Genomic DNA, 288,358 nt, shown 5'->3' on the forward strand with positions numbered 1-288,358 from the left:
ATATACTACTAGATGATAAAATTGAGACAACCAATTAATGACTAAGCTAAAATCGTCTAAAGTTTGGTCGCGTTATAAGATACTGTAAATTAGCTATTACAATTAGCTACTACTGGTCACGGACTCAAAAATCGTCATTTATATGCAAATTTTAGTCATTTTTTTTGTAACTAATTAGCCATTTTGTACTAGTGGAATGGAAATCAAGTGAAGGAGAGTCATAGGGCCATAAAGCCAACTCGAGCATGCAAGATGGGATTTTAGAATGCAAAGTTGTGTAGTGAGAGGACTAGTAAAGTGGTGTAGTTGGGAGTAACATGAGATGGTTGGGGGGTTTTATTTTCCCTCACCACATGAACTAGAATACCAAGAGGGAATGTTTAGGGTCGGGTTGGGGAGAAGTCGAAGAAGTGGAAAATTAGTGGAAATAAGAATTGCAAGGGAAAGGAAGAGTTGAGTACCTCATGGTCATGAGTTTGTGAGTTGGTGGGAGTAACGAGTCTATGTGCCAAAGTGCATAGTTCAAATGAAATGATGGGTAGAGGAGGAGCATTTATAAAAGAAATGTGCATGTGTGAGGAGAGCGGTTTCACGTGGAGGGTGCTTGTGTAGTGGGTCGCATGTGACGAGGACCAAGTGGTGGTTTCTAATAAAGGTTTCATAGGAAGAAAGGTCACATGTGACTTATTTATGTGAGGTCATAGACGGGGATACGAAGGGGGCTAGGTTGCGTGCGACTGGCTCAAAGGTAAGCTTGTAAGGAGAGAGTGTGTTGGGTTACAATTCATGCCTAAATCGAAATCACAAGTCACGAACTAGAAGGCGTCTCAAGATTGTTGATTTCCTTCAATGTGATCATGTGACCATGCCACCCGAAGATAACTTAATGTTTAGAGTGAGGGTTTCATGCGATTTAGAGGAGGGATAAGTCACAAATTTCAACAACAGAGCTTAACGTAAGGTCTCGTAGTACGACTAGCGACCTATAAAAAAACTTATGATTTTGGCCCTGAAAGTTAAAGTTTCCTCAAGTCCCAGAAGAACCCGGTGTTCCAAGAGAGCATGAAATGTCATTGGATGCCATAGACAAAGGACGAGAGTCCACCATGGGAGGTTCTCCAAAATTTTGGAATGGGAAAAATTTTCAGATTGTTGTGGAGGCTACAACACACTCCCATGGACACATTTCCAAATCTTGCTTAATGCATATTGATCTCTCCCTTATTGTCAAGTTTGGCATTCAAAGGCAACATTCCATTAGTGTAACAAACGTGTAATTTTTATTTTTTTTAAGTGAATAGGTTTTAACTTTAAGAATTTTATTGGTTTTTATTGCAAACCTCTTTGAATTGCTCATTATTTCATAGCAAATTTCAAATGAATTATTTAGGTTTGTGTTTGGCTTACTAACTTTTATTTTAATATTTGTGAACCTTATCAAATAAATTCCACAGAAGCAACAAACTTCGAATTTAATCAATTTTAATCACCAAATCCTATAACTTAAAATACAACTATTAAATTTCTTATACTAATGATATCAATATTTATAATCTATTTGAAAATCTATTTATTTATATTTTTAATTCAAATAAAAATATAAAAAAATCAACAAATACATTAATTTATCATTTTCTTAATAACATGTTACATGTTGTCATAGATAGTACCTCAAAAATTCAACTCAAGATGATGTTTACTCCCTAGGAAGTTTACATTTGTTTATTTTTGTCATTTAGGGTAACTGTTCACTCACTCCAATAATAAATATTGTTTTTATTTGTTGTCTTGTATGAGGGGAAGTAGATATAGATTGTGAATATACCACTTTGAGTATAATATATATATATATATATATATATATAATTATTTCTATTTTTTTCTTATATTTTAAAATTAATTATTTATAGAATAAAATAATTAAAAATATATATTTTTTCTATATTCTTAAACTTATTATTTATAAATTAAAAAATTAAAAATATCATACATTTATCAAACAGTATATAATTCTATTAAAAAAAACCACAAAACATATATTTTTAGAAAAAAGTAACAATTGAAAATTGTAAATGTTAGTATAATTTTTAAGCATAAAACATAACTTCATTATTAATTAATAATAAAAACCTGAATCTCTTTTTGGAGATTTGACTTTTTGAGTGGGATCTTATTAATTAATAATGAAAACCTAAATCTCTTTTTGGAGATTTAGCCTTTTGAGTGGATCCCATTAAAAACAAGCTTTCAAAGATTTGTTTTTCTTTAGGGATTATCTTTTTCTATTTATCTTATATATTTATAAATAAAATATTTAGCAACTACAAACTTATTTCTACCATATTTTAATATGAAATTATCCTATTTCTTATAATAGCAATTTTGTTAATATTTAATTTACTATTTACTGTATTTATAATATAAAAATTTTCGCCTTTTAATTTTGTAAATATTAATTTTTTTATTAATAAAAATATTTACCAAATTAAATCACGCATGTGATTTTTTTAAGATAAATATATATGTTTTTTAATTTTTTAAATATTAAATTTTATATTAATAAATATCTTTACCAAATTCTATCACCATTATAATTTTTTAATATATAATTTACAATTTACTATTACTTTTACAATTACCTTACAGTAAAATAGAATAATAAATTTTAATATAATTTTTTATTTTTTAAATATTAAATTTTAAAATTAGTATTATTGACTTTTTTAATATATAATTAACAGTTTACTATTACTTTACAATGAAATAATATAATAAATTTTAATATATGTATTCTTTTTTAAATATAAAATTTTAAAATTAGTATCATTGAATTTTTTAATATATAACTTAGAGTTTACTATTGATGATGATGATGGTGGTTAACCTTGAGACCAAATAATAGTCTATGGCACCTAAAGAAACAAATTATCTATTACTTTACAATGAAATAAAATAATAAATTTTAATATATATATATATATTCTTTTTTAAATATAACTTTTTATTTTTAGAGATTAAATTTTAAAATTAGTATCATTGACTTTTTTAATATATTATTTACAGTTTACCATTACTTTACAATAAAATAAAATAATAAATTTTAATATATATATTTTTTTCTAAATATAAAATTTTAAAATTAGTATCATTGAATTTTTTAATATATAATTTACAGTTTACTATAAAATAAAATAATAAATTTTAATATATATATATTTTTTTAAATATAAAATTTTAAAATTAGTATCATTGAATTTTTTAATATATAATTTACAGTTTACTGTTACTTTAAAATGAAATAAAATAATAAATTTTAATATATATATTATTTTTTAAATATAAAATTTTAAACCTAGTATCAATGAAGCGAACAGTATGGGCGTATTTTCTATTTTTTCTAGCCAGTGCTAACTTGTGGTATTTTCTAATTTTTCCAGCCAACATTGGGGAACTTGGTAACTAGGGTTTTACCAGTCACTCTATAAACAACTTAAATTCATAATCTTATGAAAAATTCTCTATCTGATTCCTAAGTAAAAATACAAAACTACTACTAATTAAACTGACTCCTTTGAAAAATCTATATATTGGAAGTTCAAGATTCAGAAGACCTACCACGAAAGTCTTAATAATTCAGAGGTAAGCTTTCACTATAAGCCCAACAGTCCTTTACCAGTTAGAGTACTGCAAATCAAGAGGTTTCATGTCTATTATCATCGCTTCTTCAAGGCTTTGAAGAATCGAAGTCTTTACGGGCATTCGGAGAAAATTTTTAGAGTCGAGTTCACATGTCAGCGAAGCTTAGGATAGCTAAGATCAGACATAAGCTCATTCTTTTGACCTAAAATTCAGTCCTTGTGAATAAGTTCATTCTCAATTTTACTCGGAGCCCGGAAATACTTATTTGAAGCTTAAATTGACACTTTCTTGTGATAAAATATTGAATTTCCTAAAGCCGTTGAGTTTTCGTATTTCATGTTAAATTTCTATGATTGGAACAAAGCATTTTGTTATGGCATTAAATCTTTTGTTCGAAGGTAACTTTTTCTAAACTTAAGTATTCTTTAAGCAATTGGTAAGAGCTGGAGTTTGATTGGAGAAGAATTCGAGATTGATTTGATAAAGGCTAAATTTCCTATATCGCGGCAGGCTTTCCGTATTAAGAGAAAATATTGAAGGCGTTTTCACAATGGATTTTGGAAAAATTATGTGGACATGCTACCTTGTTCTATTGGTGGCTCTGCAGACCTATACAACCCCTCCAAATGCGCGAATCACATCTGTCCCTGGCTACAACGGTAGCCTTCCTTCAGATCATTATGCAGGGTAGGGATAATCTTCATCTATATTTATTTTGATTGTCAGCTAGTTTGAAGTCCACTGAAGTTAAAATTCCGTGACGGATTTGCCTCTGAACATGTTCTCAACCGTGACCACGAAATTTCTCTACAATTATTGTAGTGTGTTTACAATGATGTTATTTATTTATTTATATTTGTTCTGTGTAGATATATAAAGATAGATGAGACTAGTGGAAAGTACCTCTATTACTATTTTGTTACATCAGAAAGAAATGCAACGACAGATCCTGTTGTTCTTTGGCTGAACGGCGGTCCTGGTGCCTCAAGTTTTGATGGCTTCATATACGAACATGGTTAGTTAAGATTCAACTCTCGAGTTTTGCTGGTTTCTTATACGAACATAGTCCTTAAGTTGATTGCATTGTTTGAATATTTGGGAATCAAACCTATATGGGGGCGGTCAATTTTTTGATGGGGGCTGATTCAAGCTCAGCTATTAAGGTTCAACTTTCTGAATTGACTATTTATTTATAACTCTAGATAGGTAAACTATCTAAGTTAAGGGGTTAAATTTCCTACTCACTAGATAAACCTACGGGCAGATCTAAGGATTTATTCAGATTATTACCGTGGATGTAAACTATGTAAATTCAAATAAATTATATCGAAATAAAAAATTAAAATTATTTAAAATAATTAGAAAATAGAATTTGTATCACCCCCAAGGAAAATGATTGTTTATCTCCTTACCAGGAACATGCCACTAACATAATATAATAACTATATGCTTATACATTTTTTTTCTTTTCCGACCCAAATGGTTCATTGATTACCAAATGATTCATAGATCACCCAAATGATTCAGAATGCCTCATTAACAGTAATATCCTGCACGTGCAGGTCCTTTTAACTTTGAAGACGGAGAGAATGGAAGTTTGCCGAGATTAAAACTGAATCGATACTCTTGGTCAAAGGTATTTTCAGTGATGTTTTTATATGGATGAAGTTATTATCTGTACAGCTTTTTTTCTAGTGACATTTTTTTTGTTCGAGTTGATTCATTCATTTAGAAAAAATTGATCTATGTCCACGGGTCGAAGAGGTAAGTCCCATGAGGTTACCTCGATCGTGGATAGCTTTGATAATGAAGAGTTAAGTCCGAAGAAGTTTATGGCTAGCAGGTCAGATTAAAAAAAAAAAAAAATGGTAAAAACACAAAGTTTAATGATCAAAGAAGAGAATATTGTTGGAAGAATTATCGCACTTTTATGAAATCTATAATTTCCACTCTAGGGATCTTAGTCACTGGTTTGGAAAGTTTACCAACCCCTGGGGGTTTTGGTGTAACAGCTAACTTCCACATGGTATCAGACCCTTGACCGAGGTTCAATTTCCTTTAAGGGGGTGTTGGAAGAATCACCACACCTCTATGGAATCAGTGATTTCCACCCTTAGGATCCTAGTTACTGGTTTGGAAAGTTTACTAACACCTAGGGGTTTTGGTGTAACGAAAACCTCTTCATGGTATCAGAGCCTGGACCCAGGTTTGATTCCCCCGAGTCCAGGCTCTGATACCATGAAGAGCTTTTAGTTACACCAAAACCCCTAGGAATCAGTAATTTTCACCTGGAATCCTAGTCACTGGTTTAGAAAGTTTACCAGCACCTGCTAGTTTTGGTGTAAAACCTCCACAAATATTGACCTAAACCACTCTTTGAGTCCTAGGTAGGATTCAACGACCAAGAGTGGTAGAACTTATGGAACAAGGAAATGGCTAAATTTTCTGGTCAAGAGTAATTACAAATCAAATTCTAACGATTACATTATTCTTTTATAATCCCAGGTATCAAATATTATCTATCTGGATTCGCCATGTGGAGTTGGTTATTCATATTCTGAAAACGCGAGTGATTATATTACTGGTGATGCGCAGACAGCTTCAGATACGCATCATTTTCTTTTGAAGGTCTTCATATTTTCCTTGAAAATCAATTATATTACTATTTTCAGATTCACCGGTATTCGAGTTTTTTGATTGAAGTATATTTCGTAATTCTGCAGACACCATGTAGTTTTGTACAAATGTAGATATCTTATTGAAAGTTCTACTGTGGAAAGAAAGCTCATTTCATTTCATTTATGTTCAAGCAGTGGTTTCAAGAATATCAAGAGTTCATTTCAAATCAGTTCTACATTACGGGAGAATCATATGCAGGAATCTATGTTCCAACTCTAGCGTCAGAAGTGGTTAAGGGTACGGCAATATGGTTTTGTTTCAAAAGACATTAGATACAGGTTTATAATATACGAAACCTTCACTCACCTTTTGTGCCTTCTATGATTTTGTTAATCTACAGGAATTCAAGCTGGGATAAAACCGGTTTTGAATTTTAAGGTAAATTGGTTTGGATTATTTAGCATTGAAATTGCAAACAATCTTTTAGTCTATACATGTTCTATAAAAGTTAGGCTAATTTATTTTTACTGGATGCTGAGTTTTCAGGGTTATGCAATAGGAAATGGGCTCGTCCATGAACCAAGATTTGATACAAATGAGCGTGTACCTTTTTTCGGTGGAATGGGGCTTATATCGGCAGATCAGTATCAAGTAATTTCTCTGCTAATTTTTTTATTTTCTCTTATAGGTAACATTTTATTTTATTTTTGTGTTTTATTAAATCATTTTAAAATTAATACTTAATGTTTAAACATAAATACTTAATTTTATATTTTTATAAATTGTTTTAAATAACATTGTGTAAATTAGTGAATATTTTGTATTCCTTACTTAGTGCAAGTTGTCTCTACCAATATCGAATATCTAATTGCATCAACCACAATAATTCAAAAAAAAGAAGACCATTTTTATGGGTTATCTTTTCAAAGAAATTGGATTTCAGAAATTGTCATTCACACAAATTGCTTAATTTAATTAATGTAGGGTTAGATTCTAAAGAAATTTAATAAACAACTAATAAAGCACTCAGAAAATAAATAGTAGAAATATGTCAAAACTACACATGGTGGAAAAGGCATGAGAGGATTTCCAGTAGTCTCACATTCTCATGAATTTTCTTATATTAAATAATGTTTATGATAAATATAAATATATAAGCAAGTTGTCTCAACATAGTAATATTTATGATACATATAAATACATGAGCAAGTTGTTTCAAGATAATGCCTCTATATTGAATAAACTTGGTTTAGATACATTCTCAACAAAACACTAATCTACCAGAACTAGTTGGAGAGAATCTCTCATCCTAACTAAACTCCCTTGTTTCAGGAACTAACTCCTAATTCTCAATATTTGATTTATTTAATTCTAATTTTGGATTTATAATTGTTTTATTATGAGAGTGAGCCTAGCATTCCAACCCTCAATGATAAATCCAAAATAAGAACAAGGAACTCTCTTCCAAGTTCTCAAGTTGATCCTCAAAAATCATTTGTGTGAAAAAACCGCCAAAGCTGGATAATGAAGAAACTGCAATATGAAGAGACCATGAGTGAGTTGCATGTCTCATTCATCTCTTAATGTCGTTTGACAACTCCATTACGTGCTAAGCTCCAAAAGGATCCAACTATCCTTTGCTTGAAATGAGCATTGTGTGTCCACTCAAAAAATTTCATGAAAGCCCACTCGCATATTTATTTGTCCACTCACAAAAGTTGATGAACGCCCATTGGTGAATCTGCTAATAATGATCGCCCAATTGCGGATGATTGTTGATTTTACTGTGTTTGAAAACTGCACACTACTGACTTTGTTGTCGATTGCTTACTCGCGAATTTGTTGATTCTCACTTGCTCATGAAATGGCCCACTCACTGCGTATTTCACTCTCACAACCGCTGTCAATTTCATTGACATTTCCCCCCCTTTATCGGCCAAAAGGAGAGACAATTATTTTCACTTGATTTCTGAACTCCCCCCCTTCAGGTGTAGGAGAGTTTCAATGGTGTACTCCCCTGTTCAAATACATGAGAGTACCATCTATAATATCTGTGAGCCAATGCTATTGTAAAACTTATACAATCTTTTGACCGTGGATGACCATTCCCAGGGATCAATCCATGAATAATTTATCTTCAATCTTGTTGATTGTTGTTGTTTGCTGCATTCTGCTTATGAATGATTTGACTTGCCACAATGGTGACAAGGATGGAGATCAAAACACACATCTTCGAGATGATCAGTTCTTTAACAATGAAGGCATGTTGGTTTGACTGCAACTTCATTGTGCGTGCATGTCTGTTTGTTTGCAACTTCAGTTTGTGTGTATTTTTGTTTGTCTTCAACTTTCTCAGAACTAGCCGTTGTGATTTGTGTAAGAAACCCGACACTGTCAAATTGAATGGACCTTGAATAATCTGGGATATGCAAGTTGGCATCATCTTTGACATATCCTAAGCCTTGTCGATTTCTGTTAATTTGGATTTATTCTCATGGCTTCATGATTGGTTTGGAAGAAAGTTGAACTCAATCACAGACCACTTCAACACTTGAAGTTGGTTGGATCAGTGACTTGGAATCATCAGCTATATTTGTATTATTCATAGACTTGGAAGCATGACAATTATTTAGCAACTTAGATCTTTGTAGTTGCAACTCCCATTGAAGGAACTCAATCATTTCATGTGCATGTTGAAGATGCACTTGAATATCAACAAGATTTGTTTTGCTCATGTTCACCATGTCGCGAGCTCATGATAAAATCAAATTGTTAAGAATTTGGGACAATTGAATGTGTGTCGCCATGTTAGCTTGCTCACTTTGAATTCAGGCTCGCTTGTACTGTTGCTTATGGCTGATGCTTTAAACACTTGCTAGATTTTCATAACATGGTTTCTTGCACTCTTGATTTCACACTCGCTTGATGACGATCGCTTTTCTTGAATGCTTCAATCAACTTCACGCTGGCTCGTTTGTTGTAGATGTCGTGCCTTGAACTTTCGCACTTGATTTTGACATGCTTGCGTGCTTGGAACACATGCTAGCTTGCTTTGTTATTTGAATGACTCCCTCGATTTATTTCTTATTGCACTTGCGTTAAACATTGGCTTGATTTGATGCCCTCTTGAAGAATAGAATACTAGAATTCAGACTTGTTTAATGATGATTGCTTGCTAGATGGCTTACTTGAACTTGCTTGATTGATTACTAACACTTTGTGCTTTCTTGAATGTACTCACTAAATGTGCTGAGTTTTTAAAAAAGGAAGGGTGTCGAACAATGTCGAAAATGCATCCAAGAGACAAATTACAAGTTCAATCTTGATGACTCAGTTGAAGACTTACTTGAATTAATGTATTCACCTTAACAATTCAAATTCGGGTGTTGGTTACAACAGAGAATGCACCCGTACAATTTAGTTAAAAAATGTTTATCTGTAAGTGATACAAAAAGTGTTGATGATGTTGATGTCATCTTGGCTTGAAATTCTTGATTTTGTAGCATCCTTAACTTGATTCCTTTGATTATATGATGTGAAATGTGCTTGCTTGGAAGATCATCTTATCAAGTTGATGATATGATCATCTTAAACTTGATTACAAGATCTTGATTAAGTGCTCTTATACTTAAGCTTGCTTATGTGAATGTAGTTGTTTAAGGATAATACAAGGAGAGCATTTTGATAATTTGAACACAAGCCATCCACATGCATTCATTACACACGATGTATCTAATATCCCCTTATTCAATTTCAGGCAGATCTAGGACACAAGCACCACAAAAATTATGATTTTATTAATTACTTGAATACATCATTCTTCAATGTCACAACTTTGTCATGGAAACTTCTCATTGAGAATGTCACACTTGCAAACTTTGCAAGAAAATTTCCTTCAAAAGTTGCCTCCACTCATTCAATTTCTTTCTTTAACAAAATATTAAAATGAATTCTGTAACAAATACACCTTATCACTCCATTACAAGGAAATAAGCCCTTACTTTATAAAATTCCCACTTGTCACTCCATACTAAAAAAATGCACACTTATCTCTCCACTTTTAAAAATTGCACCTTCCCTTAAAATTCACTTATCACTCCAAATACAAAAAATCACTTCTGACTTCATTATTATAAGTGACACTTTCCATTATGTTTCCACTAAAGCCACACCCGTCACAATTTGTCTAAAATGTATGCAGGTCACTTTAAAAAGTGAGTGGTTGTGACTTGTTGAAAAGTCACTTCCATTAAAATAATGTTTATGAACACACTTTAAAGAAAAAATGAATTGAAGTTTCAATTTTAAAACTTTATGCATCAAAAATCAAATTTAGAGCCATACTTATAAAGATATAGGTTCAACGATCTCACTTGCACATTCCACACGGAGGGCAACGAAAATGAGTTTGATGTAGGCTATACTTGGCTCAACGATATTTCTGCAATGCTTTAATCCAGTCCTCCTCCACGTAGGTTTCAGAAGGTGCAGAAGCTACAAATGTCAGGCTCATTTAGAAGCTAAAGCCATTTCTTTCTTTCACTACTCCTCGCAATTTCTAAGTACTCCAGAGCTTTTATGCTTCACAGTTGGGCAATGCCTTCTACTATGTTCTAGCTAATGCTACTTAGCTTAGTATATTTTTCTTCCTCCCTCATTGTGTGCTTGCTGTTCACTGTACCCTTCTCTCACAATGTTGCCTTCTCACTAATGCAGCCTCGAAGGTTCACATTGCCCATGGCTCACATTGCCTTTATCACAGAATTCTATGTGGTTTTTGGTGCCTTTAATGGCTTATAAACTAATAGAAAGAGACTTACAATATAGAAGTCAAGATTTCAATCCTATGGATTTTGTCACATCACCGCATTGCATAGTATTAGAAATATGAGCATAGGGCAACAAGTTCTACCAAGGGCTTAAACCAAATGAGCAATATCCGGTAGTTACCCAATTTAAGAATGAAGCGTAGTTTAACTTAATGGTCACGCCATAAATATATTGCCTGACCTTAAGACATATTTAAAAACTTAACAAATACATTGGTGCAAGATTCTCAAACACATACTCACATTTTCATGGCCTGTTCCAGTGATCGCGCATGCCCAAAGTGAAACAAATCATAAATTCCATCTGCATAGACCCTAATGGGTTTCTTAGCCCACTCGCCCTTCATGGGATCTAGAGATGGGTGCGATTCGAATCTCACTAGCGGATAGTAGACGACCCAATGTATGTAGGGCTATGAAGTCTTTTGTGCAATTAGGCCCGAAAGGAGCCAACGGTGCTACATTCGACCTCGTGACTTACGTAAGGGGTGGCTCCATGAATGCCTTACACTGAGAATGGCTTGAGGGTTTCAATATGAAATCAAAGTGCTAGCTATGGGCTTATGCGAAAGAGGCACACACCTGGATGTATGAGACCAAGTGTTTTAAGTGGAAGAGCTAGTAAGTGGAGATATTCCCGTAGAGTGACCTAACGGATGTTATCAAAATTTATTAACTATGCCATACATCGGCCTGGTAGCTTGTGTGAAGACTGTGGTGCCTAGCAGAGAAGAATGGTGTGCGGGAAGAGTTGGCCACAACAAAAAATACCTAAAATTGTTTATGAAGTGTACTACATACAGTAAGCGATAGAAAGAGCCGAGGGGTCAGGGATGGTGGACAAACAAGTCAAATTTGAGGCTCTGCAGATGCTCAACATATGCCAAATCCTCCCTAGTTTGATTGTCTTCGATCTCGACTACATTCTCTTTCACTGTATAACTAAACATGTAGACCACAAGTTCTTCTCATCAATGGTAGCTCTGTGCAAGGATATTTATAGTGACACCGGGCCAAAAAACATAGAATTAACACAACCGCTTAGGAGGAGAATTCTGTGGCTCTTTTTGTTGGCTTTCACAAGAAAATATCGATGCAATTTGCATATGAGTGACCTATGAGTTGATTGATTCGATTTCATGCACAATTCTCCAAATGGTCTCTAGACTACGCCTTGGTCAATCTGCCATTCTTCCACATCCAATTGATGATGAGTCCGATGATCGAATTAGTCTTTGCATACCCATTCTAACATGCCCTTGTGATTTATTCAAGAAAGTATGGTTGTAGTATTTTTGGGAGAGATTTATGAATATTTTTTATGACAAACGGATCTGAGAAACAGAAGAGAACAAAGCCAAAGCTCAAGTCTTGCACCCATATCCTGATGACTTGATTGATTTTTGCGCGCTTCAGTTATCTGGTATATGAAAAAGCACATGGTACAGGTGATAATAATAAACTGCACAAAGAATATACTGCAAAATCTTTGCCTAGAAGTGGTGGGCGATCTTAAACTGAAAAACTTTTAATATTTAACAAGAAAGTTAAATGTGCAGAACTACATAATTCTTTAGGAGCATGATCATTTTTTTATAGCAAAAAGTCAAGGCAACACACGTCCTTCCACGAAGGTGACTTGGATCAACCATAAAGCTTCCATTCACCTCAAATAGGCCGGTCGAATAAGCCGCATTTGTTTCTATGAATTCCATAATGAGACTTTTGGGTGACAATCAAAGGTGGAATATGGATGAGACTCCTAGTGTGTGAAGATTTGAACTTTGACCCATTGTAGATTCGCTAACCCGTTATAGATTCCACATGACTAACGAGGTCGCATTGCATCAACTTGATGCTCCACAATCAACTTTGGATTCTTTGCACTCTTCTTGGTCAACTCCCGACTTTACCACAAGTCCTCGACTATATGCAGGTCTAACAACACCAGTATCTTCAACTACCAAAACACTCCATAGACTTCGTGATTCATAACAAGTGCTTAAAAACTTTGCAATAATACTAATAAAGGACAACACAACTCAGTACATAGAGGCTTACATAGTTCCATGCACTAATGAGATATTTTAACCTTTCTCTGATACCAATTGAAGAAATTTAATAAACAAGTAATAAAGCACTCCAAAAATAAATAGCAGAAATATACCCAAACCAGACTCCGCGGAAAAGGCATGAGAGACATTCCTGTACTCCCACATTCTCATGAATTTCCTCATATTAAATATTGTTTATGATACATATAAATACATGAGCAAGTTATCTCAACATAGTGCACCTATCTTGAACAAAATTGGTTGAGATACATTCTCAACAAAACACTAATCTAGGAGAACTAGTTGGAGAGAATCTCTCATCCTAACTAAACTCCCTAGTTTGAGGAACTAACTCCTAATTCTCATGATTTGATTTATTTAATTCTAATTTTGGATTATAATTGTTTTATTATGAGAGTGAGGCTAACACATTCATTACTTGCATTGGAGCATGTTATTTGTTGTCCATCATAACCTAATGGTTCATCGTGCTCATTGTGGTGTCATGAACTAAAATGGCATGAAATTGCCTGAAATTACCTAGCTAGAGAGTTTACATCAAGTGTATATAGAATATGTTTTCCACCTTGTACTTCTTTCTCATCTTCATCATAATGTACAAGAGATAATGCACCTCCCTCTGTAATAGATTTATCTAAGTTTCCAACCAAAGCTTTTTCTTTCTAGTACTAAACATCCCTACTAAAGATATACTTATTGGATGGAATTATAGAGTCAGTATGCATTAGAATTCTCACTATATAAAATAAAAATACAGTTCTCACTTTTGTCATCTAACTTATTTCTTAACTATTTAGGAAAATGTACATAAGAAGCACACCAAAAAATTGTTACCACTCCAAGATTTTTTAAGAACTCCATCTCCCTTTAGTGAGTCTTATGTTAAGAATATAAAAAACAAAAGTAACTCCATTTCTCGAATATTCGTCTAGTAGATGTTTTCTTGAAAATATAATTACTACTTGTCTCATTTGTGATCATTTTGATGTAAAGGACTTTGTTACTATTCTCTAGGAGTTGTTTAGATCTAGTCAATTCCTAGATTGGTGTGTCATTGAGGTATTATGTGTCAAAGACAATTTCCCTATATTGAGACAAAACTTCATCTATATATGTAATATTATTTGACCAATATAATTTAGTGTGCATTATTTAATTTTAAGTTGGTATAAGAGCGAGTCTCGTACAAACAATAAAGATTTATTTTTGTTGTTGAGAGGGCATCGATGTTTCCACTATTACGAGGCTATATTTGCTGTTGGAACTTATGCGTAGGCCAAGTTTGCTGACTCGAAAGTCCTACTGGAAATTTCTGCTTGCGTATGTCAAATCTACTTCACTACACAATCGATATGGTTTGTGTAAATTGATAGACAATGCTCTGATATGACCAACTCAAAATTGAGAGATTGTGTATGTAAAGATGAGTTTGGCATTGTTCTATGTGATGAGAGCCCAAGGCTAGGTTTGTGAAAGAGAGGAATTGACCGTGTTATGTTGCTGAAAATGTGAGGCATGTTGGATACTTTGACGGTGAGATCGTGGATCTGTTTGTTGTAAGTTACGTGCTCTGGAGAAGAGCTAATAATGGGTAATTGGTGTGTCTATTGATTGTTGATCCAATATGCGCGTTACTCTGTGCTCTAGAGAAGAGCCTATAGTGACTCATTGGTGTGGCTGCCGATGGGTGAGCCAACCTGTGCATGGAGTAGACTAAGTGATGGTAAGGTTGTTGGAAAACTACTCTCAAATACAACATTAAATAAAATTACAGCACGTATACTTGTGGTACACAAGTAAATCAAGCAAGTAGACCTTATTTACAGGTTGTGGATTTTGTCTACAGGCTGTGGGACACAAGTTAAATGAAGTTTTGAGTGGGAGTACAAATCAGACCATTCCGCAACACATAAGATAATTAAAGCACTTAATGAAGGGCTGGTGAATAATTATGGTAAAACATTTATTCTCCAATTATTACTTACACTCCTCAACATCTGCAAGTTCAAAAAATAATTTATTCCGTAAAATCACCCATAATGTCTTAATACTTTGACTTTCTCATAAATTATTATGTTGAAATGTATTTTTTAATATACATGTGAAGAATTATTTATTTTAGTCGAGGGTGTGAGGTCAAGAGGAGAAAATCGTAGAGAAAATTTTGGCGGGCGCATGAAAACAAATAGTCACTACTCCACAACCCTTAGTAAAGTGTAAATAGTCATAAGAACTTTAGCTGCAACCTCCATGTGAATGTATTTCATGCATTAAGAATTATATTCTAAATTTTTTTTTGTTGCTTCAAATTTTTACGTTGTTCTACTGTGCATCAGTTTTTTTGTGTTTTAATCTCCTATCTAGTTGCGATTTGATCTCAACAACTCAACTATTGAGGGAAAGACTCCTCTGCTATGCTCCTCCTAATATTTCACATCATATTAGAGTAGGTGACATTGTGTAAGTTTAAAAATAAGTGCTTTTAGTGGGAGTTAAAAATTGTTTTGAAGGGACAACTTTTTGAAGCGTATTTAGCAACGGGGAGGGTTTTTTTTGCTCTCAGAAATGGAAGCATCAAGAAAAATCTTGTTTAATCCTCAAATACCTCATTTTAATGGGAAAAATTATGATTATTAGGCTGTTACAATGAAGGCTCTCCTTTCTTCCCAAGATATTTGGGATTTGATAGAGAATGGTTTTCAAGAACCAAGAGACGCAACATCATATAATGCTTTAACACAAGCATAAAGGGATTTGTTGAGGGAAAATAGGAGGAAGGATGAAAAATCAATCTTTTACATCTTTCAAGTAATTCTTTAAAGTATTTTCCTAAGGATTACAATGTCAAGAGAGTCGAAGCAACCATGGGACACCCTTCTAGATAGCCTACCAAGGCATGGCAAAAGTGAAGACAACAAAGCCACAAATGCTAAGCAGAGATTTTGAGATAATTTGTATGAAAGAGTCTGAGGATGTAGACTCATCTTCTATGCACGTAATTGTACTAGTTACTCAAATAAATTCTCCTAGTGAGACATTTGAGGAAAGGAAAATAATTCAGAAAGTTTTGTGAAGTCTGCGAGTAAGGTTTCATGCCACTTTGTTATAGCGGCTATAACCACCCTCCAAAATTTTTCCTTGGCTTCGTTTTGGTGCCTCCTGACCAAATTTTCATAGCATGTTGTCTTGGTTCATCAAGTACACAAGCTTCATTGTTTTTCTTGTAGAAAGGCAGCCTGCCGATCAGAGCTTGATGCATTTCCCTCACAAGTTGTTCATTCAGACTTGGTCCAACTGTAGGTTGAGTAGGTCCCCCATGAAATTGGGCAATTCTAGAGGGAAACCAAACTTTCCTCTAACATTGTGCAATTCTATTTGGTAGCTTGTTGGGCTGTAGAACTCTGCAATCCCACTAATGAGGCATCACCCAGAAAATTACGCTATCCTTCCCAGCAAGGTGTTCAGCCCAGGAATTGTGCAATCCCGGGCAGAAGTCAGTTGCCCAACCCATAAATTATGCAAATCTCCTAGGAAACCAACCTAGCTCTGATCCAAAAAAGTACATTTCCTCCTAGTGGTTGAGAAGCCTCATGCATGAGTAGTTGGGTTGACCAGTTCCACCCAGGACCAAGGAAACTTGACTTGCATGCATGGTTTTCTTTTCCTGGAATAGAAAAAGGCAAAATGCAAAAATAATCCCTTGATTGAGGGAGCTATGTTGAGCAGCTGGAGGTTACATGGAAAGTTAGTTTAGAAGCTTTCCTCCAAGTGTCACTTTTTCCTAGATTTTTGGGATGAGTGTCATGATCTCAAACCTTTTTATCGACGTATTAGAGCTCATTCTTTCACATCAATCTTGGAGCTTTGACATCCCACATCACATCTAGGACTCTTCGACACATCTGACTCACCTATTCATGGGGTAGGTGGCCTCGACTTGTATTTTTCAAAATTTTTGTTGATTTTTTTGTTTTCACTTGTGTGGGTGTTTTTTGATTAATTTCTTTGAAGGCTTGCTATCTTTTACATGCATACTAGCTTGTACTAGCACCGTTTCAGTTTTCATTGCTATCTCATTACTGTCACATGCATGAAACTGATTTGCACGAATGGTCATCGATTTGATGACTCGCTTCACCCACATGCATGTTGATCTGTTCACTGAATCTTTCATTCAATGTTTGCATGTACGATCAATCACTTTTTCTTTCACTTAGTGTCACATTGCATTCATTTTCACATTTTCTTTTAGTTGCCCATCGGCGAGTCTCACTAACCATAGCCTGGACTCTGTCTTCACCTACAAAACATTGCGTAATCCAAAGATGGAATGCTCTATATTCCTCTCCAGAAATGCGCATTTCTACCCAGGAAACGTCCTCTAGGATTGTTTTTCACATTTCTGAGGGACAATGACTGTTGGCCGAGAAAATTGCACAATGCAGTCCCGGAGCCTGCAATCATTCCCAACTGGAATTACACATTGCACAATACCAACAGTCACTAATAAGCCTTGATTGCACATTGTGAACATCCAGTAGATAGCCAACCTCCTGAGATAGTCCAAATTTTATTTTGTGCAATTATGCCAACTAGCCTCCCAGCCTCCCAAAAGAAATTGTGCAATCTTGCCTATCCATTCCCAGGTATGTGTTATGTCATTCCCTGAATTTTCTTTGGTTTTTACTGACAGATTTCTTGGCATGCATGTTGCTTTGTCTCCATATCTTTTAGGTGTTCATCCACCTCTTAAAAGTACATGATCAGTGGCCCCCAAGAGAGCAGGATCAAAAGACAGTGATGGAACTGCAACTGGAGCAGCAGTTGAATGGGTGTCCGCATGTCTACTGATCTAGGAAGATACCAAGTTACTTCTAGACAGGGACATCAAGATGAAATGGAAAGAGGTCAATGAAGCATTTAGAGGCTCTTTTGGGGAAGACCTCAAAGACCATCAGGTGGATGTGAACATTCACAACTTCGGCTTGTACCGGATTGCATGTAGATACCCCACGGTCCCATGCATAGACATGATACACTGGAGCATCTCTAACACTAATCCCGAGATGATGACGTTGAGTAGTGTCAATGAGACAAATATTGCAACCTTCTGGGCACAAGATTATGATGACATGTATCAGATGTCAAAGCTCATGACTATCATGGAGACTCCCTTTAGCTTACCTAGCAGTAGTGATAAATCCAAAGACATTCTGGAGAACTAGGTAAAGGAGTCGTCTCGATTCAGGATGACACCCAACTAGATCTACAAGATGAAGATATTGCAGAAGTCGTATCAATACTTGGTCATATTTCCATGTCGACTGTATGGCCAAGAAAGCAAGGAAACCTTCTGACATAGTAGGGTGATTACGATGGACCAACTGGCCAGAGAAGGAAAACCATGTAACTCGTCCAACATGTTGGCTCATCAGCTGAAGGAACAGGTAAGAAAGGCTCAACTATCACCTGGAGGTATGCAAATAGAGATCTACATGTCTGCCTACATCCTAGATTCAATTTGTGTCCGACAAGAGTTCCTGGGTTTGGAGTGGACATGGTCACTGATGAAGACTGTTGTGAATGCATATTATAAGTTTTTGTCCGAATGGAGCTATAGAGGAGTTATCACACGAATCTCTGATCATTTTGTCACCCCAGTTTGCAAGATGATATTCGAACAGGATCCATCATGCATGTCGAAGGAAGAAATGGAAGAATTGTTAGACATTGCTGATTGGTATGCCTCAACGTTTGACACCTTCATACGAATGTTCAACACGAAGAAGCCTCGTCATGTTCTACTGATGTTTTCCTTGGATATACTCATTATGTAGGAAGTAGCATATCAAATCTCGACAAGATTGATAGCTGGACAACACCGGAAGAAGAAGGCACCTTGACCCTCTCTTTTGTTGTCGATTGGGTTGTATGAGATCCAGAGTTTCAAGAAAGCATATGCTGAAGAAAAATAGATGAAGAAGTACCCATTCAACCTCCAAAGTTACAATCTGTATCCCCCACATTGCATTATGAATTATCACTACATGAGAGTACAGTTCAATTGGATCCACGAGGCATTTCATTGGGTCGAGGAGGATCAATGGAGGTATTGCTACAGTTTCTCCAGACCCAATGAACATGTTGGCTTCGTTGTGGAGCGGTTAGCAAAGCAACATGAAGCAACATCCAGAGAACACCAGCACCAACACCTATAGTAGTAGAGGAAATCATACTACTGTGTGAGAAGGGCAAGAGGAAGATCGACGATCACATGGAGGAAGAGAAAAGCTGCAAGTTTCGAGGAGATCCATTGGTCAAGAAAGAAGCTATGGCTATAGAGGTGAAGAGGACACAACGCGACAGGTGAATTTCACAAAGGAAAAGGGAGAAGAGAAGAATGGAGGAAACATAGAAGGAGTTGCATGAGTTGAAGAAGCAACTCCAGAAGGAAAAAGAGTTGTGCAAATAGGAGAGGGAAGTGCAGCAACAATAGGTACAACATGGTGGGCAACATATGAAAATAGATGAAATTGTGCCTGTACAGGTAGTGGATTCATCAAAAGAGCTGGCATCAGGTAGATAGGGTGAACCATCGCAGGAGCATGAATTCACTCATGAGATAGAGCAAGCATTTCAATGGTTGGATATGAACATGGAGCACCAGGATTTGGAACAGGAAACTGACCTCATGGCTAACCACCAAGAGGTTGACTTACTAGCTTCACTACATCCAGATGATGAGCAAGTCTCAAGTGACCAAGGAGGCACTTAGATCCTTGGAGATCAGCCAGAAGGGGAGATGCACAACATTTCATTCGATGAGTCTCAACATAGAGTTGTGTAGTCTTGCAAAGTGTCAACTCCAGAGGATCATACATCTCCTGTGCAAGTTGAGGAATGAGTGATCATGTCTAACATGTGCAAACATCCAGTAGCCTTGGCTGATGAAACCATAGTGTATGCTGAAACGACTAGCTCAAGTGTTCACTGTCTGATAGCTGAGAATGAGCGAATGGCTAAGGAACTTCAGATGGCCAAGAAAGGAGGAGAGTTAGTGATAGCGTCCACCCAAGTTGAACTGAAGAAGTCAATAGTAGATGAAGTATTGTACCTTGATACAATTATCCAAGCATTGTACTCTAAGTTTGGCACTGTGCATAAGGCAGTCTTCCATCTCAACATATGGCAACAACGATGTGATAGAATAACATATATCTTGACAAACTTGCATGCTAATATCAGTCTTTCAATTTAATCACATCGCTAGGATTTGGTTGACCTTTCGAACTAGCTGATGTGGTTCATCCTCAGGACGAGGTGAGATACAAGGGAATACCGCTTCACTTTCCTGATATGGTGAAGGCTAGTGTAGTCGAGCTGAAGGCACGTATCCGGAGTGAGATCTGGAGCTATGAAGTGCTCTTGCAACTCATCACTCGTATGCAAACATCCCATGCACATGTATTCAAGAGTATGGATTTTTTGGTGTGCACACATCCGATCCCATCTATTGGGACTCTCATCTAGGAAAAGACAAAGGTAGGGTTTGCCTATAGCTTGAATCGTACTTCGACGAGTTGATGTGCATTACCACCAGCCCAAACTTTCCCATCAGTGCAGACATCATGCACAAGTATGTTGCTGGTCTGGCTGCATTGAGGACAATCATGTGCATGCTTACATGCAAGTTGGACAATGGAGCCCGAGTAGTGTACCCAGATTCTATGGAGGCAAGAATCAAGTTCCAAAAGATGTCATGTTGGAGCTCACAGACACCATCAAGGACTACCAATATTGGCATCAGTATGTTACTGTTGATTAGCACAAGGATGTTGAGGAATTGGTCTTCCATGGTTGTCTAAGTCATAGCGATGTCTAACATAGCTTGCTCAAGCCATTTCTCTCACACGCGTACAAGTGCATTGTAATGTAATGTCTTGTCAAGTGTAATTCAAGTGTCGATAATTGGATGTAACAGTCATAGAGTAGATGAAGAGTCATGACGGTAGATGAACTATCACAAAGGGAAATGTGAAGGGCCACCGCAAACATTGCTATAAATAGCCCCTCATAACTCATTGTAGGGGCTTTTGGTCAGCCAAGCTTCTGATAACACTATCTTGGATAGATCTTGGACAATATTGTAACGAGCCTTGACTTCTCCACTATGTAGAGCTAGTACATCTCTTTAGAGGAGCAAGCAGTCGTGGTTGTAATGTTCTACTATTGGAACTAGTGGTTGGACATGGATGTATTATATGATTGGAAATTACACCTCTTAATATAACAAGATCCAGCATGTTTCATGCATATGTTGTATTGTATTGTATTCTATCTGGTTTACTGTAAATGATATATGTATTTGTTTGCTTACGCATGCATGTATAGACTATTTTGTATAAGTATGTATGAATCTTTCCAAAATGTGTTGTTGGTTTAATCATCACTTTGGGTTTCTTGCTAACATGCCTTCCATGTTATGATACATCTTCGCTCATGTGTTCCCTTCTTAACTGCATGCTATCATAAGTTTCCAAGGGACTCATGTATCTCAACCCTCGTGTGATAAAACCTTTCATGCACCTTCCTTGGCTCACTACAGTTTTCACACCCTTGCTACCAACAAAGTTATCTTACCTGCTTCTGTCCGACATCGCAGTCAAAGCATTATCATACGACACATTGCTGGGACTCCTACACCAAACGATTTATAGTCTAATTGGGACTTTTTACCGGGGAGATCCCCTGACATGTTGGTGGATTGACCACTGTCAACATTTCTGTTGCTAGAAGGAGGAAGAGATGACAGGCTGTGTCCTCTCATCCTATTTTGAACCTTTTCATATTTATCATGGATTCTTGCACTCTTCTCCCTGCACGAGGTTTTTCGAATCATGAAGATGTCACCATCATGAGGGAGTTTTTTTATCACTTGTCCACTTACACATATGATGGTGAAGGTGAAGTGGCCTAGCCTGATTTCTTACATGACTTTCTTTCCATGCTTCATGAGGAATATGGGTGTTCTGGTGAACATGCCAGCTTTATTGTTGTATACACACTTCATGAATCTCTGCTTAGGTGGTTGTGTAGCCTATCGGCTGAGAGCGTGCACTCACTTGAGCACTTCTGTGATATCATTGAAGACACTTTCTATCATTTTGATATAGACCATCTTGACCAAAAATTGTTACAAGAATGGAAGACTCTGCATGAATCAATTATGGATTTTTGATAGCACTTTCATTGTTTCTGGGAAAACTAGTGTCTTCTCAATTGACTAGCCCTCTAGGTTTGGTAGCTACCCTAGAAACAATACTTTAAAGCAATTTTTGATTTATTCTATGTATAATAGAGAAGAGAAAAACAAAGGAACCAACCTGGATCTTCCGCTTAACTGTTTTCTTGATCTCCCTCCCAATTGACAGAGCTTGCAACTCCTCTCTGTACTTATCCCACTTGGAGAGTACCTATAGAAACACAGTAACAAAGAACCATCAAAGTATCTTGATCTATTATATCATAAGCATTACAGAATCAGAAATGTGATGAACATACAATGGCATTCATAAACAATAACATTCATAATTGCATAGTTATATGGAAGAAAACTCAAAGAAAATTATTAAATAGAAGGGAGAATTACAACCCAGTTGTCTGATCTAGCATCATCCTCCCAGCATCAAAGTGTTATTGGGAAAACTAGTGTCTATGCAGAGCTGCTAGTCTCACTAAGGCTAGTAGCTACCTTAGAAACAAACAAACTAAAACTACTTTCGTTTTCCTTTATGAGAAATAGATAAGAGGGGAATAAAGAGACCAACCTCTGTCTTGCGTTTGGTTCCTTGCTCGATTCCTCTCCCTTCTGATAGGTCTTCGCCACTCGCTTCCTCATCCACCCAGCTTCAAAGAGCACCTGTAGAATCAAAGCAGCATAACACTATCCAAGGACATAGATCTATTACCATAAACAATATAGGACCGGATATATATTGACCACACAAATGCATATAACATCAATCATACAAGATTGTGGAGGAAAACTTGAATAGCTTTATTGATAATCAAGAAAGAGCAAAGAGGATTACAACCAATTGTTCTGACCCAGCATCATCCTCTTAACAAGAAAGCCCTTCCTCACCTCATGAAAAGGTTAGATCAGCCAACACTATGATATTGCACCAAGAAACCAACGACACTTCCTTACAAGATACAAAATTCCAGCCTCGGGATCTCTGGGATGAGGGATCCATATATAGATGTTTGCGAGGGGGGTGAGTCATATTTTGAGATTTGATTAGTGTCCTCTCTCTAATAGTTCTTGATTCCACTTGGAGATTGATGATCTCTTACTCATCCCTAGGCGAATGCAAAGAGGCAAGTGTCACAGGAGAAGTTTCTGGAAGATTCCATGATCCTCCACCTTGCGGATTGACCCTGCAATTTCTCCACTCTCACCCATCACACCCCTAGAAGGGATTTTCAACATTCATCACACCTATTATGTGTAGGCAGGTGGGATGCAACGCACTTTGACCATGGAGCAGTTGAAATGGTCCAGTTTTGACCAATTCTGAGTAGTTTTTCATGGAGAACTTCTGGGAGATGCTGTAATCAGTTGAACTTGTTCTTTTAGGGGTTGGAACAACACCTTTAGGGACTTAGGAGCCCTTGGTTTATGTAAATTTATGATTGGGGTTGCAGTGCCCAAAAATGTCTATAACAGTTGCCCCCTAAAGCATGAGGTCGTTAATCTTTTGATGTCGGGTGAAATGCTTTATCATGAGGATCCGAAGTTTTTTCAAGCTGGAAGGTGACCTTTAACAAGATACAATACAATGCATTATCTTCATAATATTTTCATGATCTAGCTGAGTCAGGCATTCCCATGCTCAGCTTTATAAATTCATTTTCATGTACATGAGATAGACAATCGTCTGGGTGTAGACTAATGATTCTGGTAGAGCCATCATCCCTTAGATTGGATGATTATCTGTGCAGCAATGATGTACATTTGATGTCTTTATTTTCCTAAATATATATCACAGCCCGGATGGATGAAACTAGATCTGAGGTCTTCAATCTCGTTCGATCTTCACTCAAAGTACAAGTTGATCGATGTGAGAGATGTTTTGGAGTCGAACATGGAAAGACATCGCCTGATTACCAGCCAGTGATGTAAGTTGTTAACAGGCACGAGAGGAATCATCGATAATGATGATGATCCTCAAGGTACTATAGTACAATTCACGTGGTGTGAATAAGGGAGTTGGCGTCGAACACCACACAAAATCTTTTGGTCGAAGGCCATTGATGTAAACCTATCGCCAGAAGTGAGAAACTTGCCATTGAGGCATGCAAGCTTCAAAGTACTGAAAGGGTTGTTCCTAGATCGACTTCTTGGATAATGAGCTGATGTCGACAAGAAACGATCCATCATAGGAGGGCCTTAGTGAATCCCACATCAATGACACGGAACAGAGCAAATGATTTTAATGGAGGTGAAAACGATATGGTGATATAAGGTTCAGGGTGGCGGTCATGAAAGAATGGAGCGTAAATGTATTGCAGTGGGTGTGACACATGTGAATTCTCTTAGTGACTTCTCCTGAACATATCGGCGACACTGACATGATGGATCGGTAGCAGTAACCCCAAATATGGATGGTGTGATGGAACCATGGTGATGTGACCAGTGAATGGAACAACCCAACCCGACTCGGATGCAGAGTGAAAGTGTCATGTTCAAGAGCGACTTGCTACCAACAAAGTTTCTTCAAGTTTTCTTCCCAATTTTTCCCCAGTCATTGTTGACCAGTACCTCTTTATTTTTTTCAAGCTTGAGGAGGATAACATATGCTTGTTCTATAATTTTCCCTTCGGGCAAACCCATCGCTATGTTTTAACGAGCCTAGCAATAGTGAAACTCGTTCTTGTCTATTATGGACAAGTTTGTCGCTATTTGGTTTTAACGAGTTTAACGACAAAGATAACTCGGTCCTTTTCAATTTTAGAGAGTCTAAAAAGGGACGTAAAGAAAACTCAAAAAATCCTTTTTCATCACATGATCCCTTGAGTCCGAAAAAGTATAAAACAATACAAAAGGGATGAATTTTTGGTACTTTTAATGAGCCGAACAAAACAAGCGATTGATATTTTTGTGTAATAATCCCTCAAGTCCAAAAAAGATTAAAATCTAAAGGACGGATACCAATTCTGGTCACTTTAACGAGCTGGAGAGGCCAATGGCTCGACAATATTTTCATATTTTACGAGTCAGTTGAAAAGAGCTTAAGGGAGACTTGTTTTTTGAGGAACAAGTGATAGATTCGGGTAGCAGCTGATTCCAGGTAAGGTTTGGAATTTTCCAATCACGGTAGTGTCACAAGGATGGCTAACAGGATCACTCTTCACAGCTGTTCCTCAAAAATGGTAAACAATCAAATGGGGGTGAATGATCAGCCAATATAGAGTGGAGGTGATGATGAAAACACGACCAAGGCTTCAAAGGTTGATGGTAATACATTCAAAATGGTTATTTACTGGAAATTGGTTCATTTTTTAATGAGCTTAAACCTTGGAGGAACATTTTCTCATTGCTTATGTTTATTTTTTAACGAGCTTGAATTCCACGTTAAAACTGCTCAATAATCCAGCCGTATAATAAGGATGTCTCATATAAAAATGCCATGTTTTCAAAGCTTTGCCCCACATCCTTTCTTTATGAAAGTTAGGAAACGACCAATCCTACGAGTTTAAAAGGGTTAGAGGACCTATAAATTTAAAAAAATAAATGGTTTCTCTTCGCTTGCACGCCAAAAGGTTTGCATGCCCCCAGGTATAGCGAAGTAGACTTTCCAGGTTACCCCTCAATTTGCAGACAAAACATTTGTTTTATCGGGAAAGGCCTACCTTTTCCAGGTTACCCCTCAATTTGCAGACAAGACATTTGTTCTATCGGGAAAGGCCTACCTTAACAGAGGTATCTTATTCTGGTCTAATCCCATTTTCCAAAATGGACGGGTGTGTCAGCCAGTCATATATCCTCCACAGAAACCTACCCTACACCCAAGGTTTTCCTATCAAAACAGGCCAGGGTGCATGCCCCCTAGGTTTCGGTCATATCCTCCGAATCACTCGTGCTCATCAAGAGGACAGACTGGGGATTGATGAGACATTCCCAGCATGAAAAGACCATTCAGGGTTGGTATATGACTATTTTCTATGTGTGATCCGGGGAATGAAAGCTGGTGTACGAGCTTGACCACTCTTCCTTCATGCGGAAAACACATTACTCTAAAGAGTGAGGAGACAATGGCTCCCATGCAATAAATATAGTCTTGTCCAAGGAGTAGATTATAATTCAGGGGTCCTTGGACTACCATTACGTTCATGTGAATGGTTTTCCCTCTCAATGTTATCGGCACATTTGGAAGGATCCCTAACGGTTGACTGGTTCCTTTGTCAAAGCCTGTTAGATTTCTCCTCCCAGGCAAAAGCGATGGTGAACCAAGCGCTTTCCAGGAAGTTGAGGAAAGGATACTGATAGAAGCCCCTTCATCTATGATGGTACCGTCCATGAACATTCTATATATTTGAGCAATGATTCGAAATGGTACACTAGCGAGTAAACGGGGTCTGCCTAGTAGATTCCAATCAAAGGAAACATTCCAGGGTGCTTGGAGGTGGGACCGAATAGACAGCCGGATATGACTCTCACGAACTTCCTTCCTATGATAAAGGAATGGGTAGATTGCCTCCATGTTCATCGAAGTCTGTGCTTACGAAGAGAATTTGAACGGTGTCGTTCTTGTTCTCTTCGGTGACTGTATCATCTGAAGATGGATCCTCTGAAGGCAAGACTGGGTCAACTGCCGCCTCGACCTTTTGACTTTCATCTGGTGTGGATTCAAATGGTTTATCTTCATCTTCATGAAAAGCAAGATCACACCAACAATGCAATTCTCTTTCTCAAATACAGACTATCAGCACTTCCTTACAAATTACAAAATTCTAGCCTCTAGATCTCTTAGATGAGGGATGCATTTATAGATGTGTGCAAGGTTGTGAGTCATCTCTGGGGTTTTGGTTAGTGTCATTCCACTTGTTGCGTTTGGTTCCACTTGGAGATTTCTTCAATCTCTTACTCATCCCTGGGCGAATTCAAAGAGGCAAGTGTCATAGGATAAGTTTCTAGAAGATTCCATGAGCATCCACTTAACAAACTGTCTCAGACATTGTCTATCCTTGCTTATCGCAGTGTACAGAAGGCCTCATTAGTATGCATCACACATGGCTAGTGTAGAAGTTAGTATGCATCGCACCCTGACAGAGGAGCAGTCAGTATGGTCCAGTTTAGGCCAATTCTAGATGGTTTTTCAGGTGGAACTTTTGGGGAATGATGTAATCAATTGACCATGATATTTTAGGGTATGAAACAGCTCTTTTAGGGTTTAAAGAGCCATAGTTTATTGACATATAATATTGGGGTTGAAGTGCCCAAATATGTCTATAGAAATTGCCCCCTAAAGCATGAAGTTGTAAATCTTTGATGTTGGGTGAAATGCTTTATCATGAGGATCTGAGGCTTCAAAACTGGAAGGTGACCTACATAACATACAATACAATACATCATCATAATATAATTTTCATGATCTAGTTGAGGCAGGCATTCCCATGCTCAACTTTATAAATTCATTTCATATACATACAAAAGATAGTTGTCTGCATATGTAAACTGGTGATTCTTCAAATGTAGATTCATCATCCCTGGCTTAGATGACCATCTGTGTAGCTTCTATGTACATTTCATGTCTTTATATCCTTGAATATATCGCAGCTCGAATGGACAAAACTAGATCTAGGGTCTTCAAACTCATTCAATCTTCACCCGATGTACAAGTCAATCCATGTGAAGATATGTTCTGAAGTCAAACATGGAAAGACATTGCCTGATTACCAACCAATAATGTGAGCTGTTAACAAGCACGAGAGGAATCACTGATAATGATAATGACCCCCAAGGTACTACAGTACAATTCACATGGTGTGAATATATGATCTGATGTCGAACACCACGCAGAATATTTTGGTCGAAGGCCATTGATGTTAACCTGTCGCCAGAAGTGAGAAACGTCCCATTGAGGCATGCAAGATTCAAAGTGTTGAAAGGGGTTTCTAAGTCAACTTCTTAGATAATGAGCTAATGTCGAGAAGAAGTGGCCCGTCGTAGGAGGGCCCTAATGTATCCCACATCTACAACACGAAACAAAGAAAATGATTTCTGGAAGTGAAAATGATCTGATGACACAAGGTTCAGGAATGGCGGTCATGAAAAATGAGGGTGAAGGTATTACAGTGAGGAGGCATTAACTGGATGGTGGCTTCTCAACTGAATGACTTCTCTTGAACATATCAGTGACACTGAGATGGATTAGTAGAATTAACCCCAACAGATGGATGGTATGGAATACCAATGTTGAAGTGACTGGTGAATGGAATAACCCAACCTGACTCAATGAAGGTGAGGAAGTGAAAGTTTCGTGTTCAAGAGCGACCTGCTAGCATAAAATTGTTCAAGTTTTCTTTCCTTTTTCCCCGGTCATTTCTGACCAGTACCTCTTTATTTTTGTCAAGCTTGAGGAGGATAACATATGCTTGTTCTATAATTTTCCCTTTGGGCAAACCTATCACTATGTTTTAACAAGTCTAACGACAATGAAACTCATTCTTATCTAAGTGGGCAGGTTTATCGCTATTTGTTTTAATGAGTTTAATGACAAAGACAACTCAGTCCTTTTCATGTTTAGAGAGTTTGAAAAGGGACAAAAAGGGGACTTTGTCTTGCCTTGGGTAGATGAGATTTTCGCTATTGTTTTAACGAGTTTAACGACAAGGATAAGTTGGTCCTTTTCATGTTTAGAGAGTTTTAAAAGGAATGAAAATGAAACTCTAGTAGCTATTTTTCATAGGATAATCCCTTAAGTCTGGAAAAGGATAAACTAATACGAAAGGGATGACATTTCGATCACTTTATTGAGCCAAAAGATACAAGTGCTCAAACTGTTTCATGAGATAATCCCTCAGGTCCGAAAAATATTAAAATGTACAAGAGGGATGGCTTTTCGATTACTCTAATGAGCTATAATGGCCAATTTCTCAACAATATTTTCATATTTAACGAGTCTAAAAATAGTTTAAAGGAGACTCGTTTTTAAGGAACGAGTGGTGTCTAGGGTAGCAACTAGTTTCGGGTAATCTTGGAAATTCTCAAAAAATGGTGATGTGAAGAGGTTGGCTAACAAAACCACTCGTTGTGTCTGTTCCTCAAAAAGGGGTAAACAATCAAGTGGAAGCGTATGATCAACAAAAAGAATTGAGGTGATGGTAGGAACACAACCAAGGCTCAAAAGGCTGATAGCATGGCAATCACAATGGTTATTTACCAAAGGTGGGTTCATTTTTTAACGATTTTGAACCATGGGGACCTATGCTCAGTGTTAGGTTTATTTTTTGATGACTTTGAACCATGCGATAACATATGCTTGTTTTTTTAGTTTTCTTTTTATGCTAGTTAAAACGACAAAACTAAAAAAACTAGGAAAGAAAAAACTAATAAGTTGGAAAAACTAAAAACCTAAGGAAGTACGGAGGTTAGGTAGGATGGTTTCATCTATAGAATAGACAAAACACTTCCGTTGCTTCATCCGTAGGATAGATGAAGGTGAATGGTGTGTCGAACCAATCACCTAATCTAAGAAGCTAAAAAGCTAAAAAGCTATAAAAGCTAAAAAATGAAATTGAAAAATGTTTTCATGCCCCCAGCATGATGAAAAGGAGAGTCTCCTGTAACCATATGGAAACTTATATGGCTACATAGGATTGTTTCATCCCCAGAGCAGAAAAAACACTTCCTTGGCTTCGTCCACCAAACAAACAAAGGTGAATGGTGTGTCAGAACAATCACATAACCAACAGGGAAACTCATATGGTAGGATGGTTTCGTCCACAAAATAGATAAAACACTTCCTTGGCCTCATCCACAGAATGGACAAAGGTGAATGGTGTTTCAGACCACTCACACAACCTATAGAGAAACTTATCTTTTCAGCTCGGTTCATCCACCAAATAAACAAGGGTGCATGCCCCCAAAGCTTCGTTACATCCGCCAGACTACTCGCGGTAATTAGGTGGATGACAAGGAGGTTCGAGTGAAATTGCTAATGTACGAGGACCTATTAGGGATGATGATCGACTTGGAGCTATGCTTGAACCAGGAAATGAAAGCTGGTCAACAATGATGATTTTTCCTTCATGCAGGAAAAACATCATTTGGAAGAGTCTTGAAACGATAGCCTCCATGTTATAATCATAGTCACGTCCAAGGAGTAGATTGTAATCTAATGGTCCTGGGACTACCATCACGTTCAAGTGAACAGTTTTCCATCCCAAAGTTATCGGTAACTTAGGAAGGATCGCTAACAGTCGACTGTTTCCTTTGTTAAAGCCTGATAAATTCTGTGTAATATGCATAAGCGATGGCAAACCAAGAGCTTTCCAGGCAATTGATGAAAGGATACTCACTGATGCACCCTCATCTATGATAGTGCCTGACATGATCATTTTGTAAACTTGTACTATCATCCAGAAAGGTACATTAGAAGGAAGGCAAGATCTTGCTAGTCGATTCCAATCAAAAGAAGTGACTAGACTACTTGGAGGGGGTACCGAATAAATGGGAGAAATAACCTCTTGAGTTGTGAGAACTAGGGAATTCTCTTCTTGTTGTGAAGGAACGGAAGAATTTCCCCCAAGTTCATTGGACTCTAATGTAACAAAAAGAATTTGAACAGTATTGTTCTTACTCTCTTCAGGAAGGGTATAACCTTTTGAAGGTAAAACTAGGTCAACTATCACCTCAACCTGTTGATTTTCATCGGGTATAGAGTTAGAAGGCTCACTTTCAGCGATAGGTGTTTCGACTGATGGTTGAGTTATGTCAGTGAGATTTTCAGCTGGTAAAGAACTTTGGGAGAGTTTCCTATATCCTGATGGAAGTCACTGCGGTGAAGTAGGATGGTTATGCAAGACTCTTTTGGCTTCATCCAAAAAAGTACAACGGGGAAGGGTATGGTCCCCTTCACATAATCTACATGGAATTTTGACCTTTCCTTTCTGTCCATGAACTTCACTATTACTAGTTGATGGTGTGCTGTCAACATGATCACCAGAGGTTGATGACACCTGACGGTGCGAATGGGGAGACCATTCTCTCAAGATCCGAGGAAGGCAAGGACAATCTCAATGAAAATGGTCTCCTTTACAAATTATGCAAGGAAATTTTGGTTTAGGAGATTTAATGTGTGGATTTTCACCAGATGATTCATGGTTTCCCCCTTGCTGAACCGGCTTCTTCTTCTTCTTATCCTTCCCTTTCTTCTTCTTCTCGACCACCTGGTTACTGGCATCACTATTTTCACTAAGCAAAGAGGAAGAAGGGGAAGGACAAACAAACGAAGAAGAAGATGAAGGGTTACCTTCAGTATCAACTAGATGCTAATTCGATCGCCGAGGAATCACAGTATTTTGAACCACAGAGGTTGAGAAAAGCCATACTGGCAGGCCAATTGTAATTCCCAGAAGGGACAATGTTGCCATATACAAGGCACCAACGTTTCCCCAAGAAGAAAATGGAATAGGATTCCCCTCAAAAGGGATTCCTTGGTTGATGGACTCCATTATCTCAACCTAAGATCAATGAAGGAACAGGGATGTTCTTCCGCATTAAATAAATTTTAATGACGCTTTGACACAACTTTTCATTTTCAATTTTTAAGAGTTGAGAAAAGACTAAAGATGACTGTAGTCCCCTTCAATTTTTAATGATCCTGAAGTGACAAGTGCTCAGATGGACCTTTTCTTTTAAAGAGTCGAAAAGGAATGAAAGTGACTACTCTGGAAATCTAGATAGAGGGATTACCAAACCAATTGCAAAACTGCAATATACACCTTGGTGATAAATGAGAGATAAATTACCAAGGACTTATGTACAAGAGTCAATCTTCCCGGATGCTGTGTTCAGTGCATTACGATCGAAATGGTGGTAGACACGACTTCTTGTGGATAAAGGATATAAGCGTATTATGGTCTCCCAATGTATACTTGACAGTACAGGGAGCACAAGTTTTTGCAAGCACTTGTCGTATGAAAGAGGAGGAATCAACCAACCTTCAATGAAAACGATAATTACTAGTTTTTACGATGCTGGAACACATCTATAGCCTAGACCTCTAGATGTGTTGCGTTAGGTTCCAAAGTGTTGTTAGGTTCATTGAGATTTATTTTAGAGTTGATATTGTTTAAAAGTTTGTCTTTCAATGGCTCACCGCGTGATGTTGATTTGGAATTCCTAAAAATGTAATCTATAATGATAAACAATCGTTGTTTATTTTGATCAATGAAAATCCTAGCTACTAGGGAAAGAAAATTACAATTCTTTCAAACAAAGAGCAAAGAGCACACACTAGTGCATTTTCCTAAATCATTTTTCGCACACAAACTAAATGGTAATGCAAATGCATGTATTTGTTTTTCGTTCCCCTTAATGTGAAAAATGTCAAAAAGGAAAACTAAGTATAGTAAATATCAAATGATTCACTCAAAGTGACATTTTCAACAATTTCTTTTTCAGAATAGAAAGGAACACTAAACGACACTTTTCAATTTCGAATAGAAAATGCTTTCGACACTTCGAATAACAACAAATCATATCAAATACATGACAAAAAGTTCAATTGACTAGTCTGAGAAGGAAGACTCCACGACACTTCTCTTTTTTGACACAAAATGACAATTATGACACTTTTTGTACCAAAATGACAGATCGATTTAAGCAACTTTTTGACAAAGGATTGTAAATGATGGACAAATACATAAAAACATTTACTAATCCTAATCAATGGAGGTTGATCTATGTGATGTAAATAGGCTTGAGTAAGGATGCAATGTTCATAGGTAGCAAATCAACTAAACAGAACTGAAAACAAGGACAAAACCCCTAAATTTAAGGGAAATAGGCTTAGTCAGTGATTGCACTTGGGCTTCACAGAAACAGGGATGAATTGCACTTTTCAGGCTTGCGATGTGTGATGCATACTAGTTGACAGTGACAAACAGTATGATGGGCCAGGGAGCACAATTGAGGTAGGTTTTGGCTCAAATTTGCAGCTCATTTCAATGAGTTAAGCTGAGCTATGATGGACAGTAAATAGAAAAGTACAGAGGAATGACCTTGGCAGGTTACTGAGCTACCAAAAGGGCATCTAGAATGCTTTTAAGTCAAATTTTCGATTCATAAACTAAACCAGAGATTGACTGAAGCAACATTCATCTACTATGAAATTGCAAAGCAAGAGAAGTTCGAAGGCTACCTGGTTGACACCGGGCTCTGTCTATAATTTATAAAACAAAAAACAACCACAAGCAAACATCTATTCGATCCCTAGCGGAGTCGCCATTTTGTTTCTAGAAAAACTAGTGTCTTTTTGATTGACTAGCCCTCTAGGTTTGGCGGATACCCTAGAAACAACAGTTTAAAGCAATTTGTGATTTATTCTATGTATAATAGACAATAGAAAAACAAAGTAACCAACCCGGATCTTCCACTTAACTCCTTGCTTGATCTCTTCCCCCCTTGACAGAGCTTGCAACTCCTCTCCATACTTATCCCACTTGGAGAGTACCTGTAGAAACATAGTAACAAAGAATCGTTAAAGTATCTTGATCTATTATATCATAAGCATTACAAAATTAGAAATGTAATGAACATACAATGGCATTCATAAACAATAACATTCACAATTACACAGTTATATGGAAGAAAAATCAAAGAACTTTATTAAATAGAAGGGAGAATTACAACCCAGTTTTTTGATGTAGCATCATCCTCCCAGCATCAAATCCCTCTTCACCTCATGAAAAGCAAGATCACACCAATAATACAATGCTCTTTCTCAAATACAAACTATCAGCACTTCCTTGCAAATTACAAAATTCCAGCCTCCAAATCTCTCAGATGAGGGATGCATTTATAGATGTGTGCAAGTTTGTGAGTCATCTCTGGGGTTTTGATTAGTGTCATTCCACTGGTTGCATTTAGTTCCACTCGGAGATTTCTTGGATCTCCTACTCATCCCTAGGCGAATTCAGAGAGGTAGGTGTCATAGGGGAAGCTTTTAGAAGATTCCATGAGCATCCACTTAGAAAACTGTCTTGGACATTTGTCCATCCTCGCTCATCGCACCCTCCAGAAGGCCTCATCAGTATGCATCACACCTAGCTAGTGTAGAAGTCAATATGCATCGCACCCTGACAGAGGAGCAGTTAGTATGGTCCAATTTAGGCCAATTCTAGATGGTTTTTCAAGTGGAACTTTTGGGGAATGATGTAATCAGTTGACCATGATCTTTTAGGGTATGAAACAACACTTTTAGCAGTTAAAGAGCCCTAGTTTATTGACATATAGGATTGGCGTTAAAGTTCCCAAATATGTCTATAACATCCGTGACTAGCAGGTTGAAGCTCCGAAGAGCCAGATGAAAATTTTCTATCTTTGGGACTGATTCAAGTATTGTGTTAAGAAATATGCTCATCCAAAGAAGAAGTTTGAAATCAAGCCTCACTCAACATTCTTCAGTGATGGAGCTACGCAATCTCAAACAGAAGTGGTCACTGTCACGAGTGACTGTCTACCGTCCCCTCATAAAACAACTCCACCACTCTAGAGTGATGTCGAGGATCATGCTCACACACCCTTCAGCTACCACATCCTCCCAGCATCACTTCACTTAATTTTCGCGAAGTTTTGGTTGTGAGGCCATCGAGTTGTGATATGCATTATGTTCCACAACGTCCATCCTCGCAATCGGCTATTCCTCTTAATGATATTGTCTTTTGTTCTTCCATTTTGGACTCTACTCTTGTTCTAAACAAGGAACAATCCATTGACGGTGTTGGTGTTCGACAACCAACACGCGATTTCATTCATGAAGAATATTAGTGGGAGATTGAGCATCAACACTTGGAAAAGGATGACTCCCTTCCATATGAGCCTCCTTCGTTGTTTCGTGACATCTTTGGTGAACCTGCCATCTATGATTTTGCATGTGTATCTTCATCCACAGATGCACCCATTGTTGACCATTCGCACGACACACCAGATGTCAGTCCATCATTCGACAGTGGAGAGGATAAGTCATTCATTGAAAATCCACTTGATCTTCCATCTTTCTTTTTTGGAAACAAAGAGGATGAATTTGTCTGCTTTTCATCTGCAACTCTATTTGTTTCATCAGATCATGAGGATGTCAATGAAATCATTGATTTTTCTGATCATGGTTGTCGTGATCATTTACTCCTATATTCAATCATGATCATGATCTTATCACATTTGATTTTTTAATGGAACCAGTCTATCATTATCTATTTGACTATGAAATTGAAACACCCAAGACTATTGAGGCACTTCATCCCAAGCTGATGGTTATGTCAGGTCGCTACTTTCTTAGGGTTAGTCTCACTTTTGATTAGGAATCTGTTTAATCACCCAAGGCTCCTCGCTACTCATATGTATGCATTGAAGATCAATCTCACTCACAGATCATGTTTCCTCCACTCGAACTTCATGATCCTACCACACATGCATTGGAGGAGTCTTACTTTGCAAGCACATATGCATGAAGCAAATTATCTTTGTTTCTTTCATTTTCTTGCATGTCACAATCAAGAGTGGGCATATTCTTCAAAGCTGCATGTAGTGTCCCACAACACCATGATAAGTCCACGAATTGTTTGTCATGCACTTGTACTCATTTATGTTCTATGGGCACTTTGAAACCAAGATGAACTAAGAAATGAAAAATACTTCTGAATGTGTTAGACTTTCTTTTAAAAAACAAGGTCCATTTAGAAAGTTTGAGTTCTACCAGTGTGTCAGCTAGCGTTTTAGCAGCTACAACCACCGTCAAAATTTTTTCATTAGCTTCGTTTTGGAGCCTTCCGACCAGCTATTCATAGCACCTTGTCTTGCTTTGTGAAGTACACAAGCTTGAATGTTTTTCTTAAAGAAAGGCAGCCTGTCAATCAAATTTTGATGCATTCCCCTCACAAGATGTTCATCTGGACTTAGGCAATTGTAGGGTGAGAATCTCCCATAAGAAATTTTGCAATTCTCAAGGGAAACCACCCTTCTCTCTTGAAATTGTACAATTTTTCTGGCAACCTACTGGGCTCTAGAATTGCGCAATCCTTCCTATTAGGGCTGCTTAACTGAAGAATTGGGCAATCCTGGGTAGGAGTCATCTGCTCAACCCAAGAATTGCACAATCCTGGGCAACATTCAGTTGCTTTTCCCAAGAAATTATGAAAATCTCCTAGGGAGCGAGCCTACCTCCCATTCCGAAATGTGAATTTCCTCCCAACAATTGAGCAGCCTCATGCATGAGCATTTGGATTGACCATTTCCACTAGAGACCAAGGAAACATGACTTTCATGCATGGCTTACCTTCTCCTGTAATAGAAAAAGGCAAGATGCAAAAAGCATTCCTTGATTCAAGGAGCCATGTTGAGCAGTTGGATGCTACAAGTAAAGCTAGTGTCACCATGCATTCATGTTCAAAATTTCTTTCACTTGCCCGTTAGTGAGTCTGGCGAACCTTTGGCCTAGACTCTACCTTCACCTAGACAACATTTCACAATTCGAGGAAGCAAGGCTTTGTTTTCCTCTCTAAAAATGCACATTTCTTCCCATGCACTATCCTCTAGGAATTTTTTGCGCATTTCTAAGGGACAGTGACTGATGTCCCAGAAAATTGCATAATGCATTCCCTGAGCCTGCAGTCATTCCCAATTGGAATCATGCATTGTCTAATCCCAGCAGTCAGCAGTAAGACTAGATTGTGCATTGCACAAATCCAACACCGAATCAGCCTCCCCAAACAATCCAGAGTTATTCTTCTCAAGTCTGGAAACCAGTCTCCCAGCCTCCCAGAAAAAATTACACCATCTTGCCTATGAATTCACAAGTATGTGTTATTTCATTCCCCGAATTTGCTTTCGCCTTTGCTGAGAGATTTCTTTCCATGCATGTTTCTTTGTCTCTAGATCATTTAGGTGTTGATCCACCTCTTAGCAGTACATGATCAATGACCTCTAAGAGAGTGGGATCAAAGGACATTAACAAAAGTGCAATTGGAGTAGTAGTTGAACAGTTGTCTGCATATCGACTAATCTATGAAGATACCATGTTGTTTCTAGACAAGGACATCAACCTAAAATTGGAAGAGGTCAATAAAGCATTTGTAGGAACTTTTCAGGAAGACCTCAAAGACCGTCTTGTGTATGTGAACATTCATAAGTTTGACTTGTTACAGATTGCATGCAGATACCCCGTGTTCCCATGTGCGAACATGATATACTGCATTGTCTCTCACACTGATCCCGAGACAATGAATTTGAGCAGTGTCAATGAGACGAAGCTTGCAACCTTCTAGGCACAGGATTATGATGAGATGTATTAGATGTAAAATCCCATGACTATCATGGAGAATCCCTTCAACTTACCCAGCAATAGTGCTAACTCCAGAGACATTCTGAAGAACTGGGTAAAGGAGCCGGCTAGATTCAAGATGACACCAAAACAAATCTACAAGACAAAGATATTGCAGAAGGCGTATCAACACTTGGTCATATTTTCATGTTGACTGAATGGTCAGGAAAGCATAGAAACATTCCCACAGAGTTGGGTGATCACACTGAACCAACTAGCCAGAGAAGGAAAACCTTGTAATTGGTCCAGCATGTTGGCTCATTAGTTGAAGGAACATGTATGAAGGGCTCAACAGTCACCCAGAGGTATGCAAGTAGAGATCTACATGTCTGCCTACATCCTAGATGCAATTTTTGCCCGATAGTAGTTCCTGGGCTTGGAGTGGGCATGGTCACCGACAGACACTATTTTGAATGAATATTATAAGTTGTAGTCTGAATGCATCTTTAGAGGAGTTATCACACAGTTGTCCAATCATTTTTCCACTACACTTTACAATATGATATTCGAACAGGATCCACCCTACATGTCGAAGGAAGCAATGGAGGCACCGTTAGAAATTGATGATTGGTATGCCGCACCGTCCAACACCCTTATATAAATGTTCAGCATGGAGGAGCCTCCACATGTTCTACCAAAGTTTTCCTTGGATATACTCATCATACATGAAGTATCATATTACATCTCAGTAGGAGTGATAGCTAGACTGCACCGCATGAAGAAGGCACCTTGGACCCCTCTTCCATTGCAAATTTGGTTATATGAGATCTGGAGTTTCAAGCAAGTGGATGTCAAAGTAGAACATATGAAGAAGTACCCATTCGAACTTCAAAGTTACAATCCATATGACCCACATTATGTTGTGAAAGATCACTCCACGAGAGTATGGTTCAATTGGATCAATGGATCATTTCATTGGGCCGAGGAGGACCCATGGAGATATTGTTATAGTTTCTTCATACCTAATGAATATGTTGGCTTCACAGTGGAGTGGTTTGTGAAGCAACATGAAGTAGCATCCCATAGAACACCAACACCAGTAGTATTAGTAGCAGAGGTAAGCATACCAGTGCGCGACAAGGGTAAGAGGAAGATTGTCGATCGCATAGAGGAAGAGTAAAGCTGCAAGTTTCGAGCAGATCCATTGATAGAGAAAGAAGCTATAGATATAGAGGGAAAGAGGCAAAAATGCAACAAGAAAATCATGGAAAGGTAGATGGATAATAGAAGAATGGAGGAAATAAAGGAGTTGTATGAGCTGAAGGAGAAACTCTGAAAGGAAAAATAGTTGTGCAAATAGGTGAGGGGAGCGCAACATCAATAGGTACAGCATGGGGCACAATATGTGAAAGCATATGAAACACTGCTCGTATAGGTAGTGGATTCATCAGAATAGCTGACATCAGGGAGAGTGGGTGAACCATCGCAGGAGTAGGAATTCGCTCATGCGATAGGGCATGCATTTCAATAGTTGGATACGGATATGGAGTAGCAGGAATTAGAGCAAGACATTGACCTCATGCCTCACCACCAAGAAGTTTGCTTACCTGCTTCACCACATCCAGACGATGCACAAGTTTCAAGTGACGAAGGAGGCACTAAGATCCTTAGAGATCAGCTAGAAGGGGAGATGCACAACATATCATTTGATGAGTCTCAACATAGATTTTTGCAGTCTTACAGAGTGCCAACTCTGGAGGATCATTCATCTCCTATGCAAGTTGAGGAAACCTCCTTTACATTACACAAATCAATAATTCTTTGATGATACAAATGAAAATACCTCCTTTCTATATATAGGAGTCTAAGGGGTCATAATGTAATCAGAGCCAACATAACAATAATAATGTAAGGGCACAATAATAACAATAGTGGGCTTCTATGGGGCACAATAGTAACAATATGGGAACTACATGGGTACAAAAATATAATAATGGTGTTGTACTAATAACAATAATGGGTTACACTAGTAGTATAAGGGCCTAACTTGCCCCTCTCCTTCAAAAAGTGTTGTCCTCAATGCTTGAGTAGTTCTTGATGCTTCTGTATAAAATTCTTGTCCTCCCATGTGGAATCTTTAGCGGGCAAGTTCTTCCACATGATGAGATACTCTGAAATTGATCGATTCCATAGCTTTCGAGTTCTTATTTCTATGACTGGTCCAGGTTCCAATATGATTTTTCCTTCCTTGTCAAGTTCTGGCAATATTATTGGAACTGGGATATTCGACAACTTTTTAATGAGTTCCCTCCCTGTTTCACCATTCTTCCATTCATACCTTCCTTTGTATATCAAATTTGGTTGGATAATTGTACCAACCTCTACCATTTCTGCAACCATATGTTCAATTTCACTCCTTTGGGCATATGGATATCTATAAGGCTTGATGTTTGGAGGAACACATCCTGGAATAAAATGAATAGCATAATCATGATCACGAATACGTGGTAGATCTTTGGGAGTATCAAATACCTTGGAATGATTGTCCAAGACTTTTTGGAGATCTAGAGAAATACATGATTTTGATGTGTGAACAGTTAGCCAATATAATTGTGCAATTACGCCTCATTGTTCTTTCTTTATAAGATTTGTTATTATGTCATAGTTGATTATCTTTCCTATTTTCCCTGTGATACCCTTTAATTCAACTTCCTTTCCTTTTGAAGAAAATTTCATAAAAAGTTCTTGAAAATTAAAAGCTATTGTACACAAGGATTGTAGCCATTGGACTCCTAGTACAACATCAGCACCACCCATTGGAATGGAAAACATTGTACTAGTCAATACATATGCCCCCATGGATAGCTGGATATTATGGAATTTTCTAGCATAATTTATGGTTCCTCCACTTACAACCGTCACTTGACACTCTGGTGTTGGATCTAGGAAGAAATTCAAGTCCTTCGCTATCTTACAATTAATAAAATTATGGGTACTACCCGAATCAATCAACCCTATTACCTTTTTATTCTTTATATGTCCTTTTGTCTTTACCTTTTGAGGAGTGGTAATTTTGACGAATGCATTACAAGATATCGTCGGATTCATTTCTTTTTTCTCTGGGGTTGGTTCCTGGGGAGTATCCTTTTCTTTTGATGTTTCTTGATACTTTTCATCTTGATATTTCATTGTTTGAACCTTCTTCTTCTTGATATGTCCTTCTATCTTGAGAGTTTGGGGAGTGGTAATTTCTTCCAATGCTTTACAAGATATGGTCGGATTCATTTCTTGATGCTTGATGTGATCTTTCACTTCTTCGACATTTTTCTTCTTGATATGTCCTTCTATCTTTAGTTTGAGGAGTGGTAATTCTGGCCAATGCATTACAAGATATGGTCGAATTAATTTCTTCTTTCTCTGGGGTTTGGTCCTAGTGCATATCCTCTTCTTTTGATGATTCTTGATCCTTTTCTTCCTCCTCTTCATACTCTATGTAAAATAATTTCTTCTCAGCACAGTTATGACCTTTAGTGCATTTGCTATCGCAATTGTAACAAAGCCCTTTTTTTCTTTTCTCTTCCAATTGTTGTGGTGTAACCCTTGTAGGTTGTGGAAGGCTAGGAGAAAGAACACTTCCCTTATTATAGTTGTGAGGGGTAGACTTCCTTCTTGCCATAATTTTACTTTCCACTATGTAACAAAGCCCTTTTACTCTTTCCAATTGTTCTGGTGTTGCAGTAAATAAGGTGTTGCTCTTTGTATCCTCATAATGTGCTATCATTTCATCCATGAAAATTGACCATGTAACAAGTTGTTTATGAGAACAAATCCTTTTATACCATAAAAATTGATCTGGTTCTAATTATGAAGATGAAATACATACCTTTTGTAACAGTGGTACACCCTATAGATTAAAATATTGCTCCATATGATGTATCCAATTTACCGGATCCTTGCCATCAAACTTCCTCATCTCGCTTTTTCTTGATTTTAGGAGCTCGATCTTGAAATGTCTGTAACTCTGTAGCTTCAGGTCTTTAAGTTCTGAAATTACGACTTGCAGTAGCCTTCTATGTCCTATTTCCAATGCCACTAGTCTGATCAAATTTAGATTCTCCAAGAAAGAGTTACGCACAATCTCCCAAGATGACCTAATTATATACCTTTTCAGATGAGCGAACTTGTATGAAGTGCCACGTTTCACTGTTTTGACCTTAGGATCTTAAAAATATACAAAGGAAACTACAATCCCTTATCTTTCTGTAAATTCTTATGAAATTTCAATATGATGCTCAAAGCAAAAGTTATCACTCTTTTCCCCAGGTCACCTATTTGGAATGTAATTCAAGAGTCTGAAAAAGATAGACTTCCTCAGATCATATCTCCATAAATATTGTGCAAAAAGCTTTGAAATTTAGACCTAAGGTTCAACGTGATTTCTTCTGAAATGGGTTTTTTTTTGAAATGTCTGAAACATCGCAAAAAAAATTTATAGCGCAAATGCCAAGGTGACTTGTTTGGAGCAGCAAAATGCTAGAATGTAAAGCTCTGATACCAAATGTTATGAAACCAGCTCACAAAAAGATATAAAAGATAGATCAATGCCTTAGAAATAAGCCTCTTCGAGGGTGAAAAATCCTTTACATTACACAAATGAATAATTCCTCGATGATACAAATGAAAATACCTCCTTTCTATACATAGGAGTCTAAGGGGTCATAATGTAATCAGAGCCGATATAACAATAATAATGTAAGGGCACAATAATAACAATAGTGGGTTTCTATGGGGCACAATAGTAATAATATGGGGACTACATGGGTACAACAATATAATAAGGAGGTTTTACTAATAACAATAATGGGTTACACTAGTAGTATAGGGGCCTAACAACCAAGCAAGGAGGAGAGTTGGTGACAGTGTCTGCTCGAGCTGAACTGAAGAAGGCAATACTAGATGAAGTAATATCCCTTAAACAGTTATGTGAGTGTTGTACTCCATGTTTGACACCATCCATAAGGCAGTCATACATCTCAACATATAGTAGTGGCAATGTGCTATAAGAGCACATATCTCGATGAACTTTCATGATGATGTTGATTAAATGCAAACATGTACAATAAGATATAAGGGAGCCCCACTTCACTTGCCTAAGATGATGAAGGGCAGTGCAGCTGAGTTGAACATATATATGCGGAGTCAGATCTGAAACTATGAAGAGTTGCTACCTCTCAATAATAGTATACAAGGTTCCCATGCAAGTGTATTCAAGAGTATGCATGTTGTGGTGCACGCACGTGTGATCCCATCTATTGGGACTCTCACCCAGGCAAAGACAAAGGCATAGGTTTGACTAGAGCTTGACTCGTACTTCAACAAGTTGATGCATATTGCCACCAGCCCAGACTTGCCCATGAGTGCAGACATCATTCACATGTATGTTGTTTCTCCAGCTGCATTGAATACAATGATGCACATGCTTATAGACAAGTTGTACAGAGGATCCTGAGCAGTGTACCCAAATGCTATGGAGGCAAGAGTCAAGTTCCATAAATATGTCACCTTGGAGCACAGAAACATGATCAAGGACTATGTATCTTGGCATCAGTATGTTACTATTGATCAACGCAAGGATGTTGAGGAGTTTGTCTTCCATGGTTGTCTAAGTCATAGTAATGTCTAGCATGGATTGCTCAAGCCATTTCTCTCACATGGGTACATGTGCATTGTAATGTAATGCCTTTTCAAGTGTAAGTCAAGTGTCAATAGTTGGATGTAATAGTCATAGAGTAGATGAAGATTCATGAGCGTAGATGAATTGTCATAAAGGCGAATGTCAAGGGCCATCCCACCCTTTTCTATAAAGAGTCACTCATAACTCATTGTATGGGCTTTTGGTGAGTGAAGCTTCTGATAATACAATCTTGGAGAGAGCTTGGACAGTATTGTAACGAGCCTTGGCTTCTCCACAATGTAGAGTTAGTACATCTCTTTCAAGGAGCAGGTGGTTGTGTCTGTAACGTTGCGCTATCGGAACTAGTGGTTGGACATGGATGTATTGTATGATTGGAAATTACACTTCTAAATATAAGAAGAGACAACATATTTCATGCATATGTTGTATTGTATTCTATGCTATCTAGTTTACTCTAAATGATATATGTATTTGTTTTCTTATGCATGCATCTATAGACTATTTTGTATAAGTATGTAAGAATTTTTTCGAAATGTGTTTTTGGTTTAACCATCACTTTGGATTTCTTGCTAAGTTTCCTTCGATGTTGTGATGCATCTTCGCTCATGTGTTCCATTATTAACCGTGTGCTATCATAGGTTCCCAAGGGGCACACTTTTCTCAACCACTGTGTGTTAGAACCTCTCATGCACATTCCTTGGCTCACTGCATTTGTCATGCCCTTGCTACCAACAGAGTTATCTGACTTGCCCCTATATCAAATTATCGTCAAGGCATTACCGTATGACCCATTGTTGGGAGTCCTACACCAAACGGTCTGAGGTCTAATTGGTACTTCTTACCGGGGAGATCCCCTAACATGTTGGCAGATCCACCACCATCAACACACTATTGTGGCTATAGAAGAGACAAAGGAACTCTCACAATTTTCAGTGGATGAGCTTCATGTATCATTCATTTCTCATGAACATAGACTAAATAGATTAACAAAATCCTCATTAGAGCATGCCTTCAAGACACAAGTTTTATTTGGTCAAGGTAGAGGCAAAGGAAAATCAAATGCTATAGGAAGAGGAAGAACCCCACATAGATGTGGAAGAGGCAACCCTTCAAGCTCAAGTGGAAGGGGCAACAATCAAAATTCAACTCAATGCCTAAGCCAAAACCAAGGACAACATCAGAGGTATGATAAATCTCAAGTTCAATGTCATTATTGTAAGAAGTATGGTCATTATGCAAATGAATGTGGAAAGAAGAAACATGACATAAGTAACAAACCAAGTGAAATTTTCAAAAGGGAAAATCAAAACCAAGATAGCACGTTTTTAGCTTGTAATGTAACACAAGAAAAGCAAAGTGATGTACAATTTCTAGATTCAGGGTGCAAGAACGACATGACAGGGAACATAGAAATGTTTTCCATTCTTGGTGAAAGTATGAAATCTGAAGTGAGATTAGGGACTGACAGCAAATTCTTTGTCATGGAAAAAGGAAGAATCAATGTTCTAATCGGGGAGGTGGGAGACGAAGTATATTTTAGATGCTCATTTTGTCCTTGGTTTGAAGCATAACCTCATTAGCATTGGAAAAATCATGCAAAAGGGCTACAACGTCTATTTTTTACATGATGAATGCACACTTTTGTATAAGTCTCCAAGTAGACAACTAATTGAAAACATTCATATGATGAGCAATAGAATGTCTCCCTTAAACATAAAATTAGAATCGAAGGAAGAAAGTTCTTAAGCACAACTATCAATATATTCACAAAAGGATGAAAGAAAAGTTGTAGTTGTCACACAAGTAGAATTTCAGGTAGACATTAAATATGAAAATTGGTTATGGCATTTGCGATTTGGTCATCTCAACTTTGGATTTTTGTATTTTCTGCATATGAAAGGCATGGTGAGGGGATCGTCACTCATACAAAAACCACACATAATTTGTGAAGGGTGCATCTTGGGAAAAAAAATATAGAGAGACATTTCCAGCAGGAAATTCAGAAAGGCCAAAAGAACCATTTAAAATTGTCCATTTATACTTATGTGAACCAATGCAGACACCATCAATGGGGGATAACTACTATTTCTTGACTTTAATGAATGATTACAGAAGGAAGACATAGGTCTACTTCCTCAAAAATAAAAGTGAAATGTTTGAGCGCTTCCTTCTGTACAAAGATATTGTTCAGAAGAAAAATGGACACTACATCAAAGTCTTGAGGACTAAAAAAGGTGGTGAATACATATCAAATGGTTTCGTTCGAGAATGGAATTGACAAGAAATTTATGACAAGGTATAAACCTCCAAAAAATGGTGTCATGGAAAGGAAGAATAAGACTATTATTGAAATGACAAAGTGTATTATGAAGGAAAATCATTTGAAAAGTTATTATTGGGTTTAATTTTTTGCTTGTGCAGCATATATAATTAATATATATCCTACGAAAAGGGTCAATAATGTGGTTCCTAAAGAGGCATGGAGTGGAAGAAAGCATATTTTCACTCACATGAGAGCTTTTGGATGTGTGGCATATGCATGTGTCCTGAATGAGTTAGGGAAGAAGATGGACAACAAGGGGGAGAAATGCTTATATTTTGGATACAGTGATGAATCCAAGGCATACAAGCCCTACAATCCATCAACAAAGAAGGTTAGAATCAATAGAGATGTACAGTTCATAGAAGAGGAAGCATGGGATGGAAGTTTAGAGAAGTCGACCAATGTGACAATTGATGGGCCTCTAAATTATACATAAATTAAGGCCCATGCCTCTAAATTAAAACATATATTAAGGCTTATGACAATCCTTCAACACATTAAATCTCTCTTTTTGCATTAGATAATTTATTTTTAACTTTAATATATTCATTAGGAAGGTTTATGAATAATTGAATATTTGTGCCTAATATTATTTATTTTTGAGGAATATTATGAGAATATTGCGTAGATTATGAAGAGTTGGAGGAGGAGATAATTTAGGAACTTGTTCCCTACTACTAGAGGATCAATAATAAATAATAATTCAACAAGATATGATGGAATTATGGCACATATTGTAGAACTCCAATGATTGAACAAATCTAGGAATGTGTTCCACTAATAAATGGAGCAGATCAAGTAATCAAGGGATTTCAGTGGGGAAAGCTTCCTCCGTTCATGGGGGATGATTCTTAATCATTTTGTATAAGTACCAAGTCGAATTTGGCTATAGGGAGTGATTGATAAAATCTAGGAGTGTGTTCCCTTCCATTTAATGCAAATTCTTATTATTGGGGACTAGATCCACTAATAAAGGGATTTTGGTGAGGAAATATTCCTCCATTCATGGGGAATGATTCCTAATCATTTTTTATAAGTACCAAGTCGAATTTTCCCCTAGGTGGATATTTTCATGAGCGTTATGGTGGAGAGAGCTTGTATTTTTGCATCTCCATTGTATCTCCTTATAGGGATGTAATTTTATTGATGACAATAATGAACATTGGTGTCATGTTCAACTTCTAAATCTTGTTCTCCTCCATAGGTCTCTGAGTTTCCTTTGGCTTGGCCATCCCAGGAGCCTCAAAACCCTTACATATAATTTGCTTTCCTTCTTTTCATTGCTTATTCACATGCATCTCTTGTTTTTTTTCTTTCTATTCTGCATTTAGAATTAATGATTTCTTGTTGTAGGATTGAGATAAATGGTTGATGTAAGTTCTTTGTTAGGATCACAAACATTATTTCATCCTTAGAGAAGCTTTGGAAGTTCACAAGAATCATTGTGTATCTTGGATGAGTCTTCTTATTCCTAAATCTAGATTGTTGGACCTCCTTTTTGGCATAGAACAGTAAATTTCTGCTATTTTTTAGAGCATGCTAACGTGATTCAATTGACATCATTCCAATTTCATTAGAACGTAGAACATTCTAATTCATAACAAAAATTGTCCCATTGCATTTGCACTTAATTTGGTTCGGTATTTCTTATATTTACTAGTTCACTAGTTCTCGAATTTCTAGATTTGTGATTAGTAATGTTTTTTATTTTTTTAGAATGGATTAACATAGGACTTTTTGAGTGATTCAACTTGGAACAGGGACTTAAGACATCCTAGTTAGTAAAAAAAATTGTCCCATCCAATTTGGATTTGATTTGCTTGGTCATTAAACCCTCACCAATTTCATCATTTCACAAGCGTTTTGAGTGAATCCATCCATCTCCTAACTTTGGTTTTGAGTTTTGAGTGATCTTAGGAATTTTCCCACTCCATTAAACCCATCACACACCTTTCCTATGAATCCCATCACATCCAACACCACACATTTTTCTCTCGGTTGTATCGTGTAGGTTTCGTGTAATTCCTACATGATCATCGTGTATGTTTCTAGTACATCGTGTAGGTTTTATTGAAATGGCATGTTTTGAGGCTGATTTGATAGAAAACCTCTAGTAAGTCACAAAAATCCTGCTCGGCGTCCTCCACACCATACAACCATCTCATAGCCCTTTCATCCATCCTCAAACATCTTTAATTCACTTGCCACATCCACAAAAGAAATTAGTTCCCTACTTTATTTTCCATAAAAACACAAAAAAAAAAGAAAAAACCTATTTAGTTCAGTCTTTTTACTTTCACATTAGTGTTGTTTGATGCTTCTTGCTCCTACAACTTAGTAGCATTTGTTTCATGTAGATTTAGCATTTCTACTTACCATAGCTTCTTAAATGGTTAATTAGGGAATGGTGTGATTTAGAATTGAATTTTCGTCTCTTTCCTTGTACTTTATTTCTTGCAAGAGGTTAAGGTTCCATTTCAAATATTTCATTTTCTGCAATTAGTTTAGGATTTGACTTCAGTACATGCACTTCATTACGTCATGAAAGCAAAGGAAGGACACATTGTATGTTGCACATATAGTGCCAACACCTCTTAAGTTTGAACCTTGGGTTGATAATTAAAGTATTTAGCCTCGGGAATTGGAGCAGTCTTGTTGCCATACCGAGGCTCATCAACAACATGTATACCACAAGAAGACAAAGAGGAATTAACATCAACAAGTAATTCATCAATGATGACTCCTCCTACTCCTATTCAAGCTCAAAAAAACAACCAACAAGTGGAATTGTCAACAAATAATAGGAAAGCATTTCACAGTCAAGCAAGTGCCTCTCCAAGCACACCGCAAAGACCCACAATGCCATCTACTTCAAGTGCAACACCAAATGATATGTCAAGCCCATCTTCCAGAAGTATAAGAAGAAAAAGATTGATAAATTTAAGTTAAATTTATGAGCAAGATGAAGTTGATAGTAGCGCTCATCTAAATTCCTTCTTTGCATTGTTTTGTTGTGTAGACGACCCAATCCATTTTGAGGATGCAATAAAAGAAGAAAAATGGCTTCCGAAAATGGATGAAGAAATAGAAGCAATATAAATGAATGGCACATGGGACTTAGTGCACATTCCACAAGCAAAATATGTCATTGGAGTGAAGTGGGTCTATAAGAGCAAGAGAAATAATGAAGGAATGATTGAAAGGGATAAAGAAAGGTTAATTTTCAAAAGGTACAAGAAACAACATGGAAGATATTATGCGGATAAATTTATACCAATTGCGAGCATGAAGACAGTGTGTACACTGGTCAATTTTTGTGCAACATAAATGGAAAGTGTATCAAATGGATGTAAAATCAACGTTCTTAAATGGTCCGCGAAAAGAGGAAGTATATGTTCTACAACCACCTAGTTATGAGGTAAAAGGCCAAGAAGACAATATGTATAGGTTGAGAAAATATCTTTATGCATTGAAGAAAGTACCATGTGCATGGTATAACATGATAGGTTCTTACTTTTTGGACAATGGCTTCGAAAAATGTGATGGTGAGCCTACTGTCTACATCAAAGAGAGTGATGGTAAGATTCTTATTACTATCCTATATGTAGATGATCTGTTTTTTTACAACCACCTAGTTATGAGGTAGAAGGCCAAGAAGACAATGTGTAAAGGTTGAGAAGAGCTCTTTAAGGGCTAAAGAAAGTACAATGTGCATGGTATAGCATGATAGGTGCTTACTTATTGGACAATGGCTTCGAAAAATGTGACGGTGAGCCTACTGTCTACATCAAAGAGAGTGATGGTAAGCTTCTTATTATCGTCCTATATGTAGATGATCTATTTTTTACAAGAAATGATGATTTCCTTGTCTTTGATTCCAGAGAAGTCGTGAAAGGTGAGTGTGGAATAACTAACTTAGGGTTGTTAAGGTATTTTTGGGCATAGAAGTGAAGCAAACAAAAAATGGTATTTTATTTCTCAAGAAAAATATGTAGTAGACATTTTGGAGATGTGTAATATGTAGAAAAAAAGCCTGCACCAACTCCAACTATCATGGGGTTGAAGTTGAGCAAAGAAGATTGCAACAACAATGTCAATCTGACATTACATAAAAGTATCGTGGGAAGTTTGATGTATTTTAAAACAACTAGGCCTAATATAATGTATGCAATGATTTGGGTGTCAAGGTTCCTGGAGACACCAAACGAGACACATTGGAAAGAAGCTAAAAGGATTCTAAGGTATGTCAATGGGACAAAACAACATAGTATTTTGTACACTAGAATAAATGATTTTAGGCTGGTTGGTTACAATGATAGTGGCTGGGAAGGAAGTGTCAATGATAGAAAGAGCATGCCAGGATATGTTTTTCATTTAAGTTCATGATCCATTTCATCAGCCTCCAAGAAGCAGCCAATAGTATCATTGTCAATAGAAGAAGCTGGGTATGTCACAACAACATAAGCAACCTGTCAAGAGTTTGGATGAGAAGAATATTGGGGATTTATGCCACGACCAAGAGGGAACAACAACTATTTTCGGCGACAATAATTCTGCAATTTCACTATCAAATATTTATCTTTTCACAAGAGGACCAAGGATATTGATGCTGAATATAATTTTAATAGGGATTTGATTAACAATATTGAAATTGTGTTGCAATACTCCACATCACAGGAACAATTTGTTGATGTTTTCACAAAGCCATTGGCACGTGAAAATTTTGTTTATCTGAGAGACTATTTAGGAATTCTCAATGGCGACGGTTGTGATTAAGAGGGAGTGTTGGAAAATTAAACTCAATCACCTCGTTAAATAAACTGACAATAGCCATACTTGTGGTGAACAAGTAGATCAAGCAAGTAGACTTTGTTTGCAACATGCAGATTTTATTTGTAGACTGAATGACATGGGTTAAACGAAGTTCGAAGAAGGAGTATATATCCTACCATTTAATGAATGGTTGGTGAAAAAGTATGCTCAAACATTTATTCCGAAACGATTACTTACACTCTGCAGCATCTGCAAGTTCATAAAATCATTTATTTTTTACAATCACCTATACTATGTTTTAATACCTTGACTTTAACATAAATTATTTTGTTGAAATTTATTTTTGAATATACATGTGAATAAGTATTTAGTTTAGTCGAGGGTGTGACATCAAGACGAGAAAATCATGGAGCAAATTTTGCTATGCTTGTGAAAAACAAACAGTTACTTAGTTTTATACTATGTTACTCCACAACCCCTGGTGAAGTGTAAAACACCATAAGAACTTTTACTTACATTGTAAAGGACCTGCACCCTCCATGTGAATGTATTTCATGCATTAAGCATTATACTACAAAGCTTTATTTTGTTTCTCCAAATTTTTACGTGATTTTACTCTTTTCTACTGTGCGTAAATTTTTTTGTGTCTCAAGCGCATGTCTAGTTGTGATTTGATGTTCGCAACTAAAATGTTGAGGGAAATACTCCTCTCCTCTACTCCAAATCTAACACGTGGTATAAAAGTAGGTGAAACTTTTTGTGAGCGTTTCTTGAACATTTCCTATGTCCAGCCTTTGTTTAGCCAGTGTGGAGATTTGTTTGAGATTTGTTGGCATTATTGAAGATCCAACACCTATTTGAGATTTTGACCCGGTGAATGAGAGGAGTCTTGGTGAACCCGAATATTGGTGAATGTGAGTAAAATATTCACTGGAGTTGATGTTGTGTTAGCTACCATTATTGATTACTATGACAGAGTCGAAACCATTCCATATGTGAGAGTCTTCTGTGTGTGTGGAATCTCATCCTTACACGTGTTTGTTCTAGCATTTGAGCAAGTTCCCATAAATTTGCATTTTCATGACCTATTTCCTCATAGAGAAAGTGTGAAGGTGTAAGTGTGAACAAGTGCATAGCCCCAAGACAATGTTTTGAAAATAGAATTGCAATTGAGGAGATCTGTCGATGGAGTTTTGTTTGAGCATGGGCTGAGGAGATCCATTGTTCTATTTTGAGAGCTAGTGTGAGTGAGCCACTCATGCATCCTTTTTACTCTCGATAGAGTGTGAGTGAACCACTATTGTAGCTTCTATACTGTATTGCATAAAATCAGATATTTTAGGTAAGGATTCATCTGGTTTCGAACCACAGATCAGGTCATTCTAAGAGTAGCCTCGTGCTGCAAAATTGTGGAATAGATTTGTGACAATGATGTGGGGATTTTATTCTCATAGAGTCCTTGGGTGATTGAGCTTGTTTACTGCGATGTTGAAAGTAATTTTCTCATAGCGACGACCGAGGAAATTCTATGTTGGTGGTTATTAGAGTACAATTCTATCAAATCGAGGGGCTGATTTCTATGACTGGTCACTATGGTGTGCGAATGGGGATTTTTCTACGGTGAAGTTGGCCTATCATAGATTGAGTGCATGGAGACTCTTAATGCCTCAAAATTCCCTAGATAATCGAGTGTCTCTAGTGGGTGATTCAGAGTGGTTTGTTTCCTAGAGTTTATTTCTGCATCGCAGAGTCGTTCGTGTGTGCTTGGATGGTAGACATAGCTGCTTGGAGAATGTCTTGAGGAACATGTTGTGGAGATTCATTCCTATCTATCATAGGTGGTGTAATAGAGAGGGCTTAGGTGGATATTGAGCTCTGTTTAGATATTGGATATTGAGAATAATTCACACACTGTTGTTGCTGAAAAGCCGAGACCTGTTGAATGCCTTGACTTTGAGAGCGTAGATCTTCTTAGTGTAAGCTATATGCTTGTTATTGGTGTGTTTATCGATTGACGAACTGACTTGTGCATTGCTGCGTGCTTTGGAGAAGTTGATACAATGAGTTCTTGGTGTGGTTATTGATTGGTGAGCTGACCTATGAGTGGAGCCTACTGAGTGTGGGCAATGTTGTTGGAAAATTAATATCAAACACAAAGTTAAATAAAGTGACAACATGCATATTTGTGGTACACAAGTAAATCAAGCAAGTAGACTTTGTTTGCAAGTTGTATATTTTGTTTGCAGGCTGAAGGACATGGGTTAAATGAGGTTCTGAGTAGTACACATCAGACCATTCCACAACACATAAGATAATTAAAGAACTTAATGAAGGGTTGGTGAAAAATTATGGTCAAACATTTATTCCACGACTATTACTTACACTCTGCAACATCTACAAGTTCAAAAAATCATTTATTCTGTACAATCCCCCATAATATGTCTTAATACTTTGACTTTCTCATAAATTATTGTGTTGAAATGCATCTTTTAATATACATGTGAAGAATTCTTTAGTTCATTCGAGGGTGTGACGTTAAGAGGAGAAGATTGTAGAGAAAAGTTTGGTGGGCATGTGAAAACAAACAATTATTGGTTTACAGTATGTTACTCTACAGCCCTTGGTGAAATGTAAATCGCCATAAGAAATTTTATTTACTTGGTGAAGGAGCCGCAACCTCCATGTGAATGTATTTCATCCATTAAGAATTGTTAAGTTATGGTATGTTCTATGCTTATAAAAATTTACTTCTTTTTCTTGTTACATTCCATAGATTAGCAATCACGTATACATATGGTAAATTGCAGATAGAACATTAAACGATTCATAGAAAACAAGACAAGACAAGAGACACAAGATGTGGCCGCTAGCCAGGGACAAACCCCACAATGTGTGGGGAAACCCTTTGATCAAATCTTATTTTATCTTCAATAATTTAGCAGAGAGAAATAGTACAATAAATATGATTTATATCAACAGTAGCAAACCCTAGATCAGTAGCATTAGCATTAGTGGTGTCATCATCAAAGTAGGGCATATGATATCTCACACACTGACCGTCGGATCAACATGATTCCACCACCAAAAATTGCAGCTTCTAGAGGAGGTTCAGATGAACCTACAACACAGTTCAGATGAGGAGATCTTCTAGTCCACGTGGGTCAAACTTTACTTCTGCAGTTGCAGCTTCAATTTCAGCAACTTCCTTCAAACTAGGGCAGATGATATCTTGCAAACCGTCCATCGGATTGACTCGATTCCACCAGCAAAAGTTGCGGATTTTAGAGGAGGTTTAGATGAACCTATAGTGCAGTTTAGATGAGCAGATTTTGTGGTCGACGCAGGTCAAACTTTACTTCTGCAGTTGCAGCTTTAGTTTCAGAGACCCTTTTTTGCACAGTAGAGAAGAGACTCTTTTCTACACAGTAGAGAGAGAGAGAGATATGATGAGATGAGTGAGTCCACAATGTTGGTGTTTGAATAGATGCGACTTTTGGGTTTCTGAGCCTACATGAGTTGTAGGTCGGCTTGATAATAATTCCATAATCAAAATAAATTCATATCTCCATGAATACTTATCGGAATCAGATGATCTTTATATCAATCCTACAACTCTTGTTGATGGGAATCTAATGAAAATATTATCAGCCGTGAATAAGATTATCCACGTGAAGTTTTGCCCTAGTTACCAATTTTAACACTCCCTCGCCACTAGGGAGAACTTCATCTGCAATCTATCTATCGGTCGTTACTATTCATCCATCAAATGCACTACCCTGTATAGCCTGATTCTTGCCCTGCTCTACTCTATTCTACCTATTCTACTTTATCTTATTCTACCCTATACTGATCTGTATTTCTCTGCTCTATTCTGCTCTACTTTTGTCTGAATTATGAAGAAGAAGAAATGATCGAGGATGTATCATACTGACGCAAAGTCAGTCTCAGAGTATGTAGCACTGGTCACAGACCAGTCTTAACCAACCCAAAGTCAATGTCATAGTGACTAGAACTCCTCTGGTCCCAGACCAGTATCATCCTCCACTGACTCAAAGTGAGTCTCAGAGTGCATACCACTGGTCCCAAACTAGTCTCAACTAACCTAAAGTTAGCTTCATAGTAAGTACCACTCCTACCACTGGTCCCAGACTAGTGTCGCAGTCTCAGAGAGTGTACCACTGGTCCCAGACCAGTCTCAACCGACCTGAAGTAAGCATCATAGTATGTACCACTCGCACTGGTCCTAGACCAGTATTGCACTGAAACGAAGTCAGTCTCAGAGTATGTATCACTGGTCCCAGACTAGTCTCAACCAACCCAAAGTCAGTGTCATAGTATGGTACAACTCCTACCACTGGTCCCAAACCAATATCATTGATCCCAGATTAATGGAGGTCATCCTAGCATAGGGAGTATGGTAGATACAACGATGCATCCATCGGTACTACTATGGTCCCTAACTTCATTTCGCTACTCATTGATCAGATGAGAGGTACTTCCCATGAGTCCCAGATTGCATGGGTAGGATGCCTCAATAAGAGAACTAATCAATCTTGTCCTCATAGGAGAACACATCAATCCTGCTACAATCGCCATGGAGAACACGTCAATCCAGGCCTCACAAGAGAACACATCAATCCTGCTAAAGTCGCCATGGAGAACACATAAATCCAGGCCTCACAGGAGAACACATCAATCCTGCTACAATTGCCATGGAGAGCACATCAATCCAGGCCTCACAGGAGAACACATCAATCCTACTACAATCACCATGGAGAATACATCAATCCAGGCCTCACAGGAGAACACATCAATCCTCCTACAATCACCATGGAGAACACATCAATCTAGGCCTCACAGGAGAACACTTCAATCCTACTACATAGGAGAGCGAATCATCCTGTTCCATAAGAGAGTGAATCATCTTGTCCCACAAGAGAGCGAATCATCTTGTTCCAGTGCGCACCACCAAGGGAGGGTGAGTCACCCTGTGCTCGTATGTTGCTCAAGTAAGAACTGCAAGCCCTTAGATCTCCCAGAGCTCAATGTATGCAACATGCAGGACCATTGTGCAAGGGTTTCTTGATGACTCCGAGTCATTTGGGAAAACCATAGATTACATCTTTCCTTGGGCCTTTGACAAGGTGTATCAACCTGTACATCATCTTAATGCGATGGAGCCTCCTTGCTCATTGACTTACCATATCCTAGATGATGTCTATCTGCTAGAGAAATTGACGAATATTGGACTCCTCAGTAATCGAATCCCTCCTCTGGTTGTTACAGAGAATCACAGTGGTATGTTCTCAAATAGCTCACTGAAGAGCTTTCCCAACTAGGCAGCTTCATACGAGATCATACTTGTAGATATGTATCTGGTCTTGGTGATGCTTATGGCAACTGACTTCTACTTCCTGCTCATCCATTATATTGAAGCAGAATCCAAAGAGAAACAACACTAAAAGTGCTCCAATGATCCTCTACACTACCTACCTAATCAACATTCGAATAATCATGCAGTTTCATATTTCTGGCAGTGTATCTCAATCCATGAAAGATTGTGTCCTGAAGACATCTCAGAAGATTCTTGGCACCAATCTAGTGAGGCTCAACCACATATGAGCTCACAATGATAACTACAAAACATATGTTCGGACGGAGGTTCACCACGAACATCAATGCGAATGAGTTTTTGAAACTCAGAGGCATTTCCCAAATTTGGTCCGACATCACTACCATATAACTTCCAAAAGTTAAGATCCTCGAGGTAGTCACAAGCTTGCAGTCCATCATACCAAATTTTTTCAGAATCTTCACCACATATTTTCCTTGAGATAGGAAAATTTCCCTTGGCTTCTACCACACTTCAAGTCCTTGGTTCTTCATTTCAAATTCAGAAGCCAACTCCCTCTTACATTTGTGAATGAGTGGCTATGCACCTGTTAGAAAGAGGTCATCCACGTATAGCACTAGTCTGAGAGGTTTTTCATCTTCAACCTTAAAGTAAAGGTTAGGATCAGCTTCACTCATTGTGAATCCCAGCTTCATCAAGTAGCTATCGATCCTCTCATACCATGCTCGAGGTGCTTGCTTCAGCCCATAGAGAGCCTTCTTCAACTTGCATACATGAGATTTTCAATTATAAATCTCAAATCCTTTGGGTTGCTCCACATAGACCTCTTCTTTGATCGAACCATGCAAGAAAACAGTCTTGACATCCATCTGATGTAGGTTCCATCCTTGTGAAGCCACAAGGGCTATGATCAAGCAGATGGTTGTATATCTAGCAACAGGTGCAAATATCATAGTCTATACCTTCCTTTTGGGAGAAACCACGAGAAACAAAACGAGCCTTATACTTTTTCGTACTTCCATCTGCTGCATGCTTTATCTTGTAAAGTCATTTGGAAGTAACAACTGTCTTGTCCTGAGGTCTAGGAACTACTTCCCAGACATCATTCTTCATAATAGACTCATATTCTTCGGTCATAGCATCCTTCCATACTTGATGCTTGATGGCATCTGAGAATGATGAGGGCTCATTTTGTATGATTCTGCTCATGATGGTCAGGTATCCCTGATAACTATTAGGTTTCCTACTTTCATGAAAGGTTTGTCGGGGTGTAGCATGTCCTTCAGCATCATCAAGTAGCTCCCTAAGCCATGAAGGCCTCTTCCTAGAAGAGGAAGGCTCATGTGGAGGAGGATTAATCAGATCCATGGGTTCTTCTACATTAGGCATTGATTCATCATCCTTTTCTTTCGGTTCCATGGTGTCGGCTTCTTGAGAGCTCCTCAAAGTTCAAAGATTACCCACCTTACTAAGAGCCATATCTTCGTCAAAGGTGACATCATGACTAATCATGTCTTCCCTTTGACTGGCTACATAGATTCTATAGCCCTTAGTATTTTCATCATAGCCCATGAAAGTTCCCTTCTTTCTAGATACACCCAATTTATTTCCTTTATCTTTCGACACATGAAAATATGCAGGGCTTCAAAAAATTCTAAAATGAGATGTAGAAATTTCTGTTTTCCCACCCCGGTTTTCAGTTTCACCTTATTTCTCCCATGTAGTTAAATTCCCTTTCCCATAACCATACATTTAACAAGCTGAAAAAATAAATATTGCTGAAAACACAAATTCTTAAAATTTTACAGAATGCTGGAAATTGCAGAAATAAAAATTAGCAGTAATAAACAACCATTAAAACACATTTAAACACTGATATTTTTGGTCAACCTGACCCTGGAAAAACCCCCTACAACTCTTGGGGAAAACCAGCTCGAGAGCTCTTCTTTGTTTCTGAAAATTCCGTTTTCACAGTGAGAAATATTCAGCAACAAAATCAGCAAGCAAATTTACAACTTATCTCTTTTCCCATGCCTCACAGCAAACTGGAAATTACAGAGGATAGCAATAAATGTTGTACGGCCTTCTCAATTTTCGTACACACTTTTAGCATTAAATGTTGTTGTACGACCAGCATTAAATGTGCTATACGAACTGCAATAAATGCGTTGTACGACCCTCGTTTTGCGTGCAAAAAAATCAACAAACTACTCCTAGATTTTTGTGTAAACCACTCCTCAAAAATCGTGCCAAAATCTGCCTTTCGCTGTGTGCTGAACCAGCTGTACAAATCTGCTCAACTGCTACCTTCGAATGTGTGGCAAGCTGCTGTCTCCTTCTACTCCCTGCTTAGAAATCTCTCTTGCTCTCTTCCTCTCCTTCTCCCAATCTGCTCATGAAAGAATGAATGACCTTTTCCTCCTTTTCCTCCTTTAATCTAACCCCATGTGACCTTTGGGTGATCCAAGTGACTTTTGGGTGATCCCTAAATCCAATGGCTAAAACAGATTGAGATCTAAGTCTGAGATTAAATGCTCATTTAAATCTCACTTTTTATTTTTTAATTCACCCCACTTTAATAAAGACCCACTTAGTCATTTACTTCCAAAGTTACTTTTCATTTCTAATTTTTCATTGACTTTATAAAAGTCACTTTAAAATTAGACTTAGTAACTTTATCACTTAAAGTCACTTTTAAATTAGATTTAATTTTATAAAAAAAATTACAAAGTCACTTTAGGAGAGAAATTAAATTCTTTTGGACACTTTTCCCTAGGCCAAAGATCAAAGCCTTAGGGAACCACCTGTCCTCTTGTACCAAATTTCAACACTCCCTCTTACCAAGGAAGGTGTTCCTCAACACACCCATCTTGTCTCTGAAGTAGACATGCTTGCCCCGTGGTAAGGTTTTGGTAAGAAGATCTGCAACCTGCTCATCAGTGGAAATATACTCAAGCTTCACAGCTCCCTTCTGAACATAGTCTCTGATGAAATGATATCTGATCCAGATATGCTCTGACTTGTCATGAAAAACTGGATTCTCCGTGAGTTTAATGCAACTCTAATTGTCACAGTAAATCACTGAAGGTCTCAACGGCTAACCAAATAAGCCAAACAACATCTTGCGAAGCCAGATAGCCTCACAACTAGCTAGACTGGCTGCCATATACTCTGCTTCCGCTGAACTCAGTGCTACTGATTGCTGCTTCCGGCTGAACCATGACACTACTCCTGAACCCAACCCAAAACCGCACCCTGAAGTGCTCTTCCTATCAGAAGCACAACCTTCCCAATCAGAATCAGTGTATCCTTCCAATCTCACTCAATCTCCCTGCCTGTAGCCTAGACCATAATCCACTGTCCCCTGCAAGTACCGCAAAATGTGTTTTGTAGCCACCAAGTGAACCTTCCTAGGTTCACACATAAATTGACTCATTGTGTTGACTGCAAAACCGATATCTGGTCTAGTGTTGAGCAAATACATCAAGGAACCAATCAGCTACCTGTACAATGTGGGATCCACCAACTCGGAATCCAAAGCATGAATCTTCTTCCAGTTGGTGATCATCGGTGTCGACATGGGTCTACAATCCTCCATGTGGAATTTGCTAAGGATGTCCACAAAATACTTCCCCTGCCCCAGGAAGAAATTCCCCTCCTCCTGCCACACCTCCAAGCCCAAAAAGTAATACATCAAGCCGATGTCCTTCATCTCAAACTCCGTCGCAAGATCTCTCTTGTAGTGCTCTATGAGTCTCTTTGCACCTGTAATGACCAAGTCATCCACATACAGCACCAGAATGAGAGGCTCCTCACCAATCACAATAAAGTAAAGGTTCGGATCTACCTCACTCTTTGTGAAACCCATCCCCTGCAAATATGTATCTATCCTGGAGTACCAAGCTCTGGGAGCTTGCTTCAGGCCATAAAGGGCCTTCTTCAGTCTGCACACATGGGACTCCTTCCCATGCACCTCAAAGCCCTGTGGCTGCTCAATGTACACCTCCTCCTGTACGAAGCCATTGAGAAATGCAGTCTTCACATCCATCTAGTGGATCTTCCAACCCATCTCTTCTACTATCGATATAATGGAGCGGATCGAAGTATATCGAGCCATGGGAGCGAAGGTCTCCTCATAATCAACTCCCTCTACCTGGGAGAACCCTCTAGCCACAAACCTTGCTTTGAATTTATCAACGCTGCCATCTGCAACATGCTTTCTTTGTAAAGCCATCTGGAAGTAACCACGGATTTTCCCTTAGGCCTCGGCACCACCTCCCAAACATCATTCTTCATGATAGAAGGATACTCCTTCTGCATGGCCTCTCTCCAGACCTGCTGCCTAGCTACCTCCTCATAGCTAGAAGGTTCAGAGTTAGGGATGCTGGTAACCATCGCCATATAGCTACAAAACCTCTCAGGTGGTCTACTCTCTCTGACCGGCCTCTTCGGCTCAACAACAAATGTGGCATCTCTCAAGGTGTCCTGAAGCCACTTGGGCTTCCTCTTCCCTAAGTGCACTTCTCCCACCGGAGAATGAAACTCCTCCTCCTCATCATCACTAGGAGCCTGAACTCCTGACTATCTGTCTGCTGTCCTCCTACCTCCACCTGAACCTGTAGAAGCTGAGGTATCGTGTGAACTGTCCATCAGTGGACTCCCCAGTGAACTGCTATGTGAACTGCTCTGCATGGTGCCTGGAGCACCACCCCTCTGGCTCGGTGAGCCACTTCTCACTGACGGACCTGACATCCTCACAGATGTACCTCCTGATCCTCCTGATCCCTGCCCACTGGATCCCTTCGACTGACTCAACTGCTGTTGAGGGTCTGGCTGATCCAGATACTCTAACTCCCTTGACCTCCGAAAGGCCCTGTCCTCCTCGAACTCACATCCCGTCTGACAACAACTCTCCTCTGTGTAGGAATGTAAATCTGAAAGGTCTTTGAGGTCTCACTATTGCCCACAAAGATACCCTTCTCTGCGGTGGGCTCTAGTTTGGTCCTCTTCTCCTTGGGTATATAGGAGTATGTAATGCATCCAAAGATATGAAGATGACCAATATTAGGCTTCTTCCCAGAGAAAGCCTCCTCCGGAGTCATGTGCCCCAAGGCACGATGCGAACTCCTGTTCTGCAAGTAAACAACTGTGTTGCAGGCCTCTACCCACAAGAACAATGGCAACCCATGATCATGTAACATGGCTTTGGCTGCGCCTATGATGGATCTGTTCTTCCTCTCCGCAACCCCGTTGTGCTAGGGGTTGTAAGGAACAGTGAATTCCCTCCTAATGCCTGCCTCCGCACAATAATCAACAAACTCTCCAAGGGTGTACTGTCCTCCATTGTCCGACCTCAGGGACTTGATCTTCCGACCTGTCTGTGTCTCCACAAGAGCTATGAACTCCTGAAACCGCTTGAAGACCTCACTCTTGGTCTTCAAGAAATAAATCCAGGTCCTCCTGGAGTGATCATCAATGAATAAAACATAGTACTCATATCCACTCAAGCAAACATGATACATCCAACCGCTCACAGCAGAATGAATCAAATCAAGTATCTCGGTCTCTCTGTTGTCACTGTTGGGAAAAGGGGATTTGGCAAACTTGCCCATCGCACAACCTCTGCAAGTATCAAAGTGATCAGTACTGAAATCTGGCACACCTGTAGTGATCTCCCGCAATGTCCTCAAGCCTCCATGATACATATGTCCCATCCTACGGTGCCAAATCTCACACAACTTAGAACTGCTGGCTCTGCTATCGGTACTACTGCTCAATGCCAAAAGGGGCTGGAATGCAGACTTGTACACCTTTGCATGGCGTACACCTATCACTCTAGCTGAATCAGCTGGAGTGCCCTTGGGATACATCAACACTTGTCCTCCCCTGAACAGTACCTCATATCCTCTGTCCTCCAAAGCTGAGATGGATATGAGGTTCTTCCTCATCCCTGGCACATAAAGAACATCTGACACTTTCAAGGGAGGTTTGGACTCCCTCTGAAATGTCAGTGTCCCCACCCCGACTGCTCTAACAACTCTGTCATCACCGAGCACTACCTCTATATTAGTGCCACTCTCTGAAAGCTCTGGGAAGTACTCACAGAATCCTGTCATGTGACGTGAAGCCCCACTGTCCACGTACCAGATACCTGAAGATGCTCCGCTAATGGAGGGAAAAGCATGCTCCCTCTGAACCTGTGTGGCAGGTGATCCTGCACTAGAGGACTCACACGTAGTGAACGCAAACTCCCAGTCAAAACGACCTGCAAAGTCCTCAATCTCTGCTGAAGCTGCCACGTCCTGGTTCTTCCCCTTCTTCTTCTTCTTCTCCGTACACACAACTGCATAGTGTCCCATCTTTTGACAATTCCAACACTTCACCTTGGAATAGTCCTTTTGTGTGTTACCCTGTTTACCTTTACCTTTGCCTTTGCCCCCACCACTGCTTGTGGAAGCCTGCTTCTTCCCTTTTCCTTTCTTGCCTCCTGCCACTAGTGCTGCATCCTCATCCTGCTCAACTAGCTTGGCTGCCCCAAGCTGACCTTTCCTGATCTCTGTCTGAATGCAATCATCCCAAAACCTCTCCCATGTGGGAAGGGTCTCACGTGCACAAACCCCATCAGCAAAGTTCAACCATGAACGGGGGAGGCCATTCACTGCAATCCACACCAACTCAGTGGGTGGAATGGCCTCTCCAATCACTGCCAACTTATCTCTCACATTAGTAATCTTTGTGAGATATCCAGCTGCACTATCAATACCCAGCTTAATGTTCTTCGACTTCTCCTTCAGGACCATCTTCCGGTTCTCATTGGTACTTTGGTAGATATTGGACAATGCTATCCACATCTCATGGGCATTGCTCTTTCCTCTCACATGAGGAATGAAATGGTCTTTGATTCCATCTAGAATCAGCCTCTTACCCTTATTGTTCTTCTTATTATACTCAGCCAACTGAGTAACATCAGTAGGCACAACAATAGGGTTCTGTGTGGTATGCACCATGATATCCAAGACTTCTGCCTCCTCAAAGATACTCTGCATTCTCTCCTTCCAAATGTTGTAATTTGTATGCCCATCCAACCTATCCTCCACCCTTAATCCCAATGACATCCTTCTGTCCTAAAATTGAAAAATAACACTGATGTAGTAAAGATAAAACTGTTGTTTATGAAAAAATCAGCTTGCTGGAATTTTCTGAGTGAAAAATCAGCAGTTGTAATTGTTCTTTTTTCTGTCCCAAACTGCCTTTCAACACTCAAGCTCCGATACCATGTAGAAATTTCTGTTTTCCCACCCTGGTTTTCAGTTTCACCTTATTTCTCCCATGTAGTTAAATGCCCTTTCCCATAACCATACATTTAACAAGCTGAAAAAATAAATATTGCTGAAAACACAAATTCTGGAAATTTTACAGAATGCTGGAAATTGCAGAAATAAAAATTAGCAGTAGTAAACAACCATTAAAACACATTTAAACACTGAGACTTTTGGTCAACTTGACCCTGGAAAAACCCCCTACAACTCTTGGGGAAAACTAGTTCGAGAGCTCTTCTTTGTTTCTGAAAATGCCTTCTTTTTTTTCTTGTAAGCTGAGGTGGTACTCTTTCTATTACTATATAGAAAATAAAACATTACATAGTATCAAAAACATTGTAAACTCGCCCGCATGGGGAAACCGAGTATTTAAGCCATCTATAGTTTTTAATGGCCGACCAAAAATAAAAGGCCCAAAGTCTGATAATCCTAGCAAGATAAACAAGACAGTCTTGAGATCTGCTAATTCTACTAGTCTGCAAGAAATAAACTTCTCTATCTAAAACATGCAAAAAACTATAATTGGTAAGACTATGAGCTTTCCTGAACATATCTCTTTTCAAACATCGTCCATTGCTGGTGGCTGATTTGCTCCTTTATCTGCACCCTGGTGAACTCCCTTCAGCAGCTGTTGTATTTCATCTAATTTCTCCTCTTGCCTCTCCAGAGCAATGCGGATGAAACTCAATTCTCTGCGCATATCAGGGCCACCCTGCGCAATCTCCACCATCTCCGTAGCAACTTGCTCTAGAGCCTTTGCCAGCAGCCTTTTCATAACCCAGTAAATATGCAGAGATTGTTTAAACAGGGACATTCTTCCCCTGGTGTGGCCTGGATCATGCAACAGGAATTCCCAGTCCTCCATTTCTTCATCAGATTAGTCTTGGAGAGACTCCTCCTCCAGGTGTTGCATGATTCTTCTAACTTCTGGATTGGTGTTCTGCTGATAAGCCCTCTCTGCCCAACGAACTCTCTGATTCACCGTCCTTCTTGTTTTTTTGGCAGGTCCCGCGTCCTGCCTGGAGTTCTCACCTTCCTCATGCGTCTTCCTTCTCTGTCCCCGACCTCTTTTGCTGCCCGATTCCAAACCGCTATCAAGACACCTGTCTCTTCTTCTCATGCCGTAACGCCTAACCTTCGCCGCCTGCAGAGCAGGGTGGTCGTCCTTCATCTGCTGCTGCTCCTCGTCTACTAATCCGTCCTGAGAGTAAGACCTCTTGTTACCCTCGCCTCGGGGCGCCTCCTCCTCGGCCTCTTCCTCAATCTCCCAAATCTCAGTTGGGTGTTCCTCATTCATAATTTCCTTGTCTTTCCGACTTTTATTCCTGACAATTGCATTATGTTGCTCCTCTGTCGTCCTGGTTTTCAGCCGGGTTTCCATGTTACCACCGGTTCTGCCGCAGGGAATACTCTGGTGCCAGGTAAACTCTATCCTGTATTGCTGTCTCTCAGCGGTGTTGTCCGCTCCTCGCCAAATTGGGAAACAACTAAATAACTGCTCTTCCTTCCCCGTTTGGATATATATCGGATCTCTGCCCTCAGCGTACGCCTTTGAATCAAAGTTGCCTTGCCGCTGATTTCTTTCCGGGGTGACGTCTCCTTTGGCCATCATTCTTTGATTAATTTTAGCTGTCGGGAGATCTGACATGCCGCTCCACCCTCCTCTCCGATCGCGAGCATTTATTGTTTCACATTGGGGATGATCCTGTGTCGTTCTCCACGCACGCCGCCAATGTACTACTCTTTACCTGTCATCATAACGCCTATCTGTCTAGACTGACCTGTGTTCATTACGCGGGGTCTCCACGCCCTCTCATCCATCCAGCTCATTGATCCTCGCATTCTCGCTCGTAGCTTGATCATGGTCTTCATTAATGATTTTTGCCAAGTCCGCCCAGTCCCTGCCACCGCGCACCGCTCTCCATTGGTTGTCTACCGTGCTGCCACAACCTTTGCATCCCAATTTGCCATGAAATCGTCCACGCGATTCCCTTTCCTTCTGACGTGATTGATTAGTTTGTATTCAATCCTTTTCAATAAATCCGCTATCTCCTGGACAATTCCAGTCGTTCGCCAGCTGCTTGTGATCTTCTCCCAGTCTCTTCCATTGCTGAGCTTCTTCAGCATTTCAACCGCAATCTGGGAATCCCCAACAATTTCTAAATTGGTGTATCCATTTCTTACATCAATTCGCAATCCCTGGTGAATTACCCAAAATTCAGCCTCATTGTTCGTCATTTTTCCACCCCAATCTGCGTAAATCCACCTTACCTGCTTATCACTGTCCCGGAAAATGCCTCCAAAACCAGCTTCGCCTGGGTTCCCTTTCGAAGCTCCGTCGAAGTTTAATTTGATGAAGTTTTCTCTGGGATAACTAAATTTATCAGGGCTTTGGGTCCGCGCATTATGTCCGAAGTTCTGTTTATGATGAACCATCTCAAATTTTAGGTTTAAATTGTTCAGGATTCCCTCCTCAAACTGGTTTGCCTTCCAATCCTCCACGTCCCACTTCTCAACTAGGATTGTTTCCCTCATTAGTTTGACTGCTCGACCCCAAATTATTTCCGGATCCTTTAATTTATTCTGGAACACTCTGCGATTCCTCTCTTTCCATATCATCCATAGCACGAACCCTAAGATGAGATTCCATGCTCTGCTGACAACTTTACATTGGAATTCCTCTTTATTCCACTGGAAAACAATTTCATTGAAATCTGTGGGGCCTATCTCAGATTTACCGAATATTCTTCTAGTATCCATCCAAAGTTTCTTTGCGAACGAGCAGTTAATCAGTAGGTGATTTCTGGTCTCCCCTTCATTGTTACAAAGACAGCATCTAGACGGGCCACTAAAGCCTTTTTTTTGAATTCTGTCCCAAGTTAAAATATTATTCTTAGTTGCAAGCCATATGAATAGGGATACTTTCGGCCACCAGTTGCTTCCCCATATAATCTTCCAATCTAGATTCTCCTCAGCTATGGCTTGCGTATCTGTTAAGTAGTATGCCTCTTTGGTGGTGAAAGATCCTTTCATGGAGTTCCCCCACCTAAGGAGATCCTTTCCAGTGCGGGCTCTAATTTTCCTAGAATCCACCTCTTTCATGTAAGCTTCTTGTTGATCTTGACTAAGCTCCCTGTCCCACTCGGTCGGATCGGTCCATTTTCTCCAGATTCCATCCAGATCATTTGCTTTCCAATAGTCTCTGACACATTTTCGATCTCCTTCTATTCTTTCCTGAAGCTGTTGTACCCCCTGAATTCTACTCATTCTTTCTTTCTGCTGCCACTTATCATCCCAGAAATTGGCTTCCTCTCCACCTCGAATCTCCCAGAATGTATGATTCTCAACCAAATCTCTGTTTTGACGAGCTAGGTCCCAGATTGCTGAACCTTTGGGGGTTTCTCTCTGTCTTAAAATCTCAACTGTTGAGTCAGGCATATTGTATTTAGTTTTCCATATGGCTTTCCACAGATCATTGCCCTCCCTTAACCAGCGCCACCAGAGCTTTGCTCCTAACACTTTGTTGAGTTTTTCCGGGTCCCTTAAACCCAATCCTCCTTTTTCCTTTCTCTCTGTTAAATGATTCCAAGAAACTAGGGCCCATTTTTTCTGCTGGTTTGTCCCTCCCCAAATAAAATTTCTTATGATCTCTCTAATCTTCACACAGACTCCTAAAGGGGCCGCCATTATCGACAAGGGGTAAATGGGGATAGCTTGGAGGACTGATTTTGCCAGAACCACCCTTCCTGCTATGTTTAATACTCGAAAGGCCCAGTTTGCCACTTTGTTTCTCAGCTTATCTAGGACTCCTTGCCAATTTTTCATCTTTTTGGAAGTAAAGTCCAATAAATTTCCCAAGTATTTCGTAGGCAGCTCTCCTCTCTTAAAGCCCAACAATCTTATAAGGTGAGTTTTGACCTGTTCCACTGTATTAAAAATGAAGATACATGACTTATCTCTATTAATTTCCAGTCCAGAAGCTTCAGCAAATAAATCCAGGATTCTTTTAAGGTGTCTCACTTCCTTAACAGTTGGTTCCCCAAATAACATGATATCATCAACGAATTGCTGATGAGTTAAGGGCAAATTATTTCCCCAAAGCTGTAAACCTTTGATTCTGTTCGCTGCTCGTTCTTTTTTAATAAATCGACCCAGACCTTCAGCTGCTAGAATGAAAAGAAACAGAGATAATGGGTCTCCCTGTCTAATTCCTCTAGACGCATTAAAGGTTTTCGAGGGAGTTCCATTAACAAGAATGGAAAAATTCGGAGAAGAAATCAAACTATGAATCCACTTAATCCACCTCCTGTTGAAGCCAAAACTTTCCAGGACTTCTTCCAAATAGTTCCAGTTCAGTCTGTCATAAGCTTTCGACAAATCTAATTTAATCATCATACCCTTTTGCTTTTTCATTTTTAGAGAGTGAATAACTTCTTGAGTTACTACAAGGCCATCTAGAATTTGTCTACCTTCAACAAAACCCGTTTGTTCAGCAGATATTAACTTATCCAGAAGGGGTTTTAATCTTTTGGCGATCAAGGATGTTATGATCTTGTAAATAACATTACACAAAGCTATGGGTCTAAAACCATTGGCATCTTCTAAATTATCACCCTTAGGAATCAGAGCATAGAAAGTAGAGTTAATGGCAGGCCATACCTTTTGGTTCATCCGGGATTCTTCTATCAGATCTAGGATCTCTTTTCCCAGAAAGTGCCATCCCGCCTGATAGAAATCAACTGTGAAGCCATCCGGACCTGGAGCAGTACCTTTCTTCATTGATTTTACAGTTTCCTCTACCTCTTCTAAGTTAGCGGCTCTCATCAGTGCCTTATTTTGGTCTTCTGTAACTAAACGAGGAATGGCCGAACATATTTCCTTTATTGCTCCCATTCTATCAGCTTGAGGTTCTGTTAGGATACCTTTATGATGATCCACCAGAACTTGCTCAATCTCAGCTTGCTCCACTACTCTATCACCATTTTTATCTTTGATGGATAGAATCCTATTTCTTTGTCTGTGTTTGATCATAGCCTGATGAAAGAATTTTGTGTTCCTTTCTCCCTCCCTTAACCACTTTATTCTTGATTTTTGCCGCCATAGGACTTCTTCCTGCTTTCGTCTTTCTTCTAGTTTTCCAAGAATTATCCCTTCTTCTCTAATGCTCTCCTCTGTTCGGCCTTCCATTATCATCTTTTGTTGAAGAGATTCCATTTCCCCCTCTAGTTTTTGTTTGTCTTCCATAATGTTACCAAATTCTTCCTTGTTCCATTTCTTAATTCTCCCTTTCAACTCCTTCAGTTTCAATTGGAACGTATGCATCTTTCCTTTTCCCTGCACAGTACTTTGCGTCCACCATTCTTCCACTTTCTTTATGAATCCTGGGTCCCTTAACCAGAAGGCTTCAAATCTGAATGGTCTCCTTCCACGATTTCTTTTAATATCCACCTCTAGTCTAATAGGCCAATGATCAGATCCAAGGGATGGTATGATCTTTGCTTCGACGAAAACATCCTTGTTCATAATAGCTTCTGATACTAGGAAGCGATCAAGTCTTGATGCTATTTGGTTCTTGCCTCCCCTCCTGTTGTTCCAGGTGCATATCCCATTAATAGTCTGGATGTCTACTAATCTTAAATCTTCTATCATTTCATTGAACATATCCATGAAGTGGTCTAACTTCCTTATCCCTCCTTTTTTCTCCTCTAGGGATCTGATTAAATTAAAATCGCCTCCTATGATCCAAGCAGCCTCTGGATATATTCTACGGATTATTTTCATGTTATTTATAAAACTTTCTTTTTCCCCTGGGGAAGGAGGGCCATAAACCCCTGAAATGACAACCTTTTCCTTTGTTCCTACTATCCTACCAATGCCTGTAAGGATTCTATTCATGCTGGTCCAGCCTTCTAGGATGATATCGTTTGGATTCCACAAAATTGCAATACCTCCCGCAGAGCCAATAGCGTCTTGCCCCATAACTTCGTATTGCAGTTTATTTTTGTCGATTATTCCTTCCAGCTGTTGTACTGTAATTTTTGTCTCCTGTAAAATCATAATACTGGGCTTCTCTTTTTTCAATTTCTCTTTCATATATCTCTGTTTACCTTTACTATTCAAGCCCCTAATATTCCAACTGATGACAATCATTTAAAACTTTTGATAGGAGGGGAAGAATACCTCTGACAGAGGTATCACTTTGCCTGAGTTTATCAACGTTTCTCCCACGGTCTGAATGGTTTCGCTCATCGTTTTCCGACCTCTTTTCCTACTGTTTTTGCCAGAGCCGTCCATTCCCACCTGTCCATTCCCCTGTTCATTTCCTATAGTTATCTGCTTATCCATGTTCTCCCCTTTTTTTTCCTTGTACTTCTGAAATGCTTCTTTATACAGTTGTTTCTGCTTCTCAGGTATGAATCTACTATCTAGATATTTCCATTCCTGAATTAACTGTTTCATGATTCTCTCCTCCTCCACCTCACTTTCTAACTGGTTTTCCACTTCCATCTGGGATTGCATTGTTGCATTTTCTGCCTTTCCTTCAGCCGGTTCTTCAATTGTTTTCCCCAAATTTGCGTCTTTTCCTTTATTTTCACTTACAATTTCCATTGGTGTGTTTCCAGGGTCTTCATCGTCCTCCAGATTTACTTCGTAGTCCTCGTTCTCATTCTGTAGAATTTGAAACTTGTTTTGACTTGTTGTATGGATGGGCTTTTCTTGTGGCTGGGATTTGGGTCCCTCCTTGCTCTGTTTCTTTCTTCTTGTGACCTGTTGAAAACCCCTGTCTGCCTCCTCCATTTTTCCTGAATTTCTCTGATATTCCTCTTGACTTCTCTTTGACTCCTCTTCCTTATTCAGAGGGCATTGCCGATATAGATGACCATACTCATGGAATTTGCGGCACCTCAACAGAATATGTTCATAATCTATTGGTTGTTGCCAGATTTCGTCATGATATTCCAACTCGATATTCTCCGGAGGGGTTCTGCTAAATTCATGTAGACACAGATCCTTGCGTATGAAGTATATTTTCCTCGTTTTGTAGCTTTTGTAATTTTAACAAAACCCCCAATTGTGTTCCCGATTCCCTCTAGAATTTCAGGGTCCCAGAATTCATCTGGGAGCCCGAACAGTCTAACCCAGATTGGGGCGTCCAACATTTTTTCCTTTTCTGGGTTATATCTTTCTTCCCAGTATTTCATGAACAGGCCCGCATTATTCATGAAGTACGGTCCTTCTTCGAAAACCCTATCCTTGTCCTCCAGATTCGTGAAGATGGCTGTGAAAAACCCTTTTGCTCCCAGTTTCAGATCTATATGGCCTTTTGGTCTCCACCTTTGATCAATCCATCTGTATAACTCCTTCTCAGTTGGCCAGTAGCCTATGAATTTACATATCAGGGCATGGTCCCTCATATAGCAGTTGTATTCCTCAAGTTTGTTGCAGGGAATGACATATCTAGGTTGTTTTTGTGCCCTTGGTAGGCATTTTCCTCCCATCCTTTTCTGCCATAGGTTACCCATCACAGGTGCATAGCTTTCCTTCTGGTTATGCTGCATTCCGCTTGCACTGGTCTCCCCTGCTACCACATTTTTAAAGGAGGGGATCTCTCCCCTCCCTTGTGGGTTTTCCATTTTCCCTTCAGCTCTTGTCTCTTATTATTTACCCTCACTTCGCTGCTGAAAAACTGTTTGCTTGAGATGCGGGTGTTGCGAAATTACCTTTCTCAATCTACCTTCTTTGCCTTCCTTCGCCCTCTGTCCCGCGATTTTCGCCTGTCAATCCCGTCTGCTGCGCCGTCTGCAAACCCTAGCTGCGCGCATCCGCATCCTTCTTCACCTCTCGATCCTGAAAATGCATTTTTCACAGTGAGAAATATTCAGCAAAAAATTCAGCAAGCAAATTTACAACTTATCTCTTTTCCCATGCCTCACAACAAACTGGAAATTACAACAAACAGGATAGCAAGAAATGTTGTACGGGCTCCTTGATTTTCATGCACACTTTCAACATTAAATGCTATTGTATGGCTAGCATTAAATGCGTTATACAAACTGCAATAAATGTGTTGTACGGCCCTCGTTTTGCGTGCAAAAAAATTAGCGAACTGCTTCTCGATTTTTGTGTAACCCACTCCTTGAAAATCATGCCAAAATCTTCCTTTCACTGTGTGCTGAACCAGTTGTACAAATCTGCTCAACTGTTGACTTGGAATGTGTGCCAAGCTACTGTCTCCTTCTCCTCCCTGCTCAGAAATCTCTCTTGCTCTCTTGCTCTCCTTCTCCCAATCTGCTCATGAAAGAGTGAATGACCTTTGCCTCCTTTTCCTCCTTTAATCTAACCCCAAGTGACTTTTGGGTGATCGCTAAATCCAATGGCTGAAATAGATTGAGATCTAAGGCTAAAATTAAATGCTCGTTTAAATCTCACTTTTTATTTTTTAATTCACCCCACTTTAATAAAGACACACCTAGTTATTTATTTCCAAAGTCACTTTTCCTTTCTAATTTTTCATTGACTTTATAAAAGTCACTTTAAAATTAGACTTAGTAACTTTATCACTTAAAGTCACTTTTAAATTAGATTTAACTTTATACAAAAAAATTACAAAGTCACTTTAGGAGAAAAATTAAATTCTTTTGGACACTTTTCCCTAGGACAAAGATCAAAGCCTTAGGGAACCACCTGTCCTCTGGTACCAAATTTCAACATGAGAAACATCAGGTTTCTTACTGGTGATTTTTTCTTCAGGAGTCTTGGAACCCAATGATTGACGAGGGCATCGATTTTGTACACATAGGGCAGTTTTTGCAGCTTCAACCCATAGAAAATTCAGAAGTCTTTCATCATGTAGCATGGCCCGAACAACTTCCATAATTGTGCGGTTCTTCCTTTCCACCACACCATTCTGCTCAGGAGAATATGGTGTAGTAGTCTCCCTCTTGATGCCAGCCTCTTTACAAAAATCATGGAACTCATTAGATTCATATTCAGTCCCATTATTAGTTCTGAAGATCTTGATCTTCTTTTCATTTTGATTCTTGATCAGGGCTTTGAAGTGTCAAAACCAACAAAACACTTCATCCTTCTTTTTCAAGAAGTATATCCAGGTCTTTCGAGAATAGTCATCTGTAAAAGTAAGATAATATGAATATCCTTCAAAGGAGTTCATAGGCATCATACGAAATATGTCTGAGTGAGCTAGTTGTAATATATCAAAGGTCTTGCTTTGACTTGAGGGGAATGGTCCCCTTTTGAGCTTTCCTTCGACACATCCTGGACATACACCTTCTTTCTCTATTCGGAATTCGGGCATCCATGTCACCATTTGCATTACACCGAGTAGAGCTTTATAATGAAGGGGGGAAAACCTCCGATGCCAAAATTCGGACTAAATCAACACTAAACCCAAGAGTAAAGGCATATTTAACATTATTTTTCCATATGCGTACCTTGTCATCGCTGAAGGTTACCTTGTAGCCTTTTTCTTCCATTGCTGAGATGGACACTAGGTTCTTTTTGAGGTTATGTGCATTTAATACATCCTAGAATTTCTAGCCTTCTTGAATGGTTGTCCTCTTCCTTGATTCCCAGCTCTCCTCTTACCTTTGCTGTTGAACTTTTCATTCCTTTGATTGCCATGAAAGGGATTTTGATCATCGTCCCGGTGTGAGTCCTTTCTATCAGAAAACTCCCTTGCATAGTGACCTGATTTATTGCAGATGTAAGATCGTCATTTTCTTCCACCCTTACATCTAGCCTTTCCTTTTGATTTAGTTCTAGAATTATTTCTTTTTCTTAGAATGAGAAGAAAAGGAAACAGGAGGACCTTTAGGTAAGGGAATTTCTTGCTCTTCTACCCTTGTTTCTTCTTGAATGCATCTAGCCATTAATTCCTTGAAATCGTGAATTACATTATTGTTCAGAAGAGTAGTCCTGAATACGTACCATTCAGAGGGTAATCCGCCAAGAGTCGTGAGTGCCATTTCCATATCAGCTATAGTCTCCCCAATAGATAGGAGATCGTTCTTGATCTCGGTGATTCTTAAGAAGTATGCTTGCATACTCTCATCTTTACCCTTCTTGATTTCGCTCAGCTTATTTCTAAGAAACAAAACTTGATTTGCATCATTAACTTTAAATAAACTCACCAGTCTATCATATATTTCCTTGGAGGTGTCCAATTCAGAGATGTAGTCCACCAAGTGCTTGTCGACAGAGTCCCAGATAATCTTCTGTTTTGACTTCTCCAGTTTTCCATTTGTTCCATGCAACAGTGGGTGCATTTGATGGAGGCTCAACAATATTACCTCTTACATGGTCCAGCACTCCTTGATCTTATAGGGTTATATCTATAGACATCTTCCATCTGTGATAGTTAGATTTCTTATGAAGCTTGCCTTCGGGAGAGTGTTAAGGACCCCATAGTTATTTTAGGATAGCCTCGCCAATCTTCTCTTCGGTGATTGCTCTTGCTCAGGCTTTGTCTTCACTTCGGCTCTGAAACCATGTTAATTTATGGTATTTTCTATGCTTATAACAGTTTACTTATTTTTCCTATTATATTCCACAAATTAGCAATCACATGTACATAAAGTAAAGTGCAGATAGAACATTAAATGATAGACAGAAAACAAGCAAAGAGAAGAGACACAAGATGTGGCGGCTAGCCAGGGAAAAACTCCACAATGTGTGGGGAAACCCATTGATGAAATCTTCTTTTATCTTCAATAATTTAGCAGAGAGAAATAGTACAATAGATCTGATTTATATCAATAGTGGCAAACCCTAGTGTTGGAAATAATACTGAGAGGGGGGGGTGAATCAGTATTATCTAGCAATTTACCAAATCTTCCTTATTTGATCTTTTGAAATATTCTTGCATATCAGTACCATAAAACAATGAGCATGAATAAAGAAAATAGACAGTCACACCAAAGAACACAAGATCTAAGGTGGAAACCCAATGCGGGAGAAAAACCACCTGCTGCAATATGTCTCTATCTTCTTTCAAGAAATTCTTTTTACAATGATTTTGTACTGGTGCAGTCCTTTACCAGCACGCAGGCTGCAACCTGCAAAGAGCTACAACTCTTTCTCGTTTTCCAGTTTCTCCTGGAAGGGAGCTACAACCCCCTACTTCTTTTCATGAAGAATCAAATGATCAACAAGTATACAACAGATACAGTCTACTACAGATATCAGATCAGTAATTACATAAACAACCCAGAACACCTTATGAACAGAAATATACAGTCAACAGATCATCTTAAGACAGGGACGCATATTTTCTTTCTGTGACCTGCGACTGGACGCAGTATACCTTATGCTGTTCTGCGTGCAGACGCACTGTTCCTTTTTGCTTTTCTGCGACCGACGCTCCCAGAAACACTATCGCGCCGCGTCTTTCGCTTCAGAGACGCACCCAATACCACAGTCGCGCCGCGTCCTTTGCCTCAGAGACGCACCTGAGTCTTTACTGTACTGCGTCCCGGCGCACTTTCCCTTCACTGAATCTGCATCCCTTCAGATATAGAAGATAAGAGGACTTCAGAACCAACCCAAACACTCAGATCCACAGATCTGATCATGCGCCATATAGATCGTAGTCCATTAGAAGATTTGCCCTTATAGATTTGGACTAGATCTCACCAAGAGATGTTCAACCAAGATGATGCTTAATCCAAATGAACTCCTTTGCTTTATATAGGCAAGCTTCTCCCCAAAGCGTGGAACAATACTACGAGCCGACACCATAGAAACACAAAACCGTCGGCTAGATACCACACAAGAAACCCCCACGTGCTTTTCTCTGCCTTGAAATGTGTGCACTGGGCGGACGCACCTCCTGAACGGCTGGCCTGCGTCCCTGGACGCGGGTTCTGTATGGTATACCTGCGGGGACGCACTTGCTGAACATATTTCCTGCGTCCTTCTTGATTTACCACCTGAATGAGTTTGCCATCAAGGACAACACCTGAATCATAATGCCAACACCTAGATCAGCTGCATCAGCATTAGTGTCTTCATCATCAAACTAGGGCAGACGATATCTCACAAACCGACCGTCGGATCGGCATGATTCCACCACCAAAAGTTGTGGCTTCTAGAGGAGGTTCAGATGAACCTACAACATAGTTTAGATGAGGGCTTCTAGTCCACGCAAGTCAAACTTTACTTCTGCAGTTGCAGCTTCAGTTTCAGCAGCTTCCTTCAAACTAGGGCAGTCAATATCTTACAAACCGTCCATCGGATTGACTTGATTCCACCACCAAAAGTTGTGGGTTTTAGAGGAGGTTCAGATGAGCCTAGAGTGTAGTTTAGATGAGGAGATATTATGGTCCATGCAGGTCAAACTTTACTTCTACAGTTGCAGCTTCGGTTTTAGCAGCTTCTAGCTTCACATATGTGAGGGAGAGACCCTTTTCTGCGCAGTAGAGAAGAGACTCTTTTCTTCATAGTAGAGAGAGAGAGATGTGATGAGATGAGTGAATCCAAATGAGGAAAATTCCTCCTATATTTATACACAACGTTGGTGTTTGAATAGACGCGACTGTTGGGCTTCTGAGCCTACATGTGTTGTAGGTCGGCTTGATAATAATTCCATAATCAAAATAAATTCATATCTCCATGAATACTTATCAGAATTGGATGATATTTATATAAATCCTACACCTCTCGACAAGAGGAATCTAAGGAAAATATTATCAGTCATGAATAATACGACCCACATTATGTTTTTCCCTGGTTGTCAATTTTAACAAGAATTATAATCCAAAATTTTATTTTTTTGCTCCAAACTTTTACTCTGTTCTAATTTGCATCAAATTTTTGTGTTTTAAGCTCCTGTCTAGTTGTGATTTGATCTCAGAATTTGAAGTGTTGAGGGAAATAATCATCTCCTATGCTCCTCATAATCATTCACGTGGTATGAGAGAAGGTGACACTATGTTAGTTTAAAAACAAGCGTTTTTACGGGTAGTTAAAATTTGTTTTGAAGGCAAATGTTTTTGAAGAGTATTTACTAGCAGGGAGAGTTCTTTCTTATACACTTAGAAATTGCAGCATCAAGGAAAATATTGACCAATCCTTAAATACCTCAGTTTAATGAGAAAAATTATTATTATTGGGCTATTACAATGAAGGATCTATTTTCTTCCCAAGATATTTTGGATTTGATAGAGAATGTTTTCAATAACCAAGAGATGCAACAACATATAATGCTTTAACACAAGAAGAAAAGGATTTGTTGAGGGGAAACAAGAAGAAGGATGCAAAATCCCTCTTTTAGATCTTTCAAGAAGTTCATTAAGTATTTTCCCAAGGATTCAAGCAGGAACAAAGTCCAAGCAAGCATGGGAAACCCTCTAGAGAGCCTACCAAGGCATGGAAAAGTGAAGACAACAAAGATACAAATGCTAAAGAGAGATTATGAGAAAATTTATATGAAAGAGTCTGAGGATGTAGAGTCATCTTTTATGCATGTACTTGTACCCGTTACTTAGATAATGTCTCATGGTGAGACACTTGAGGAAAGGAGAATAGTTGAGAAATTTTTGACAAGTCTGCCACCAAGGTTTGATGACATTGTTGTAGCCATCTAACAGATAGAGGATCTCTCACAATTTTCAGTGGATGAGCTTCATGCATCACTAATTTCCCATGAACACAGACTGAATAGAGAAAAAAAAATTCATTGGAGCATGCCTTCAAGACACACGTTTCATTTGGTCAAGGTAGAGGCAGAGGAATATCAAATGCGACAGGAAGAGGATGAAGTCCACACAGATGTGGAAGGTGAAACCCTTCAAACTCATGTGGAAGAAAAAGAAATCAAAATGAAATTCAGGGCCCAAGCCAAAATCAAGCACAAGGTCAGATTTATGATAAATCTCAAGTTCAATGTCATTATTGTAAGAAGTATGGTTATTATGAAAATGAATGTAGAAAGAAGAAACTTGACATATGTAACAAACCAAGTGCAAATTTCACAAAGGAAAATCAAAACCAAGATAGCATGCTTTTCCCTTGTAATGTATCACAAAAAAAGAAAAGTGATGTATGGTTTCTAGATTCAAGGTGTAACAACAATATGACAATGAACATATAAATTTTTTCCAATCTAGGTGAAAGTGTGAAACTTGAAGTTACATTAGCGACTAACAACATAGTATTTGTCATGGGAAAAGGAAGAATCAACATTATAATAAGGAAGGGGGAGAAGAAGTATATTTCAGATGCTTATTTTGTACTTGGTTTGGAGTATAACCTCATAAGCATTAGACAACTCACGCAAACAAGCTACAATGTCTTTTTTATAAATATTAGTGCACAATTTTGGATAACTCTCCAAACAAACAATTGATTGGAAATGTTTAGATGACAAGGTATATAATGTTTCCCTTAAAGATAAAATTAGATTCGAAAGGAAGAATGTGCTCAAGCACAATTATCAATGAACTCACGGGAGGATGAAATAAAAGTTGCAGCTATCACACAAGTAAACTTTCAGGTAGAGGTAAAATAAAGAAATTGGTTGTGGCATTTGAGATTTTTTCATCTCTACCTTGGAGGTTTGAATTTCTTGCATAGGAAAGGCATGGTGAAGGGATTTCCACTCATTAACAAACCACACATCATATGTAAAGGATGCATCTCAGGAAATCAACATAGAGAGACATTTCCAGTAGGAAATTTAATAATGGCAAAAACACTCTTGGATATTTTCCATTCAGTGTAAACACCATCAATTGGGGGAAACTAGTATTTTTTGACATTCATATATGATTATACAAGGAAGACACAAGTCCACTTCCTAAACAAGAAAATTGAAGTGTTTGGGCACTTCTACTAGTCCAGGGCTCTTGTTAGGAACCAAAGTGGACACTATGTCAAATTCTTGAGGACTGACAAAGGGCGAATATATCTTGAATGATTTCTTTCAATCTTTCAGGGACCATGGAATTCACAATAAATTTATGACAAGGTCTACACCTTTGCAAAATTGCATTGTAGAACGGAAGAAGAGAACTATTATGGAAATGAAAAAGAGTGTGTTTGTTATGAATCCAGCTCAAGAAAAGATAGAAAATATAGATCAACGACTTAGAATTCAGCCTCTTCGAGGGGGAAACCTCCTTTACATTACATAAGTGAACAATTCTTGGATGATTCAAATGACAAAACCTCCTTTCTATATATAGGAGTCTAATGAGTCACAATATAATCCAGCCGACCTAACAATAATAATATAAAGCCACAAAAATAACAATAGAGGGATTCTATGGGGCACAGTAATAACAATATGGGGGCAATAGGGGCACAACAATATTAATAAGGGGTATAACTACAATAGTAATGGGGTAATCACTAGTATTATAGGGACCCAACATGCCCCTCACCTTCAAAAAAGTGTTGTCCTGAACGGTTGAGTATTTCTGGATACTTCTGCATAAAATTCTCATCCTCCCATGTGGAATCTTCAGCAGATAAGTTCTCCCACTTGATAATATACTCTGAAATTGATCGATTTTGTAGCTGCCAAATTCTTCTTCCTATGACTGCTTCCGGTTCCAATATAATTTTTTCTTCCTCATCAAGTTCTGGCAAGATTGTTTGAACTGGGAGCTTGTCACCTATAACCTTATTTAAACATGAAACATGGAAAACTGGGTGCAATCAAGAAGCTGCAGGAAGCTCCAATTTGTATGCCAAAGTACCAATCTTTTGCAACACCTTGTACGGACCATAATGCTTTGGTGATAATTTATTATCCTTCTTAGCTTGCTTGAGGGACATTTGCTTATATGGTTGTAGCCATAGGAATACCCAATCACCTACACCAAAACTTCTTTCACTGCGATGTTGATCTGCCTGTTGTTTCATTCTATTCTGTGCCAACATGAGGTTATCCTTTAAGAGTTGGAGGACTTGTTGTTGATGTTCAATGTGATGTTCCAATACTTGAACCTTAGAATTTTCCTTAAATATGATGTGATGGATGGTGGTTGATACCCATAAAGTTCCATAAATGGGGCCATTTTTGTTGTTGTATGGAAGGAAGTGTTACACCACCATTCAGCCAGAGGCAACCATTTGACCCATTGTGTTTGTTTATCAGATACAAAGCAACAAAGATATCCTTCCATACATTTGTTTACTATCTCAATTTTCCCATCAGATTGAGGATGATAAGATGAGCTATGAGCTAACTGAGTACCAAGACAAGAAAATAATTCTGTCCAAAAATTTCCAGTGAAAATGGGATCTCTATCACTTACAATAATCTTTGGGTTTCCATGTAGATTTTGAATTGTTTCCATAAATGTAGTAGAAACTGTACTGGCTTTAAATGGATGTGATAATGCACAAAAGTGTGCATACATGGTAAGTCTGTCAACTACCACCATGATGACACTCTTTCCCTCAGACTTGGGTAAAGCTGTGATAAAATCCATTGAAACCTCCTCCCAACGTTGGCTTGGAATGGATAAAGGTTGTAATAGACCTAGTGTCTTAATTGTTTCAACTTTATTTTGTTGGCAAACCAAAAATTCCGCCGCAAACTTTTGAATATCTGATTTAAGGCCATCCCAAAAAAATTCCTTCTTAACCCTGTGGTAAGTTCTTAGAAATCTTGAGTGCCCTCCTAAGGGAGAAGTGTGCAATGCCATAAGAATCTTTTGTTTTAGCTGGGAATTCTTACAGAGGTATAAGCAATCTTTGTACCATAACAAATCATTTTGCCAGCTAAATGTATCAGACGTACTGGAATCTTGTTGTAGCTTTCGAATAAGTGCCCACACTTCTTCGTCATTCTTCCATTCCTCCCTTGCTTTGTTTATCCAATCTGGTTGGATAATCGAAATGGTGCACAGCAATGCTTCCACATCCTCATCCTTTCTTGAGAGTGCATCTGCCACCACATTTTTCTTCCCTTTTTTGTAGATGATTTCAAAGTCATAACCCAACATCTTTTTGACCCACTTTTGTTGCTCTTCAGAGGATAATCTTTGTTCTAAAAAGTATTTAAGGCTATCATGATCCGTTTTTACCTTGAAGTGTCTTCCCATTAGGTAGCATCGCCATTTCTTAAGTGCATGGAGTATTGCCAACATTTCCTTCTCATAAATAGCTTTGCTTAAAAACTTTCCCTTGATTGGACGACTTTCAAAAGCAATGGGTCTTTCATCTTGCATTAGAAGAACACCAATTCCATTCCCTGAAGCATCACATTCCACAATAAAGGTTTTTGTGAAGTCTGGTGTAGCTAAGACTGGTGCTTGGCACATTGCCTCTTTAAGATGTTCAAAGGCCTTTGTTGCTTCCGGAGTCCATGAAAATGCATCTTTCTTCAATAATGTCGTTAGCGGTGCTGCTATTCTCCCATAATTCTTAACAAACTTGTGATAATACCCTGTCATCCCAAGAAATCCTCACAGATGCTTTATGGATGTGGGGATTTTCCATTCCTTAATGGCTTTAATTTTTCTAGGGTCTACCTTAACTCCTTCACGAGATACAATATGACCCAAATATTCCACCACTTGGACTCCAAAGAACATTTGGATCTTTTTGCATATAATTGTTTCTCCTCCAATAGTTTTAGCACCCTGTCAACATGTTCAACATGATCCTTCCAAGACTTTTTGTAGATTAGTATATCATCAAAAAATACTAACACAAATTTTCTAAGGAATGGTTTGAAAATTGAATTCATCAAACCTTGAAATGTTGAAGGTGCATTGGTAAGGCCAAAAGGCATGACCAAAAATTCATAATGACCCCCATGAGTTCTAAATGTTGTTTTCTGAATGTCTTCAATCTTCATTCTGATTTGATGATATCCTGAATGAAGGTCCAACTTGGTGAAGTAAATTGATCCATACAATTCATCCAGTAATTCATCAATGATAGGAATGGGGAACTTATCTTTAACAGTGAGCTTGTTGAGCTCCCTATAATCCGAACACATGCACCATGATCCATCCTTCTTGTGTACCAATACTATTGGAGCAGAGAAAGAACTTTGACTCGATTGAATTATACCAGCCTCTAGCATTTCTGCAACCATACGTTCAATTTCACTCTTTTGGACATAGGGATATCTGTATGGCCTGATGTTTGGAGGAACACTTCCCGGAATCAGATGAATAGCATGATCATGATCACGCATAGGTGGGAGACCTTTGGGAGTCTCAAATAGTTATGAAACCAGCTCAAGAAAAGATAGAAAATATAGATCAACGCCTTAGAATTCAGCCTCTTCGAGGGGGCAACCTCCTTTACATTACATAAATGAACAATTCTTGGATGATTCAATTGACAAAACCTCCTTTCTATATATAGGAGTCTAATGAGTCACAATATAATACAGCTGACCTAACAATAATAATATAAAGCCACAAAAATAACAATAGAGGGATTTTATGGGGCACAGTAATAACAATATGGGGGCAATAGGGGCACAACAATATTAATAAGGGGTAGAACTACAATAGTAATGGGGTAATCACTAGTATTATAGGGAACCAACAGTGTTGAAGGCAAAGCATTTGAAAAATTATTATTGGGTTGAATTTGTCACTTATGAAACATATATCATTAATAGGTGTCCAACCAAAAGTGTCTAGAATGTGGTTCCTGAAGAGGCATGGAGTGGAAGAAAGCATATTGCCACTAACATGAGAGTGTTTGGATATGTGGCATATGCATATTTCCCAATGGATTTGTGGAAGAATATGATAGACAACAAGGGGGGGAAATGCATATTTTTTGGATATAGTGATGAATCCAAGACTTACAAACTCTACAATCCATCAACCAAGAAGGTCATAATCAGTTGAGATGTGTAGTTCATAAAATACGAAGCATGGGATGGATGGTTACAGAAGTCAATCAATGTGACAACATGCATAACACAAGAAGACAAAGTTGAATTAACATTAACAAGTAATTCCTCAATAGTGACTCCTCCTACTCTTGTTCAAGCTCAACAAAGAAACCAACAAGAGACATTATCAACAAATAATAGGAAAGCGTCACCCAATCAAACAAGTGCTTCTCCCAACACACCACAAAGACCCACAACATCATCTACTATAAGTGCAACATCCAGTGGTATGTAAATCCCATATTCCAAAAGCATAAGAAGAGAAAGATTCATAAATTTAAGTGAAATTTATGAGCATGATGAGGTTGATAGTAGTGTTGGTATAAATTCCTTATTTGCATTGTTTTGTCGTGTAGATAACCCAATCTATTTTGAGGATGTAGTAAAATAAGAAAAATGGGTTGTGGAAATGGATGAATAAATAGAAGCAATAGAAAATAGTGACACATGGGAGCTAGTGGACCTTCCAAAAGGAAAATATGTCATTGGAGTGAAGTGGATCTATAAGACCAAGCGAAATTTTGAAGGAAATATTGAAAGGAAAAAAGAAAGGCTAGTTTTCAAAGGATACAAGCAACTACATGGAAGTGATTTTGTGGAGAAATTTGTGCCAGTCACGAGGATGGAGACAATGTGTACAATGGTGTCGATTGTTATGCAACATCAATGGAAAGTGTACCAAATGGACCTAAAATCAACGTTCTTGAATGGAGTGTTGAAAGAGGAAGGATATGTTGTGCAGACACCTGGTTATGAGGTAGAAGGTCAAGAATACAAGGTATACAAGTTGAGAAAATCTCTTTATGGGTTGAAGCAAGCACTGCGTGCATAATATAGCAAGATATATGCTTACATGTTGGGGAATGGCTTCAAAAAATGTGACGGTGAGCCTACTCTCTACATCAAAGAGAGTGATGGTAAGATTATTATTGTTGTCCTATATGTAGATAATCTATTTTTTATAGGAAATGATGATTTCATCATATTTTATTTCAAAGAAGTCATGGAAATTGAGTTTGAAATGACTAACTTGGAGTCGTTAAGGTATTTTTTGGGCACAAAAATGAAGAAAATAGAAAATGGTATTTCTATTTATCAAGTAAAATATGTAGCAGACATTTTGGAGATGTCTAACATAGAGACACACCAACTCCAACTGCCATGGGGTTGAAGTTGAGAAAAGAAGATTGCAATAGCAATGCTAATCTAACATTATACAAAAGTATGGTGAGAAGCTCAATGTATTTGACAACAACTACGCCTGATATAATGTATGCAATGAGTTTAGCATCAAGGTTCGTGGAGGCACCCAAGGAGACACATTTGGAAGCCCATGAAAGGATTCTAAGGTATGTTAATGGGGAAAACAGTATGGTATTTTGTACACCGCAACAAATGAGTTTAGGCTGGTTGGTTACACTGACAGTGAATGGGCAGGAAGTGTCGATGACCAAAAGAGCGCATTAGGTTATGTTTTTCATTTAGCTTCTTGAGCCATTTCATGGGCCTCCAAGAAGCAACTGATATTTTCATTGTCAATATCAGAAGTTGAATATGTCGTCCCAATATTAGCAACATGTCAAGAAGTTAGGATGAGAATAATGTTGAGAGATTTATGCCATGACCAAAAGGGAACAAAAACTATTTTTTGTGATAATAATTCTGCAATTGCACTATCAAATAATCTTATTTTTCACAAGAAGACCAAGCATATTGATGTTAAATATCATTTTATTAGAGAGTTGATTAACAATGGTGAAATTATGTTGCAACACTCCAGGTCACAGGAACAATTTTCTGACATTTCCAAAAATCCATTAGCACATTAAAATTTTGTTTATCTAAGAGACTATTTTGGAACTGTCAGTGGATATAGTTGTGATTAAGATGGAGTGTTGGAAAATTAATCTCAATCACTGTGTTAAATAAATTGGCAGCAACCATACTTGTGGTTACACGCAAGTAAATCAATCAAGTAGACTTTGTTTACACGTTGTTGATTTTATTCGCAAGATGAAGGACATGGGTTAAATGAAATTCTGAGCAGGATTACACTTAGTCAACAGTTGGTGAAAAAGTATGGTCAAACATTTATTCAGTAATTATTACTTACCCTACGCAACATTTGCAAGTTCAAAAAATCATTTATTTTGTACAACCGCCCATACTATGTCTTGATACTTTGACTTTGTCATAAATTATTGTGCTGAAATGTTTTTTTAATATGCATCTAAATAAGTGTTTAGTTTAGTCGAGGGAGTGAGGACAAGTGGAGAACGTCAGGGAGAAAATTTTGGTGGGTGTGCGAAAATAAACAGTTACTCGTTTTTATAGTATGTTACTCCACAACCCCTAGTGAAGTGTAAATTACCATAAGAGATTGTTGGGTCCCTATAATACTAGTGATTACCGCATTACTATTGTAGTTGTACCCCTTATTAATATTATTGTGCCCCTATTATCCCCATATTGTTATTACTGTGTCCCATAGAATCCCTCTACTGTTATTTTTGTGGCTTTATATTATTATTGTTAGGTCGGTTGGGTTATATTGTGACTCCTTAGACTCCTATATATAGAAAGGAGGTTTTGTCATTTGAATCATCCAAGAATTGTTCATTTATGTAATGTAAATGAGGTTGCCCCCTTTAAGAGGTTGAATTCTAAGGCGTTGATCTATCTTTTCTATCTTTTCTTCAGTTGGTTTCATAACATTTGGTATTAGAGCATTAGATTCTAGGGTTTCGCTGCTCCAAATAGGTCATCGTGGAATTTTCACTATAAATTTTTTTCTACAATGTTTAAGAAGCTAAAAAGAAAACCCATTTGGGAAGAAATCATGCTGAACCTCAGGTCCAAATTTTAGAGCTTTTCGCGCTATATTTGCAGAGATATGATATGAGGAAGTTGGTCTTTTTGTAGACTCCTGAATTACATTCCAAATAGGTGACCTGGGCAAAATAATCATAACTTTCTCTCTGAGCATCAGATTGAAATTGGGTAAGAAGGTATAGAAAGAGGATGGACTATAGTTTCTTGTAGATATTTTTTAGAACCCAAAGTTGAAACAGGGACTCGTGGCGCATCGTACAAGTTTGCTCTACTAATCAGGTCACTCTGGGAGATTTCACATAACTCTTCCTTGGAGAATCCAATTCGGATCAGACTGGTGGAATTGGAAAGAGAACACAGAGGGCTACTACAGGTAGCAATTTTAGAACTGGATGATCCAAAAGTACAGAGATACATCAGATGCAATATCTAGCTCCTACAAAGTGAAAAAAGGTGAGTAGATTCTTTTAAATTTTTAGTTAAGCTTGGTTTGAAAATTTATTTTGAAGAATTCAAAAGGCATAGTAGAGCATTATTATTGGTAACTGATGCCCCGAGGAAAGAAAATGCAAACACCTTGTAAGAAACCAGAAAGCAGTAGCATGACTCATGAAGAAGAGGAAGAAGTGCTACATGATATATCAAAATTACAAGACCAAGTGCAACAAATGTCAGTGTCACAAAAGCTAACAGAAGCTAAGATAAATGGCATGGAATCTAAGATAAAGGCCGTGGAACCTAAGATGAATGGCATGGAAGCTAAGATGGATGATTGGAAAACAGATTTGAAGAGAGAAATGGAAGAATTGAAGATAAATATGAATAAGTTGCTACAAGAAATGGTCACTAATGGTGAAAGGGTAGTAAAGGAAACTCATGATGAGAACAAAAGAAATGTTAATCATGATTTCATAGACCCTAATGTTGGATCGAAAACCTACCATATTCCAAAAATTGATATGAGGAATTTTGATGGCAAGGATCCCACAACATGGATATTACAAATGGAGCAATTTTTCGATCTCAATAATGTGCAAAACACACAAATGGTACGTATTGAAATTTTATATTTGGAACCAAATTAGTTTGTATGGTATCAATGGCTTTGCTCTCAAAAAAAAATTATCACTTTGGCAATTTCTATGGAAGAATTGACAACACATTATGAGGATACAAAAAGCAACACTTTTTTTAGCCAATTGATATGTCTCAAACAAAAGGGTTCAATAATGGAGCACATTGAGGAGTTCCAAAAATTGAACATAAGGGTAAAAAATATTCCAGAGGACCATGGGATTGATGTGTTCATAGGGACTTTAAAGGATAATATCCAACATGATGTTCGCCTTTGGAAACCTGATTCATTAGAGAAGGCATTCAGGTTAGCCAGAAAAACGGAAAGAAAAATTATCGCAACCAGGAAGCATACCACTCACAACTATAAAGATGGAAGTGTTGCTGCCCCTAGTCTTCCACAACCTATAACGTTGACAGCACAACAATTGGATGAAAAAAGAGCAAAAGGGATTTGTTACAGTTGTGATAGAAAATACACTAAAGGTCATAAGTGTGCTGAGAAGAAATTATTCTACATAGATTGTGAAGAGGAAGAAGAAAAAGAGCAAGAAAGGTCAAAAGAAGAGGATCTACTCCAGGAACAAAGCCTAGATAAAGAAGAAATGAATCCAACCATATCTTGTAATACATTGGTAGGAATTACCACTCCTCAAACCATCAAGATAGAAGGACAAATCAAGAAGAAAAAGGTAATATTGTTGATTGATTCAGGAAGTACCCAAAATTTTATTCATTGTAAGGTAGCAAAAGAATTGAATTGCTTCTTATATCCAGCACCAAAGTGTCAAGTGATGGTTGCAAATGGAGGGATAATAAATTTCTCTGGAAAGTTACATAATATCAAGCTATCCATGGGAGAATATGTATTGACTAGCCCAATTCTTTCCATTCCAATGGGAGGTGCTGATGTTGTAATAGGAGTCCAATGGCTACAATCATTGGGTATAATAACTTTTAATTTTCAAGAACTTTTCATGAATTTTTTTGTGGAAGGAAAGGAAGTGGAATTAAGGGGTATTGCAGGGAAACCGGGAAATATAATCAACTCTAATAGTATGACAAAGCTTCTAAAAAGGAACAAAGAGGTGTAATTGCACAATTATGTTCGCTAGATGTTTCCATATTGGAATCATCTATTTCTCCAGATCTCCAAAAAGTCTTGGACAATCATTCCAAGGTATTTGAGACTCCCAAAGGTCTCCCACCTATTCATGATCATGATCATGCTATTCATCTGATTCCAGGAAGTGTTCCTCGAAACATTAGGCCCTACAGATATCCCTATGCCAAAAAGAGTGAAATTGAATGTATGGTTGCAGAAATGCTAGAGGCTCGTATAATTCAACCAAGTCAAAGTTCTTTCTCTATTCCAGTAGTATTGGTGCACAAGAAGGATGGATCATGGTGCATGTGTTCAGATTATAGGGAGCTCAACAAGCTCACTATTAAAGATAAGTTTCCCATTCCTGTCATTGATGAATTATTGGATGAATTGCATGGATCTATTTACTTCACCAAGTTGGATCTTCATTGAGGATATCATCAAATCAGAATGAAGAATGAAGCCATTTTGAAAACAGAATTTAGAACTCATGAGGGTCATTATGAATTTTTGGTCATGCCTTTTGGCCTTACCAATGCACCTTCAACATTTCAAGGTTTGATGAATTCAATTTTCAAACCATTCCTTAGAAAATTTGTGTTATTATTTTTTGATGATATACTTATCTACAACTAGTCTTGGAAGGATCATGTTGAACATGTTGATAGGGTGCTACAACTATTGGAGGAGAAACAATTATATGCAAAAAGATCCAAATGTTTCTTTCGAGTATAAGAGGTGGAATATCTGGGTCATATTGTATCTCATGAAGGAGTTAAGGTAGACCCTAGCAAAATTAAAGGCATTAAGGAATGGAAAATTCCCACATCCATAAAGCATATGTGATGATTTCTTGGGTTGACAAGGTATTATCTCAAGTTTGTTAATAATTATGGGAGAATAGTGGCACCTCTAACAACATTATTGAAGAAAGATTCATTTTCATGGACTCCAGAAGCAACAAAGGCATTCAAACATCTTAAAAAGGCAATGTGCCAAGCACCGGTCTTAGCTACACCGGACTTCACAAAAACCTTTATTGTGGAATGTGATGCTTCAGGAAATGTAATTGGTGTTGTTTTAATGCAGGATGAAAGACCCATTGCTTTTGAAAGTCATCCAATCAAGGGAAATTTTTTACACAAAGCTCTTTATGAGAAGGAAATGTTGGCAATACTCCATGCACTTAAGAAATGGGGACCCTACCTAACGGGAAGACACCTCAAGGTAAAAACAAATCATGATAGCATTAAATAGTTTTTAGAACAAATATTATCCTTTGAAGAGCAACAAAAGTGAGTCACAAAGATGTTGGGTTATGACTTTGAAATCATCTACAAAAAAGGGAAGCAAAATGTGGTGGCAGATGCACTCTCAAGAAAGGATGAGGATGTGGAAGCATTGTTGTGGGCCATTTCTTTTATCCAACCAGATTGGATAAACAAAGCAAGGGAGGAATTGATCCAGGTGGATGTTGGTGGCCACCCACCTATCCCATTTGGACCCCCACAACTGTCTCTTTTAGTCTTTTCAGTTTCCTAAATTGTAACACAATTTACTATTTTTAGCAGTTTTTTGGGTCCTGAACTTCCGGAGCTGTTTTGAGGCCCTAAACGACGTTTTTTTGGGATTCTGGGGCAACATGGGTCCATGGACCGATGTTGCCTCCCAAAGTGGTAGTACTCGGATAGATCTTTCTAACGAGCTATCGTACACATCAAACGGAGATCGTATGCCAAAGTTACGACCTCGGGAAATTGATGTACCAATTTACCCAAACGGGGCCCACAATTTGGCGTTTCATCTTCTAGGGTTAGGTTTCGGGATGTAAATGGTTTTCCATTGTTTCTCAACAATAAATAGGCCTTCGAGCCTCATTGTGACACAGTTCAAAACAGTTCAGAGGCATGTAGCCGACACATCTCTTCTCAGAGATAAGCTACCATCGCCCTAGATGGGTTATTTCTATTTGTAAACATATTTCAGTATTCTCCATTAATGAAATGAAGTATTATTTCCGCTGCATCTCTCGGAAGAAAATAGCGAAAAATATTATCCCTAGGGTCGATACCAACAGGAATGTATAAACCAATGCTTCCATAGATTTGATTTGATCGTAATTTACAATTATGGAGATAGCTTTCGTACTAATATTTATTAGAGAAGAGATAGGAGCAATATCATACCACTTGTCTTTTAGTAGTTGGATCTCCCAGTTTTTGGAATGCTCCAAATTCTATTCGATCATCCAGATCCGAGTCGATACCAGCAAAAACATCTCTGAATAAGGTCCTAGCACCATGCCAAATGTGTCCAGAAAAGAAAAGGAGAGCAAATGTAGCATGTCCAAAAGTAAACCAACCCCTTGGACTACTACGAAAAACACCATCAGATTTTAGAGTAGCACGATCTAATTCAAAAATTTCACCTAATTGAGCACGTCTAGCGTATTTTTTATGGTTATCGCATCTCCATATTTATGGTTATCTCTGTAATCTATTGCGTTCCTGCTTAGATCCGAATCAGTGGTATCAGAGCTGTCTGCGTTTTCTCTGTTTTTCTTTGCATGTCCCCAACGAGGTCAGGATATAAGGATTTAGGGCTTGAACTGGTCGAACCTTTGCAAGACCAGCCTCGAAAATCCCGACGGCCTCCCATGGCGGATGAGAAGAAAGACGAGGGGGTAGGAGATCCTATCAAAAACTTGCTCGAAGAAGCACTCGAGCGACAAAGGAACGCGATGATGGATAGCTTTGCGCAGATCCTTCAGCGACTACCTAGAGGCGACGCATCGACTTCCAACAGCTACTCTAGAAACGCCACACCGTTTAAGGTACAAGTTAATTTTGAAATCCCCATCTTCGAGGGTCAAATAGACGCAGATGCCGTAGATAAATGGTTAAATCTGCTAGATGGGTATTTTTCTGTTCATGAATTTTGAAGTCGAGAAAAGATTGTTTTCGCTCTTCTCAAAGCAGCCCCCCACGTCAAGGACTAGTGGGAAACATACTGCGAGCAGAAGGATGAAAGTACAGGCTCACTGTTTTCAGCCACCCCCACTTGGAATGACTTTCGAGATGCCATCAAGGAGCAGTACTATCCTGTCAAAAGCTATGAGGACAAATACATCAAATGGACCACACTGCGGCAGGGACGGGACCAAGATGTGTCAGAGTTCACAAATATTTTTCATACCCTTCGCACATAGTTGGGTATCAAAGATTCTGAGCTGCATCTGGTACTCAAATACCACGGCTGCCTACATAGATACATCCAGGAAGAGATGGTGTTCTTGAACATCTCCTCACTCAGCACGGCGTACCGATACGCTGTCAAAATCGAGCAAAAGTTCAAACAGAAGAAGTGAGACTTTGGATCTGCAAATCCGAAGCCCAAAGGACAAAGCCAAGGTGGGGTGACCCAAGACAACCCGTCGAAGCCGCAAGAAAAGAACAACACCACGAAGCCGAAAAAGGACACAGGAAAGTGATGTGAGTTCCACAAGAGTCCCACTCATAACACAAGTGAGTGTCGGACCAAGCAGTCGCTGGTGGCTGAGTTGAAGGTTTCCGAATCAGATGCATGTTCCGACCCTGAGCCAGAACCCGACAAGGGGAATGGCAAAGGGAAGCAGATCATTGATGCGGATCCCAACGCCACTGTTGCCACTGCCAAGATCCAGAAGAATGAACCTGCAGATCCAGAAGAGGGGGAGCGTCTTTTCCACTCACAGATGTGGGTGAAGGGTTCGCCGCTGCAATTCATTGTTGACAGTGGCAGCCAAAAGAACCTTATTTCAGCAGAGGTCGTGAAGCGGTTGGGCCTACCGACTACACCGCACCCCCAGCCGTACAGTATCGGGTGGCTTCACGAAGGACGAGATCTAAAAGTTCACCAGCAGTGTCGCCTTCCCTACAGCATCAAACCCTTCACAGACGAGGTATTGTGTGATGTTACACCTCTGGATGTTTGTGATGTATTACTAGGCCAACCATGCTTGTGGAGGCGACATGCTGTTTATGAGTCCAGGCCTCGTGCTGTCATTATTTCTTTAAATAATTCATTATATAGGATACGGAGGTAGCCCCACCTACTGCCACATCTTTGATCACTGCTAAGAAAGGCAGCAAGCTCATCTCCCAGACTAGGAAATTCATCTGTATGGGGAAGATCGTTGCTACATCCATGGCCCCCGCAAAGGGTTCCTCCACGCAGCAGCAGCAGCAGAGGGACATGGTCATGACAGAACACAGGAACAACTTCTCCTCACCCACAGGGGTACCACACAAGTTTCAAATGGGCAACAAAGTTTGGTTACATCTGCAAAGAGAACGCCTTACCAGAACCCATCAGAAACTCAGACCACTCCGACATGGTCCCTACACCAATACCAAGGCTACGGGAAACAATGCTTTGAAGCACAGCATTCCGCCATTGCTTTTCTTGCACCAAGTGTTTAATGTGGACCATCGCCGACCATGCTTCCCACCATTTCTGGACACATCAGAAATTGCAGAACAGCTCACCAAAGACCCAGCTTAGCAGAAGCTTTCTCATCCCAGAGAGGAACTCAACGCAATGGGGACCATTGCTTCCTAAGGGGGGAGGAATGATCCAGGTGGATGTTGGTGGCCACCCACCTATCCCATTTGGACCCCCACAACTGTCTCTTTTAGTCTTTTTAGTTTCCTAAATTGCAGCACAGTTTACTATTTTTAGCAGTTTTTCGGGTCCTGAACTTCCGGAGCTGTTTTGAGGCCCTAAACGACGTTTTTTGGGATTCTGGGGCAACATGGGTCCATGGACCGATGTTGCCTCCCAAAGTGGTAGTACTCAGATAGATCTTTCTAACGAGCTATCGTACGCGTCAAATGGAGATCGTATGCCAAAGTTACGACCCCGGGAAATTGATGTACCAATTTACCCAAACAGGGCCCACAATTTGGCGTTTCATCTTCTAGGGTTAGGTTTCGGGATGTAAAGGGTTTTCCGTTGTTTCTCAACAATAAATAGGCCTTCGAGCCTCATTGTAACACAGTTCAAAACAGTTCAGAGGCATGTAGTCGACACATCTCTTCTCAAAGATAAGCTACCATCGCCCTAGCTGGGTTATTTCTATTTGTAAGCATATTTCAGTATTCTCCATTAATGAAATGAAGTATTATTTCCGCTGCATCTCTGTTTTTATGGTTCTCGCATCTCTGTATTTATGGTTATCTCTGTAATCTATTGCGTTCCTACTTAAATCCCGATCAGGAATGGAAGAATGACGAAGAAGTGTGGGCACTTATTCGAAAGTTACAACAAGATTCTTGTATGTCTGATACATTTAGCTAGCAAAATGATTCGTTATGGTACAAAGATTGCTTATACCTCTGTAAGAATTCCCAGCTAAAACAAAAGATTCTTATGGAATTGCACACTTCTCCCTTAGGAGGGCACTCAGGATTTTTAAAAACTTACCACAGGGTTAAGAAGGATTTTTTTTGGGATGGCCTTAAATCAGATATTCAAAAGTTTGTGGCAGAATGTTTGGTTTGCCAACAAAATAAAGTTGAAACGATTAAGACACCGGGTGTATTACAACCTATATCAATTCCAAGTCAACGTTGGGAGGAGGTTTCAACGGATTTTATCATAGGTTTCCCCAAGTCTGAGGCAAAGAGTGTCATCATGGTGGTAGTTGACAGACTTACCAAGTATGCACACTTTTGTGCATTATCACATCCATTTAAAGCTAGTATACTTTCACATCAACAACAAGTCCTCCAACTCTTAAAGGATCCTCGTGTTGGCATTTAAAGGATTCATGTGGGTCATCTTATTCATGACTAATAATATTTTTATTAGATTCCTCTCATCGAGAGGTGTAGGATTGATATAAAGATCATCCAATTCCGATAAGTATTCATGGAGATATGAATTTATTTTGATTATGGAATTATTATCAAGCCGACCTACAACTCATGTAGGCTTAGAAGCCCAACAGTAGCATCTATTCACCCACCAACGTTGTGTATAAATATAAGAGGACCTTTCCTCATTTAGACTCACTCATCTCATCACATCTCTCTCTCTCTCTACTTCGCATATATGAGTCTCTTCTCTACTGCGCTGAAATGGGTCTCTCTCTCTCACACATGTGAAGCCGGAAGCTGCTGAATTTGAAGCTGCAACTACAGAAGTAAAGATTGGCTTGCATAGCCTAGAAGATCTCCTCTTTGGAACTGCACTGTAGGTTCATCTGAACCTCCTTTGAAAGTCGCAACTTTTGGTGGTGGAATGAAGTCAATCCGACGAACGGTTTGCAAGATATCGACTGCCCTAGTTTGAAGCCGGAAATTGCTGAAACTGAAGTTGCAACTGCAGAAGCAAAGATTGACTTGCGTGACCTAGAAGATCTCCTCATTTGAACTGCGCTATAGATTCATATGAACCTCCTCTGGAAGCCGGAACTTTTGGTGGCGGAATGAAGTCAATCCGACTGTCGGTTTGTGAGATATGGTTTGCCCTAGTTTGATAATGAAGCTGCTAATGTTGATGCTACTGATCTAGGGTTTGCTACTGCTGATATGAATCAGATTTATTGTACTATTTCTCTCTGCTGAATTACTGAAGATAAAAGAAGATTTTATCAAAGGGTTTCCCCACACATTGTGGGGTTTGTCCCTCACTAGCCGCCACATCTTGTGTCTCTTGTCTTGGCTTGTTTTCTATCGATCGTTTAATGTTCTATCTGCACTTTACTTTATGTACATGCGATTGCTAATCGGTGGAATATAATAAGAAAAAGAAGTAAAGTGTTATAAGCATAGAAGATACCAGAACTTAACATGGTATCAGAGCTGAGGTGAAGACAAAGCCCGAGCAAGAGCAAGAGCAATCATTGAAGAGAAGATTGGCAAGGCTATCCTAAAAGAACTATGGGGTCCTCAACACTCTTTCCTGCCGAAGACAAGCTCCGTGAGAAAGCTGACTATCACAGATGGAAGATATCTATCGATCTAACCCTTGAAGATCAAGGAGTGTTGGATCATGTGAGAGGCAATATTGTTGAGCCTCCTTCAAATGCATTCGTTGCTGCCTGGAACAAATGGAAAAATGGAGAAGTCAAAGCAATAGAAGATCATCCGAGACTCTATCAACAAGCACTTGGTGGTCTACATCTCTGAACTGGACACCTCCAAGGAAATCTACAATAGACTGGTGAGTTTATTTAAAGTTAATGATGCAAATCAAGTTTTGTTTCTTAGAAATAAGCTGAGGTAAATCAAGAAGAGTAAGGATGAAAGTATGCAAGCATACTTCTCAAGAATCACCGAGATCAAGAACGATCTCCTATCTATTGGGGAAGCTTCTACTGACAGAGAAATGGCACTCACAACTCTTGGAGGATTACCATCCGAATGGTACGTGTTCAAAACTACTCTTCTTAACTATAATGTAATTCCTAGTTTCGAGGAATTAATGGCTAGATGCATTCACGAAGAAACAAGGGAAGAAGTGCAAGAAATGCCCATGCCTAAAGGTCCTCCTGCTGCCTTTTCTTCTCATGCAAAGAGAAGAAAGGACTCATATCAGGACGATGATCAAAATCCCTCTGATGGCAAATCAAAGGAATGACAAATTCAACAGCAAAGGTAAGAGGAGAGCTAGAGATCGAGGAAGAGGAAAACCATTCAAGAAGGCTAGAAAGTCTAGGATGTATTAAATGCACCTGACCTCAAAAGGAACCTTGTGTCCATCTTGGAAATGGAAGACAAAGGCTATAAGGTAACGTTCAGCAATGGCAAGGTATGTATATGGAAAAATAATGTTAAAGATGCCTTTACTGTTGGGTTTAGTGTTGATTCATTATATCAAGTCGATGGAAGTCCGCTAGGTGTCATGTCTTGTGACACAACTCTTTAGTCCGAACTTTGGCATCGGAGGTTTGCCCATCTTCATTACAAAGCTCTACCCGATGTAATACAGATGGTAACAGGGATGCCCGAATTCCAAGTAAAGAAAGAAGGTGTATGTCCGGGATGTGCCGAAGGAAAGCTCAAAAGGGGACCATTCCCTTCAAGTCAAAGCAAGACCTCCGATATATTACAACTAGTTCACTTAGACATATCAGGTATGATGCCTGTGAACTCCTTGGGAGGATACTCATATTATCTTACTTTTACAGATGACCATTCTCGAAAGACCTGGATATACTTCTTGAAAAAGAAGGATGAAGTGTTCCCTTGGTTCTGACACTTCAAAGCCCTAATCGAGAATCAAACCGAAAAGAAGATCAAGATCTTAAGAACTGACAATGGGACTGTATATGAATCTAATGAGTTCCATGATTTTTGTAAAGAGGCTGGCATCAAGAGGGAGACTACTACACCATATACTCCTGAACAAAATGGTTTGGCAGAATGGAAGAACTGCAAATTATGGAAGCTGTCCGAGCCATGCTACATGATCAAAGTCTTCCTAAGTTTCTATGGGCTGAAGCTGCAAACACTGCCGTATATGTACAAAATCGATGCCCTCATCAAGCATTGGGTTCCAAGACTCCTGAAGAAAAATTCACTGGTAAGAAACCTAATGTTTCTCATTTTAAAATTTTTGGAAGCCCTGTATACTTTCACGTGCCGAAAGAGAAAAGAAATAAATTGGGAGCATCTGGAAAGAAGGGAATTTCCGTGGGCTATGGTGAAAATACTAAAGGCTATAGAATCTATGTAGCCGGTCAAAGGGAAGTCATAATTAGTCATGATGTCACCTTTGACGAAGATATGGCTCTTAGCAAGGTGATCAATCTTCCGACTTTGAGGAGCTCTCAAGAAGCCGACACCAGGGAACCGAAAGAAAATGATGATGAATCAATGCCTGATGTAGAAGAACCCATGGATCCGATTGATCCTCCTCCATATGAGACTTCCTCTTCTAGGAAGAGGCCTTCATGGCTTAAGGGGTTACTTGATGATGCTGAAGGACATGCTGCACCCCGAGGAACCTTTCGTGAAAGTAAGAAACCTAATAGGAATCAAGGATACCTGACCATCATGAGCACGATCCTACAAAATGAGCCTTCATCATTCTCAGATGCCGTCAAGCATCAAGTATGGAAGGATGCTATGACCAAAGAATATGAGTCTATCATAAAGAATGATGTTTTGGAAGTAGTTCCCAGACCCCAAGACAAGACTGTTGTTACTTCCAAATGGCTTTACAAGATAAAGCATGCAGCAGATGGAAGCACGGAAAAGTATAAGGCTCGTTTGGTTGCTCGTGGTTTATCTAAGAAGGGAGGTATAGACTATGATATTTGCACCTATTTCCAGATATATGACCATCTGCTTGATCATAGCCTTGTGGCTTCACAAGGATGGAACCTACATCAGATGGATGTTAAGACCGCGTTCTTGCATGGTTCTATCAAAGAAGAGGTCTATGTGGAGCAACCTGAAGGATTTGAGATTTATGATTGAAAATCTCATGTATGCAGGTTGAAGAAGGCTCTCTATGGGCTGAAGCAAGCACCCCGAGCATGGTATGAGAGGATCGATAGCTACTTGATGAAGCTGGGATTCACTAGGAGTGAAGTCGATCCTAACCTTTACTTTAAGGTTGAAGATGACAAGCCTCTCATACTATTGTTGTATGTGGATGACCTCTTTCTAATAGGTGCAAACCCTCTCATTCACAAATGTAAAGGGAGATGGCTTCTGAATTTGAAATGAAGGACCAAGGACTTGAAGTGTGGCAGAAGCCAAGGGAAATTTTCCTATCTCAAGGAAAATATGTGGTAAATATATTGGAAAGATTTGGTATGATGGACTGCAAGCCTGTGACTACCTCGAGGATCTTAACTTTTAGAAGTTATATGGTAGTGATGCCGGACCAGACATGGGAATGCCTATGAGTTTCAAAAACTCATTCAAATTGATGTTCTTGGTGAACCTCCGTCCGAAAATATGTTTTGCAGTTAGCATTGTGAGCTCATATTTGGTTGAGCCTCACTGGATTGATGCCAGGAATCTTCTGAGATGTCTTCAGGACACAATCTCTCATGGATTAAGATACACTGCCGGAGATGTGAGACTACTTGGATATACTGATGTTGATTGGGCAGGAAGTGTGGTGGACCGTAAGAGCACTTCCGGGTACTGTTTCACCTTGGGATCTGGTTCGATATCTTGGATGAGCAGGAAGCAGAAGTCAGTGGCTTTGAGCACCGCCGAAGCAGGATATATTGTTGCTAGCATAACCTCGTGTGAGGCAGTCTGGTTGCGAAAGCTCTTCAGTGAGCTGTTTGGATTTACATTGGATACGACTGTGATTCTCTGTAACAACCAGAGGTGGGATTTGATTATTCAGGAATCCCATATTCGTCAATTTCTCCAGCAGATAGACATCATCTGGGATATGGTAAGTCGATGAGCAAGGAAGCTCCATCACACTAACATGATGTACAGGTTGATACACCTTGTCAAAGCCCCGAGGAAAGATCTAATCTGTGATTTTCCCAAACGACTTGGAGTCGGCAAGAAACCCTTGTACAAGGGTCCTGCATGTTGCATACATTGAGCTCTGGGAGCTCTGAGGGCTTGCGGTTCCTACTGGAGCAACATATGACCACAGGGTGACTCACCCTCCCCTGGTGGTGCACACTGGAACAAGATGATTCGCTCTCTTGTGGGACAAGATGATTCACTCTCTTGTGGAACAGGATGATCTACTCTCCTGTGTAGCAGGATGATTTGTTCTCCTGTGAGGCCTGGATTGATGTGTTCTCCATGGCAGCCTGGATTGATGTGTTCTCCATGCAATTGTAGCAGGATTGATGTGTTCTCCATGGCAATTGTAGCAGGATTGATGTGTTCTCCGGTGAGGCCTAGATTGATGTGTTCTCCTGTCGAGGCATCCTACCCATGCAGTCTGGGACTCATGGGAAGTACCTCTCATCTGATCAATGAGCAGGGAAATGAAGTTACGGACCATAGTAGTACCAATGGACGCATCGTTTTATCTACCGTACTCCCTACGCTAGGATGACCTCCATTGATCTGGGATCAATGATACTGGTCTGGGACCAGTGGTAGGAGTTGTACCATACTCTGACGCTGACTTTGGGTCGGTTGAGACTAGTCTGGGATCAGTGGTACATACTCTGAGACTGACTTTGAGTCAGTGGAGGATGATATTTGTCTGGGACCATTGGAGTTGTACTCACTATGACGCTGACTTTGGGTTGGTTGAGACTGGTCTGGGACCAGTGGTACATACTCTAAGACTGACTTTGAGTCAGTATGATACATCCTCGGTCATTTCTTCTTCTTCATAATTCGGAAAAAAGTAGAGTAGAACAGAACAATGCAAGAGCAGAGCATAACAGAACAAAACAGTACAAATCAGTGCAGGGTAAAACAACACAAAGCAAAACAGGCAAAATAGAGCAGAGCAGGGCAAGGTTCAGGCTATACAAGGCAGTGCATCTGATGGATGAATAGTAACGACTGATAGATAGATTGCAGATGAAGTTCTCCATGGTTGAGAGGGAGTGTTAAAATTGGAAACTAGGGAAAAACTTCATGTGGGTCATCCTATTCATGACTAATAATATTTTTATTAGATACCTCTCGTTGAGAGGAGTAGGATTGATATAAATATCATCCAATTCCGATAAGTATTCATGGAGATATGAATTTATTTTGATTATGGAATTATCATCAAGCCGACCTACAACTCATGTAGGCTCAGAAGCCCAACAGTCGCATCTATTCACCCACCAACGTTGTGTATAAATATAAGAGGAATTTTCCTCATTTAGACTCACTCATCTCATCACATCTCTCTCTCTCTACTGCGCAGATATTAGTCTCTTCTCTACTGCGCTGAAATGGGTCTCTCTCTGTCACACATGTGAAGCCGGAAGCTGCTGAATTTGAAGTTGCAACTACAGAAGTAAATATTGACTTGCGTGGCCTAGAAGATCTCCTCTTTGGAACTGCGTTGTAGGTTCATCTAAACCTCCTTTGCAAGCCACAACTTTTGGTGGTGGAATGAAGTCAATCCAACGAATGGTTTGCAAGATATTGACTGCCCTAGTTTGAAGCTGGAAACTGCTGAAACTGAAGCTGCAACTACAGAAGCAAAGATTGACTTGCATGGCCTAGAATATCTCCTCATCTAAACTGCGCTGTAGGTTCATCTGAACCTCCTTTGGAAGCTGGAACTTTTGGTGGTGGAATGAAGTCAATCCGACTGTCGGTTTGTGAGATATGGCTGCCCTAGTTTGATAATGAAGCTGCTAATGCTGATGCTACTGATCTAGGGTTTGCTACTGCTGATATGAATCAGATTTATCATACTATTTCTCTCTATTGAATTACTGAAGATAAAAGAAGATTTGATCAAAGGGATTCCCCACACATTGTGGGGTTTGTCCCTGGCTAGCCGCCACATCTTGTGTCTCTTGTCTTGGCTTGTTTTCTGTCGATCGTTTAATGTTCCATCTGCACTTTACTTTATGTACATGTGATTGCTAATCGGTGGAATATAATAAGAAAAAGAAGTAAAGTGTTATAAGCATAGAACATACCATAACTTAACAGAATAGAATGAAACAATAGGTAGATCAACATCGCAACGAAAGAAGTTTTGATGTAGGTGATTGGGTATTCCTACGGCTACAACCATATAAGAAAATGTCCCTCAAACAAGCTAAGAAGGATAATAAATTATCACCAAAGTGTTATGGTCCATAAAAGGTGTTGCAAAAGATTGGTACTATGGGATACAAATTGGAGCTTCCTGCTGCTTCTCCATTGCACCCAGTTTTCCATGTTTAATGTTTAAAGAAGGTTGTAGATGAGAAGCTCCCAGTTCAAACAATATTGCTAGAACTTGAAGAGGAAGGAAAAATTATATTGGAACCGGAAGCAGTCATAGAAACAAGAACTCGATAGCTACAAAATCAATCAATTTCAAAGTATCTTATCAAGTGGAACAACTTATCCGCTAAAGATTCCACATGGGAGGATGAGAATTTTATATAGAAGTATCCAGAACTTCTCAAGCATTGAGGACAACACTTTTTTGAAGGAGAGGGTCATGTTGGATCCATATAATACTAGTGATTACCCCATTCCTATTGTAGTTGTACCCCTTATTAATATCGTTGTGCCCTGTTGAAGGCCCAAAAATCGGGTCGACAACAAGGGGGATACCCACCCGGTCCGGACCTTGGTTGGCAGCTCCTTATCCGTTTGGTATAGCGGGTCCGACTGGGGATAATGGGACCAGTTTCCCAATTTAAGGGGTGTGTGTGTGTGTAGATTTGGATGATGCTGATCTAGGAGTATTTAAAGCTAATTTAATTCAGAATTCTAAACTAACTCTATGCTATTGTAATCTAATGAGAAACAACACATCTAATCTACGCTAACCCAGGGTGCATTTCTTCTATTATGCGATCTAAAGAGATTTCGAAAAATAACTGGTAATAAAGATCATTCAACTATCATAAGAATAGAAATCAATTAAGATAAACCATTCTGCATAAAAAGTTAAGCAAAACAGTTGTGAACAGCATATCGCATAATAAGTTATTCATATATCAAACACAAAAAAATGACTCCACCGTACAGAAGTGCCAAATGGTAACCCACATATTCATGCATTAACATATAAACAACTGAAAACTGCATATCACTTTAAGAATATAAGCAGAAATTGGTCAAGAGATAAAAGTACCATTTATGACTGGTTCCACTCATAAGCTTCAAGCAATAATGATTTATCTCTACTTGTTCTAACATCTACTAAGAGTACAAAAGTGCAACATCAGTAGCAGACATTAAATGCAAACATTGATAAATCTCGATCCATCCATTCATCAAAAACCCCCTCCGAGGGTGCAAAAGTGCATGTTCTGAGGACAAGATTTTTGACAAATTTTCGGACCCTTCTCCAAATGCCTCAGAAGGGTTTAAATACTACTAACTAATTAATCTTAATTACATAAATTTAGGACACGGTTTCAAATGACCGCCCTTCTACTAAAGAAAATTTATTTCTAAAAATTGAATCTAATTTCTAACCGTTTCTGTATTTGCTCCTTAGTGCTGTAAGCAATGCAACATTCGCCTGGGAAGAGTCGGCTAGTTGTCTTCTCCTTTCATTTGAGCTATGAAAATAGAAATAACAAGAGCTGGCACCGCTTTCTGACAAACTAGAAGATATTTTCGAAAATATTCCTCTGGCTTGGTGTATTCACTGTGTGTATACTTGGTATAACCCAAATTTCTCTCAAACTGATTGTGTTGTTGCTATCCTGGTTTTCGGCCTTCCGAATGACTGAATAAGTTAGGGACTTTGCTCTCTGAACAATTTTCTGTATTGAAAACTGCTTCCGTTCTTTGTTCCAGGATTTTTTGGTGCGTTTTCCCTCTTTAGCATTTTTCTTTTTGCTTTACCCAGTCTAAGCTTCGGGATCTTTTGTAAACATGCTGCTTTTGTGCGCCTTTGACACTGAGTCTTGGATAGTCTATTGCCGTCAGTATCTGTTGAGTGATACTCTGGAATCCGCGGTCCTGCTGCATGCGGCATCCGTTTGCGAAGGCATCTCTTCTCTGTTCTCCGAGTATTTACGCTTTCCCCTTTTCCTTAGATGTTTCCTGCACATTGCTTTATGTTAGTTGCTGTCTCACAGTTTACGCAAAGGAAAAGAGTAATGACAAAAATATTGACATGAAAGCTTTAAGCTCTAATGAATGCATAATCATGACACTCATAATGAACTGACTCTTCGAAAACACAACACAATCCTTCTTGGATACTTTGGTGTACAATCATTAATTTCCTTTAAGGCGCGCGCCCAATTTTGGTATGCAGACAGCTTTCCTTGAATACTGTGTCAAGGAAATTTTGCGATGGGTGACTCGCATCGCAGTATCGAGGATTGCATCGTCAAGATGTTTCATCGCAGGAATTGATGATCGCATTCATCGCAGATCGCAAGATCGCAGATCGCAAGAATGCAGATCGCGAATCGCAAATCGCGCTTAGTCATCCAATCATTGTCTGCTACTTATGTGATGTTTGCGATATGCGACGTCGCATATCGGCCGTCGGCGATTCCTTAATTTTTTCATTTAAGAGCGCTTCACAATATATGTGATGCGCTGAATTTCGCGTCCCTTCTTCGTAGCTTATTATGCGCATAGGAAAACGTTTCACTCTCTTCTCGCGATGCGATACAGCTTTAGGGAGTTAAAATTCAAAAATTTTGATAAAATGTTTTTTGGATTTTTTGTTAAGGGTCCCCATTTGCTTGGTGTTATTATCAATATCAAACAAAGCGGGGGGTTGTTGGTGACCACAACAATGGCGATTCACTGTGAAGAACCAGTTATCTCTGTTTTTCTATTGAATTTCAACTTCCGAAGCAGAAAAAATTTCATACGTCTAAATTTTGTTATGGACAGATAGAGTACATTATGCCTTATCCTATCAATGATACTTTGTCTCAACCTTTTCATATTCGAATTGTTTGTTTCCTCAGGCTTAGTTCTTGTATTCACACCAGACATTACTTGGTCTTTTAAAGATAAAATAAGGTCTTCTCTGCGTGCTGGCTTTTAAAATATGCTCATTTGTCGTAGGTAGAGCCTCTGCTGCCCGCAAGCGTCCATAGCCTCAACAGGGTTACCTGTTACCCAGCAATGATCCTTTATCCCGCTTGAGGTTATTTACAACTTTTCAGAGAAAAACCCTTTTTGACACTTTTTTCCTTTTTTATTCTCTAAAGAACAATATCTTGGTTTGGTGGCCAAATTATGACAGAGTCATTCACTTGATTTACACTTTTGCTGAACAAGCTGGCTTGTGATGAGACCCCTTGTCTTTTGATTGCAACAATCTTGAGTCGTTGCCCTGTTTTGGTAGACAGTATTGGCAAAGTCAGCAAGTTATAATATCTGTGATCATGATAAGCCGGCTCGTGATGAGACCTCTTATTCTTTGAGATACAGTGTTTTCTCGGATTGTTCCTCTGAATGCTGCGATTTCCTTTAGCAGGGAGGAAGTCATTGTTTTTCCTGAAGAAAGCTCTGGACGACAATAATAGAGTTTGAAAACAACAATTTTACAGAGAATATTTATTTTATTATTGATACCTTTCATTGTGCTAATATAAAAACAATTTTTTACCAAAGGTTGCTTTCATCACATTTTTGAAGTTGAAACTAGTATCATATTTAGGCTAAAGTTAACTCTATCTGTCAATAATAAAGATCAGATTTTTCGAAAATTTTTGCTACTTGTACAAGCGAAAAGCTCAAAATTTGATAGAGAATTGGTGTCTTTTTCATGAACCCTTTTAGTGACCATCTACAACTGGTTTTATTTATAAGAAAGAGAAAAAAAACAAATAAAATAAAAACTAAAACTATCCTACAAAATAGAAGAGTGATCTTCTATGGAAAATATAGTTTAAGAATCTGTCCATTAACAGGCAAAGAATCTCTTCTACCTGCTAAATCCTGCAACACAAACATTGATGGGCCTATGACTTCTACAATCTGAAAAGGACCAAGCCACATTTCCTAAAATTTCGTATGTTTTCCCTTTTCTTCATGAGCCTTATCCCACTTTCAAAACTAAATCTCCCATCTGAAAAAATTTTCTAGTCATTATGCTTGAGTCAAAAGAGGATTTTATCAGCGCTTGGTGATGAGCATGGGTTTTCTTAGCTTGTTCTCGTCGTTCTTCTAATTTAATTATTTCCATTTGTCTTAGTTGTATGGAGGAGGTAGATACCTCATCGATGTGTTGTACTAAAGACAAAGAGGGGATGACTAAGTGAGTTGGAAGAACCACTTCTTTCCCATAAACTAAATTAAAGGGAGAAGTGCCTATTGAAGCTTTCTTCGTTGTTCTATCTGCCCATAAAGCATTTACCAACGCTTTGTGCCAATTCTTTTGGTTTTGGTCGACTGTTCTTTTAATAATCCTGATCAGATTTTTATTTGTCGATTCAGCCAGTCCATTACCTTGCAGATAGTAGTTGGCCGAATATTTTAGTTTGAACCCTCTTTTAAGTGCAAACTCAGTCATTGTATTTCCAGAAAAGTATGAAGCATTATCAAACATTAAGGCCATTGGCAATCCAAACCTAGTGATTATAAATTGATCTATGAATTCAATAATGTTTTTAGAATTAGCTGTCTTGAGAGGGACTGCTTCTACCCATTTAGTAAAATAATCTGTTGCCGTGAGGATGTACCTATGCTACTTAGAAGAGTGAGGAACGATCTCACCTATTATGTCCAAGCCCCACTGACTGAATGGTTGCTCGATGTTAACTGGCTGTAGTGGCATGGATGGTTTCTTTTGTTTCCCTGCAGCAGTCTGGCAGACTTGGCATTTCCTCACGTAACTATGTGAGTCTTTGAACAACGTGGGCGAATAATATCCTGCACGTAAAATTTTATGTGCAGTAGCATCTCCAGCATAGTGTCCGCCTGCTTGTCCATCGTGGAGTTCCTGCAAAACCTTTTCGGCTTCAGTTTTCTCAAGACACCTAAGAAGCACAGAATCGTAATTCTTTTTAAACAGAACATCATTTATGAGCTGGTATTGTTTAGCTTTCAATCTCAGATCTCTTTTCTTGGTGTGATCTAGGTGTGATGGAGCATACCCGTTCTTAAGATAATAAATGGTGTCAGCATATAATGATTCTGCATCGTTTAGGCTTACCTCATACGTATGTACCTCTTCATATGAATTCTCAGGAATTTGCGATGCTCCAGCCAACATTTTGCAGAAGCCTTGACCTCTTACAATGTTTACTAGTTCAATCTCAAGGTCATATTCTTGTAAAGCGGTGATCCAATTTGCTCTTTTTTCGCCCACATCCTTCTGTATTAGAAGGTTTCTTACCGCTGGAAACGGCACTATGACCTTAGTATGGGTTTTAAGCAAGAAAGGTATGAAATATTTGATCACTTTGAAAACAGCATATGCATGTTTCTCCACGTTTGAATAGTTGAGTTCAGCACCTTGTAAATTCGAGCTAAAAAATGCGATTGGAGCTTCCGCTTTCTCTTGATTTGCTTGAGTTAGAATCGCGGCATAAGATTTCTCTGAGGCAAATGTGTATAAGATAAAAGATTCTGAAAAATTCGGGGTCGCTAAAGATGGAGCGTTAATGATAGCTTGTTTGATCAAGTTGAATGCTTCATTCTCATCTTGACCCCATTTAAAATTTGAATTCTTTTTAATCATATTTTGCAAAGGAGAAACAATACGTGAAAAATCTGGGACAAATCTCTTCACAAAATTGATTTGACCAAGGAAAGATTGCATGGCTTTTTTGTTATGAGGCATGGATATTTCAAAAATTTCTTTGATTCTGTCAGGTTCAATGTGAATACCAAATTTTGACACTATGAATCCTAGAAGTTTTCCTTCACTTAATGCGAAAAAATATTTATTTGGGTTAAGTGAAATCCCATACCTTAAACATCGTTGAAATATTTGTTTCAAGTCTTTGAGATGGTCGCTTCGCTTCTTGGAGTACACTGTTATATCATCCAGGTAAATCACTACAGATTTATTGACTAAACCTTTGAATGCAATGTCCATGGCTCTCTGAAATGTAGTGCCGGCATTGATCAAACCAAATGGCATCTTCCGATATGCGTATGTGCCCCATTTAGTTCGGAATGTGGTTTTTAACTGATCATCGGGATGTACCAGCACTTGATTGTATCTTGAAAATCCATCCAAAAAAGACATTAATTCTGAGCCTGCTACTGCCTGTAATATCTGCTCCATAGGTGGGAGAGGAAAATTGTCTTTTTGACAGGCTTTGTTGAGATCCCGAAAATCGATACAAATTCTAATATCTCCGTTTTTCTTTCTAACGGGTACCATATTGGAGACCCATTTGGAATGTCTGACGGGGAAAATTATTCTGGCTCTCAATAACTTATTCAGCTCAGTTTTTATCTGATTTTCTAAATTGGGGTGGATTTTTCGGAGTTTCTGTTGGACAGGTTTTCCATTGTCAATCATAGGGATAGTATGTTGAATGGTAGAAGTGTCGTATGCCTTCAGCTCATCGTAATTCCAGGCAAAAATGTTTTTGTATTGTCTCAAAAGATGGATATACGCTAATTTTTCTTCAGGGGCTAGGCCGTGGCCTAGATTAACGTTTTGTGGTTTATCATCGGTCCCTAGGTTTACTAATTCGTAGTTCAGAGTCCAACTGTAGAGCTTAGAATTGGTAGACCTTTTAAACCGACTTTTCAAATCATATAAGTCTTCTAATTTAACCACCGATTTAGGTATAGCATTATCAGTGCTATTTTGTTGTATTTAGTGATCATGATGGTCTTCGTCAATTATTTTATTTGAGTAGGATCCTTCAGAAGTGAGGAAATTTACAATGTCAGGATCGTCATTGAATACTCTCCAGTTTGTAATGTTGTCAGGGATGGATGGTCTAAAGATTAATTCTATTGAGAATCTATCTCGACTAAAATATTCGGAGGGAATAAGTCTAGAGGCTACATTAGCTAACAGGTCTGCGCTCGCATTTTGGAGTCTTGGGATTGATGAAATATTGAATGCTATGAAATGTGCAGTCAGATCTTGTACTAAAGATTGATAGTGTTTCAAATGACCTGATAGGCAATGTATGGTGTTACGTACCTGTTTGAAGACAATCTCAGAGTCTCTGAAGACTTGAAGGTACTTAACGTTCAACCCGATTGCCTTGTATAGGCCTTGCACCAAGGCCTTGTATTCCGCTGTATTGTTTGTGCAATCGAATTCAAGTCTGCACGTAAACATGGTCTTATTTCCGTCTGGGCTAATCAGAATGCATCCTGCTCCTACTCCCTCGTTAGATTTAGAGCCATCAAAATATAATTTCCAAAACAAAGATGTATTTACAGGGTTATCTAAAAAATTAACACATTTTGAATTATCAGTTTGGGAAAAATTTTCGACTTGGGACAAAACTGAATTTTCTAAGTAAGGTGAGGTATGAGCATTGAAATTGCCGAGGAAAGAATCTATCGAGTAATTGCCTATGATACTGCTGTTGTATGCTATTGCTTCATTTTCTCCCTCCAATTCCGTCACTATGTATTTCTGGTGTAACTCTCGTTCAACCTTTATTTAATTCGGTTTACCATTGTAGGGTAACCACATGTGCGACCAGTTGGTTGAGAAGTATCCATGGAGTTTTTCGGACCAATCCCTGCTAAGAATTAAACCATAGAATTCGGGGATATCAGCTACTAGAATGTCAATAACCTGACATACCTTCGGGTTATACGACAATATTATGGTCACTTGATTAAGTTCACCAATCACTTCGACTTGAGATCGATCAAGCTGAACTATGCGCACTGCGGATTTTTGTGGTTGAACATTCAACTTCGCACATATTGATCTGGGTAAAATATTCGTTGAAGCGCCAGAATCTACCAAACAATTGTGCACGTTTTTATTGAAAATTTCATAAGTGAGAAGAAAAGGGGGAGTGTGAGACCTTGATCTTCCTCCAATCAAGGCGATATCATTTGGGTCAACCTTATTGATCGTGTTGGTTGGAGGTCTTCCCATGTTGTGAGAAGCTACAGCTGTAGGCAAAGATGTAGTAGGCACGGCATGTAATTCTTTCATCATTATCTTCTGTTGATGTTTCAATTTGCTCAACTCATAAAGAGTGATATTAGCCCTAGTCTTTTTCATGTCATCAATAATTTTGTACTCCATTTCATTCGACACAATGAGTGTTCTTGATGGAGGTGTTTGATCTGATTGGACTGGGCTAGATTGAGTCGCTTCAGTGGTCGTTTTCTTTGTTGCGACTTTATCTTTTGCTGCAGGGCTTGCGCCCTTCTGCTTAGGGGTAGTTTGGGGAGGATCAAGTTGATTTTTGCTTCGTGTGCTAACCGGAAATACTTCTTGATCTTCTTCTTGTGGGAGGATGAAATCCCACATTCCTTGTAGTTCCACAACTTCTTCGTCATCAGTCTGCCCTTCAGTGGTATTCTCTTCTTCTTCCTCTTCTTCGGATTCGATGTTTGAGATAGCGTTGGGTGGTTTCACATCCATTGAAGGATTTCTTTTAAAAGCTCTGTAGGGCTTTTTTGAAGAAGTTTCTGCTACTTGTTTTTTTATGTCAATCATCTCATTGGACATGGTTTTTAACACTTTTTGTAACCCTTCCAAATCGAAAGGATCTTTTGTTTGTTTCTTCTTGGGGTCTTCCTTGAAGGAGATTTTCTTAGTTTTGCGTTCCCCTATCACAGATCTTTTTTCCAGGGCTACTACGCGTTTCTCTACTGCTATCGCCTCTATCAAGTTTCCGACTAAGGTTATCTTATTTTCCCTATCCACGAAGATTGCCAAGTTTGATGGTAAGGCCGTAATATACCATTCACATCTCACTTCTTCACTGGGCTGGGAAGCAGCGGGAATTTTGTTGAGGATTTTATTGAACCGTAAATTGAAATCTTTGATGGGTTCTCTAGCCTCGGCTTTAAGATTGGATAGGTCATTGATCAACGTCGTCGTTGATCTGTCATCACCACACTTGGTAAGGAATTGACTTTGAAAAATGTCCCAACTTGTGATAGACCTGGAAGGTAATGAAAAGTACCATGACCCGGTTGTTTCTTGCATTGTATAGGGAAAAAGCCGGACGACAACATCCTCGTTGGTAACTCCGTTGGGATTAACAGAAAGCATGAAATTATTAATATGCTCTTCAGCTAGCATGCCTGCTTCTGGATTGAACTTGGGTAGCCATTTCTCAGGATGGGCTGGTATTTCGCTCAGGGGTGGAGGCATTAAAACTGCCCCAGGATTGTTCCATGGAGACTGGGCCATCGTTGAGCTGCTAGTAATTGAAAGTGCAGAGGATGATCCCTGATGTTGGGAAGATGAAGATATTGTGATCTTTGATGATTGAAGAGGAGGGGTTGTGGAAGATGGATGAGTGGTTTGGAATGAAGATGTGTGTGGCTGACTTCGCGGTGAGGGAGTTGAAATGGACGACGTAGATGAAAGAGTCTCCCTGTCAGACTCTGGTGGTGTTTTCCTTGCTCTTTTCCTGGTGGGGAGAGGGAATTCAGTTGGCTGGATGCCAAATTTTTCACTCTTTAATCTGGTCAGGGGATGAGCAGGATTGTACTGCGAAGTCACGCTGCTTTGAGATTTATTAGACCTCTGAGTAAAAATAGAAAATCCCTGGAGTTTGCGAATCAGAGTTTGAACTTCAGGGGGTTCAATGGTAAATTGGTCTGAAATATTAGGGTATGTAGCAGCGGTTGATACTCGAGCAACTTCTGACTCTGGATTTAAACGTACTGGGGAAGTCGGGGGAGTTGATGAGGGCGATTTACTCTCATAATGGTATTTAGATTTTGATTTAGGTGCCATTCATAGTTTGTGCCCTCCTTCTAGCGCCAAATATGTTGAAGTGCCAAAAATCGGGTTGACATCAAGGGGGATACCCACCCGGTCCGGACCTTGGTTGGCAGCTCCTTATCCGTTTGGTATAGCGGGTCCGACTGGGGATAATGGGACCAGTTTCCCAATCTAAGGGGTGTGTGTGTGTGTAGAGTTGGATGATGCTGATCTAGGAGTATTTAAAGCTAATTTAATTCAGAATTCTAAACTAACTCTATGCTATTGTAATCTAATGAGAAGCAACACACCTAATCTACGCTAACCCGGGGTGTATTTCTTCTATTATGCGATCTAAAGAGATTTCGAACAATAACTGGTAATAAAGATCATTCAGCTATCATAAGAATAGAAATCAATTAAGATAAACCATTCTGCATAAAAAGTTAAGCAAAACAGTTGTGAACAGCATATCGCATAATAAGTTATTCATATATCAAACACAAATAAATGACTCCACCGTACAGAAGTGCCAAATGATAACCCACATATTCATGCATTAACATATAAACAACTGAAAACTGCATATCACTTTAAGAATACAAGCAGAAATTGGTCAAGAGATAAAAGTACCATTTATGACTGGTTCCACTCATAAGCTTCAAGCAATAACGATTTATCTCTACTTGTTCTAACATCTACTCAGAGTACAAAAGTGCAACATCAGTAGCAGACATTAAATGCAAACATTGATAAATCGCGATCCATCCATTCATCAAAAACCCCCTCCGAGGGCGCAAAAGTGCATGTTCTGAGGACAAGTTTTTTGACAAATTTCCAGACCCTTCTCCAAATGCCTGAGAAGGGTTTAAGTACTGCTAACTAATTAATCTTAATTACATAAATTTAGGACACGGTTTCAAATGACCGCCCTTCTACTAAAGCAAATTTATTTCTAAAAATTGAATCTAATTTCTAACCATTTCTGTATTTGCTCCTTAGTGCTGTAAGCAATGCAACATTCGCCTGGGAAGAGTCGGCTGGTTGTCTTCTCCTTTCGTTTGAGCTATGAAAATAGAAATAACAAGAGCTGGCACCGCTTCCTGACAAAATAGAAGATATTTTCGAAAATCTTCCTCTGGCTTGGTGTATTCACTGTGTGTATACTTGGTGTAACCCAAATTTCTCTCAAACTGATTGTGTTGTTGCTATCTTGGTTTCCAGCCTTGCAAATGACTGAATAAGTTAGGGACTTTTCTCTCTGAACAATTTTCTGTATTGAAAACTGCTTCCGTTCTTTGTTCCAGGCTTTTCTGGTGCATTTTCCGTTTTTCTTTTTGCTTTACCCAGTCTAAGCTTCAGGATCTTTTGTAAACATGATGCTTTTGTGCGCCTTTGACACTGAGTCTTGGATAGTCTATTGCCATCAGTATCTGTTGAGTGATACTCTGGAATCTGCGGTCCTGCTGCATGCGGCATCTGTTTGTGAAGGCATCTCCTCTCTGTTCTCCGAGTATTGACGCTTTCCCCTTTTCCTTAGATGTTTCCTGCACGTTGCTTTATGTTAGTTGCTGTCTTACAATTTACGCAAAGGAAAAGGGTAATGACGAAAAGATTGACATGAAAGCTTTAAGCTCTAATGAATGCATAATCATGACACTCATAATGAACTGACTCTTCGAAAACACAACACAATCCTTCTTGGATACTTTGGTGTACAATCATTAATTTCCTTTAAGGCGCGCGCCCAATTTTGGTATACATACAGCTTTCCTTGAATACTATGTCGAGGAAATTTTGTGATGGGTGACTCGCATCACAGTATTGAGGATTTCATCGTCAAGATGTGTCATCGCAGGAATTGATGATCGAATTCATCGCAGATCGCAAGATCGCAGATCGTAAGATTGCAGATCGCGAATCGTAAATCGCGCTTAGTCATCCAATCATTGTTTGCTGCTTATGCGATGTTTGCGATATGCGACGTCGCATATCGGCCGTCGGCGATTCCTTAATTTTTTCATTTAAGAGCGCTTCACAATATATGCGATGCGATGAATTTCGCGTCGCTTCTTCGCAGCTTATTATGAGCATAGGAAAACGTTTCACTCTCTTCTTGCGATGCGATACAGCTTTAGGGAGTTAAAATACAAAAATTTTGATAAAATGTTTTTTGGATTTTTTGTTAAGGGTCCCCATTTTCTTGGTGTTATTGCTAATATCAAATAAAGTGGGGGGTTGTTGGTGACCACAACATGCCCCTATTATCCCCATATTGTTATTACCGTGCCCCATAGAATCCCTCTATTTTTATTTTTGTGGCTTTATATTATTATTATTAGGTTGGTTGGGTTATATTGTGACTCCTTAGACTCCTATATATAGAAATGAGGTTTTGTCATTTGAATCATCCAAGAATTGTTCATTTTTGTAATGTAAAGGAGGTTGTCCCCTCGAAGAGGCTGAATTCTAAGGCATTGATCTATCTTTTCTATCTTTTCTTGAGATGGTTTCATAACAGATATTTTATTTAATTGCTGAAGGAGCCACAACCTCCATGTGAATGTATTTCATGCATTAACAATTATAATCCAACTATTTATTTTTTTTCTCCAAATTCTTAATCTTTCACTGTTTTCTACTGTGTGTCATTTTTTTGTGTTTTAAGTGCCTATCTAGTAGCGATTTGTTCTCTGTAACTAAAGTGTTGAGGGAAATGCTCCTCTCCTCTGCTCGTCCAAATCTCACATGTGGTATCAGAGTAGGCGAAACTCTGTGTGAGCGTTGCCTCACCGTTTCCTGTGTTCAACCTTTGTTTAGCTAGTGTGGAGATCTGTTTCAGATCTATCAGCGTTATTGAAGATTCAAAACCTATTGGATATTTGGACTGGGTGAATGAGGTGAATCTTGGTGAACCCGAGTCTTGGTGAACATGAGTAAATACACTTGAAGGAGATTATGTTGTGTAAGCCATCATTATTTATTACGGTGACAGAGCCGAGAGCGTTCCACATCTAAGTGCCTTCCTTGTCTGTGGAATCTCTTACTTACACATCTATGTTCTAGATTTTTAATGAGTTTCCATAAATCAGAATTTTCATGACCCCTTTGCTGGAAGAGCAAGTTTCAAGGAGTAAGTGTGAGCGAGTGCATATCCCCATGATAATGTTGTGAAAATAGAATTGGATCTGAGGAGATTTTCCCATGGAGCTGTGTTTAAGCCTGGATTGAGGAGATCCACTCTTTAATTTCAACAGTGAGCATGAGTGAACCACTCCTGCAACCTTTTTACTCTCCACAGCTAGTGTTAGTGAGCCGCTCTTGTAGGATATATACTCTCTTACACAAAATTAGAGCTCCGAGGTAAGGATTTGTGTGGTTTGGAACCACAGACTAGGCCATGCTAAGAGTAGCCTCGTGTTGCAAAAGTGTGGAATTGATTTGTGAGAATGCTATGGGGATTTGATGCTTGGAGAGTGCCTCACTGATTGAGCATCTATAGTGGGTGACTGAGCTCATTTACTACAATGTTGAAAGTTCTTTGCTGGTAGTGATGACATGAGGAAATTTTATGTTGGTGGCGATTAGAGTACAAGTCTATCAAGTTGAGGGCGTGATTTCTATGATTAGTCACTCTGGTGTACGACTCGAGATTTTGTTACAGTCAAGTTGGCCTATCACAGATTGAGTCTGTGGAGGCTATTTATGCCTTGAGAGTCCCCATATGAGCAATAATCTTTAGGGGGTGATCGAGAGTGGCTTGTTTCCTAGCATTTGTTTCTGCATCGTAGAGTTGTTCCTCTATGTTTGGATTGTAGACAAGGCTACTTGGAGAATGTGTTGAGGAACTTGTTGTGGATATTCATTCATATGTGTTCTAGTCGGTGCAACATAGGGGGATCAAGTGGATATTGATCTCAGGTTAGTTATTGGATATTGATGCAAATTCACACACTGGTGTTGCTAAAAAGTCAATACCCATTGAATGCTTTGACTGTGATAGCATTGATCTGTTATGTAACTACCTCACAAAATAGAAGAAAATATAGAGGAACGACTTCAAAATCTGCCTGTTCGAGGGGGAGCCACCATTATATTACACAAATGAAAAATTCTTGGATGATACAAATGACAAGACCTCCTTTCTATATATACGTGTCTAAGGGGTCACAATATAGTCAAAGCCGACATAACAATAATAATATGAGGGCATAAAAACAATAATAGTGGACTTCTATGGGGCACAATAATAATAATATACAAAAAATATGGGCACAAAAATAACAATAAGGGGCTACAATGACAATAATAATAAGGGAATACAGTAGTATTATAGGGACCTAACATTCCCTTCTCCTTTAGAAAAGTGTTATCCTCAACGCTTGAGTAGTTCTGGATGCTTCTGAATAAAATTCTCGTCCTCCCATGTGGAATCTTTAGTGGGTAAGTTCTCCTATTTGATGAGATACTCTTAAATTGATCGATTTCGTAGCTATCAATTTCTTGTTTCTCTGACTGCTTCAGGTTCTAATATGATTTTTCCTTCCTCCTAAAGTTCTAGAAATATTGTTTGAACTAGGAGCTTGTCACCTATAATATTCTTTAAGCATGAAACATGGAAAACTGGGTGCACTTGAGAAGATGTACGAAGCTTCAATTTGTATGCTATAGTATCAATATTTTGCATCACCTTTTATAGACTATAATACTTTGGTGATAATCTATTATCCTTCATAGCTTGCTTGAGGGACATTTGTTTGGATGGTTGTATCAGTAGAAATACCTAGTCACCTACATTGAAACTTCTTTCACTGTGATGTTGATTTGCCTATTGTTTCATTCTATTCTATGCCAAAGTGAGGTTATCCTTTAAGAGTTGGAGAACTTGTTGTTGATGCTCGATGTGATCTTCCACTGCTTGAACCTTAGATTTTCTCTTAAATATGATGTGATCAACGATTCATGATATCGATAAAGTGCCATAAATGGGATATTTTTTGCTGCAGTATGGAAGGAAGTGTTATACCACCATTTAGCCAGAGGCAACCATTTGACCCATTGTGTCTGTTTATCAGATACAAAGCAACGAAGTTATCCTTCCAAAAAAAATTCACTTTTTGAAACAAATTGTTATGTAACCAGCTCACAAGATAGAAGAAAATATAGAGCAATGACTTCAAAATCAGCCTCTTCGAGGGGAACATCCTTTACATTATACAAATGAACAATTCTTGGATGATACAAATGACAAGACATCCTTTCTATATATTGGATTCTAAGGGGTCGCAATATAGTCAACGACGACATAACCATAATAATGTAAGGGCACAAAAATAACAATAGCTTGCTTCTATGGGCACAATAATAAGAATATGGCGACAACATGGGTACAACAAAAATAATAAGGGGCTACAATGAAAATAATAATAAGGGAATACACTAGTATTATAGGGACCTAACAAGATCTATTTACTGTAATTTGCGTGCTCTAGAGAAGAGCGAATAATGACTGATTGGTGTGGCTATCGATTTTTGAGATGACCTGTGTGTTGTTGCATGCTATGTATAAGAGCCTACAGTGAGTGATTGCTGTGGCTGTTGATTTCTGAGCTGACCTATGCATGGAGAAGACTCAGTGTGGACAACATTGTTGGAAAATTAATCCAACCACCGCATAAAATAATGTGACAGAAGGCATACTTGTGGTACACAAGTAAATAAAGCATGTAGACTTTGTTTGTAGGTTGCAGATTTTGTTTGCAGGCTAAAGGAAATGGATTAATTACACATCAGACCATTCTGTAACACATAAGATAATTAAACCACTTAATGAAGGGTTGGTGAAAAATTAATGTCAAACATTTATTCCGCAACTATTTCTTACACTCTACAACATCTGCAAGTTGAGAAAATCATTTATTTTCTACAATCATCCATAATGTCTTAATAGTTTTATCTCCTCATAAATTATTGTGTTGGAATGCATTTTTTAATAAAAATGTGAAGAATTATTTACTTTACTCGACGGTGTGAGGTCAAGTTGAGAAAATCATAGAGAAAATTTTGGTGGGGGGGTGAACACAAACAATTACTTCTTTTACAGTATGTTACTCTGCAACCCCTTGTGAATTCTAAATCATCATAAGAAATTTCATTTACTTGGTGATGAAGCTGCAACCTTCATGTGAATGTATTTCATGCATTAAGAATTATAATCAAAATTTATTTATTTTTTCTCCAAATTTTTACTCTGTTTTACTTTGTCCTAGTGTGCATAATCTTTTTTTTTGTTTTTTTTTTAAGCTCTTGTCTAGTTAAGATTTGGTCTCAGAAACTGAAGTGTTGAGGGAAAGACTCCTCTCCTTTGCTCCTCCTAATATTTCATGTAGTATTAGATCATGTGACACTATGTTAGTTTAAATACAAACATTTTTAGTGGGAGTTAAAAATTGTTTGAAGGAAAATCCTTTTGAAGCATATTTACGAGCAGGGAGAGTTTTGTTTTATAGTCAGAAATGGCAGCATCAAGAAAAATCTTGACTAATCCTCAAATACCTCAGTTTAATAAGAAAAATTATTATTATTGGGCTATTACAATGAAGGATCTATTTTCTTCCCAAGATATTTGGGATTTGGTGGAGAATGGCTTTAAAGAACAAGCAGATCCAACAACATATAATACCTTAACATAAGAAGAAAGGAATTTATTGAGGGACAATAAGAAGAAGGATGGAAAAGCCCTATTTTACATATTTCATGGAGTTCATTAAAGTATTTTCCCAAGGATTGTAGTAGTAACAACGTCAAAGAAATCATGGGACAGCCTCTGCAGGGCCTACCAAGGCACGGAAAAAGTGAAGACAACAAAGCTACAAATGCTAGGGAGATATTTTGAGACAATTTGTATTTAAGAGTATGAGGATGTAGACACATTTTTTATGCATGTAATTTTAATAGTTACTCAAATAAAGTCTCATGCAGATAAAGTTGAAGAATGGAGAATCGTTGAGAAAGTTTCAAGAAGTTTTCCAACAAGGTTTGATGTCATTGGTGTGGCCATAGAATAGACAAAGGATCTATCACAATTTCCACTAGATGATCTTCATGCACCACAAATTTCTCATGAACATAGACTGGATAGAGCCACAAACTCCTCCTTGGAGCATGCCTGGAAGATGTAAGTTTCATTTGGTCAAGGTTGAGGCAGAGGAAGACGAAATGCTTGAGGAAGAGGAAAAATCCCACACAGATGTCGAAGAGGCAACCCTTCAAACTCAACTGGAAGGGGAGGCAATCAAAATTAAATTCAAGGCCCAAGCAAGAATCAAGCACAAGGATAGAGGTATCATAAATCTCAAGTACAATGTCATTATTGTAAGAAGTATGGTCATTATGAAAATCAATGTAGAAAGAAGCAACACGACATAAGTAACAAACCAAGTGAAAATTTCACAAAGGAAAATCAAAACCAAGATGGCATGTTTTTAGCTTGTAATGTAACATAGGAAAAGAAAAGTGATGTATGATTTCTAGATTCAGGGTGCATCAAACACACAACAATGAACATAGAAATGTTTTCCAATCTAACTGAAAGTGTGAAATCTGAAGTGACATTAGGGAATGACAACAAAGACTATCATGGGAAAAGTAAGAATGGATATTCTAACAAGGAAGGGGGAGAAGAGGTATATTTTATATGCTTATTTTGTCCTTGTTTTGAAGAATAACCTCATAAGAATTGGACAACCCATGCAAAAGGGCTACAATGTATTTTTTTTAAATGATGAGTGCACAATTTTGGATAAGTCTCTAAGTAGACAACTCATTGCAAAAGATGAAATGAAAGGAAATAGAATGTTTCCGCTAAAGATAAAATCAGATTGAAAGGAAGAAATTTCTCAAGCACAACTATCAATGAATTGACAAGAGGATGAAAGAAAAGTTGTAATTGTCACCCAAGTAAACTTTCAGGCAAAGGTCAAATATGAAAATTGGTTATGGAATTTGAGATTTTTTCATCTCAACATTGGAGGTTTGAATTTCCTACAATAGAAAGGCATGGTGAAGGTATTTCTAATCATAGAAAAAACATACATCATATGTGAAGCATGCATCTTAGGAAACCAACATAGACAGACATTTCCAACAAGAAATTCAATAAGGGAAAAAGGACTCATGGCGAATGTCCATTCTGACTTATGTGACCCAATGCAAACACCATCAATTTAGGGCAACTATTGTCTCTTGAATTCATAGATGATTATACAAGGAAGACACAATTCTACTTGCTAAAAAATAAAATTGAAGTGTTTCGGCACTTCTACGAGTACAAAGCTCTTGTTGAGAAGAAAAGTGGACACTACATGAAAGTCTTGAGGACTAGAAAAGGTGGTGAATACATCTCAAATGATTTCCTTCGATTTTGCATGGAGCATGGAATTCACAAGAAATTTACAACAAGGTATACACCTCAGAAAAGTGGTGTCGAAGAAAGGAACAATAGGACTATTATAGAAATGGCAAAGCTTATGTTGGAGACAAAGCATTTGAAAATTTATTTTTGGGTTGAATTTGTTGCTTGTGCAACATATATCATTAATAGGTGTCCAACCAAATGGGTCAAGAATGTGGTTCCTGAAGAGGCATGGAGTGGAGGAAGGCATATTGGCACTCACATGAGAGTGTTTGGATGTGTGGTGTATGCATATGTCCAGAATGAGTCGGGGAAGAATATGGAAAAAAAGGGGGAGAAATGCATATTTTTTGGATATAGTGATGAATCCAAGGAATAAATGCTCTACAATCCATCAACCAAGAAGCTCATAATCAACACAGATGTGCAGTTCATAGAAGAGGATGCATGGAATGGAAGTCTGGAGAATTCCATCAATGTGACAACATGTATACCACAAGAAGACGAAGAGGAATTAACATCAACAATTAATTCCTCAATGGTGACTCCTACTCTTATTCAAGCTCAATAAAGCAGCCAACAAGCAACATTATCAATAAATAATAGGAAATTGTTGCACAATCAAGCAAGTGCTTCTCCAAGCACATTGTAAACACCCACAATGTCATCTACTTCAAGTGCAACATAAAGTGACATGTCAAACCCATATTCCACAAGCATAAGAAGACAAAGATTCATAAATTTAAGTGAAATTTATGATCAAGATGAAGTTAATAGTAATTCTTGTCTAAATTAATTATTTGCATTATTTTGTCGTGTAGATGACCCAATCCATTTTCAAGATGCATTAGAAGAAGAAAAATGGGTTGTGGAAATGGATGAAGAAATAGGAGCAATAGAAAATAATGACACATGGGAGTTAGTGGACCTTCCAAAAGGAAAATATGTCATTGGAGTGAAGTGGGTCTATAAAACCAAAAATCATGTCAAAGGAAAGATTGAAAGGCATAAAGAAAGTCTTATTTTCAAAGGATACAACAAGCAACCTGGAAGAGATTATGCAAAGACATTTTCTCGAGTCGCAAGAATGGAGATAGTGCGTACAGTGGTGTCTATTGTCGTGCAACATAAATGGAAAGTGTATCAAATGGATGTAAAATCAACATTCTTGAATGGAGTACTGAAAGAGGAAGTATATGTTGTGCAACCACCTATTTATGAGGTAGAAGGCCAAGAACACAAGGTGTATAGGTTGGGAAAATCTCTTTATGGGCTGAAGCAAGCACCACATGAATGGTATAGGAGGATAGATGCTTACATGTCGGACAATGGCCTTGAAAAATGTGACAGTGACTCTACACTCTACATCAAAGAGAGTGATGGTAAGCTTCTTATTGCTGTCATATATGTAGATGATTTAATTTTTAGAGGCAATGATGATTTCCTCATATTTAATTTCAAAGAAGTCATGAAAAGTGAGTTTGAAATGAATGATTTGGGGTTGTTAAGTCGTCTTTTGGGCATAGAAGTGAATCAAATAGGAAATGGTATTTTTATTTCTGAAGCAAAATATGCAGCAGACATTTTGGAGATGTCTAATATGCAGAAAAGCAAGCCTGAAACAACTCCAACTCTCATGGGATTGAAGCTGAGAAAAGAATATTGCAGCAACAATGTCAATCTGACATTATACAAAAGTATGGTGGAAAGCTTGATGTATTTGGCAACAACTAGGCTTGATAATGTATTGAGTGATTTTGGTGTCAAGGTTCATGGAGACACCCAAGGAGACACATTGGTAAGCAACCAAAAGGATTCTAATGTATGTCAATGGGAAAAAGCAGTATGGTATTTTGTACACCACAACAAATGATTTTAGGTTGGTTAGTTAGACTGAGAGTGACTTTAGGACGTGTCGATGGTAGAAAGAGCTTGCGAGGATATGTTTTTCATTTAAGTTAGGGAGCCATTTCATGGGCCTCCAAAAAATAGCTAATAGTGTCATTGTCAATAGCAGAGGTTGAATATGTCGCGGAAAAAATAGAAACATGTCAAGTAGTCTAGATGAGAAGAATGTTAAGGGATTAATGCCACAACCAAGAGGGAACAACAAGTATTTTCTATGACAATAATTATGCAGTTGCACTATCAAAGAATATGCTTTTCACAAGAGGACCAAGCATGTTGATGCTAAATATCATTTATTTAGAGAGTTAGATTAAAAATGGTGGAATTGTGTTGCAGCACTCCAAGTCACAGGAACAATTTTCTTACATTTGCACAAAGTCGTTGGCACATGAAAATTTTATTTATCTTAGAGACTATTTGGGAATTGTGAATGGCCACATTTTTGCTTAAGAGGGAGTGTTGGAAAATTAATCTCAACCACCACGTTAACTTACCTGACAACAACCATACTTGTGGTACAAAGTAAATCAACCAAGTAGACTTTGTTTGGAGGTTGTGGATTTTATTTGCATGATCAGGACACATGTTAAATGACGTTCTAAGTAGGAGTACACATCACACCATTCCACAACACATCATATAATTAAAGAAATTAATGAAGGGATTTTGAAAAAGTATAGTGAAACATTTATTCCATACCTATTACTTACACTCTGCAACATATGCAAGTTCACAAAGTCATTTATTTTGTACAACCACCCATACTATGTCTTAATACTTCGACTTTGTCGTAAATTATTTGAAATGTATTATTGAATATACATGTGAATAAGTCTTTAGTTTAGTCAAGCGTGAGAGGTGAAGAGGAGAAAATCATGGAGAAAATATTGGTGGGCTTATGAAAAAAAAACAAACAGTTGTTTGGTTTTATACTATGTTACAACACAAGCCCTGATCAAACTGTAAATAAACCTAAGAACTTTTATTTACTTGGTGAAGGAGCCACAACCTCCACTTGAATGTATTTCATGCCTTAATAATTATAATCCTAAACTTTATTTTGTTTCTACAAATTTTTACTGTCTTTTACCATTTTCTAGCGTGCGTCAATTTTTTGTGTGTTAAGTGCCTATCTAGTTGTGATTTGTTCTCAACAAGTGAAGTGTTGAGGGAAATTATCCTCTCCTCTACTCCTCCAAATCTTACAGATGGTACCAAAGAAGGTGAAACACTCTATGAGTGTTTCCTCACCATTTGTTGTGTTCAACCATTGTTTAGCTGTTGTGGAGATCTGTTTGAGATCCGTTCACATCGTTGAAGATCCAACACCTATTGGAGATTTGGACCTGGTGAATGACCCAAGTCTTGGTGAAGTCGAGCCTTGGTGAAAAGGAGTAAACATCTTTGATGGAGCTGATGTTGTGCTAGCCGTTACTATTGATTACCATGACAGAGCCAAGAATGTTCCATATCTAAGAGCCTTCTATGTGTGTGGAATCTCTTCCTTACACATCTATCTTCTGCCATTTTAGTGAGTTCCCATAAAATGGAATTTTCATGACCTATTTGCTGGTAGAGCAAGTGTGAAGGCGTAAGTGTGATCGAGTGCATATCCCCAAGAAAATGTTGTGAAAGTAGAATTGTAGTTGAGGAGATCTACCCATGGTGTTGTGTTTGAGCGTGGGCTGAGGAGATCCACTCTTCAATTTCGATAGCCAATGTGAGTGAGCCACTCCTGGAACCTCTGTACTCTGTTTCACAACATCAGAGACCTGAGGTAAGGATTCGTGTCATTTGGAACTATAGATCGAGCTATGTTAAGAGTAGCATCATGCTGTGAAATTGTGGAATTTGTTACCACGCTATGGGGATTTGATGCTTGGAGTGTCCTTGACTGATCAAGCATTTGTAGTGGGTGATTGAGCTCGTTTACTATGATGTTGAAGGTAAATTTTTGGTAGCGACAACATGAAGAAATTTTACGTTGGTGGTGATTAAAGTACAATTCTATCAAGTTGAGGGCGTGATTTCTATGACTGGTCACTCTGGTGTGCCACTGGTGATTTTGTTATAGTGAAGATGGATCGAAAATTGAGTTCATAGTGATTGTTGTTGCCTCGAGAGTCCCTAGATGATCAAATAGTGGGTGATCTAGAGTTGTCTATTTCCTAGCATTTGATTCTGCACCGCAGAGTTGTTCTTGTGTGTTTGGGTGGTATACAAGGTCGCTTGGAGAATGTGTTGACGAACATGTTGTGGAGAGTAACTCCTATTTATTCTAGTCAATGCAACGAAGGGGGCTCAAGTGGATATTGAGCTCAGGTAAGATATTATATATTAAGGCAAATTTTCACACTAGTGTTTTGCTACCCCATCTCTGATTGCATCCTCATGCTTTTCCACCGGTGATCTACAAGCGACGAGGTTTGAGGTTTTTCATCTGCCTTGTTTTCGTCAACCCTGTTGACACCTAATAAGAGGGATTGGGTGTACAACTATAATTAATGTAAATAAATAATAGAGAAGATAGAGAGTCATCAGGAGATGAACCAAACAATCACTCCCTCTTGTATATAATAATGAACAACTTGAATGAATAATATGAGTTTTGATTTGAGGAGTTACCTCATGGTCTGACATGGTATCAGAGCAGGCACCATTTTTTTGCTTCCTTTTCATTTGTAACTCCTATTCTATTTTTCCTTTGTTTTTCATCCCTGCAAAATCTCATTTATCGCCACATTTGTTGAAGTGCATTGCATTGGAGCTAGCTGTTGAAGCCAAAAGTGCTGTAATGACTTGGATTTCTTCCTACTTTGAGTATGGTATATATACCCTTTCGCATTGAAGAACCATATATCCTTTTTCATGTTCCCTTGAGACAGATCTCAGGTATTATAAACCCATATATATAAATATTGTCGGGTCTGCCTTTTAATTGCATATCACAAATCTCTTACCCCGATCAATACCATTGGATGTTTCTGATGTGATCATACCCTTCATTAAACCTGCCCAAACATAGTTCCCAAGGTTTCACTTTATTCGGCTCATTCTCCACCATTGATCTCAACCTCCTGATTTGACGGCTGACATTGATTTCGGGGGGGACCACTTGCACGGTAGATACCTGCCCGAAATGTTCCTTTTAATCTCCACTGTTGATCATCACCTTCATGTCTGATGGTTTATAGTGATTTTAGGTGCATTAGTTGCACGAGAGTTACCCACCTGATACGAGTGGTTTTTCTCTATCCCCTAGTCGCTACATGTCAATCGCTTAGTGGAATTGTGCGCTCACCTCTCAATACCACTTACCCTTTTTTATCCACCCGAAATCCCGGTTGTAACATGAAATCTACCTTTGGCCATGGTTATCACCCCAACTTGTTTTGCTTGCAATAACCGTTGATCACTTACCATTGACGACCCTCCTTCGTTCATCTCCTCCGCTCATCTCTGTTGTTCATATCTACCATACAGAGCAACAAAAGAACTACAGCTACATTCAGACTCTGATATTAGGGTGAACATTAAATGTTGTTAAGTTGAACATTGTTGGTATAACAATCATCTTACGAGTAAAATTTTGTAGCAACAAAATTTTTCTCCACTATACATAGATTTTACAATGCATTCAATTATATATATTGTGGGAGTAGTTCTCAATGGAAAGGAGAATTATCCTGAATGGTTACGGTAAATCCAACACACTCTCATTTTTAATGAGCTACGAAAAGGAGTGTGTGTTGGAGAAGGAGACAAAGCACTAGTCCACCCTACATCAGACAAGGAGATTGCCAATTGGGAAAATAAGAACAGCAAAGCTTATGCATTGATTATAGCATCAGCAAGTGAACGAGTGAGTGGACACATTTTTCGATTTTCAAATGCATTCGAAGCCTTACAAAAGCTGAAAGAACTCTATGAATCACACTCTGGACTTGAAGTTATTAAACTCATGATTAAACTCTTCACCCTTGAATTAGAAAGTAATGATCCTCTTTCTCTTGCATTCAAAGTAAAATCTATAATGCATGATATCAAAGTCACTAAGGTTGAATTAGATATTCCTCTGATCACTTTTCTCAAGGCACATTATCCTACTTACTCCAATTATCTTGAGTCATTACAAGAAAATGGAAATCTCAAAGATATTACCTTTGACTCCCTTGTGAAAAAATTTGCTGAAAGAGAGAAAGCCTTTGGAAAGAAGACAACCTCTAAATCTTCTGAAGAGGTTGTGTGCCTTGCCCATAAATAAAAGAATCTTTCCCAAGATTCTTGGAGAGGAAGAGGTGGTCAAAGAGGAAGAGGAAGATATTTCAGAGGCAGGGGGGGGCAGACACTCTTAAGGAGAAAACTCAGATTTGCATTCCATATGTTGCAAAAGGAATGGATCACATGATGCCTCCACATGCAAGTTACCTTGGGACAAAATTGAGCAGTAAAGAAACCAAACCAAAGGTAAAACTAATGATACATACAAAGGTAAAGCACCTGAATCTCTCATTATGTTGTGGCACAATGTAATATTGGAGTAAATGAAGACTTATTTAATGCTTCACTTACTTCTTCGAGAAACGATTGGTTGCTTGATTTAGGAGCAACTTGTCACATGACTTTAGAAGAGATTTTTTTGAAGAATTTACTGACAATGTTGATGGAGAAGTATACTTTGCAAACAAATAAAAAATCGAGCCATCAGGGTTTGACACAATCAGGCTTAAATTGCCTAGTCTTCCAGACTTTCTTCTGCATCATGTTCTATATCTCCCACAACTGAGGAGAAGCTTGCTGTCCTTGGTCCACATTTGCCAGCAAGGTCACTCCATTCATATGTTTGATGGCAAGCTTGAGGTGAGAAAAGCATCTGACCACTCACTTGTCATGACGGGGATAGAAGAAGAAAGGATTCTCAAGCTGCAAGGTACCTCTGCTCATGCACACCATTTGTCATACAATTCTCATTATGAAGAAGGTACATTTCCATCAAGTTTATTATGGCATGCTAGATTTGGACACTTGAACTATGAAAAACTCCACTTCTTGAAGAGAAATGGTGTTACTGGTTTGCCTACAATTCCTAGGAAGCTTAAGCAATGTGATGTTTTCATTCTTGGAAAGCATAGCAAATAGTCCTTTCATGATTCACACTCCAGAGCACATAGAAAACTTGAACTCATTCATTCAGATTTTTGTGGTCCAATGCCTATTCCTTCTGCAAATGGAAATAAATATATGATGACATTTATTGATGACTACACTAGAATGTGTTGGGTTTATTTATTGAAGAACAAATCTGATGCTTTTCAAACATTCAAGGAATTTCATACATGGATTGAAAATGATGCATAATCTCATATTGGCTCTATTCGCGCTGATAATGGAGAAGAATACACTTCAAATGAATCTGAAAACTATCTTCACCAACATGGGATCAAACATCAAACAACTATGCCTTGTAATCCCCAACAGAACAGAGTAGCTGAAAGAATGAATAGGACAATCTTAAACATGGTACGCTTCATGTTGTTCTTAAATAATGTAAAAGTGATGTTTTGGGCTAATGCAGTTCTATGTGTTGTATATATAAAGAATAGATGTCCATCTAATGCTATTAGAAAGAAGACTCCTTATGAAATGTGGTATGGGCACATTCCTTCGGTAAAGCATCTCAGGGTCTTTAGTTCCACCTGTTATGCCTTGATACCAAAGGTACATAGAAACAAACATGGTGCAAGAAGTCTTAAGTGTATATTCCTGGGGTATTCAAACACTTCCAAAGCATACCATCTCTATGATGAAGCCAACAAAAGGTTTGTTGTATCTAGAGATGTAATCTTTCTGGAATCATCCAAAACTGAAAATGTTGTTGAAAGGAAACTTGATTGCCTGGATAGGTTCACAAATGAAAAATCATTTCAAGAATTTGATAATCAGATTCCACATCTTGAAGTGGGGATTCCTATACTAGATCAACCTCTAGAATCTTCTGCTGAAGCACCCTCTCCCCTACATGACACTCCAACAACGAATGATACTTTGAGTGATGTGGTTGATAGAATTGGGAGGCTCAATCCCGATTCAATCCCAACTCAATCAATGGAACAACCTCGACCATCTGAGAAAGGTTCCCGAAAGTGGCTGACAAAGACACTTGAAAGTGTTCATCCTGATAGGGTTGGAAAGACAGGAACTAGAAATTCAAACCAGAAAAATGGAGGTAATGTAGATGACTCTGATTCACCTGTTGATATGGATGTTTCTTATGATTGTGAATTCAATTTGTCAACATATTTTGAACCAACTTCCTTCAAACAAGTTGCTTAAAGGAGTATGATTCCCTGATAAAGAATGGCACTTGGAAGTTGGTTGATCCTCCATTGGGAACTAAACCAATTGGCTGCAAGTGGGTCTACAAGAACAAGTATAAAGCTGATGTCTCACTTGATAAGCACAAAGCCAGGCTTGTGGCAAAAGGTTTTGCACAATAGGAAGGGGTCGATTATGCAGAAAATTTTCCCCCATAGCGAAATGGGCTACCATATGGAAACTCTTTGTCCTAGCAACTCAAAATGGTTGGAAAGTCCATCAAATGGATGTAAAAACAACTTTCTTGAATGGAAATCTAAAAGAAAATGTTTTTATGTCCCAGCTTGAAGGATTTTCTGTGAAAGGACATGAACATAAAGTATGCAAAATTCTAAAATCCTTGTATGGCCTGAAACAAGCACCACGAGCCTGGTATGAAAAACGGATTGAGCATCTTCTGAAACTCAATTTCAAACATTATGATGTTGATGATGCAACTTTGTTTTTCAAGAAAGTTGGCAAAAAATTTGTATATCTTGTGGTATATGTAGATGATCTTTTGATGACAAGGAACAATGAAAGCTACATTGCATCCATAAAGAAGGAATTGAAAAAAGGTTTTGAAATAACTGATTTGGGCTATGTTCATTACTATCTTGGTACTGAAGTAACCCAACATCCGAAGTCCATATTCCTTTCTCAAAAAGAGTACACTGGAGATCTGTTGAATAGGTTTGGCATGACTGAATGCAATCCTCTGACTACTCCAATGGAACAAAACTTAAAGCTCACATCCATTGAAGGAAAATAATTTGAGGATGCAACAAAGTATAGAAAGCTTGTAGGAAGTCTCAACTACCTAACCACTACCAGACCAGACATTTCGTTTGTTTTTTGAATGCTCTCTAGACTTATGCAAAAGCCTCGTGAGGGACATTGGTCTATTGCAAAAAGAGTTCTAAAGTAATTGAAGGGAACTCAAGACTTTGGAACCAAGTATACACTGGTGGGCGACTTCAGCTTGATTGGATACTCTGATTCAGACTTCGATGGAGGCAAAGAAACTGGGTATCTACTTCAGGTTATGTTATGAGACTTGGATCAGGAGCTGTCTCCTGGAGATCATGCAAACAATCAGTTCCAGCAGATTCCACAACAGAGGCAGAATATGTGGCAGCAGCTGAGGCAACAAAAGAAATTGTGTGGCTCAAGAAAATTCTTGAATATTTGCAGGTAAAACAAGAACAATCGACTCCACGCATGATTGACAATACCTCTGCAATAAAGTTGGCTAAGAACCCAAAGTTCCATGATTGAACAAAGCACATCAACACTAAATATCATCTGATTCGACATCATGTTGAGGCCAAAACAATCCATCTCCACCATTGTTCCACTAATGAGAAAATTGCAGACATCTTCACCAAAGCACTTGGAAGAGAAAAGCTTGAAAGATTCATAATGATGCTTGGACTCACCAACATCCCTTCAAATTAAGGGGGGGAATGTTGATACCTAATCAAAGGGATTGGGTGTACAGATGTAATTAATGTAAATAAATAATTGAGAAGATAGAGAGTCATCGGGAGATGAACTAGATAGCCACTCCATCTTGTATATAATAATGAACAACTTGAATGAATAATATGAATTTTGATTTGAGGAGTTACCTCTTGGTCTGACAAACACGAAGGGATTTAGAGCGAAATATTTCACTACCGCAGTTCTATTTTTCTTAAGATTATAGCTATACACTCGGAGAGTGTTAAAATGTCGAAATTTCCACCTTTATTATAGATCTAGGGTTCTTACAGGGAAATCATCTCTTATTCTAACTGTAGGAGGGTGTTTTCCTTTGTTAATAACTTGTAGTCATCTGTAAGAATCTCTTCTGTATAAATGAGTTCCATAGAATCTCCTCCTCCAAGGTTTGAAGCTCGGGGGCGATCTTTTGTGCCTACTATCTCTCTCCAACCCCTGCAGGGGATGTCACAACCAAAATCTTCTCAAGATTCAAAGAATTGAACGTCTTAGTGACTCAAATATGAAACAATTCTTTGAATTTCTATTTTATTGAAGAATTATTTTTGGCATTCAATTCTTAATGAATAATGATTATTTAGATAATAAAATGAGCTTAAATATCATTTATTTGTTTGGTGTAATGGTGAAAATTTGTGTGCAGGCTTAAAGATCTAATTTTTTGTAGATTTAGTCATGGAGAAATAGGTTTATTCAGCTATATTATCCATGGGAAGAGGCGAATAATATTATGGCACACAGAACCATATGATCAAGCCCTCTAGCAAGAAAATATGCCCCCCTTGGGCTCGAGATAGAGGTGTTTTGATATCAGACGTCTTTGCTCTAGAAAACTGTGGGTGGTCTGTCCTTCTTGAATCGAATGGTGTAGCATGAAAAAAAAGGTGTTTTTGAAGCTGCTCCATGCCAACAGTAGTGAATGGTGTGGCCATGTGTGGAACATTTGTAAGCTAGTTGTTTTTTGTCTGGCTCGGTGAAAAACTTGGGAGTAAGAAAGTGTATGCGACCACAGTGATCACCATGTTAATCACCACCATAGTGAGTGGAGTGTTCAGTATAGTGGTGTCCATGGTTGAGGACAAAGTTTATTTTTTTATTGTTATATAAAATAATGGTCATCACTTTTGGTTATATTGTTATTGTGCTTATATTGTTATTTGTTTTTTTGGTACGGGTAAAGGTGCACAAGTCTTCGAAGTTTGCATATTCAAATTCATGACTTCAATATGAAGTCATTTGGTCAGAATTCACAACTCTAACTTATGACAGTTAAAGCATGGAGATCCAAGACGAATCTGCCAAAGTTAAAAATGAAGATGCCAAAGACTCAAAATAACAAAGCCTATGATGGAAATATTCAAGTGTGAACACAATGGTGTGCTCTAGCATATGAATAGTGTGGTGCATCCAGGATGAGTGGAAAATGATCCAAAGTGTAGCATAGTGAAATTTTGTTTGACTATGTAGAATAGACTCATGACCATGATAAAGTATGAGTCACATATTGTAATTATAGCGAATCTACACGTAGTATATTGTTTTGTAATGGTTAGTTGTGGTCCTTGAAATGTTTTATGTACCTCCTGTAAGACTTAGAGAGGCATGCATACCCCTTTGTCATGTGTTCCCACTATTACAGGGTTTTTAACACCCTCTAAGAGTATGTCATGTAGGATCGGTACACTTGCGTGGACCATTTTGGTTGTAGACTCCATGAGGTGAAATTGTATTTAGGGGAAATTTATCTAGAGGTTGGATGAACCATGTACGTGAAGAACTTCTGAGTAGACTGGTGGTTGCAGTGTTTTGGCACCCATGCATTTCACTAGATGTTTGTTCCTTTATATGGACATTCACAATTTGATGATGTTTGTATGAACACGGTACAAGTTATAATTAGTACATTGGACCATATGTAGATCTTTGTTGCTTCAGATCAAGACAAGTAGTCATTAAGGGGGTGACTTGAAAATAAAATTCCTACTTGTCTGAGTTTTGATTCTTTCTATGTAAAGGAGTTTGTTCCTATTCTATAGGAGTTGTTTAGATCTAGTTGATTCCTAGATTATTCTGCAGTTGAGATATTCTCTCAATTAATTGATTATGTGTCCAAAACAGTTTCCCTATCTTGAGACGACATTTCATGTTTATATGTAATATTATTTTATCAATGTAATTCAGTCTGCATTATTCAATTTTAATTATTTTTCCTTCATAATGCTTTGAGTCGTATTCATAATGGGTTGATTTTCCCTTTCAATGACTCCATTTTAGAATATAGCCTATAGTAAATTGTTTATTGATTCCATGAGACTAACAAAACTCAATGAAATAATTTAGCATATATTCACCACCATCTTAAAATTTTAATATATTTTCCACTTTTCATTTCAAGCATAGCTTTAAACTTCTTAAATATAGTAAGAAATTCAAATTTTTGTTTGACAAGTCTTTAGCGTTGTGATCAATAAAAGTTAAAAAGTAAACATTACCTCCCAATGAGAGTATTTGAGTCCATTCATGAAAATTTGTGTGTAAAATATGTAGTGGAGCTTTCGCTTTATATGAAAATCTAGATTCAATTTTCTCTCTATGATACTTTTGACATACACAGCTCCCACATGAGCTTATTGATTGTTGAATACTCGTAATCCTTTCATGATTCACCATCTATTTGTTTTAGAAGAATAATTAACCACGGAAAATATAAATGACTATATCTTAAATTTTATAACCAAGATTCATCCAAATTCTCAGTTTTATAACCATTCAATGAGGGAGATAGCTCATTTCTCATTATAAGCAGAAGCATCCTATTGTTGGTCATCTCCACCCTTGCAAATTCTTGCTTGGATATTTATCAATGATTGTACATACTTTATTCTTGAAGGGCACTCTGTACTCTTTCTATATTAGTTGTCAAATGCTCAACAAATTACATTTTAGATAAGATACATAATACACATCATATGTTATTCTTCCATCACCATTTTAAGTATAAACAAAAATCACTCGTATACCTTTAACACATACCTTATTATCATTTCCCTACTTGACCATTCTTTAAATAATATCACTTATGGTCACAAACAAATCTATATTTTCAATCATGTGATAGCTTCAACCACTATCCAGAAACCAAATAGAATTTGAAAATTCTTGAGGTAAAAAACAATTTATTTCATTATCTTGAGACTCTTCTATCATATGCACATGCTACTTATGAGTGTCTACATGCTTCTTCGAACACTTGTTAGCAAAATGACCATATTTTTTTCAATAATAATGTTGTACCTTAGACTTATGGTACCTCTCATTTCCTTGCTACCATGTTTTGCTATTACTCCCCCTAAAATTAGAATTGTGGTTCTAATATTTTTCCTCATGCTTAGAATTATCTCATGTACATATTTATATCAACTAATTTTCCACCTCTTCCTCTATTACTAGACATACCATTGCCTCTTCCTTTATTAAATTGTAGTTGAGTTTTGAAGGTGGTCTCTAATTTGCTATTATATAGTCATCCTCGATTAATGTGCTATTGGAAACTATCAAATCATCAATTTTCATTTGACTTGTGTCTTTAGAGTCTTCTATTGATACAACCACCAGGTCAAATTTATTTGGCAAGCTATGGAGGAATTTCTCAATCACTCTATTGTTTGAGTGGCCATATCCATACTCTCTCCATTGATTAATAGTACTTATGGCCTAATTCATAAAACTATCCATGATTTCACTATCTTTCATTTTCAAATTCTCAAAATAGATTATGTAACTTGAAATTTTTCATTTTGGATACATCCTATTAACAACATACAAGATTTTCGTAGGCCTTCTTTTACATTTGAAACTTTTGGAAATATCACATCATCTAAGGCTTGTTGAATAAGGCCAAAAGTTTTTCAATCCTTTCTTTTGTTGTCCCTCAACAATGTCTCTTGAACATTTGTTCGAGCTATCTTTGTTTCTTGATCAACTTGCTTTCTATACCTTATCCCCAAAACTTATGAGAATGCAACAATGGTATCATTCTAATAGGTCAATATTCATAATTTCCTTCGTCAAAAAGTTCCTAGAGACTATTGAAATCCTCCAATTCATAGCTACTCTATGTAGCAACTATGGCTATGCCTCAATGATCATTCCAAATATATATAACCAAAAAAATACTCTGATAGGTTGTAGTATAGAATCATAATCAACATTAGGACAAAATTATTTTGAAGTTCTAGCTCATCTTGGCCATCTAAAGAGCAATTTTCCTAGCATATCGTGGATACCATAGAGAATATGCACATATCTACCGAATAATATAATCTTTGTCTTGAGCTTATTCATTTGTTTGTCGAAAACAGGAGTACAATATTCTCTTCACTATCATCAACAAATAGTGACAATGGTGATCAATTCACTAAGTATGGAAAGTTGTACAGATTTTGGGAGATGGTGGAAGATCGATAAGATAATGAGAGACTACTACTCGGAGTAACCAATAATGAGATTAATATGTAGTAGGTATATATATACCTAGCGATCGATCCACTACTAATCCACTAGACCCACTTTGTTAGGCCCCTATACTACTAGTGTAACCCCTTATTGTTATTATTACAACCCACTTATTATATTGATGTACCCATGTAGTGCCCATCTTGTTACTATTGTGCCCCATAGAAGCCCACTATTGTTATTATTGTGCCCTTACATTATTATTGTTATATCAGCTCTAATTATGTTATGACCCCTTAGACTCCTATATATAGAAAGGAGGTCTTTTCATTTGTATCATGGAAGAATTGTTCATTTGTGTAATGTAAAGGAGGTTTGCCCCTCGAAGAGGCTAAATTCTAAGGCGTTGATCTCTCTTTTCTATCTTATTGTGAGCTGGTTTCATAACATTTGTTATCAGAGCTTTGGATTCTAGGGTTTCGCTACTCCAAACAGGTCATCGTGGCATTTTCGCCAGAACTTTTTTTCTATGACGTTTCAAAAGCTAAAAAATAACCCATTTTAGAAGCCATCGCACTGAAGCTCAAGTCCAAATCTTAGGGTTTGTCATGCTATATTTGTGGAGATATGATCTGACGAAGTGGGTCTTTTTGCAGACTCGTAAATTACATTCCAAATAGGTGACCTGGGGAAAATTGTCATAACTTTCTCTCTGAACATCAGATTGAAATTTTGTAAGAAGGTACAAAAAGAGGACAGACTGTAGTTTCTTGTGTATATTTTCAGTGCCACAGGTCGAAAAAGTGACACGTGGCACTTCATACAAGTTTGCTCTTCTGGAAAGGTCTATAATCAGGTCATCTTGGGAGATTGTGCATAACTCTTTCTTGGAGAATCCAATTTGGATCAGACTGGTGGCATTTGAAAGAGGATGCAGAGGGCTACTACAAGTCGCAATTTCAAAACTTAAAGATCCGAAAGTACAAAGTTACAATCGTTTCAAGATTGAGCTCCAAAATTCAAGAAAAAGAAAGATGATGAAGTTTGATGGCAAGGATCCCATAAATTGGATACTTCAGATGGAGCAATATTTTTATCTACATGGTGTACCACTGTTACAAAAGGTATGTATTTCATCTTCATATTTAGAACCAGATCAATTTTTATGGTATGAAGGGATTTTTTCTCGTAAACAACTTGTTACGTGGTCAATTTTCACGGAAGAAATGATAGCACATTATGAGGATACAAAGAGCAACACCTTCTTTAGATTAACACCACAACAATTGAAAAGAGTAAAAGGGATTTGTGACATAGTGGAAAGAAAAATTATTGAAACCAGGAAGCATACCCCTCACAACTATAAAGATGGAAGTGTTGTTTCTCTTAGCCTTCCACAACCTACAAGGGTTACACCACAACAATTGGAAGAAAAAAGAGAAAAAGGGGTTTGTTACAATTGTGATAGCAAATGTACTAAAGGTCATAAGTGTACTGAGAAGAAATTATTTTACATAGAATATGAAGAGGAGGAAGAAAAGGATCAAGAAACATCAAAAGAAGAGGATATACGCCAGGACCCCACCCCAGAGAAAGAACAAATGAATCAGACCATATCTTGTAAAGCATTGGCAAGAATTACCACTCCTCAAACTCTCAAGATAGAAGGACATATCAAGAAGAAAAAGGTGCAAAATGTAAAAGATCACATCGAGCATCGACAACAAGTTCTCTAACTTGTAAAGGATAATGCCACTTCGGTGCAAAATCAAACAAAACAACAGGTAGATCAACATCATAGTGAAAAATGTTTTAATGTGGGTGATTGGGTATTTTTACTGGTACATCTCAAGCAAGCTATTTATGAGAAGGAAATGTTGGCAATACTACATGCACTTAAAAAATGGCGACCTTACCGAATGGGAAGACTCTTCAAGGATGAGGATGTGGAAGCATTGTTTTGTGCTATTTCTATTATCCAACCAGATTGGATAAACAAAGCAAGGGATGAATGGAAGAAGTTCGAAGAAGTATGGCCACTTATTCAAAAGTTGCAAAATATCCCAATTCAAACATTATTGCCAGAAATTGAAGAGGAAGGAAAAATCATATTTGAACCTGGAACAGTCACAAAAACAACAACCCGACAGCTACGAAATCGATCAATTTCGGAGTATCTCATCAAGTGGAAGAACTTACCTGCTAAAGATTCCACATGGGAGGACAAGAATTTTATACAGAAGCATCAAGAACTACTCAAGCATTGAGGACAACGCTTTTTGAAGGAGAGGGGCATGTTAGGCCCCTATACTACTAGTGTAACCCCTTATTTTTATTAGTACAACCCACTTATTATATTGATGTACCCATGTAATGCCCATATTGTTACTATTGTGCCTCATAGAAGCCCACTATTGTTATTATTGTGCCCTTAAATTATTATTGTTATGTCGGCTCTCATTATGTTATGACCCCTTAGACTCCTATATGTAGAAAGGAGGTCTTTTCATTTGTATCATGGAAAAATTGTTCATTTGTGTAATGTAAAGGAGGTTGCCCCCTCGAAGAGGCTGACTTCTAAGGCGTTGATCTCTCTTTTCTGTCTTTTTGTGAGCTGGTTTCATAACACACTTGATTTTAAATAAGTGTGAAATGTCAAAACTATTAGAAGATAAAGATAAGGCATGATCACATTAAATTAGAGAGATGTTTAGAGTGCAGCGAAAACCGATAAAGATACTCCTGTACTATTGTGGCAAACTATAGAACCATAGGTTCCTTACAACCGTCACTCACATCGATCGTTCTATGTCATTCATCCATTAATACAAATTTTAAGTCATTTAATTTCCCCTTCACTTTTCCACAAGTTGTGGAAGTGTTTATCCCTTTGGATCTGGAAGAGTTGGTTGAGGTGGTTACCCCTTAGGATCTTGACCAATTGATTAGTGATGTCATCAAAGGGTTAAAGAGTGTGAAGGTGATGCAACCATTAAATAATTATCTCTAACAAGTGAGTTATTGAAAAGTTAGCTATTTGAGTGGCTCCCAAATGAGTTTAGGGAGTTAATGAAAAGTTAGTGATATGATTTCCCTTATGGCTTAGCCCTCTTGTAGTTTAGACCTACAATTTTAATGTGCTAAGATTTAATATGACAATCAAGCTTTTATATTGTTGATAAACCTTGAAGAATTTGTTTTCATTTAAAATCCATGAAAAGAGTAACGTAAAGTGTGTGAGAAGAGAAATAGAGTAACGCAAAGTCCAAGAGAAGATAAGAGGCGTTTTTCATATTAAGTGACTATCAGCTAGAAAGTGAATATCTTTAGTTCCATATTCAATGTATGTTCCGTCCACCAAGGAACCAAAATCTTCTGCCGCATATCATAAAACATAAGGGCATTGAATGAATGGGATCACATTAGAAAGGTTTCCATTTACAAAAATCCACCAAAAGCAATAGACAAGAGATAGGCATCCATCCATATAGAAATTTTATTTTGCATCTCAAGTGACTTCTTCCTACCCTATCCAAGAACAGGTTGTGGCTTCCTTGCTGAGTTGCCCATGCTTACATATTTCCGTCAACCAACCACCAGTATGTGTTCAGTTCATAATCTCGGACTTTAACAAATAAGTCAATAATTTATTTTAAGCTTGGTTGACAAATCAGCCGCCAACTTGATCTCCTTCCTCTCTAAGGTAATGGAATTATTTTCGAATATCCATACTTTTGTCATGAGAATTTGATTTAACCCATTCCAATGCTAATGATCGTCAAACGGCATCACTAGGGATCTAGACTAAAAAGGAACCCTGCACCGTGCTAATGAAAAGAAACATCGCCATCCAAGCATGGATATCCAAAGCAAGCATAACAGAACGTCCAATTCCATTAGTCCTCATGTAGAGTGTAGCAGCAATGAGGCTTCTCATAGTGGGTAACCTTTAGTCTGAAGCGTTGGATGCAGTTAATAGGAAATCAATGTATTACTCTGTGGTTAGGTCGATTATATGTTTGGACAAATTATAACATTCTTTTTTTCGTTCCGACATCCCTTGAAGCCTGACATATACTCTGCACTTTCGTTATTCACTCTTTCTTTTCGAGTTGGCTATTTTGCGTCTATTGTAATCGTCGGATCCCTGGATCTCTGTAAAACCTACTCAACTACTAATTTCAATTAGTCTTGTAAAATTTACTTTCAAGTTGCAGGCACTAATAATGTGTAGTTAAATTCATATTTGAGTTTCAATGATGTCTATGTTGTTATCTACTGTACTGCTAATCAATTGTCTAAACAAAGTAATCAATTGTAGGAAGCGTTCAATGCTTGTAAGGGAAATTATGACAATGAAGATGTTGTATGTCAAAGCAAAGTAGCGGTAATAGACGAGGTAACCCCTTTTACTTTGTTTCGATTTTTTTAATGCCTAAGTTGTGTTGTGAGAATTTTTTCATCGCTTTTCATGGCTTGCATACATGCTAAAAGCCTCTAATTTTGTCATTGAATGTGCAGATGGTTTCAAGACTTAACTTTTATGACATTCTTGAGCCATGCTACATCAACGCCACTGAAGTCGGGTGTACGGTAAGGGTATAGGATTAATATTCCCAAAATATTTCATAATTGGCAAGCACTAAATATTATCTCCGCAGAAACAATTAAGCGGTTGCACATTCACGAAATAAACAAACATATAGACTAGATGAAGCAATAATAAGTTCAGAAAAGTAAGCCAAAAAAACTAACACAACTGAAACCTAATAAAGGAGCATTTGGCTTAATATCTCCACCAAATGCCATAGATCATTGCTGCGTGACAATACGCAATAATACCCATTCAAGGGAATTACAATGCATTTCTTCATCAAATTTGATATATTTATTCTGTGTGAACGTAGTAATGGCTTTTGTGGCATCCTCATGTCATGCATTGAAGTGTTGAAATTGATTATTTGTCTTAAGTTCCTTCAGTCCCTCAGTCCTAATATTATTGTTGTATCAATATTAACCACATCAATTTTGCTATATCTGTATTGTTTGATTGTTATTTTCCAAATTCTAAGATGGTAGAACATGATGATTATTTGAAGTTTTAATGATGTAGTATATTTTTTTTGGTTTTACATTTCTAGAACATTTATTGAAATTGCACAAGTGATACTATGAATCATCTATTAGCTATCAAATTGTAGAATTTTCTTCATACTTATATCTGGTGTACTATTTCAAACATTTTTTTCCCATTGGTATTTATAACTTTCTGCAACTTAGTAATTCATGTTTGAGTTCTCTAAAGCAACTCTCTTTACTTTGTTAAATCAGGATTTAAGCATTGCTCATACTTGGTGTAATGACAAATCCGTGAGAAAGGCTATTCATGCACAAACCGTATGCTCTTTTAACTAAAAAAGGTTTTTTTTTCACATTTTTTGCACACTCATGTCCTTGTTTGTATGCCTTGATTTGGGTATTTATACTTCTTACTTACAGAGGCAAGGAGTTAAATTTCATGTGTATGTGGGGAGGGGAACATCGATTTTGTTAAGAAACGATAGCAGAAAATATAAAGTTTTCCAATAAATGAAATAAAATATAAAGTGATTGAGAACCACAACACCAAAAAATTGTTGGAAAACCAAATAATGTATAGGAAAAGACACTTGGGAAAGATTAGAAACTCTTTTATTACTATAATAATAATTAAAATCATCTTATCCTCTGAGCTCAACTCTCAATTTCTCAATGCTAAGAACTAATTGAAATCAATCCAATTTATAGAAGAATTCTTGGTTATATTCCATAAGAATCCTTCATTATAATTGAGGAGAAGCTCCCATTATATTCTAGAAGTCTTAGTTATACTCAAGTAGTAATAAAATTAAAATTATTTACACTCTCACTCAACCATATTTGAACTCACACTTAAATATTTGCATTCATTCGTAACTATATCTACATTAACGATTAACAATATCCCAATAAAACTCTTCCTTGTCTCTTGGAAATACTTTTGTTAACATGTAGGCTCTCTGTGTATTTTATCCAATAATATTAGCCCATCATCTAGTGGGTGGTGAGTCCAATGATATCTAGCAGCAACATGCTTTATTTTAGAATGATATGCTTCTTTTTTGGTAAGTGAATAGGGCTCTCACTATCATAATGTTAGACATATTTTTCTTTCTTTAATCCCAAGTATTGTAGAAATAATTGCATCCATAGAATATCTTTAAAAGATTCTATTGCAGTTATATATTCTTAACCTTTTGGGGAGAGAGTTGCTACCTTCTCAAATCTGGACACATAAGAAATTGTTGCACCAACAAAAGTATATAAATAATGATTGGTGGACTTTCTACTGCTCAAATCTCTAGTCATATTTGCATTTTCATAATATTTAAGTTTGGTATTATTGTTACCTAAAAATAGACAATAATTACTACTACCTTTGAGAAATATAAAAATGGCTTTACTGCTTGTCAATGTTGTTTTCCTAGATTTGCAAGAAACCTACTTGCAACTTTGATTGAACTAGCAATATTTGGATGGGTAATCACCATGGCATACATTATACCACCAACTGTTAAAGCATAAGGAGTCTTTGTCATTTCCTCTTTCTCCTTATCCTCACACTGGCATAAGTCAACATAGATTTTGGTGTTAGGTGCAACGGGTGTACCTAGTGGTGTGAGAGTCCTTCATATTGAACATGTCTAACACCTTTTCAATATATTTTTCTTATGAGAGCCACAAATTTTTATTCCTAAGGTCATGTATAATTCTCCTCCCTAGTATTTGTTGTACTAGACCCAAGTATTGCATTGCAAGTATGTTGCCCAAATCCTTCTTCAAAGTGTTGATCACATTCTTATCATGTCCAACAATTAACATATGATCCACACATAGCAATAATATAATGTACCTTTCTTCATCTCTCTTGATGTAAAGAAAATGATCATCCTCTAATATTTTAAAACCATCTTTCAACACAAATGAATAAAAAATGCTTATAACGCTAACATGGTTACTATTTTGGCCCATAAAGGCTTCTTTCCAATTTGAAAACTAAATTCTGAATAAACCATTTTTTAGATGGATCTCGTTGGTCCATAAAAATATCCTCCCTCAAATAGCCATGAAGGAATGTTTCTTTGACATCTAGTTGTTGAGATTTGAAGTTTAAAGGAACAATAAGATAAAGAATAACTATTATGGATGGAATCTTAACAATGGGCGAAAAAAATTTGGTAAAATAAATACTTTTTTGTGCAAACCATTTTACCACTAGACTTGCATTATACCTTTCTTTATTCCCTCCACCCTCATATTTTGTTAAACACACATGGACAGCAAGAGAAATATGAAAGATAAAACATGAGAGTACAATTTTTATTAACAAGAGATATACATTTATAGTACATTATGTGACCGTTGGGTTTCACATCCCAAGGTCTCTTAGACTCCTTTTATCTATTCGGCTTCCACACTAACCCATTGAGGATTAGGTGTCCAACATATCCCCCCTTAATTCGAAGGGTTATGTATGAGTCCAAGAAGAGAGTTGTAATACAAAATGTGAAAAAATGCATGGCAGCACTAGGCTGAATGTGCTCTCTGAAATGTTGGTATAAAGGGCAGTGGTTTAAGGATGACCACCAACACTGGAACGCTTAGTGTAGTTCTCGGAACTCTTCCAAAACTAGCAAGAAGCTGAAGTCTTCTACTAGAGGAAGTGCTCCTATTGTTTTGAAGAGGGAAACCTTCAACCATGAAAGGGAGGTCTTACCTCACATAAAAGGGAGAACTTCAACCTGAAAAGGGAAGTCTCAACCTGTGATGGCTTAAGGATGACCAACAACTCTCGAATGCTTAATGCAATTCCTGGAACTCTTCCAAAACTGGCAAGAAGTTGGAGTCTTCTGCTAGAGGAAGTGTTCTCAATTTTTTTCCTTGAATTCTTCCGAAACTGGCAAGAAGCTGAAGTCTTCTAGTAGAGGAAGTGTCCCAGATTACCAACTGAAGGCATGCTCAGGGGAATCTTTGTCTCTGGCTACAACTCTCAATCTGGTGTGGTAGGTTGTGGCTCACACTCACTTGACGTGACTTTGAAGCTTGTAGATGACCATCATTTCCCCTCCGTCAGATACAAGGTGAGATGATGGAGAAAACTCAACTGCAAGACTGTTCAATACTCTGGAATAAGTTCTGACATGTGATTGGAATATCTTCTTGGTTGTTGATGCCCATTGCCAAGAAGCGATCCATCCAAGATGAATCTCTGTTGTTTCTAAAGCATCTATGTGAAGAATCACTGGGTTTATGACAGTGCTTACATGGATGAAGATCAAAAGAATGATCTTTCAAATGGCTAACTCAATCAAAGTGTTGGCATTTCACAATCTATTGTTGTTTTTGTTGTTGTCGCTGTGGAAGAGGGGCAGAGTCTGGAACAACTAGAGGTGAACTGTCATGAGGAGTAGGTGAACTGTCATGAATGAATCCAGCACTCTGAAACTAAATGGGCTTGGCATATTCTGGAATATGAAAGGACAAGTACTTGTGATATCCAAGACCAGTTCTGTGCTTGTTGTGGACAAGTTGTTCACAAGGTCTGATGATGGGCTTGGGAAGCGCAGACTGAGTTTCTACATCCGCATGTACAATAGCTGCTTTATTGGGTACTAAATTTGAACCAACTATAACATTATTGACTTGCTTTTGATGGGTTGTAGTCTCAATGTTCTGAACAAGAACATGTTCAGAATGACTCCTTTGTTTTAGTTCTTCTTGTTGTAGCTGAGTTTCAAGCTACAAAAAATCGATTTTCTCTTGTGCATTTTGTAGATAGACTTGAATGTTTGTGAGAGAAACTTTGTTGACTTTTAATGTATCATGATTAGTAGACAATATGAGAGCTTTGAGGAACTCTAATGCTTCACTGCTTCTAGCCATTTTTTTTCTTCAATGTCAGATTTACACCCTAAAAACTGATCACAACTACTACTCAGTGCAGAAAAGTAATACCCACTCACAGTACACAACAATATCCTTTATAAATGTGAAGCAAATGAATCAAGGAATCAATGCATATATATGTAGATAGAGGCTATAATGAGTTTTAATACTACAACTCGGGCAGCAACAACTACAAACTTGCTTGGATCCTTCAAATACTCCTTCCCTTTTGAATAAGAAATAATGGCTAACAAAACTTCAACAATTATAACACCATGTCATGGACAGGACTTGAATGCTCATATGCCTTGACTGGGGTATGAATCAATATTCTCTGATCTTGCCACTTTCTTCAAAGAAAATAATAGTCCACTTCAATGTTTGAGATACCAGATTTGCATGAAAACAATAGTCCACTTCAACTTTATGTAATAATTGCATGAAGATATTTGTAGTGATGTACACTGCTACCAGAAGTGCCACTCTGCAACTAGTTCATGATTCGCTATAGGACAAGTCCATGCCCCTTTATTGATAATTCCCTTGACAACAAATGAACAATTGATAGACAATGTCCTCTTTTCCTCAACTTGAGATCTTGATCAATTTGCGCAAAGTTATCAGCGATTGCAACCATTCCTTGATTGTAAGATCATCACAAAATTACTATGTTGCTCTTAAGAACCTTATACATCGAAGACTTAACCTTTATGCATAATACATTGTTTTCATAAATCATGAATTCAAGTCTGCAATAGTGAAGTGATGTCTCTTTGTCGATCCAGAAGTAGAAAATCAACTTTTTATTTTATGAGAAAACCTTTAGGTTGGGGTCTTCCTTAATCAAACCTTGATTACAACACATGAATGATCAATGACAGACTTCAATCAATTGTTGGTCTCCTTTCAAGAGTAGTCAACGTAGAAATGAAGGACTGGAAACTTGGAGCAACTATAACTATACTGATAGCTCGTGTCTCTGCCCTGTGTAGATTCCTTTACCAAAATTTAAATGGATTTCTACAAATAGCTGCTATGCACGCTCCTCGGACTCATTCTAATTTTTTTTCCAGAGAAGACAAAAATGATATTTATAAACTTGCTTAATGTTATGCTGGAAAAAATGCGTCTTTCTTGTCTAGCAGAAAAAGATGACCAGGAAAGAAATATGAACTTGGTCTAGAAGCTAAGTTGCCCTTTTCAACATAAAAACAATGCATAAATAGTCCTAGCACAAGACACGACCATAGTCTTCATAGAGAGTGTATACAATTTAATGCATAATGAGTTTGACAGTAGGTGAGGGCACACAGACTTTAATGAGGAGCACACTTATAAAAAAAAATTATCGCATATCTCACACCATAATAGATTCATGACTTTCAAAAAAATCTTCAACGCTGGACTAACATACTGAAATCACAGTTTTTATTCCTTGTGGAGAGAATAGATAGATACGTTTATGTTGGATCAATTGTAGGGTCTATTAATAGCTCTGAAACGACCTTGAGCAAATCAAAACATCTGAATCATATGAGCGAAAGGAAAAGCGTGCGAAGAATATATGATGAGGAACCGGAAGCCAGAGGATGTGATTCCACATTCATTGACTACAATAATCATAATGCTCGCATACCACTCTGACATATATTACATTGACTCGTGGCCTGTTACATTGAATGATCCCATACGCTCAGGTGGTGGAGTCAAGTTTGATTCTCGAGGAGGAGGAGAGTTGGCCGCTGCGATTTTACAGGATTCGGGGAACCGGGGTCATGTTTGATTCTTAAGGAGACTCGACCGCTGCAATATTATAGGTCTCGGGGATTGAATCCAACAAAGCCCTTCACGTGGAGCCCTCATGGGAAATAAACACAGATTAAATCCATACAGAACCTAATAATGGCATAGGATTTACCCATTTAAGCCCAGGAAGCAACAAAGGAAGTTGCAGGGACTGCCTTCTTTTTTGTATAATTTCCTAGGTAGACGAATTAACAGAAGCATAATGGTTAGGAAGTAGGAGCCGAAATATGAAAAATTAAAGTGCACAAGTATCTCGAATCAATGTCGCTATTTAGCGAGGGATAGGAGAGATACGCATCCTATCTTTGCTGAAAGCTCTAGGAGCACAAATGATGTGCCTCTCTTATTTGCTAAAGTCACAGCTTCCTTTCAGTGGCTTCGACACCCTCTGCCAGGTTTTCTTTGTGGCGCCTTGCGAGGTTCAAGTCACATGTTCGATTCTTCAGATTCTTAAATTACAACAAGCTGAAATCACCATTTTTGAGTGTGGAGGAAGGCGCAACTCATGTGATGGAGACAGTGTTAACTCACAACATTTAAAACAGTTCAATATTCAACCCATACCATTTTACAATATGCCATGAATAGTTCAATATTCAACGCCTTTCAAAACAGTTCAATGGACGAGCATTCAAAACAGGCCAGCGATAAAAACGGTTCAATATATACCATGTGATTCGATCAAGCGGACCAGTGAATAGTCTCACAATGCAGCTACACAGTAACCTATTTAGTGTGGTTCGGAGGCGAGGCTCTACCACAAACTGATTGACTGTTATTTCAAATCCTCATGTAGCAAAAACGTACATAGTGACAGAGGTCAGGCAACGCAGAAGAGATTCTTAAAATAGCCAGAGTCAGGTGCAGCATATACAGTGCCAGAGGTCATGTAGGAGAGGCAGCAGATTTCTGGTAGACAATGAATTAATGGAGCGTTACAAGTAATGGATAGAATTGGTAGGTTTGCACACAGTAAAACGCTTTATAAGGTGGAAATTCTGCTCAATTCTGATTAGGAGAAAGGCAGAACTGACATATATATAGAGACCACAAAACAAGTGGCTCAAATTGGAGCAGGACCAGCAATCGCCTGCTCTGATACCATGTTAAACACACATGGGCAACAAGAGAAATATGAAAGATAAAACATGAGAGTACAATTTTTATTAACAAGAGATATACATTTATAGTACATTATGTGACCGTTGGGTTTCACATCCCAAGGTCTCTTAGACTCCTTTTGTCTATTCGGCTTCCACACTAACCCATTGAGGATTAGGTGTCCAACATATTTAATCATGTATGTGCATTTGTTTTGTAATATGTTTCTTCCTTTTGTAAGGTTTACTACTTCCCAAGTTCTTTTTTTTCCAACAGAAATTCCATTTCTTCCTTCATCACTTTCTTCCACTCTTTCCTAGTTTCCACTTTACAAGCTTCCTAAAAGAATTTAGGTTCAATTTCAATGGTTAGAAAAATATAATCCAAGGGTGGATACCTTTCTGAAGGTTTATGAGCCCTCATATACCTATGAACCAGTTTTGGTCTTGTTTTCTCTGGTGATATGTCCAGGCCTTCCTAAAAACTCACATTTTTTTCTCATGTGATATTTCCAAACCTTCCTAGATGCATCATATATGAATGTGACAAAATATGAGGTTCATCGATAAATTTACACCCTAATATTTATAGGTGGGCTATTTTTCCAAGAAAAAGATTCGCTAGTTTACATTTTTTATAAGAATGATTTGCTAGAATTTTATAATATAAAATTATTTTGCCTTAAAAATAGCCAACATTATATAGAGAGTATATATAAAATAATTATAAATTTGAATAATTTTAGAAATACATCAATAAACATTTTATAATTTGGGTATTAGGGACTAGTGTAATTGGCCAATGTTTTTAAACTTGAAGATAATTTTTCATCCTTAAAATGTTCCCAAAAACTCCTCCTAAGGATTTAATATTGATTGGCACACACACATTGGAATATACCAATTGTAGTAGATGTATCTTCCTTTCATAAATTAAAATCTTATTTGTGTACCATATATGGAATGTTCACAAATATTAACTTCATGTGATTTCGAACATGGAGGGAGATTTTTTTTCGACGAGTATTTTGATGCATCTTTCACTCATGTGACCAAACTGCTTACGCCATACACCTGTTGAGTTTCCTTCCTTTGCAACAACAACCACATTCAATATTTTTGTGTTTGCCTTCAATGTATACAAAGGTGGTACCTTGAGTCCTTTAGCCACTATCAATGCTCCTTTAATAACTTTGCATCTTCCTTTTCCAAACACTATATGCTATTCTTCATCATGTAACTCACTAGTGGAAACCATATTTATTCCAAGTTCTAGCACATGCTTTACCTATTTTGTGGAACCATCTTTTGGATTTACTATAACATCTCCTTCTTCTTCAATATCAAAAAGATTTTTATTTCCTAATTGAATCTTAACCAAATTACCATATTTATAAGAAATAAAATTTCATGTACTTGGACTGGCATCTTAGGAAACTCTTAAATCTAAAATCTATTCATTAACATGATTAGAAGGATAAAGGCATGCATTATCACAATAAACAATGATTAATACTTCACCTCCTCATGTAACAACAATTTTTTCTTCATTGTTGTTGGTAGTCACATTTTTCTCCTTTTTCTCCTTCTAGATTCTTTTCCATATACAACATTCCCTTTCACGTGACCACATTTTATGCAATGATGGAAAATTATGCTTCCATTCCTAGGCTTTCATTTACCTCTAGATTTTGAACTCCCTCATCGATCATGTTCAAATTTCCTTTCATAAATATATAAGGCTAGATCTTATCCTCCCTAGCTTTATGAAATTGATTTGTAGATCCTTGTTCATTAAAATGTTGCTAACATTATACACTCAAGGGTCCTTGAAAATGTTGAACCTTTAATATCTACTATCTAATTCTGGTAACTATCTCACATGGAGTATATGATTAGGATGGCTCTATTCTCATCACTTAGAGTGACTTTCCTAGATGCAAGTTGATTAATGATTATATTAAATTCATTAAATTTATTTAATTTATTTACAACTTAAGAACCTTATTTCATGATGATATTATATAATTTCTTCATCAAGAACACTTTTTTTCCTATTGTGTTCTTATGGTAGAGGTAATGCAACATTTTCCATAGAGTTCATGTGTTGTTCTTATTAGCCAAATTTATGCACACATTATTTTCCAACTACTACTAAATTGTAGGAATGACTTTCATGTCCATCTTCCTCCATTATTCATCTACCACCATTGATGGTTTCATTTCTACTTCATAAATCGAAAAGAATTTATCCTTCAAGATCAATATTTCCTCGATCTAAGATTTCCACACCAAAAAATTAACCCCATTAAGCTTCTCCACATATTTCATTACAATCCCCATATAGCGTAATAGACCTAATAACAAAAAATATCTAGTACGAGTTGTTAAGATAAGAACAACAAATATGACGATTCCTTACAAATAATATAAAGTAAACAATGATTGAGAACCACACCACCAAAAATTTACGTGGAAAACTAGGTAGTGCACTAGGAAAAAATACGGGGAAAGATTAACAACTCTTTTATTGGTAGAAATAATAATTACAAGGACCTTGTCTTAAGAGCAAAACTCTGAATTTCTCAATGCTAAATGCTGAATGAACTAAATCTTATTTATAGAATAATTCTCTACTATATTTACGGAGAATCCTTCATCACAATTGAGGATAAGTGTCCATTACACTTTAAAAGTCTTCATTACATTCGAAAATAATATTTGAGAGAAAAATACAATTTAAAATATTTGTGGTCTCACTTAACCATATCTGAAATCACCCTTAAATATTTCCTCTCACATTTAAATATTTACATTGACTCATAACTATACCTGCAATCATAATTAACCATCTCCTACTCTCACTTAATTTTGTGAATTCATTATTAACTATATTTTTCCTCATACCTTGGAGTTGTATCATGTTCATTTATTCATTCTATGTTTGAATATAACTATATATCTAGAACTTGGAATATAATAGACATTCAAATGGCTTTAATTTTACTTTTCCGAAACAAAAAATTGCACTTTTTCTATTTCAATAGAAATGAAAAATTACAATCCCATGGTTGCTAACTTTAACACTTTTTAACTTTTCCATATATTTAGGTTAGAATCATTACTTACATCAAAACTTAGATAAAAATTTATATATTTTTAAAGGATTGCTAGATAGAAAATATTAAAGAAAAATTTAGAAACTAAAACATCACTATGAGATTTTACATAAGAACAAGCTCCATCATCCATCAGCATGGTTAGTTTTGAGAGCATATTTTCTACAACATTGTTCTTCCTCTAAGCATGAAATATTTGAATGCCTCAAACTATTTCTACAGTTGATGAATATTCCTCTACCATAACTCTAAATATAATATTCTAAGCTCAATCCTCCCACTGAATCAATCTACTAAGAGCTTCGAATCCTCTTCCAACTTGAATGCCTTTACCTATTTCGAAACTTCTAATAAAAAAAAACCCACATCGCCATTAATTCAACAACAAAGATTCTTCATTGATGTATTCCAAAATTGCAATTGATTATCACATCCTCATGAAGGAAAAAAATTATACTTATCCACACCTGCTCCTTCAGAGATTTACAACTCCCTCACGTCCCTTCTCTTTTCTTCTTTCATAAGTTTCACATGAGATATCAAATTAGAAAAGGAAATCAAAATCAAAGGGACCTGTCTTCCTCCCTAATAAAATTCCCCAAAATAAAAATGTGGGAAGAAACTTTATATACAGACACTTGAATCTCTCAACCTAGACTCAAACACACTCTTCCATAGAATACCCAATTCACCAAATGCTTAAAGTAAAGTCTAAAATCACATGATTAAAAAATAAATGTCACATTTATTTCTCTTATTTATGAAAATATTTTGAATTTTTATCTCCCTCTACAACGCATGTGTCTTTGCTCATTAGCTTCCAATGAATCTCTTACACTCTCATAATCCTATCTTTTCTACTCTCGAGAAGATTCAATTGCGATTGGTCAAACTGAGTCAAAATCACATGTGCTCTGATGGCTAGATTTCATATTTTAATTTCAATATGATCGAAGAGTCCAATAGACTCTCCCCTTATATATTTCAATTTCTTCAAGTTTATGGAGAATTGTTCCATTCGAGAAAATCTACTAAATTTGTCTATATGGTACGAGGAAGGAAGTACTAAATTCCTCAAACCTTCATCTAAAATCCATCTTCTATTAAGAAAAAGGGATAATGATTATTTTCAACCTCTCCCAATTCCAAAAAACTCATCTTATGATAAAAAAATAGACTCACAACTAATCAAAGAATAAAACAAACTCAAAATATTTGAATTAAGGCTTCCTTCATTAGAAACTAATCCAATCTCTTCTTGATAGATTGATCACCTTTTTTATTGTTTGTCCATGCAAAAATTGAAGTCCAGGGATATATATCCAAAAAACTTACTAGTTATATGCCGTCTCTAAAAAATTCTACTTGCAAATTGTTCCTTCCACTAACTCCCCACATTTCCCTACGGGTCAAAATTAAATTCAAATTTCCTATAATTGTTAAATTGTATATTTATATAGATTCATGGAAAGTATATTTTAAGCTATTTTTGTTTCATATGTGACAAAATTAGCCTTCAATGTTCAACCAATGTTTTTTTTAGGAAAACATTCTGCGAATGTTGTTGAGTTACCCATAAATTTTCTATTTGTATTAATAATAGTTTCTCAAAATTTCATCTTTTCGTTATGAGAAACCATGGAAACAAAGTGAACCTCATTGTTTGTAAATATATCTAGACTGGAGAACAAGCCAAGGTTTGACTTCACTTATGGTCTCTCACAACTCCAGCTACCCAATTAGGGATGGTAAAATAGTTAACAACAGGAGAAAGTACACATATTATTTCTATAACAAATTTGTAGTAGGAACATCACCAACCCAAAGAGTCTCATATAGGAACAAAAGTTTGGATTGGGAAAAATAACTTAAAAGAAGCCAATTGTCAGAGAGATTAGAAATTTCACCATGAAAGGAGTAGCATCACCTCACCACCTCAATCCATTTGACTTCAGAAAGGAAGCACCACCTCAACTCGATGAATTCCAAAGTGATAGCCACCTCAAAACTTGAGGAAATATGATGGGGAAAACATGATTTTTTTAATCCATTTAACTGACTTGATTACTTATATAAATATGGACGATCGAAAGAATGTATAGATATAATGGCATCACAAAGTAGCTTCACATAGGTTTTCCCATTTTTAATTATTAGTTTAACAACACCTCACTACCTCAACCCATTAGAATTCAGAAAGGAAGCACTAAAAATATAAAGCAGGAAAAAATGATTTTTAATGCAAGGAAATGCCTTGAAATTTCATATAAATATGGATCGTAGAAAGCATGCACAAACATAATAACATCACAAAGTAGCATCATAGATTTTTTTAGTTGTATTGGTTAATTATAGCAATGCAGTTATAGATGTTCTTTGTTGATATTACATTGCGACAACTTCCCTATTCTATTGCTATAACATCCCATGTTTCCAGGCTATAGTGGTGGAAACTTATGTATAGCTTATTGCTAAAATATATATAGTTTTTGGGAAATCTATGTTTTACATGAGGCAATTTCATTATTTCTCTATAATTATTGATATTTATAAGTTGGAAGATGTAGTTTCATATTTCAGCATGCCTTGCTTCTTTCACTTTGGTAATAGAGCTAGAGGATTGGAAGAGCTCAAATTTTTCTTTGGCATAAGAATAGAGCCATTGTGATATCGAAACATCAACAAAAAAGCAATATTTGCATCAAGTACTAATGAGAAAGTCGTGATTCTTTAGAGATATAACGATGTCTAGAATAATCATTGAGGCATGTCCTTTGCCATCATGGAAATTCGAGGAAGGGTCAATTTGTATTGGATGAATTGACCATATCAAAGTGTGAAAATTTTCTTACTCTCCATTTAATGATTTTCATTTGTGGTAAGAGATAGCATCGAGTGCCATCATCGCCAAGTCTCAAGTTCCCATATTAATTTAGAAAAAATATGATATGTGGTCTATTAGAATTAGAAAAATGTTATGTTATCATGAACTTTGGGGGTATTTTACTGATCGATATCGAGAGCCTATTAATTAGGCAATAAAGTTGGCTCCAATTTATTATATTAATTTAGAAAAAATATGATATGTGGTCTATTAGAATTAGAAAAATGTTATGTTGTCATCATCTTTGGGGTATGTTACTCATCGATATCGAGAGCCTATTAATTAGGCAATAAAGTTGGCTCTAACAAATGCTGAGAAAATGTTGTTAAGGGAGAATAAATAAGGATAGTAAATATGTTGGCCATATTTAAAAAGGATTAAAAAATGTGATATTCTTAAAGGTGTTAAGTGTAGAGTCTTCAAAGAAGGTGTGAGACACTCTTGAATCCTTCACCAAGGTGTATCCACAGTGAAGAATGCTAGGTTACAAGATTTGAGAAGATATTTTAAAAATATAAAATGAAAGACAGTGAAACCATGGATACTTTTATGACTCAGGTCATGAGTATCATTATTAAACTCATAAAATATTTAGAAGACCTCTCGAATAAGAGAGTGATTAAGAATTCCTCCATAGATTTCCGAGAAAATTTGAAATTGTGGTTGTATTAATAGAAGAGTTTAACAATATAAGTGAAATAGAAATTGATAAGTTGACTACTTCTTTGATTGTACATGAATAAAAAATGACTAGAAATGATAATAGAACATTGGAGTATGACATCAAAACTCAACTACAATTTACTAAAGGAAGAGGCATAGGAAGGCCAATTAATAGTGGAAGAGGAGGTAGAGTAATTGATCAAAGATTAATTCAAAATTATTTTAAGCATGAGGATGAATTTCAGCAATGTCCCTCTAATTAAGGGGGAGTAACAACAAAACATGAAAGTATGGAAATCAAAGGTACACTTAGTCTAAGGTACCATCCTATTATTGAAAAAGGTAAGGTCATTTTGCTAATAAGTACTCGCAGAATTAGACATATGTTTGTAAGTAGTGTTGGGAATCATTGATTACATAGAGTGGGAGTGAAATAGTAATTTACAATTTTTAATTTTTATCTAATAAACCATACTATCAATTGAAAGTAACGATCAACAAGAAAGTTAACTACATTCACATAACACTTGTACATAGTAATTTTAACATGCAAATATTTCCTAGAGAAAAACCACAAAAGCTTGTTTGTATTATGATGTAAATCAATACCACTTATTCATATTACATCAATGTTTATGAGAAGCCACTCACATGTGCATCCAACCCCTTTATATAACTAAGCACCAACTTTCTTAGATGAAACAACCTTTGATGAGTGTAGGAACCCATTTACTACAACCAATATTTCTATATTTTTATGTTATTTTCAAACTATAAGCCATTTTTTACCTCTGAATGTCGGAAATGAATAAGATCGAAACTATGTCCTATATAGCCTCCTCTTATTAAATGATATTTATCAACTTTAGATAGCACAAACTCAACTTCCCTAAATCCATTTCTCATCACCTATCAATCAATTTCAATCTGGCTCACTACTACTTTCACTCAATATGCACTTTTCTCTAAGTTTATAGTAATAAATCACACAAAACCAACTCCACACAATTCTCTTCTCCCAACACACACATGACTACATCATCTAATAAAAAGTGTCTCCATACTTCTAGAAAATTCCACGAATCCACACATAGCTCAGGAAGCTACAACAATGAATCTCCCTTAGCTCAATATGGAGCTATAGTATGTTTACAAGGCTCAAAGAAATACTTTAGGATGGATTACATTGCTTGGCATTGAATTGTTTTACATTTATAAAGTTGAAGAAGGTGTGCATCACCAACCTACATATCCTATGGGGTGTACTAATTAATTCCTTAATGAATCAAGATGGAATGTTAGTATGCTCAAAAGGCTCAAGTATGGTCTCTCTTATCACTTAGAATTTTCTCTAGAAGTTATTAGAAGAAATAAAATGACCAAGGTAACCACAAACCAACTTTTGGGCATAGACTCTAGCCAACCTACACTCAGAGAGGGCTCTCTCTATGATTTAGCTTTGTTTGTTGGGATTTCAGGTTAGTTATGAAGGTTCATGGGGTTTTTTTTATTTTCATTGAAGATTGGATGGTGAAATCCTTGAAACAGATGGATAGAATGATGTCTTCAGACCATTGGGCTATGGAGTCAACAAAAGGGCAGTAGAACTGGATCAACTCACTAAAGGGATTGTTCAAAGGGCAAGCTAGAAGATGAAGGTGCGGGTCTTTGGAACAAGAGGATGAAATGGTTTTAATCAGGGTGAGAGAGAAATTAAGATTTTTAAGACCAAGATTCAAATGAGGAATAGAGGGTAATCAAAACAAAGGGCAATTAAGAATCCTTTGATATGGATTAGTAAGAAACAACCTAAACTAAGGAGAAATTAAGAATCCCTTAACATAGATATCAATTGAAAACATTCATTTGCCTAACTGTTAAAACAGAGTGTAATTAAACAAATTATGTGATATTATTCCGGTTATAGCATTCAGATTTAGAAATACATTAAAGATTGTGGAAAAACTTTAAGAAAGATAACAACAAGATGAGAAAATACTTGTTTGCACTTTTCTCAACACATGAATCCTATGAAATATCTTGTCTTTATTCATCAATCTATCTTGCTGGCTCAGCCAGTGATACAATAGCTTTACAGTCTTTTGATCAAGAAGTATATAGAAATGTCTAAGAATCCACACTACATACTTTGAATTGTGAAGTATTTATACAAAAGTTTTATTACAAAATATCCCAAACTAACTTGAGATTTAATCTAGGAAATACAAATATCTTCTTGCAAGAAGATAGAGATAGCTATTGAACTGCTTTCATGCTATCCCATTTATTGTGGTGCTGCTGGCCATTATGGTTTGGTTTTAGCCCTTAATTCACTTTTCTATTTGAACTTTCATGTTGGAGGTTTTATTGACTTTAGGCTTTTATCTGATACACTTTGACACTGATACTCTTTGACCCTGCTAACCTGTTTTGATCCTTTCACCTAGTTGTTTTGCTTTTACCTTCTTTCTGCATTTTTCTTCTAGCAAATCAGTCAATTTTTCCCACTATTCAGCGTTAGGTAATTTAATTTTCAACATCCTTCTATATATTTCATCTGCCTCAGTGTACTTAGAAAAAGTATGCTTAGTGATGAATAAGTGTTTTACCTCATGTTGGAGGAAAAACAAGTTTTCAAACGTTTGGTAAAGAACCTTGCATGTTGGAAATGCCTTTACTGATGATCTACTCACCTGTTCTTTAGCTAGCTCTATGATTTTGTTGTCGTAATCCTGCTGTGTCATGAACGTGTCATTTATGACCAAGGGACTGGTTAACCCTTTCTCTCCCAAAATTTGAAACTTGTTCATAAATCTATCAACTGATACCTGCATATTTTGACACTTGTCCTCCAAGTTTAACATTAAGTTTCTCTTGGAAAGGACCTTTCTCACCTCTAAAATGGTTTTGGTCTTGTCTGATTAGTAGGTGTGACCTTTCTCACCTACTGAATGAGGATACTTCTACACTTAGCTACCTTTCCAAAATCTGGGTTTGTGATGTGGATGGTCCTTGTGTTTCCCCAGATGGAGTTTTGCCTTTACTTCTGTCCAGCTCAGTATGAGTTATTTCTACTGAGCCTTCTATGTCTTCCTGCTCTGAAATAGGATTTAGCCTAGGACTTTTTCTCTGAATGATTTCATGATGTGCATTGGATGTTTCCATGCATAAAGTGGAGGCTCCCTCTCTATTTCTCTTGGGATTTCTTTCCTCATTCTGAGGAGTCTGCATGATAGGAGGGGTGCTCATGGTTATTTCTAGCTCTTCGGGTATTTGCAGAAACGATCTCTCACCAAGTTGTCTTTATAAGTCACATAAGGTATTCTCTACCTCTACCTTTCTATTGTCTCTATCTACAAGAGTGTTTTCCACCCACTCTGATTGATTCACATATTTTTCTATCTCTAGTATGTGGTGGTGGATATAAGGTCCCAACTTGACCTTCTTTCTTAATCTTGTCATAAATTCTTGAGGATCATACCTCCACATGAAACTCTTTGGAACTTCATTTGCTACAAAATTTGGTCTGCCTCCTCCCCTGCCTCTCTAGAATTGCAAATGAAGGGGCCTAACTAGTTTTTTAATTTCAATTGTGATCTTCTCTTGGCCAAGAAAAAATTTATCTCATCAGATTTCATTATTTATCTATAGTGCTCTAGAGAAGATAACCTCATGGGGAGGTATTTGGGCAGTTTATATCATGCAAGCTCACAACCATAGATTTTTATCTCTGTGTGGTTTTGGTAAAGGTACCAATCTCCCACTTTGCTTTTTTTAGACAACTAAAGGACCCTTTTGATCTCTGGACTTATTATGGGTGGAGGGCTTCCTTTCACCATGGTCATGACTGGATGAAAAAAAGAATCAATGAAATTTGAATAGGTATACAGTGATTGAAATTTGTGGAATAGTGGGGTCCAAAAAATGACAGACCTAGGCTAGCCTTTAGTATCCAGCTTCTGAACGGCAAAAGGAAATCTGTCTCGTTGATAGTATAGGGACATATGGTAGATGACGAATGAGTATTTAAAAACTCTCTCATTGTGCATCCTGGTGAACTATTCATGCATTCTCTCAGCTATGAAGTCAGCTTAATTGTAAAAAATAGTAGGATGTTTTCCTAGGGTATAAATTGACATGAAGGCCAAGAAAATTTCATCAAAACATTCATCAATGGTGCAACCAAGAACACATGATATCATAGTAATAATATGGTTTCCCCTATCAGAGAAAAAGGAAAAAACATATGGAGGAGGATATTTGGGAATATGATGCTATTCTACTATGAATGCTTGAAATATTTGGGCTAACCTAGACAGATTCAATTTGGAGTACTCATCTACAAAATCCGTAATGGAGAGTGGGGTTAGGTTTCAACCTGGTGGGTTTTGCAACATTTTATTGATGGAATCAATGATAATAGTGAGCAGAACCTTTTGATCAAGGGACATTATGGCTCTCTGGTTGGGAATGTAATAGTTATGGCACTAGTGGACAACTTCTGGGAAGATATGTACCTCTGGGAACTGGTATTTGGGAAAATTTGACTCCGAAAGGCCAATATCATCACCATGGTTGAGGTATCTATCCCTACTTAAATAATGGATTTTAAGCAGGAGGGTATGGGTAGTGGTATCTTCAATTTGGAAATCCCTATCAGCCAAGGGAAGGTGGTCCAGGTGCAAATGTGGAGTTGTTATAGGTTTGACATCCATGGCCACAAGGGTAGCCATAATTCAGTTCTTGTGGATTTGAATTTGGCTTTTAAAGGTTTATTTAGGGGTTTTGAATGGAAAATGGAATCTTTCAGAGGGTTTGTTTGTAGGTTTCTAAATTTAAAGTATTTTTCAATTAATTTTACTTAATTAAAATACTTCACAGGCTGAACATTTCCAAATTTGAAAGGGTGAGTCGTAATTCGTGGTGAAATACCTAGAATTGGGTGAATTATCTGCAAATTTGGAGTTCACGGTAGTTGCAGAGGTCCGAATGGATCTGGTATGAACTAAGAGATCGACTGGGGTCTTTGCAACTTTCTTTAGGAGTTAGTTTAGAGTTCAAATGGTGAATTTTGCATTTGCAGGAATCACGTTGGTTCACGGAGGTTCTTAAAGAAAACGAGCAAAAAAAAGGCGAAAAAGGGCTTCTCGGGCTTTTTATGTAGTAACGGTCATTTTTGGTGGATAATTTTATGAATGAATAGTAGGTGGTTTAGCGGGGTGGGTGGGGAGGCAATTTCCCAGGGCATGGCACCGCTTTTGTAGAGGAGTCAGTATTGAGGAGGGTTCACCTGATCTACTCCAGAACGCAACACATAACAGTCGGGGGGCAAGGGAAAGTAGCTTTATCAGGTGGGTAATGGCCGGCCATCGGGCTTGGCCGATATGGCTGTGGACCGTCAGATGAGGGGGATGATGATCGGGCAGCATTCGGGTGAGTGTGATAAGAACATGGGTTTTGGAGTGCCCAGTGCTTTAAATTTCAGCGGTTTATGATTAATTAGGACTTACTCATGGGTTTAGTCGATTAGGCGGGGTTTAATGAGGGGATTATTTTACGTTTATCATGTACAAATGTATTAAGAGGGTTTTGTCAGGATATAAGGTGAATTTTATAGTTTTTATTAAAACTAAGGGTTGGGATATTACATAGGGGATTTAATTAATATAGGGGAAAAGGTATAAAGGGGTTTAAATGATAAAGCTAAAAATTAAAAATGAAATGTGATGAGTGGAGTGGGTATATCCTTAAGTATAAATGTATGTGTATTATTTGTGTGCTTTATTTACATATACTCAATACTTAGGATAAGATGTTTTTGTGGGTTTTTGAATGAAATGTGATTTACATGTGGGTTTTCACTTTTCCTAGGTAAATGAAGTTTATCCTTAGGAAAAGGGGTTTATTAGGGTAATGAGGGGGAAATGGATTTAATGAAGGGGATTCTAACACTTGATGTCCTTAAGTCATTAAGCCGAGGGTCTAGTCCCACCAAAAGTCAGAGATATTCTTTAAGCCTCTTCGACTTGAAGGAATTCAAGTGTTTAGAATATACTTGTGGATAGGAAATTAGTAGGGGAAAAAATGAATGAGGGGGAGTTAATCACATTTAACTTGCAAACCTTTGTTTTTTCTTCCATTGCTGATCATACATATAGAAATATGTGTCTATGCATGATGCATGTGTTTTGATCGAATCAACTTTACACTTTAGCAACCTTTCTTCTAATTACCCATTTACGTACCCTACCATCTTTTCTTCATTTTATTTCTGTGCATTTAGGCTAGCAAACCCTTATCAACCATTTTTCTTTTTGGAAAGTAATCTATCTAATTCTAACCTGATATCATGTAAGGGCTCAGATTAAACTGGTGAGCTCCTTTTATTTTCTCTACCTATCTAATGATCTGCCAATATTAAATTGTTTGGTTAGATTGTATTCTCTAACTATAAACATAAAATTCAAAGCATGAAACAACCAAGTTTAAATAGTTTGATTACCATGGACTATGGCATGAATAACAAGCTGCACAAATTCATTATTATGTATAAAAGTAGATAGTAGTCGTATTTATACTTGCACACTTTCACGGTCTCTTTTTACTTTTTTTGGGTTCATATATTTTCATTTTTTGACCTTCTCTTTTTCTTTTTGTCATTTGATATTTCTTTCAGAACATACCCTCTTTACATTTTAAAATTTTTAGATAATATGGAAAACATTTGCAGAAATAAAAGATATGTACAATATTACAAGGCTTAACCTTAGTAATTCAAAATTATGACTCCTATTGGAATAGGAACCTAACAGTGGCTCCACTTGAGGATGGCATCTTCTGAAAAGATGTCAAGAACTAATGAAGATCAACAGCCTTAGAATTGTTGCTAATGTTACCTTGTAAAGTGTCGTTCTATGAATCTGCATTATTGATACATATGACATTAAATCTTTTAAAGTTTAGGGCCTTCTCTTTGGGCTTCAACTTCACAGATTACCATCCAATCCAAACTAGACTTTGTAAATAAAGTATGTATAAAATGGGAAAGAAAATTAGTAACTTGGTTCAAATTAATGTTTTAGCATTCAACCATTAAATGGTCCACCTTCTGTATCGGTACCATCAATTTCTCTAAAGAAGAAAGCATTATTTCCCATGTAAGCATAAATTACATAGGGACCTTTCCATAGGAAATCAAATTTCCCATGTTTGCCTTTGTCTTCCCTCCTTGAATTCCACTTGAGCACCTTGTCACCAATGTAGAAATCTTCAGCCTTGGTTCTTCTATCAAAAATATTTTTAATCTTTTCTTGCACAACTTGAGACCTGACATAGACCTCTTCTATATTTTTTTGTAGATGAATAGTTTGGTTGATTCTTCTTTGGATACTATTTGGTTCAGCCTGTAATTCTTGAAGTATCTTCATTACTCGTACTCCAAAAGAGGATGGAAAGACAACTTCCATGCCATAAACTAGTTGATAGGGAGAAGTACCAATTGATTTCTTAGTAGCCAATCTGTCTACCCATAAGGTGTTGACTAGATTTTTCTTCCAAGTTTTCTTATTATCCTCTAGTAACTTCTTGATGATGTTTACTAGGATTTTGTTTGAGGATTCTGTGAGTCAATTTCCTTGAGGGTAATAGGTTGTGGAATGGCCAAGGATGATATGGTATTTATTGCAGAAATCTATCATTTTTTTGGATTTAAAGGTTGTTGCATTATCAGTAATGAGCTTAGTTGGACACCCAAATCTTGATAGAATATTAGTCTCAAGGAAGGTTATGATAACAGTGTTTGTGGCTTGCCTTGAAGGTGTGGCCTCTATCCATTTTCAAATATGATGTTTTGAGCTTTGTCCGCTGATTACTTATGTGTAATTGAAGTTGATGGTGGATCAACAGAAGGTTGATTAGAGGTTATATCTACAATTGTGGGACTAGAAGGTTTTGGGTTTTCCCTAGGGATAATTTGGAGGATTTTTGAAACAAGGGCTTCCTTTATTTCCTTGGGTTGATTTTGTATTGTTTTCTTAGTTTGGTCAGGGACATCACATTCTTTTTCCTTCTTAGATTATACTTCTTATGCACTTCAAAGATGGGAGAATCATATCCTTGTTTGTGATCAAATGATTCCCCAGACTATATTGGTAATTGTTGTAGCATATACATTTCATGCTCATCTTGGGTTAGAAAAATAGTGTCCTCATCATTTACTGCCATTAGGTTGATTTGTATATCTTGTTCTGGATCTTCTGGTTGGGATCTCTCGGCATAATTTTCTTGAAATGGAGGCCTAATGTTCTTATCCAGTCCATTTTTCCCAATGTTCTGGTTTTTTCTAAAATTGGAGTTTCTAACTGGAGGTGCTTGTTGGTTATCCCATTGAAGTTTCATTTCTATGTTCTCTATTCTATCCATTAGTCTTTCCATACCTTTGGCTAAACTATTTATTTTAATGTCAGATGGTGAAGTTTCATCCTTAGCAGTTCCTCTCCTTTGATTTCTAACTCTAGCTCTTTTAGCTAACAAATTAGCTTCTACACTAATAGCTACACTTTGCATTTCTTCTAATGTTGGGGGGTTTCTTTCCCTAAGTTGGTATGCCATGTCTGTGTTGAAACCATTAGGGAACTTTATTAGTGCTAAGTCAGGTGGGGGTCTAAGGTTAACTGGGATTGCATTATATATATATATATATATATATATATATATATATATTATTGAATATAGTGCAGTAATATTGAACAGTTTCATTAGGTCCTCTTCTAATATTCTCATATTCTGAAAGGATTTTTAAGGGATCATTTTCCTTTTCCCACCTATCAATAAATAACCTTTGGAAATTTTCTAGGTCTACAATGTGGTTGGCAGGAAAGGCTTTAAACCACTTCTTGACATCACCAATCAAAGTTTGGGCAAAGAGTCTCATCTGGACATCTACTTCATCTATTTCATGTAGTTCAAAAAAGTCAGACATCCTGTTTACATGATGTTGGGTAGTGTAATGACCAGTAGCATCAAACAGGAAAATCTTACTCTGATAATATAGGCATAGCATGAACTTGGGCTGGTAAAACGAGAGGAGCATATATGTTGGCCATTGTTGTAAGATGGGAGGGGCTGAGATGTGGGGTTGAGGTATTGGAAGATGATGTAGCAACAGATGAATAACTAGGACTGGTAGATGGTGAATGAGTAATGATAGGTTGGTGAGGGAGTAAAGGTATAAATGGTGGTGAGGAATGGACTTCAAAAGGTATTATTTTTTAAGTTGGGGGGGGAAATGGTGAACTTAACGTAATGGAAAACTGTTCAGAAAGCTTAGCAGTGCTGGTAGTATTAATGAATGAATGTGGAGATCTTAGAATGTATTCATCAATTTATTTGTTGGCCTGTTGAACTTCAAGGTCTGCAATAAAATTAGGATCTAGAACAGTTTCACTCATTGCATTTTCAGATTTTGTTCTGAATAATGAATGTTCAAATCGCACATCAAAGAGAAGTTATTATAGAAATAACCACTCATCAAGACATGAACTAGCTTTAAATAATGGTATTTGGCTAACAAAACTTTCTTCTTTTTTAGATTTTCTTGAAATTAGGCTTAGATTATCAACTACTAGGGTAGGGTTTGGATCTATATTAGCCCTAGTAAAATGAGTCTTCCTAGAAGCCAGAATTTCAAATTTTTTTAATTGTTTTTGTGAGATTTTTCAAAATAACTTCTAACAAATGACTTTAAGAGGCTCAAAATGTAGATTTAGGTATTTCTTAAAGCTTTATTAGGATTGAGGATTCATTGTGCCAAGTATAGTTGCCACTATGTTATCTTGGTGGAATTGTTGCTTAAAATTATTCCCAGTATGGTCGCCACTATGTTATCACTCAAAATTTTCTCTAGAATTTATTAAAAGAAAGAAAATGACTGAGGTAACCATAAACCAACTTTTGGGCATAGGCTCTAGGCATCCTACGCTCGAAGAGGGCTCTCTCTATGTGATTTAGCTTTGTTTGTTGGGATTTCAGGCTAGTTATGAAGGTTCAGGGGGGTTTTTCGATTTGTATTGAAGATTAAATGGTGGAATCCTTGAAACATATGGATAGAATGATGTCTCTAGACGATTAGGATATGGAGTCAACAAAAGGGAAACAAAACTAGATCAACTCACTAAATGGAATGCTCAAAGGGAAAGCTAGAAGATTAAGGTGTAGGTCTATGGAAGAGGAGGATGAAATGGTTTTAATCAGGGTGAGAGAGCAATTAAGAATTCTAAGACCGAGATTCAAATGAGGAATAGAGAGTAATCGAAGCAAAGGGAAATTAAGAATCCTTTTATATGGATTAGTAAGAAAAAACCTAAACTAAGGAACAATTAAGAATTCCTTAACTTAGATATCAATTTAAAACATTCATTTGTTAACTGTTAAAATATAGTGTAATTAAACAAATTATGGGATATTATTCTAGTTATAGCATTCAGATTCAAAAATACATTAAAGATTGTGGAAAAACTTTAAGAAAGATAACAACAACATGACAAAATAGTTGTTTGCACTTCGCTCAACACATGAATCCTATGAAATATCTTATCTTTATTCATCAATCTAGCTTGCTGGCTCAGCCAGTGATATAATAGCTTTACTGTCTTTTGATAAAGAATTCTATAGAAATTTCTAAGAATCCACACTACATACTTCGAATTGTGAAGTATCTATATAAGATTTTTATTACAAAATATCCCAAACTAACTTGAGATTTAATCTAGGAAATACAAATATCTTGTTGCAAGAAGATAGAGAGAGTTATTGAACTGCTTTCCTGTTGTCCCATTTATTGTAGTGTTGCTAGCATTTATGGTTTGGTTTTAGCCCTTAATGCTCTTTGTTGTTTGAACTTTTACGCTGGAGGCTTTAGTCACTTTAGGATTTTATTTGATACATTTTCTCACTAATACTCTTTGACCCTATTGACCTGTCTTGATCCCTTCACCTGGCAGTATTTCTTTTACCTTTTTACTACATTTTTCTTACCGTAAATTAGTCAATTTTTCCCACCATTCACCGTCAGGTAATTTGATTTTCAACATCATTCTATATATTTCATTTTCCTCAGTGTACTTAGTAAAAGTAGGCTTAGTTGTGAATAAGTGTTTTACCTCATGTTGGAGGAAAAAAACATTTTCAAATGTTTGGTAAAGAACCTTGCCTGTTGGCAATGCCTTTATTGATGATGTACTCGTATGTTCTTTAGCTAGCTCTTTGATTTTTTTGTCGCCATCCTTCTATGTCATGAGCTTTTCATTTATGACCAAGGGACTCGGTAACCCTTTCTCTATCAAAATTTGAAACTTGGCCATAAATCTATCAACTGCTACCCTGATATTTTGACACTTGTCCTCCAAGTTTAACATTATGTTTCTCTTGGAAAGGACCTTTCTCACCTCCAAAATGGTTTTGGTCTTGTCTTCTATTTCAAATTCCTAAAGTTCATACTAGTTTTTACTATTGAGGATGTGGATATGTTTGGTTGCATCTTCAGGCATGTCTCCTAATCCTTCATTAACTCTTTAGATAGTTTCTGTAGTTATGTTTATCAGATCTATCTGTTCAAAAATTACTTGAATGGATGGAAAAATATGATTGACAGAGTCAATGATATTGGCCCATAATAGTTCCTTGGCTTGTCCAAGGGGTTCCTTTACTATTAGATCTTTCTCCATGGCCTTTAACCTTTCATTTGTTCTGGCTTCTTTCTGCACTTCTTCATTGTGCATGATCTTGGCAAGCTTGCAATATGTTTCCAAGCTTGTCACCTTTTCCTTAAGCTCATTCATCTTTGTAGCCTGTATGGACATTTCCTCCATTGCTCTCACCAACTTTGTTGCTTCTTCACCTGGTGCACCTGTTGCTAATGTAGACTCTATTGAAACTGGTTTTCTTGTAGGCATAGGAGCTCTGGGAGCCAATGAGGCTTCCAATGTGGAAGGGACTACTGTTGAGACTATGGGGATGACATTTGTAGATGTAGTGGCAATATCACTTTGCTTCAATTGAATTAAAGTGTGTAATTTTTTCGCTATCTCCCTTAATTGATCATTCAATTTCAAGACTAGGTTGATTAATTCTTCATGTCTAGTCTCGCTCTCCAAAACTTCCATTGTTTAGGGATGTTGTAGTTGAGGTATCTTCAATTGCTTTTTCAATGCTGCAATGTCATTGTTCTTTTTCTTAATCAGCTGCTCAGTGGCTTTAATTTCTTTGGGATCACATCCTAATTCAATCACAAAGTCTTCCAAAGACTTAATTCTGGTATCTTTAGACTATGAGGAGGCCTTCTCTAACTGATATGGAGCTGAGATGTTGGTCAACAAATTATACAGTTGATGGGAAGCTATGGATTTACCTGTAAGCATGGAGTAAATCATTTCTATAGCTTGTTTATGAAACTCAATTTGGCCTATGGGATGAATATCCTTTGCCAACACTTCAAAATCAATTCTCTTGTAATCTGCTGATATCCTTGGCTATTGTGTAGTTTGTTTTATGAAGGACATCTGTAGTTTTCCCTCTTTGATGTCGAAAGCTGACATAAATCTTGCCTGATTCGTAGGTGTGAGTTTGAGAGGGCCTTTAGTTTCTCGTTTCTCATCTTGATCTCTTTATATCTATCTTTTATATCCTTATCCTTATCAGTAGGCCTATTCAATGAGGATACTTCTACACTTAGTTGCCTTTCCAAAATTTGGGTCTGTGATATGGATGGTTCTTGTGTTTCCCCAGATAGAGTTGTGACTTTACTTCTGTCCAGCTCAATATCAGTTATTTCTACTGAGCCTTTTGTGTCTTCCTGCTCTGAAACAGGATTTATACTAGGCCTTTTGCTCTGATAGGTTTCATGTTGCACATTGGATGTTTCCATGCCTGAAGTGGAGGCTCCCTCTCTATTTCTCTTATGATTTCTTTCCTAATTATGAGGAGTCTACATGATAGGAGGGCTGCTCATGGTTCTTTCTAGCTGTTTAGGTACCTGCAGAAACGAGCTCTCATCAATATGTCTTTCTAAGTCACATAAGGTGTTCTCTACATCTACCTTTATACTGTCTATATCTACAAGATTGTTTTCCACCCGCTCTAATTGATTGACATATTTTTATATCTCTAGTATGGGGTAGTGAATATAAGGTCCCAAGTTGATCTTATTTCTTAATCTGGTCATAAATTCCTGTGGGTCATACCTCCATATGAAACTCTTTTGGAACTTCATTTGCTGCAAAATTTGGTTTGCCTCCTCCCCTGCTTCTCTAGAATTGCAAATGAAGGGGCCTAACTAGCTTTTTACTTTAAATTGTGATCTTTTCTTGGCCAAGACAGAATTTATCTCATCAGAGTTCATTATTTATGTATAGTACTCTAGAGAAAATAACCTCATGGGGAGGTATTTGGGCAATTTATATGGTGCAAGCTCACAACCATAGATTCTTATCTCTCTGTGGTTTTGGTAAAGGTACCAATATCGCACTTTTCTTTTTTAGACAACTGAAAGACCCTTTTGATCTCTGGACTTATTCTAGGTGGAGGGCTTCCTGTCACCATGGTCATGACTGGATGAATAAAAGAATCAATGAAATGTGAATAGGTACATGGTGATTGAAATTTGTGGAACAGTGGGGTCCAAAAAATGACAGACCTAGTCTAGCCTTTAGTATCCAGCTTCTGAAGGGAAAAAGAAAATCTACTTGGTTGACAGTATAGTGATGTATGGTAGAGGAAAAATGAGTATTTAAACACTCTCTCATTGTGCATCTTGGTGAACTATTCATGCATTCTGTCAGCTATGAACTCAACATAATTGTACAAAACAATAGGAGATTGTCCTCGGGTATAAATTGACATGAAGGCTAGGAAACGTTCGTCAACAAATTCATCAGTGGTGTAGCCAAGAACACATGATATCATAGTAATAATATGTTTTCCCCTATCAGAGAAAAAGGAAGAAAAACATGGAGGAGAATCTTTGGGAATATGCTTCTCTTCTACTATGAATGTTTGGAATATTTGGGCTAACCTAGATAGACTCAATTTGGAGTACTCGTCTAGAAAATCCCCAATGGAGAGTGGGGTTAGGCTTTGACCTGGCTGGATTTGTGACATTTCATTAATGGAATCAAATATAATAGTGAATAGAACCTTTTGATCAAGGGAAATTATGGCTCTCTCTTTGGGAATGTAACAATTATGGCACTAGTGGACAATTTTTGAGAAGATATGTACCTCTGGGAACTATTATTTGGGAAAATTTGACTCCCAAAGGCCAATACAATAATCATGGTTGGGGTATCTATCTCTACTTAAACAATGGATTTTAAGAAGGAGGTTATGGGTAGTGGTATCTTCAATTTGGAAATCCTTGTCAGCTAGGGGAAGGTGGCCTAGGTCCAAATGTGGAGTTGTTATAGGTTTGACATCGATCGCAACAAGGGAAGCCATAATTCAGTTCTTGTGGATTTGAATTTGGCTTTTAAAGGTTTATTCAGGGGTTTTGAATGGAAACTGAAACTTTCAGAGGGTTTTTTCGTATGTTTTTAAATTTAAAGTATTTTTCAATTAATTTTACTTAATTAAAATAGTTCATAGCTTGAACGTTTCCAAATTTGAAAGGGTGAGTTGTAATTCGTGGTGAAATACCTAGAATTAGGTGAATTATTTGAAAAGTTGGAGCTCACGGTAGCTGCAGAGGTTTGAATGGATCTAGTACGGACTGAGAGATCGACTAGGGTCTCTGCAACTTTCTTCAGGAGTGAATTCAAAGTTCAAATGGTGAATTCAGTGTTTGTATGAATCACGTTGGTTCATAGAGGTTCTTAAAGAAAACGAATGAAAAAAAGGCGAAAAAGGGCTTCTCAGCCTTTTTATGGAGCAACGGTCATTTTTGGCAGGTAATTTTACGAATGAAAAGTAGGTGGTTCAGCGAGTTGAGTGGGGAGGCAGTTTCCCAAGGCATCGCACCTCTTTTGTGGAGGAGGCAGTATTGAGGAGGGTTCACTCGATCTACTTGATGAGCCCCAAATTTGGTAACATTTTGGGCTCATTTGGCCTACTTACCCTTGCTCAACCCTTCATTTTTCATCACTTATGCATCATTTTTTAGTATATTCATGTTATTTGTAGGAAGGAGGGCAGTCACCATGCCTAGGTGGCTAATACATGTTTATTTCAGGTTTTTTTGACATTAAATGGAGCAAAACCACGCAGATGAAGGCAAGGAGACAGCCAAGGTGGCATTGCGGTTTTGTAGGAAGGTTGTCCACAGCCTTGAATGACCTTCCTCGTGATCTCCACCTCAACTCCGAGCTCCAACAACTATCACCACCGAGCTAGAAGGCAGCCAACGGATTCTAAGGGAACAACAGTTTACTTTTAGTTGGTCAGCCAAGCCCCACTAATTTAGGAGGCCAGCTTGGCCCTCATAATGTATAAATATTGAGGCTGTAGCCTTCGATGGGAACTTTTGAACCTTTGTTGCAGATTCTGAGTAACGAGCTATAGCTCTGTTTTGCTTTTTGTAAGCCATTTTTGGCATGTTGTTAGACTTATGACTATGATATTTTAATAAAAGGCAGGCCTATTCGAGTTCAGTTCTAAGTTCTTAGAGGAGCTATAGCTCTCAGGGTTGGGCCCAACCTGAGAGCAATAGGCCTCCTTTCTTTGTACTCTTACTTTTCTTTCTTTCAGCATTATATTTCTTTTCCTTTACATGCACTTGGAAACACAGTTTGCTGATTCAGATTTCTTGGTGTGGTTACATAGGTTAGTGTTATGAACAAAATTGCTTCAGTAGTTTAGATTAGAGTAAGAGGATTGGAGTTAATCAGAGTTCCAAAAAAGGTTGAATTCACACTCACTTTCACCTCTGTTTGGGGACCGGAAGTGCAGACCGTGCCAACTACCAAAAACACTGTTTTTACATATTCATGGAAGTCTTGAGGTAATGTTTCCGGCTGTAGAAGTCTCCATGCATTTAGATCTTGTGGAATAACTCTTTGTTTCAGCACCATCCACGATTTCCCTTTAAACTACATTGTTGTTCTTTGGTTTTTAATAAAACAGTTAGAGTAGGTTGATGACATTTCGGTTATACGCAAGACAGGGGTGATTTGTTTCATTTACACTGCGCAGCACCACTCTATCATTCCCTTATCCTTCTCAGCTGTGCCTAGGCCATCTAATCATCTCCCAGTTAGATCATTTGCCTCCCAACTCTTCTATCATCCACGTTATTTTATCTTTTCGACCTTCCATTGCCTCTATCCTCCTCTAGACGAACCAGCTTTACACACCCCCTCTCCATCTCATCTCTCTATCCATAAGCCATCACAAGCTCCCCTCCTACCTCCTTGACCATCCCTATAGCCTCTCCCACTCATCCATCACCCAAAACTCCGATTGCAGAACATCTTGTAGAAATTAGCAGACTTCTTGTAGAAATCCTGAACTTCCTGTAGAATCCCCTGCAGACATCCTGTAGAAGCTTGCAAACACGGTTGCCAGGCATCTGAACTTTGTGAACTCCTGTGGAATGATGTTAGGGATCCCTTAGACCCTCTCAGAGTCCTCCTGGCCTTTTTCAAGCCTTCCTCCCCTTGATCTACCCCTGCACAGTCAAGACCCAGTAAAACGCACAGTCATAATAACTCCCACAACTTGAGCAAAAATACAAAAACATGTTCTCTTCAGATGAAGGTAGTTTAGACACATGCATATCATCTCAATAGAAGTAATGGAATCACTTTTAGAAGTCGCATTCCCACCATTGCATCATAAGGATTAAGCTGGTAGAATTAGGGTTTACTAGGGTTTCCATGTTTTGTTGGCTTTCAGTGCATTTCTTGCAAAGTAGGTTAATCTCTTTCAAGATAGCTTTCGTTCATCACTTAAAAAGCTTCTTCTGAGAACATATAGAAGTTGTCTTGAGCCCTAGCGGACTTGTGCCAGCTGACCAAGTGACAGCTGTGACAAGAGCTAGTACTTGTGCATACAACACCGTCGCTTCCAAGTTTGTTACGAACTACCGGGTTGATAAAATTAGAGAAGGAAGCTCCAGGAGTTGTAGCATTATTGCTACAATACTGGAGCCCACCATCTTTTTGGCGCCATTGCCGGGGAAGGATCAGAGTATTAGTAATTGTTTCTTTTCTTCTATTTTCCTACTCTCGCCTTCTGCCAAGTAGTTTATTTCATTTCCATTCTGCAAAAGTAGCATAGACATTTCCTGCTTTCATAGATTAACATTTCAATTCCGCAATTTCATTTTTGCAAGCATAGATTAGCATTTCAATTTTGCAAGCGTAGACTAGCATTTTCATTCCTGCAATTCCATTTGAGCAAAGTGGATTAGTTCTTTCCTTCTTTCATTTCAATTCTACATTTTCATTTCAGCAAGATAGTTAGTTGTAGATCAATATGTTTCAGTTTTTGCAGGTACCAGAAAAAACAAAAGCAATCAAAAAAGTCTTTCCATTTCATGCCTCGTAGGAATCGAGATAAAACAGGAAAATTCTTACCCAACACCCCCACTACATCACTGAGTCACCCTTCTCTCTTCTTTGGTGAAAGTGCTCCAGAAGAACCTATAGGTGAACCTCCTGAGATATACGAAGATCCTATAACAGAAGAAGAATTAGAGACCATTCCATCTGAAGTTATGGCTGACAATAGAGGAGAAGATGAGAGAATAGAAGGTGCCTTCCCCATCCGAGAAACCAATGGAGACATGAAAATGAAGAACATTAGCCCCTTCGCTTTACCTCACTTCCATGGACTGACTACTGAAGATCCTGATACCTTCCTGTTTGAGTTTGTTGTCCTTTGTCGAACCTATGACTATACTGAAGATGAGCAGAAGCTGGAACTCTTCCCTTCAACTCTTAAGGATGCAGCATTACGCTAGTTCATGGGCTTACCCGGGTACAGTATCACCACTTGGGCTCAGATGCAGCAAGCTTTCAACACTAAATACCGGGACTACTGTAGGTCCAAGGAAACCAAGGGAGAAATCTTTCGGATGACCATGGGAAATGATGAGTCGTTAGAGGATTATGACGAAAGGTTCAAACTTAGCTATAAACGGGCCAGGTGCACACTTGACCCTGAATCCCTCAAGTTGGTCCTACTCCGGGGAGTCCCTGAAGACCTCTTAGATACCCTTCACATGTTAGCTGGAGGAGATATTTACCAACTGCCTTATGAGGACATAAAGACTATGTTTAGAAACCACTCTAGGGCAGCCCGCAAAACGAGGTAGAGGAAACCTCCTCTCAGCTGGTATTCCTTTCTCCAAACATGTGTTTGCAAATCAATTAGAGGATCTCAAAAGTGAGGTGAGACAGACCATTGCCATGCAACTTGATACATTCAGGATCCAGCAGAAAAAGGAAGAAGCTGAGAGGGCCTTGGCTATCTTCTGCCCTAGATGTACAAGGAGACACCCTAACAACGAATGTCCATTACATTCGGTTGAGGTGTGTTTCGTTTGTGAGGAGGACCATCCCACAAATCAATGTCCAACCTTACCTGGGCTTAAGCCATGTATCAAGGGACAAAAGCCCCCACTGAACCTCTCTATTTCCTCAACCAAAGGAGGCCACAAGTACCTAGACCTTACCAGCAGGGGATGCAAGGGGCACCCCAAGCTTATTACAGCCCCAACCCATCTACTCCTATGCCTTCCTGGGGCCCCCCTGCTCATCCTTCCTGGTCTATGCCCCCTCCATGGTCTTATCCTCCTCAGTACCATACTCAACCCACTACTCATTCGTATCACTCACATGCCCAGCCACGGCCTCAGTGGAATGCACCTCAATCAGGGTGGAGGCCCCAGTACAACACTCCTCCCACCATTTTGCCTCCACCACCAGTTCAACCTCAACCATTACCTCCTGCTCCTCCAAGGCAACCTCAAATGCCTGCTCAACCGAACCCGAACCCCAACAACAGACAGGCCCAGCAGGTATACACTGGGGAAACATCATGCCCTACCTATGCTGTGGAGATCCAGGAAATCAATCTGCGATCTGGAAAGACTCTTCCGGATCGCCAACCTCCTCCCCCAGAGGATGAGGAAGATAAGCCGGAAAGTGAACCAAGGGCTATTCCACCCTTTCCTGAGAGACTAACAGCCACCACACAACCCAACCCAGAGGAGGATGAGCTTCTGGGAGAGCTCAAGCAGTTGTGTGTAAAAATACCACTTCTCCAAGCCATCAAAGATGTATCGATATACAACAAACTGGTTAAGGAAAAGTGTTTCAGACACCTAGGCAGGCGAAAGAGAGATGCTTCAACCATCAATGTCATAGGACAACTGTCTGACCTTATGCTGGGACAAGTCATCTGCCCAAAGTACCTAGATCCTGGGAGTCCTGTAGTAGATGTCCACATCAATGGCACCATCATACCCCACACCTTGATTGATCTGGGGGCTACCATTAATGTAATGACCAGGGATACCATGCTCAAACTCAACCTTCAGGGTTCCTTGAGGAAGACCTCGACAGTCCTACAACTAGTAGATCGCTCCACCGTGACTCCCGAAGGGATTGTGGAGGATGTCTTGGTCTCTGTTGACTCTTGGGAATATCCTGCATATTTCTTAGTTCTACAACCAAAGGCAAAGCTTACTGGATACCCTCTCATTTTGGGAAGGCCTTGGTTAGCCACTGCAGATGCTTACATAAGTTGCCATGTAGGAAACATGACGATAAAAAATGGTCCTATGTCCAAGCAGCTAGTCCTATACCCTCCTGCCCAACCCTCATTAGAGCATGACTTACCACTTTGGTTGGAGGAAGGAGAAGAGGACGAGGTGTACTCAGCACCTTTGTGCACCCTAGACACCACTAGAAGAGACCCCCCAACCGAGGATGACCTGATTGAGACCTTGATCCAGAATCCACCTCCCAGTGCACTGACCTTAGAGGAATTGGTGGAGGATGCCCAAGCCAGTGCCTTAGTGTACCTTTGTGCGACCAACCTTGTCACTCCAAGAGTCAAAAATGTGGAGTTCGGCCCTGAGAGAATGTTAAATATCAACTCCTCCCTATCTCCTTCCTATGAAAAGGAGCTGTGTAGCCTGTTGGCCAGTCATCTAGATGCTTTTTCTTGGAGCTATAAGGAGATGAAAGGAGTCCATCCTTCGATATGTAACCATCACATTTACATCAAGGAGGATTGTAAACCGGTTAGGCAACCCCAGAGGAGAATGAATCCAGCCCTTAAGGACATTGTCATGGAAGAATTGCAAAAACTAGTGGATGCCGGATTCATCTACCCCATCTCGGATAGCGAATGGGTGTCCCCTCTGGTGTTGGTTCCCAAAAAAAAATGGGAAGTGGAGAATCTATGTGGACTACCGAGAACTGAACAAAGCTACCAAGAAAGACCATTTCCCTCTACCTTTCATAGATCAAGTGTTGGATGGACTGGCAGGAGAGAAGTTCTTCTCTTTCCTAGATGGGTTTAGCGGGTACAACCAAATCCAAATTAGCCCAGAAGACCAAGATAAGACCACCTTCACTTGTCCTTGGGGTACCTTTTCTTACCAAGTTCTTCCCTTTGGGCTATGCAATGCTCCTGCTTCCTTCCAGAGAGCCGTCTTGAGCATCTTCTCTGAACTGGTCCATGATGCGGTGGAAATCTATATGGATGACTTCACTCCTTATGGGTCCAACTTCAAGGAAGCATTGTCCAATCTGGGAAAAGTCCTAACCAAATGCATTGAGATGAACCTGTCCCTTAGTCCTGAAAAATGTGAATTCTTGATGACTGAAGGGACCGTGCTAGGCCATACCATTTCTTGCCAAGGGTTACAAGTGGATCCTAACAAAATTGCTCTCATCAAGAAAGTTCCACCTCCCCAAAAGGTAAGGGATGTTCGGAGTTTCTTATGATTATCAGGGTATTACAGGAGATTCATTAAAGACTTCAGCAAGCTAGCCTCGCCATTGTTTGGCTTGTTGGCAAAAGATGTGGAGTTTAAATGGACTGACGATTGTCAGAGGGCTTTGAATGAATTAAAGGACAAGTTGGTGTCTGCCCCAATCTTGAGAGGTCCAAACTGGGCCCTACCTTTCCACATCCAAACTGATGCCTCGAACAAAGCCATAGGGACAGCCTTGGGACAAGTTGAACAAAAAATTCCGTATGCCATTTACTTCGTTAGCAAAAACTTGTCCAAAGCAGAACTGAATTACATTGTAACCGAGAAAGAATTCTTGGCTGTGGTCCATGCACTGAACAAGTTCTGACATTATATCACTGGCTATCAAACATTTGTACATACTGATCATGCTACAATTAGATATTTAATGAATAAACCAGATGTGAATGCTCGTATTATTAGATGGTTACTTTTGTTGCAGCAGTTTGATTTGACCATTGTTGACAAACCAGGTAAAGAAAATGTTGTTGCTGACTTTTTATCTAGATTGGATTTATCTGCAGATGAGGATAGAACAGTGGATGACCAGATGCCCGATGAACATCTGTTTTCTATTTCAGTACTCTCTCCATGGTTTGCTGATATAGCAAACTACCTTGTTTCAGCACAGTTCCCTCTGCACCTATCCTCAAGAGAGAAGAGCAGAATCATCAGAAAAAGTGCCTCATTTACTTGGATCGGGGGCAACCTGTTCAAGCTTGGCCCTGATCAGATCTTAAGGCGTTGTGTAAGGGAGGAGGAAGTCTTTGATATCCTCCTCACCTGTCATGATGGGCCTTGTGGAGGACATTTTGCAGCAAAGAGGACTGCCTTCAAAATCCTACAAGCAGGCTACTATTGGCCCACACTTCATCAAGATGTCAGAAGGTATATCAGCCAATGTGACTGATGCCAAAGAATGGGGTATGAGATGCCTCTCCAACCTCAAGTGACTCTTGAGCCATTTGAGAAGTGGGGTATGGACTTTGTGGGTACAATCAACCCTCCTTCAAGGCAAAGGTCTTACATCATTGTGTGCACTGACTAACTGACAAAGTGGGCAGAAACTAAGGCAATCAAAGTAGCAACAGAAGAAAAGGTGGCTGAGTTCTTAAGAGAAAACATCTTCTACAAATTTGGCTACCCAAGAGAGCTAGTCACCGATCAAGGAAGCCAATTCACATCCAACCTAATTGAAGACCTACTAGCTCATCACAAAATCAAGCATAGGACTTCCACCCCCTATCATCCGCAGGCAAATGGGCAAGTGGAAGTCACCAATATAGCATTGGAAGGGATTTTGACTAAGGTGGTGAGTAGCAGTAGGAAAGATTGGGCAGATCGCCTGGTTGAGGCCACATGGTCTTACAACACCACCTGGAAGACCACAACCGGCTTCACACCTTATGAGCTGGTCTATGGGAAGAAAGTTTTACTGTCCATTGAATTTGAATACAACACTTTGAGGATGGCAGCTCAGCTGGACCTAGATCTTAGCAATGCACAACAAGAAAGGTTATTGCAGCTGAACAGACTGGACGAGCACCGAATACAGGCCTCCTTCACTCAGAAGTGGTTCAACTTCAGAGAAAGGTGTGGCATGACCAACACCTCAATGACAAGCAATTCCAGCTAGGAGATTGGGCGCTGTTGTATGATTCCAGGCATAAAGATTTCAAGGGAAAGCTGAGGACCAGATGGCTGGGACCATATGCAGTGGAAAAATGTCATGACAATGGATATATTCTTATTTGGACCATTGATGAGGAGGCCATCCCCATGCTTGTCAATGGGCATCGACTGAAGATCTACAGGAAACCTCTCTCAAGACAAGAGTTCATCAAAACTGTGGAGAAATCAGTGCTGGTCGTAGAGAAGGGTTCTGCCTCTGCTTTGGGCATACCCTGAAAGATCTACAAAAAAAAAAAAAAAAAAAAAAGAGAAAAAATAAGGATCCTTGGGTGAAAACCTTTTTGAGGCTCCCAAGGCAGGTGATAGGGGTGAAAACCTCATTGAGGCGACCCTATTTCTTTCAAAAAAAAAAAAAGGATTTGAAAAAAGATCCTTGAGTGAAAACCTCTCTGAGGCGCTTAAGGCAGGTGGCAAGGGTGAAAACCTCATTGAGGCGCCCCTGCTATCTTTGAAAAAAAAAAAAAAAAAGCAGAAAAGAGAAAAGAAAGAAAAAACAATAAGAAAAAAAGACAGGGACAGCAAGTTTATAATGTGGAAATGCATGCAGGTTGCAGGTGTTCTGTGAAGGAGAAGAGGTCTCACAACTCAAAGTCGAGGATCCTTATCATGCTGCCAGGGGACCTCACCAACACCTCCTCCAAGAATACTCATCTTCTCCAAGGTATGGGCACGATTTCATCATAGCCTAATTCTTCTACAGGAAGGTGCAGACTTTCTACAAGAAGTTCTGTATTTCTACAGGAAAATTCCTGTAGAAGTTTTGGACGACCCAGAACTAATTGTATGAGGAGATCTAACTACCAAGGTCTGGTATGGACGCATGCAAGCTACCATTTTCTCCCTCACACACTGTTGTCACCTCCTTCTACCACCCTTGTCGACATGCAATGAAGATACCTGCACAATCAAAGCAGATCATTGAGTTATCAAGAGAAACCAATTTTTAAATGAAAAAAGACACTGAGATGCCATGCCATACCAATCCCAGCTATCCAAGAGCCCTGTGAGCGCAATCGTGAGGCCACTGTCTTCATCGTGCAGCATGCACCCGAGGAGGAAAAACTGCTACAGGATATCCTGCAGGAGTCCCATAGCAGTTAAGCCAACTAGAGTGTACACCATTCATTGCCTGCAACATGCAAGGTTAACGCAGGCACATGCAGCCGAATCATGAGATTCATCATCAGCAGACTGTGAAGAGAAACCTTCGGGCCTGTGCAATCCACCAGCAGCAAACAAATCTACTCATCATCGTCCAAGAGCCTGAAAAATCGTGTCGCCGCCGCACAGGTAAGTGCCTCGCCCTTTCTTCCGTCGAATTTCATGAATTTTACTTTGAAATGTTTGCGAGTGTGAAGTGAATGGGTTGAGTGGTCGTATGGCCATTCGAATGGCCACGTCGACCAGTCAAATGGTCTAGTCGGAGGGTAAACGGCGGTCGTGGCAAAAGGAATGGGCAGTGCACACATGAGAGCCATCCAGTCGGGGAGAAGCACGTTTTAACAGAAATGACGGTGGCGGATCTGCGGGGAATGATGCGGCAGTAAGGGAACTTGCAGAAGAATGATGGAGTGACGTCTTCCAATGGTCCGGCAGGGACAGCTCACCCCCGCACCACGGATTCCGCCGGATTCAAATCTAATCGGCTAGATTGCCACCCCACGCATTTATCATTCGCCGTTCGAAAGTCGAGTGAGCATCCGGATTCCTCTGAAGATCGACACTCCAAGTCTTCGGCCATTCGAACGCCTGTTCAGTAGCATAGAGAGTGCAGACCCACTGCAGTATCCTCCAGAATTCGTGCGCTGCTTCTACAGGAAAGCTGCTTCTACAGGAAATTGGGTTCCTCACGTCAAAAGGTGGCGGATTAAAAAGGTAAGCCTGAACCTTCCATGCAATTGGTTTCGAGGGTGGCAGAGTCGATGTTCTACAGTCTGGTCGTAAAAAAATTGCAAGTCTTGTCTGTCGTTTGCATGAATTGTCGTCCTACAGGATGTGAGTATAATTAAACCGTGTTAAGGTCATCGGGAGATAATTTTTCGTGAATTGTATGCGTGACAGAGGCGTAATTCTACGCCCTGTCCCAGTAGGCCAATTTTCTTCCGCACTCGCCACCTCCAGCTAACGCAACAGTTTTTCACCATGTCGGGTGGGTTCATCTGAAGGGAACCAACCGACTCAACCAAGCTAAGAGAAAATCCTAAGGTGGTGGAGCTTTTCACGCAAGCGCAATGGATGTCGTTCTGCGACAAATTGCAGGGCTATGACGATGAGGTGGCAGAGGAGTTTTTGCAGGCTCTAAAGCCGAAATCCAAAACTTTGGCCACCGTTAACTTAAGGGGTTTGAGTCTCAGACTCACCCCACAATTCATCAGTCGAGTTACTGAGCTCCCAATGGGATTACCATGGGATAAAGAAGAGAGGAAATTGGGCCAGAAGGCTAAGAAGAAATTCTTCCCCCCAGAGGAGGAATTCTCAGAAGATAAAATTGGGGTTCGTAGCACCAGCTTACTGCCACTGTGGAGTGAAGTTAGCCTCCAGATTATGAAGTACATCACCTGCGAAGGTCGTTTTAGCATTGTATATGGGTACCATTTTCGGTTACTCACGGAATTAAGGCACCAGATGGACCTACCTGTAGAAAACAAACTAAGTATCCCCTACTTTCTACTACAGTCTATGATTGAATGTGCCACCAAGTTGAAAGAAGGCACACCAGACCAGGTAGCCCACCATGGACTCATTAAACTCCTCATGGAGGATGCACTCCACACATACAAGGTTCCTCTCTCATGGGAAGCCTTCAGAAATTTGACCAAGGATGGTGATATAAAGATGTTGACCGAAGAGCTCGGTTCATCCAGCAGTGAGGAGAAAGAGACAGTGCCCGCAGGGAAGAAAGAAAAAGTCCAGAAGACCACGACCACGGAGCAGAAGAAAAAGCAAGAGAAGAAACAAGAGAAAAAGGGTGCCAAAGAGGAGGATGACACACCCATGTTGACGGCCAGAGAGAAAAGATTACAAAGAAAAGTGGACAACGCTGAGCAGGTCCATGTCAGGAAAGACACCTCGACAGCAGCCGCAACCAAGTCAAAAAGTAAAACACCCTCAGCAAAGCAACCTAAAGTGGTGCCACCTATCTCTACAGGAAAACCGAAACTGGCTTCTACAGGAAGCCCGAAATCAGCTGAAAAAGGGCCTTCTATAGGAAGCTAAAAATCAACTGAAAAAGGGTCTTGTACAGGAAGCCCTGAGAGAGCGAAACCCAAGGAGAAGAAAGCTGACATTCTTGCAAGCGAGGAAGCAGCTGTGCTGGCCACCCTCAGTACGCCTCCTAAGCCCAAGGAGAAGAGAAAGAGGGAGACCCCTCTATATTTTAAAGCTAGGAGAAGTGTGGGAATAAAGACGGGCAAGCCACAGCCTCCGTCCAGAAGCCCAATCACTATAGATGATGCCCCTACTTTGCCCAAGGAGAGGTCCCCCTCAAGGATATCAGTCACCTATGAGAGGGGGAGCCCGAAAAAAAACTACTTGGAAAGAAAGGTTAGACCAATTGGCTTCAAAAGCTCGGCTACAGGATGCTAAGGATGCTCTACAGGAAACCTTAGCCCGACTTAAGGAAACGGAGAGAATGGAAGGATAAGCACCCTCATCACCACCGAGGGAGGGCGAAGTAGAGCCACCAAAAGAAGTGGAGAAAGAACATATTCCAGAGCCTAGCCCTCAGCCAAGCCTGAGTTCATATTACAACTTCTTAGAGGCTGGCAAAATTATACCTCAGAAATTCACTGTGCCACTGTTCTTTGCATTGGAGGAAGAGAGAGTACGTACGCACACGTGGATGAAAATAGCCAAGTCAAAGGGTGTGGCGGACATAGGCCCTTTGGAGGAGCAGCTCAAGGAGGCCAGAAGTGAATTAGCCATGGCTAAACACGTGGCAAATTGCCAACGAGTGTTCCTACAGGAAGAAAACGAAAAGCTTAGATTGCAGCTACAGGAGCTGAGGACAGGAACCAGTACATCCTCCGGGGACACCACAGCAGAACAACAAGGCAAAAAGGAACTGCACACCGGTCTTGGGGAGCCAACCACACATCTACAGGAAACAGAGCTACAAGCACAAATTGAGGTGCAAGCTCTTAGACAACAGCTGCAGCAGAAAGAGGCACAATTGGCCTGCATGGCCAGTTGGGCCATGGTTGCTATACAATGCAGACAGCCCGCCAAATCCTATGGCCTGTACCTGAAAGACCAATGGCTGCAATTTCAAATCAATACCTTGGTGCAAAGAGGTATCTCTCAGCTCCAAGACCCACAACAATTCACTGAATTATGCATCACCAGTTCATCAGAGGATAAGGCCAATTAGCGGAGTTCTACCTCCATAATTTGGCCCTGCCTAATGTAGTTTCATGGGATCCCAATACGGCCTTAGGAGATATGCAATTAATGGCATTTGCCTCATGGTTGAACCATGAGGAAAAAAGAGCAGCAGAAGCCAAAGCGGTCATGAACCGGGAGCTGAATGATCCATTGCTAATTCGAGCAGAACCAGGGGATCCAGTTGCACTAATCTCGGCACACCAACACTTGTCCACTGACCCTCAAGCTTCATTGCGATATATGGATCAGTAGGCCCAACCCATAGCGCATTTTGAGGACATGGAGAGACTGTTAGGAGACAACGCTGTCCAAGCTTGCACCCGCCAATGGAATACATTGGCCCACAGTCTGAAAATCAGAGAGTATCATACCCCAACTCGGATGAGGGAAGCTCTAGTATGGGTGGCCCTCTATAAGAAATCCATGCAAAACCTCCAGGCCAGCTGGATTGGCCTCAAGCTAAGCCCACCACTGCTGCTAGGATTGATGGAAGGTAGCACAGATAAGGATGATAATGAAAAGTGGGAAGAGGTGAACAGAAAGGCTGGGTTCCACATCAGCAAGGAGGACACTACTACAGAGGCTTGGGATGTAAGGGTGGCAGTAAAGGCGATGAAGGATGAGGAGTTGGACTAGTTGCTCAAGGATGAGCAAATATTTTAGCTGGGGGGTGATGATGAGCCCCAAATTTGGTAACATTTTGGGCTCATTTGGCCTACTTACCCTTGCTCAACCCTTCATTTTTCATCACTTATGCATCATTTTTTAGTATACTCATGTTATTTGTAGGAAGGAGGGCAGTCACTATTCCTAGGTGGCTAATACATGCTTATTTCAGGTTTTTTTGACACTAAATGGAGCAAAACCACGCAGATGAAGGCAATGAGACAACCAAGGTGGCATTGCGGTTTTGTAGGAAGGTTGTCCACAGCCTTGAATGACCTTCCTCGTGATATCCAACTCAACTCCGAGCTCCAACAGCTATCGCCACCGAGCTAGAAGGCAACCAACGGATTCTAAGGGAACAACAGTTTACTTTTAGTTGGTCAGCCAAGCCCCACTAATTTAGGAGGCCAGCTTGGCCCTCATAATGTATAAATATTGAGGCTGTAGCCTTCGATGGGAACTTATGACCCTTTTTTGCAGATTCTGAATTACGAGCTATAGCTCTGTTTTGCTTTTTGTAAGCCATTTTTGGCATGTTGTTAGACTTATGACTATGATCTTTTAATAAAAGGCAGGCCGATTCGAGTTCAGTTCTGAGTTCTTAGAGGAGCTATAGCTCTCAGGGTTGGGCCCAACCTGAGAGCAATAGGCCTCCTTTCTTTGTATTGTTACTTTTCTTTCTTTCAACATTATATTTCTTTTCCTTTACATGCACTTGGAAACACAGTTTGCTGATTCGAATTTCTTGGTGTGGTTACATAGGTTAGTGTCATGAACAAAATTGCTTTAGTAGTTTAGATTAGAGTAAGAGGATTGGAGTTAATCAGAGTTCCAAAAAAGGTTGAATGCACACTCACTTTCACCTCTGTTTGGGGACCGGAAGTGCAGACCGTGCCAACTACCAAAAACACTGTTTTTACATATTCATGCAAGTCTTGAGGTAATGTTTCCGGCTGTAGAAGTGTCCATGCATTTAGATCTTGTGGAATAACTCTTTGTTTCAGCACCATGCACGATTTCCCTTTAAACTACATTGTTGTTCTTTGGTTTTTAATAAAACAGTTAGAGTAGATTGATGACATTTCGGTTATACGCAAGACAGGGGTGATTTGTTTCATTTACACTGCGCAGCACCACTCTATCATTCCCTTATCCTTCTCAGCCATGCCTAGGCCATCTACTCATCTCCCAGTTAGATCATTTGCCTCCCAACTCTTCTATCATCCACTTTGTTTTATCTTTTCGGCCTTCCATTGCCTCTATCCTCCTCTAGACCAACCAGCTTTACACACCCCCTCTCCATCTCATCTCTCTGTCCATAAGCCATCACAAGCTCCCCTCCTACCTCCATGACCATCCCTATAGCCTCTCCCACTCATCCATCACCCAAAACTCCGATTGCAGAACATCCTGTAGAAATTAGCAGACTTCCTGTAGAAATCCCGAACTTCCTGTAGAATCCCCTGCAGACATCCTGTAGAAGCTTGCAAACACGGTTGCCAGGCATCTGAAATTTGTGAACTCCTGTGGAATGATGTTAGGGATCCCTTAGACCCTCTCAGAGTCCTCCTGGCCTTTTTCAAGCCTTCCTCCCCTTGATCTACCCCTGCACAGTCAAGACCCAGTAAGACGCACAGTCATAATAACTCCCACAACTTGAGAAAAAATACAAAAACATGTTCTCTTCAGATGAAAGTAGTTTATACACATGCATCTCATCTCAATAGAAGTAATGGCATCACTTTTAGAAGTCGCATTCCCACCGTTGCATCATAAGGATTAAGCTGGTAGAATTAGGGTTTACTAGGGTTTCCATGTTTTGTTGGCTTTCAGTGCATTTCTTGCAAAGTAGGTTAATTTCCTTCAAGATAGCTTTCGTTCATCACTTAAAAAGCTTCTTTTGAGAACATATAGAAGTTGGCTTGAGCCCTAGCGGACTTGTGCCAGCTGACCAAGTGACAGCTGCGACAAGAGTTAGTACTTATGCATACAACACCGTCGCTTCCAAGTTTCTTACGAACTATCGGGTTGATAAAATTAGAGAAGGAAACTCCAGGAGTTGTAGCATTATTGCTACAATACTAGAGCCCACCACTACTCTAGAGCGCGATACGTAGCAGTCGGGGGGCCGGGGAAAGCCGCTTTATCGGATGGGTAACAGTCGGCGATCGGGCTCAGCCAATATGACTATGGATGATTGGATGAGGGTGATGGTAATCAGGTGGTAGTCGGGCGAGGGAAGCACACAGATGATAAGAGCATGGGTTCCCGGGGGGGGGGCATTTCTTTAAACTTCGATGTTTTATGATTAATTAGGACTTAATCACGGGTTAAGTCGGTCGACTGAGGTTTAATGACACGGTTAGCTTATGTTTATCACACAGGGGTGTATTATGAGGGTTTTGTCAGGATATGGGGTGAATTTTATAGTATTTATGAAAACTATGGATTGGGATATTACATAGGGGACTTAATTAATATAGGGGAAAAGGTATATAGGGGTTTAAATAATAAAGCTAAAAATTATTATGAAATGTGATGAGTGGAGTGGCTATATCCTTACGTATAAATGTAAATGTTATATTTGCATGCTTTATTTACATATACTCAATAGTTAAGATAAGATGTTTTTGTGGGTTTTGAATGAAATATGATTTACATGGGGGTTTTCACTTTTCCTAGGTAAATGAAGTTTATCCTTAGGAAAAGGGGTTTATTAGGGTAATGAGGGGGAAATGAATTTCATGAAGGGGATTCTAACACTTGATGTCCTTAAGTCACTAAGCCGAGGGTCCAGTCCCACCAAAATTCAGAGAAATGCTCTAAGCCTCTTTGACATGAATGATTTAAAGTGTTTAGAATATACTTGTGGATAGGAAATTAGTGAGTAAGGGGAAAAGTGAATGAGGGGGATTTAATCACATTTAACTTGCAAACCTTTGTTTTTGCTTCCATAGTTGATCATACATATATAAATATGTGCCTAAGCATGATGCATGTGTTTTGATCCAATCAACTTTACACTTTAGCAACCTTTCTTCTACTTACCCATTTACTTACCCTTCCACCTTTTCTTCATTTTCTTTGGGTGCATTTAGGCTAGCAAACCATTATCAACCATTTTTCTTTTTGGAAAGTAATCTATCTAATTCTAACCTTATACCAACCAAGGGCTCAGATTAAACTAGTGAGCTCCTCTTCATTTCTCTAACTATCTAATGATCTGCCAAGATTAAATTGTTTGGTTAGATTTTATTCTCTAACTATAAACATAAAATTCAAAGCATGAAATAACCAAGTTTAAGCAGTTTGATTACCATGGAATGTGGCATGAATAAAAATCTTCACACAATCATTATTATGCATAAAAGTAAAGAGTAGTGGCATTTAGACTTGCACACTTTCATGGTGTCTTTTTACTTTTTTGGGGTTCATGTATCTTCATTTTTTGACCTTCTCTTTTTCGTTTTATCCTTTGATATTTCTTTCAGGACATACCCTCTTTACATTTTTTAATTTTTAAATAATATGGAAAACATTTGCAGAAAACAAAGTCATGTAAAATATTACAAGGGTTAACCTTAGTCATTCAAAATTATGACTCCTATTGGTATAGGAACCTAACAGTGTCCATTACCATCCTGCATATCTAGAGGAGTGTCTCAACTAATTATTTTACTGTTCAACATGATTCTTCATTTAATTCCTATAATCTCCTTCAACAAAAATATCTTATTTTTTGTGTGGAATAGATGTCCTTAACTATCTTAGTAAATCATGGTCCTCACATGATTCCTTTTATTGTTCTACTTCAATCGACAATGTAGCTATATTCTATATTTAGAACGTCAAAATTCCAAACTTGAGGGTGCCCCTAATCACTTTATGTTTTATTCATGTGGCTTGGCATTGTGAATATCGGTTAACTTCGAGTGGTGCCTTACTCCACCATAAGTTTAGAGCCCTATGCTCTAATGTTTTCTCATGTACAACTATTATATGACCAACGGTTATGTCATTGGTCTTATCATGTCCTAAACCCATTTCTTGTTCCTTTCCAACCTAAAATTCTTCGAGGTGTGGATATGCCATTAAATGAATGTGTTGTGAAAATGTTTATGTCATGGCTCTTGCTAATCATGGGATCACACCCAAAACTAAAATGAAACGTTCTAAAAACATGTCACAGTTAGATGAATCAGCACCACTGGACATGCCACATCAAATGTTGATGTCATCGCAACGATGTGGTCATCTCTAAGTGGTTCCACATGTCAGTGCCCAAATTCAATCCACTTGGCCCCACAAAAGGCCCATTTCTACCTACAACATGTCACTTTGTGTGAGTGCCACATCATCAAACCTTCCATGGCATTGCCAATTGTTTACTATATCAATGAAAATCTCATCAACACCAGCTAATAGGAGAGTATGATGTGTCTTATTTGCCAAATCCTCATATATAGAGGGGGACCATGGGGAATTTTCTATTTTTGTTAATTACCTTGTTAACTAAAGTTTCCATGGGGCTTGATTTTAATGTCAGACCTCATATTCCACATGTTGATTAATTCTCCATTAATTGGACCTTATTACATGTCAGATCTGTCTCATGGCCCCCATTCACCACCACACTCCATGACACCACTCCTACCACAAGGCTTAACTAAAATTATCTGTGGCGTGAAGTCTACCATTCAATGTGAAATTTCCCAATAACCTCCATTCTATCTAGTGAAAATGTGCCTTTCTTTATTTCCTTCCTGTCGTTGTACTAGGTACAACATCAAACTCATATTTCTATGGGAATGGAAATATTTTCATTTACGTCTTCGTTGTGCCAACTTGCTCAAACAATAAATTGCACCTACCTAAAATTGGTTTGATGCACTGACGTGCATTATATGAATCTTAAGCCTTTGGAAGCTTGCCGAAAATTTAAACTAGTAGAATATTTTTTTCCTTGGTAGTTTGTCCAAATACCTTATACCATTGGGAAACATGAATTTATATTTGACACATAAATTCCTTCAAAGACTGGTCATTGAGCAATACATCCACTAGTAAGAGTCCTAATGTTTTTTTGAATTCATAATTTATCCTACTTTTGTGATGGTTCTCAACTGAATACCTAAACTACCATCCAAATCTCCTTACCCTTGACACTACCTCATGTCAATGAAAACATTTTACCCAATAATATGCTCCTTTGGAATTATGGAATCCATCACCGCAACATACCACCACATTACCGCTAACAATTATCAGGCTCTTTTGCCTCTAAATATTGCACCTTCTAATTTCTAAGTACTTCCCCTAAGTTTTTCACTAAATATTAATGATTGCAACGTTTACTCTCTCCCCTTAAAAATGTTTCATACATTTTCATCATAATGTTTTCTTATATTCCTTTGACATCAATGGAGAAGGGTGTAACCAAATGAAGAATCTAGCCCTGTCAAATTCGTGGTGGAACTACCTAATGTAAACCTCGTCCACTTACACATACAATACTGATGACCCAAACTTTAGGCAAACAATCCTTTCCATTATTCTTCTCTTGCAACATACTCTTTAACTTAATCATCAAATTGAGTAGAAAACATCACTCACTTCTGCCAAGTCACTTGGGTGTAGGTGAAACTACTCCTAGTTTTTTCCCAAGATATTCAAATGGTTCTCTAGGTAAAGGCTTTGTAACTATATTTTCAACCTGCTCATTAGTGGCCACATATTCAAGTCGAAGAATATTAGCATTAATATAATCTCTCAAGCATTGAAATTTACTTGAGACATGCTTAGTCTTTGAATGCATAACAAGGTCTTTTGAGATAATAATGGAACTCTTATTACTACACATAATGGGCATTGGATCATCAAACTCAACAATGGTATGCTTTAGGTTCTTCTTCATCCAAATTATTTGAGTACAACAAATAGTTATAACTATATACATTGTTTCAACTATAGATAAAGAAATTGAATTGTATTTCATGCTTACCCAAGGCACTAGATAGTTTTCCAAGAATTTTTTTTCTTCACTCATACTTTTCCTATCATCAATTCTTCCAGCCCAATTAGCATCATTATAATATTTTAAATTAAAATCATTGCCTCTTGCATAATAGAGGGCAAATTCTATTATACCTAGTAGGTATCTAAAAATTCCTTTTAATGCATTAACATTACTTTCTTTAGGATTTGCTTGAAATATGGCCACTAATCTCAGTGCCTTCATTATTTTTGTAGTTCAAGTAATTAGGTACAAACAATATTCTTATTATAGACCTATAAGTAGTGTGATTTATGAGAGGGGATTCATCCTCTTTACATAACTCCTAGCTAGTCACCATGGGTTCCAAAATAGGTTTGCACTCCTCCTTTCCAAACTTCTTCAATTTTTCCGTTAATTATTTGGATTGGGAAATGAATAGTTCTTTCCCATATTATGTAGTTTGTAGCCAAAGAAAAAATGATAGCTCTCCTAGCATGCAAATTTCAATTATTTTTTGCATTTCCTAAGTATCCCATCTGCTCCAAATTATTGGCTAAAACAATTCCATCTACATAAACAACAATGATTAGAAAATTGTCTATTTTAGATTTAATATTTAAATATCTACATTAGAAGAATTTTAAGCCTAAAATTTCCCATGAATTTTTAATGCAATTTTGATTTCATAATATGTAAACCAATCAAAATCTTTCAAATTTTAAAAGAGGTACACGTAAATATTTTTTAGGGAAAAGAAGAAAAACAATTAATGATATTTTTGGCTTACCTCCTTATATGTTTACTCAAATTTCGAGTGCAGACATTCATTGGATGAATAATTAAATTCCACGTCTAATTAGTACCCATTATACATAATTTTGACACACACATTGATAAAAATTGAAGCTACATTAAAAAATTGTGTTCAACATGCTTTTTTAATGTATCTTCACTTTCTTATTAATGTGGGTATTCTCAAAAGTATGCATAATGGGTACTCATTGAATGTGGAATTAAATTATGCATCCAACAATTATCTACACTATAAATTTGAGTAAACCTAAAAGGGGATAAGCTAAAAATACAATTAGAAAAATAGTTTTCTTCTTCTCCCTCCAAAATTAAAATTCTTATATTATTATTTTAATTGTTATTTTATTATTTTTCCTTAGGAGACCACTTTCAGGTTTATGTTTCCTCTTATTAGTCATCCCACTTTTTAAACCTTGTTGTTGAATGTACTTATCGAGTTTGGCATACCTAGCTCTTGGGTTTGATTTAACCCATAAATATATTTTTTCAACATGCAACCATAATCTTCATTTTATGAGAGAGAGAATATTTCTAGTTGTTCAAAATATACTTCCTCTTCTAATTCACCATTGGGAAATGCATATTTGTCATCCATTTCATAAACTTTAAATATCTTTAAGCTTGCAAGTGGAAAAAACATTCTAATGGCTTCTAATATTACTACTGGCGCAAATGTTTCCTCAAAATAAATACGTTCAACTTGATCATATCCTTTTCAAACCATCCTTTCATTGCTTCTTACCATGTGGCCTTCATTTAATTTTCTTTGGAAAACCCATTTTATTCCTATAATATTATTTTCCTTTCGGCTCGCAGCAAGCTCCCAAGTGTTATTCTTTTCAATTTGGTCCAACTCATCATCTATTGCCTTCATCTAGTATTTTTCTTCACTTTCTTAACTAAATTTATTGGGCTTGATTTAGCATAACAAGATAAGATTTTCATCTTTAGGGTTCTAATGCATTTTTTTTCTTTCTTGGACACCAAGCTTTTGATCACCAATTATTTAGATCTCTAGATGTTTTTTTTCATGTACTTAAATGGGGTCTTGTGCCTTTGAGTTATTTGTTTTTCTTCTTCTTATTTAGCTTCTCCTTCCTCTTTTTCTACATATTTGAAGGTAAGGTCTTATTTTTCATTTGATTTCTCATCTTTGTTATTCTTTACTTAGTGGTGAGCTCTATCCTCTTCCTGTTGTTGTAACATTTTTAGAATTTTATCTTAATCAAATATCCAAGAAAAATTCTACCATTTACTGAAGAGTGACTTGTCCACTGCCATGGATATTCCATATGAGAGTTTGTGATAACATAGTTGACAAAATTATACTTTAAAATTCCAAAATATATAGTATTACAGTTTTATATGTCTTTAGATTTACAGATATGTATATTACTGTCAATAGCATATGCATTTGAATTAAAAATTATGCAAAACTAGAGATAGACAATATAAAATCCCATAAACACATTTAACACATGATAGGACCTTGGAAACCATTTCGAGATAAAATCCCGGTTGGAAGGTGAGGTTGCTCTACTTTCTTTCTCTAAATGCAAACATGGTTGCATGTAGAACGATGTCTTGTGCCCCATGGGATAGTGTAGTGCATAATTCTTCTCTATTTTCTCTATCTCTTATCCATATTGACTAGTTTTTGTTAGCTATGGAACAAATATACTCAAAACAATGGACCCCCTTTTCCTCCTAGTGGCTCGGTTAAAACACAACTTGATAGTCAACTAGTGGTTAGCTTTGACTACTTAAAATCTTAACTAAATTTACAATATAGACTCTTATAGACTCTCATTCATCATAATCATGTGGCTAGCAATTTTTCCATGAATTATGGAGGCCAAGATTGCATCATCTCTAATTATGGTGGTGAAAATAAGAAGGTCAACTTCTGAGTTGCGTAAATTTTTCATACAAACTCTCATTGACATGATTCTTGCAACATTAGAAAGGTCTCTATATGTAGAATATGAACAAAAGTGTATAGAAAAAAACAAGCCAATTTTTACCCGGTACAAAACACCATTTTATGACTAAAAACACTCATAGAAGGATTAAAACCCCAATTTTCCAAACTGGGTCACGCCAGTAAAAAAGGTGATGTTAGCTGATTCATCCACCCTTTGCAATCTGAAAGCATCGAGATGGATGAAAAAAGTTATAATAATCCATCATCGATCACACCTCCCCATTTTGGAATAATTCTGGTGCCCAATGAATTCCACTAAATGAGGTGAGAAAATGTTTCCTCCAAATTCACTCAGGTGTACCATATAGCTTTTCCTAGAAGTTGTCCATTCAACCCAACTTACTAAAGGTCATGCAACGCTTTTCTTATAGTTTTGTACCTCTTCTATAAAATTGTATTTTCTATAAACTCTTCATCATTATCTGGTGCCAAATCCTCCAAAGAAGGTAGGACTTCCTCCTCTTCCTAATCTAGCATGGAAGTCTCATAGAGTTTCGGGTTCTCTATGTTTACAACTGATTAAATGTGCTTATTGGGTGGTAAAATAAGTTGATACATGTTATCACACACCTTTTCTACAATATTGAAGGGACCATACCTGAGAGGCCTTATTTTTTTAATATGACCTTGTAGCCTCTCTTTGTTCAACTATAGTCCACCTTGAACACATTATCTCTTCTATGTTGATCATGCCTAGTCTTATATGTGAAATTTTGAATAATTTGTTAACGGGAAAATTCAAATTAAATCTATGGATGAAGAAATTGATGCTATAGAAAAAAATAATGGTAAGGTTCTTCTATATCTTCCTGAAGGTAAAAATAGTATAGGTGTTAAATGGATTTACAAAACTAAATTGAATGTTAAATGTGAAATTGAAAAACATAAAGAAATAATTGTATCTTAAGGGATTACTCAACAATATGGTATTAATTATAATGAAACTTTTTCACTTCTAGATAGATTTCACACAATATGGATGGTATTAACTATTTCAGCACAAAATAAATGGAAAATTTATCTAACAAAATTTAAGTCTTTAGATTTTTTTCTTTTGGGAAGAATAAGTTTATGTGAAACAACCTCTAGGATATGAAATTGATGGACAAGGTTATGAAGTTTGCAATTTAAAGAAAACATTTTGGTATAACAAAAAAAAATTTGGTGAAATAAATAAGTCGAAGAATGTCGAAGAGACTAATTTCTTCACTACATAAAGAGCAACATCATCCAACTTCAGTCCAGCTCACTTCAAGACATAAGGGCTTCCTTAACTCATTGAAATCCTGAAGGACTTCCGTAACCACAACTTGTGGAAATATCAAGGGGGGCGGGAGGAATTAATTACTAATCCAAGTAACCTACTTAATTTTTTATATAAACATGGATGATCTAAAATATGCATGCAAATAGTAGCTTCATGGAGTTTTGATTAGTTGTAGTTGCTATATTCTGTAATTTTGTTGAATCTAAGTTGTAGAAACTCCCATGTTTGATGTTATAGTGGTGGAAACTCTCCTATAAGTTGTGGCAACACACAAGGAGCTTGTTGAATGTTAATTTTTCTTAGGGCTATATTGTTCTTTGCTTTGATAATTACAATTCATTATTTACACGTTAAATTCACCCATATAATCATATCATTATACAAATTTACAAAATTATTCAGTAACATATGAAATTATATAGAAATAACAAGATTATCATCAACATAACATAACATAAAGGAAGAATAGAAAAAACCATTCACACATAGAGACACCAGAATTGGTCAACGTCTAGGGAAAAGCGAACTATGGGGAAAACCATTTCAAATTCTTCTTCTTATTATATTATCATTGAATGATTCAACAAAAGAGAGTATAGTGATCCATATCTTCCATCATAAACCTATCCACCAAAATCAATGAAACAACATCCATGAGATCAACCCAAAAATGCTAATACTGAAAACCCTGATTCAAAATATTTTGATCAGTTGTTAGTGTCTGTGGTCAACTACTAAACACTATAGTCAACTGATGAAAAATTTGGTCAACTAAAAATCCAATCCCTAGGTGAAAACCACATGGATGGTGTGATGTGCATGTAGTTGAAACACTTCAGCCATGTGGATAAGCCATTGTGCATGGCTATAACTGAGACCCAAAAGCCCTAGAAAAATGTGATCTTTGGACATTAGAATTTCACCTTCATGTGAACCCATTCCTTGGTAGATCTTCCTTAGACCTATGCAACCCAAAAACAAAAAGGAAAATAGAAGAATGGTCCTAGATAACTGTTCAGATGAGGTTCAAGTTACTTGTATCTATAGCCTTCCAAGGGTGTCCAATTTGTTTTAGGTCCAAGCCCAATCAGATATGAACATGTGGCATTTTAATTCAAAAGTACACTTTCCCTTGTCCAATTTGAGTGCTTAAATATTCAAAATTGGTTCTCTCGAAAAGAGGAATCTTGTCCCATGCTTGGAATTATTCACTAGTCTGTCAAATTAACACTCCCTTTCAACTAGGGAGAAATTCCAATTACATCATATATTCATTGCAAGAATACTATCATTAAATCATATCCAGTCTCGAGTATCTTGTCAAGAAATGACATTACTACTCATTTATGCTCATCTCATGTTTCCTTATTCATTCTTATCTCTTAATTGTCCCTACTCATATGCTGAACATTCTCGAATCTAAATTAATAATAATTTTACATCGGAGGGGAGCTTAACCTACCACCCTCTATTGCATCAGAGAGCACATCTCAATCCAAAAAAATATCAGGAAGATCATCTCAACCTAAAACTAGATCAAGAATCACATATCAACCCAAAATCATTTCTAGCAGGCAACCCAGTGCTACGAATTGGGAAACATCAGAGAGATTATCATCGGGGCGCACTACTCAACTTGGAACCACATTAGGGATCACATCTCAACCCAAAATCTCATGGGTGAGAAAAGCATCTTCAATCCCATATTGAGAAATAAGTGATATATGGGATCACATCTAAACCCACATTATATCATATTGATCTTACCAACAATGATACTCAATATTCATGTGGTATAATACCTACATCATAATCAGCTTGGGTTGTACACTGCCAAGTACACTCTCAACTCGTTGGCCATATAAGGAGGGCTATTCGGGTATGATGCCAATAGGGGTATACTCTTTAAAGACCAAAATAGGGGAGAATCATCTCCAATCCTATGGGTAAACGATAGGGGAGCAACATCTACGGCCCTATTGTCTAGAGATCCCTCAACCCAGTATCCCTCTACCTCAATTCCTCACAGAAGGAGCTGAGAGAGGGGTGAGCTTTGGATCAATGTTATTGATCAATCCTTCTCTCTATAGATCATAATCATATCATCATGCTCATATATGGTATCATATTAATCATCATGTCACAATAGTAGCAGTCTCACACTTATGCAGGACAAAATCGTATATTATGTTAGAACAAAAATATAAAACTAAAAAAAATGGATACCTTATTCATCCTCCATCTCACAAAGGTAGCAACCACAATCCTAATATTGTTTCATACTACAACACTGACTGATGATTTCTCAGTAAAAACTATATATGATATTATCTACCAATTATATCCCATTCATTATTATCACAATGTATCCCTATCATATCCAGAACATGCTCAAACAACTCTCCGAAGAGCTTCTTCAACCTGCCCCACAATTATTCAACATCGTACATAACCTCATCTATGCTTAAAGCTATAGTATTCTCTTCCAAAAACATCATGGAAGATATCATACTAAGAAAACACCTAGATGTGCTCATCTTGTTAATAAAAATAAAAACACCAATTCATCCATCCAATCACATATCATAGGAAGACTATATCAGACCAAAAATTGATGGCCCCATGCAAAATATATTAAAGGGTGATCGAAGACAATCCAATATGTATGAAGTGGCTCAAGCATGAATTCGTGTAGAATATATGGATTGGTGTTCACAGAGAACATAAATGCTTGAATAAACTATCAGTTTCTAAGTTAGGCTCAACAATATCTCTTCATAACTTCTTGAAATCCAATTGGAGTGTCCAAGCTTTCACAATTCTACTTTATTTAATAGGTTTAGCTTCATAACATAATCCATCATGCCATGATTCTTAATTTTTAACTTCAAAGGCCATCTCCCTCTTACTTTGATCATCATAGGCTAATTATCTATCAAGAATAGTCCATCAATATATAAAACCAAAATCAAATCCATAACTTGGACCACTTCTTGAAGTAGAGGTTTGGATGGGCAAATCTTCTTGGCTCCATAAAATTACTGTTAATGTTGATATACAAGTCTTAGGAAGCTTCCTTCATAATTATGTATACAAACATAAGACTTGACCAAACCAATATGTCGATCCTCACACAAATTGGTATTGTGCAATCAAAAAAGTCTATGTCAGATTATCAGGGCTTAGATGGTAGTATCAAAATCATAAAAAAATCAGCTAATACCTCTATCAAAAACTCTTTGGACCAATTATTATGTATATCTCACATTTAAATGCTAATTTACAACAACATTTTATTTATAAAACACTATTGAATCAAAATTTGTCAAGCCATTCTTGTGATCATACCATGAATAATTTCTATAACTAAATATCAATGCATACATCAGGGACAAGTGATATAAGTTCCATGCATTTATTGTGAGATTATTTCATACTAAATCAAAATTGTTTATACTTCAACCAATGTGCCAAAGATAATGAATCCAATACAAAATTAATGCCAACATTAATCACTAAAATTCACTATGCCTATATAGCTTGTCGTCAAAGAAAATCATTAACTGTCACATCAAATCATTAATCATCAAGTCCAAACCTAAATTTGTTATCACAATGAATTCAATTAGTCCATAACCCAAGACATACATTAGCATCAAGTCCAATTTCTAAAGAATCTCTATGAATTATTAAAAATCATGTAAAAACTCCAAATAATCCTTATCTATACCAATCATCTAAATCTTATCAAACCCTTACAATTGTTATCAATTAATAGCTTCAATGATGAAATCAAAATTGTATATTGATATGCATATTATAATCACCTACAAACACAATTTTATTTAAAAAATTGACATTCTCTTTAGTAAGTCAAACATTTAAACTTCCCTTCCCATGGAACTTTATATTGTCTACTCCAAGTGTGTAGGACTGTCATACTCCTGGTGCATTCCTAATTTTATGCATAAATCTATAGTTTTTGTGACCTATAGACATAACCACACCCGTAGATTTTCTTCTATGTATTTGGAGGCCTATAACCAAACTAATAAGATTACTTACATGCAGTTGGGGCTTAGACTAAAGAAAACCTTCTCTTCTCAGACCAGAACTTGTTGTAGACCAACAACATCACATATTTGTCTATTTATGTGAGAAAAATTAAATAATAAATAATATTCTATACATCTAATGTAAATGATAATATGTGGAGGGATCTTGTTAAGCGTTTCTCCCTCTTAGTTATCAACCACTTTAGTCATCATCATTCAATTCATCAACTTGTCTATCATAATAATGTCAAGCATCAACATATCTATTACATCATAAAATCCAATTATATAAGATTCTAAAACATATATCCATCATGGTCATAACATGCTAGATACTTCATCATCACATGACATGAAATTTTAATCAAGAATTAGAATCTTATGATTAGGGCAGCTAACAGATCTATCATAAATATCATATTTACTACATCACTTCTTTATTATATTATTTAATCATCAGGATAGGGCATCCAAATATATCCAATTCACTAAGCTTATAAAACTATAATCAAGGTCAACTAGAAGATACTGGATATCAGTATTATTGTTATAGTTCTATCATCATGGCTATCATTCTTGCTACAAACACTATCAGTAGCATCAAGCTACCTTATATAAGAATCAATGTGCTATCCTTCTTTATAATATCATGAAATCCATGATCTAGGTGGGTATTGGTGGGCACCTACCTATTCCACTTGGATCCCCACCACTGTTTCTTTTAGTTTTTCAATTTCCCTAATTGTAGCACAATTTACTATTTTTGGTAGTTTTTCAAGTTATGAACTTCTGGAGCCGTTTTGAGGCCCTAAACAACGTTTTTTTGGATAATGTGAAAACATTAGTTGTTGTTAAATGTTTTCTGCCGAAATTTGTAGTCCTCAGATAGATATATCTAACAGCGTATTGTGCATGTCAAATAATAGATATATCTAACAGGGTGTTGTGCATGTCAAATGAAGAATGTATGCCAAAGTTACGATCCTTGGGAAGTTGATGTACCAATTTATCCAAATGGGGCCCATCGTTTTGGAACTTGATCTCCTAGGGTTAGTTTTTTGGATGTTTAGGGTTTTCCATTATTTATTAATAATAAATAGGCCTTTGAGCCTCATTGTAACACAATTCAAAGGCATGTAACCACCACATGTCTTCTCAGAGATATAATAGCATTGCCCAAGCTAGTTTATTTCCATTATGTTTGTAAGCATATTTCAATTCTTTGATACTAATGAAATGAAGTGTTATTTTTGTTGCATCTCTATATTTCTAGTTATATCTGTATTTTGTTGTGTTCTTGTTTAAATTCAAACAAGTGGTATGAGAGTGGTCTTCTTTTCTCTATTTTTATTTACATGTCCGCAATGAGGTCGAGGTATAAGGAGTTAGGGCACGAACTGGATGAACCCTTATAAGACGAGGCTCGAAAACCATGATGGCGTCCCATTGTGAAAGAAAAGTAACACGAGGGAGAAAGAGATCCTTTCAAAACATTTCTTGAAGAAGCCCTCGAGCGACAGAGGAATGTGATGATTGACAACTTTGTCAAGATCCTTTGGTAGGTACCCACATGTGACACATCTTCTTCTAGAAACCACTCTTGAAGTGCCACTCCCTTTAAGGTACAAAATAACTTTGACATCCCCATATTTAAAGGTCATATAGATGTCGATTTCATAGATATATGGTTAAATTTTCTGGAAGGATATTTATCGGTTAATGAATTTTCCAATAGAGAAAGTGTTACTTTTTCACTCCTCAAAGTCGCCCCCCATGTCAAGGAATGGTGAGAAACCTACTACGAGAAGAGGGATGAGAGTGAACCCTAACTATTTTTAGTTGCACCCACTTGGAGTTCTTTCTAAGGAACCATCAAGGAGAATTATTACCCTGTAGGGAGCTATGTTGTAGTAGCTACAACCACCCTCCAAATTTTTTCCTTCATTACATTTTCGAGCCTCCCTACTAAAATCTCAACAGCTTTTCTTGCACTACCTAGGTACTTGTGCTTTCTTTTGAGTTTCTCTTCACTTTAAAACTTGTGTTTTCTTAATTTCCTTCCATATTAACCATAACCTAGCCTCTTTTGAATTGGTTAAAATCTGGTTCTTGCACTGACTTGGCAATCTGTGCAATCCTAGAGGGTAGCCAACCTTGCTCTCAGGAATTGCATAATGCAGCCCAATAGTGAGCCTTGCTCTCAAGAATCGCGTAGATCATCCAACAATGAGATTTGGCTCCAGAAATGCATAAACCTAGCTGATATAGTTTCTTCATTGGGGAAAGTTCCCAGAACATGAGAGGCATCTAGAGCCACTCAACCCAAGAATTGTGCAAAATCATTTCCTCAGTTGTTGCTCAATGCACGTGTCAGTAAGTTGCTTGGTTCCCTCTACAACTATGCAATTTCTCCATGAGTGCATGACATCCCTTCCTGAAAAAGAAAAAAAAATCATCCCTAAGAAATAGGTATCTATGTTTAGAAATGGGAGCTACACTCGCGTTAATTTTAGAAAATGCTGCCACTTATCACTTTTTTCCTAGTTTTTTGGCATTCGCGTCATAAACACTAAATTGATAAAATATATTTAATTGATTCCTCTAGAGCTCGTTTTCACATGTGATATTAGAGAATTGTCTTGAGGCATCTAGGAACCTTTGGAAAAGTTGGCACAACATTCCTGGCTAAGTTTTTCTTTTCTTGTTTTTTGCAACTCTTTTTGTCACTTTTGCTTCTTTGGCTTGTGTGGTTATTGTTTTTCCCATTTTATTGAATGACCACTACCATTTTTATTTGTATTATCCTATATAAGTAATGTTTTAAGTTTCAAATTACCTTTCATTAGTGTCGCATGCATAACCCATTTTTTCACTAACTATCATCGTTGCGGTGACTCTCCCCACAAGCTCCATTTCTCTTTCATTTAACTGATTCCTACACTTCTTTTATTTCATGCATCACCATTCACTCATATATGTACCATCCTTCACTCATGCATTCTAATCTACTCATGTTCAAGTTTCCCTTGGGCAGATCTAGGCTGCCTTGCCCCAGATCTAGCTCTTACCGGCATGCACTACACATTTCTAGATCTCAAGGCTCTGCCATGGCTCTAGTATTTTCTCAGAGGCTAAGAGTGACTAACTCCAGCTGCACACTATGAAGTTGCAAGAGACAGTCTCAAAGTCTTGCCACTAGGATTACACAATGTGTCATCCTAGCCAACATCAAAGCAAGACTGAAATGTGCATTGTGCAGTTCCACTCATCATCAAGCCCACTAGATTTCACATTGCATAGTTCCAGTCATCAACAACTCTCACTAGTAGTTGGGACTATGCAATGCGTAGATCCTAATGAAAATCCCTCATCTCTAAATGTTATAATTTCATAATATTACCCAACAGTTGCCTAATTTGTTGCATGATAACTCCTTGAAGTGATTTTTTATTTTAAGTTGACATTTCCATGTCATGAGTGTCCTCTTTGTCTCCAGTTACAATAGTTGTTGAGTAAATTCTTAATAGTATAGGTAGCATGGCTTCCAAGGGAGCTAGATCAAAGGATACTATAGAGAGTAGCACTAGAGATGTAGTTGAACATGCATCAATGACCTTGCCAATATATGCAAAGACATAGTTGTTCATAGAGAAGGACATAAATATTACATGGTCGAAAATTAAAGACATATTTGTAGGTAGCTTCAAGGAAGATCTGGAAGACTGTCAAGTCTATGTCAACATCCACAAGTTAGGATTGTACGTGGTTGCATACAGGTACCTCTCCTTCACATGTGCGGACATCATCCACTAGATGGTCTCACATACCGATCCTGAGACAATGAGTGTCAATGGAACACAACTTCCTTGCTTTGGGATGGAAAATTATCATCAAATGTTGTTAGGATATTCCGACACATAGGATATAGTTAAGTTCAACTTGGTCTAGTATAGAGTTAGGTTAGAGTTAGGTAAAGTGTGTTTCTTTACCGTTGTACATTTTGTAACTTACAATCCGACGGTCACGATATGTAGTGATCCGACGGTTCACTCTCACCTCGGTATTACCGACACTTGATCCGTGGCTTGACACCTGATTGGTCCATGAGTTCTATTTAAAGCGCATGGAGGGTAATTGTTCGGGTAATCCGTGCATGAGAGAAGCTTATGTAAATTTTCATTCTTTGATTAATAAATTGCCTGTAGTACCCACGTTGGGACAGGCCGTGGACTGTTTCCCTCCTTGCACTCTGAGGGTTTTAACCACGTCAAAAATACTGGTGTATTGATTTGAGATCTGGTTGTGAGCGGTGTCCTTTTGGTATTATTTCTGTGGAACTTACCCTGTAAATTCCTACATGGTATCAGAGCTATTTGAGGGCCGCGTCCGTTGGTGATCCAAATCTGAAGCCGGTAGAACTGCATGCGGTTGTCGTTTCCTAGATCTGCTGTTTCTGACTGCTTTCAGGCCGAGAGGACTGCTCTGTTGCGTTCAGAGCATCTGTTCCAGTGAGGAACCCCTTTCGTTTCACGCGAAAAGGTTTCCGGTAGCCCTAGCTGCGTCATTTTTCAGATCGGGAGGTATACAGTGTTTTTTTTGCAGTGTACTGTTATTTTCTCTCTGCTTATTTCGGTCTCAGTTTATTTAGCCTTCTTTTTTAACCAGATCTATACCTTTCATTTCTGCGTATGCTCTTTTCCCTGCGACTCTGTGCGATCTGGGCAAATCAGAAACAGAAAGGAAGGATTTTTCTCATGCGTATGCTCTTTTCCCTGCACCTTAGTGTGATCTCGGAAAATCAGAAACATTGAGAAAAATATTTAGTTTTTCGGCTAAAGCTAACTTTGAGATTTTTTTTAAAAATTTCTAGTTTTTTGGCTAAAGCTAACTTCGAGCCGCAAGGTTCGTTTTTCTTTGCATATTCATGTTGGGTTTTGTGTTTTGTGTTTTGTAGGGAAAAAGAGCTTTCTCAAGGCAAGCACGCAAACCAAGGCCCCCCCCCCCCCTCTCTCTCTCTCTCTCTCTCTCTCTCTCTCAAATTTTTTGTATAGATCAATTGGTTCAAAGCTATTTTAAGAGAGTAGAGGTCTTGGGTTCAAGTCTCCATTTTGTGGGGGCGGATTTTTTCATTCCCGCATATTCGCGCACTTTGCCGGCAAGGTCAACAATTTTTTTTTCAAAAAGCCATAACTTCTTCATCCGGAAGCCTTTTTCAGAGCCGTTTTTTTAAAACCGCCTAGTTTTTCGAGATCTATCCATTGGAACACTTAATTTAAGCATCTTCAGCTTCATTTTTTTAAATGGAAAGTCCATGCCAAGTCATTCTTGACAGCACTAACTACTCCCAATGGGTAGAATACATGGAAGATTTACTTAGAAGTAAAGGTCTCTTCAGAATAGCCACAACCAAGAGAAGAAACCAAAAGATGAAGACAAGGCGGCAAAATGGGAAAATAGACAAGATCAAGCACGTGGTTTGATAGGGATGTCTATTTCTCCTGATCTTAGATTCCACATTGCAGGACTTGAGACTCCTCATGAAGCATTAGAAAAACTTGCTAAAGTTTTTGGGATTAAAAATGAAATTAGAGCCCATCAACTTGAAAATGAGCTGCTTACTTTGGATCCTAATAATTTTTCTTGCATTGAAGATTTCTTGTCCAAATTCAAGACCCTTAGATATCTCTTGGAAGGTGTTAAAGTTAAGAAAGAAGATGGTAACCTTATTTATTCCATCCTTACTAAGTTGGGACCAGCCTACTCTGTATTTGTTTCCACTTTCCATTCTACAAGGGAAGCTTTCATTTGTCAAGGACAAGACTACAAGGCCCCTTCCTTTGACTCCTTTTGTGATTCCTTAATAAGAGAACAAGAAAAACTCTTACACCTTGGTCTTCTTAATCTTGGAAACTCTTCCACGAAAGCGTTAGCCACCCAGCAGCAACCAAATTCAAAGAATCCTAAGAAGTCATATCCTCAAAAGAATGGTCCTAAACCATCTCAGCCTCAAAATGAAAGATCATTTCAGCAAAATGATAAGACCAATAAAAACAAATGGAAGAAGACTGATAGACATTGTAACTTTTGTAATCGAGATGGCCACTTAGAATCTAAATGCTTTAAGAAGATGGAAGCCTTGGAAACCGCAATGAAGAAACATAACATCCATGTGGAGCCTACTTCAACTTCAACTTCCAGAATGGCACTTTCTGCATGTCATTGTCAATCATCTCAGTCTGGTTATGCATTAAATGTATCTTCTTCTTCTTCTCATTCTCATGAGTGGCTCATTGATTCTGGAGCCTCTTGTCACATGGCCAAAAACCAAGCCATGTTTTCTTCTTTAAATGATTGTAACACCAAAAATATATATATTGGTGATGATAGATCTCTTAATGTTGTAGGGACTGGAACTGTTCATCTAGACAATGGTCAGTTTAATGATGTATTATGTGTTCCAACCTTATCCTGCAACCTTCTATCTGTCTATCAGATAACTCATTCAGGTGAAGGTAAAATTGTTGAATTTTCACCTCATGATGTTGTAATCAAGGATCTAAAAGATCCTAAACAGATTCTAGCTACTGGTCTTGCTGATGATTCCAAAAGGTTGTATAAGTTTCACAACTTTGGGTCATCCAATCTTCCCTCAGTATTTGTTGCTCATAATGATGAAGTGAGCAAACTTTGGCATGAGCGATTTGGTCACTTAAACTATCGCTCCCTTCAGCATCTATGTAAAGAAAATATGGTGACAGGTCTTCCTATGGTATCTTGCAGAGATGGTGTTTGTTCCGGATGTGTACTCGGAAAACATCATCGGGACAGTTTTGACAAACGTGCCTCTTGGCACGCCTCAGCCCCTTTACAGCTTGTGCACAGTGATTTATGTGGTCCTCTTCCTGTTGCTTCATTCTCTGGCTGCAAGTACTTCTTAACTTTCATTGATGATTTCTCCAGACGCACTTGGGTATACTTCTTAAAACTCAAGAGCGAAGTATTTAACACTTTTTTGGCCTTCAAAGCCTTTGTTGAAAAACAATCTGGACATCAAATTCTTAAGCTAAGAACTGATAATGGTGGAGAATATGTTAAAAACACATTCATCAACTTTTGCACCGAAAATGGAATTCAAATGCAACATACTGTTCCATACACTCCACAACAAAATGGTGTAGCTGAAAGGAAAAATCGCACCTTAAAGGAAATGGCTAATTGTATGCTGCAATCTAAAGGACTCAGTCTTAGTTTTTGGGCCGAAGCAATTAATTGTGCAAATTATATAATCAATCGCACTCCTACTAAGGTTCTAGAGAATATCACTCCAGAAGAAGCTTGGAGTTCCATTAAACCAGATGTAAGTCACTTTCGTGTGTTTGGAAGTGAAGCATGGGCCATATTCCAGATGAAAAGCATAAAGCTTTAGAACCTAAGAGTGAGAAATGTACTTTTGTTGGATATTCTGAAGATGTAAAAGGTTATAGACTTATTCCATTTAAGTCCAAAAATGTTATCATTAGAAGAGATGTAAAATTTGATGAAAATAAATCGGCCTGCGAGCCTAGTCCGGCGGATGTGCCACCTCTTCCTATCTCTTCTACTTTTGAAAACATTTCTTCTTCAGATGATGAAAGTGAGGATGATAATCCTCCCCCACCTTCTCAGGATCCTCAACTTCCAAGATGGGTCCGTGCTACTCGGGATGCAGCAGGTGATCTTGTCGGTGATCCTACAGATCAGCGACGTACACGTTCTCAGTTTGAAAGAGCCTCTTCTTTACTGGCTCAAGCTCCAGTAAATCATGATCCTGACACTTTTGCAGAAGCTTCAGGCCATCCACATTGGGAAGCAGCTATGAATGAAGAATATCATTCATTAATGACAAATGATACATGGGATCTTGTTCCTCTACCAAAGGGACGCAAACTTGTTAGATGTAAATGGGTTTACAGAACCAAGTATGGACTAGATGGGGAAGTTGATAAACATAAAGCTCGTCTCGTTGCTAAGGGCTTTTCACAGTTGAAGGCATTGACTACACTGAAACCTTCTCCCCTGTTGCCAAAATGAACTCTATCCGCCTTGTTCTTTCCCTTGCTGCCTCTTTAAAATGGGAAGTCCATCAGATGGATGTTAAATCTGCCTTCTTGCATGGGGACTTGCAGGAAGAAATCTATATGGAACAACCCATTGGCTTCATACAAATAGACTCCAGCCTTGTCCGTCGACTTAAGAAATCCCTTTATGGCCTCAAGCAAGCTCCTCGGGCTTGGTATGCCAAAATGGATAACTTTATTTTAGAATCTGGCTTTTCTAGGTGTCATTCTGACAATACTGTCTACACCAAGAAAGTGGGAAACTCTCTTATCATCCTTGTTCTTTATGTTGATGATCTTATTCTTACTGGTAGTGATCCCAACCTTATAAACCATGTGAAGTCTAGCCTTAAAAAGAAATTTGAAATGACAGACTTAGGACATTTACACTATTTTCTCGGTCTTCAAGTCTTGCAATCCCAAGAGGGTATTTTCCTTTCCCAGTCCAAGTATGCTTGTGATATTCTTCGTCATTTTCACATGGAAGACTGTAAGCCAGCCCCTTCTCCCTTTCAGTCTGGAGTCAAACTTTCAGTCTCTTGTACTTCTCCTGAAGTTGATGCTACCTTATACCGTCAACTTGTCGGAAAACTCTTGTATTTAACCCATACTCGTCCTGATCTTTCCTTTGCTGTTGGCCTTGTTGCTCGTTTTATGCAAAACCCCCGTGAAAGTCATTGGAAAGCAGCTAAAAGAATACTTTTTTATGTTCGAGGTACAGTACAGTTTGGGATTCATTACAGTGCCAAAGCAGCTCCTCTGTTAGTTGGTTTCACTGATTCTGATTGGGCTGGTGACCCTGATGATCGGAAGTCTACTGCCGGTTATGTCTTCACTTTTGGTTCAGGACCTATTACATGGGCTTGTAAGAAACAGGCTGCCATTTCTCTTTCGTCAGCAGAAGCAGAGTATCGTGGTGCCGTGGAAGCTAGTAAGGAAGCCTTGTGGCTTCGTCAGATCCTATCAGAGTTTGGCTTTGAGCAGCAGCATCCAACCACACTTTGGTGTGATAATCAAAGTGCCATTCAGCTATGCAAAGATCCAGTCCAGCATTAGCACAGCAAACACATTGAACTACACATGCACTTCATCAGAAAGCTCATTCATGACCATGTTCTTGAAGTGCAATATTGTCCAACAAATGATCAGGTTGCAGACATCTTCACAAAGGCTCTCACAGAGGCGAAGTTCACTAAACTTCGATATATGCTTGGAGTTCAGGAAGTTGTCACTAAGGGGGGATAGGCTCTAGTGCCTCCTTCCTTCTCCTATTGTGTCATATTTGTAAATCCTTCAATCCTATCCCAAGTTGTTCTTAAGGGGGGACGTTAGGATATTCCGACACATAGGATATAGTTAAGTTCAACTTGGTCTAGTATAGAGTTAGGTTAGAGTTAGGTAAAGTGTGTTTCTTTACCGTTGTACATTTTGTAACTTACAATCCGACGGTCACGATATGTAGTGATCCGACGGTTCACTCTCACCTCGGTATTACCGACACTTGATCTGTGGCTTGACACCCGATTGGTCCATGAGTTCTATTTAAAGCGCATGGAGGGTCATTGTTCGGGTAATCCGTGCATGAGAGAAGCTTATGTAAATTTTCATTCTTTGATTAATAAATTTCCTGTAGTACCCATGTTGGGACAGGCCGTGGACTGTTTCCCTCCTTGCACTCTGAGGGTTTTAACCACGTCAAAAATACTGGTGTATTGATTTGAGATCTGGTTGTGAGCGGTGTCCTTTTGGTATTCTTTCTGTGGAACTTACCCTGTAAATTCCTACAAATGTATCACTTACAATAACCCGTGAACAACATAGATGCACCCTTATTTACTCCCAACAACAGTGTGAACGCTAGAGACATCATGAAGTTTTCTGTAAAAGAGCCATCGATGTTGAGGTCGACACCCAACCAGCTCTACAAGACTAAGTCACTCACGAAGGCCTACCAATTCTTAATCATCTTTTCATGCCACTTGTACGGTCAAGAAAGCATGGAGACCTTTCTGCAGAGTTGGGTGGTTGTGTTGGATTAGTTGGGAAATGAAGCAAGGACATTCAACTAGTTGGACATGTTGGCTCTTTAGATGAAAGTGCATATGTATAATTCCCAGAATCTTCCTAAGGATGAGAAAAAATGGATTCTATATGTCCGCGTACCTACTTGATGCAATTTGTGCCCAACATTACTTTCCTGGCATGGGTTGGACATGGACACCACCAAATGATGATGTGAACATCTATTGCAAGTTTCTCTCTGAGTGGAGCCATTGATGACTCATGGTGAGGGTATATCACGACTTCATCACCCCAGTGTGCAAGATGATATTCAAACATGATGCACACTCCATGTCCCAAGAAGAAATGCAGACATTGTTTAACATTTTATATTTGTATGCCTCACCCGATGACACCTTCCTTAGGATGTTTAGCGGAGAGAAGCATCTGCATGTGGTACCAATTTTTACCACGGATGAGTTGTCATGCAAGAGGTTGTATATCACATCTCCATAGGGCTATCAATAGAACTACATAGGACGAATAAGGCACCATTGCCTACTCCTCCTTTACATATTGGATTCTATGAGATCTAGAGCTTGAAGGATGTGGATGTGGAGGCCAATAAATTGAAGAAGTTTGAGTTTGGCACCAAGCATTTCAATCTGTGTTCTCCCCACTGCATATGAAAGAGACACTAGGGAAAAGTGTATTATCCATGGATCCATGGGGCATGTCTTTGGCCAGAGGAAGACCCTTGGAGGTATTGTTACAACTCTGCTAGGCTTAATGAATTGGTGAGCGTGGCTATAGAATGGAAAGCATCCTTGTTAGAGCCTGAATCTACCTCAGGTTGAAGAAAGGCAGGTCTAGGGTAACATCAACCCACGCTTAACCTAGTAACTAGCCCTACCAGGTCGGGAGAGGGCTCTCTCCTTTTCAATCTCAATTAAGATATTGGCAACTAGGGCTTGAGATGACTGAAATGAATGCTAATTTTAGGCTAGGTATAGAAGATTAGGGTTTCTAGTTTTATTTTAAGTTTTGGTTGCTCGATCAATTGGAGAATGCAGATTGGGTCAGGGAAATCAACTCAAGGATATAGTCATGTTTTGTGGGGCGAGGTAGACAAGCATTTATGTACTAGCAATGGATTTGAGATGGTAGAGTAGATAGCTAAGGAGCTAAGGAGGGCATAAGAAACTATGAATCCTCTTCAAATAGTGCAAACATTGAAAACCAAATGCATTCCCAACACAAAGCACTGTAAATGAGTGTATTTTATCTATTCACCTTGAATCATTTAGTTTAGAAGAAAGAGAGAGATGTCGATACATATAAAACATAAGAAAAACTCATTACAAAGAAGAAACAATACATAAACTCATTGTCACAAGAATCCCACAAAAATAGCTGTGAAACCTGATTTTATTCCTTTCCAAACTGCTGATACAAATGTTCAATGAGTGCCACCACTTCTACAAAAATCCAACCTTAACAAATGACTAAGAAATTACATAATATAGGCAAGGAAACCACTCATGATAGCTATCAGGGTCGAGTCCATGATAAAAGCGGTGGTTTCAACCATATCTAAACTAGGAAGACAAAAGTAAGCAGTGGAACAACTTACCTCTAAAACTTAGGAAACCAATTCAGTATAGCTCAAAGCCACTTGGAACTTGATGTATCTACCTTATGAGGTGATTTTCATCAACATTTACATCATATTACATCATTTTCCATGCAAAATTTACGAAGAAAAGAAGAAAAAGTCAACTTTTGAAGAGACTAGCTGAAATTTGACTTTTAGGCGAAATTGACAAAATTTGCCTCATGTGTAACGCCTTGAGCCTGATGCACAATGCCTCTTTAGGGAAGCTTTTGGAGGCCTTCCACTCATCCAAATTAGGCCCAAGATAGCTTTTTGGAAAGATCTGCCTGTCGTGTTTCTAGAACAGTTTTAATTTCCTAATTTGGAATTGATTTGATCCTCCAAAAGTTGATTCTCCCAAGACTGCTTCCTGTGGGTCCAAAAAGTGGTAGAGAGGGCATTTTTGGGTTTTTTTGCCCTTTTGGTGGCCCATAGCTTCTCCAAAATTGATGAAAATTTCTGCATTTGCTTATTTTTCGATGTTGAATCCAAATCTATAATCCATTTTCCAAGAGGATGCACCAATTCAATGCGCAGCGCCAGTGGCGTTGTGCATCAGCCGAAATTTCCTGTGTTGCCTAATTCAAAATTTGGAAAATGACAAAATTGTTTCAAAATTTGCCCAATTTTGGCTCAAAGCTACATCATGGGTTACTTTATTGGGATAAAGTAACGTCAGCCAAAATGTTGAGCTTTTCATCCTTATTTTTTCCTTTTGTTCCATTTTTCCCCTACATCTTGAATTCTCGTAGCCTCTGCAATGATAGTGGGTGAAAGAGTGAAGTTTATCCCAGCAAGATGTACCATATTGTTATCAATGTTTATCAAAAACTACCTTGCTAACTCATGGTGAAATTTGACCCTCTCAACCATTTCAAAAAACTCAAAACAAGACTGATATTTGAAACATGTGGTGGCTAGTGGGCAAGCAAGGAGTTCACTCATGCGGATATGTTCCTCCCTGATGATTTTTCCACCTTTGTGAGGCTTCCTTTGCTGAAAATTTCTTTCTCTAGAGCTATCACTAGGAGTGCCTTCTTCAAAATCTGATTCACTACCTCTTTCCATGCTTGTCTCTATGAGAATAATGGATATGGTGATGATATGGTGAATAATGGATAATAGGTGGGAACAAAAGGTGAGTATGAAGAGATTTTGTAAATGGAACAATAGTAATGAGATGAGGTAGGGGAATGAAGGGAAGGATTTTGGGAGCTAGGGTTTTGATGTATGAGGGAATTAGGGTTTGATAAAGGGGATTAGTTTCTTAGGGAAAATAAGGAAAGGGAAAATAAAATCAAGGGGTAGTTTTAGTGCAATGAAGTTGGGAAAAGGGAAAAGGGTTTATGGTTTTTCAATGATGTGAAATAGAGTATAGAGGTAAGCTAGATTTTGACCTTTAGGAAGAAAAAATCAAGAACCAAACATAAAAAACCCTTTCTAGGCTCAAAAGTGAGTGTACTTACTTGTTAAGAAGGCAAATGAAGCATTTGGGAGGATTTGAGATGAATTTGTTTGGTTTTGAAGCCTCACTGGCCAATGCACAGTGCATTGAGCCCAATGCAAAGCACGTACCTGATGTGCAGTTCCAGTGTATTTTTACACAGGAAAAAGCTGCCTGATGCGCAACACCGACCCTTAGATGCGTAGCACCACCCTCTGATGTGCAATGCCACTGTTCCTATACGCAACGCCAACTTTAGGGTGAGTTTTCACTACCTTCTTGATGTTAAAATTGGGTGCATGATAGTTCATTGGAAATATTATTGAGTCTAATTTGTAGATCATTTTGAATTTTTCAATTTGGAGTTCATTTGCCCTATCAAAAGTTAAATCGCCCAAGACTCGTGAAAATGTGCAGAATGAGGTTGCCTAAATGCAGAGTGCTATTGCAGTCAACTTTTGAAGGTCTTACTCAACTCCAAATTGAGCTCATGATAGCTCATTACGAAAATATCTCTTTCTAGATATCATTTAAATCATCAAGAAAGTCATTTGAACATCCCAGCTAGGTGAAATATTTATTTTCCCAAGGTCACTCCAGAGGTGCATCAATCCTCCTGAGGCCAACGACGTTTTCAACATTTCTACCAAACCATGAAACCAGTGTAAGAACTGAAAGAGGTTTCTCTTTTTGGGTCAACGGTTGACAAAAACCTCTCCCATGTTTGTCAAATTCATCTTTTATTTCTCATAAACATAGTTTTAAGAAAACCTATCCCAATATGTGGAACAAGGGATTTGTAGAAATGAAGGACAATGAAGGGGATGAGGGGCTTCTAAATTCTTGAGAAAATTTTGGGAAGTAGGGAGGGATGTTAGAAAGTAGGGGAAAGTTGAATTTCAAACATTGAGTTAGTGGAAGGGGTCCCAAATGGCAAAACATAGGCATAGCCTAGAAAATTGTCAAATTGTGGCAATAAACTAGGGTTCCTGGGAAAATGATGAATTGGAGGGATATGAGTGATGGAAATTGTTTAAGAAGGTATATTAGGGATAGGTTAAGGTGTATGAACATCATGACACAAGTTTTGTTGATCATTTGGCCATCCAAGAAAAATTACCTTCAAAACCCTAGGAGAGGGAAATGAGGCTTACCCAAGTACAACTGAAGCACGAATAAGGTGTAAAATGACCCATTGGAACCTGAAATGATGATAAAAGCTATTTTAATGATGGTACACTAAGCTAAATTATGAAATGGACCAATACTTGGAAGACTTTGGAAAGAGTGAAAACAACCCTAGACCTGATACCTAGTGACCAAATTTTACTTAAGAGTTACTGAAATGATAAAATTTGACTTTGACACCCTAAGACAACTTTGTAATAGCATGTTTGATCACTGATGGAAGGCTTCAAAGGATGACACTAATAATCCCTACAAGAAACAACACCAGAGGAAGCAGCAGCAACAACAACAGTAGTGAACAGAAAATCAGCGTAGGACAAAGGAAACAAGAAGATTGTCGAGAGCAGAGAGGTTGAGCAAAGCTACAAGTTCAAAGAAGATCCTCTTATGGAGAAATTATATTTGGATATAGGGCGAAGAGGCCACATCATGATAGGAGAGTAGAATGGAGGAAGAGAGATAAGCAAAGGATGGAGGATGCAGAGAGGAGGTTGCAAGAAACATAAAAGAAGCTCAAAGAAGTGTAGTAGCAAAGGAGGAGAGAAAGGGAAGAGAACAAAAAATAGAAACAGGAGGAAAGGAAATGTAAAATGGGAGATAAATTTGCACCTATATAGGGTTAGGAATCACAACAACCACTAGATGAAGAAGAGGGTGAGAAGGTGTAGCATAGGGAACTTGCTCAGCCGGTTTAGCAAATGGTTGAAAAATGGATATGGAGTTGGAACAGGAGCCACAAGACCAAGACACCGACCTCATGCTGAGAGCATCTGAGGTCACCCCATAGTCTCCTCCATCTCTAGAATCAGAACCAGTCATAAGGGAGAAAGGAGAAGTTGTCCTCCTTGACGATGATCCAAAGATGGATGTGTATAGTCTGTCATTTGATGAGTCATGACAAAGGATTGTAAAGTTGTGAAGAAACAAGATCCCAGATAATCACACATCACTTGCACACATAGAGGAAAGGGTGATTATTGTAGATTTTAGAAGAGATCCAGGTATCATGGCTGATACTTCTAAGGATGAAGTAGAAGCCATGAGTTCAACGGTCAAGTTAGTTGTGGCAAAAAATGATTGGATGGTGAAGAAATTTCAACAATCTAGGAAGAGAACAAAAAAATCGGTATGGTACGCTATGGAAGAGATGAAACAAGTCGTTCTTGCTGAAGTATCAACTCTTGAGACCACCATGTGGAAAATATATGGAAGATTTGTCACCGTGCACAAGGTTGTTTCCAATCTATATGGTTCTCAGCAGCAGTGCACAAAGATAGCCTAAACTCTCAAAGACATCCACATTGATATCACACATGTATATGAATGGAAAATGAGGTAAAAGGGAGCCCCACTTTACTTGCAGAAGGTAATGAAGTCATAGGAAGATCTAGCCAAAACATAGATTTAGATGCCAATATAAAATTATCATCCACTTCCTCTGCTCATCACAAGCATTAAGGCTTCCTATGCATGGTTTTTATGGAGTTTGATGTCATTGTGAGGACACACAAGATCCATTCAATCAAAACCATCTATCAAGCCATGGTGAAGAACCAAGTAACGTTGGAGGATGATAGGTGCATGAAGTAGTTGATGCGAGAGGCCACGAGTGATGATTGGCTGTTGAGCACAAAAAACATGTAGAAGTACATTGGTGGTCCAGCCACACTCAGAACAATGTTCCACATGCTTCAAGATGAGTTGGATAGATGTTCCAGAACCATATACCTAGAAGCCATCGAGGATGTTGCCGAGTTGGTCTTTCCCCAAGACCTTGAGAGATGATCTTTGTCTTGTTAGGCTAACTCAAGCCTCTTTTGTCCCACTTGGTCATATGTGAAAATTGTATTATTACTTGTAAATATATTGTAAGTGAAATTCCAAGTGTCATTAGTGGAATGTGAACAATCACTATGTAATGTAAAGGGTTATTTGTAAAGGAGTTGAAGACTCATGAGGGTAGTCAAAGAATCATAGGGGAATTTCAAGGGTCACCCCACCGGTTTTTTATATATATAACCTCATAACTCATAGTTGGGGCTTTTTGGGAGCCAAGCTTTGTCTAGGCATTTCTTAGAGAAGTCTTGGAGAGTATTTTGATGAGCCTTGGCTTCTCGATAGGATAGAGAAAGTACATCTCTTTGAAGGATTAGGCGACATTTACCATAGTGTTCCACTATTGGGGCTAATGGTTCTCAATGGTTTACATATGTATGGAACTTTCACTTAGTATATAGCTGAGCCAACATGTTTTCATGCATATGTTGTTATTCTAGTTCGACTATTCTAGCTACTTATCCATTTGTGTATGAACAATTTTGTATACGATTGTACCAATCTTGTTGAATACATATTGTTCTATTAACCCGTCACTTTGGATTGTGGACTATTCCACTTCTAGACTGTGATGTCATTCAACTCATGTGTTCCTTTCAGGTTGTGTACTACTACAGGAATCTAAGGGACACACTTCCTTTTTCCCTCTATGTGTTAAAATCCACATGCATCTCACTTGATTTTCTGCAAGGTCACAAACTTGCTTCTCACAAATATATCATACTTGCCTTTATGTGTTACAGGATTAAACGCACTATTGTACCACCCATTGCTAGGAATCCTACTCCTAACAGTCTAAGGTCTAGGTGGGACTTCTTACCGAGGAGATCCCATGACATGTTGGTGAGTCGAATACCAACAACATTTTTAGCACTAGAAGGAGTGCCAGATGAGAAGCTAAGCCCTCAAAGTCCATTGTGAATCTATGCACATCATTCATGACTTACATTACAATCTCAACTCCTACATGTTTTTCTCATGCACATGATTTTGAAGCACCAAAGGATGTCATCGATGACTTGTCACAAATCAAGTACAATGGTGAAGGTAGAGCAGGCTTGTTGAGACACAAAGTTTCCTTCTTAGGCTTCTGTGAGAGGAATGAAGTCCCCTAGGGAAACGTTTCCCATGGGTTATTCACTTACACGTTTGAAGGGAATGTTGAGCAATGTTGCCGCACATTTGCCACAACCTCTATTCACTCATATGATCACATGATCATAGAGTTAATCCATTATTTCTATTTTTATGCCCATAAATCACTCAATAGAATAATTATGAAATTATGGAAAGAAACTAATGAATCTATTGCACAATTTTGAGACCACTTCTATAATCTCACTTTTCAAATCTTGAAGATGAAATTGATTAGAAATTTCTCAAAGAAAGGTTTTAGTATCTTCTTCACGTATCTGAAAATATTCATGAGTTAGAATCATTCAAACCCCTCCCAACATACCTCGGTGTTAGAGCTTCCAAACCTAAGACAAACAAGGTTAATGTTACAAGTGACCTTCCTTGCAAACTCATCTGTTACAAGTAACCCTCCTTGCTCTGTTGGATGAGGTGGGAGAAGTTGCGAACCCATTTTTTGGACTGTCACATCCTCCCACCCCACTTGCTCTGTGCATCTACACATATTTGGACTACAACCCTAAGGGTTTTCACAAGGTCTTGTCTTCTCAGCCTCCATCCTATGGCTCCTTTGATCCTCCGGATTGTACTATGTTGTGTTCATCTGGTCGAGACTCCACATGTGTTGTTCACAAAGATCAATTTGTTGACAAATTTGATGTTGAGCAGCCAACCTACGTTGTCATTTTTATGGGTATGTGTGGGAATACAAGAAGAATTTGCGGTGAAGGATGACCTCCTCCCACCAACACTTCATCTGCTCTTTGTTGACATCTTTTGTGACTCTACCATTCCTGATTTTTCTTGTGAAAATTCATTCCCATATGTTTCTACTTTTAATCATTCACATGACACACACGATGTTAGTCCATCATCTGATTGTGATGAGGACAAATATTTATTTTTAAATCCACACAATCCGTCATCTTTTCTTTTTGGAAATTCAAAGGGTGATTTTATTTTTTTTATCTTATCAATCCCTCTGTATGATTCATCATATCATGAGGATGTAAATGTACATCTTGAATTTTTTGATCATGACTATCATCATCTCTTCACTCAATTCAACCATGATTCTAATTCACTCATTGTTGATCTTTCCAAGTCACCGGCCTTTGATGATCTACCTTTTGATGAAGTGGAAAAGCCTCAACATATTGAGGCACTTGAGCCCAAGTTGATGGTTATGTTAGGTTCTCTCTATCTTGAGGTCAGTTCCACTTCTAATCAGAATTTTGTTGAAAGACCCCAAGCTCCTCATCACTTTCTTGTTTTCATTAAAACTCAATATGATCTAAATATCTCACATCCTCCACCTGAATCTCATGATTGTATTGCTCATGTATTGGAGGAATCATACGTAGAAAGTCATGTTGCTAAGAATTTTTTTTCTTCTTTCTCCTTGCTTTCTCATGTGTCAAGGTAAAAAGAGTGTGCATGTTTGTTGTCTGTGCGCAATGTGATGCAACACCATGGTATGTCTGAAGAGTGTTTGTTAAAGCACTTTTACTCTTTTCTTTTATGTGGATGCATTTAAACTTCGAGCATGTTGGTTTTCATTGTTTTATCTTTCTTTCTTCTTGGATTCCCTGAATATCTTTCTTATTAGCCATGCCTTCACCTACATGGGGCAAACTAATACACCAATGAGTGCATTAGAAAGATTACTTCACATGAGAAGGCCCATGCATTGTTTAGCTTAGGAGTAGGAGTAGTGTTCGCTTTCTTGTTTTCTTTGCTTTCTTCTTCTCTTTACTTTCATGTTTTTCTTTTCTTACATGATTTCCTTTATTTTTACTTCTGTCCTTTGCTTTCTTGTTTGTTTGCTTGTTTATGCCCCCGTAGGATTAGTTTCCCATGAAACTATGTTGGCTTCGTGAGACAAGCAGGGTAAAATACACGAGGACTTCTACAAATATCAACATTCAGATATTCGTCTATCCCCTCTCTTTATAAATATCTTGCATTCTTTCAATCAATGATACCATGATGGAAAATACATTCTTTTTAGAGTGAGTCTTGGTGAAAACACAATGCTTACACTTTTAACTAGTACCACCTACTCTAATAAGTTTTCTATTTTCGGTTAACCATTGTCAACTCAGTCACGTAGATAACCTTAAAAGGTATGTCAGAGGTATACATAACATCCTCCTCTGAAGGGAAAACTTCTTCTTCTCTCAATAAGTCACGATCCCTCTTCCACCTCATGAAAAATAAACATGTGCCTATGCATAGTTCTCTGAAAAAATGAAAAAAATAAAATAAAAGCAAAAGGAGAGAAAGGATTTTTCATAGAGAGGTGAAGAAATAAACTCTGTCGGGGTACTGTCCTGGCTCACTAGCAGCGGAGCAATGCTTGTCTTCCTGAAGTGCCTTTGTTGGGGTATTATCTAGGCCTGCTAGCAGTGGAGCGACACGAGAGATGAAACTTAAACTTTCATAGTCTATATTACTTGTGCATCAATATACCCCTCAACCCTAATCGAAACAACTCTTCTCACTTGACTTCATATGAGTGCTGATTGATCAGGAGAATGGTAGGTACTATAACTTCAACTCAAGCTAGTGAAGGAGTGAGGATGATCAAAGAATCTAATAGTACTTCTAGAGGAGTTAGACTCCCTTTACATGAGACAAGGTCTATACAGAGAGATGGAGTTATACCAGTCTATCACCAACTTTGTAGTACCTACAACCACCCTCATAATTTTTTCCTTCGCTTCATATTTCAACCTCCCTACTAGAATCTTAGTAGCTTGTCTTCCACTGCCTAGGTACTTGTGCTTTCATTTGAGTTTAGCTTTGGCTTTATAGCTTGTGCTTGCTTACGTCCTTTTCATATTAACCATAATATGACCTCCTTTGACTTGGTTACAATCTGGTTCTTCCACTAACTTGGCAATCTGGACAGTCTTAGAGGAAAACCAACCTGCTCTCTGGAATTGTGCAGAGCAACCTCTTAGTGAGCCTTGCTCTCAAGAATTACACAGATCTGCCCAATAGTGACCTTAAACTCTAGAAATGTGTAGAATTAGCTAATAGATTTTCTTCAGCTGGGAAATTTCACAGAGCATGAGAGGCAACCAAAGCCACTCAACCTAGAATTGCAGACAAGAATTCCCTCACCTGTTACCCAATGCATGTACCATTAAGTTTCCCAGTTCTCTCAAGAACTCCGCAATTTATCCATGAATGCATGGTGGCCCTTCCAGAGAAAGAAAAAAGCAAAAAGAAAAAAAGCATCCCTAAAAAATTAGGGATCTACTTTTAGTAGTGTGAGTTACACTTGAATTAATTTTAGAAATTGTTACCACTTGTCGCTCTTTCCTAGATTTTTTCCTTCATGTCATAAACCCTAAATAGATCAAATATATCTAATGGATAATACAAGCGTTGATTTTCACATTCGATTTCGAGCTCTGGCATTCTCAAGGCACCTAGGAACCTTCAGCATAATTGGCACAATTTTTCCAGGTAATTTTTTCGTTTATTGTCTTTTGCAGCTTTTTCTGTCACTTTTGTTTCCTTGGCTTGTGTGAGTGTTGTTTTTCTTGTTTTATTGAACAACCATTGGTATTTTATTTTTTTAACTTTTAGGAGTGTTACTTTAATTTTTTCATTTCCTTTCCTTAGTGTTGCATGCATAACCCATTTTTTGGACTAACAGTTGTCGTTGTGATGACTCTCCCCACAAGATTTGTTGTTCTTTTGCTTGACTGATTCCTACAATTTGTTTTGATTGCATGCATGACCATTCACATAGATACACAACATCCTTCACTCATGCATTCAGTTCCACTCATTTTCAAGTTTCCCTTGAGTAGATCTCGATTGCCTTGGCTTGAATCTAGCTCTTCCTAGCACACATTGCACATTTATGGATCTCAAGGCTCTACCTTGGCTCAAGGAATTATGTAGAGGCTGCGAGTCGCTAGCTCTAGAAGCACACTACGTAATTCCAAGAGAGAGTCCAAGATTATTTCCACTGGGATTGTGCAATGCGTAGTTCCAACCAGCATCAAAGCCAAAATGAACTATGCATTATGTAGTTCAAGTCATCACCAAGACCACCAGAGTGTGCATTACATAGTTCCACTCATCAAGACCTCTCACTAGCAGTTGGGATTACGTAATGCATGGATCGAGCTGACAGTCCCTAACCTCTAAAAGTAATAATTGCACAATCTTTCCCAGAAGTTGCCCGTTTTATTGTATGATTGGTTCTTGAAGTGATTTTTTATTTTAAGCTAACATTTGCATGCCATGAGTGTCCTCTTTGTCTCCACGTACAACAATTTTTTAGGACCTTCTCAGCAGTACAAGTAACATGGCTTCCAAAAGAGATGGATCAAAGGATACTATAGAGAGAAGCATTGAGATGTAGTTGAATATGTGTCAATGAACTTGCCAGTCTATGTAGAGACACAACTGTTCATAGAGTAGGACATAAAGATTACATGGTAGGAAATTAAAGACATATGTGCAGGAAGCTTTAAGGAAGATTTGGAAGATCGATAGGTTTGTGTCAACATCCATAAGTTAGACTTGTACAAGGTTACATGCAGGCTTCCCACCTTCCCATGTGTGGATATTATTCACTCCATTGTCTCACATACTGATCCTAAGATGATGAGTGTTAGTGGCACATAGCTTTCTACCTTGAGGACGAAAAATTATGATTAGGTGTATCACTTACCACAATCAACGAGCTGCATGGTTGGACTCTTCTTTACTCCCAACAATAGTATGAACACTAGAGACATCATGAAGCATTGGTTAAAAGAGCCATTGAAGTTTAGGTCCACACCCAACTAGGTCTACAAGACTAAGTCACTTAGGAAGGCCTACCAACTCTAGATCATCTTTGAATGTTGCTTATACAGTCAAGAGTGCATGGAGACCTTTCCGCAGAGTTGGGTGATTATGTTGGATCAGTTGGAATATGAAGGAAGACCATTCAACTGGTCTGAAATGTTGGCTCTTCAACTGAAATTACATATGTCCAATTTTCAGAGTCTACCTAAGAATGTAGAAGTGAGATTCTATATGTATGCCTACCCTCTTGATGCAATCTATGCCCAAGAATAGTTTCTTGGAATGGGTTGGACATAGACACCATCAGACAATGATGTGAACATCTATTTCAATTTTCTCTCAAAGTGAAGCTACTAAGGAGTCATGGCAAGGCTATCTCACCACTTTATCACTCGGGTGTACAAGATGATATTTGAACATGATCCACCTTGCATGTCCCAAGAAGCAATGAAGGCATTGCTTAACATTTCACATTGATATGCCTCACCCGGTGGCACCTTCCTCAGGCTGCTTTATGGAGAGAAGCCTCTGCATGTGTTACCAATGTTTTCCACAGATAAGTTGGTTATGCAAAAGGGTTCATATAATGTATCCATAGGGTTATCAAGAGGACTACATAGGAGGAAGAAGGCACCATGGCCTACTCTTCCTTTGTAGATTATATTGTACAAGATATGAAACTTGAAGGATGTGGATGTCGAGGCTGATTAAAGCTACAAGTTCATAGGAGATCCTCTTGTTGAGAAAGTACCTTTGGATATAGAGGCAAAGAGGCGATAGTGCAAAAGGAGAGTAGAATAGAGGAAGAGAGATAACAAAAGGTTGGAAGATGCAGAGAGGAGGTTGCATGAAAAAAAAAAAAATTTGAAAGAAGACCAGGATCTAAGGAGGAGAGAAAGGGAAGAGAAGCAGAAATAGGAACAAGAGGAGAGGAATGACACAATGATAGAGAAAATTATGCCTATACAAGTTGAGGAATCAGAGTAGCGAGTTGATGAAGAAGAGGGTGAGAAAGTGCAGGTTGGGGAACTTGCTAAGCAAATTGAGAAGATGGTTGAAGCAATGGATATGGAGTTGGAACATGATCCATGGGAAAAAGACATCGACCTCATGTCAAGAGCATATGAGGTTGCCCAATAGTCTTCGCCACCTCCAAAATCAGAACCAGTCCTAAGGAAGCAAGGAGAATTTGTCCTTCTTGATGATGATCTAGAGATGGATGTGTACAATTTGTCATTTGATGAGTCACAAAAAATAATTGTACAGGCACAAAGAAAGCAGATCCCAGATGATTACACATAACTTGCACACACAGAGGGAAGGGTGAATTTTTTAGTTGTCAGAAAATACCCAACTACTATGGCCAATACTTCTAAGGCTTATACAGAAGCCACAATTTTAACAGTCAAGTTCTTAATAGCAGAAAATGATCGGATGGCGAAAGACTTGAAAGAGGCAAGGTAGAGAACAAAATAGTCTCTAGGGTTCACTATGGTAGAGATGAGAAAATCAATACTTGCTGAAGTATGGACTCTTGAGACCACCATGCAGAAACTATATGTTAGATTTGTCACCATGCACAAGGTGGTTGTCCATCTATCTAGTTCTCAGCAGTAGTGCATGAAGATAGCCTAAAATATCAAAGACATCCACACTGTTATCACACATGTACAGGAATGGATAATGAGCTACAAGGGAGGCTCTCTTTACTTGCAGATGATAATGAAGCCACAGGAAGATCTAGATAAAGCACATATTCAGATGTTGATATAGAATTATGACCACTCCCTCCTCTCATCACCGACATTGAGGTTTCCTATGCAAGGTTGTTGAAGATTTTGGATGTCATAGTGAGGACACACAAGATCCCTTCATTGTTTAGATAATCTTCCAGATCCATCGCATAAGGATTCTTTTTCATCGACGTTTCGAACCAGCAACGGCGGTTCATCTTCAGGATGTGAAAAAATATTGAAAGACTGGTCTTATTTTTCCAATTATATATAGAGATGCTTAGCTGACAGATATAATTAATCTAATTATTCTTTTTTACTTTTAGGTTTTATGGTTATATTAATTATATTTGTTTTAATTTACTAATTATATAATTAATTTAATTTAATTTTAATTAATTATTTTATTTTAATTTTGATTATTCCTTATTTTAATTATAATTATTTATTATTATAATTATAATTCTTTTAATTTAATTATTTCAATTTAATTATTTTAATTTAATTTTGATTATTCCTTATTTTAATTTTAATTATTTCTTATTTTAAGATCCCTTCAATTGGAACCCTCACTCAAGCCATGATGAATAACCAAGTCCTGTTGTAGGCTGACACGTACATAGAGTAGTTGATGTGAGAGGCCTCCAACGATGACTCCCAGCTGAGCGCAAAAGGAATGCAAAAGTACATCAGTGGTCTAGCCACAGTCAGAACAATGATGCACATCCTTCAAGATGGGCTGGAAAAAGGTTCCATAACAATATACCCAGAAGCCAACGAGGCAAGAGTCCATTTTGAGAAAGACACCACCAAATAGTATGGGGACACAATAGTGTAGTAGCAAGATTCATATTGGTTCGTCACCTAAGACCTTCAAGAGGATGTTCTCGAGTTGGCATTTCACCAAGACATCGAGTGGTGATGTTTGTCTTGTTAGGCTAACTCAATCCTATTTTGTCCCACATGGGAATATGTGAAAATTATATTATTACTTGTAGACATATTATATGTGGAATTCCAAGCATAATTAGTGGAATGTGAACAATCACTATGTAATGTAAAGGGTTATTTGTAAAGGAGTTGAAGATTCATGAGGGTAGTCAAAGAGTCAGAGGGGAATGTCAAGGTTCACCCCACCCTTTGTCATATATACAACCTCATAACTCATATAGGGTCCTTTCTGGACCCAAGATTTGGCTAGGCATTACTTAGACAACGCTTGAAGAGTATTGTGATGAGCATTGGCTTCTCCACAGCGTAGAGCGAGTATATCTCTTTCGAGGAGCAAGTGATGTTGACAATAATGTTCCACTATTGGGGCTAGTGGTTGTCAATGGTGTATGTATGGATGAAACATTAAATTCATATATATAACTAAGCCAACATGTTTTTATCCATATGTCTTTATTGTAGTTTGACTATTCTGGTTACTTTAGCAATGTATGTTAGTTCACTTACACATTTATGTATGAGATATTTTGCATACAATTGTATGAATCTTGTTGAAGACATGTTGTTTTATTAACCATCACTTTGGATTTTGGACTATTATGCTTCCAGCCTGTTATGTCATTCATCTCATTTTTTCCTTTCAAATTGTGTACTATTACATGCTTCTAAGGGACACACTTTCTTTTTGCCTCTATGTGTTAGAACCCCAATGCATGTCACTTGATTCACTTCAAGGTCACATGATTTCTTCTGACAAAGTTATCATACTTAGCATTGCATTCTACAACATTAAAGGCACTATTTTAGTACCCACTATTGGGACTCCTACTCAAACAGTTTGAGGTCTAGTTGGGACTTCCTACCGAGGAGATACCCTAACATGTTAGCGGGTCTAGCACCATCAACAAAGGATAAATACATAAACTCGACAATGTTATGGCAGTGAAGGGACCAAGATGTGCCAAAGTTCACAAATATTTTTCATACCCTTTGCACACAGTTGTGTATCAAGGATTCTGAGTGAAATTTTGTACAGAGTTCCATGGTTGTCTACACAAGTACATGTAGGATGAGCTGGAATTGCTAGAAATCTCCTCACTTGTTGCTTCCTATTGATACACTTTGAATACCGAGTAGAAATTTGAATAGAAGAAGAGAGACTTTGCATATGTGAATCTGAAGCAAGGGAAAGGCACCCCCAGGCTGCTAAAAAAGGGACAAAGCCAAGGCAAGTTGACCCAAGACAACCCGCCAAAGGTAGAAGAAAATGAAAACACCACAAAGACAAGGAAGGACACAAGGAAATGGTGTAGGTTACAAAAGAGCCCCACTTACAACATAAGTGAGTGTCGGGCCAAGAAATCATTGGTGGTCAAGATGAAGGTTTATGAATCAGATGCATATTGTGACTCTGAGTCAAAACCCAATAAGGGGAATAAAAAAGGGATGAAGATTATTGACGTAGAGTCAAGTGCCACCATTGCCACCACCAAGATCTAGAAGAACTAGCCTAAAGATCATGAGGATGAGGTGCACTTCTTCCATTCCCAAATGTGGGTCAAGGATTCTCTATTGGAGTTCATTATCGACACTGGGAGTGAAAAGAACTTTATTTCAGCAAATTTCATGAAGCGGCTAGGCCTATCGAACACAACACACCTTCATTCATACACCATCGAGTGGCTTCACCAAAGGCGAGATCTCTGTGTTAGCCAGTAGTGGCACCTTTCCTACAACATCAAGCCCTTTGTTAATGAGGTATAGCGATGTTGCTCCTCTTGAATTTTGTGATGTATTATTAGGAAAAACATACTTGTGGAAGTGACATGTTGTGTATGAGTCTAGGTCCCTCATTGTTATTATTACTTTAGTAAATAAGTCGTACAAGATACCATAGGTAGTGATGCCTACCACCATATCTTTGATCATTGTGAAGCAATGTAGTAAGATCATTTCCCAAACTCAACATCTTTTTGTCCTTAAGATACGACCCTTGGGAAAGAAGAAGATTGTGGCCACGACCTCCAAATAGGGCTCCTCTACACGGAAACAATAGATGGACAAGGTCGTGAGGAGTACAGGGACTTCTTCAACTCACCCATAATGGAACATCTACACTATCAGGTCGAGCACTCCATTGATTTTACCCTAGGTGCGCTGCTACCGAATGGGCCAATCTATCGATGGTCTATATTGGAGAACACTGAGATCAAGAGAAATATGTGAGAGCTGATGTAGAAAAGGAACATCAGGACAAGTTGATGACCCTATGCGATCCCAATTGTGTTGGTACAGAATAAGGATGGGACCTAGAGACTCTGTGTTGACTATCGGGTGCTAATCAAGGTCACTGTCTGAAATAGGTATCAAATTCCACAGAATGATGACCTTATGGAACAACTCAATGGGGTTAAATATTTCAACAATATTTACTTGATGTTGGGGTATCATGAGGTACCAATCGAACCCTGTGATGTGTTGAGGACTTCCTCCAAATCCAAGGAGGGCCTTATTGAATGCCTTTTCATGCCCTTCCATTTGATGAAAGTCCCTGTAACCTTCATGAGGCTAACGGAAAACATCTTGGAACCCTTCACCAACTAGTTCATGGTGGTGTATTTGGATGATATCCTAATCTTTGCCCAAAGATGGGAAGAACACCTCTGCCATATTTGATAGGTCCATCAAACTCTATCACAACACATGTTGTGTTCCAATTTGGACAAATGGACTTTTGGTATGACCAAAGTTTAATATTAGGGGTACATCATTAATGAGTGGGGTGTGCATGTGGACCCATCCAAGATAAAATTCATTCAGGATTGGCCAGCCCCAACCAATCTAACGAAGCTTCACAACTTTCTGCTTCCTAACAATTTTTACCATAAATTTGTGTTGGAGTTATCTCATATCACTTTGCCTTTGAGTCAAGTCAACAAGGTCTCATCGAAAGAAAAAATATTTATTTATTTATTATTTATTTATTTATTTTATTTATTTATTTATTTAATTTTTTTTATTTATTTATTTTATTTATTTATTTATCTATTTATTTATTTATTTATTTATTTTTTTTATTTTTTTTCTGAATCCAAAGAGTAGGTGTTTTCCAAGTTAACGGATCACCTCTGCTCTACCATTATATTGAGAAAATTCCTTTGATTATGCTATTGGTACATTTCTTACTCAGTAGGGGCGTCTAATGGCATATCATAGTGAGACACATTTAGACATAGTTTGAAAGTATGCCACCTATGACAAAGATATGTTTTCCATGTTGCAAACTTGCCAACAATGGAAGCATTACATCATAGGGAAGGAAACGGTCATCCACGCACACCACCAACCTGTACAGTTCATATAGACATAAGGGATGTTGCGGAACAATCACGATCAGAAATAGTCCACATAGCTCCAACAATTCCATTTGAAAATTAAGTACAAGATGAGCAGCACCAATAATGTTTCATACTTCCTCAGTCGACCGATGGTCATGGCGCTGACCACTGTGCTTGGCTCTTGTGGTCACAAAACATCATGGTGGCCACATTTGTACAAGAGAAACTTAGAATTTGGAAACACATACCAGACACTCCTTGAAAGAAAGCAAGTTCCAAATTTTCACCTCCAGGATACATTGTTATGTCACCTAAGACACCATTGTGTTCCTTCAAGAGAATGTGCCAAGATGGTTGGGAGGCACACTATAGTCGGCTCGAGGGACAATTCGGAGTAGAGAAAATAGTGGCAGTGTTATAGAAGTATTTTTATTAGCCAAACCTTCGACAGGATTTTGGGAAATACATCAGATCTTGCACTGCCTACGCTATTTCCAAACCGACAATCATGAAGCAAGGCCTATATAATATTTTCCTACTCGTAGTCAACCTTGGGAATGCATATCCATGGATTACATGTCAGGCCTCCCTTATACTAAGCATGGAAAGTATTGTGTTTTTGTGGTCATCAGTAGATTCTCTAAGATGGCCTTTCTGGCACCCCGCAAGAAGAGTATCCCAACAAAATTCAATACAAAGCTCTTCTTTGAATGATTATGGGTGCACTTTGGGATCCCATAGTCCATTATCTCAAATCATGATAGTAGGTTCCTATGTACATTTTGGTCAATTCGCTAGTCGATGTTCGATATAAAGCTCACTAAACCCACTACTTTCCACCCCTAAACTGAATGCCAAATAAAGCTCATCAACAAGATGATCATAAGCATTTTATGCATGTACAAATAGATGCATCCATGCACATAGGACGAAGGCCTCCCTATGTCAAGTATAGCTACAATAGATCTCTCCATAGCGCAACTCGCTACAACCCATTTTATATGGGGCTAGTATTTTAGCCTCTATGTCTAATTAATGTGGCCATAGCATTTGCAGCTACTCAGGTAGCTTTGGTCCATGTCGAGTCTAAAGATGACAGGGCTAACTACTTCATTCAGGGTATCCATCGCATCCTGTAGCAGGTCCATGGAATATTGGAAATATCCAATGCTAAGTACAATCAGTGACATGATTAGCATCGGGTGCCACACAAGGTCAAGGTGGGTGAAAAAGTTTGACTACATTTGTAGAAGGAGAGCCTTGCTAGGCCCCACCATAAACTTTGGCTGCTCTGATATGGGTCATACACAATCACCAAGGTTGTAGCGGAAAATGATTCCAAGCTCAACATTCAACCATTCCTTGTCTTGCACCTAGTGTTCAATGTGGGCCGCCTTCAGCCATACATTCCACCATTGCTCGACACATCCAACATTTTTTGAACAACTCACACCAACAAAGTTAAACCTAGACTTCATGGAATAAGTCAAAACTGATGGGATAATGGACACACAGATCAAGAATACTCGCCAACAGAATATCCAACTATATTGGGTTGTCAAAGTTGTCCAACTCTTGCACCAAGGCAAGTGGCTATGCAAGGAGCAAGTTTAGCAGAAGTTTCCTTGTCTCGTGGAGGAACTCAGCATAATGGGGACCATTTCTTCCAGGGGGGGATTGGTCTAGGTGGATATTGGTGGCCACCCACATATTCCACTTTGACCCCCACAATTGTTTATTTTAGTTTTTCAGTTTCCTCCATTCTAGCACAATTTACTATTTTTTGGTAGTTTTTTGGGTCCTAAACTTCCGTAACCGTTTTGAGGCCCGAAACACTTTTTTTTGGAAAGTGGGCAAACATTAGCCATTGACTCATGTTTGCACCCAAACATTGTAGTCATTAGATAGAACTTTATAGCGATTTATTGTACGCGTCAAACAAATATTGTATGCCAAAGTTACGACCCCCAGAAGTTGATGTGCCAATTTACCTACAGAGGGCCTATAGTTTTGGAACTTCATCTCCTAGGGTTATATTTTTTTTATGGTTTTCCATTGTTTCTCAATTATAAATAGGCCTTCAAGCCTCATTGTAACACAGTTCTCCTTCTTAATGAGCATCCACTTCGGTCATCATCATTCAAGTCATCAACTTGTCTATCATAATATTTTTAAGTGTCAACATAGCCATTAGTCCACAAATTCCAACTATAACAGGTTCTGAAACATATATCCATGATGGTCATAACATGTTAGATACTTCATCATCACATGACATGAAATTTTCATAAAGAGATAGAATATTATGAATAAAGTAACTAATAACTTTATCATAAATATCATAATTACTACTTCACTTCTTTATTATATTATTCAATCACAAGGATGGGGAATCCAAATTTTTCCAAGCCACTGAGCTTATAAGAATATAATAAAAGTCAACAAGAAGATCATGAATATCAATCTTATTGTTATAGTTCTATCATTGTGGTTACCATGCTTGTTAGAAACATTATCAATCGTATCAAGCTACCATATATAACAATCAAATTTATATCCTTCTTTCTAATATTAGGAAGTACATTATGACTAAAATTAGAGATTCTTTGCCAAACATTGAATATGTGAATATCTTCAAAATATCAATGTTTCTAGGTAGCTTTGCCATGACTTAATAGAATGTGAGATATTTGCCCAATACCAAGTGCACCATCACATCATGAGTACCATGAATCAAATCTACTTTCATGTATATGAGTCATTAAGGAAGGTGATATCCCCATCATAGCTTAGGTTTTACCTTTCCATCCAATATTATATTTGGAACATGACATTGAAAGAATACATCATACATAACTTGTCAACTTATTTTTCATGGGAAATTTATCTCTCTTCTCTTCCTACACTCTACATCCTTTCCTAAATCTTAGATGATCCTCAAGAAGGATCCATTCATCGCATCTCATGAAGAGGTTTGAAGTATCCAAATACCCAAATATACATTTGGGAAGTATTAGTAATAATAAAGACAATAAACTTAAATAGGAATAGAATAAAAACGAGGTAACAAAGATATAAAATGTACTTATATTTTTACGAGGATATCAACTCCCTCTTGAACCAACCTTCAAGATTTATTACCAAATCTTATCCATATGATAATGTTGCCTTCAATATTTCAATCACCTTCATTAGCAATGAGGCCTAATAAAGACTATCCCATCTAGGGCTTCATCATATCTATCACAAGTGCTTTGAAAATCTTCACATTGATCATGCTAGGGTTTCTAGATTCCATATCTCAAATCTCTCCCATAAACAACAATTTCTCTCAAACCCCAACCTCATAATGCATGGGGTTTCCTTCAAACCCTATTATTCTTTAAGGTCTCCTCCATCCTCACATGCTTCCATGAAAGACATATCAATAAGGGTTATATTTTATGACTTTTCTTTAGGCCAACTCTCAAACCATGCTAATTTTTCTTAGAGCTATATTGTTCTTTCCTTTGACAATTGCAATTTTTCATTTACACATTAAATTCACCGCATCACATCATACTATTATACATATTTACAACATTATTTGGCAACATATGGAATTATACAGAAAAACCAAAATCATCATCAATGCAACAAAACATAAAGGAACAATGGAATAAAATCATTCACAAATAGAAAGACTAGGATTGATGAGAGACCAAGGAAAAACTCACTCTGGGGAAAATTGTTTCAAATTATTTTTCTTATTAGATTTTCAAAGAGAGTATAATGATACATATATTTAATCATTAACCTATCCAACAAAATCAATTAAAAAGATTCTTGAGATGAACCCAACAACGTTAATACTCAAAAGTGTGATTCAAAAGCTTATGAATAAGTGTCATTGTGTACATTCGACTATCTAACACTGCATTCAACTGAAAAAAATTGGGTCAACTAAAAGAACACACCCTAGGTCTCGACTGCATAGATGAGATGACTTGCATGTAATTGCAGCTCAGATTTCTCCATGACACACTTGCAACTACTACCAAAAGACTCTAAAATAAAGTTGAAAGCTTCACACCATATAATTTCACCTTCATGTGAACCCATTCCTCTGTGGACCTGCCTCAAATTTATGTGAGCCAGAAATAAGGTAGAAAATAGAAGAAGGATCCAAGATGATTGTCCAAATGAGGTTGAGGTCACTTGTATTTATAGCCTTCCAAGGGTGTGCAATTTGTTTTACCGCCGACCTCATCAAATATGCACATGTGGGATTTTAATTCAAAAGTGCACATTTCGCTGTCCAAATTGAGTGCCTCAATAGTCAAAATTTGTCCTCTCAAAAGGAGGAATCTTGTCCCATGGTTGGAGTTTTTCATTGACCTGCCAAATTAACATTGCTAAAATAGAGTATTGTATTTTTTGTTGAAATACGTGTTTTACATGTTGCGATTTTATTACTGCTCCATCATTCTTGATATTGATCTATAAGTTGGTAGGTGTAGAAAATTATTCAACTATTCCCTCTTTCTTTTAATAATGGTAATGGTTCCTACTTAACAATGTTTAGAAAATAAAACAAGCTGTAAAATAAAATTGGAACCTTAAATAGAGGAAAAAGAATTGCCTAAAAATTAAAAGTTTTCCCAAGATATTGAAAGTGAAACTTTGGATAAAGAACCAAAGTGACCCTAAGCAATAATGAAATATAAGAGGAAATCTTACAAAATTCTATAAATTATATGAGGAGACAACTTTAGTGAACTCATATTTCATACACTAACAAGTCTCTCTCCTTTATACTAAAACCCATTAATAATATTTGTTGTGCTCAAGAATTGTTTTATTTTAAATTTACTTTTGAATCTTCCCTTCACCTTTTTAACTGGGGTGTTTTAATAGAATCTTAGCATTTCTGATATATATAAAATAGTTAATAACATACTCAATACATATAAAACAATTAATAATATAGTGAATACATCAATAATGTTTTGGGTTTCTCTTCTCCTATATTTTCATTTTCTATATGTGTGTTATTAACATACTCATGTTCATCAATGACATTTAGGTTTTCCAACTACATTTGCTGACAACTATCATGTTTCACTTGAGTATTCATGATTATTCCACTTATGCAATTTTCCTTGCAGGAAGAAATTATTGGAGAATGGGTTATGGCTAGTAAAAAGATTACTTATAACAACTATGTTGGAAGTGTGATCATCTACCATAAAAATTTGACGAGTAAAGGCTATCATGCATTAATTTACAGGTCAATTTCTACTTTACCCACTTTGTTCATAGATACATATAAATTTTGTGATTAAATATTTTAAAAACTCAAAACTTCTTTATTAGAAAAAAGACTTTATGATCCTTTCTTAAAAACCTTTATTAGCTTATGACATACCATTAGTTACTCATGCCTACAAGCCTAGCAGAATCCTAAATAGCTTTGTTTTATAATAAATTAATTCGTTTTGTAATAAAATAGTTATTTCTATAATTATTATAAATCTTTTTAAAATTAGAATTTATTAAATGCTTAGGATTAAAAATATCTATATAATATATTTGAAACATATTTATATAATTTTACTTTTATTTTATGAGTTTTTATATTCTATATTTTCTTTTGTATTTCACTGGGATCTTTGTTGGTTAACAAAATCACTACTTCACTTAAAAGATTACTGGAGAGAAATGTCAACCATGCAGATTTCATAGTAAGCATTGTCCAACCCCTATACTACACCTACTTGAATGAACCTCTATACTATACCTACTTGAATGAGAGTTTAAAAAATCCTTAAAATATCACTTTCAAGAGACTGTTCAATTTGTTTTGTTTTCCAGTGGTTCTTTACTGACTTTTCATACCTTTCATTGCCTTCTATCTCCATACTCTACCTACTTATGAAATTAAAAAAAATCCTAATATATAACCTTCAACATATTATATCATGTTTAGCATTTTTTTCGAGGGTATATAATGATTTTTTTATATATTTAAAATATTGTATATATTAAGTCCACTTTTTTATTATTTAAATTTATAAGCATAGATTTATATATTTAAAATATTATATATATTTATTTCACCTTTTTATTATTTAAATTTATAAACATAAATTAATTCACCTTTTTATTATTTAAATTTATAAACATAAATTAAAAATTAGTGTATATATTTATTATTTAAATTTATAAACATAAATTAAAAATTAGTGTATATATATTTTTATAAGTTTTAATAATTAATGATTACACACCAGAAATTTCTTATACCATACACAAAATATTTCTTACCTTGTGAAACTAAACCCTTATCTTAATATTAATTTTTTTTATTAATGATTTAATATTACTTTCAAAATAGATTTCATTCGATGACAGTGGCAACAATGATATACTATGATCTTCACATTTTCATTTATGATTACAGTGGCGACCATGATAGAGCAGTGCCTTTCACTGGAACACAGGCTTGGACAAGGTCCTTGGGTTATGCAATAATTTATCAATGGCGCCCATGGTTCGTGGATGATCAAGTTGCTGGGTAAGCACACGTCACTTATTCACATTTGATACACCATATTAATTCAAACACATCTAAATGAATTATTGTGCTTTCTGAAATTTTTATACTCAGGGATATGATCACAACTTGACCTTTGCAACTATAAAGGTGGGCTGTCGGTTTTTTTTGTTCTTTATGGTTTTTGGAAGAAGCATAAAGATTCCCTCGTAAACATCACTTTTCATTAAAATTAATTACAATGTATTCTTTGCAGGGAGCTGGACATATGGTTCCACAATACAAACCTAAAGAATCATTGGCCTTTTACATGCGTTGGTTAGCTGGAAAACCATTATGAAACACCACAAGTTTCCAAGTTTTCTATTTCCACCCAATTGCTTTTAGATTTTATTTACATTTTATGTTGCTTGGCGTTGTCTCGACTTTCTCTTTATTAGATCGCGAGGCGCAGGCTCCGCTATTCAAAAAATTAGGATGGGATTATTATTCTCTCGAATACATTGAACAACCATCTAACAAAGATGAAAATGGTATAGAGAGAATCAAATGAAAAATTTACAGGTCTTCATTTGTTGGATATTTACGTACAGTAAATCCATTTCGTGGGATCCGTTGAAATTAGAACCATGAATGCCTTTACATTTATTTACATTTAAACCCAATTGCTTTTAGATTTTATTTACATTTAAACCCAATTGCTTTTAGATTTTACTTACAATTTAAGTTTGCAAATTGTTTATGGTGCTTGGCATTGTCTCGATTTTCTCTTTATTAGATCGCGAGGCGCAGGCCCCGCTATTCAAAAAAATAACGCATTATCAATTTTCTTCCATTGGATGGGATTATTATTCTCTTGAATACATTGAACAACCATCTAAGAAAGATGAAAATGGTATACAGAGAATCAAATGAAAATTTTACAGGTCTTCATTTGTTGGGATATTTGTTGGATCCGTTGGAATTAGAACAATGAATGGCTACCTTATGTGCTAGGTTATGTGAGAGAACAAACATGATTGGCCTTCTCCGAAAAATCATGATCATGGTGTAGTTTCATAAGGAGTTTCATTACGTTAGTTGATATTTTAGGGAAAATCTATTAGATTTTAAATATATTAATAATTTTTGAATAAAAAAATGATTTTTTTCTTATTTTTTTTACATAATAAAAAATTTGAAAATTTGAAATATTATATATATAAGACATTGCTCATAAGGTTTTGGATTGATGGTGAATGGCTGTATTGTTAAAGAATTTTATGAATATATCTCATCAATTCTAGTCTTTTGTGGGTGATTACATCACAAAAAATATATATCAGAATAGATCCATCATATGTCTTATCTACCAAGGGGCTAGAGGGATCAAATAAGTAGAATGCAAACCCTTTTATTTGATTCCTATATTAGAATTTAAGATGGATCTATATTAATTTTGAGCAACACACTATTTATAATAAGAATATTATATATGGAATGAAAGAGTTTTATCATATATGTTTCCTACTTCAAAATATGATTACGACATTTATTGACATTTTAGCTTGTAAAATAGGAATCATAAATAAAATATTCCAATTCTCTCTCTTTCTTTATATATATATATATATATATATATATATATATATATATATATATATATATAAAGAGAGAATAGGAATCATAAATAAAATATTCCAATTCTCTCTCTTTATATATATATATATATATATATATATATATATATATATATATATATATATATGTAAAGAAAGAGAGAAAATTGGAATATTTTATTTATGATTAGTATTTTACAAGTTAAAATGTCAATACAATCATATTTGGAAGTAGAAAACATATATGTGTAAAAAGCTTTCTCTCAATATATAATATTCTTATTATAAATGTTTTTTAAATGTTACATGTATATATATTTATCTATGTGTGTGTATATACACACAATCACATACCAATTGAGTCCTATTCACATTGATTCTAATATCACCAATCTAGTCAATGCATATAACAATGGATTCAACCATTTACAATCTTCAATGCCAAACAATACAAAATACCCATACCTTTCACACACATTGTAAAAAAAGGGGATTCTCTTTTCCACTTAGCAAGCTTAACACAAATCCCAACATAATTTCATCCTCCAAACTAGCCAATACGAAGGTTGGCCAAGTAGAGTCTTAAAAATCAAACACGCAATCGTCCAAGTTTTATGTGTTGTTGCTACGAAATGATTTTGTATCACCTCTTTCCAAATTAATTATTTGATTTCTATGAAATAATTTCATAGTGCCCATATAAATTCTATATTGCACTTCCATGGAAGACGAAATAACTTGACTATTCCAAACAGACTCTCCATGCCCCTAGGTGACCCCTCAATACAATATACAATTTACCAACCTTTCTTCACATGAGGTTGCCACACTTTTACAAATTTGACAATCAAAAAATAGTCTAAGATGGTTCTTTTTCTTCAAACTCGAAACATGGTACTTTGCCTCTGTAACAACACTTAAATCATTGTAAATACTAAGGAACCACTATTCAAGAACACAACAACACATTCCTTCTACAAAATGTAAGACTAATAGAATAAGAGACCCAAAAGACAAATAGATTATCACAATGATTCAAGCCACAAGATTTGAATTTATTTTAATATAAATTGGTCGAGCAACATACAGGTTCTAAAAATGGCCGGTATTCTAATGAACAAATGCAAAAGAATATAAAACATGTGTTTACAAGTAGAAATCAAATTGGTTAATCACAAGAATTTGATTCAATCTAAACCATTTATCATGCACACAACTTACAGTCCAAAACTTCTATTCATTTACATCACTGACACTGAGAACTACAACTTACAACTCGATTGTTGTTTATTTACGCCACTCAAAGAGAGAAATATTACCTCGTTCACACTGAATGGAGAATACATGGAGGTCTACAAACTCAAGACTATAGTTTCATAGAGAAACATCGAGTTCGTATCTTCTCTCCCTCTCTCTTCTCCCCACTTGAGAGATTCTCTTCTTATGCTCTCCTCTTCAAACACTATATTCTTTTTGTTTCCCAATAGAAATCAATCATGATAATAAAGAGTCACAAAGGCTGAATTGTTTCCCCTTCCCCACAAAACAAAGGAAACTTAAAACTAAAATTTACATCAAAAAAAACATTGTCCAAGTTATTCTAAAAAATAAAAACTTACTTCCTAATGTAAATATTTACAATTTCTTACGAAAAAAATTGAAATTTCCTGCAAGCTTTACCATGTGGCCAACCCATCACATTGATAATATCTTGCCCATACTTTCCCAATTTTTGTGTTGGGCCTATCCACGTGCATTAGACTCCTAGGCTTAAACATATTCACGGTCTCCTGACCATGTGTTGATGAAGTAAATATCCTTTGATCCCAAGCTTTACATTGTAGTTTTCCATTTCCTTCTCATGTTGTTGTTGCACTATTTTCTCTTATTGTATTCTTCCTTTGTCTTTGTTGATGAAAAAATGTTATACCCTATGCAATATGTTGTCATTTATTCTCTTTTTCCCTTGACACCTATTCTATTGAGACCTATTCTGTTGAGGCTTCTACAACATCAAATTCTTCAATTTCTCTATTTTCATATCAAACCTATCCTCTAGCTAGCACAAACAATCATTTACTAGTTAAGATTCACTATTTTCCTCCATTGACATATCAAGATAGTAATTTTTTGGAGCTTCTTTCACCACTCTCTGCACATTTTGTTGGAACTTATCATTATTGTTGTCTCCTTTTAATAAGACCTTTCCTTGTATAAGGATTTCAATATTCTTCTCTTCTTCCTCTACAACACACATCTGGGCACAGATGCTTAAGATATTTGGATGTATTCTTCCTTTCTTTGTCACAGAAAAAACATTATTGTATTTTTTAGAATTTTCCATTCTTACTTCATCCTTCACCTCACCAATACTGTGTTGTATGAGATCTCCTTCATATGGATGAAAATTTTTGTTGTTATTGCCCATTATTTGTTTCGTTTCTTCTTGTTCTATTCCATTATTATGTGGTACTTTAATCTTCTCGTTCTCTTCAAATGAGCCTAAAGACTTCCTATCATTTTTAACATTTGTCCTTGTGTATCCATTTATCTAAATATTCCATTTCTTCCTCAAGATATTTTAACATTAAGTTTGAATATTTAGCACATGTTTCTATCAATAGCTTAGACTTAGATTTCTGGAGAAATTTTTTAAGCAACAATATTTATTCATCAAATTCATTAATCATTACATATGAATGCTCTTCTTCATTTCTCCTTCTTTTTGTCAACGCAACTCAATTCCACTTTGCTTTCTCTAAAACAACATGCTGCAAATATCTCCTATAAACTACCTTTTGTACATTCTCATGAGCACACATAGTCCTTGGAATAAAAGTAAACATTTGGTCACTCTTGTACCTCCTTGTGACAATCTTCAATGGTTTTTTTTTCTTTACGACTTGTGCAACCTACAAACACTTATAATTTGTCATTTTCAAAAACACAAGGCCTTGTAGCCTCATTTGGTGTTTCTTGCACCATTTCCTCATGTCAATATTCATCCTCCAAATATTTTATGAGACTCTCGGTAATTCCCTCATCAAAATCATCTTCCTCCCTATCATCCTCTCCAAAGATGGGTCCTTGTTCTAATGTAAAATTGTACAATATCCCTTCCTCCCTTTCTCCAAGAATCCTTTCCTCATGCAATACTAAAGAATCCAAGTTTAATATGAAATATACATATAATTAATCCACTATAACATATTTGATCTATGTTTAATGTTAGTTTTTCTTTGGTAATTTTGCCCTCAAAATTAAAAACAAATTCTTGTCAATTACTTCATGTGCATAGGTTCCTTATGGTGTTTGTGAATGGAAATAGATAAATTTTATCAAGTTTTATGTTTAGTTCATGATAAAAATAACATGAAAATCAATTGCTGAGCAATAACAAGTAAATATATAGAAAACCATTAAAATTAACACTTAACACGGTGTTTTGGTGAAGGAGTTCACCCCTCCTTGGCTACATGTCCTTAATCTAGCTTCCATGGCTTGGGCCTTTGTATTAGCCCAATAATGGAAAATGTGTTGTTTACAATGGCCTATTACTCATCAAACATGCTTCAATGTCCTCAAAACATCCGAATCAGCTAGTAACACCTTTTCCTTATCCCAATTTGGTCGAATTTTGCAAAAGATATGACAGAAACAGTTTTCACTAGTAAGCCTCCTCTGAAGTTGGAGGAACTCGAGTTAGTCTTGTTAAAACTTGAGGAATCTCTGAAATTGAAGGGAGTGCCAAAAGTCCACCAAATTAATTACATGTTTAATTAGTGGTTAAGCACATTTAATTAAGCATTAATTGTGCTTAGCACTAATACCACACAATTAGACTAACCATTAGCCTGGTGGTTAGTAGTAGTGGACACATGTTGAGATTGCATTTCGTGGTTTGTGGAAACCTCCAAAATCTAGTTTATACGATAGTGTGGTCACATGTTGCAATAACTATGAATGGTTATGGTTTGATGACCACCAGATGGATTAACCATTAGTCATTACCTCCAGAGTTACGTTGTTGTGTTCACATGGGAGGGGGCTAGCCCATGGTCCCGCTCCCTCCTAACCCGCAACTGCAACCATATTAAAGTTTAAATATATATGGAAATTATTATATGTTAATTCCTCATGTGGTGGTAGAATAGTATCTCGTGGATTTTCTTGGGGCGAGGTCATGAGTTCGACCCTGCCGAGCAGTCCATTATTTTGCACACTGCGCAACAATAACTAGCAATTAGTGAGGGACATGTGGTGGCCTTCAGGCTTGCCACTTGTCCCCTCCTGATTGGTCCATCATAAACCAATAGAAACATGCCACATCACCACACCTACAGACTAATATAAATGTGACACTTGGCAAGTCCTGATTGAATATTGACCACCATTGACCCTACCTAGTGACCTGCCACGTCAATGGTATGGATTGTTGACTGTGCAGTGACTTTACATTTTTTTTCAAAAATTCCTCTATTTGGAAAAGCATACAGAATGTGATATCTTCCTCATACGAACTTGGTTTTTAGTGAAAAGAGTTGCGTTAGGATCATATCACCGAGATGGATGTGGTCATTCAGGGTTCGAGGAATTCTAAGAAATTTTATTTTTGAGCTTACTGAGCACCTGATCATTCCTCCCCACTAGAAGCCTTTTGGACCCCAAAAGATACTATAAATTATTCAATAGGTGAGGGCTACAGCTCCCTCACCTTCTCGATCTGCAACCATTTGGCTTTAGAAGGTTTTTGTCCCTTGAGTCCCACTCTAAGGTGTTCAACATTCCCTCTCTTTGAAGATCTGGTTCTTCTATCAATTATAAGATCTTGCTGAAGTTCATCAAGATATTCTGGCGAGAAATAAACTATTGGTGGCAGCATAACATGCTCTCCTTGATCATCAATAAAAGGAGCTTTAAACAATCTCAAATTCTCAACATTAACAACAAAGTATATTTTCGTACAAAAAGGAAAATCTAGCTTAAATGCATTGCTACCAATCTTTTCCAGAATTTTAAAGGACCATAATATATTGGCTTAAGATTTTTATCTTCTACTTGAACTATATCTTTGCTAATATATAACCAAACTTTGTCTCCAACTTGAAATTTATGATCAACACGGTGTTTGTCATGCCTTGCCTTGTAGCTTCTTTGACTTCTTTGAAGCTGTTACTACATTGTGTGATGTATCAACTAAATTTTCTTAATGAACTTCCTTGCCTTATCGATGCCATTTTGACCATCGATGGAAACATATTTCTCAAAGATGAATTCTAATGGTGATCTTGGCAAGTACCCAAAATAATCCACAAAGGGCTATGTGTTTGTTGAAGAATGCTTTGCCCTATTGTATGCATGATGTATGTAATGCAGTTGTTCATCCCACAACTTGGGATGTTTTATGAAATATCCTCTAAGAAGATGTATTATTGTCATGTTGACCACCTTAATTTGTCCATATGTTTTCGTATGAAAGGTTGTACTCTTCTTCAACTTAGTGTTCATCATGTCCCACAAATTTAACCAAAAATTACCAAAAAGTCGAGAATCTCGATCACTTATAATGGCAGTAGGAAGACCAAAATGAACCCAAATATTTTGAAAGAAAAGATGAGCTATTTTTTTAAGCTGTAATTTGTTTTTTAAATGGTGTTAGAATACACATCTTTCTAAACCTATCCACAACTACATATAAGCAATGCTGACCTTTCCTTGACAACGGAAGACCTCCTACAAAATCCATTGAGATACTCTCCCATGGGTGTGAAGGTACCGGAAGTGGAGTGTACAACCCATGTTTCCTATTGCTAGGCTTACTTGTTCCACATAAAGAACATCCTCTAATGAAATGAGATACATTATCAAACATGTGTGGCCAATAACAATATCTTTAGAGATTCACTATTGTCATGCCTACAACAAAATGTCGAACAATCAATGAAGTGCGTGCCTCCCTTATGATAATGTTTCTTTCTCCCTATGGAATACATAACTTTTCCAAGTGATACAACAAAGTTTTATGTACATGGTAATCTAACTCTTCAATTTGGTTTCCTTGACTCAAGCTTGCATACACATCTCGGAAGTCATTATCATATGCATATTTCTCAATGTAACTTTCATGCAAAACAAAATTGTGCTTGAGTATAATAGATGAATTTACAATAGGTTTAGAAAGCATATCAACTACCTTATTGTAGATTCCTTTTTTGTACTTGATAACTAGATGAAAATGTTGTAGAAAACCCATACATCTGAAGTGTCGTGATTGCTGAAACTTTGGCTGTGACTGTAAGTACTGCAATAGTTTATGGTCAATATGGATAATGTTCTCCATCCCCATCAAGTAGTGTTTCCAGTTTTTATAGTTTGTACCAATGTGGAATGTTCTTTGTCATAAGTGGTATAGTTAATCAAAGCTCCATTAAAATTTTTAGAATGAAATGAAATGGGCTTACCATGTTGCATAAGAACTGCTCCCATGGCATAATCACTAGCACCTGTTTGAATCTCAAACGGTTGTCTAAGATCTGAAAGAGCCAATACCGGTGCTGATGTCGGTCATGGAGTTCCCCTTTTGGGAGGTAACCCCTATGGTTCTTGAAACATATCGCCATGCTTTCTTACCACATCAAACAAATAAGATTTTAATTTTTCATCACAACCTTCAAAATATTCATAATTAATATCATTATTTTTCTTGATCATGAGAAGCACAAAAAATTTACTTGCATTTACTAGTCTCTTCATCTATCCTTCATTAACCAAACAAATGTTCAGCTTTTTATGATGGGCTCTCACAATATACTCCACCCCATCCTTGAGAAATAGATATTTGTTCTTGTGGAAATAAAATATTTCTTTCTTATCATACAGATAAGGACTTCACAAAATGATTCCTCAGATGTCAAGTGGAACTACATCTAACTCAACTTCATCAATGAACTTTTTAATAATGGAAAACCTAAATAAGCATTTCCTTGTAACCTGTAAATTTGCATTATTGACTATCAAACCCAATGGATATGGCTTATGATGAGGTATAGTTTCAAGGTTAATATTTTTGACCAAGTCTTCTAAAATTAAGTTTGATTGTGACCCACAATCAAATAATGCATCAATCCTTGTATGATTTTAAATTACCCTTACATGGAGCAATTCTATTCTTAATTCTACATTTGGAGTGTTTTTGTGACTATGTGAGGAACTAGTTCTTGCAACAACTTCTTTTTATTTTCTAACCATGGATCAAATCTTGGGCTCATCACCAAAATCTGATCCACAATCATGTTTTGTGGTAGCAGTCGTCTTTTGTTTTCCCTTATTGTTTGGTCTCTTATGTCTTAGTTCAGGATGTAATTTCCAACAATGGGTTTCATCATGCCCAAATTTGGAACAATGTTGGCATGTATTTTTATCCCCTTCTTTCTTCAGACTTGAATTCTTCTTTCCGTTCCATTTCCCCCTCTTCTCTTTCTCCTTACCCTTGAATGGCTTCTTCTTACTATGATCTTCCTGAATGTTCTTTCCCCTTGCTTCAAGGTGTGCGGATTGCACACATACCTAATCCAAATTGATTGGATTGAATATAAGGATAGTATGTTTTAATTAGCAATGTAAGCCCCCAAAATATTTCAAAAATGTATCTTGGGAATTCAAGTTTACTACTAACAACAAAGCCCTCTTCCTAAACTCCCTAGTATAGTCTTGAACTGCTTGGCCATCAAGTTGCCTAAATTGTTTCCAAATCATAGTGGATTTTTGCATATAGGCTAAAGGATAAAACTATAATTTAATTGAAGAATCAAATTCAACCCAAGAAATGGATATCTTACAATGAATTCACATTTCCTCTTGATTCTTTGTTTCCCACGAGACTAGTATTTCTCCTTCTAGCCTCGATGAAGCCAACTGGATTTTTATATCATCTTCTTGAAGTTTCTAAATTCTGCAATAAACCTCCAATTGTTGTATCCTATTTTCTACTTTTCTAGATTTACCTCACCATTATACCTAGGATGTTCAAACTTAATGTCCAATTTGAGTATGGGAGTTTTTTCCTTTGGGGTTTTTGAATGAGTATGAATTTTTTTTGGGGTGGATGTGGAAGATGATGTTGTTTGAGATGCTGAGGATGATGAAGATGATGAGGAAGATGAAGATTGTGTAGATGGAGGAGGATTTCCTCCATTACCCTTTGAATCCTTCTTTTCATCTTTTTGATCTCTTGAGCTTCCCTCTCCATGTGGGGGCGTAGAACTCTCTCCAGCCATTCTAGTGTTGCTCTCTTCATAGAGGACTCTAACCATGTCAGTTAAGTCATAGAAAAATTTCTTGAATGCTTCCTCTTCTGAAAGACCTTTAGTCTCTCTTGCTCCCAACATGATGGCTTTGGATTCAAGCTGAGCTTCTAGTACTGCTTGTGCCTCGTCAATATCAATTGAAGGTAAAACTTGAGGTGTTTCAAGTGCAGATTGGATTGGAACTTTATGTGGAGATTTTTTCCTTGTGGCTCTCCTTCTTCTAGGCATTACCTCAGGATTTACAACCAGTATTTTCACTCCTCCTCTCTGCAACTTTAATCTTGTAAGCGTCACAAATTTGCAACCATTAAAACCCTACTTGCACAAAACTCAAGAAATCAATAAAATATCCTTTTCTATAGTACCAACTTGACCTGTTGTTGAATGTTTGTTTTTCTTTGTTAATTTCAACTTCAAAATTAAAAACAAATAGTTGTCAATTGCTTCATGTGCATAGGTTCCCTTATGTTATTTGTGAATGAAAAGAGGTAAATTTTATCAAGTTCTATGTTTAGTTGACGAGAAAAGTATCATGAAAATGAAATGCTCAACAACAACAAGTAAATGTACAACAAACCATGAAAATTAACACTTAACACAATATTTTGATGAAGGAGTTCATATATCCTAGGCTACATCTCCTTGGTCCAACTTCCAGGGCTTTGACCTCTATATTAGCTCAATAATGGAAAAAGCGTTTTTTACAATGCTCTATTGTTGTTGAAACCTACTTCAATGTGCTTAGAAGATCCAAATCAACTAGGAATACCTTTTCTTTATCGCAATTTGGTCAAATTTTGAAAAAGTTATGACAAAAACAATATTCCCTAGTAAACCTCCTCTAAAACTGGAGGAACTCTAGTTAGTCTCGCTAAAACTGGAGGAATCTTCAAAATTGGAGGGAGCAACAAAATTTCGTTGAATTAACTACGAGCTTAATTAGTGGTTAAGTGCATTTAATTAAGCACTAATTGTGCTTAGTGCAATACCAAGCAGTTAGAGTAACCGTCAGCTTGGTGGTTAGTTGTAGTGGACACATGTCAGCTTTGAATCTCACGGTTTGTGGTAGCATCCGAACTATAGTTTATATGATAGTGTGGTTAGATGTTGCAATAACCAAGAATGGTTATATTTTGCTGGCCACTGGATGGATTAACCGTTAGTCATTACCATCGTAGTTATGTTTTTATGTTCACATGGGAGGGGGCTATCCCATAGGCTAGCTCCCTCCTAACCCCCAACCATAACCATATTAAATTTTAAATACATATGGAAACCATTATATGATAAGTCTTAATGTCGTGGTAGAATTGTATGTCGTGGAGTTTGTTGCACTGAGGTTGTGGGTTTTACCGTGCTGGCCTACCCATTTACCCTGCCAACCTACCCATCAACTGAGAATTTGATGTTTGTCTTACTTTCATTTAGATATTCCATCTGTAACCCTGGCCTAACTCATATTTTTGTAGAAACCCTCTCATCATCTCTAGATGTAATTTGATTTAATCCACTTCTCTATCAAGTTTGTCCTTACTTGATCTACTATTCCTTCAATCTAAACCTTTATTATGACTCTCAGTAGTAACAAATCCCATTCTTTTATGACCTTCTCCTTGCTCACTGTGAGCTACACATAACCCACTGCAACAAGCTAACGCCATCAAGTTGTTTGTACATACCATACAAAGCTCTTACATTCCTAGTATTCTCTTGGTAATTATGTTGACTCCTTCTGCTAGAATCTTCATCTAAGCACTCTCTACTCTTCTAGCTTGTGCATGTAATTTAGTCACTTTCTTCCTCTCAAAATGTTTCTTTTTCTCCTTCTCTATTACAAGATTCTTTTCCATATTCACCAATAAGTCTCTATACTATATGTTACATTTATCAATTGTAAACATCATCACTACTATTTGTAATCAATAACTAATTAACAAAATACCATTACCTCACTATCCAAATGTCTCTTGAAAATGCATCACTATTCTTGCAATCTTCTCTCTTAGTTCTACCTTCAAAGTTATAGTATGGTAATGTCCTTAACTGAGAAATTTCTATTTTATTCAAAAAAAAATATGACCTACTGCCTCCCAAAGTATATTTCTTTCCATATACTATCTTCTTCAAACATTAGAACTTCAACCATTCAGTTCTCAATTTCCGAAATTCAATAAAAATTTAAAACAAAACCAAATTTACCTCAATCATATTTTCAAATCGGATTCAGCTCCATGCTTATACTCTGAACTTTGAACTTTACTGGATTTCTTTCTTTCATATTTCCATTCTACAGTTACTCAATCAGATTTACTATATCTGATTCTGCTAAATACTCTTAATTTCTCCAAAACATTGCTTGCTTGATAAGTTTCTCTAATCGCATCCCCAAAGAGCATTCATTCTCTTTTGAGGCTTTGATACAACTTGATGCAGTCCAACTTGCACGTGATGCCAATATCACCAATCCATTCAATCAATATAACAATGAATTCGACCCTTTAACATCTTCAATGCCAAACAATACAACATACGCATACCTTTCACACAGATTATTAAAAACGGGAATCTGTTTTCCACTTAGCAATATTAACAGAAATCCTAGCACAATTTGATCCTGAAAACTAGGAAATATGAAGGTTGGCCAAGCAGTGACTTCAAAATCGAACACACAGTCCTCAAAATTTTCTATGCAATCGCTACAGAATGATTTCGTAATGTCATTTTTCCAATTAATCTTTTTTTCTACAAAATAATTTTCCAAGACCCATTAAAATTTTGTATTGTGGCTATAGGGAAGATGAGATGACTCCACTATCTTCCGAACTGAGTCTCCATGCCCCTGGTTGATACCAAACATAATATACAATTTACGTACCTTCCTTCACTTGAGTTTGCAACAATATTACAAACTTGGAAATTAAAAATGAGTCTTAGAGGGTTTTTTTTAGAACTCCAAATAGGGTACTATGTCTTTTTAACAATTCTCAAATCATTGTAAATACCAGGGAGTCATTATTGGATAACACATTTTTCGACCATGCTGGACCCGCCAACATGTCAAGGGATCTCCCCGGTAAGAAGCCCCAATTAGAGCTCAGGCCGTTTGATGTAGGAGTCCCAACAGTGGATCGTACGGTAATGCCTTGACCATGATTTCAAACATAGGAAAGTAAGGTAACTCTCTTGGTAGCAAGGGTGTGATAGTTGCAGTGAGTCAAGGAAGTTGCATGAGAGGTTCTAACACATGGGGGTTGAGATTAGTGCACCCCTTGGAAACCTGTGATAGCACTCGGCTTGGAGGGAACACACGAGAAAAGATACATCACAACATGGAAGGAAGGTTAGCAAGAAATCCAAATTGATGGTTAAACCAACAACACATTTCAGAAAGATTCATACATACTTATATAGAATTGTCTATACATGCGTAAGAAAGAAAATACATATATCATTTAGAGTAAACCGGATAGCATAGAATACAATACAACATATGCATGAAACGTGCTAGCGCTTATTATATTAAGAAGTGTAAGTTCCAATCGTACAATACATCCATGTCCAACCACTGGTTCCAATAGTGGAACGTTACAGCCACAACCACCTACTCCTCCAAAGAGATGCACTAGCTCTGCGTAGTGGAGAAGCCAAGTCTTGTTACAATACTCTGCAAGCTCTCTCCAGGATAGTCTGATCGGAGTTTTGGCTGACCAAAATCCTATACAATTAGTTATGAGGGACTATTTATAACAAAGGTTGGAGTGACCCTTGACATTACCCTTTGTGATAGTTCAACTACCCTCATGACCCCTCATCTACTCTATGATTGTTACATCCATCTATTGGCACTTGACTTACACTTGATAAGACATTACATTACAATGCACATGTATCCATGTCAGAGAAATGGCTTGAGCAAGCCTTGCTAGACATCACTATGACTTAGAAAACCATGGAAGTACAACTCCTCAACATTCTCGTGTTGATCAAAAGTAAGATATTGATGCCAAGATTGGTAATCCTTGACAGTGTCCATGTGCTCCGCTATGATATTTGTTTGGAACCTCTCTCTTACCTCCATACCATCTAGGTACATTGCTCGGGCTCCTCCATCCAACTCGTCTGAAAGAATGTGCATCATTGTCTTCAATGCAATCGTACCAACAACATACTTGTGCATGATGTCTACACTGATGAGAAAGTCTGGACTGGTGGCAATGTGCATCAACTCGGTGATGTACAAGTTAAGCTCCAGTTAGACCTATGCCTTTGTCTTCACCTCGGCGAGAGTACCAATATATGGGATCGCATGTGTGCACACCACAACATCAATACTTTTGAATTCTCATGCATGGGAAGACTGTTTGCTACTGATGAGATGTGAGAGCTCTTCATAGTTCCAGATCTAGCTCTAGATATGTGCCTTCAACTTGACCGCACTAGTCCTCATCATATTAAGCAAGTGAAGCAGGGCTCCCTTGTATTTCATCATCTATGTTTGCATTTCATAAACAACAGCATGTAAGTTCTCCAAGATATGTGTTCTTCTAGCACATCGCTGCTGCCATCCATGGAGATGGATGACTCTCTTGTGCATAGTACCAAACTTGCAGTACAATGTGCATAGTACCAAACTTGCAGTACAATTCTCACATAACTATTTCAAGGGAAAATACTTCATCTAGTATTTCCTTCTCCAGTTTAGCTTGGGTTGATGTTATAACCAACTCTCCTCCTTGCTTGGTTGTTTATAGTTCCTTCGACATTCACTCATTCTCAACTAGCATAAGCGAACACTTGAGCTAGGAGCTTCAACATAAACTCTGGTTACATTGGCCGAGGTTGTTGGATGTTTGCGCACATCAGTCACGATCACTCGTTCTTCAACTTGCATAGGAGATGTCGAATCCTCGAGAGTTGACACTCTGCAAGACTGCACAACTCTATGTTGAGACTTGTCGAATGAGATATTATGCATCTCTCCTTCCGGCTGATCTCCAAGTATCTCAGTGTCTCCATTGCTTTCTTTGACATGAAGGGTGGATCCTATTCAAATATCATCTTGTAAACTAGGCTGAAAAATTGATTAAAAAATCCTTTGATTACTCCTCTAAAGCTTCATTCAGACAATAACTTGAAATATGTGTTCAGGGTAGTGTCGGCTGGTTACCATGCCAACTCCAAGCACGAGAACTCCTGTCGGGCACAGATTGCATCTAAGATGTAGGTGAGCATGTCAATCTCTGCATGCATACCTCTGAGTGACTGTCAAGCCTTCGTTACTTGTTCCTTCAGCTGATGAGCCAACATGATAGACCAGTTATATGGTTTTCCTTCTCCGGCTAGTTGGTCCAGCGTGATCACCCAACTCTGTGGCAAGGTTTACATTCTTTCTTGGCCATATAGTTGACATGGAAATATCACCAAGTATTGACACACCTTCCATAGTAGCTTTGTCTTATAGACCTGGTTGGGTTTCAACCTAACTTGAGCTGACTCGTTTACTAAGTTCTTTATAATGTCTCTGGAGTTAACACAGTTGTTGGGTAAGTTGAAGGGAGTCTTCATGATAGTCGCAGGGTATGACATCTGATACATCTCATCATAATCTTGTGCCCAGAAGGCTATGAGATTTGTCCCACTGACACTGCTCAAGGTCATCATCTAGGGATTAGTGTGTGAGACAATCCAATGTATCATGTCCGCACATGGGAACACAGGTTATCTGCATGAAATCTAGTAAAAGTTGAACTTATGAATGTTGACATACACCTGGTGGTCTTCGACGTCTTCCTCAAAAGTTTTGCAAATGCTTCATTGACCTCTTCCCATTTCAACTTGATGTCCTTGTCTAGAAACAACTTTGTATCTTCATAGATCAGTAGACATGCAGACACCATTCAACTATTGCTCCAGTTGCACTTCCATCAATGTCTTTTTATCCCGCTCTCTTGGAAGCCATTGATCATGTACTACTAGGAGGCGTGTAAAGACCTGAAATATTTGGAGAAAAATCAACATGGATGTCAAGAAATTTGTCAGCAAAAACAAAAGCAAATTTGGGCAATCACATAGCACATACCTGGGGAACTGATAGGAAATATTGCATAATTTCTTTTGGGAGGCTAGGTGACTGGGCGCTAGAACTATGCAAAAGGTAGTTTGGGTTGTCTGGGAGGAAAGATTGGTTGTTGTATTTGTGCAATGCGCAATCCAGACTGGCTGCTGACTGCTGGGATTGCATAATGCGTAATTCCAACTCAGAGTGATTGTAGGCTCAGGGACTACATTGCGCAATTTTCTGGGCCAACACTCATTGTTGTTGGGCTGTGTTATATTCTTTACATGACTAGGCCATGTAGTTAATCAAGGGGTTAGAACGGCGGTGGAGCACCCCCTTTGTTGTACTGATTGCGTAGCGCCGGGGGGGGGGGGGGTAGAAGTGGGGTCGAGACCCCCCTTTGTTGCACTGATTGCATAGTGGGGGGATCATAGGGGGTTTGAGGGGTGCAGGTAACCCCACTCTATGGGGTTCGGGATAGCGCCCCAAAAATTTTTGGTTTTGGAACCTATGTTAGGTTGGGCAGACCCACGTATGGTGTTTTACATGATTTTCGCACATTTTTTTGGATGCGATGGTTTTTGGTCTATGGTTTTAAACGCAATGGTTTTTGGTCCATGGTATTGGATGATTTGGCATGTATAAATGTGTATTATAACATTGAAAGGAACATAATGAAAAATCAAGTTGGTAGTCCCAGTTTTGGGATCCAGGGGAAAATCTCTATGTATATGTGTTTTATGTGTTATGCTCTTGTATTGTTTATTTTATATTTTTTAGAATTCGTATGTAGGTAATTTATGTACAAGGTTAGAACCTACATTTGGTATCAGAGTTGTTTTGGCTTCAAGGGGACGCCTTTGTTGCTGAGGGGTTTCACTCAAGCCTGTGGTAGAGCCTGTTTAGTGGGAGATCTGCGAGATTGATTCTAGTGGTGAAAGAAGATGGTGAGCAGTGGAAAGATAGAGATTGAGAAATTTAATGGTCAGAGTTTTGATTTGTGGAAACTCAAGATGGAGGATCTGTTGGTGGATAAAGATCAGTGGATTATGGTAGATCCGGGTACTAAACCAACGGCTCTGTCCAATGAAGAATGGAATAAGTTGGATCGGAAGGCAAAGAGCACAATATTATTGTATGTCTCAGATTTAGTATTGCTGAATGTATCATGGAAGCTATGGCGAAGGTTTATGGCACAAGTTATGGAATTTGTACCAATCTAAGTCTCTAGTGAATAAACTATTCCTGTTGAAAAAACTGTGTAACCTGAGGATGAACAATGGAGACTCGGTGACAGAGCATCTAAACACATTTAAAACTATGGTAAGTCAGTTAGCATGTCTTGATATTAAAATTTCAGATGAAGATAAGTGCATCAGTTTGTTGTGTTTTCTACCAGATTCATGGGCTAGTTTGGTTATTACAATAGGTAGCAATGCAACTACCTTGCAATTTGATGAAATAGTCTCATCCTTACTGACGGAGGAAGTGAGACGGATAAATATGGAGAGCCAGAATGGTGATGCTTTGTCTAGACGAGGACGGTCCTAGAATAGAAACAAAAATAAGTCATCGAGTGGGAGATTTAAATCTAGAGGGAGATCTAAATCTCTAGGAAAACCTGTAAAGTTGGTGTGCTGGAAATGTGGAAAGGAAGGGCACTACAAAAGGGACTGTAAATCTAAATCTCCTGATAAAGGAAAGGGATCTGATGATGCTCCTTCTGCAGAGGAAAAAACCACCTCAGATGAAGGCGGAGATGTGTACTTGGATTCTTCAAGTACACATGTAGATCATGAGGCATGGTTGGTTGACTCAGGTGCATCCTTTCACTTCACTCCCCACATAGAGTGGTTCTGTGAGTATGAGAAATATGATGGTGATAATGTCTTCTTAGGGGATGATAGGAAGGCTAGAATTGTTACTCTCGGAAAAGTAAAGTTGAAGTTTCAAGGTGGAAGGGTTAGAACACTTTCGGGTGTTCTTCATATTCTTGCATTGGCTAGAAATCTGATTTCTATAAGCAAGCTGGATGATGTAGGTGTAAAAAAAAATTTCAAGAAGGATGCCTGCAAAATTGTTCGGGGAGCACTGGTATTGATGCGAGGAGCTCGGATTGGAACTCTATACAAGCTACAAGGTAGCACTGTTGTTGATGGGTGCAACAGTTCTATGGTTCCTGAAAGTGGAGCAGAAAATCTAGTGGTCTCTGGAGAGAAGACCATGTTGTGGCATCAAAGGCTTGGAGATATTGGATAGAAAGACCTTCAAATACTTCATGGTAAAGGTATGTTAGAAAGTATGAGTAATATCTCTCTGGATTTTGATTTATGTGAAAATTGTGTATATGGGAAGCAGAATCGGATGAGTTTCCCCTTTGGTGGTAAGAGGGTGAAACATATATTAGATCTTGTGCATAGTGATGTGTTTGGACCTGTGAAGGTTCCATCCCTAGGTAAGTCTATGTACTATGTATCATTTATAGATGACTTCTCAAGGAATACATGGATATATTTCCTTAAGAAGAAATTTGAAGCCTTTGACAAGTTTAAAGAATTCAAGGCTCTGGTGGAAAACCAAACATAGAAGAAGATAAAGGTGCTGAGGACAGATAACGATGGAGAGTTTTGTAGTAAGGAATTTGAAGAATTCTGTAAGAAGTGTGGTATAGCATGGCAGAAGACTACTCCATATACACCTCAAAAAAATGGAGTTGCAGAAAGAATGAACAAGACATTGATAGAAAGGGAAAGAAGCATGCTCAGTGGTGTCAGGTTAGGATAGGAATTTTGTGCAGAGGTGGTGGAGATAGCATGTTACCTAGTCAATAGATTACCTTCATCAGCATTGGAGGATAAGACTCCACAAGAGGTATGGACTCGTAAGAAACCCTCTCTTTCACATCTGAGGGTATTTGAATGTGATGCATATGTACATGTTCCAAAGGAGAAACAAACCAAGTTGGATAGTGAATCTGAAAAGTGCATCTTTATTGGTTATAGGGATGGTTTAAAGGGTTATAAGCTTTGGAACAGAGTAACAAGGAAGGTTTTGTACAGCCGAGATGTGGTGTTCAAAGAGGTGAAAGATGTTATTAAACAGGAAGTACAACCAAAGGAACCTAAGAAGATAGAGTTTGAGCTAAAGGAGGAAGAATCAGACTGTACAACAAAGGAGGAATCAAAAGATGAAGAGCCACAAAATCCGGGTGTGAGAAGATCAGTTCGAGAAAGAAGGCAGCTAGAAAGGTATAGTCCATCTGCTTTTTGTTCAAATTTTTCTTTATCTATTACTGATGATGATCCCATAACTTTGAAGGAGGTACTAGATTTAAAGGATGGAAAACTCTGGAAAGAGGCCATTGTTGATGAAATGGCATCTTTGCACAAAAATTAGGCTTGGGATCTAGTGGAGTTTCCAAATGGAAGGAAACCCATTGGAAGCAAATGGGTGTTCAAGAAGAAGACAAATGCAGAAGGAAAGGCAGAGAAATACAAAGCTCGGTTGGTAGCAAAAGGCTATTCCTAGGTGTTAGGAATTGATTTTGGTGATATTTTTTCTCCTATTTCCAAGGTAACTTCTATTAGATTACGTTTATTTGTTGTTGTTGCTTTTGATTTAGAGGTAGAACAGACGGATGAGAAGACAACATTTCTTCATGGGGATCTGGAAGAGGAGATCTACATGAAGCAACCTGAGGGCTTTTGGAGTGAAGAGTAAGAAAGAACTGGTATGCAAGTTAAAGAAGTCTTTGTATGGGTTAAAAAAGTCACCAAGGATATGGTATCATAAATTTGATACATTTATGTGGGGACTTGGCTTCACCAGAAGCAAATCGCATCACTATGTGTATTTTAAATTAATTGGTGACCATGTTATTTATTTGGTCTTGTATGTGGATGATATGTTGCTGGTTGGAAATGACAAAGAAATTACCCAGGATTTGAATACCCAATTGTCCTCCAAATTCGACATGAAAGATCTTGGTGCTGCAAACTGTATTTTATGCATGGGAATTAAAAGAGATCAGGCAAAGAGGAAGCTCTGGTTAAACTAGAGGAAGTATGTCAAGACCATATTGCAGAGATTTAATATGCAGGATAGTAAACCGGTGAAGGTTCCTATTCCTTTAGGTGTAAATTTATCTATTGAACAGTGTCCCAGAGGAAGAGGACATGTCCCATGTTCCATATGCAAGTGCAGTCGATATCCTGATGTATGCAATGGTCTATACTAGACCAGACATTGCACATGCAGTGGGAGTATTGACCAGGTTTATGTCAAAACCAGGAAAATAGAATTAGACAGCAGTGAAGCGGGTTTTTAGGTATTTGCATGACACTAGTGATTATGGTTTGTGATACCAAGGAAGAACAGGATTGGATAGAGTTTTGGATATCTGTGGCTTTGTTGATGCAGAGTGGGCTAGAGATCTGGATCAGAGAAAATCTACAAGTGGGTATGTGCTTAACCTATTTGGAGGTGTAGTCAGTTGGATGAGTAAGAAACAATCTGTAGTGGCACTATCAACTATAGAGGTAAAATACATGGCAGCCACTCATGCAACCAAGGAAGCAGTTTGGTTGCAGATATTGTGTTCAAGTATGGGGTTAGTACAGGGAGTTATAAGGATAGACTGTGACAGCCAAAGTGCAATTTTATTGGCAAAGAACCCTGCATATCATTCAAAGACAAAGCACATTGATGTTCAATATCACTTTGTGAGGGATATGATAGAAGACAGAAAGGTGTTTCTAGTAAAGGTGGACACTTTGAAGAATACTACAGATGCATTGACAAAATATGTGAGCTCTAAGAAGTTCTCTTGGTGTAGAGAAACAATGGGCATTGTAGGGCTGGATAAATGACTAAGCTCGCTTGTGGCCCCCTGTGGAAAGAAAACAATAAGTGGGAGAGTGTTGGGTTGTGTTATATTCTTTCCACAACTAGCCCACATATTTAACCGGGGGATTGGAAGGGGGACGGACCCCCCCCTTCGTTGCGTTGATTGCATAGCGGGGGGCTCACAGGGGGTTTGAGGGGTGCAGGTAACCCCACATGTTTTTGGACGCGATGGTTTTCGGTCCATGGTTTTGGATGCTTCGACATGTATAAATATGTATTATAAAATTGAAATTCACATAATGAAAAATCAAGCTGGTAGTCCTGGTTTTGGGATCCATGGGAAAATCTCTATGTATATGTGTTTTTTGTGTTATGCTCTTGTATTTTTTATTTTATGTGTTTTAGAATTCGTATGAAGGTAATTTCTGTATGGGGTTAAAACCTACAACTGTCTCTCAGAAACGTGAAAAATAATACTAGAGGATAATGTTTGGGTAGAAATGCACATTTCTGGAAAGGAAGACAGGGCTTTCCTTCCCCATATTATGTAATGTTGTCTTAGTGAAGGCGAACTTTGGGCCAAGGTTGGCCGGACTCACCAATGGTCAACTGAAAGCAAATAAGAAAGTTAATGCATGGCAACACTAAGTGAAAGTAGAAGTGATTGATAGTGCATAGAAACATGAATGAAAGATTCAGTAAACAGGTCAACATGCATGTGGGTGAAGCAAGTCGCTGAATCAGAAACATTCGTGCAAAACAGTTTCATGCATGCGACATCAGTGAGATAGAAACAAAAACTGAAACAAAGCCAGGACAAGCTAGTATACATGTAAATGATAAAGATCGTTCAAAGAAATCAAGAAAACAACACTCACACAAGAGAAAACACAAAAAGTGATGTGAATAGCTGAGGTGGATGTGTCAAAGCATCCTGGATGTGCTTTGGGATGTGAGAGCTCTAGGATCGATGTGAAAGTCTGAGCTTTGATGCACCAAATAAATAATATTTTGAGCTCATGACACGCATGCCACAAATCTAGGAAAAGGCGATACTTGGAGAAACTTTCCTCAATGAACTTTGCATGCAACATCCAGCTACTAAAAATAGCTCCTTGAATCATGGGATGCCTTTTACATGTTGCCTTCTGCTACTCCAGGAAAAATCAAGCCATCCATGCTGGTCAAGTTTCCTTGGTCCCGGGTGGAACTGATCAACCCAGCTACTCATGCGTGAGGTTGCTTAACTGTTGGAAGGAAATGTGAATTTCTAGCTGGCAGCTCGACTTGCTACCCAATAGATTTGCACAATTTTTTGGTAAAGTAGCTACCTACTGCCTAGATTTGTACAAATTCTACATTGAGCAACCCTGTTGGGGAAAATTGTACAATTTTCACTGTGAGGGTTGACCGGTAAAATTAAGTAACTTTGAAGCCTAGCAAGTTGTCAGGTAGGATTGCACAATTTCTGGAGGGAAGGCTAGTCTCCCTCCAGAATTATGTAATTCCTTTCGGGAGGTGCTCAGCCTATAGCTGGACCAAGTCCGGATGAACAATGTGTGAGGGGAATGCATCAATCTATGATCAACAGGCTGCCTTTGTGCTAGAAAAGCACTAAAGCTTGTGTACTTGACAAAGCAAGACAAGGTGCTACAAAATGCTGGTAGGGAGTCTCCAAAATGAAGCTAACAAAAAAATTTAGAGGGTGGTTGTAGCCACTACAACACTTGGTGACACACCGGTAGAACTCCAGCTCTTTGAATGGACCTTCTTCGTGAAAAACAAGTCCAACACCTCCGGAAGTATTACTCAGTTCTCAAATCATCTTGGTTTCGCACTAGCTTGATTGTAAGATGTAGCATCTACCAAGTTCTTGGCCAATTGACACACATTCCAAGCCAAGGAAACATAGTTGTTTCGATTGGGGTTGAGGGGTATATTGGTGCATATGCAGTATAGTTGTTAGAGTCTTATTTTCATCTCTAGTGTCGCTCCGTTGCTAGCAGGCTTGGATATTAACCTGGCAAAGTCACATAGGAACACAAGCATGGCTCCACTGCCAGCGAGCCTGGTCAGTACCCCGGTGGAGTTACTTGCATCACCTCTCTGTGTAGGAGGCCTTTCTCTTCTTTCGCCTTATTCATTTTTCATTTTTCTTACTTTTCATTTTTTCGATTTTTTTTTATGCAACTATGCATAGCACTTATTCATTTTGGTGGTGGAAGAGGGATCCCAACATATTGAGAATAGAGGAGGTTGTTCTAGTAGAGAAGTAGTTTATTATATCTATGACATGCCTGTTAAGGTTCCCCCCCTCACCTTACTCTACTTGACTGAGATGACAAGGGTTAACCCAAAAACAATCGATTAGAGTAGGTGACACTTGTTAGCACGCAAACATTGTGTTTTCACCAAGGTTCACTTTGAACATTATGTATTTTCCTTCGACATATCATCGACTAAAAGTAACAAGTTATTCATCTAGAGGCAATATGATAGATAACCAAGTAGTGATAGTTGTACATGCCCTCTTGTAATTTACCCATCTTGTTTCAAGATTCATACATGGTTTCATGTGAAACTAACCTATGAACAAAACAAGAAAACTAACAAACAACAAGACAAATCAAGAGCAAAAGAAAAAGCGAAAGCAAAGTAAGAAAACAAGCAAGCAAATAAACAAACAAACAAAGCAAGTAAGGAAACAAGCATGCAAGCAAACTAACTAAAAACCAAACACTACTCCTACTCCTAATCTAATGGTGCGTGGGCCTGATCACGTGAAGTATTATTTCCAATGTAGCCACCAATGCATTGGTTAATCCATCTTTGTGGAGGCTTGGTCTGCTAGCAACCTAGTTTTGAGAACTAGCAAGAAAGAAAGATATAAAAATGAAGACAACCACGCTTCATTTTTCAAAATTCCCATAGAACATAAGTGAGTGCAAGTGTATGACGAGAAGTCCATTGACTTATCATGGTGTTGTGTGACACCATGTGTATATTTGAATCATAAGAACACCCTTGACTGTGACATTCAAGCAAATTAAAGAAAGAAAGATAACTTGTGTTGTGCACGTGTGCTTGCCATGTAAGATTCCTCCAATGCATGATTGATAGGATCGTGTAGTTCGAGTAGAGGAAGCATGATCTGTGTGTGAGATTGATCTTCAATGCATACAAATGAGTGATGAGGAGCCTTGGGTGATTGCACAATTTCCTGATTGGATGTGATACTAACCCCAAGAGAGCGAGGGCCTCACATAACCATCAGCTAGGGTTGAAGTGCCTTGATAGTCTTGGGTCTTTCAACTTCATCATTAGGTAGATCATCATAAACCAGTGGCTTCGAAATATCAATTGCGATAGAGTCATGATCATGATCAAATATGGAGGTAAGTGGATCACAACCGCCATGATTAGAAAAGTAAATGAGCTCATCGGCATCCTCATGATTAGATGAATCAACGAGAGGGGTAGATGCAAAGAAAACAAGCTCATCCTCTATGTTTCTGGAAAAGATAGATGAAAGGTCTAGTGGATTTTCAATGAATAACCTATCCTCTCCATCTTCGAATGATGGACCAACATCCATTGTGTCCTACGAGTGATCAATAATGGGTGTATCTGTGGATGGAGATACACATGTGAAATCATGGATGGTAGGTTCACCAAAGATGTCAAGAAAGAACGGAGGGGGCTCGAATGGAAGGGAGTCAACCTTTGCCAAGTGTTGATGCTCAAGCTCCCACTCATACTATTCATGAATGACAGTGCATGTTGGTTGTGCAACACCAACTCTATCAATGGCTTGTTCCTCATTCACAAAAAGTGTGCAATCCAGAGTGGAAGAACACAAGACAATATCATTCAGAGGAACAACCGAGTGGGAAGATGGAGGTTGTGGAACAGAATGCATATGACATCTCAATGGACTCAACCAAATTTTTGTGACGTAATGATAACATAGTTTTTATCTAGGTGACGTAATTTTCGACGTTCATCCTTAGAGAAAGTAGGGAAACTTCGAAGTCTAGAGATAGACAATGATATCTCCATACCAAGGGTCGAGTGAAGAGATGAGGAATAAATGCTTGTCGGGAAAACTTTCCTCATAAACAGTATCCTCTCCACAAGGCAGCTCGGAAATTAACTCGGCAAAAACCATAGATTTCTTAGACTTGGCAAAGAAGAACTCGAGATCGAATTCTTGTAAAATGACTGTCCATCGATTATATTTGCCCCCAATCATTCGCCTACGGAGAACAAATTGGAATGGATTGACTATCGCTAAGATAAAATTTTTGCGTAGCAAGATATAATGGCGGAGCTGCTGGACAGCATGGACAGCTGCCAAGGCCAACTTCTCAACAGAAGAATAGTAGAGTTTAGGACCTATCAAGTCTTGGCTCAAATAATAAATCACATGCTCCATGAGAGCATTATCTTCCTGAAAGAGAACCATACCCATGGTTGATTCTACTGCAGCAAGATATAAAAGGAAATCCCTACCATAATCTGGTCGACTCAAAAGCGAGGTAGAGACTAATGCCTTTTTCAAGGCATCGAACAACTACTGTGCAAAGTCATCCGATATATATGGAACTCCTTTCTATAGCAAATGAATAAACCCTTTAGTGATCTTGGCATAATTCGCTATAAACCTTCTTAAGAAATTAGCCTTCCCTTGAAGACTTTGAAGTTAAAGAATTGAGGACAGGGGAGGCAACTGAATTATTGCCTCTAGTTTGAAGGGATCAACCCTAATCCCTTCATTTGACACAATGAACCCTAATAACTGACCAGATGTAACTGTGAAAATGCACTTATTGGGATTCAACTGGATTTTGTAAAATCAACATCACTCAAAAACCAATCGAAGGTGACTAGGGTGATCAGTTCTCTTTCGAGAACGAACAGCTAGATCGTCCAAGTATGCTTCGATGATATGTTTAATGTCATGGAAAGTGTATGACATGGCCTACTGGAAGGTAGCTCCAAGATTTTTGAGACCAAAAGGCATCTTTCTGTATGCAAAGGTACCCCAGGGACATATAAAAGTTGTCTTATGTTGATCTTCTAGTCGGACAGAGATCTAATTATAACCGGAAAAACCATCCATGAAGGATAAAATCTCATTACCCACACACTCATCATTAATTTGATCAATAAATGGCGTGGGGTAATTATCTTTGGGACAAGCTTTGTTTAGGTCCCTAAAGTAAATGCATACTTAGATTGTTCCTTGCTTTTTATCCATAGGGACTGGATTAGAAACCTAATTGATAAGAGGAATAGGATATATGAAACCTACCTTGAGCAACTTCTCTACTTCAATTTTAATGGCTACTGCTTTCCTAGGATTAACCGATCGAAGCCTCTAATGAACCGGTTTGGCATTTTCATATGTCTTGATCTCATGTTTAACTATGGATGTATCAATGCCAAGCATTTCTTCATAAGACCAAGCAAATACATCTCGAAACTCCTTAGAAAGGTCGGTGTAAATTTGAATTTCTTCAGGGGAACGTTTGGCTCCGATGAAGAGATTCTTGATCACATTAGGGTTCCTATAGATGTTTATAGATATCATTTTTGAAATCACCGACATATTACCTTCGGCACGAAAGTGTGCTAGAGCCAAAGGATTTGATACCATACAAACATCCCTAGTAAAAAGCTCGGAGAACCTAGATTCTACTTCCTACAACGGAGGAAGAAAATATGAACGATGGTGTAAGTCTTCCCAAGGTTGATCTAAACCCATCATTACTTCTAGGATTGCTTCTTCAGATGGTAAAAACATATCTAAGTAGTCCATAGCAGAGGTAGAATCAAGGGTCCAAGCCGGGGCCACATCACCATCTAGCTCCTCCTTAGAGAAAGGAGTAGAATTTTTATCTGCAGAGTTGATGAGAGACTAATATCTAAGCTCTACTGTAGACATAGGAAACACCATTCCACCAACTTGTCCTTCAACTAATGTGGTCGCAGGTGAAGGCAAGGTCCAAGGGTCTAAAATTAATGAGTTCGGAAGAACTCTTCCCGTGAAGACTCCTTGGATGATGAAATGACATTGATTCTAGCGATAGGAGAGGGAAAATCAAATGTACCCATCAATGAAGAATACATCCCAACCTAGATTCTCAGTAGGCAGGTGAGGGTTATCCACTAAAGGAACAGTAGAATCTGAAGTTGCCCTAGGATCAACTGGACAATAATCCAATTGATCAACCTTGACGATTTTCCCCTTATGAGGAAAGAAAATGACACGAAACAGAGTCGAAACAATGACATCCATTTCAAATACCTAGTTCCTTCCTAGGAGGAGATTGTAATCTAGGTTGGCATCAATGACTTCTACTTCGATATTGAGGAACTTCCCCCCAACACATATGGGAAAGGCTGGGATAATCCCATGTAGCTTATGAGAATGCCCATCAAATGTAGTCAGGAGGGTAGTTGAAGGAATAGTCGGAGGCGATCCCATGGCCTTCCAGTATGACATCGACATGACGCACGTGGAAGCTCCTTCATCAATAATACTACGAAAAATATTAATTTTCTAGTATGTAGACTTCATTTGAAAAACCATGTGATGAGAGAGTGGCTTTTTGACACTGAGCATGTTGAAAGTGAGCATAAAAGAGTTATTTGGATCAACTGCCCCTATCGCCGAAAGAAAAGCACTTCGTTGAGCTGGACACAACTGTAGAACCTCTAAAGTGGACATGGTGCATGGACTCTGAGCTAGATCCTCGAAAATGGAGTAATTCTGGGTGGCCCTAGCATTAGGATTAATAGTTGCACATTTAGCGGAACCTCTTAGTATCGGTGGTATAGTCTCGACAGGGGGTCGCTCAATATGAAGGTCAGTATTTCCAGGAGCAGTTTTTTCCTTGGATGTTTCAGCTTCACCGTAATCACACGCCTGAGTGGCCACATGGATGTTAGAACCCATCATGAAAACATTTGATGACTTCTCCCCTTCCTGGTTGTCCCCTGCAGAGGTACCAGGATTTGAATTCACACCAGTAAGCAGTGGCTGCCCTTGGGGAAAAGGGTTGGTTAACATAGTTTGAGAGTTAGAAGTCCCTTGCTACCCTAACAAGCGCTGAGCGTCTTGAATCTTTGGGCAGAGATGAGTTAAATGGTCTCCACTGCATAGCTTGCATGGAAACTTGATTTTCTTTCTAGACCCATTTCCACCACCACCAGCATTATTGCTGGGTTTATTTGCGTCAGTCTTCCCGTCTTGACTATTTTTCTTATCTCGTCCTTTCTTTTTACCATTGGAATTTTGATTTCCTTTGGGGTTGGAAGATTGGACAGCATTAACCGAAGAGGGTTGAGAAGACGAAGGGTTAGATAATATGACCTGGTTGTTAGAATCAGTTTGTAAATACAACTGCTGCAATTGGCTCAACAGGTTCACTGCATCTGTGTCTATGGATCCAATGATACCATCTGCATGGGGACGTGCCTTTGACTTTGCTATATCAACCTTAGTCTCAGGAGCATCTGGCAAGATTTTTTGTAGAATCCCGGACTGATAGTAATTCAATTCTAACTGCTGGGCGCTAAAAATAGCTTGCTTCTCAAAATAGACTCCAGACAGGGAGACATCCTTAGAGATTTCAGGTTGTAAATATTTTAAAAACCATTCGAGACAATATTTCGGAGGAGTTTCTGCTTTAATGAGCCGCTTTCTCTGTCTCCATTCTTGAATATGATCAGAAATTTGATTTGTCGTGTCCTGATGAAAATTGGCAAGAAGTTCAATTCTGACATCATAACGGACGGGCAACTAGAAATGATTTAGGAAAATATTAGCCAAATCAATGAAAGATGTAAAGCTTCCCCCTAGCAACTCTATATACCACTTGGCCGCATTACCAATCAAGGTGCGTTGAAAAAGTCTCAACCTAATCGAGTCATCGATAAGGGAGTTTGATGAGCACCACAAATGGAATGTTGTTACATGATCGCCTGGGTCTTCACCACCCTTCCCCTCGAATTTAGGAATGTCTGAAGGGAGTTTGGTTGGGACTGGAGGCCAGGCCAGATTGTATTTGATTAGATCGTTTGTTAATTTCATGAGATCTCGCAAGTTCAACATTGCCAGAAAAGGAAGTCTAGGAGGACCTTGGTGTTATAGACATTTTTGGGCACTACAACCCCAATCATAAATTTCCATAAACTGAGGGCTCCTAAGTCCCTAAAAGTGTTTCTTCACTACCTAAAGGAACAAGGTCAGTTGATTACATCATCTCCCAGAAGTTCTCCACTAAAAATTGCTCAGAAATGGTCAAAATTGGACCATACTGAATACCCAGTGCAGAGGGTGTGATGCATATCACCTTCCCAGTGTAAAGGGTGCGATGCATACTGAATGGCCCCTCTATAGGGTGCGATGGGTGAGAATGGACAAATGGCAGAGAAAGTTTGCAAGGTGGAAGATCATGGAATCTTCCAGAAGCTTCCCCTATGACACTTGCCACTCTGTTTTCGACTAGGGATGAGTAAGAGATCATCAGTCTCCAAGTGGAATCAAGAACTATCAGAAAGAAGACACTAATCAAGGCCCCAAAAGATGACTCACCTTCCTACAATCATCTATATATGGATCCCTCATTACAGAGATCGAGAGGCTGGAATCTTGTATCTTGTAGAGAAGTGTTGTTGGTTTTCTGGTGTAACTTCATAGTGTTGGGTGATCTAAGCTTTACTTGAGGTGAAGAAGGGCTTTCTTGTTGGAGGATGATGCTGGCTTAGAACTATTGGTTGTAATCCTCTTGCTATTCTTGATATTAATCAAGTTATTCAAGTTTTCCTCCATATTCTTGTATGTTTGATTATATATGCATTTGTATGGTTAATACATATCTGGTCCTGTGTTATTTATGAATATAGATCTCTGTTCTTCGATAGTAGTATGCTGCTTTGATTCCACAGGTGCTCTTTGAAGCTAGGCAGACAAAGAAGAAGTGGCAAAGATCTATCAGGAAGGAGAGGAATCGAACAAGGGAACCAAGCACAAGACTAAGGTTGGTGTCCTTTGTTCCACTCTTATCTATTTTCATAAAGGAAAGCGAAAGTAGACTTTACTTGTTTGTTTCTAAGATAGCTACCAGTCTTAGTGGGAATAGCAGCTCTGAGTGGACACTATTCCCGGTAACAAAATGGCGACTCCACTGGGGAGCGAATAGATTGTTTGTTAGTCTATCTTTGTTTGTTTTATAAACTTACAGACGGAGCCTGAAGTCAAGCCAGCTAGCCTTCGAACTGCATTTGTTATACAAATGCAAAGTAGATCAATGCTGCTTCAGTCTATCTCCGGGTTTTGTTTATGAATTAAACAATCGATCTGCAAACATTCTAATTGCCCTAAGTGGTGGCTCTAGTAACCTCCTTAGATCAACCCCTGTGATTTACATTTACTGAACATCACTTACTCGGCCTAAATCCCTGAACTGAATTGCAAATTGTGAGCAAAAACTGGTTAAAAGTCTCGCACTGGTACCATCGCACCCTCCCTTCAAGGCAGTCTGTATGCATCGCACTTCCCATGTGTAGTAGGTGAGCTGCATACTGGTTTCCCTGTGTGACAGGTGCGATGGTCAGGGAAGGTTAACTTTACCTTCAGACTTTGGTTTTTTCTTCACTATTTTCAGTTCTATTCAGGAGTTTTGCTGTCTGTGGTCAGTATATCTCTGTGAAAACCCCCTTCTCTTCCATCATTCCGCCTCTATTGTGCAAAGAACTGTAAGTGTTTTTATGTATTGTGCGCCATTTTCAGTTCTCTTTTGCAAAGAAGTAGCATAGTCGAACTGTCGTTTCTTAATCTGAAAGTGTCGTAAGTATCGTTTTCAGTTATAGAAGAGAATCCCATTGTTCTTGATAGTCGATTATACTGTTACTCTTGTATATGATTTGAATTAGTAGTTTTTAAAGTGTCGAAAAACAGTTTTCATTTCGAAATCGCAAAGTGTCGCCCTTATCTTCACTTCATTTTGAAAAGAAATTTGTTAAGTATTGTCGCTTTGAAAATAATTCAGATTTGCACTTAGCTTTCTTATTGTCATTTATACATTAAGAAGGCTGAAAACAAATACATGCATGTGCATTTGCATTTAGACTGCTTGGTTTGATTTAGGACAGTGCATTTAGTGTGTGCTCTGTGCTCTTTGTTGAAAGACTCTCAATTTTCTTTCCTTAGTAGCTAGGATTTTCATTGCCAAAAGAAGATTAAACAGTTGTTTATCATCTTAGACTGCATTTTAGGAATTGTATACACATCACGCGGTGAACCTGAAAGGCAAATTTTTAAACAAGATCAACTATAAAATAAATTTAATGAATCTAAAAACGCTTTGGAACCTAATGCATAACATCTAGAAGTCTAGGCTAGAGATGTATTCCAGCGTCGTAAAACCTGGTAACTGTTGTTTTCATTATTGGTTGGGTGATTCCTCCACTCTGAGATGGCAAGTGCTAGTACAGACTTGTGCTCCCACGTACCGTCGAGTATATATTGGGAGACCACAATAGGCTACATCCTTTATCCTTAGGAAGCTGTGTCTGCCACCCTATCGATCACAATGCACTGAACACAGCATTCGAGAAGATTGACTGTCATATCGTAAAAAGTATTCTGCAGTTTTGCGATTGGTTTGGTAATCCCCTCTGCCTAGATTTCCAGAGAAGTCTATTTTTCTCCTTTTCAGACTCCTTAAAAGAAAAGGTCCATCTGAGCACTTGTCACTTCAGGCTCATTAAAAATCGAAGGCGACTAGAGTCATCTTTTGTTTTTTCTCAACTCTTTAAAATTGAAAAAACAAGTTGTGTCAAAGCATCTAAAATTTATTTTAATCGGAATAACATCACAAGTTCCCTCGTTGGTCTTTAGGTTGAGAAAAATGGAGTCTACCAACCAAGGATTTCCCCTTGGAGGAAATCCTAGTCCTTTCTCCTCTTGGGGAGATGTTGGTGCACCCCATATGGCCACATTGTCACTTCCAGGGTTGACGATTGGTTTGCCCATATGGCTCTTCTCTACCTCTGTCGTTCAGAATACCGTAATTCCTAAACAATCAAGTCAGCAACTAGATGATACTAGAGTTACCCCCCAACCTTCTACTTCATCTGTTTCTCCCTCTCCTCCTTCCTCTTCACTTGATAAAGCTGGTAAAGCTAAAGATCAAGTAACTGAGAAGAAGAAGAAGCAGAAAGAGAAAAAAGAAAAGAAGAAGAAAGAACCAAAAGCGAAAGGGGGCAACCATGCGTCGTCTAGCGAAAATCCTCACACCGCACCGTCTAAACCTAAATCTCCATGTGTCATTTGCAATGGAGACCACTATCATCGAGATTTTCCTTGCATCCCTTGGATCTTAAGGGATTGGTCTCCTCGTTTGCACAATCCGGTGTCATCAACCTCTGATGATCATGTTGAAAGCACACCATCAACCAGTGAAAGTGAAGTATCTGGACAGAAAAGGAATCGCAAATTTCCTTGTAAATTGTGTGAAGGTGATCACACCGTCCACCGTTGTCCCTTCCTAGATGAAGCTAAAAGAGTTTTGGATGACCATCCTGCTTCACCGCTACGGCTCCCTCCTGGATATAAGAAACTCTTGCCAAGTCCACCACTGGTTGAAAATCTGGCTGGCACGCCATTGTGGTCGGCCGAAACATCTATCATTGAAAATGAACCCTCTGAATCCATACCAGACGAAAGTCAAAAGGTCGAGGCGGCAGTTGACCCGGTCTTGCCTTCAGAATGTTCATCTTCGAATGATACCGTCACTGAAGAGAAAGAGAACGACACCATTCAAATTCTTTTCGTAAACACAGACTCCGATGAACTTGGGGGCAGTCTACCCATTCCTTTACCGTAGGAAGGAAGTTCATCAGAGTCATATCCGACCGTCTATTCGGTCCCACCTCCAAGCAACCTAGTCATTTCCTTCGACTGGAATCTACTAGGCAGACCCCGTTTACCAGCTAGTGTACCATTCCGAATCATTGTACAAGCTTACAGAATGGTCATGGCTGGTACCATCATAGATGAAGGGGCTTCTGTGAGTATCCTTTCCTCAACTGCTTGGAAAGCGCTTGGTTCGCCATCGCTTTTGCCTGAAATGAGAAATCTGACAGGCTTTGACAAAGGAACCAGTCGACCATTAGGGATCCTTCCCAATGTGCCCATTACTTTGAGAAGGAAAACCATTCACATGAACGTGATGGTAGTCCAAGGACCCCTGGATTATAATCTACTCCTTGGGCGTGACTATATTTATTGCATGGGAGCCATCGTCTCCTCACTCTTTAGAGTAATGTGTTTTCCACACGAAGGCAGAGTGGTCAAACTCATAGACCAACTATCATTCCCCGGTTCACACATAGAAAATATTCAAATGACATCCCTAAATGGTCTTTTCATGCAAGGAATGTCTCATCGATCTCCAGTCCGTCCACCTGATGAGTGCGAGTGATTCAGGAGCATATGGTGGAAACCCAGGGGGCATGCACCCTAGTCTGTTTCGCCAGGAAAACCTTGGGTATAGAGTAGGTTTCCGCAGAGGAATATGACTAGTCTGACACACCTATCCATTTAGGAAAATGGGATTAGACTGGAATAAGATTCCCACGTCAAATTTATGTGAGTGGAGGTGACTGCGCCACTCACCTTTGTCTATTTCAGTAGACATCGCTAAGGAAGCATTTTGTCTGCGACGTGGATGGAGAACTTTCATGGTAACCTGGTAATTTTTCGATATACCTGGGGGCATGCAAACCTTTTCACACGCAAGAGAAGAGCAAACATTTATTTTTTAAATTTGTAGGTCGTCTAACCCTTTAAACACGTAAGGCTGGTTGTTTCCTAACTTGCATAAAGAAAGGATCTCGGGCAAAGCTTCAAAAGGTGCAAGCCCCATAAAAAATGGCATCTTAGATGAGACATCCTTATTATATGACTGGCAAGAGCATTTTTAACGCGAAATTCAAGCTCGTTAAAAAATAAACATAAGCAATGAGCAAATGTTTCCCCCAGAGTTTAAGCTCATTAAAAAATGAACCAATTTTTTAGTAAATAACCATTGTGAATGCATTATCGTCAGCTTTTGAGCCTTGGTCATGTCCTCATCATCACCTCCACTTTGTTTTTAGCCGATCATTCACCTCCATTTGATTGTTTACCCTTTCGAGGAACATCTGCGAAGAGTGATTCTATTAGCCATCCTTGTGACACTACCATGATTGGAAAATCCCAAACCTTACCTAGAATCAGCTGCTACCTGTAACCATTAGTCGTTCCTAGAAAACCGAGTCTCCTTTAAGCTCTTTTCAACTGACTCCTAAAATATGAAAAGATTGTTGAGCGATTAGCCTCTCCAGATCGTTAAAGTCATCGGAAGTGCTATCCCTCCTCTAGATTTTAATCTTTTTGGACTTGAGGGATTATTACACAAAAAGATCGAGCGCTTGTCTTGTTCGGCTCGTTAAAATTACCGAGCATTCATCCCTTTCGTATTATTTTACGCTTTTTCGGACTTAAGGGATTATATGACGAAAAAGAATCTTTGGATTTTCCTTTCCATCCCTTTTAGACTCTCTAAAATTGAAAAGGACCGAGTTATCTTTGTCGTTAAACTCGTTAAAACCGAATAGCGACAAACTCGTCCAAATGGACGAGAACGAGTTTCACTGTCGCTAGGCTCGTTAAAATATAGCGACAGGTTCGCCCGAAGGGTGAATTATAGAACAAGCATATGTTATCCTCCTCAAGCTTAAAAAAATAAAGAGGTACTGGTCAGCAATGACTGGGGAAAATTGGGAAGAAAACTTGAAAAACTTTATTGGTAGCAAGTCGCTCTTGAACATGACACTTTCTCTCCGCATCCAAGCCGGGTTGGGTTGTTCCGTTCACTGGTCATATCACCGTTGGTCTGTCACACCATCCATCTTTGGGGTTAATGCTACCAATCCATCGTCAGTGTTGCCCATATGTTCAAGAGAAGTCATTCAGAGAATTCACCTATGTCTCACCTGCTACAATACATTCACGCTCCATTCTTTTCATGACCGCCACCCTGAACCCTGTATCATCAGATCATTTTCACCTCCAAAATCATTTGCTTCATTCCATGTCGTAGATGTGGGATGCATTAAGGCCCTCCTACGACAGGTCACTTCTTGTCGACATCAGCTCATTATCCAAGAAGTCGACCTAAGAACAACCCTTTCAGTACTTTGAAGCTTGCATGCCTCAATGGCAAGTTTCTCACTTTCAGTGACAGGTTTACATTAATGGCCTTTGACCAAGAGATTTTTCGTGGTGTTCGACTGATGAGACCCAATTTTGGTACAATTTGGGCTCATTTTGGCCTATTCTACTTGCTCAAACCATTCATTTTCTATTGCTTATGCATGCATTTCTTAGTTTATTCATGTTGTTTGTAGGAAGAAGGGTAGGCACTCTATCTACGTGACTAATGCGTTGTGATTCCAGGTTTTGGCATTAAAAGGGAGCAAGAGACAACGAAAAAGGAGATAAGGAGACAATGAGGTGGCACTGCTGGTTTTTAGGAGAGGATGTCCACGGTCTTGGGACATTCCTCGTGATTCCCACCAAGAACTCTGAGCTCCAATCCATCTCCCCTCCGAGCTTAAGAAGCAGCCAGCTGTCCTACAGGAACAGCAGTTATAACTGTTCTACAGGAACAGTAGTTATGACTGTCCTACAGGATCAGCAGTTAAACTCAAAGTTGGACAGCCGAGCTCCTAAAATCAAGGAAACTTGTTGGATCATCGTTTTTGTATAAGTATGGAGGCCTTAGCCTTAGATAGGTTGTTGAAACTCTCGTATTGTTATTGTAATTTTGGAGCACAGTTCAGTTTTCGTTCCTTTTTGTAAGCCAATTTGGCATGACATCAGATTATGAATAAAGAAGGCAGTTTGTGATCTAGTTCTGAGTTTCTTAAGGAGACTATAGCTCTCAGGTTAGGGCCCAACCTGAGAGCCATAGGTCCCCTCTGCTGTAGTGTTGTTTCCATTTCATTTCAGCACTTTGAGCTTTTCATTTGTACATGCAATTCGAATTACAGGTTGTTAAGTTGGTCTTTTTCATGAGTTAGATAGGAGTTGCTTATGATGAATTTGTTTTCACTTGCTTAGTGTAGCAGAGGCTAGATATAATCGATTGGAGCTCCAACAAAAAGGTTGTTAAGGCTCACTGTCGTCTCATCTGGGATTGGAGTGCAGTCCATGACTAGCCACCAAAAATACGCATTTCTTTATTCCATGATTGCTGCAAACACAGTCACGTTATGTTAGATGCTTCCTTGTCATTCACACCTGCACCACACACCTTCATCACAACTTCATACACCTTTCTCTTCACGTTTTGGATTGCTGTTCAGTGAATTCACGGCACAGGTAGTTTAGGTTAATGCAATTTCGGTTTGGTGACAGTCATAAGCATTCGTTCCATTTACACTGCTTTCTCTCATTCCATTACTTCATTCTCCATCTTGATCACGCATGCACACACATCTTCGACCCCTGCTCCACTCTGTTATCTCCCAAAGTCTTTCACTCCTCACGTACTTCCATTCTCTAGCCCTTTCATTGACCTAGCCCTCTATCTTCCAACCTACTCCTTAAATTCACTCCCTATCCTATTCTTCCACTTCTACAGCCATCACCAACCTCATTCCTACCTTACACATCTCCCCCTACCATTCCATTACTCCTCCATCACTCCAAACACTCACGGTAGGTCGTCCTGTAGCCATTTGTGGACATCCTGTAGAAAACAGAGTATCCTGTAGGATCCTCCACAGCCATCCTGTAGGAGGCCACTCTCTCGGTTGCTGAGCATCTGAATGCGAGGAACCTCTGTGGATGGATGCTAAGGATCCTTAGGGACCTCTCCTAGCCTCCCCAACCTGTCCCACGCTTTCCTTCCTTCTCCATCCCATCTGCACAACCAAACCCTAGTTAGCACAAGATCACAATCATTCCACACACTTAAAGGAAAAGTACAAAAACATATCTTTCATGATGCAAGTAGTTTAGATCCATGCATTTGCACTTATTAGAGGTAACAGTAGCATTGGTAGAAGTTTCATTCACATTTCTTGCATTGTAGAGGTTAGACTAGTTAAATTAGGGTTTCCTAGGTTTACATGCTTTGATTTTCTTTCAGATCATTTTTGTCAAGTAAAGTAGCTTTCCTTTGAGATTAGCTTTCGTCCATCAATTAGCAAGCTTCTTCTGAGAGCCTATAGAAGTTGGCTTGAGCCCTAGTGGACTTGTGCCAGCTGACCAAGTGACAGCTGCGACAAGAGCTAGTACTTGTGCATATAGCACCGTCACTTCCAAGTTTGTACGAACTACCGGGTTGATAAAATGAGAGACAGGAAGCCCCAGGAGTTGTAGCATTATTGCTACAATACTGGAGCTCACCATCTTTTTGGCGCCGCTGCCGGGGAAGCGTCAGAGTATTAGTAATTGTTGCTTTTCTTCTACTTTCGTACTCTTACTTCTGCTCAGTAGTTTATTTCATTTCCATTCTGCAAAAGTAGCTTAGCATTTCCTGCTTTCATCGATTAGCATTTCCTGCTTTCCTAGATTAGCATTTCCTGCTTTCATAGCTTAGTATTTCTTGCTTTCATAGATTAGCATTTCCTGCTTTCATAGACTAATATTTCCTGCTTTCCTAGATTAATATTTCTTGCTTTCCTAGATTAGCTTTCCAATTCTGCAATTTCATTTGAGCAATATAGTTAGTTGTAGATCACTTTGTTTTAGTTTTGTAGGTACCAAAGAAAAGGCAAAAGCAATCAAAAACAAAAAAAGAAAAGTCCTTTCCATTTCATGCCTCGTAGGAACCGAGATAGATCAGGCAAATTCCTACCAAACACCCCCACCACATCACTGAGTCACCCTTCTCTCTTTTTTGGTGACAGTGACCCAGAGGAACCTATAGGTGAACATCCTGAGATATACCAAGACCCTATAGAAGAAGAAGAGTTAGAGACCACTCCATCCGAAGCTATGGCTGACAATAGAGAAGATGAGAGAATAGAAGGAGCTTTCCCCATCCGAGAGACCAATGGAGAGATGAAAATGAAAAACATTAGCCCCTCTGCTTTGCCTCACTTCCATGGACTGACCACTGAGGATCCTGATACCTTCCTATTTGAGTTTGCTGTCCTCTGTAGAACCTATGACTATACTGAAGATGAGCAAAAGCTGAAGCTTTTCCCTTCCACTCTTAAGGATGCAGCACTACGCTGGTTCATGGGATTACCTGGGAATAGCATCGCTACTTGGGCTCAGATGCAGCAAGCCTTCAATACCAAGTATAGGGATTATTGTAGGTCCAAGGAAACCAAGGGAGAGATCTTTCGAATGACCATGGGGAATGATGAGTCTTTAGAGGATTATGAGGAGAGGTTCCAACTTAGCTATAAATGGGCCAGGTGCACACTTGACCCTGAATCCCTCAAGTTGGTTCTACTCCGAGGAGTCCCTGAAGATCTCTTAGACACCCTTCACATGTTAGCTGGGGGGGACATTTACCAACTGCCTTATGAGGACATCAAGACTGTGTTTCGAAATCATTCCAGGGAAGCTAGAAAACGAGGTAGAGGAAATCTCCTCTCACCCGGTGTCCCTTTCTCCAAACATGAGTTTACAAACCAATTAGAAGATCTTAAGAGTGAGGTGAGACAGACCATCACCATGCAGCTGGACACATTCAGGATCCAGCAGAAGAAAGAAGAAGCTGAGAGAGCCCTAGATGTCTTCTGCCCTAGGTGCACAAGAAGACATCCTAAGAACGAATGCTCATTGCATTCGGTTGAAGTGTGTTTTGTGTGTGAGGAGGACCATCCTACCAATCAGTGTCCCACCTTACCTGGGTTTAAAGCCATGTACCAAGGGACTGAAGCCCCCACTGAACCTCTCTACTTCATCAACCAAAGGAGGCCTCAAGGATCTAGACCCTACCAGCAGGGAATGCAAGGGGCACCACAAGCCTATTACAACCCCAACCAATCGACTCCTATGCCTTCCTGGGGTCCCCCTGCTCATCCTTCTTGGTCCATTCCTCCTCCATGGTCTTATCCACCTCAGTATCCTACTCAACCCACTACTCACTCATATCACTCACATGCCCAGTCACAGCCTCAGTGGAGTGCACCTTATCAGGAGTGGAGGCCCCAGTACAACTCTCATCCCGCTCATTTTCCTCCACCACCTGCTCATCCACAACCATCGCCTCCTCCTCCACCAAGGCAACCCCAAATGCCTACCCAACCACAATGCCATCCATCTCCATCTCAAACTCACACCTCCACTCAACTACCCGTACCATTTCCAAAGCCATACAATGGAGCAGCTCAACCCCATTGCAAATCTGAGGCACAACATATCCAAACAACTCCTCTTGAGCCCAATGATCTTCACCAAAGATCAGGAAGAGTGTTGCAAAAAAGAGATCATCTTGAAAGCATTGAAGGACCAAAGGCAAAAGAAGATCCAAAAGAAAAGATCAAAGAACCATGGGTTGCACTTGATGAAGAGAAGAGATCAGAATCAGAGATCAAGAAAGCTTCCTCATGGTTACCATCAAATCTTCCATATACTCAAGAGAAAGATCGGCAAAAAGAGGAAGACGAGAAGGTCATGTTAGAAGGTGACATGAAGAATGATCCAGATCAGCAAAGGGACCAAGGATATCAAAGCTATATTGAGACATGGTTCCAGACAGTCACTAAGTTGCAGCAGTACTCTCTTCCTCAACTATGTTTGATCCCTTCAAAGTCAGATCATTTGGTCTCTGAGATCTGGATACCTGTCAGAGCATGCATTTCGAGCCTCCACATCATTTTTTCTCTAATCTCGATGTGCACATGGCTCCATTGGAAGTATTCTTATACTTGAAAGGAATTTTGTTTTTCAAGTAGGGTAGGGTAGAAAAAAAAAAAAAAAAAAAGAAAAAAGAAAAAGAAAAAATGAAAAAAGAGGAAAATAGAAATCTAAGGTGAAAACCTCCTTGGAGGCGCCTTAGATTGGCTCATTGATTGAAAACCTCCATGAGGCGGTCAATGGGTTGAAAAAAAGAGAAAAGAGAATAAGATCTTTGGGTGAAAACCTCCCTTGGAGGCGCCCAAGGCAGGAAATTAGGGTGAAAACCTCCATGAGGTGCCCTAGTTGTTTTTCAAAAAAAAAAAAGAGAAAAAGAAAAAGAAAAATGAAGCTAATCTCCCTTGAATGATTTCAGGTTGCAGCAATGACATTGCAGGTTGCAAGAAGGACGTTTCATGATAGGAGGAGCACTCAAATCAAAGACAAAGGAGTCTTTGTGCCTTCTACAGGAAGATACAGTTTTCTACAGGAAGACGCGGATCTTCTACAGGAAAGTGCAAAACTTCTACAGGAAGCTCTGTGTTCTACAGGAAACTTCCTGTAGAAGGTTGCGACGGCCAAAATGTGTTTCAAATGAAGATCTAGCGACTGAGGAGTGGATTGAATGCATGCATGCCACTGATGGCACCCCTGAACCTTGTTATTATCTTGCTCCACCATCCTCGTCGCCATGCAACCAAGATCCCTGCAGCAGCACAACAAAGCAATGAGTTCTCGTGAAAAAACATCTGTCAAAGAAAAACCAAGCACCGAGAGCCATACCACATCCACGTTATGCATCAGAAGCGCTGGGATCGTGATCGTGAAGCCAGAACCGCCAGCATGCAGCATGCACCCAAGGAGAAAGGACTGTGACAAGACCCCTCGCGGGGATCCTGTAACAGTTCAACCTGCTCGAGTGAATACCGTCCACAGCACCACCATCCGAGATAAAACACGGGCGCATGAACGCAAAACCATCCACTCTAGCGTCAGCAACCGGTAGCCATGTGCCTCCGGGTCTGTGTAAGCCGCGTGCAGCAGGTAAATCCATCGTCCACAAACTGGAAATCATGTGCAGCCGCGCGCAGGTAAGTGTTCTAATCCTTCTCTCCATCAAATCGCATGGATATTACTTTGATTTGTTTTGCATGGCATAAAGGTGAATGGTTGAGCGGTCGTAAGGCCAGTTGACTGGCCACATCGGCTAGTGAAGGGACAGTCAGATGATGAGGTGGCAGCCACGACAAAAGACACACGTAGCACGCACGTGAAGATTAGTCCCGTCAACCGTGAAACGAGTTTAACTGAAAAGGGCGGCGGCAGATCTGTGGGAATGAATGCGGCAGCAAGCGAATGTGTAGGCGGATGATGGGTGACGTCACCCAACGGTCCAGCAGGGACAGCTCACCCCCCGCGCCACGAGCTGCGCCGATTCAAAATCTAATCAGCTCGATTAAGCGTGTATATCCATCAACCTCACTTCAAAACTCGAGTAGCTCCTCTGATTACCTCTGCATGTTGATACGCCAAGCTCTCGGCTACCTGAACGCTGGTAACGCACCTCTTGACCGCTGTCCAACTATAGCTCCCCCCGAAGTCTGCGCATTGCTCCTACAGGAACAGTTTCTACAGGAACGCAGTCCTACAGGAAGCAGTATCTACAGGAAAGCAGTCTCTACAGGAAGGTGAAGTCTTCACGTAAAAAAGGTGGCGGAAAAGAGGTAACCCTGAAACTCCTTCAGCAATTGGTTTTCAAAGGTGGCAAGGTCATTATTCACAGTCTGGTCATAAAAGATATTGGATTTCCATGCCCATACTATCGCTTCTACAGGATAGAGGTATAATTAGACTGTGGTTTTGTGAATTCATTGCATGCTCTGTCTATAAGACCGAATTCCCTTTGTATTTACCACCTGTGGTCAAAACCACCGTGCTCATCATGCCTGGTGGGTTTATCAGACGAGAGCCCACTGATTTAACCACATTGAGGAGAAATCAGGTAGTGGTAGAGCTCTTTACACAAGCACAGTGGATGTCTTTTTGTGATAAGTTGCAGGGGTACGATGAGGAAGTGGTCGAGGAATTATTGCAGGCCCTGAGGCCAAAATCCAAGGTGCTGGCCACAGTCAATTTCAGAGGCCTAAGCCTCAAGATAACCCCGCAGTCCATCAGTAGAATCACTGAGCTTCCTATGGGTCTCCCGTGGGATAAAGAGGAACGAAAACAGAGCCAGCAAGCAAAGAAGGAATTCTTTCCACTTGAGGAAGAATTCTCCGAGGATAAGAATGGAGTACGAAGGAACAGTTTGACACCACCTTGGAACAAGGTCAGCTTATAGATTATGAAATGTATTACATGTGAGGGGCGCTATAGCATCGTCTACTGGTACCATTTCCGATTGCTGAACGAATTAAGGCACCGAAGTGAGCTTCATGTAGAAAAGAAATTAAGCATTCCTTATTTCCTGTTGCAATCTTTAATGGAATGTGCTACGAAGCTGAAGGGTGGCGTCCCAGATCAGGTGGCACATCATGGGCTGATCAAGTTGCTTGTAGAGGATGCACTGCACTCCTATAAAGTTCCCCTCTCCTGGGAGTCATTTAGAAATCTAACACGAGATGGGGACATCAAAATGTTGGTCGAAGATAGTGGCTCCTCCAGCAGTGAAGACAAAGAGGCAGTGGCCAAAGAAAAGAGGAAACCAGGTCCGAGGACCCCTGCCACGGTGCAGAGGAAGGAACAAAAGAGGGAGCAAGAAGAAAAGGAAGACGAAGAGGAGGGTGACACACCTATTTTGACAGCAAGAGAACAGAGGATGAAGAGCAGAATGGACAAAGCGGAGGTGGTCCCTGTCAGCCCAAGCACCTCGTCAGCTCCTGCAGTCAAAGCCAAAAGCAAAATCCATGCAGCCAAGCAAGAAAAGGTGGTGACAGTTGCATCTACAGGGAAACAAACGCAGGCTTCTACAGGAAGCCCAAGAACAACGCCTACAGGACAGCAGACGAAGTCTTCTACAGGAGGCTCAAAAACAGAGAAGGGATCTTATACAAAAGACACACAGAGCGTAAAGAAAGGGTCTTCTACAGGAGGGCCGAAAGCGGACAAAGTAGGGTCTTCTACAGGAAGCCCGAAAATCACTAAGGAACAGACTTCTATAGGAAGTCTGGAAACAAACACAAAGGCTTCTACAGGAAGCCCAAAAATTCAAGAAAAGGCTTCTACAGGAAGCCCAAAACTGCTAAAGGAAAAAGCTTCTACAGAAAGCCCAAAAGAAAAAGGAAAAGCTCCTGCAGGAAGCCCAGACGTGCTAAAAGAAAAGGCTCCTATGGGAAGCCCAAGAGCTAAGGAAGATGCTCCTGCCGGGAGCCCAAAACCGGTCAAGGAAGGGTCTTCTGCAGGAAGCCCGAAACCAAAGGAGGAGGGACCCTCTACAAGGAGCTCTGAGAGAGCAAAGCACAAGAAAGAGAAGTCTAGCATCGTCGAAAAGGAGGCGGCCGTGGCACTGGCTGCCCTCAACACACCGGCAAAACCCAAAGAAAAAAGAGAGAGGGAGATCCCTCTACCTTACGAAGCAAGGAGGAGTCAGAGAATGAAAACAGACAAGTCGCAGCCTCCACCCAGCAGCCAACTCACTTCAGGAGACATCCCTACTTCACCCATTACAAGAACTCCCTCTAAAACACAGGCCACCCCTGAGAAGAGAAGCCCAAAAGTCACTTCCTGGACGCAGAAAATAGGCCAGTCGCCTTCTGAAGCCCGGCTCAAGGAAATGAAAAAGGGGAAGAAGCACCACCCTCGTCTCCACCTGAGGCAGAGAAAACAGAGGCCCCAAAAATAGAGAAGAAGGAGCAGGTTCTGGGCCCCAGCTCTCGGCCAAGGACAAGGAGCCGGGGCAAAATTGCTCAAGGATGAGCAAATGGTTCAGCTGGGGGGTGATGATGAGCCCCAATTTTGGTACAATTTGGGCTCATTTTGGCCTATTCTACTTGCTCAAACCATTCATTTTTTATTGCTTATGCATGCATTTCTTAGTTTATTCATGTTGTTTGTAGGAAGAAGGGTAGGCACTCTATCTACGTGACTAATGCATTGTGATTCCAGGTTTTGGCATTAAAAGGGAGCAAGAGACAACGAAAAAGGAGATAAGGAGACAATGAGGTGGCACTGCTGGTTTTTAGGAGAGGATGTCCACCGTCTTGGGACATTCCTCGTGATTCCCACCAAGAACTCCGAGCTCCAATCCATCTCCCCTCCGAGCTTAAGAAGCAGCCAGCTGTCCTACAGGAACAACAGTTATAACTGTTCTACAGGAACAGTAGTTATGACTGTCCTACAGGATCAACAGTTAAACTCGAAGTTGGACAGCCGAGCTCCTAAAATCAAGGACACTTGTTGGATCATCGTTTTTGTATAAGTATGGAGGCCTTAGCCTTAGATAGGTTGTAGAAACTCTCGTATTGATATTGTAATTTTGGAGCACAGTTCAGTTTTCGTTCCTTTTTGTAAGCCAATTTGGCATGACATCAGATTATGAATAAAGAAGGCAGTTTGTGATCTAGTTCTGAGTTTCTTAAGGAGACTATAGCTCTCAGGTTAGGGCCCAACCTGAGAGCCATAGGTCCCCTCTGCTGTAGTGTTGTTTCCATTTCATTTCAGCACTTTGAGCTTTTCATTTGTACATGCAATTCGAATTACAGGTTGTTAAGTTGGTCTTTTTCATGAGTTAGATAGGAGTTGCTTATGATGAATTCGTTTTCACTTGCTTAGTATAGCAGAGGCTAGATATAATCGATTGGAGCTCCAACAAAAAGGTTGTTAAGGCTCACTGCCGTCTCATCTGGGATTGGAGTGCAGTCCATGACTAGCCACCAAAAATACGCATTTCTTTATTCCATGATTGCTGCAAACACAGTCACGTTATGTTAGATGCTTCCTTGTCATTCACACCTGCACCACACACCTTCATCACAACTTCATACACCTTTCTCTTCACGTTTTGGATTGCTGTTCAGTGAATTCACGGCACAGGTAGTTTAGGTTAATGCAATTTCGGTTTGGTGACAGTCATAAGCATTCGTTCCATTTACACTGCTTTCTCTCATTCCATTACTTCATTCTCCATCTGGATCACACATGCACACACATCTTCGACCCCTGCTCCTCTCTGTTATCTCCCAAAGTCTTTCACTCCTCACGTACTTCCATTCTCTAGCCCTTTCATTGACCTAGCCCTCTATCTTCCAACCTACTCCTTACATTCACTCCCTATCCTATTCTTCCACTTCTACAGCCATCACTAGCCTCATTCCTACCTTACACATCTCCCCCTACCATTCCATTACTCCTCCATCACTCCAAACACTCACGGTAGGTCGTCCTGTAGCCATTTGTGGACATCCTGTAGAAAACAGAGTATCCTGTAGGATCCTCCACAGCCATCCTGTAGGAGGCCACTCTCTCGGTTGCTGAGCATCTGAATGCGAGGAACCTCTGTGGATGGATGCTAAGGATCCTTAGGGACCTCTCCTAGCCTCCCCAACTTGTCCCACGCTTTCCTTCCTTCTCCATCCCATCTGCACAACCAAACCCTAGTTAGCACAAGATCACAATCATTCCACACACTTAAAGGAAAAGTACAAAAACATATCTTTCATGATGCAAGTAGTTTAGATCCATGCATTTGCACTTATTAGAGGTAACAGCAGCATTGGTAGAAGTTTCATTCACATTTCTTGCATTGTAGAGGTTAGACTAGTTAAATTAGGGTTTCCTAGGTTTACATGCTTTGATTTGCTTTCAGTTCATTTTTGTCAAGTAAAGTAGCTTTCCTTTGAGATTAGCTTTCGTCCATCAATTAGCAAGCTTCTTATGAGAGCCTATAGAAGTTGGCTTGAGCCCTAGCGGACTTGTGCCAGCTGACCAAGTGACAGCTGCGACAAGAGCTAGTACTTGTGCATATAGCACCGTCGCTTCCAAGTTGGTACGAACTACCGGGTTGATAAAATGAGAGATAGGAAGCCCCAGGAGTTGTAGCATTATTGCTACAATACTGGAGCTCACCATCGACGCCAAGTCCATTTTCACACCGCGCGAATTGTACTATAGTACCTTGAGGTTAATTGTCATTATTGGTGATTCCTCCCATGCCTATTAACAGATTACATCATTGGCTGGTAATCAGGCGATGTCTTTCCATGTTCGACTCCAGAACATTTTTCACATGGATCGACTTGTACTCCGAGTGAAGATTGAACGAGTTTTGAAGACCCCGGATCTAGTTTCATCCATCCGGGCTGCGATATATTCAGGAATATAAAGACATCAAATGTACATCATTTCCAAACAGATGATCATCCAAATCAAAGGATGATGAGTCCAAATCATCAGTCTACTACACAGACGATTGTCTGTCCTATGTACATGAAAATGAATTTATAAAGCTGAGCATGGGAATGCCCGCCTCAGCTAGATCATGAAAAATGTTGTCAAGATAATGTATTGTATTGTATCTTATTACAGGTCGCCTCCCAGCTCGAAAAAACTTCAGATCCTCATGGTAAAGCATTTCACCCGACATCAAAAGATTAACGACCTCATGCTTTAGGGGGCAACTGTTATAGACATTTTTGGGCACTACAACCCCAATCATAAATGTCCATAAACTGAGGGCTCCTAAGTCCCTAAAAGTGTTGCTTCACTACCTAAAGGAACAAGGTCAGCTGATTACATCATCTCCCAGAAGTTCTCCACTAAAAACTGCTCAGAAATGGTCAAAACTGGACCATACTGAATACCCAGTGCAGAGGGTGCGATGCATATCACCTTCCCAGTGTAAAGGGTGTGATGCATACTGAATGGCCCCTCTGTAGGGTGCGATGGGCGAGAATGGACAAATGGCAGAGACAGTTTGCGAGGTGGAAGATCATGGAATCTTCCAGAAGCTTCCCCTCTGACACTTGCCTCTCTGTTTTCGACCAGGGATGAGTAAGAGATCATCAGTCTCCAAGTGGAATCAAGAACTATCAGAGAGAGGACACTAATCAAAACCCCAGAAGATGACTCACCCCCCTACAATCATCTATATATGGATCCCTCATCACAGAGATCCAGAGGCTGGAATCTTGTATCTTGTAGAGAAGTGTTGTTGGTTTTCTGGTGTAACTTCATAGTGTTGGGTGATCTAAGCTTTACTTGAGGTGAAGAAGGGCTTTCTTGCTGGAGGATGATGCTGGGTCAGAACTATTGGTTGTAATCCTCTTGCTATTCTTGATATTAATAAAGCTATTCAAGTTTTCCTCCATATTCTTGTATGTTTGATTATATATGCATTTGTATGGTTAATACATATCTGGTCTTGTGTTATTTATGAATATAGATCTTTGTTCTTCGATAGTAGTATGCTGCTTTGATTCCACAGGTGCTCTTTGAAGCTGGGCAGATGAAGAAGAAGTGGCAAAGATCTATCAGGAAGGAGAGGAATCAAACAAGGGAACCAAGCGCAAGACTAAGGTTGGTGTCCTTTGTTCCACTCTTATCTATTTTCATAAAGGAAAGTGAAAGTAGACTTTACTTGTTTGTTTCTAAGATAGCTACCAGTCTTAGTGGGAATAGCAGCTCTGAGTGGACACTATTCCCAGTAACACTTGGGGATTCCACCCAGACTGGGCAGAGTTACCAAAGTTTTGAAAAGATTGGCCTACATTTTGGAAGGCACTAGGCTGCCTGAAGTAACCATTAGAACCAGCTGAACAAAAAGGCAGACCTTGTGATCCAGTAAAACTTGGAGTTTAACCAACTCCGACCGGAAAACCTCCATAATCGGCGATGTTCCCTCCTAAAGGATTATAAGGAGTCGATAACGGCTGATAGGGATCCCGAGCAGAAGCTAAGGGAGTAATACTTTGAAATGAGCTAACTGTGGAGTATGGTCTATTCCCTTGTTGGCCAAAAAATGGATTCCCAGTTCCCATGCCACTAACCACAGGGTTAGTCCAACCTTGAAAGGGATTGTTGCCTTGTCCTGTAGAAGAAAAAGGAATAGATCCGATCGTCAGGTTGGAATGTGGTATATTACCACTTCCAAAAGGAAAACCCTGAAATGAAGCCGACCCACCCGTCACAGATGTGGAGGCATTGAACGGAACTGATGGAATACCCTATGAATGGGTGCCAAACGGGAAGAATCGAGAAATAAAAGCATTGGCTTGGGAATTCCCAGTTGTAGAAGGAATGGAGGTAGACCCAACTAAGGATGTGCTAGTAAAAGACGCAAATAAAGATGCAGAGGGGATGGAAATAGTTCCTCCCCCTTGTACTGATGTTGGAGTCTGCGTAGTTGTAGTACTTGTGGTAGAAGCCATGCTTCTAGTAGCAAAAGACTGAAATAAAGATGCAGAGGGGATGGAAATACTTCCTCCCCCTTGTACTGATGTTGTAGTCTACATAGTTGTAGCACTTGTGGTAGAAGCCATGCTTCCAGTAGTGGTTATCGATGGTAAGTGCATAATATGACCTGGACTTAATGGTTTATGCATTGGAGTCCCAACGTATTGTAATACGTCTGGATAGTTAGACGATAGAGGAGAATCCAGAGCTGCTAACGAGTCAGGGAGCTCTTCTACCTCTATGTTATTTTCTGATTGAAAGAGAACTTGAGAAAGAACAAGAGTGTTCCTTTCTAGTTCTTCAGAAGTACCAAACCTATGCTGAACACTAATGCCTCCGAGAGGAGGATCAATCCCCGATGCGTCAGATGCCATGAGACGGAATCCACTGGAAGTATTACCTCTATGCCTTCTAAGAGAAGGCTCTAAAATTGGTGGTGAAAGACCATGAAGTCTTCGAGACCGTCTAGGCGATCGATCAACCACTTTGAATTTTTTATTAAAATCTAATTAAAGACTCAAGAAAAAATGAAAGCTAGGCCAACTAAGAGCATAGATCACACACTAAAAAGTCCCTAAAAGATGTCAGCCAGTCAAACAACTTTTAATTATTTCCGCTCTGGGTGATGAGGACCAGACACCAAAATACAAGAAAGTGAAGTAAGGGGCCTTCTGAAAATAGTCTGGGATAATGTCAGCCCAGTCGTACCAGCAAAGGTAATAGAGGAAGTTATGCTAACTTCCTAACAGCAGCCTGTGCTGGTGCAAGCCCCCAAGCTTCACAAGGGTGCCCTCCAGTAGTACCGTTGAGAGTGATACAACAATGACCTCAGGTACCAAATGAATCCCCTCCATAGCCAGCTATGTAGATCCCTATGAGAAGCAAATAAGGTTACCAACTCATGTTAGAAGCTAGGCGGAATAGTCTTGAGGTAAGATCCGACAAGTAGGAGAGGGGGTATCTCTCTTCCTTATCTTCAAAAACCCTCATGCTTAAGTCCCAGATCCGGAGCTTTCCTGGTCTTCCTAACACTATTGGATTTGCACTCACTATTCAGACTCCTATGTTTGACAACTTAAATGGCCTTGGAGAGTTTTCTCTCCACTTGGCTAATCCAAGGCCCTAAAATATCCTAAAACTTGTTGGTGTCTCTAAATTGACAATTATGAAAAAGTTCTAGTGTATTTTAATTAGCGCTTGTTTTTAAATGGGTTGTTCTTTAAGTCAAGGGATAAGCAGAAGTGAAACTTGTGGTGTTTTGACGCAAAATAAATTAATAAAAACAAAACTATATGAAAATGCACTTGTTTTGTTCTTCGATGAAGGAAATTTCTACTAGGTTATGAGGAACTTCTAAGAAAGCAATAAATTCTTCTTTTATTTTCTTTTACTTAAGCTTCACACTCACAAAAATTAACAAAACTATGGATGCCCTAAAAGATGCACAAATTTATGCTAATGCAATGAGTACATGCTAATGCAAAACTTAAGACTACTCTAAATGGAAGAATAAAAGTAACTTGTTTATCAATTGTAATTTTCCACTTAATATGTTTAGATAGAATATAAGTTGCTAATGCTCATTTTCGTCCAAACATTAAAATCAAGTTTCAAGACAAACAAAAATGCGCTTTGACTCGCGAAAAGGAAACTAAATCAAAACAAGGCCAAAGAAGGCGAAAACCAAGTTTTCAAGAAGTTTTCTTCAAAAGCAAAAACAAAAATGACTTTTCAAAAGTGCTCCAACTAAGACTCAAACTTTATGGTTGAAGAATAGGCAACAAAACACTTTGCAAGTTTACAACACAAAACAGGTGAAAACTCAACAAAAAAGTGTGTTTCAAGATTCTCTTAACAATCAGAAAGTAGCCCAAAAAGCTTGGTGACAACATTCAAAAGATCAAGAAAGACAACTTTTAAATCGTCACACAATAACTTTCAAAAAGCAAGAAATGTAAATGGTCACAAAGAAGCAGTTCTGACACATAAACAAAAAGATCACCATATCAAGATTTGCCACAAAGATTAAGACCAATCTTTCTGCCTTGGAAGACCAGAACAACCAAGATTCCCAAAAAGAAATCTTGTGTGTTTAAACAAAAAATGATGACGCTTGCAACAAAAAAAAACAACACCAATACTTTCTACAACCGGAGAGAGTTTGAAATCATGAACTTGCTGTAAAAATAAAGACTGACACAGAAAAGTAACTATTCAGGAAAGACTCATACCAGTAGACAAATCTTCAGAAACAAAAATATTTGAAAAATATTGAAAATTTTAGGGTATACACAACTGTTTTGATGCACAACTGCATGTATATGCTATTTGGCCCAAGGAAACCTACATATACACGGGTTCACCTGAGGAAACTTGCGTATATACGCTTCTGTAAACTGGAAAAATAACATATATAACAGATCACAAGAAAAAAACAAAAAAAGATCTGAAGAAACTGATCAAACTAACAGTTCAAGTTCCTACAGGAATAGACTACATAGTCACAGCAAGAAAATAAATAGCTGAGCCTTAATTGGCTTGAACAAACCTAAACTAGGAACAACAATACTGTTGTCCCTAGTGGAGTCACCAATTATGTTGAGGGATAAATTCCCCTAGGGTCTCGGGTCAATACCCTAGTAGATCAGGGGTTATCTATAAAGAAAAGCAAGCATTCCACACAGCCATGATGCTAATATAAACAAACTACATGAAGAGAGGTGCACATGGGGGTCCTTCATTTGGGAAGATCTAGCCAAGGTCCAAACCCTCTTGGAGTTCCTTTCGATCCTTCAACCTACAAAACAATCAATTCAAGAAAGCACAACAGTATATTGACCAAGCATCATAAAGAAATCATCTTCATAGAATATTGAAAGGTAGTTAGTTGTACAATTGAAACAACCATTCATATGTGAATCATAACATTGATATTATAAACATGAAGAAGATTTATATCAAGAACAAGACAAGTGTTTCTTTTATTATAGATAACTAAAGTACAGAAAGGAATGATTTCACGTGAGTCTTCCTTTCAGAGGCTCTAAGTGGAACTGTCCTCCAGATTCATCCAATCTCAAGCCTTCAATATGCTCCTTCCATAACTCACTCAAGGATATCTCAACAAATGGAAAGACATCATAACTCAAGGAAACAATGGTTTCCTATAATGGGGGAAGTGCTGGAAGCACAAGGATCTTCAGACCTGATCAGGGATAATCTCAGTAGAGTGATTTTTCTCTCTATTCTCTCCTCCTTAGGCTTTCCCATTGAAGCCTTTTTATACTTCTCTCAAAGTAGTTTTTTAGTTGGGAATTCGTTGGGAAGAGTTGGGCCACAGGAACTAATAGGTAATCAACAGGTAAAACCCGTGATCTCCACCTGAAATTAAAGAGATTTATTTTTTTAAGTGTTTTAAGACATATACGTGGGTTGGGTATACACAGACCCATGTACACACGCGTTTAGCTTAGGGAAATGTCGCATATAGGGAGTAAAACATTGTTTTTTATGTATTTGGACCAGGTCTGGAAGGAGGGGTTGCCCTAGGCCATGAGGGCAGCATCAAAAACATCAAGAGTGAGATTTGGAGCTATAACAGAGGCCACCTTTGCAAACACACAAAATAGCACTCCAATCCCTAGAGCAACTGGGACATCACACCCCATGGGCCACAACCTTTAACCAGTTGAAATCTGCTTCACTTACTAAAACTCAGCCATCCCATCGTTGAAACCCTTCAACAACTCCCTCTAACAAGTTGCAATTCTATCCATGCACAACTTCCTATTTGTTTCAGTGAAAGTGCTCTGATACCATGTAATCCACACAGTAGTAAGTAAATTTTTCTCTAAAATAATATTCCTAAGATCTTAGGTAATTTAAAACCCTTGATGGGTATACTAGAATCTACAGAAACACAATGTAGAAAAATAATAAGATCATGTACACAAACGTGAACTCTCAATCACATCTATCTTCTATTGAATGCAGAGCAAAGAAAATACAATGCAATACCTCAAAACCAAAAGCTTGTTAACCAACACGGAAGTTTTCACTATATCTCATTTATAGAATATGAAGATGAGAAAAGATACAAAGTATCTGGACACATGCATGAAGCACTCAAGGTGACTCAGTCAAATGCTAGCCCATGTTTAATCATCTAGTGTACCCTTTCTACATGGATGTGTGTGCTAAGTGAGTGCATCTCAACTGGAAGACAAACAAAAGCATGCATCCCCTTCCTTTAGAATCGTGCCCCCTACCTAGACTGGAACCTTATCATGCAAAAGCACTATGATTATCTAAGGTTTTGCGCCCTCCAAATATTAGATCATGCATGCAGAACTAAACTCAACTGAATCTAAACTACAAACTGAACTGAACTAAAGAAAAAATGGAATTGCTTAATCTTAAACAACATGCAAATTAAAATTTATTGAGGGTAAAAAAATTGGAAATATAACATCTACTCTCTTACATAACAACACCTCCCTCATACTATAATATGCATAGGAACCTTAACAAATTGTTGCCATTATTACTATTGTATGAACCCACAAAAAGTACACCCTTACTACTATTGTACGAGCCAATTAAGTGCACCTTGGTACTATGGTGAAGACTGTTAGAGTTAAACATGGTAGAAAATCTAACAAAGGATACGAACCAACTGATCAAAAAAATATTACCACAATGATAAATTGAATCCTTAAAAGAGTGACTAGTGTGTGAAGATACAGATTTATGTCATACAACATATAAATCTTTGCCATAGATAAGACAAAATTTATTGCATGGTTTTAAGAGAATTCATCTCAACGGCATAAATTGTTTCAAACCCCAAGATTGAAAGAAAATTGACTTAATGTACAGTAAAATGTTAGTATTTTGTTAAAATGCATCTACATTTACTCAGAGGTGTTGATTTTATGCTATATAATTCTTAAAGCCATGTTCAACCTAGAATGAGTCTCTAGCTTTTCTGTTGTTAAAGTTGTAGGCCTATGGCTTGACTTAATGTACAACAAAATGTTAGTATTTTGTTAAGGTGCATCTGCATTTACTCATAGGTGTTGATTTGATGCTATATAATTTTTAAAGCCATGTTCAACCTACAATGAGTCTCTAGCTTTTCTATTGTTAAAGTTGCAGGCATATTTTAGCAAAGCCATAGCCTTTAATCATGATGAAATGTAGTTAAAGGGTTTTCCTGGATTTATATATTTTTCACAGTTTAGTTTCAATTATGCATTTTTCCATACCAAGTAAGAAATAAAACAAACCATTAGCAGACAAAGAATATCTCAATCACAGCTAAAAATGTAAAATAGAACGGATAAAGGATATACAAATTCGGAATGGAAAGTTTTAACTCAGAAACTGAATAGACAGTGTGGTGTTAACAGTAGCTACATGGCAGGATTTGATAATATCAGGAATAAAGACACACCAAGTCCATAGAATGCCTCTTTCCAAGAACCCTCAGTAAGAGTTTTCGAAAGTCCCTTTGATTTCCTAAGTGTGCTAGTTTACATCCAAGCAGAAGTTGTGTGGAGGGGCTTTCCAAAACAAAATAAACCACCACATAACATAGTGTTTAAGTATAAATTTGAGAAAGAAATGTACAAGTCAAAATACCAAAATTTGGCTAGAAAAATCCAAATCACTATGACAAAGAAGGAAGAAAAGGAGTTGTACATGTGTTATCACAGTTGTGCAAGCTCTAGTTGCAGCAACTACAACCAAATTTGCCCTTGTTTCGATATACGTGTTCCTATGTTTCAAGTAAAATAACCATAGAGTGGCATGATACAATGCCCTCATATACGAGCATGAAGTTATCTTTTGAGTTTTCAAAAATGTTTTTGTTTTGCCACTTCCGTATTGCCCAAAAAAAATGGGGGAATTCCAACTAAGAGGGAACATGTTCATACCCGAAGAGTATAACAAAACCATATAACACCACTCATGAAATAAAATACAGAAACATATAAAAAACCAGGTCCCTCATCATGAGAAGAAAACAATCCCTGTAAAGGTATTCTCAGATGAGAAAGGAGCTAAACATCAAGAAAACCTATGTATAACAAAAACTTTCCATAGCAATCTCCACCAAATAGACCAGAAGACGAACCTGTGATCTCAGAGAAACAGGGGCCCTCTGCCACTAATAACATCCACTCTGTCCATCACCATCAATGCTAGCTCACCTGTCACTTGCCTCCACTGAGGGTCTCTAATCAAACTCAACCTTCAACTTTATTCAACCTTACCCACTATGGAAACAAGTCATATAGAGTCCAATCTTCGTATAACCCTAACAACCTCACTTAGATTACGTGCCACAATATAATGAAAGTTCGATCTATTGGTAGAGTATTAACAAGAAAAGAAAAGGTGATATTCTCCTCCCTCAATCTCATAACATAATAATGAGAACCACTACATTATTACGCTAAAAACTTGTAATGTTGCCAGGCTTCCTATCAACATTGACAAACACATCCAATCCCCTCGGGTGATCATACAGTGGATTCCCTGCTACGCTCCCTCTGTTAGAAGGCATTGAACCATTGAGCATGGCATCTACCATCTCTTTCCTCAAAATTGCAGGCCATCAAAGCCGTCAATGTGATCTACAAACCTAACAATATTGCTCATACTTGCAATCCATGAAGCATACGAGTCTGAAATACAGTAACGCATTAATACATAGCTTGAATTCACGAATCCTTGGTTAGGAAATATTGACACAAATGGTGTGCCTTTTCACCAAAAACCCATTTAGTTCACTATGAAACCCATTTAGTTCATGGGACATTTTGTTATTACTCACTCTTATTCATTGTTTTGCTCCACTCTCTGAATCCATGAAAACCCTAGTCGTTTCATTTCTACAATGTTGTTAATTACTGTCAAATTTTGGTGGGATGTCTGTTGGAATTTAATTCCAACTGCAACAATGAACAGCTGCACAGGAATCTGATTTGCAGTAAATGTTAAAGGTGTTCGGTGCAGCCAAGTCGCCTTTGATATTTTTGCACATAAATATGCATTAAAGTTTCAGCTGATTTCCCCTGCAGACAGCCGACTTGATTTTGATAAAGGCATCACCGCCTTGCTGCAATAAATTCTGTGATAAACATTAAAAGATATTTTGTAATATTTTATTGTTTTAATCAGATATTTTTCAGCATATAAATACCGCACAGCAGTTCTGTTTTAAGGTTAGAATGTTAGAAGAAGCAGCAGCAGCAGCTGAAGAATCACGCAGAGCAGAGGAAAGCACGCAGCAGCGTGAAGAGGAAGAAGAATAATTTCAGAAGAGTGAAATGCACAGCAGTGCAGAAATTTGAATGTAATTTGTTTTTTATGTTCATCTGTGTGGAACAGAATCGTTCCTTAGTGAATTTCTGAAGTAGATGTTCAGCAATAGAAGTTTTGAAATTCCCTCTGTATGAGGAAGACAAATTTGTAACAGTTAGTTTATTTTGATAAATACAAGTTAAATTTTTCTTGTTGTTGTTATACTGTCACCGTTGCTGAAACACGACGATCAGCGTTGCTGAAACACGTCGTAACTCAAAAATTACCTGACGTCAAAATTACGTTGCTGAAACACCGTTGCTGAAACACCTGTTTCAGCAACTGACAAAATTTCCTGTTGCTGAAACACCGTTGCTGAAACACCTGTTTCAGCAACTGAAAAAAAACTGTGTTGCTGAAACACCGTTTCCAGCAAGCGAATTTTTCTGTTTTTCTGTGTAAAAACAGAGTGCGATTTTTTGTCTGTTTGTTATGGGATTTATCAGAAAATTCCAACATGGTATCAGAGCTAGTCTAGGCACTCAGTGAGTAAAAAACAGAGCTTGTTTTTCACTGTAGGAGCTGTAAGAAGTTTGTTGAGCAGATTTTTTCCAGCAGAGAAAGTTTTTGCTTGTTTTTCAAAAAACAGTCAGTATCTTTTCTTTACCAGTACAGGTTAAGATGGCAGATGCTGGAACAGGTTTGACAAATCCCCAACTGCCTCAGTTTAATGGGAAAAATTACAGTTATTGGTCCATAACAATGAAAGCATTGTTTGCTTCTCAAGGAATATGGGAGCTGGTTGAAACAGGTTATGCTGAACCTGCAGATGCAACAGCACTGGCTGCTTTGACAGCAGCAGAAAGAGACCAATTGAAGGGTGACAGAAAGAAGGATGCCAAAGCCCTCTTTTTCCTCTTCCAATCAGTACATGAAAGTGTTTTTCCGCGGATTGCAGCAGCAAAAAAGTCCAAAGAGGCATGGGATATTCTCCAAACTGTCTATCAAGGCATGGAGAAGGTGAAGACTGCAAAGTTGCAGATGTTGAGGAGAGACTTTGAAAATCTCAGCATGAAGGAATCTGATACAATAGATTCATTCTTCACTCAGGTTATTGGATTGATAACCCAGATAAGATCTCATGGTGAGATTCTTGAAGATAGAAGGGTTGTAGAGAAAATCTTGAGATGTTTACCCTCAAGGTTTGAATCTATTGTGGTGGCAATAGAAGAAACAAAAGATCTCTCACAGTTCACGGTAGATGAGCTGAGTGCTTCTCTGTTGTCTCATGAACACAGACTGAGTAGAGGAACAGATTCCTCTTTTGAGCAAGCATTCAAGACTCAGATGTCTTTTGGCCAAAGAAGAGGTAGAGGCAGAGCAAATTACAGAGGTCGTGGAAGAAGCCAAAACAGAGGCAGAAATTATCCAGCTAGCACAAGCGGAAGGAGCTGCAATCAGAACCAAGCTGAAGGTTCAAGCAAACAGCAAGCTCATGGACAAAGGTATGACAAATCCCAAGTCCAATGTCATTATTGTAAAAAATTTGGGCACTATGCCAATGAATGCAAGAAAAAACAAAATGACATGAATAATAGGCAGAATGCTAATTTTGCAAATGAAGAAGATAAGAACCCAAAGAACGTGCTGTTAACATGTAACATAGCACAAGACAAACAAGATGATTTTTGGTTCTTAGACTCAGGTTGTAGTAATCACATGACTGGAAATATTGCAATGTTTGCCAATCTGGATGAAAATGTGAAATCTGAGGTAACAACAGGGACTGATGATAAGATAACTGTCAAGGGTAAAGGCAGTGTCAATATCCGAGCAAAAAATGGAGAACAGATGACTGTGCAAGCTGTATACTATGTACCTGGTCTGAAATGTAATCTTTTGAGCATTGGACAGCTCATGAACAAAGGTTACAACGTGTTCTTCAAAGATGATTTGTGTACTATCAGAGACATACCTCCAAGTAAGAAGATCATTGCACAGGTGCAGATGACTAGCAATAGAATGTTTCCTCTCAAACTCAGTGCAGATTTGAAGGAAGGCAGAACTATTGCGGCTGTAACACAAGAAGTCTTTCAAGAACAGGTGAAAGATGTGAATTGGTTGTGGCATTTGAGATTTGGACATCTCAATTTCGGAGGCCTGAATCTGTTGCACAGAAAGGGCATGGTAAAGGGATTGCCGTTGATTGAGAAACCAGACCGCCTTTGTGAAGGCTGCATCTTGGGCAAGCAACATAAGGAAAGCTTTCCAGCAGGAAAGAGTATAAGGGCAAAAGCACCCTTGGAAATAGTTCACTCTGATGTGTGTGGACCGATGCAAATACCATCATTTGCTGGAAATAGATATGTTTTAACTTTTATTGATGATTACACCAGAAAGACATGGGTGTATATGCTAAAACAGAAGAGTGAAGTGTTTGAGAAATTCCGCCACTTCAAAACTCTTGTTGAAAAGCAGAGTGGGCATTATATCAAAGTGCTCAGAACAGATAGAGGAGGAGAGTACATCTCCCAAGAATTTCTGCGTTTTTGCAGAGAAAATGGCATACAAAAGCAGTTCACAGCAAGGTATACACCTCAGCAAAACGGTGTTGCTGAAAGAAAGAATAGGACCATTCTTGACATGGTCAGAAGTATGCTGAAGGCAAAACATTTGCCGTATGAGTATTGGGCAGAAGCTGTTACTTGCGCAGTTTACATCTTGAATAGATGCCCAACTAAAGCTGTCATGAACAGAATACCAGAAGAGGCATGGAGTGGTCAAAAGCAAACTGTCACTCACATGAGAGTATTCGGTTGTGTGGCATATGCACATGTACCGGATCAGCTAAGGAAAAAGCTTGATAGTAAGGGGGAGAAGTGTGTCTTTATTGGCTATTGTGATGAGTCAAAGGCATATAAACTCTATAATCCATCCACCAAGAAGTTAATAGTAAGCAGAGATGTGCAGTTCATTGAAGATGAAGCTTGGGATGGAAGCTTGGATAAAACAGTGAATGTGAAGACAATAGTGTCTCATGAAGAAGAAGAGGAAGGGACAGCAGCAAATAATCCTTCCTTGGTGGCTCCTCCTACACCACAGCAAGTACAACAAACCACACCACAAGCTGGAATCCGAACAGCCTTGAGAAGTCAAGGAAGAACAGTTGCTGTTACACCACAAACAGCAACTGCTGAAACAGCAACTGCTGAAACAGCACAGGGATCAAATACACCCTCAAGTTCGGATGGAACTCCAAGCACACCAAGAAGACCAAGATTCAGAAATCTGAGTGAGATTTATGAACAAGGAGAGGTAAGTAACAATACTGGTCTGAATTCATTATTCGCTTTGTATTGTCATATTGATGACCCAATCCATTTTGAAGATGCTGTAAATGAAGATAAATGGATTGAAGCAATGAATGAAGAAATTGGTGCAATAGAGAAGAGTAAAACATGGGAGTTAGTGGATCTCCCTAAAGGCAAAGATGCCATTGGAGTTAAGTGGGTTTATAAGACCAAGAGTAATGCCGAAGGTAAGATTGACAGGCACAAAGCAAGGCTTGTTGTGAAAGGCTACAAGCAGCAACAAGGCAGAGACTATGATGAAACCTTTGCACCAGTAGCAAGGATGGAAACAGTCAGAACAGTGTTGTCTATTGCAGCACAACACAAATGGAAGATTTATCAGATGGATGTTAAATCTGCATTCCTGAATGGAGTGTTAAAAGAAGAGGTTTATGTTGATCAACCTCCGGGCTATGAAGTTGAAGGACAAGAGCATAAAGTTTGTAAACTGAAGAAGGCTCTTTATGGGCTGAAGCAAGCTCCAAGAGCATGGTACAGCAGAATTGATGCTTATCTTATTGAGAATGGGTTTGCTAAGTGTGATGGTGAACCCACACTCTACATAAAGCAGAATGACGGTAAGATTATTATTGTTGTTTTATATGTAGATGATCTGATTTTTACTAGCAATGATGCTTCTCTCATTGCTGATTTTAAAGCAGTCATGAAGAGTGAATTTGAAATGACTGACTTAGGCTTCTTAAGATATTTTCTTGGAATTGAAGTAGACCAAAGTGAAAATGGTGTTTTCATTTCTCAAGATAAATATGTAGAAGCTGTTTTGAAGAGATTTAACATGCAGAACAGCAAGGCTGCTGTGACTCCAACAGTAGTGGGGCTGAAATTAACCAAAAAAGACAGCAGCAAATATTTTGATCCAAAATTGTACAAGAGCATAGTTGGCAGCCTTATGTACTTGACTGCAACTAGGCCGGACATTATGCACGCTGTGAGTTTAATCTCCAGATTTATGGAAAGACCGAAAGAGACTCATTGGCAGGCAGCCAAGAGAATTCTAAGGTATGTGAATGGAACGAAGGGGTTTGGTATTTTATACTCCTCTTCTGAAAGTTTCATGTTGACAGGTTACACTGACAGTGACTGGGCTGGAAGTGTTGATGATAGGAAAAGCACATCGGGATATGTGTTTCATATGGGATCGGGAGCCATCTCATGGGCTTCCAAGAAGCAACCAGTTGTGGCTTTATCAACAGCAGAGGCAGAGTATGTGGCAGCAACAGCAGCAGCATGCCAAGCAGTATGGCTGAGAAGAGTTCTCAAAGATTTGTGTCATGAACAAGAAAATGGCACAACCATTTACTGTGACAATAGCTCAGCAATAGCATTGTCTAAAAACTCTGTTTTTCATAAAAGAACAAAGCACATAGACACCAAATATCACTTCATACGTGAATTGGTTAACAATGGTGAGATTGTTTTGCAGCACTGCAGAACAGAGGATCAGCTTGCAGACATCTTGACAAAACCATTAGCAAAGAAAGGTTTTGATCATTTCAGAAAATGTCTGGGTATGCAGCAGTTGAAATTAAGGGGGAGTGTTGGAATTTAATTCCAACTGCAACAATGAACAGCTGCACAGGAATCTGATTTGCAGTAAATGTTAAAGGTGTTCGGTGCAGCCAAGTCGCCTTTGATATTTTTGCACATAAATATGCATTAAAGTTTCAGCTGATTTCCCCTGCAGACAGCCGACTTGATTTTGATAAAGGCATCACCGCCTTGCTGCAATAAATTCTGTGATAAACATTAAAAGATATTTTGTAATATTTTATTGTTTTAATCAGATATTTTTCAGCATATAAATACCGCACAGCAGTTCTGTTTTAAGGTTAGAATGTTAGAAGAAGCAGCAGCAGCAGCTGAAGAATCACGCAGAGCAGAGGAAAGCACGCAGCAGCGTGAAGAGGAAGAAGAATAATTTCAGAAGAGTAAAATGCACAGCAGTGCAGAAATTTGAATGTAATTTGTTTTTTATGTTCATCTGTGTGGAACAGAATCGTTCCTTAGTGAATTTCTGAAGTAGATGTTCAGCAATAGAAGTTTTGAAATTCCCTCTGTATGAGGAAGACAAATCTGTAACAGTTAGTTTATTTTGATAAATACAAGTTAAATTTTTCTTGTTGTTGTTATACTGTCACCGTTGCTGAAACACGACGATCAGCGTTGCTGAAACACGTCGTAACTCAAAAATTACCTGACGTCAAAATTACGTTGCTGAAACACCGTTGCTGAAACACCTGTTTCAGCAACTGACAAAATTTCCTGTTGCTGAAACACCGTTGCTGAAACACCTGTTTCAGCAACTGAAAAAAAACTGTGTTGCTGAAACACCGTTTCCAGCAAGCGA

The 288,358-nt window shown here is 38.3% G+C and overlaps 1 protein-coding gene across 1 annotated transcript; it reads left to right on the plus strand.

Annotated features, from left to right (window-relative positions):
* The first annotated feature begins 4,189 nt into the window (after window positions 1–4,189).
* On the plus strand, window positions 4,190–227,686 carry LOC149172599 (serine carboxypeptidase 1-like). Its single transcript, XM_089426385.1, has 14 exons — window positions 4,190–4,326; window positions 4,509–4,654; window positions 5,202–5,275; window positions 6,145–6,267; window positions 6,453–6,555; window positions 6,659–6,696; window positions 6,805–6,909; window positions 136,441–136,518; window positions 136,641–136,712; window positions 137,451–137,516; window positions 225,828–225,949; window positions 227,123–227,236; window positions 227,320–227,365; window positions 227,472–227,686. Exons 1-14 carry the CDS (start codon window positions 4,190–4,192, stop codon window positions 227,553–227,555), a joined length of 1,308 nt encoding a protein of 435 aa, XP_089282511.1. The 3' UTR covers window positions 227,556–227,686.
* Window positions 227,687–288,358: the final 60,672 nt, after the last annotated feature.

The sequence above is a fragment of the Pinus tabuliformis genome, chromosome 4_2 (genome assembly GCF_031772625.1).
Source record: "Pinus tabuliformis cultivar Carrire ecotype Pingquan chromosome 4_2, CPIR1, whole genome shotgun sequence".
In the NCBI taxonomy this organism is placed as follows: Eukaryota; Viridiplantae; Streptophyta; class Pinopsida; order Pinales; family Pinaceae; genus Pinus; species Pinus tabuliformis.

Excerpts from the sequence above, each read along its gene's own strand:
- LOC149172599 (XM_089426385.1), top strand. The coding sequence starts at position 4,190 with ATGGATTTTGGAAAAATTATGTGGACATGCTACCTTGTTCTATTGGTG. Across the intron at positions 4,655-5,201 it reads TGGCTTCATATACGAACATG|GTCCTTTTAACTTTGAAGAC; the intron begins GTTAGTTAAGAT and ends CTGCACGTGCAG. Across the intron at positions 6,268-6,452 it reads CGCATCATTTTCTTTTGAAG|TGGTTTCAAGAATATCAAGA; the intron begins GTCTTCATATTT and ends ATGTTCAAGCAG.